This window comes from Larimichthys crocea, chromosome XV (assembly GCF_000972845.2).
Source record: "Larimichthys crocea isolate SSNF chromosome XV, L_crocea_2.0, whole genome shotgun sequence".
Classification (NCBI taxonomy): domain Eukaryota; kingdom Metazoa; phylum Chordata; class Actinopteri; family Sciaenidae; genus Larimichthys; species Larimichthys crocea.
In genome coordinates this window covers 6,118,067-6,321,594 of record NC_040025.1, presented here as the reverse complement: position 1 = coordinate 6,321,594, position 203,528 = coordinate 6,118,067, and the positions used below count along the sequence as shown (strand labels likewise).

General features: G+C 40.5%; 2 protein-coding genes across 5 annotated transcripts; both read right to left on the bottom strand.

The window, feature by feature from the left end:
• Positions 1-10,951: 10,951 nt before the first annotated feature.
• On the bottom strand, positions 10,952-20,286 carry LOC104935379 (probable glutamate receptor). Its single transcript, XM_019265041.2, has 10 exons — positions 20,158-20,286; positions 19,934-20,007; positions 17,456-17,487; positions 16,837-17,016; positions 15,426-15,649; positions 15,027-15,124; positions 13,859-14,076; positions 13,501-13,720; positions 12,113-12,363; positions 10,952-11,426 (listed from the first exon to the last, which is right to left on the bottom strand). The coding sequence occupies exons 2-10, from the start codon at positions 19,995-19,997 to the stop codon at positions 11,328-11,330; spliced, it is 1,386 nt and encodes a 461-aa protein (XP_019120586.2). The 5' UTR covers positions 19,998-20,007; positions 20,158-20,286; the 3' UTR covers positions 10,952-11,327.
• Positions 20,287-22,339: 2,053 nt separating this feature from the next.
• On the bottom strand, positions 22,340-198,954 carry plch2a (phospholipase C, eta 2a). 4 transcript variants are annotated; one of them, XM_019265044.2, is made up of 24 exons: positions 198,867-198,954; positions 182,127-182,798; positions 71,292-71,438; positions 64,361-64,604; positions 64,006-64,135; positions 55,528-55,698; positions 50,935-51,028; positions 49,358-49,561; positions 48,348-48,468; positions 44,316-44,487; positions 42,142-42,249; positions 41,858-41,863; positions 39,840-39,995; positions 39,228-39,326; positions 38,882-38,982; positions 38,537-38,625; positions 38,111-38,293; positions 37,865-37,972; positions 37,424-37,548; positions 36,403-36,487; positions 34,665-34,811; positions 33,258-33,337; positions 28,701-29,076; positions 22,340-25,229 (listed from the first exon to the last, which is right to left on the bottom strand). In XM_019265044.2, exons 2-24 carry the CDS (start codon positions 182,278-182,280, stop codon positions 23,554-23,556), a joined length of 4,776 nt encoding a protein of 1,591 aa, XP_019120589.2. In that variant the 5' UTR covers positions 182,281-182,798; positions 198,867-198,954; the 3' UTR covers positions 22,340-23,553. The 4 variants fall into 4 exon arrangements, with proteins under 4 accessions (XP_019120589.2, XP_019120592.2, XP_019120591.2 ...); XM_019265047.2 differs by lacking the exons at positions 182,127-182,798; positions 198,867-198,954 and adding an exon at positions 162,803-163,107; XM_019265046.2 differs by lacking the exons at positions 182,127-182,798; positions 198,867-198,954 and adding an exon at positions 104,559-105,021.
• Positions 198,955-203,528: the final 4,574 nt, after the last annotated feature.

Sequence of the window (203,528 nt, the reverse complement as noted above, 5' to 3'; positions counted from 1 at the left end):
CTCGGTTCGAGTGAGGAAAAACTTGCCCACAAAAACCTTTAACAGGGAAAAAAGGTGGAAGAAACCTCAGGAAGAGCCACAGAGGAGGGATCCCTCTCCCAGGACGGACAGACGTGCAATAGATGTCATGTGTACAGGACAAATCAGCACAAACATACTGTACAATTACAATGACTGATAAAATGATTACAGTTGCAGTGGAACCTGTAACAGAGACACAGATGCACAGCAGCAGCAAATCATAAACTAACTATAAACTGTAATGAAGATATGGTAGCAATAATGACAGTAATAATGTAGTGGACGTCATGCAGGATCACAGCAGCAGCCACGATCCATGAGAACCTGCTGGACGAGAGAGCACAGAAACTCCGGGGAAGAAGTTTAGGGAGGAAGTCGAGTCCCCCGGTAGTCTAATCCTATGGCAGCATAACTAAGGGATGACCTGAGCCAGCCCTGACTATAAGCTCTATCAAAAAGGAAAGTCTTAAGTCTACTCTTAAAGGTGTTGACCATGGCTGCCTCCCGAACCCAAAATAGTAGTTTGTTCCACAGAAGAGGAGCTTGATAGTTGAAAGCTGTGGCTCCCAATCTACTTTTGGAAACTACAGGAAACACAAAGAACCCAGCATCCTGAGAGCGCAGTGTTCTAGAGGGGTAGTAAGGTACTGAGCTCTTTTAGATATGATGGTGCCTGACCATGAAGAGCTTTGTATGTAAGGAGAATTTTAAATTCTATTCTAGATTTAACAGGTAGCCGGTGCAAGGAAGCAAAAACGGGAGAGATGTGATCTCTGATCTTGGTTCCTGTCAGAACACGTGCAGCAGCATTCTGAATTAACTGCAAAGTCCTAAGAGATTTATTGGAGCAGCCTGATAACAAAGAGTTACAATAGTCCAGCCTAGAAGTAACAAATGTGTGGACTAGTTTTTCTGCATCCGCTTGAGACACGATGCATCGATGTTACGTAAGTGGAAGAAACCAGTCCCTGAAATGTATTTCATGTTGACATTAAAGGACAAATTCTGATCAAACACAACTCCAAGATTCTTTACAGTGGAGCCGGAGGCCAGGGTGATCCCATCTAAAATAACTATATCTCTAGAAAGAGAATTTCTGATGTGTTTGGGTCCAATTACAAGAACTTCAGTTTTGTCTGAATTTAATATCAGAAAACTGTAGGTCATCCAACTTTTTATATCCTTAAGGCATGCTTGGAGTTTATTTAACTGATTGGTTTCATCAGGCTTGATCGATAAATATAATTGGGTGTCGTCAGCAAATGAATGGATGATTCCTAATGATAGCAGATATAAACTGAATAGAAGTGGTCCTAGTACAGAACCTTGTGAGATGCATGGAGGATTCATCCTTGATGTGAACAAACTGAGATCGATCTAAGAAATACGACTTAAACCAGCTTAGGGCGGTTCCTTTGATGCCAATTTGATGTTCCAGTCTCTGTAAAAGAATTTGATGGTCAATGGTGTCAAATGCAGCACTAAGATCTAACAGGACAAGTACAGATGAGTCCTTTGTCTGATGCCATTAGGAGGTCAAGACAATAAATGTTTCCCCATACCATTTGTACCATTCATTGCTCGTCCCTCTCTATGAGACCTTTGTGGCAGATATAAACACTTCTGAGATGGCTAGACAACGTATTGTTCGGTCTTCACGTATTGAGAAAGCATACGCTGTGCTGAAATGTCCTTGAGCAAATCCCTGAATCTCTTCAAGCTTCAGAATGTAAAACAGAATGTAAAACATCTATTATATATCCATTAAGGAGCTTGGTGTCAAAGCAAGACCATTGAAAAGCAGGAAGCACCTTCCGGTAGTGACTAAAAGACAGCTGTACTTTAGTAAAACTGATGAAGTCTGCACATTACTTGTACTGTATGTGAGCGCTGTGTGTGTGTGTGTGTGTGTGTGCGTTTGCATCTTTGACTGCTCTTGCATTAAACAGAGAGAGCGAAGACGAGTGTTGCTGAAAAGAAGAGAAGAAAGAGAAAGAGGCAGCCGGCGAGAAAATTAATGGAGCGAAGGGAGAGAGTGAAGGGGAGAAGGGAGAGTAAAAAAGAAAGAGACTGTCAAAGTCAAACAAATTCAGAGGGATCAATGCACAGACTTCGCCTGGCATATCCAAGGGAGTGCCAGACTCAAAGCTCTTCAAGTCTACAGTTCAAAGTGGTGACACGTCCATTAGAATTTCTAATTCTGATCGCATCGACAGGCCTACGGCTACAGCACAGGCTGAGGACAGGCTGAGAGGAATCTAGGCCACTGCTGAAAGACAGAGAGAGAAAGATATATATATAAATATAATATATATATATATATATATTAGAGAGAGAGAGAGAGGAGAGAGAGAGAGGGGGATTACTGTATAATTACATTAATAATGTTTTTATTCCTTTATTATTTAAAAGTCTACAGACTGTATCAGAAAAAGTTCAAGTATAGCGAGATGAAGAGATACTTCCTTTCATACATTCACATCTCTACTTACATCATACACTGTGTTTACATGCATGCTACCACACACTGTCGTAATGCAGGTACTAGTTGCGACCTTTGTTGCATTCAAGTAATCTTTTTTGATTAGGAAGGTTCCGAACTGAGTAAAACAAAAGTCAGCCAGGAGCAGTTTGAAAGGAAAGGTGCCTCAATGCTTCCTTTTCATCTCGGTTAACCATCCTTGGACCATCCTTAATCACAGGAAAAAAGCCCCTGAGCATTGGCATTGGCATTGGCAGCCTTGCATGGCAGCCAATGCCATCAGTTTATGAATGTGTGTGAATGGGTCAATGAAATATGTAGTGTAAAGGCGCTTTGAGTGGTCGGAAGACTAGAAAGGTGTTATATATTAGCATAAGTATAATCCATTTACCATTTACCTTGTGGAAGCAACATTTAAAGGTCCAGTGTGTTGTGTAGGTATATAGCAGTGAGGATACAGATTGCAACCAGGTGAATACTTCTCACCTCACCTTCTGCTTCCAATTGTGTAGAAAAACCTACAGTGGCCACAAACTCGCAGAGGCCCAATCCAGAGCCGGTGTTTTTGTTTGTCTGTTCTGGGCTACTGTAGAAACATGGTGGACCCGTGGAAGAGGACATGCTTCCTCTATACATGTAAAAGAGTCATTTAAAGTTACAGAAACATGATTCTTATTTTCAGGTGATTGTACACTGATGAAAATATATTTAAAAATATTATATTAAATTCTGTAAATAGAGCCATGACACACTGGACCGTTAATGCAACACATCCTTTCTAGTTTGACCACAGCAGACACATGAAAAAGAAAAAGAAAAAGAACAATGAGCACCTATGTTATGCTTGTGACATGATCCAAAACATATGGAAATCCTTGATGATCGATTCATGATTGGCTGAGCTCCAAATCCATAAATACACATTTCTCCTCCTCTTCTCTAAATTCTCCAGTTAGGAGTAATATGAGCATATTTAGTTACTAGTTAACAATATAATCATCATGTAAATTTTATACACACATAAATGTGGTTTCACTAGATCTCCCTCATTGTGGAATGTATAAAAACATTCATTTTCTCAACATCTACAGTATAAAGAATGTGAAAAGCGTTGATGCCAGGAAACTTTATACACTCATATCTGAATATAATTTACACTGGCCTTCTTGCTCGATTACTTATTTTTATTTTATTGTTATTTTAATGGCTCCAGTTTCTCTGCTTAAACATTCCTTTTATATAATTACATTATTTCAACATTTTAATCCTGTACTTTGTCACTGTACTTATCTTTTATGGGTTATACATAAATTTGGTTTCTTTGCACCACAGTTGTCTGAATTCTCCATCACATCCCTTGACCTTCAATCAATTTTTGTTTCAGATAGATAGGACGTCTGTAGTGTTTGGAGGGCTAGACAGTCAAAAAGCCTGCTGCTGAATGTACGATACTATGCTATTATATGTCAGTAACTGAAAACTTGTTTAAGTAAACAGTACTGAAGCTAAAAAATAATCAGCCTACACTATAATTAGCATGGAAAGTGGGGTCCCCTACAGTAGCTTCAAGTCAGTGGCGTGTGGTGAGGTTCATGGCTGGTGAGGCACTGACTCCATCAGTATCAGATTTACGAATATATAAACCCAACAGAGTAGATTATTCACCATTTGATCGGCGGCAGTTAACGGGTTTGTTTCATATCTCATATCAGCATTCTTTACACATACAAACCCATGTGATGCACATTTCATTAAAAAAAAGTATTATGGTCCTACCCTTACTTATAAACGAAGTCCATGTAGAAGTCTTCCTTGTCCTCTCCGTCTCAGTGGAGATTACTGCCCCCTACCATGCGGCAAGAGAACTGCCTCACCTAGTGCCTCTTCACTGCCGTTGTAAGATCGCTGAGCACACGAAACAGGTTACACACATAAACCATATTGCCAAAGGTATTCACTCACCTGCCTTGACTCACATATGAACTTAAGTGACATAGCATTCCTAATCCATAGGGTTTATGATGACTTCAGTCCATCCTTTGAAGCTATAACAGCTTTGGAGTGTGTTTATGGGAATTTTTGACCATTCTTCCAGAAGTGCATTTGTGAGGTCACACACTCTATCCACTGGACTCTAGAGCAGTGGAGACGCATTCTCTGGAGTTACGAATCACACTTCTCCATCTGGCAATCTGATGGACAAGTCTGGGTTTGCCGGTTGCCATGAGAATGGTACCTGTCTGACTGCATTGTGCAAGTGTAAAGTTTGGTGAAGTGGGGATTATGTTGTGGGGTTGTTTTTTCAGGAGCTGGGCTTGGCCCCTTTGTTCTAGTGAAAGGAACTCTGAATGCTTCAGTATACCAAGAGATTTTGGAAAATTCCATGCTCCCAACTTTGGGAACAGTTTGGAGATGGCCCCTTCCTCTTCCAACATGACTGTGCACCAGGGCACAAAGCAAGGTCCATAAACACATGGATGAGAGAGTTTGGTGTGGATGAACTTGACTGGCCTGCACAGAGTCCTGACCTCGACCCAACAGAGCACCTTTGGGATGAATTAGAGCAGCGACTCAGAGCCAGGCCTTCTCGTCCAACATCAGTGTGTAACCTCACAAATGCGCTTCTGGAAGAATGGTCAAAAATTCCCATAAACAAACCTTGTGGACAGTCTTTCTAGAAGAGTTGTAGCTGTTATAGCTGCAAAGGGTGGACCGACGTCATATTAAACCCTATGGATTAAGAATGGGATGTCACTTAAGTTCATACTGTATGCGAGTCAAGGTAGGTGAGCGAATACTTTTGACAATATAGTGCATATTATATACATAAGCTAAACTATGTAAAGTCAGGGGGGCATATATATAAAAACGTGTTTGAAATATTTGATTGTTGACATACAGAGAGACAGTAACACGCTCTCATTGCATGTCAGATAACAGTTAACACGCCTGAAAATGTAATAAAATTTGCACTTAACTCAGTCGAAAATGTAGTAAAAAACCAATAATGTAATAACTTCACCAAAATTGTAATAAAATATTCTGACTGATATTGTAATAACATTTTCACTGATAATGTAATAGCTTATTACATTATTGGGAATTTATTACATTTTCAGGAGGGTTTTTTTTTTTCAAAACTGAATATGTAATACTTGGCAGATAATGTAATATATATGTTCATTTCCAGTCCAGAGTTCTACATTTTGTGTTTCTAAGAATGTTATATACAGTACACCAGATTTAAAACAGAAAGCAGAAAACAGAAAGACTATTGGGTTAAATTGCGGACCTTGAGTACCATACAGCCATATGCACATGTGCAGATATGCAGGGACATGCAACTACATCCTGGTATTACTGAGTGGGTGATGGACTTACCTCTTTTGGATACCAGAATTCCAGCTCAGATAAGCTTCTGAGCAGCACGGAGACCCCAGGTAACTCTTTTCCTAAACGTACCTCTTCACAGATTTCCAACAAATCACTACCTCATGAAAACAACCACAAACCAACAAAACAACTTTCAGTAACGCTTCATTTGAAGAGGATATACATAAGCATTCATAACACCTACATACACATTACATGACACCTGACATAAACATAGGCCTACATATCCTCTCATAAATGGTTATTATATCACTTTCAATGTCAAATTGGCATCTTACTAAAAATACATAATATGAAAGATAAAAAAAAAACAGATAAAAGGGATAAAAACATGGAAAAATTAAAAAACTGCACATACATACATTATATACAGAGCACCAGTCCATGAGTTATTTCATGTGGTCATTTAGGGCAGTTATGGCCTTAGCTATCACATTAACCAAAGAAGAAAGGAAATAGTTCTTCAAAAAGTCAGCAACTCACACTTAAACAATCTATATGGATAAATAGCGCTACAGTTGCTACACTATGTATTGTTGATTTTTGGGTGAACTGTGCCTTTAAACCATCCAGACAACCATCTGCCAGCTGTCTTTGCTTTATGAATCCTGGAACCAAATTTGACCCACTTTCATTCGGGAATTTTGGGGATTCTCGTCCTGATTTTTGCAGCTGAATGTGCCCCAGGACACCTCTTTGTAACAATTTATAGTGTGTAGATTAAGCCATGATGACTACATGAATAAAAAAACACAAACACCTTTTATGCTTTTAGGACATCATGTTCAAGACTTGTGGATGAATTCCATCCTCATATCTGCATTTTATATACATCGGTAAGCTTTTAATTGTGGATGACAGACAGTGTGTTTGCTGATGGGGAGATATGATGGTGGGCGGTGGGGGTGTGTGGTTGGGGGGGAGGTGGCAGGAAATCTGTAGGATTTACAGTTTAATCTTCTTAGGCACTTCCCTGTCGGCCGAGCTACAGACTGTGGCTGAGAGAAGAACGTGCAAGCTTAGCGCAGCTGTCAGGAGCTGCCTGCCACCAAATCAATACCGGTCTTCTTTCTACCTCTATGTGTGTCTCTCGTGCCTCTACCCCCAGCCTCAGCCGTCAGATTCTCCTGCCGGCGCTAAATCAATGAGTCCTGAAGCTGATTAGCAGGTTCAAGTGCAGGTCATTTCACACAGCCAGAGGACAGTTTTTATTTATTTATTTTTTTTAGCAGTGAACATACTTTTACATCCTGTAATGACATGATGTCAGGAGTTTCAAAGAATGTCAGAGCTATATGCTTATTTAAACACATCTTGGTCACTTTTTGTGTGTGCTGAACAGAGTTTACCGACTCTTTAGGATCAAATATGAGAGGCTATTTTGCATATAAGGGTTAAGGTTAGGGGTCGGGTATAGTGGGTTAGACATAAGACATGAAAAAAAGAAAAAGAAAGAAAAATGTTTTTTCGTACAAAATACGTTACTTACATACACTGATCCTCCCAGTTTGATTCATATTAAGGGTTTTGTTCACATATTATTTAGAGCCTGATTTATAGAAGATTTTATTACTAAAAACATGACCTCCCTATGGTTGGTGACAGTAGTTTCTGCTTTATGTGATGATAAAAAGAGATATCCAAAACTGAAAATCCTTGACTCTCATATATCAACAAAATGAAGCAATAATTTTCAACCTGGCTTCATCCAGTGTTCAGATTTATATTTAGGGAAATGTATGTAAATTAGTACATTTTTAATTAGACAATGCTTTAATAGAAATAATTGTCTTATGTAAATAATCAACTGGGGACGTTTCATGGTGATCAATCATTTCTTTTAACCCTGATTCATCTGTAGTCTCCCCCATTAACGTTCATTTTGACATCATGTGTGGTGCTGTTGGTCTTTACGTGTCATCATGGCGTCCTCGTTCAAGCAGATTTCAAGAATAGTTGTTTAAGTTTGGGCAGAACATTTACCAAATGATTCAGAGGCTTTATTTGTACACAAAGAGAGAAGGATCTGGGCGGACAAAGTCCAAGTCCTTTTCTTATTTTCCACTTGTTTTTTTTTTTTGACACAGCTGCCTGTTTACAAGACTGTTTTATCTCAGCTGCTCTCTTAGTGTGCTCTTCCTCTGAGTGACAGAGGCGCCTGTCTGTAAAATTGTCCTTTTCGAAAGAGAAGGGAAATGAGCAGTGAACTGTTTATCCTTATACATATCAAGAAAAGCGACCTGATGCAGATAACATACAAGAGATCACTTAAACCAGGACCTGGCACTGTTGATAAGTCACTCTGAGCAGTGATATTTATGCATGCAGCTAATATTCATTAGCCTTTTACTCAATCTTGTTTACCAAGTCTTACAAGTGTAACAAGGCAGTAAGGCTGGCCTGAGTCCACATGATGCATGCTGCGAGGAGTGTGTGTGTTACTGCACATATTTGCTCTACAGTAAATGATCATTGACCATAGTGGCAGAGATCAAACCCAACTGAGCTTCACCCCCAAATGAAATCCAATAGCACCACCAAGTGGTCAAACAGATACATAACGAGCTGTACACTAAAAGGTGAGGCCGATCATTTTTTATGCTGACTGCATGGAAACATTCATGCGGTCAGCATAAAAAATCATCATCAACTCTTTATGCAGCGACAACTTCTGGTTTACAGCGAGTATGTATTCATACAGAGAAAAGAGAGAGGATCATTTCCTTTTCCTCCTCACTCACCTCATAAACTGATCTGTTTCAAAAGCATCGCTGCATGGCCCTCGCTTTAGCTTCAGAATTCAGTCTCCTCTATACAGATCTGATCACTGAATGATGCAGAGGATGAAAGCATGCTACATGCTTCTTCTTGAATTACAAGAACTAACATTTATGTTGTATCTGCTGTGCATTTGTCATGAAGCTTTGACAGAATCATCCTCATACAGTATTTCTGTCTGTAATTACTCACGGGAAAACTGGTGTGTCTAAAGAAAAATCATTAAAAACCATTGAGCTGACATTCTGTAATAACATCTGTGAGGTTAAGCATCGTGCTTTACAGTATTGTTGTAGAGCCCTACTGCTTTCTATGGGCACATTGAAGCAACATTGTGCAACTTTTCTGCCATAAAAGAACAGATTAATAACAAAGACTGTTTCAAATTATTTGGACTCTTCACTGACCTTTATTCAGGCAAATGGTGTCTCTGTCATTCCCACACTCTGCGGCCTGAATGCCTGTCACACTGTACCTTTGAGCTCCAGGTATGAACATCACCGATTTTCACTGATTTGGTGAAAGTGGATCATATTTTATGAAGATTCCTGATGGACAGTGAAGTAAGCTGCTGTAAATTGTTGCTGTTGTTAGCTAATGTTAACTCTGTTTTTTTAGCCGGGTCTGTGAGCTTAGAGCACCGCGGGAGTGTTAGTGTTTGTACCACAAGCGTTTTGGACCACGGGAAGATGAAGAGGAGGTTTTCAGGACCAGGATGTGGGGGAATGATCACAGGGATCAGAGCGAGTGTTGTGCCAGAACCAGAGCTGGCCAAGTTTGCAATATGATATGGCAGAATAATGAGACCCAAGAGGACGTTGACCACAGAAACTAAAAAGAGAAAAAGAGAGTGACCAATCAGACGCCGCCGGACAAAAGTAAATGTAGACTCCCACTCAATGTCTGTAAGCTCACAGTCTGGCTACAAAGGGTTCCTATGGATCACAGACTAAATGGTCATACAAACTTCTCAATGAACTCCTGCAGCAAGATCCTCTTCACTGTAACCTAAATATGTTGCAAACGCTGTTCCCGCATAGATAACCACAGACAGAGAAAACGCTACACTGATACATCACCTTATACGGTGGCTCACATGTGTCCAAACAGCTGCTGTTTGTTTGCTTTTTTATTGTCTACAAACTCATGAGAGTTTCTACTGTATGTAGCTGTGATTGTGATGGTACCTACAGTACCTGTCAATCAAAGTGTCCACGCTCTTAATTCTGCATAACTTTAAGGCTTCTAAAAAATGTCACCCTCAGTACAGTTGTCATGAACAGGGAAATTAGATATAGAGACCAAAACTGTTTTTTGTACCAGGCTGTAAACATGTTTATTTCTGCTGTGAAGTTGGACATTTGAACATGGGGACTTATGGAGACTGACTCACTTCTGGAGCCAGCCTCAAGTGGACGTTTGAGGAACTGCGGTTTTCGGCACTTCTGTGTTGACTTCACTTCACAGCCATGGAGGTTGTCATTGGTCATAATACAGATGTTAATAACGTCAATAACCTTTCCTCAGTTTTCACCAGACTAGTCATTAATTGTTCACCCCATTGCTTGTTAGATTTTTGTCAATAGCCTTCTCACCAAACAAAGTGTATTTCACTCTGGACATCCTCTCATTGCATGCACATTGCTTTAGGGTTTATTTTTATCCACAATTTTCTCTCTCTCTTTTTTTTTAATTCATAGACACATTAGACCAACATTTACATTCACCTGAACCTGTCAAAATCCTGAATGGTCATTCTGACTATTCTGACTAGCCTTTAGGTAAATGGAGAACACAGTATACTATTTTGATGGCAAATACACTTGCCATATGGGGAGAATAACATCCGGAATGTTATTGAGAGAATATATGGGGAGAATATGAGACACGCCTACCTGCAGCATCATCCAAACGGAAATATTTTTGTGACATCAGAAATTTTCAGATGGTATTTCTGCGTTTCACCTCTAGCAGCTAGTCTCTAAGTGTGTCAGTCTGCTGTTCAGGCGGTGTACCCTGGGTTGGTTACAAACAATGAGTTACAAGATGCTACAAAGCTTTGTAGGACTGAGGTGAAGTGCAGAGCTTGTGATAAGCAGTCATTTGATCTATTACCAATATTAAAAATATTGATTAAGGCAGCTTTAAACATAAATAATGTTTTTAGGACTATGTTTTGTAGATTTTATTTTGATGTTGTCTCTAATATTTCATGTCTTGATCATGTTTTGGTAAAAAAAAAAAGTCCACCATGAATAATAAAGAATAAATAAGTCCTTCGGGATATTGGGAGATTTATTTGGAACATACAAACAACTGCAAAATGTTACATACCTATTAAAGTTCGAAAAGCAGTATATGTCAGTTAGTAGGACGGTGGGACATAGAACAACACTGACCAGTAAACATATCGGAGTGATTAGTATTTGCATGTTGAAGCTCTAAGTCCCTCAGTTTGTTGCTTATTATGCCAGCTGACACATTCAGTGTGGTCCCCAATCTTTAGTACAAAAAGTACAAAACAAACAATGACCACATGACACATGGCTGTTACCATGGAAACACAGAAAGCTAATGTGTATAATGAAACAGGAAAGAGGCCCGATCAGTTTATTCTCATCTCTGATGCTACCTTAATGCGTAAACTTTTCTTTCAGGCTTTGTTTTTGTCCGAGCAGTCTTGCTCTGCGCTCTCCCCCCTGCTGCCAAATCGCCGGTTCAACTCTGATGTCAACACAGAGCAGCACGATTTCTGTGAAAGACAAGAAGAAATGATTAAGTAGCAGATCAGTGAGGCTGTACGGTGTGGCTTTGAGCTAAATACTAACGTCAGCATGCCAACATGGCAGTGTTTAGCAAGTATAATGTTAACCACCAAGTCATTGTTTTGCATTGTTTTGTCTCTAGTCTTAGCAATTGTGTCCCAGATCAAGTCCTGAGTCAAGTCTAGAGTTCTAAACAAGTTATAATGCACGCTTTCACAAATGTAATTCCATTTAAACAACAGACTAATAATGTATTGAAGAGGCCATATCATGCACTTCTTTAGATTCATACTTTTATATGGGGAGTCTACTAGATCAGGTTTTTATGCTTTATGTTCATAAAACATTTATTATCTCATACTCATTGGCTGCTGTCTGATTGGTTCCAACAAAGTGGATTTGGGTCTGAAGTCGAGTTGCAAGTTGAGTAACAAATCATCAAATTTGTGACTGAAGTGACTCGACTCAAAACCTCTGACCATTTTCACCACCGTAGTTTAGCCTGTTAGAATGTCAACACGTGCCAATAAGCGCTAAACTGCAGCAGAAGATGACGTAATATCATTTGTTGATATCAGTTTGAATCAAAGTGGTGACCACACAGAAAGACATCCTTAGAGACATGCTTCTCGCGTGGCTAACGAAACAATCACTGACTGACACTCTCCACTACCTTGCCATCCTTAGCTTGGTTGCGAGCCTTAAATATAAGCTCAAGCAGGGCCAGTAGGAGCCCAACACCCAGTCCCAGGCCCAGGAGGAGGAAGAGGCTCCGCAGGTCATGGGGCTGAAGGGCGTGGGAAGTGTTGGCATTGACAGCACCTATGCAACTGCTGGCCCACCACTTGTTCCACAGGTACGTCAGCTCACCGGACTCACTGAGCTGGAGGATGGCTATGGATAGACTTTTGAGCAGCGGAGAACCTGGTGAAGCAAAGAGAGGTTGTGTGATAGAAGAAAGAGGCTGTTGAAAGTCTCAGACCAAAACCATAAGCATTCTCCTGCTGCCTCTACCCTTCTGGATTCAGACACAGAACAAGCAAACATTTTGAACATGACTGCAGAGATTTGGTTCCATTATGCTGCGAGTGAATTAGTGAGGAGCAGCACTGATGGATGGACTGCTGAATGACAAGGTCTGGCTCACAGTGGATTCCACTCCACCTTAAATGTCTTCCCACCAAATTCTCCATTATTCTTGGCTATTTTTTTCTGTGGTAAACATGAACACATCTTTTAAATAGACTAATGTTACATGACCTAGCATGGATATCATAGAAATATTATTAAATAGTATGTATTAAATAAGAGAATTATATTACTACTTTCCTGGTGTTGCCTGTTTGAGCTGTGTGCAGCTTGTGAGGAATACCTGCACTACCACATTACTACGGGAAAGTCCTAACTGCTCTGCATGTTCAGGTACAAATATAACCTTGCTGATTCTATTTACAGATAATTCTTCTGATTAATTCTGTAATTAAAGACAATGCAACGAAAGACAAAGCTCTTTGTTGTGAAAACAGATATAACATATAGAGTTTAAAAGTTCATTGACATTGGAAATGGTAGTTTGAATTTTTGGATTTATACGAAGTACCAGGTCTTTTTTTGTATACTAACGTTATCATGGTAACCAGTTTAAATGAGTTGGTAAATGATATAAATGTATATAGATTAAGAAAATAACTTTATATATTACTTGCGTATCCTGATGTGATTGTGGGTTTCAGACACTGTTAGTCTTGAAGCACATGGTCACCCTCACAGGCATGTCAAGCCAGAATCTTAAAGTGTCTGTCTTTAGCATCCCCTAGTGGTCAGGGTGACACAGTTCAGACCTGAACAATTAGTTCAATAGATTAAAGGAGCACACGTTGTGAATGAATTCACTGGGATCAGACTTTTGTGATAGATCCAGTAATCACCTCAAAACTCAAAACATGCAAGCTTTAATACGAAACATGTCCAAATGTCCCGAAGAGTGATTTGTCCCAACCAAAAAAACAACGTAACTTCGCAGACATCTTTGAAACATCCTGACTGGTTCAAGCAGCTCACCCCGAGGTGCTGCGATAGCGTAGGCTCTCATGGCAACGACCTCCTGTGAACGGATTAGTTTACAGTAGCGAGCTGCTGCCAGGTCCAAGGACACTGCTTCACCAATGAAGACATAGTTTCGCTCTAAGGTGCGGCGAACACCTTCTTCCATGCTGGACGCGTAGCTCTTCTTACGCTCCATCTGCTCATAGATACGCCGGTACACAGGATTGTTGGAATACTGTGGAAATGAAAGAAAACATTTGAATCTTCTCATGTGCTCAACACTACTGTGATTGTGCAACATATCAGGAGCACATATTGCGCTCAGTTCTATGAAGCTATCTCAGTAATCATTATAGTTAGGAGGTGGATGTGCCTTAAAGAAACTCATGGTGGATCCACCCTCGACTGTGCCATAATCGATCAAATCCTGGTTAGCAAGGTCTTCAAAGCTCTTAATGGAGACATGTTTGTTGTTGGAGTGCAACGTGGAGCTGAAGTTGCTAAAGTAGCAGGCCAGCAGCAGTACAGCAAACAACCACCAGATGGCGCTGACTAGCCGTCCAGACAACGCTTTAGGGTGAGGACCGGCACCTGAAAGGACGAGACAGCAGAGCACATCAATGATAGAAATGAGGACAGGGTTTACTGATGATGATGATGATGATGATGATCGAAGAATCGCAGGTATTTTATATAATGTAGATTGTAGAGTAACAATTTCTAAGAAATCCTGCAGTTGTATTGAATCTACTGTGTGACTAAATAAAGGTCATTTATTGAAAAGTACAACTTTGCTGAGAAGTATTGACCTCAGATAATCAAATGTCATATTTTGCAATAATCCATATCAACTTTTAGATCATCTGTATACTTTTATATATTCTTACTGTACTTCAAACTGTATGTGTGTATGACGATGAGCCACAAGGATCCCGAGGCTTAGCTGGACTGAGTGAGCACCTTAACATCTGGCAGTAGCCAAATTTGGATATTAATAAAGAATGTAGTTTTGTGTTATCACAGAACCGAACAGACTGATATTCTATCTGGGCCTGGGGAGCTCTCTACTTACAAGGAACCACATACAAACACACACATTGAACATTGATAGACAAAGAAATCTACACTCATACACTGCAGCTTACATGTACACATACACACACAGTGCACTATGATTCTTTCCACACATGTGAATAAATGAACCTTGTGGCTCAAGAATCCTCCTTCACTTACACTACAGCATTAAAAATCCGAAATATAGAAGATAATGACTAGTTCATGTCATCAATTTGCCCTTTCTGCTTTGTCTACCACATACTTTGAGCTTTTATTTAAAAAAACTCAAGCCACCACACAGAATATTCAAATCAGTTGTACATTTGTCAGTTTAGATTTAAGGTTTTTTCGCACTGAAGTTCTGTGAAACATTTGTCAAGGTAATTGTAACATACTGTACAATGACACTCCGAAAGAGAGAGTGACAGCCAGAAGCAGCGTGCCTTTCAATGCCTGTGGTTCAGTTCAGCCGGGTGCCGAGTTACCTTGCAGGGTGAGAGCTCCCGTGATGTACCAGAAGCTGTGCAGTAATGTGAAGCTGTGCTCCTCTGTGTCTGGCTCAGACCATTCAGTGGGACTGATCCTGCAGAAAAATAAAAGGCTTTTATAAAACAGCAATTTTAAAGCCGTATTTCCAGCAGAAAGTCTGTCTGTGTTGTGTTACGTCTGTGGAATTACTGAAGGAAAATCTTCTGCCTGGACCAAGCAATCTTCTACCGTACATTTGTTATTATAAGTAAAAAATAATGGATTTTTGTGTAAAATACATCAGGATGTGGAAAGGACATATATTGAATATTGAGGACATGCTCTCTTTGTCCTGTGTCTACACTGTAGAAAACACTGGAAATTGTCTGTGGGGACATTTCGAAGTTTGCACTTACCGGCCCACCAGGAATATGCAGAGACCTGTTAGCAGGAATGCAATGAGGATACCGACCCACATGTCAGTGGAGAATGGTGACAGCAGGCTGAAGGTGGTCTCTTTAGAAGCCAAGTCTTTGTGCAGAATGAAGCTTATTCCTGTTTGCATGAAAGGGGTGGTCATGTCTACAACGTGCTCTCTGGTCGCAGTGACGGTCAGTGGGGCCACAGCAAGGTCTGCCTCCTAATAGAGGGTACAGGCACATATATCTTACATAAGACACACATAGATAATATGGCGACAAAGTACAAGGTGTAGAGAAACATTTTTTTGAGATCCATATCACTATGTTAGACAGAATTTGTAGTAGCTGATGAAGTTGCCTTGGAAACTCATTTTCTCAATGAGCTTCATGAGATAGTCACATGGAATGATTTTCAAATAACCAGTTAAAAGTCTTTAGACATTTGAGGTTGTGTTGGCATACAGTAAATAGCCCTATTTGATTAGTGTTCTAATTCACATTATGGTAAAAACCGCTCAACTAAGTAGAGAGAAATGACAGTTCGTCAATACTTTAAGCCATTAAGGTCTTTCAATGTATCTTCAAGTGCAGTCACAAAAACCACCAAACTCTATGATGAAACTGGCTCTCATGAGGAACGCCCCAGGAAAGGAAGACCGAGACTTACATCTGCTGCAGAGGAGAAGTTCATTACAGTTACCAGCCTCAGAAATCACCATTTAACAGCACCTCAGATTAAAATCCACATAAAAGCTTCAGAGTTCAAGTAGCAAACACATTTCTACATCAACTGTTTGAATCAGGCCTTCATGGTTTTCACTTGCTGCAAGAAACCACAGCAGGAAACACAAGGAATGGATGATAGAGCAGTGAAAATTTATGCTTTATTCTGATGAGTCCGTTTTAAGCAGTTCGAGTTTTTTGGTTCCAACCTATGAATGGATGGTGTCTGCATGTGTGGTTCCCACCATAAAGCATGGAGGAGGAGGGGTGATTATATCTTGCTGGTGACACTGGTGGCAATTTATTTAAAATTCAAGGCACACTTAACCAGCATGGTTACTATAGCATTTGCATTGACATTCCATTCTATCTTGTTTGAGCTTAGTGGGGCCCCAAACACATATTCCCTTATTGTAGACCTAATGATACAATTTAAAGCAATTTAGAGCTGCTTTATTGCTCATGAGAGTACACAAATAAATATTTATAGACTGATTTTTACATGACAACTTCTCAGCTGCTGACAACTGTTCTGAAGATATTTGGGCCTAAAATGGCTTATGTTTGAGAAAAGGCTGACATATCCAGCAAAACAACAAACATATCACATCACATATGTAGTATACTACACTACACTCTCTGCATCTACTGCTTAGTGACTAAATCACATTTAACGACTTACCCCTCTGATGACCTCGCCAATCATGCCACTCCAGTTGCCGTTGGAGTCCACAGCTCCATAGCGGCCGTCTTTCACCAGGTGCACTTTGTATGCGAATCCCACATTCTTGGCAAGTGCAGAGATCAGGTCGATGCAGTAGCCCTCCAGCTCAGAACCTCGGCTCATGGCATACGGGTCTTCCTGAGGGAACGGCACAAATATCCTCTTGTTAATGGGGTGTCTCACAGATCATTGTGGGAGAACTGGGTTGAGGCATCAGCCAAGTTGATGAATATTTGAAGTCAGTTTTAGTCCTTAAACTATTATTATCTTAAAATAATTATATAAGTACTAAAACAATTTCCACAGCTAATAAAATACTTTGCTTTTTACCAACACTGTAAACAAGAAGTTGTAATATGTGAGTGGTTTTGTTCGTGTTTGTGTTTCTTCACCTATAACTTGGCCAGTACATTTTTGATCATTACTAAACAAATAATGGCCAAACTACAAAAATAAGACACTTCTTGTTACAAACTAGGACTATTCTTTCACAAAGTGTTGAGTGAGCCACACAGCGGTTCAAGGCCACTGCCTCTTTGGCATTCTAGTCTTGAGAAAATGCAGAAAGAAAGAATACCTTTATAGTGGTGATGGAATACTCTTTGGCATCTAGAATGGAGAAAAAAAACAAGCAGCACAATAAATTCTGGATTCTTGTAATGAAGCAAGTCAACATAATTAAGCATGAATATCAGGACAAAGATGAGAGGATTTAGTCTAAGCCAGTTCTTTGGCTGATTAGTGGTTTCATGTCTACAAGCTTGTGTGCAGAGCGGCCCCTGAAAGCCTAATGAAGGATATTGTTGCTTTGAGTCCCCTTCATGCATTTTTCTCTCTCAGCCACGGCAATAAATAAGCCAGATAGCCACCAGAGAACAATGACAGTGTTGTTGTCGGTTGTTTTTCAGGAGATGTGGAAAAAAGGGCTCCATACTGAGGTGACACTTTCATGGTACATTGAGGGGGGTAACCGGGCCCCTGTCGGGGGATCAAAGTGGAGATCTGTCTCACTTATGTTCTTCAGACTCCTGTCCACCATGTAACCAGAGCTGGATGCTCCCCATCCACCCACCCCCATCCCCATTTTCTTTTTGCCATAACTGTGACCAATGGCATTCCCAGCATGACCAGCAGGCCCCAACATGCCCTGCCAGGGTCAGTCAGAGAAGGGAGGAAGGATAAGCGGAGGTTCCAGGGGTGCAAATTCTTCATAATTGCATGAGATAACAAAAGTGGGGTGGGATCATATAAAGCCACCACATCAGCCTCCTCTAGAGAAGATGGCAGGACCTGCGATGTGCGGAGATGCCTGTCAGTTCACTGCCTGCCTGCGCCGGCTTCCCCCCATATGGTTAATTGATTTATCACAGTGCTTTCTGGACCACAGCAAGGCAGTAGCCCCTCCACTGGTGAGAAATGGGATTCTGCCACAGTAGATGGTACCCCCTCTGTGCTTTGATACGACTCCAGCAGTCTAGCAGGGCCAGTGGGGAAAGAGCCAAATGTGAGGAAGCACGACCCCGTCTCATAGGTCAGCCAGAGCCCGCTGGCACAGAGCTGAGCTTCAACTCTGCAGACAGTTTGCAGAGGTAGGGCTATATATATATTATATATATTTATATATAATATATAATATATATAGATATATATATATATATATATATATATATCATATAATGATCTATATATATATATATATATATATATATATATATATATATATACATATGATATATATACATATATATATACTATACATATATATTATATATATATATATATACATAATAATATAGACTTATATATATATATATAATATATATCATATATATATATATATATATATATATATATATATATATATAAAAAAATAACAATCCCAGAGAAACACTGAAACACTGGCTCCAGATAGGACCCTTAGAAGGAGAGGGTGAGGCTAGTTAGTTTTAATCAGATATTAAACTAAATCCTACACACTGGTTCTTTAAGGTAAGGGAAGTAAAACACTCATTAACAGGAGGGCTTAAACTAGGCTGAAACACTCAGTGTCCCCCCCCTTCCTCTCCTCTCACCAACATAGCCCTCCACACACAGGAAGCAGCGGAGCGTTTTGTGTCTTATGTTACTGTATGTGAAATAATATAAAATATAGTAGGTGTATGGATGATAAACATAAAGTGCAAATCTTGTTTGGGGAAAATAGATAAGAACTAAATATGTACAAAGTTAAAAAGTTAAGGTAAACAAACCTAGTTTTCCTGTGTTTGATCAACTTAATGGTGATAAAAGAAAAGAAGTGAAAAGGTTTTTTGTTGTTGTTATTTTTACCAACTGATCAGGGCTTACAGTAAGAGAAGACTAATACTTATTATTCATGTATTTTGTTGTCTTCTTGACTTGTCCAATAATCTTTTATTTTATTATTTTCAGTTTCTGGACATCAAATGACTTGTTTGTCAGACCAACAGATTGAAACCTGTTAAACACAGTTAAAGTTTCAGGTTATATAAAATCTATAAGAGCTGAAAATTCTCACATTTAGGACAGCACACTTGATTTGTGACTAAATATAAGTTTGTTTTACATGAATAAAAGGAAACTCAGATAGACACAAACAAAATACAAGAAAAACCAAACAGGGTGGAGGCCAGGGGTGAAAGAGGTAAACTGAATCTCCATGATGCCCTGACTCCACCCATCACGCCCCCAGAGGGAGAGGCCTGCTCACGTGGTCGTCACACAGGATTGATTAATTTTCATCACGAGTCCGCTGTCAGAGTCCTACAGATTGCTTGATGTAGGTAATGTATGAACTTACTGACTGATTGTGTATCTCTAGTATAACAAATTGCAGAGTTGAACTCCAAAAAACAAAACAACAACAGATGTGACAGGAATGATCGCTCAGGGAATGAAGGCACCAAAAAGTGAGCTTGTTTTTATGAAAAGTCTGAGGCAGACAGTTAAATATGATATCTGATATCTCTTTACACATTCGCTGTGTTCCAGTACAGCAGCTACTAAAAGAATATTAGGCTATGTGTATTACTCTTACCTGTAGTGATGATACGTGCAGTCAGGGCTGCTGCACAGAAGACCAAAGCCATGTAGCCTTTCATGATGCCACAACTGTGAAAATGACACTGATTAATACATAATCATTTATTTTAACATGATTATAGATCTCAACGTCAAATCTCATCCAAACCAAGAGCATGCAAGATTTACATACATACATTTTTTTACTCAAGAGATGAAATATAACAAACGTTCCCTTACCTCAGTCACTTCAGGTACAGTGGGAAATTTAAACCTTGCCTTATGCGGGAGAGACGACTCCAGGAAGATGTGAAAGAAATCCACAAGTCTTGCAAGTGGGCAGCAGGACAGTTTGTGTGTAGAACAATGTCGCAGGGGTTTATATGGGGGAGCAAGGGGGGAGGGGGCCATAGGGGAGAGGGAGGCGGTTTGAACCTCAGATTGTTTGGCGGTCTTGAGATCTTGGCAGAATAAAGTCTAAAGAGAGATGATATCAAATTATTGGGGCCGGATGTATTCTAGTTGAGAATTATTCCAACACATGCTGCATGTTTGGCTCGGTGTGTTACTGACTTTGACTTTGAGGCAAACCATGTTTTGTTTTTTCCCTTCCTACCAATCCAACTGAAATCAATAAATAAAATGAAATGATGAATTACAAAATAGAACTGAGTTAGAGGGTCAGTAGGTCTGTTTTAGCCTGCTCTTACTTTTACACTGAAGTGTTGGACCGTTGCCACGCTTATGTAACAGGATGTTTTTTTTCTGGGGGAAGGGTATGTTGAGCACATTTTCTCTACGTCTCTTTCTAACGGAAGGACTCTTTAACATAAGCTCAGAGAGGTAAAACATAAAAACACTTATTAAGTAGTATTAAGTAATATATAAGTAATTTAACCCTACAAACTACTGTACTGTCATTGTCTGAAGAAAACCACCAAAAATCAATTATTTCAGTAAGATGAAAAAAACTTTTACTCACAAACTATGTCACAAAATCAATTTAAAATGTTGTAATGCGACACATTTAGCACCAGAATCTAGATTTAGACTGAAATCAGCAGAATCCAGGTTATCACAAAGCTCACCACTTATCTATCCTACATACATGATGGAACAAAACATCTAAAAGATTCTAAATGCTGATCGTAGATGGAAGAGAATATGCACATTTCACATGATCAAAAGTTGAGATACATGGTTTTCATCAGACAATGACAATATACTACTAGATATACTACTATAATCTACAGCAATTCATAAGCAGTATCCACATAAATTGGTCCCGTTTCTTTGTCTTAGGAAAAAAATCAGACAGGTTTTAACATAAAGTTACAGACCAAATTAATTTATTTGCTCAAATCCTTCGAAAACAGGCAGTGATTTCATGTTGAAAGGAAGGACTGCATTCACTCCGAGACAAAAAAACATTCAAGCCTGAAATGCTTAGACAGGGCTGGGAGGTTGCAGTTGAGGGGCTAAGCAGTGCCAAATTGTCTAGATAAATACAAAGAGGAACTCTGGTTTTCTTGGAATCCTAATGAAGCTGTCTTTTGTGTGTGAGTGGTGGCTGAGAGCGGAGTCTGTGGTGCTAAAATGAGCATGTCACACTTCACAAAGTTTCACAGAGCTGAGGAAGGGGTTTGGCAGTGTGTGACAGCTCACCAGAGGTGGCCGTCAGCTTTGGAAACCACGGACATGATAATGGACAACCATTTGACTGACAAATCAGTGTCCTGAGAAAGCATGGAGGGCCTGCACTTGAAGACTTAGTGTTTGGTTTTTCAAGGAGTTCAGGATTCACTTGACCCTGCTGTGGTTTGCACATGAGATTTATTCCAGAATGGGTCAGTATTCCAGGGCAGGGAAGTCAATGCCAACATATTTTCATCAGCGTCCTCAAAAATGTGCATGAATCCATTACTGTCACCATTATCTCGGGTTGCTGTTTCCAAGGGTTTTAAATTTGGCCAAGATCTCTGAATACTTTAGCAAATCTTTGGGGGAATTACAAAACCTGCATTAATGTGACTAAAATGTCAGAAAAAATTAATGCATTTGTCCAATCTTGTGTGGAAAGTGACGCTGAAGAGATGTTTTTCTCTCCTCTAACGGCTGGTTCAACTTGACGTCTATTGTGCAAGTCTTTGTTCTGGAACATTCTCCCTTCCTGCAGGGGGGTCAATTAGGGGGCTTGCCAGGGAGGTTGAGAGAGGTGATGGCTGGTAAACACAGACTCAAACAGAGTCCATAATTTGAGCAGCAAGCAGCTCCTGCCAAAACCAAGGCCAACGGCTTTTACATGTCAGCTTGTATAAGGCTCAGTTTAACTGGTTTGTTAATGACTCTTCTTTGTCTCGGAGCCAAACCAACTGTAGATAGATTGAGCGTAAATGAAATAAATGAGCTGTGAAGTGTTATATTATATTCATTTAAGATTTATTCAGGTCATAATTACACATTGTTTGAATTAAATATTGTCCCTAAAATTTTGCACAAATAACTGGCATGGCAGTGCAAACAATACAGCAGGCCGACAAATAAACGTGCTTGGATACAGATCATTTCCATCTTGTATTTGTACCACGGACCAATGAGAACACAGGGTTTCAGGCATGATGCTCTTGTGATCACTGTCAGATGATCCGAAAAAAAGAAGAAGTTTGGAATATTAACAAATCTTTATATAAAAGTCTTTGTAAAATAAAGCACAGCCTTAAGATAAACATCACAGTGCATAAAAGTCATGCAGTCAACTAAAAAAAAGGGCTAAACCCGATGTGAACTAGTCCAGTGCTTCAATGTACAGGATCTCAGTGGTGTGACACGCCACAGATCGGGAGGGTTAGGAAAATATTGGCAGTTCGGTCAAATTACAATGTAATCACTACACAAGGAATATGAAAAATTATCATTTGATCTGCAATGGAGGAAAAATCCTTTCAATTTTTTTCAGCAAAGATGAGACAAGCCTCAGGTTTTTAGCATCAAACTGTACATTATATTCAATATGATACCATGCCATCATTTTCAAAATATTGCTAGTGGATGGATGGACTGATGAGAACACCTTGACATAAAGTATCTAATTTTCAACTCAGTTACTCAAGTACACCCTTATAGTTTAAGTAAATAAAAAGAATGGATCGTTTCAAATCCTGTTCTCTAGTTGTGATCTATTGCTACTGTGTGCTCATGTAAAGCTCCAAAAAAATACTCAGACATGAGAGTAGTCACGGTCAACATAAAACATCTATATATATATAAAAAAAAGGTATTTTCCACTAAATACATTCTGACGATTATCTAACATTGGGTGCAAACAGAAGACAGAGCTGTAGTGGTTGCTTTTAGAAGAACAGCTCTCCAGTAGCTTCAAGACAATGTTTGTTTTCCAAGTGCGCATGTTAAAAAATGAATTGTTGGATGGATGGATGGATGGATTACTAATTCAGTGGAAGAGACATTAAGACATTTCTGTGAGACACTAAAATAATCTGCATCATGAACCAGTTTTCTGTGAGATATTATGCAAGATGTGCAAAAAAACAACAAAAAAACATCTTGAGAAAAACTGGACTGTATTCCAAAGTTTCTAGCTGTGTCTCTCACGCTCAGTTCCAAGTCAGCCAGTTCTTAGAGTTTGAGCATGAAAAAGACTTCACTGTTTTCAGGGTCTGGGGGGGACTGAGACTGTCTAGGGGAGGGGGTTCCTAGGGGGGCGAGCTGACTCAGCAGGTCCAGACTGGTACAGGGACTCCGTGCCACGCAACATGCCCCTTCAGGGTTCCCCCGCTCCTCAATGGGGCTAGCACTACTTTCACTGCCAATGCTACCACAAAGGCTAAAACTTGCACTTCTGTTCTGGGCAAGGCCCTGGAGCCTCTGCCTTTCCTGGGCCTTCTTGGCCCTGTTTGCAATGTACCGCACCCTGCTTTGGCTCCTCGAGGAGGTCCTTCGAACCAGGGTCTCATCCACGGACTCCTCCTGTGATGCTTGATGCCGGTTTTCTTGGGCGAAGTCGCTAGCAGTCAGGGGCTCCACATTGGTCAGCTTCCGCAGTTGCTCTGTCAGGTCACTGGATGCCCGAGACTTCTGTGGGCTGCCCTTGCGTAGCTGGTCCCTTGTCGGCCTAACAATGAAGCTGCGGCTGATGCTGCGGTACTTGCTGTCAAAATTACAGGAAATGTCATCAGAGGTTAGATCACCGAGGCTTTTGGACATGGAGGCTGTAGTTGTTGGTGTTGTAGCTGCAGAAGATGGCCTGCTGGCTGATGACTGCTTGAGCCCTTCCATGTAGAGCCGGCTCCATGTGTGCCTCCTTTGAGTCAGTCTGCTGGGTGAGTCCACAGCAACTTCCTGGGGAAGTTGCAAAGGGCGGGGCTTAAGATCATCTTTGGAACACTCACTTTGCTGAAGATTGGGGTTTGACTTGCTCTTGCTTACTCGCATGGCATCATAGGAGACCAATGAGCGACGGCAACTGACCCAGGGAGGATCAGAGGTGCTGCTAGCTGTGGGCAGGCTGGTAAGACTCTTTCTTGCCAGGTTAGGCAAGGACAGGTCAATGACTGTGTCGCTGGAAGAGATGCTAGAAGAGGAGGACATGCTGTCACGGTGGCTGCCTGGTTCCAACTTGCTCCAAAGGCGGTCGTTCATGGTAGCATCTGTGCAGACCTCTGGTACAGCTGACTGAGCCTGGACAGCTGAGGCTACAGCCACCCGAACATGCCCCTCACTTTTTGTTCTTCTTACTGGTGTGTGCGATGGCAGACTGCTAAAAAGTGCTCTCCTGGCTTGGGTTGTCTGCACTGGGGGGACTACAGGGGTTCCTGTGGATACAGCACTGGATGCTGCAGTGAGAGGCTCTGTTCTGTGGTCAGACTTTAACTCTGCTGTATCATTTTTCTTTTCTGGCAGAGTTTCATGGTTTTCCCTCTGGTTTGATGTGTGCTCCATGAATGAACGATTGTTTCTGTTGGTCTGGGTGTCTTGACCACACTGTGACGGTACGAATTTCTCAGCAGGGTTTGTCAGATAGAGTGATGTGGTTTTGGAAAGCATGGGGTATTTCTTAGGGTCTCCACTCACCTTCATAGGACTATCCACAAACCCATTTGAAGGTACGGTCAATGGGGAGTCTGTATTTATTGCTGTGGATGGTGAGTGCACTGTTATAGATGAGGAGTGATGTGAAGACTGGCTCTCTTCTGGAGTGGAAACAGAGCGGATGAGACGTGTTTTCTTGGCGTCTTCAGAGTTTAGTGCAAGAAATGGAGGAGTGGGAGCTGGTTTCTGCACTGTGGAATAATCTGTGGAAAGAAAGACAACACAGAAATTAATCACGGTCATCAATGTTGCCATTCACATGGCTAAACACTCAATATGATTAATGTGCACAGTGGAGGTCCTGCTACACCTGAAGTGATGACTGTTCACTTTTTTTTTTACAGGATGTGCATTTGAAATGGTACATGAACAAAAAATATTGTATTAAATATTTAACAAAACCTGATAAAAGAGAACGGTCACAAAACAAGGTGCGAACTTGGTATTGGAAGACATAACACAATGGAAGTGGTTTTGGTGAAGAGATGTGAATGGTGGATGTTGATGTAGGAACACCTCAACTTGAAGTTAAGAATCGATGTGAAGGTATAGCCTTACGTTACCTAGAACATGAGAGAATCAGTTCTACACAGTGAGGCTTACGGAGAAGTCACATCCAGTGCCCAAAACTTAACATGACCTGAACCCAAGGTCCAATTTCTGGTCATTATCTGCATCATATGGCCTTGATCAACAAATGGAGTTTGCTCAGTTTGACTCCATTTGCTGGTGAAGGCTTTAGATTAGATACACCTTTGAAAACTCAAGCAGCCCCAAATTTTGACAAACTACTGTTCCTACTGTCTTTAAAAATATACCTTGCTCAAACATTAGGACACTCCCCACTTTACAATTTTGTATTTTTGTAGCATTGCGCAACTGCATTGTCCTGTTGTAATGTATAATGTAATTTGTTAATTACAAATTACCATCTTCCTTTGATTTCTCTTACATATAATTCATTTTAAAACCTGTCCGAATATGTCTTGAGGGTGAATAATTAGTGATAAAGACAACATTGAATCAACATTTAATGTTGATTCAGTGTTGGTCTGCTATCTGGGGATACGTTTAATTAATGTTATTTAAGTTAAGTTGGTTCAATGATGAAACAGCGATTGATTTTAAGTTGAGCTAACATTGATTTTATGTCTGTCTTGATCTATTTAACATTATTTCAGGGTGCAAACTTGATGAAAAATCAATGTTATATTTCAATGTTGAGCAACGTTGATTCAATGACAGTTTCGTTGATGCATCAACATTGATTCAATGTTGGTCTGCTATCTGGGGTGTGTCTGACCTAGACTCTTCTAGTGATGTCACTGTGTTCACAGATCTCAGCAACCAATATGAAGAATACAGTGGTATTACCATCAACTGGAATTATGGTCAAAACTATGAAAACAGGATGCAAAGAGGATGCCATGAAATAAACTTTTATGACTCAAAACACTGTACAGCCATAACACAGCGAAAAGGGACAAAGAAAGTTTTATTAATTCTTAAATTACTCTCCTGACTGCCAGCATGGCGTTCTCATTACTTTCACCAATTTTAAAGTCATGCTGAGTTTCAAGAACATGTAAAAATGGAGAATACAACATATTTATTTCACACCCCAGCCAACCCCCACAGGTGTGACATATGGGCCATGAGAGAAGCAGCTTGGTGAGACAGAGGTAGTGACAGGTGAATTGAAGGTGCACAGGTATGTATTCAAAGGTTGCATGCATTCAGTGGTTTACCTGGCTCTGGTCATCCCCTCAATTCTGCACTAGGAACAGAGAAGGCGTGCAAAAGGGACAGAGAGGAAAAAGGAGTTTAGCAAAACTGGAGAGGAGAGGGAGAATGGATGCAAGGAAACTGCTTACAGGACAGAGAAAGCATTTTAACAAGAGAGGTTATCGACAGCATTTGTTTCACACTGGAAAGAAAGAGCCTAAGCTGCTAAGACAGAGGTTCATCATGTGACCTATGACAAAGAGAGTACCTGCCAGCATCATATGACAGAACAGATGCACACATCAGCTATTGTAATGAGGCCAGAAACCTTTTCAATTCAACTCCCTGAACACACTTGGGGTCCCCAGAAGATTAATTTTAATAGTAGAAACAGTGATGGCCATCACATGACACATGAGAAAGGCTGAAATACAACAGGGTTCGGGGTAGGGCAGCTGGTGTTTAACAGGAACGGGAATCCCCTGAAATTTATCATGTGAAGGAGAAAGGAGGCAGCACAGATGTCAGTGCCTTGTGACTTCCAGTGCTCAGCTAGTTGTTATGGGTCATGTACTCGATGTACTGGATGTTTCACGGCTTGAATGCAAACTTCTGTTCTTACATCACTGTACTATAGCTTATTTGAGGCCGTTGTTTGTGTGTTGGTGTGCTTTGAGTTTTCTGTATCTATGTTGTTTTAGACCATATGCATCAATATTAACTCACGCATTCACTAGGTGAGGTTATTTGCTAAGTTAACTACTTCTATTCTTTTCAAGTTAAAACTTACCACTTCTCTCATCTGTCAAGCATGGGGAGTGGGTGTATCGGATACGGTGTTTAAAGGCCAGACAGGAAAATTATAATCGATTAATTGAAATGGGAATCAGTCAAGTCAGTCAATCAAGATTGCTGAAAGCTACTAAAGCTAATTGGTAACAATGGAAAGAACCACATGGGGTTATACTATCAGGGACACGTGGGATGACAAGATGTGATGAGGCGGTCTACAGTCTACGGTACGTAAAAAAGGCGCACTACGGCCACTACACAGCAGCTACCGGGTTTTTGCTAATACTGCCTCACATAGATCTTACCAGCCAAGAACATGGGGGACTTATGGCGCAACTCTTCCATTTTCTGGGCAAACAGGGCGTTCATCTCACGCTGCAGGGTGCCTACAGCCCTCTTGCTGCTGTCGTGGACAGAACATGAAGGCAGCATAGGAAGTGACTCCAAGCTGCTCAGACTGCACAAGCTGTCACAGCTGCTGCTGCTGTCACTGAGCGAGAGACCTTCATTTGCGTTGCTGTTTGTGAATGTGGTGCGAACAGCGCCATAGTTGGGTGGTGTTGCCTCTTGACAATGGAGGTTGGTCCTACGGTCGGCTGTGAAGCTCTGTGCTGGTGTTACAGTGCTGGTGGAGCGTCTACGGGGAACACTAAAGGACCGGGTGCTCCTCTGTGATGCATCAGGCTGAGGTCGAATGTGCTGGACACCCAGAGTTCGTCTGGCTTTGGATCTGGAGAAGGGGATAGGATGGAGAAGAGCCTCGGGCGAGTACTGAAACTGGGCCTCCACACATGACTTGGGAGTGAGAGGAGACTGCTGTGACTCTGTCTGTGCAGCGAGGGGCTGGGGCTTGGCTATGGGCTCCGGCTGAACTTGTCTCTTGGTGTGGTTACTTCTTTCCTGTCTCACCCCATGTGATTTGGACTTGCATCCCTGACTTTCCTTAACCAGACCCTTTCTCTCAGCTTCTGGACTTTCTTTGGAGCCCATCACACATGCGATGCAGTTGGAGGACATCCCCATCCTGCCTGAGCTGTTAAGTGCAACGCGGGCAAACACCCCTGGCTTTGCGTCCAGTGGGTCGCAAAAGCGGAGCCGACTGGCCCGTTTCAGAGGCTCGCTCATGGGTTGTCGGTGAGCAAAAAGTGGGCTCTTACCTTTACCCTCCTCAGGATGAAAAGCCCCATTGGTGTCAGGATGGTCCCAGGGGCCCTTGGCTTGGTGGGATGCCAGTGAGTCCCCGTTGCGGTGTAGTGGTGTAGTGGGCTGGTGAGAGGCGGCAGCGGAGGCCTTGTCCTCAGACTCTCGCTCCTCACTAGCTCCCTCTGAGCTGTTGTCTTTGGTGTCGATGGCGATCTCTGGGAAGCCCTTCTTGATTTTGGGCTGGCCTTTGGTGGGTGCACTGGCAGTGCGACGCAGGAGGTGGGCACCGAATGGGTGCTTACGACTGTGCTGTGCAGCAGCATGGCTGTCCAGGGAAGCCTGCTTTGGGTTTCTGTGAAACAGCCCTTTTATGCCGCTGGCTGCTCTGGCCTGACAAAACACAACACAACATTGTTAAACACGCAAACCAAAATGAGTGTCACAGAGAAGACATACAAGAACAATGTTTTCCATAAAGCAGGTGGCACTGGTCCACACTGTATTATTGAAATAACATTTTTTTTTTACAGTGAGCATGCTTAAATAGTTACAAACTATCTCCACATTTAACCAAAATGATCACTCAGTCTAATGTGATCATTCAGCTGTAATCCATGCTGACCTGCACGGATTGTGAAATGTTAGCCTGTTAAACATTTTGAGCACCTACACATCTGGAAGCAGCATCTGTTGTAGTCTGTAGATGGTAAAATATTAGTTACGCCATCTGGCACATCTCTGTCACATTGTGGCTGTTTTGGTCTGTTTTCCACGAAACTTCAAACCCCAGCAGAAGTGTGAGCGTTTTGCTCGCCAGACTTGTGAACTTGCTCAGATTTGGTAATTTTCCTTGGTTTATATGCTACGTAGTTACATTGTTTCCCTTCTGTATTTTTTATTTATTTGTTTATTTATTTTTACTATTGGAGGTTTGTACAGGGCGTTTTATTTAGAAAATCAACCGTATTCTCTATGCCAGATCTGTCTCTGACTCACATGGAACGTGTTGCATCTGTGCCCAGTGGAATTTAGACTTTAGGCAAACACATGCTTGAAGCTATCTGTAATAATTAAACACATGAAGATTGCCTCGACAAGTCAATTGAGTGAATATGATTTTTTGATTTCCAATGGTGCTTCCTAGAACAACTAGAACATTGAAGTAATTTCCATGTAGGTTGGCTTAACATGCAAAACTTAATCAGAATAATAAAAATGTTCTGACCACATAGCATTTCTGAAACTCCTATAAATATTTTTTGTACATAGCCAATAGAAAGTAGGTGAAAACCATCCGTCCTAAAACTGATCTTCAAACTCTTTACCTAGTTGTTTCACTTCACTTCACACAGACATCACAAGTATAACACTGTGTGGATGTTTCCTGTGCCTTTGGGTGCTGCATGGTAACAGTCACAAAGTCACAAAGACCAGGGTGAAAATGATGATGATGGTGATGGTGAGGATATTCAGACAATGGCATCATGAAGCTCTTGTCTGTCAAACTGTGAGACTCACTTTGACGGACAATCTGGTAAAAAGCATTGGACCAGTCCACAGTAATGCCAAAAGAAAGGGAATTTTAGTGGGACAAGGCATTATATTACTGAATACCATTGCCATTACTTGTTATCAAAAGTTTCAAACAATGTGAAAGAAGTAGATCCAAATAGTCGACTGTTGACTGCTGTGGTAGTTTTTTAACTGAACGTTTATCAACAGAAAAGCAACAGTAGAGACAATACGACAAGATGGCTGAGTGAAAAAGGGAGAATGTAAACTGAACTGAACAAGATGAGAATCAATATTATGTTGGCTGCCTGAGGTGGCCTCATCGTTCAAACATCACCTTTAAAACAGCCTAACATCATGGAAAATATACTCATCCAATAGACAAAATATTATTATTATAGCCCTGTCCATCTAGCACAAGTCCAGGCATGTTTGCCCTAGCTTAGGTCAAAAACTGGTAACACGGTCCTTAAACACATTTAATGAATGCCTTTACCAAATGTTTGAGAAACCCAAACCCAATAAAATATTTCATGCTGGACGCTGGATCATCACTGTAACTAGGATCACATCTAGAGACAAGACATTGTGGTTTCCTCCATCTAACCAGTTGCTACATCTCCAGCTATAATGAATGCAACGATTCAATGTAAAAAAAGAACTGAAAGTTTGCAGGTACAGTTACGATCCAAAGACAACTACTGAGCTGCAAAGCAAGTCTACAGTGTGGTAACACAGTAAAGTGCATGTTTTTTCGAAACATCTGACCTGTTCCCTTTAACCTTCATGATGACACTGCCCCGATATCCTGGACTGCAATGATCACACAACCCAGAAAAAAGATTCTAAATATAGAAGAGAATCTTAAAAAGCATCATCTAGCCGATTGCCTCTACAGTGTTTTCCAAGGGAACAAAATGAATGTCCTCAGAGGCACTGAAACTGAATATACCTGCAGTGCAGTACAATGAAAAAACTCCTGAGTTAAGAGGAAAAAATGCTCTCAGCAAAAAAATAAAAACACCAGAGAGAAGTCACTGCAGCCTGGCGAATGTCCTGACTCATATCTCTTTCTTCTATATCCAGCTCTGTAACTGTGGAGGTTGGATCTACTTGGGGCGAGTCAATGAGGAAGCAGTCACGTCAAGCCTTCATAACTCATGTAAATCATGAGTTGGCATACAATCTTTTAATGCTTGCAGTTGGGCTGACAAGAAGGGGGTGTGCAGGGGGGAGGGAGGGAGGCAGGGGGGGCGGGTGTCAATTAGGTGGCAAAAGGGGGTGGAGCATGTGGCTCATGCAAGATGCCGACTGGGTCCCACTACACCTGAGTTTTGAGTGGCAGCTTCAGGGCTCCTAAAAATTCCCTGCCTCTAAATGGAGCGTTTGGAAAAAGAGAGGTCCACTGAAATCACAAACAGACACAGGAAGAGAGTGAAAATCAGCGAGGCGGAGGATGAAAGAGATAGAAAATAAATGGGTGGGGTAAGAGAGAGAGAGATCAGAACAGGAAGAAATCACAACAGGAAGCACAAAGCAACAGCTGAGAAAGAGGAAGTTCAAAGTAAGGACAATGTGAACAACAGAGCGGTCATTTACAGCATGGCTGGCGACACAGGAGTACATTCAAACTAAAGGGTCAAAGGGAAATAAAATCAATGTGTGGTGATAGCAACGACTCCATTATCTATGACATCTTGATTTAAGACACACAGTCAATATGTCTGCTGAGCAATATTGCTTCATCTGAAATTGATGCTGAATTTAACAGAATTTAATCTTTTTCCCCCCCAAATGGGGGGTATTTAGGCATACACATGTACAGTATGAATATGCTGTAGATTACAAGGCCAAAAATATGTGGACACCCAGCTGATGTTGGGCAGTAAACCCTAGCTCACAGCAGACATTTCAGTTCATCGCCAAGCTGTTGGATAGAGTTGAGATCATTGCTTTATGCAGGTCAGTCAAGAGCTTCTACGCCACAATTTCTTCATGGAGTGGGCTTTGTGCACAGGGGCATCGTCACATTGAAACAAGAAAGGGACATGCCCAAAGCACTGGCACAGAGGTAGGAGCAAATTAAAGCCTAGAATATTGTTTTCTGTAGCATTAAAACAGTCTGTCACATACTTTTGGCCATAAGTGAAACATCAGCAGTAAACCTATATTTTCATATAATTACCACATCTAGGTTATGTCTTGGTTTGTTTCTACTGTCTGTCTTTTTAATGTGTATATTCTGTTTTGTGTCCACACTGTACAACAAATTTCACTGCACCACTGTGCCGCCCTGAATTTAATCAATGAATACATTTTTAGACAGTGTCAATGTCTCATTTCTTTGTTTTATTTTTGCAGAATGTTGCAGAATGAAAGCAGTCCCAGGGCATTGCATCAAACTTTAGTTTTTTTTTTGGTACCAACTGAAATGTGCCCACACAGCCAATTATCACAAACTGTCAAGTTCTGAACTTTAGACAATATTTAACAGTAGAGAGAGCTTATTTTTATTCGCAAAAAAAAAAAAAGATATCAAAACATAACCATTTGGTAAGGACACTGAAACTCAGGAAACTTGTTGGCAGTGGAATCTAAATATTTTAAATAATGCCACACACTCACGCACTGTCGGTTTGTTTGGAAAATGATCGGTTCCTGATGGTCCATTCATTCAAACGGCATAGCGCATATTATTTTGTGGTTTAGCATATATTGACACTACAGCCCCATCAAGCTAATTTTACATTACTGCAGATACACTGTAATACCAAAGACATGTTTAAGGTCATTTAGAAACAGGCTCTCTATTACATGGTTTGTCCAACAGAGAGCTTTATAAAAATAAAAAAAAAATCATATCAGCCAGTATATCATTTGTTTTTTAAGCTAAAAAATATGGATATGTGTAATAAAAAAAACTATTTATTTAAAGCCAAACAACAAGGCGCAAGTTTTCCTCACACATAGGAAATATGTTCATGTTTTGAGACAAAATTGCAGCTGTAAAACAAAACAATGTTCAAGCATTTTCAGCTGGCTCCTGCAGTAGTACCTACCTTACCAGTGATGTCATTCACAGCTACATGAACAAAGATGGAAGCCTCCTCCATACCTTCCAAGTAGACATGGCGATAACCTGCACACACACACACACACACACACACACACACACCAAAGGGACAGATACAATATAAATCAGTCACAGACACGACAGATAGAGATGTACCTGTTGCATCAATCAGCAGTGAAACAAACTTCTACCATTGGCCACCAAATCCACCTCAAGCTCCTTACCAGCACCAATGAGAACTTGAACTGAATCATGTAAAATCAAAACTATATAGGGGGTCCTTAATGTAGCACTCTTTAATACTGTAAGGTATGGTGTTCCTCAAGGCTTGATACTTAGCCCACTGCTGTTCCACCTACATGCTCCTGCTGGAAGGTGAAATTGGGAGCTCAGCTCAACACTAATCGCTAATCTGTTTCCTTTAATTCTAATGAAGTCTCCAACTTACTCCTGTCTCCTGGCTTTGTCTGAAATGTAAATAAAAAAAACTAATACTAATGACAATGCCGACTCGATTTACTTCAATATAAAAGCAGCTGGCATCCAAACAGTGTTTTTATTGTGAAAGTCAAAGTCTGTTCAGACTGGACACATGTTCACTGAAGTTCATGCCACATTTGCATGGTAATACATACTTTAGTTTGAGCTAAAAAATAAAGCTGTCTTGGTCGGTGAATAAGAAGTATCTAGCACTTCCAGTATAGCTGGTGATGCTGCAAAGAAGAGCTGGGCAAATGGATAAACTGTTGATCTTCAGACATTTTTGACCCTTCATGTATGAATTCAGTAAGTCATTTTTTTTGGCCCTGATCAAATTATTATTTTAACCCCTGACACAGCTGCCCAGACAGCATTCAAGTTAATGTTACTTGTCCAGTGATCCTTGCACATCTTTAATATGGATTAAACAATCGAGAGACAGCTTTTAACAGAGCCAAGCTAATGGCCCATTTTAACCACATCCTTACACCAGCTCTGTACTTGGCACACAGACATGAAACACTTTAGAAAGAATACAAATGAGTATTCCACTTATAAACTCTTCTTAAGTCATTTGTACTGGAATGGTGTGCCAAATGAGTTTTTGATATTCCACCAGTATATCAATGACCCAATTTAAAATAAATACATTGACTCAAGCTGCAAATAAATCACATCAGAGAAAGGCAACAATGCTCCACGGCTGAGTTTTAATAAACATTCACTTTAAACTCTTATTTGTCTTATTCAGAAAATAAAATTTCCATATGGAAATTACCAGATTAAAATACAAAAACAAGGCTTTTAGAGGTCAACAGAGAAACATGATCTGTAAAAGATGCAGGTGAGGTGGGGGGAGGGTAGGGGGTACCTATCAGTTCCACCTAAAAGCAGGTGCTTCACCTCGTCTTACCTGTCATCATGCTGTTGAAGGCGATGGTGCGCTGGCCGATGAAGTCCTGGCCGATGGGGTCATGATCCCACACAAGGAAACGCACCAGGGCCAGCTCCGGCATGTGGACCGTAAACACCAGAGTCTCCTCCCACATCGGGTTGAACCCTATGGGACCGTACCAGAGAGAGAGGTCGTGGGAAAGGGTGGAGGGGAGGGGGGTAGCAATGGAGGAGAGAGGACAAGGGAAAAAGAACAGAAGACAAATTAAGAGAGAGACACACACTGCGGGAAAAAAAAGTGTGAGAAATAATGAGAAGAGGGGAGAAGTTAGGCAGATAAATGGAGAGGAGAGAAAGAGTGATAGAGACGGAGGACAGAGAGAGTGGATGGTCTAGGACGGAGTCAGAAAGTGAGCTCAGCACTCATCAATTATTCAGGGTGTGTGTGAGCAGACTGAGAGGTGCTGCTTGTGCACATCTCCTGATGCTGAGCTCATCAATTATAGATCAGAACCCATACAGCTAGTTCAAACAGTCACATTCAACCACTGCATTTCTTTAACCTGCACATACATGCATACATACACTGTCAAAGGCAAACCACAACAAACCACAGCTCTCCTCATGCAAACAGGATGGAAACAGGAACATGTGTGGCTCCGTCATACACAGAACAGCAGTGAGGGGCAGTCAGTAGTCAGGGACCATGAGTGACACTTAGTGACTCACTGAAATTCATCTGTGAAAACAGGACTTTGTTGGTGACTACAGGCAGCTGGAGAGCTAACTCCTAATATGCTAGGGAGCCTGGAACATCATAGTCTGTCTCATTTAAAAGCATTTTAAATAAAAAATGAATCGTCAGGCCTCACGAGTTAGTTTCACTGGTGGAAGTGGCACGTCAGAATGTCGTTTGGAGGACATCAGAAAAGAGAAACGGACCTGCCTCTTTAAAAAAAATGTAATCCCTACTCCTTCCCCTTCCTGTGTCTCCTGCTGGTGTCTGCACACAATCCACACAGCTGGAGAATATCAGGCCTCATTTACATTCATTCTTGTACAGCTTAAAACCAAAACACATTCCAACCACCCACTTCCAGAAATAGCTTTATTTTTGGTGGATAGTGTAATCCTGTTGACTGATTACAGCCCCATTGGAGTCAAACTTTGTTATGAGGAACTTGGATTAGATGCATCACAGTTTTAATGGGAAATCTCACTGTCATGTATAGGGTTGCAAAGGGGCGTAAACTCTCCATGGGAAGTTAAGCTAGGAAATTTTGGAAATATTCCAAACCAGAAACTATATGGGAATTATGGAAATTTATGGGCATTAACTGGAAATTGGGAGTAATTTAAAAGAAGATTATGATAAAATATATTTCCCCCAACTATATTTAAGTTCCCCGTCATGGACCAAACTTCAATTTTGTAAATTCCTGGTTTGTTTCTGTTTATTCCCATAAATTCCCATGGAAAGTTTCCAACATTTAAAATTCCCAAAATTTTGCAATTTTAGTCATGTATCATGCAGAAATAGTCTGGTGTGATGGAAACTGCTTTCAAGTGCACTAGGCTTTTGTTAACTCCAGTTAAATACTGTATAGATTTGCCAGTAAAATCTGACTATTGATATAATGATTCTAATATTTTATTTTCTCTGCATTAGTATTAAGTCACTCAGTCAGTACAGACTTGTTCACAAAGTATGTTCATGAAGATAAAAGTAATAATAATTCACCTCTACATCAACTCACCGTTATCATCCACCACTCTGGTCTGCTCCTTGCAGCAGTCCACTGGGAGGCCGATGATCTCCACCTCCACGAAGGGATCGATGATCTGACACAGGCACGTCACACAGCATTAAGGCATTATTTCATACATCATTTGCTCTGATATAAAGTTCAAAGACTTTTCAATGATCACATTCGATTACTTCTTGGTTTGGCAGTAGATTACTCTGGCTGAAAATCAGGATGACACACTGCTTTGTTCACCATCAATTTATCACGGCAGTCCTCACATTCCTCTTCTTTGACAAAACCTTGGGCCTTACCTACAATGCCATTGATTAGGGATTTACATGTGCATTAGTAGCAGCTAATGTAGCCTGGCAACTCAAGCCGTAAAGGAACTGTGTGGAGGATTTAGTGGTATCTTGTTGATTGCAACCCCAGTGGAGTGTAAAGGAGGAACTATGGTGAAACATGAAGGGCCCTATCTAGTAGAAAGATGGTGGACTTCATAGAGGAGGGCCTGCAGTGTCTGTAGATATGAAAGCTCATTCAAAAGTAACAAAAACATGAAAAGTCTGAGTTCTGAATATTATATTCATTTTCTGTCACATTCTATAAACCGAGACCACTAAATCTGACACACTAGACCTTCAAACAGAGAGGATTGAGTCTGGTAAGCTCACGCTACTGACTTCACACACAGCAGACACAAAAGGCTTTATACATCTTTTTTCACATGTGAGAAGTTCCCCTGTCGGTCTGTCTGCTGAGTGCATCGAATAAGTGAGCAGTGGTTTACAAAGCACTTTGGTGGAGAGGTGGTGTTACTTATTCAACCGCTGGGATAAACGGAAAGATTCTTTACTCTGAAGTAAAACAACAAAGATCCAAGTGTATTCAAAAACAGGATAGAGGCTACACAAAGTGAAACACATAAAATCATAACATAATATATTTACCTGTATGTCTTGTTATATTACTGTATATAACAAGTTTAATTACCTTTCTAATAAAAGATAAGAGAAGAAGTGTGTCCTACCTCTCCTCTGTCTCCTAGCATAGAATCTTTGGGTTTGGGCAGCTGTTGTCCACTAATGATCTTCAACACCAGCTGTTTCTTCATCTGACCCGGCAGGGGGTCCTCTAGGTTGGGGTTAAAGGCACCTGCAATGGGAAGAAAGGAGGTACACTGTTTTATGAGATAAAATTATAAAGTGTAAAGTCCAAAATTCCAATAATAAATGTTCATTGCCAATCATCGTAACTATATTTAAAAGGCAACATACATGGCTCCCTGGTATCTTCAATTTATGCACAGTTGCATAATTAAAGCACAAAAGGAGCTCAATAGAATTGTCTTTAATGTTCACTCTTAAAATCAGTACCACTAAACAGACAGGATTTCATGCCTGACAGTGCAAAACAGAACAGCTGTGATATCCTACTAAAATCATGTGATCAATCTTTTTTGTGTGCCGACCTTCACACATGCAGGCAGGCTTGAGGATGTAGCCACAGTTGCCGTTGCTGTAGAATTTGGCTCTGTTGAGCTGGAGGACTCGGCCCTCAGACTGGTAGTTGAGTGCGACTGAAATCAAAGTAGTTCAGACAAAGTGACAGAATTAACAAGAGAAGCGGCAGCAGTGTGGATCGGTTGACGCACTGAATGTCTGACCACTTTGAACAGTGATCATGGAGCACACTGTGACTTGTATTAAGCTCATACCAAGCTGGCAGCCAGCGCTCCAGAAGGGCTGGGGGTTGAAGTTGGAGGAGTCCACGCGGTAAGAGGAAGGGTAGATGCGGGACAGCTGTCGCTGGTTGAAGTGGATGAAGGACGTGGCTTTCTGCTGCATCACCTGGTGGGCTTTGGTCTCACTGAGCGACGACACCTGCCAGCTGCAGTTGGCTGCAGAGGACGACAACAAGACATCTTTCTTCATTAGACCCATTAACTTCCAGAACATTTCTAGACGTCTCATTCAAATGTTCTACTTTAAAGAGTTTGACATGTTGAGCTTTTTTTTGCATTTACCATTTATATTAAAGTCCGTGTAATTAAAGTTAATCAAAGAAGTTCTTCCATTCTATGTCATATAATTAGTGTCAGGGCAACTAAAGCTAATGGCTGTAAGTGGATAGGGCTGCTCACCTTGTGCCTCGATATCATAGAGACCCACAGAGCACGTGTATTTAACCAGATCAGACAGAGCTCTGGATAACTTCATGGTCTTCTTTTTTCTGGAAGGTTAACAAAGGTCAAAGGTCACAGAAGTACACACATTTAATAGGCAGATAATACATAATAAATAAACTTGTCCAGGATGTACTGTACCCCACCCAGCCCCACCATGACTCTGATGAGGATAAGTGGTTACAGAAAATGGATGAATGGATAATATATAATATATAAAGTGTGACATCCTTAGATGCTAATTGTGTGTGTGTGTGTGTGTGTGTGTGTGTGTGTGTGTGTGTTTTTTTGTGTGTGGCTTACTTGCTGTGGTGCAGGGGGGCACGAGAGGCACTACTTGTACTCTCTTGGTCCGTATCTGTGTCTTCAAAGCTCGATGACTTCTTCAGCTTGCTCGTCTTTTTCTGCAGAACAAACACGTTCATTACCAGAGAAAACTGGTGAGGGTTCTCTCCACGTGAAACAGGCTTCTAGAGATGATTTAGTGATGGTAAGAATAAAAAATGTCAAAGCCATCCTGGAAGCTTCTGAAAGCCAAACATTTAGACATTTTCTTGTCTTTTCTTGAGGGCTAATATTTGAAGATCATTATAAGTTAGAGAGAAACACCTTGTAACTAAACAGTTTCTTCGAAATCAAAAAGGCCAACCTTGCGCTTGGAGAAGCTCCCCATGAAGGAGCGGCCTGTCCGCTTGTTGCTGCTGGGATTAGCCTCGTCCGCTGTGTCTGTCCCATCCTCGCTTTTACCCTGACAGCAGAGGACATGTTCAGCACTGTCACTCTGACATCTTATGTTCATGCCACATGTTTTCTATTTACTGTTAACTGGGTGGTTATCAATGGTTGTGGATCATTCAAACTATTTAATTCTAACTGGTTGCTGCTGCAGTATTCTAATCGAATGTGAAGGTTTGAGTTATTTCCATGCTAACAGGCTGACATGGACAGACAGAGCTGATTTAAAGATAAATGCCACCATTTATGATATACCAATACAATTAGAATTAAAGAAGCATGAACTGAAACTCAGACAAACAAAGAAAAAAAGCTGAAATAAAAGCTGCGTAGATGTTTAAGTGGATGCAGTATACTTGTTATTTTCATTCTTTAAAAGTCACCAGAGTGCAGGAAAACAGAGTCCCTGAACTCTGGACTGAATTCCTCACTATCTTTAAGGTTTTCAGGGTTAGCAAATGTGTGTCCAGCTCCTGTTAAAAAGGATGGAGGAGCCTGCCAAAGCATTGAGGACGCCTGTATTTACCTTAGAGCTTGTTTTGTCTGTGGGCTTCCCAGCAGGTGGGAGGGCTGCGATGGTGAAGCTGTCCGGGTCTTCTCTGTCTCGGATCTTGGACTCCTTCATCAGGTTGTCCAGCTTTTTCTTGGCCATGTTCTCCACCTGCTTCCTGTTGGCTGTCGTCTGGAGGAGGGAGGAAGAGTTAAACAGAATGATGAAGATGAGGTATTGTCAGACATGACAGAAGAGGTGAGGGTGACTTTGGACAGTTCATGTCTGGTGGGAGTTATTGCTCATTTATCACATGAGATGTAAACGTGACACACTTACATGCATGCTCCACAACTGATTTATTTTAGTAGGCAACTGCATTTTATAAAATTGTACTTGCACAATTTGAATATTGATGTAAGAAGACATGAGGAAGAATGGGGGTTTCTTATATCTTCTATTTTTCTCTCTGCACATAAACGTCTGTATGTTAGATACCCAACTATGTCCATATGCTTGCTGATGGTTGGACAAAACAAGCATTTTGAGTCACGTCAGACACCGGAAGATTAGATTTTTTTTAACGTATAAAATTGAAAACAATTTTGTTCCATAAACTGATTTACAGAAGAAGCAGCAGCAGAACCTCAGCTATTCAACAAAGCCTTCAAACCACATGATGAACCCAGCTGAGGAACTACTGTGCTTTAGAAAAAATCTGCATATTCATGCATTGAATCTGTTATGGCTCTGTACAATCTTCCCTCATAGCAGGTTGTGTCTGTTGTTTGTCTACTGTAAAAGTCTTAGACAAAGAACAAGGGGCCGATGACATGCTGGATGTGAAGCGGTGGGGCTCCGGTTGGAGAGTGCATCTTGTGATCGAAGGTCGCTGGTTTGTGTTTTCGGGCAAAATACTAAACCCTGAATTGCTCCAGATGGCTGTGCCATCAAAGTGTGAGTGTGTGTGTGGATGAGTTTGCTCTTCATGGCACCTTGCATGGCAGCCTCTGTCATCAGTGTGTGAATGTGACAAATATAAGCTCTTATATAAGTACAAGTCATTTACCATTTTAGGATCCTACCAGAACTAAAGGAGGAGCACTGATGAAGCAATGCATTATGTTACATAATGCAGAACTTCCAGGACATGTGACGTAATCCATTCCAGATGTGATATACAGTCTATATGATAGTACATTTTGTACGGTGTCCTCACATAATGTCCCAGTTTTGATTTCAACTCCTGTATTGAGTATCATGAAAAGCACTCTATAAATAAAATGTATTATCAATATTGATATTGTTAGGAGTAACAGGAACACTGTTTCTGACAAACAAAGCAGAAAACTATTTTCATGCAGCGTACCGCTGAAGGTAGATATTTTAGAATATTAGTGAACTGACCCTTTTAGATAACTGGCTTTCTCTGAACTGTAGGAGTACATCCATCTCTTATGTCTTAAGAAAAACATCGAGCAGGATTCATATTCCAGAGTTCCAGAGTTATTCAGAGTTCATATTTAAGGAGCAAAGATGAAGCAATAACATTATGTTACATAATGCAGAACCTCCTCCACTGGTTGATGAATGGACCTTCTTGTAATGTAAGCGTCTCCACATGTGGGAGCATAACAGGGGATGACAGTGGTTACATCCTTTAGAAAGATGAAGAGGAATAAATGAGAGATGTCACTGAGGGATCGCTGCTCAATGCCGCCCTCAGAAGAATATGCACATGCTCAGTTCAGCCATATGGTGGCAGAGTCTATCCATGAACCACTTCAGTCTGTGACCAGACCACAGGCAGCAGCAACATGCTCTCTGCATATTCCATATCTGCCCACAGATCCTCCTAAATCTTAAACACATCGGACCTCCAGGACCTGATTGGTTCCAGATAAACAATCCTTACACATTCGATGAAGCATCCTAAAGATGCAAAGTGGTTTTGAGCCGACCTCTTTCAACTTTCACAGGCAGGATGAGAAAGTATGGCAACATGACTGGGTGAGATTTCTGAAGTGGTTGAGAATGAGCTGTTCATACAGTACCTTCCACTTTGAAAGAAGCAAGCAACAGTTGAAGAGAAGGAGAAGGGACAAACAGGAAGAGAGAAGAGTAGGACATGAGAACAAATGGCCACATAGAAAGACAGAGACAGAAGCAAACAGCGCAGAGAGTAGTATAGGAGATAAACATAAGGAGGAAAAGGTGAGACAGGAGAGAACGCTCAACACTGTTTGCCATCAGGAATACATGTGCAATTCACAGTTCAAGACACAAAGCGTGCCTCTAGTCTGGTACACATAAGAGATCAAACAAACAGGATACATACATCTCCGTTCATCAGCTTGCAGTCGTCCTCCATTTCGTCGGCGCTGTCCTCATCGGACACGTCTCCCTCTTCTGCGTTCTCGTCGATGTTGGGAGGAAGTTTCTTTCCCTGGTGGACAAAAGAGCCAAAGAGAGTCAGCCTGCAGTTCACATAAAAAGTTTTTTTCAGGTCCACAGGGTATTGAAATGTGCTCCAAATTCTGGCACGATGGCACAAGATTCAACTCAGACCCAACAGCGAGGGATATACGGGTTCATCCGCTGATATTTTGGTAACAGATGGGCCAACTCTCACTGCCACATGAGTCATGGATCTTTCATGAACAAGTGAAGAAGTTTGCCCGGTGTTTAGAAATCCACAGCACAAGTGCTGCATGTTATGTTCCTCACAGTGCTCACACATTGGTGCCATCACTAACGCTCTGCTGACTGTACACACAGGTAGGAGTGCTGGTGTAACAGCTGGCAGAACAGTTCTTCGCGTGCCAGGTATTGGCAAGTCGCCTTCTCTTTTAGTGAAAGCATCTGGTGTCAATAAAGCCTCATTAACCTGAAAACTGTTCCCGACCCTGTTAACTGAGGGCTGCTGCTCCTCGTCACAGTGTTCCTCTGCCTCTGTAGGTTAATGTTAAGTGAGTAACTGACTTTGCTTTTATGGTTTTACATTACAAACTTTGCCAAAGTGCCAACCTGGACAGATGGTTTACACCAAGCTTTCACAAGACCACATAAGTCAGACTTACGTACATAGAATGACCTGTCAATCACAAGCATACCCTGCTTTATTGTCTATTTTACTGTGAATGAGACCATAATTTACTAAATGAAATTAAACATAATGGTGTGTGGAAGAAGTCTTGAAACTAGAGATTGAGACCATAAAGTCATGAGGAAACTGTTCACTGAGGTCATAAACCAGTGGGGGAAGTGCACATTTCCCCTAAAGACTCTTTTTGTCACCAATGGAGCAGCCCCCATTCTAAAGAACACAGGTTCAAGACACAATGGCGTCACTTGACAGACCAAAAGTTATATACTATGAATAATGATAAAATGACACATTTTAAGGGTTGTCAGGACAGAGAGTCCTGTCAGATTACAGTACATACAGACCAGGGGAGGCTGTGGCTTGGAGGTAGCCAATGCCATCAGTGTACGAGATATGTAGTGTAAAAGTGCTTTGAGTGGTCGGAAGACTAGAAAGACGCTATATAAGTACAGTCCATTTACCAGTCCATTTACAAAGTCAATCAGAGGATTACACTGTGTTTTCTGCTCACTTCAGGGATGAGCTGCTGGGGCTAGATTTGGCCACTGTTCAAGAGGTGAGACTAAATGTAAGCTGCAGGTACTTTCAGGGGTTTCCAGCAGTCGATCATGACTGGACAAGCAAACGTGACATGACATCACAACAAGGATGTCTACAACAAACTTGGCAGTAACACTGAAGTGGTCTGAGGGAAGTGATTCAAACATTAAATGAGATCATGCATCCTGGTGGCTGAGCTTTGTTACGTGGCATAGCAGTCTCTCTCCCAAGTTTCATTGTTGTATCGCTAAACTGTATCCAATAAAAGTGAAGCAAAGCGAGCACCTGCAAAGTGGTTTTATGCATTGGATACTGGTTTCAATCAACTAATTTGATTATGATTGAGACACATTATTATTACCTGCTGTACAAAAGGCTTACAGCCTGAGAAGCAAAACACAGAGCAATCTGAGCCCTCGCCACAGCTCACAAAGCCTGCTGTATACAGTAGATGAGTGTAGTGACGTTTTTATCAACTCGGAGCTCCTCTCAGTTAGATTGAATTTAATCTGTGTTCAGCTGGATATTGTTTTGTTTGTTTTGTTTTTAATAAGATAGCAATAATAACACAGAGCAGCATGTGCAGATAATAAGCCAGCCTGCAGTCACTACACAAACAATTTAAGCTTTTATTTCTTCCTGTCCTCCAGTCAGGTTTTGTTTTTCACTATCTTCTCCCAAACATGTCATATTCAAACTATTTCTATCACTTCAATCAGCCCAATTTATGCTCCCTTTGAAGTGTGCTCTGTGCGGTTCGGACTCCAGATAATAAGAACTGGGAGATGAGATAATCGCCTGAGGACTGACTCCACTCACCAAAGAGAATCGGTCACTTTTTAAAAACATCCAAACTCAAACTTTACCTTGACAAGTATTTTGCCTTTGAGCATTTCTGGTGATGGCAGTCGTCCAGACTCCTCAGCTTTGATGTTGGACAGGTCCAGTTTGTCCCCCAGAATCTCAATCAGGTACTGGGCCATCTTTTTCTGCTGAGGAACGCTGCAGTGGTTCTCTATGGACAGGATGACCGGGTACCTGAGAGATAATTGCACAGAACAGATCAAAGTTACAAGGCTGAAAGGTCGAAAAGGACAAGTGGAGTGACAGTTTCACCTCTCTGAGAATCTGTATGAGTGACTCTGTGTAGCAGAGTTTATCACTGTAACATTGTACAACATACAACTAACACCCAATTTACACTACATGGCTGACTATGCATTTTTACATTCAAACAAAACAAGATGCCAATCCAGACAAATGTACAATGTGTTTTTAGTTTGATGAATAAAGCTGACAGGCGGCAGAGATATTAATAGTTCAGGGCTGCAAACAGATTTTTTCCAGTGTTGTGCAAAACATCAAATGTGGTTTTATTGGATTATCTGGATTTGTTAGACAGTTAGGAGCATTCTGGTCTGCATCTAACTTCTGCGGGCTTGAGTGTAGAGCCATACTTTTAGAGGGGCTACTTTTGATGCTAAAATGCTTTGCCCCCTGGGATTATTAAAGTATTTCTGAATTACTTTTGGAACAAAACTCAAACTAAATTCTAAGGGCTCACACACCTCTTACGTTTAGCCATGGTAGCATCAGGCTCCAACATCTGGTCGAGAATGAAATGTCTCAATAGCTATTAAATGAATTGCCATAAACTTTTCTACATGTATGGTCCTCAGAGGATGAATCGTCCTGATTTTGTCATAATACACATATACCATCATGTAAATAAAGTGAGAGCCTCTTAAATCATTTCCGTTTACTTCCTGTTCTTGCTTTGTGGTTCCCACTTAGTGTACACTTTTGTACATGCATGGTTACAGACTCTCTGCACTTCATTACACTTGACTTTGTTAAAGATGAAGATGACCCATTGCACATTTTCAATTGTCACATATCAATATCTGGAATTATTTTAACTATAATAATTGTGTCATGAATCTGTAATTGTTGGCACAGCTAACATTTGATTTCATTTTCTACACAAGATATCAAGAGTTTTACAGTTCAATACACAGCACGGCACTTATTTAAAGCTTTCATACTTTTAGATTTAAAAGTCAGTATGATCAGAAAACTTGTTGTTTCTAACAGCCTGTGGTCTGGGCTTAAAAAGACACTGAAGATCTAAAAGTAAAAAGACTGCACATGAATTCTCTGTGATAAATGAACATGTCTGCATAAACATCAACATTTTAATCAGGATTTTTATTAAAAGAAGCTACATTCAAGAGCAGACCCCTCATTCACATATTGGCAGTGAGGATTCTCAGTCATATGGATGCTTTCACCCTAATTTTGTCACCGCCAGCTCTGTTTTTATTAAGTGTCCTTGAAAATCTGTTGGCTCTTTGATGTTGAATGCAGCCTTTCACCCTGCTCCTTTTTAGCCAATTATCTGTGGAGTATGGTGTCCACAATTATGTTTTCAAAAACACACATTGAGGGTGAACATGCTCACAGAGCAGGATCTAAAAATAGAGTTTCTCTCTGCATCCTCCAGACTGCGTGTATGTCGATGGGATTATCACCTTCTGATGCAGATTCTGTCAGGTGGAGGAGGGTGTCTATGTGTATCATGTCTCTGTGTGTGTGTGTGTGTGTGTGTGTGTGTGTGTGTGTGCGTGCCTCTGTATCAGCACAGGTCAGAGAAGGATTTCATGTTCTATGTTGCTTTGAAGGGATATTATTTGTGCATGGTTTGTACATATAGGTGGAAGAGAAATTAAAGCAACAAAACAACAAATGCTGCCCCCATATTCACCATAAAGGCTCACTGAGGGATTTGATGCTACTGTATGACCTTTACAGTCACAATGACAGATTAAAGCCACATTCAGACAGGATCCAGCACTGTGGTGAAAACACAGTGGAGATCGTCTGTTTTGGCTGTGGTGGTGTGTCTGCCAAAAAACGCAGCGATCTGAGGTAGAGAAGCTGAACCGTCACACTGCGGCCGCCAATAAGACAATCAGTCTCCACAGTCAGCCTGAAATGCCACTGAAACTGAGGCTATCCAGATGGATTCATGGACTAAACTAAATCTGTGTCTGGCTCACAATTTACGCTGCAAAACACTGACATGAAGAGGTTTAATTTGGTTTGTGTCTGATTGTTACATTCAGCACAAATAGATCCTATCTGTACCCTAAAAAGCAGCTTGTTGAGGGTTATTCTCAAAAGCTGGGAGGGCAATTGGCTGCAATTCATTGTGAATGAAACCAGGCACCACCAACTGAGCTACAGAGACTTAAAAGTTTTTTTGTTACTTCTTTAGTTATTACTTCATTTCACTTTATTTTAAGAGTCTAAAAGAGACAACAATTTTGAAAATTGGGGCAATATTGAGTAAAACATTGCAGCCGGCTGAAATGAAACTGATTGCAACATAATCCTCCAGGGAAATTGCACACCGTTGTAGTATGTCTACTAAAAGTGTGTGAAAATATAGATATATAAAATATAGATGTGAAAATATATGCTGCCTTTACACGCCATTTCTCCTCACTGCCTCTCTAACCTCTCATAATATCTCACTTGAGTTTAAGTTATTTCGAGTTATGATGTTACAAGGTGAAATTACAGTTCTTCACTTTGATGGCTACATTGCAGCCAGTTTCACTTCTGTTGGCTGAAGCACTCTTACTCAGACACACACACAAAAATAGAAAATAGCGTACAGGTTAAAAAATACCAAAGTTCCCATTTAAAAAGAGCCAAACAGCCCGATTTGGGAAAGTTAAGAAAATCTCAACTTTATATAAATGTTTTCTGATGAAATCCAAATGACAGCCATGTGAGTGCCAATCACACAAAGCTGTGCTGTACTCAACAAATTGTGCAACTGGAGATGAACTACTTTGGCGTTATGCAAGCTGGCGGTAAATATCAGTCGTACACCTCCCTCAAGTGCTACTGTTTGTTTTCACAGGTTTACCAGCTGCTGCATATTTTGAGCTTCAAGGCGCCTCTTCGGAAACCTACAACTGACGTCACGCACGCGCTGTCCATTCTTTATACAGTCAGTGGTTTGGATTGACCGCTCCCTCATGGGTTCCGGTACAGAAACTACACAATGTCCTGCTGTGGACGGGGAGCAGCAGAATGTACTCCAGCCACTTAAAGGAATCGAGATCAGTTTAAGTGTTCCTTATATGTAGAATACTTATATCACTTCACCGTCGGCCCTTTCTAAGGGCCGTTATCTGGTTTATCTCAGTTCAGCTACCAGCATATTTTCACATCTCACTCTGTGAATTGAGGATTTTTATCAGCCAAACCAGAGTTGGTGGAACAGCAGCAGGACTTCCTTCAGCTCCAGTTGTTTGTTACTGACAAGATTTATTTATTTATTTTTATGATTTGCCCAATTTAAACCCAGTGTCAGGAAAGTTTATAAAAACTGGACAGTAACAGTCAAATTCTTACCAATGTGCACAAAATCAGTGAATTCTCAGACTGCACCCAGGTACACTCTAAGATCAAGCATGTCTCTGGTTTTTGTGCAGATAGTCAGCTAACAGTGGCTAAACAGCCACAATATATCAGCCTATCAGGGAAAGCCTTTACAACCTGGCTCAGTGCATCGTTTCCACATGTAAAGGAAACTTTCAAACATATTAAACCCAACCAAGCTTGCGATTGGATTCCAAGCGTCATTTCCCCCGTTTTTCCCTGTGGTTTTACAATCCAACAGCCTGTGTAATGCAGCACTGTAATGTGCACTGACAGCATACACGCACCTTTACTGCGGGGTTATTTCCCCACATGTGTGACGACAGCGAATCAAATAAATAAGTAGAAGGGTGAGAAAATATTAAAACAGAGAGAGAGAGAGAGAGAGAGAGAGAGAGAGAGAGAGAGAGAGAGTGTGAGTGTGAGTGTGTGTAGAAACATACTCATTCTTGACGAAGGCGTATTTGTTGATGGTCTCAATGACGTCTTTGAAGAGGATCTTGGAGGTGAGGGTGTAGCCATGGTGGACGATGGGCTCACCGTCCTGACCGTCCCAACAGTCCACTGCCAACACGAAAAAAAAAAAAAGACAAGAGGAGACAGTGTGAGGAGGACAGCCATCGGGAAGCAAACCCAGAGTTTGATAATGATGTTTACGCGGTTGCTCAAACTGTCCTGACCTCATAAAAATTCCACGTGCAGACACAAACCATCAATGATTGCATCTACTGACAAATATTGTTCATGGATCAAAGCCTGATATCTCTTTCCTCTGTGCTGTAAAAACACAGTAATGAGCCACACTGTTACACCGGGTGACATGTTACCATCAAAACACACACACACAAACACACACAGTCATTTATTTTGACTCAGATACACGTACAAATGTGGATTAATCCATCACTGAAAATAGTCCCAAATAAATGTTTCACCTCAGATATCCACTGGATGTGTGTCCACAGTGTGTGTGTGTGTGTGTGTGTGTGTATTAGATCAGTGGAAAAGTGGCAGAATGCACTAAAACAACATTTTTGGGTCCTATTTGGGTCTTTACAAGTATGCGCTAAGTCAGGAATTGAAAAAGTTTGGACGCTTCGAAGTCAACCAAACTTTCACATGCAACATTTACATGAGGGAGCCTGCAACAAAGAGAGAGTAACAAGGTCCTGCTTTAACTATTCATCATGTTAAAGTAAGGACTTGTGTTATTACTTTATAAAATTAAACTTTAAAATCTGTGTTACACTGTATTCTGTGACCTGTAGCTGTGCAAAAAATATTCCGCCTTAATCCTCGTCTCTGATGCACAGCTCATTTATTTACTTTGTCTGGTAGAATCCATTATTCACTTTTCATCGGTTGTTTACGCTGTGTTACATGCAAATGAATAAAAAGAATGTTTGCACGTGTAATGTCGATGTCAGTGTATGTTCCACATGTCCATGCTGACCTTCCACACAGCGACAGCCGGCCTGCAGCACCCAGGCGTACATGTCCACCCTGGACTGTGACATCAGCTGGTCACCCATCAGGTAGGTGTTGTGTGAGGAGGCGATGAAGTAGTTGCACAGCGACTGGTTCATGTCCTGGATCACGTTGTAGTGTTCTGGGTTGAAGATGTCCCCCGCTGGACTGCGCATGTAATTTGTAAAACCTGGAAGTTAAAGTTAAACAAAAAAAGTGTTATTATGTATTAATATATATTATTATATATTGTAAAATCTAATTAAATAAAAGGGGAAAGATGGGGAAAAATGCTGGTGGAACAATGAATGAGGTTTAATGTCAATACATTAGTAACATGACTGATGATCTACAAAGAGCATCCGGAGTGATGTTTCTCAACGTAAAATGAGAAAGAATCTGTGGATTTCATTGTCTACACTTCATAATATCATCAAAAGATTTAGATGAAATCTCTGTATGCAAGAAACAAAGGCTCAGAAGTAATGTTGGAATGCCGTGATCTGTCAGACAGCACTGCATCAGAAACAGACTGTTCTAGTTCTGTCGTGGACATCGCCGCATCGTCTGTGAACACAGTTCATCACTGCATCCACAAATGACAGCTGAAACCCGTCCATGCAAGAAGACAAGCTGATAAACAGAGTAGTAAACATGACCCTGTCCAAACTTTTCTGAAACGTGTTGCTGGCATCAAATCCAGAATGTTCAGATCATTTTCCAGACACAATCAAACATTCAATAAGTTGTTTTTGTGCCATCTTCATTCAAATATGGGATTTCAATGTTTTCCACATCACATTTTGTTTGTTGAACTTTTTTGGAAATGGGGTTGTATGAACTGTTTTAAGGATGAAACACACATTAAATCTGACAACACTAGTTCACAATATAATAACACTTATTCTCAAACCATTAACAAAAAACACCAAAGAGTGTGATGTAATCAATGTAAATAGCAGCAGGGATCACTTGGTGGTTCAGCACGATATATTTCCTTTTCCTGCTCCAGTAACTCCCGAGAACTTAGATGTTTAATGCTTGGAATCTAGTCTGGCTAATGTTAGAGAAATACGCTCAAAAATGTATTGTACATATGTGTATTCGTACATTTTATTAGCAAAACAACTCCCTCTTCACCAAATTAAGACGTACTAAAGCTTTTGTTGTACTTTACCAACAAACAATCAATGCCAACAAAAGACTACAGACTTTTAGATATACAGTACACTCTATAGAATATATACAGACTAGACTGCAATAACAATGCACATACTGCATCTGTATATTACAGTTTGTACTGTTTCCAATGACATCTCAAACTGTCCAACACTTTGCAGCAGTAAACAGGCTCTCGCTGCGAGCTTGTCTCCGGAATATTCAGACTATGATAATAAAAGCTGATTCTTTAAAGCAGAACTGGTTGGCCTAGTTAAAGACACAGCAGATAAAGGGTTAGCACAACTTGTAGGGAAACATTTGCACAACAAAGCACAGAAAATAACAGTGTTTGGTTTAGTTCTGAACACAGACAGAGAGATGTTTGAATCAAAGTGGACTTACCATCAATTCCCAGAACTCCTTGCTTCTGGTTCTCAGAGCACGGCTCGAATTTGTTGATAATCTCCAGGCAATGGTCCTTGGTCACCTTTGTCATCTATGAATTACAGAAATGCATATCAAACATTAATACAACACACTGTATATGATGAAAACAGAATACTAATAAACATATTCCTCATAAAGAAAATCCCCCTTTGAAAACACTGGGGAAGATTTATGAGGATGAGTGAAGGATAATCCAGTTAAGAGAGCTCTCTTCATCCTGCCTGCAAGATCTGTTTGTCTGGTAACTGCTCTTAAAAGCCACCTGATTGGTCAATCGCATCCCATCTCTGTTAATGATTTAAAGGGGGGTGGGGTATTTGTTTATGACAATTTAAACAATGTAAGATTAGAACAAGGCCTTAGTGAGGTAACCTGGTCAGACATTATTTTCATTTTAGAACATGTTTTTATTTATTTTTATTCCACTGCAGTGAGTGTCTGAAATTGTGTCAGATGGAGAACACTCGCTACCCATCAAACCATAGTCCAGATGAGAAATGCTGTGTAGAGAACACACACGCACACACGCACACACGCACACACACACACACACACAGTCACTGTGGACTGACACCAAAGAGTTACTTGAGCATCACAGAGCTTGCATGCTGCTGTCAGCTGTACACTGAGACGTATCTTTTTAATTGACATAATATTTCATAAATAGTGAATATTTGTCTCTTATGTTATGTAAACCCGAATCTTCACCATAATTAATTAAAACAATTTAAAGATGTTATTAGTTGCAAATGAGATTTACTCCTGAAACAAATGCAAAAGGACTGAAAGACACAAACAACAACGATGACAAACATCTCTACTGTATGCTGTATTTTCCAATATTGCTGTAACTAACCTTTATTTACCTTCAGTGCAGAGAGAACTGAGTCTTTTTTTGAAACAGGCTACACTCTGAGACTTTGTCTTTAGTATTAGTATTTTCAACCATTCTTCAGTTTCACTATGTTGGGTTAAGCGTGTTAGCATGCTTACCATTTACTAATGGACCTTTTTTATAGCAGCCACTTTGACATGATAGTGTAAAGAATGGCGTCACCCACAGGTATCCAAAGTACCAATATGTGTATAATATGTGGCACTACCAGTACCAGAGGGGGCAATATGCATTTAACAGTTGTAATACTAAAGTTGAGTAGTTTTTCTGGCATGTGAAGAATGAAGAATTTATGAATTTATGGCAGAATTGTTGTAGTGGATCACATTGGATTGTACGAGTGTACCTTATAAAGTGGCTGGTGGGTGTAGATTTTACTGAATACACCATGGGAGCCATGGGAGCACCTCCACCCCATCAATGTTTTTTCATGAGCCTTTAAGCAGCTTGAATATTATAAAAACACTTTTAATTCAGGTGCAGGTCTATGTAAGTCTGCAGTAATAGCCTAACAGTAGCTAACAGTATTCAAAATCTGCAGCCTTGGGAACATAATTTAGTTGATCCTGGATATTGTTGCCTTTAACACATTTCAGTCTGTCAGTTCCAGAGAAATACAGTAAGACAGCTGAATACACAAATTAAAGCGTTTCCCATCCTCTTCTTTCTTATCTGAAGTGCAAACAACAAAGTGTGTACTTAATGATACCAGCAGACAACTCTTGGCACTTCAAACAAATCGCTTCACGAAACTGCTTCCACCTCTCCGCAATAACAGAAGAAGAAAAGCCATTGTATTCACAGCGGCAGAACTAAACACTGAGTATAATTGGAAAAAAATACAGCCTGCCTGAGTGGGGCCGATGTTTAGCTATCCAAACAGAGCCTTCTGCTTTTAGAAATGACTGTTTCAACACATTAAAATAGCCAGCCAGGGTGCAAATTAGCTGAGGGAGGACACACTGGGTGTTTAAAAAATTAGCAAATGAGTGCAACAGCTCGTTTTTTTTTCCAGTGATGGTATCATTAGCAAGGAGATGTACTTCATCTGAAAACACTTTACAGCTGCATTTTAAGTATTAGTGTGAGAGGTACTAATTCTGATATCCTTGTAGAGCCCTTGCTGTCTACATTTCCCCACATTAAGCACCACTTCGTGGCCCAATGGCTACTCAGTTCATCTTTTGACATCCCATCCTCGGATCATGAAAGTCAGCAAGATTCATCCTCTGCGAACCAATGTTTGTAAAAAAATGTCACTGCAATCAATCTAATAGTTAATAAGACAGTTCAGTCCAACAAATAGACATCCCTAGAGCCTAGCCATGCTGCCAACATAAGATTGTGTACATTCTTTACTTGTATTTTTTGATATTTGATATTTTTTATGCCAAGTGCAGTGCCAGAGGGGGCAATAAACATTCCACTGTAGATATGAGCAGCAGTACTCATCGGATAATTTCTCTTTTTCAGGCGATGGTATCATCAGCCAGGAGATGTACTTCATTCAGAATCCCTTTATAGCTGCATCTCAAGTGCTGTGATGGTATGAGTGCTAATATGCCTGTAGGGCCCTTGCTGTCTACATTAACCACCACTTCATGGGCCCAGTGGCTACTCAGTTAAGCGTTTGACATCCCACCTCATAGAAGCTAAAAACAAGAAGCCTTATGGGACACCTCTGTTTAAGTTTCAGTTGCAATCTAAGAGGAAGGAGTGGAACAGTGAAGCTACAGAGGATCTTCGTGCATACTTGGACTGTACTGACAGGGCTGTCAGTTTCTGCTAAACTGGCCCTTTGTCCCCGCACCACAGTGAAGACTCAAAGAAGCCAGACTAGAATCGGACAGTCTAGATTCCACCTCAGAACCATGACTGACCCACTCCCAAATACCCCGCAGTTCAGCTACAAAGCCAAGAGGTCTGCAGACACCATCAACACGGCACTCCACTTCATCCTCCAGCACTGGGAATCTATACTAGGACATGTTTTAGCTTCACCATTAAGAGCATAATCCTAGCTCTGCTGCAGGACAAGCTCTTTCATCTGAATGTGCCCGACAACACCTGCAGGTGAATCATAGACTTCCCGTCTGTCAGGAGAAAGCATGTGAAACTGGGGAGAGACATTTTTGACTTCCGGACCAGAACCCCCTAAATTAAGTGTCCTTGCCCCTCTGCTTTTCTCCCTGTACACCAACAGTTGCACCTCCTGTCATTAGTCCGTCATACTTCTGAAGTTTCCAGATGGCACCACCCTTATTGGACTCATCTCTGGTGGGGATAAGTAAATCTACATATACTTCCTATGGCAGCTGAGAAAGTACAACCTGCCAATGTCGATGATGGTGCACTTCTACGCAGCCATCATCCAATCCATCCTCATCCCCTTGGCATGGACAGATTCGGCATATCATTTGCAAGGAAGAGGAGGAGGACGAAGAAGACATTTTACATGTACACAGGCCCCAAATATGCACATACAGTTGTTAGTTAGAGCTAAGTGATGGGGCTGCCACACAGTCAGGCACCCTGAGCAGTAATGGTGTATTAGTCAAGAGAAACTCTCCAATGTCAAGAGGTGAACGGACCCCCTTTCCAGCTAACAGGTCCGTCCATGCCGGACTTGCTCATCAAGACCAAACCTTCACCCAACAAGTACGGTTTCGTCCCAACTGCAGCTGGGCTCATTAGCAAGGCCTAGGACCTCTACTGACACTGACTGTCATCTTAAGTAAGCTAACATCTGCATCACCCTACAGGCATACATAGCCATAGTTTATATAAATAAGGTAGAAAACATGGATATGCTATAGTATGTGCATGGGATAAAACGTATACTTCTTTTGTCATTTATGTGTTGACTTCACGATTTCAGAAAGAACAACAGGGTGCATATGAGCAAGTCTCAGATACAGTAAAAAAGTGACAGAGGAAGATGAAAAGGACCATTTGGGATGGTAAAGTCTTCAAATAAAGGTAATATTGGATGAGGACACAGCAGCCCAGTCAATAGGTAATTATAGAGAATTTATCTCAGCTGTGTCTGCTAGCACCAATTTGGCATCACTGGCAAAATGCAGGTTGAACTTGTGTTCCCGATCCTAAAGTAAGTACGGTAATACTTTTCAACCCATTTTCCACCCAAACTCTTACTCACCATTCAGCTGCCAGAGCAGTATTCCATTGCTGACTGTGTTTTGGAACAGCTCTAGGCCAGAAACTATTAATGAACTATCATGAGGCTGCTGATATAAACAAACTATCTATTGGTTGTCAAATCCTGTGGTAGAAATGAGCTATGTCAACGTGTTATTGACCTGCTTCTGTCTTGACAATCACACATGCAGATGTATAATGTATTTAATACTCTATTATTATTATTGTGTGGTTTCTGACACTGACTGATGTTCACTGTTCATCAAGCCTGTGGAAAACTGTTCTTGTGTCTGGTTGTCTTGGCGTAAAGTGTTACCAAAGATTTTCTCTGCAGTGCTGACTGTCCATTTCACTTTGTTTGGGTAATGTAGGCACCAGGTTTTGTCAATCTAAATCTAAAATGTCCATCAAGAGCCCTATGAGAGCAACGCTCAATCGATGGTGTGTCAATCTTGGTAGAAATGGAATAGCTCATATGCTGAGTCTGTGTGTACCTTTTGTTCAGTCTCCAGGAAGCGGGTCAGGTCATCTGTGTCGAGGTGATCTTTGAGGTTGCTGTAGGTGAGCATGAGGAGGTACAGATCCCTGCGGGTCGACATCATCTTGTAGAAGGAACAGAACTCCTCGAAGCCCAACGTCCCCTGGTTGTCATCTGTATCTGCCTCCTACAACAGGGACAGAGTTTCTTTTTTTCACTTTGAAGAACTTCAAATGTTCCTCCAGGCATGAACAGCATGTTGTCCATGTCTGTGATGTCCAATGACGAAACATACACAACATATATAATTGAAGGAGAACTCCATGTCATTTAGTCATATTTAGTCAAACTCAACCTTCCTGTCTCTTTGTGTGAACATTTTACTGTTGTTGTAGATAAAACACTTGACATATTAGTCTTTTAGTTTTACTCGTAGACAGACAAAACTTTGTGAGCCAATTAGACTTTGTCAAAACCAAGTCGTCAAACCTCGACAAACAAGCTTATGGGCTGAAATATGTGCCACCAGCAACTGAATGTGAATCATTTATATTTGAATTGCTTCACTTGAATAATTGCATTAAAAACTGAATTTGAATCACATCATTTGAATTTGTATTGTTCAATTTGAACGATTGTATTGAAAAACTGAATCTGAATTGTAATTTGAAATTTAATTTATTAGTTTGGAACTGAACATTCAGTTCTCACAATTTAATTTCAATTTTCTGTGACAAACATCCAGGTACTTGAGGCAGAGCAATCAAGTGCAGATCTTCAGCCAATCAGCACCTATGTGTGTGTGTAAAAAATGGACGTCCAGATTGAATTCAAATCAGGACCTTTGCTTATTTGCCATTAATAAACACACAGCACTTACACAGAATGGCCAAGATGTCAATCAATAAATAAATATAATAATAAATAATAAATAAATATAATTTAAGAATTGGCTCCTATACCAACTGTTGCTGTCATATTATTTTTATCCCTCTTGGCTGAACTCCTGAGGTGGCAGGGTGCAGGGCTCAGCTCCAGCACTGCGCCTGGTGGTACCAGAATGACAGAAGCATGCAGGAAAAGAAGTCATGGATGAATGAGATTTTTTTTAAAAGACTGTTGTCTTTTCTCTATTTGTCAATGAAAAAACGTTTTTGTCTCTTATAGCCTCTTTTGTCTCATTAACAACTGCCCCTTAAATTATTACCTACATGTACTCACCTAAATGTCTCCAGCCCATGACAACATGTTAGGTTTGGTTTCTGAGTCAGCCTATAAATGGCTACGGCCATGTTTGTGTACCAGAACGAGGTTAACGAGAGCACTGCAGTGGGTCACACCATGTAATCTCTCCCTCAGTTTACTGAGGCAGTGTGTAACCAGCTCCATATGCCAAGCAGCACTTGAGCCAGCCACTGTAGTGCAATGACGTCTTTGCTAGTTAGAGCTCGACCTCTGAGCAGCTCACCACACTACACACACTCGACTTCAAACAGCATGTTACAGACTGATACAGAGATCTAAATTTATTCTTTCCTTTCATGATTCTTCAGGATTTTATTTGACTGTATCACATTTAACTGCACAAAAAAGTGCGCTGTGGGAATACTTTAATAAATGATTTGTAAATCGTCCGGACTGCAATTTAATTTTGGTCCATCATGGTTCCCAGAGTTCAGCTATAAATGAAGTGCTGCTCTGCGTCCCCTGCTGCACACCTCCCCACAGCGAATAAATATTATTGTAGCTTTAAATGGAGAGATTGGGATGTAGAGAGTTAATAACATCTTTCCTTGAGGGATCCTTTTTAAAAATTCAGTGTTTTCTTCTCATTGCTCTGTGAACTCTTTGCTTGTTTTATCTGCGTACTGAAGGATGAGAGTTGAGGCTCTGTGAATACAGCTTTGTGGTATGCTTATCCTAAAGATTCTTAAATAAAAGGGGCTTTTCGGTCTGCTAGGTATAGATTTATTCACAAAGAAAACTTGGAATGGAATGATGAGGTTGTAGCAGAATGTGTACGTCGATAGCAGAAAAAAGGTGTGCAAGCCTTTAAGCCACCTCCACTAATCGGGCTGGAGCACTGGTGCGAGTCTTCTGCACTCCAAACTCCCTAAAACTTGATATGCTAACACATTTAGCTTCCCAACTGTCACCACCATGTTTCTCTGCCTGACACAGCTGACACACAGGAAGCCAAATGACTCAGAGACACAAGACAAACACTTTATATCACCAGACTCGGCTGCTGATTTTGTATACATGTCACTTCGTTGTGACAGAGTGACAGGCACAGATGCAGTATGACTCATATGGCAAGAGTTATTAGACTGAGAACTCAGACAGCACTGAGTTGTGGCTGCAGTCAAACAGAATCATTTTGCTCTCGTCTTTTATTTCTACAAGAATCAGTGGTAACCAGTTCCTGAAATGGCCACTTGAGGCTGGCCACAAAACAAGTCAATGTCCATAAGTCCCCATACTAAAATGCCAAACTTCAGCTTATTTCCTCGTTCATGGCAACTGTACTGAATCTGAATTCTGAAGGATGGTCAGTTCGATTATCTACATGGCTGACCGAGCTAACAAAAGTCAACGGTTCAAGAAAGTCCATAAGTCAGCTGATGAAGGCAACATCAGAGGCTGTGCTCAAACCCGGTCCAGTCCAGCTGCTTTGTCCAACTCTGTCTGCTCAATGCAGATTCAGTTAGCAGCAGTTTATTATCGATTAGCTACACTAGAATGTTGTTAAGATAAATGAAGATGACAGAATTGAAGCTGAGCAGCCAGAGGACATCAGAAGGAAAATCAGCAAATATATTCTGTAAAAAAAATCAAATCCAGTTTCACAAAAAAAAAAAAAAATCACTGAATGAAGTTAAAGAGTTGTGCTTTTGTAGAAATCAGTGACGCCCGGCATGTAGCAGCCCTCAGAATCACTGATAGACTTCATCACAGGAAGCACAGCAAAATTGCAAAATTGCTACACGCCTTTCGAATGCAGGATGAGTCATCAGTGACTTTTTTATGGTTTATCAGGAAATGACAAACTAAAACACCATGAAGAATACCTGAAAATATCATTGCTGGTATAGATACTGGATGATAGCTGACAAATCCAATAAAAATGCTTAAAGTAATTCATAATTAAGAATATGGCAACTTTGACAGGTGGATTGTTTGAACAACCAGGCTTCATTAAAACCACCTCAGCTCCATGTTTCCCCCCCCCCCCACCATTTTTGGATTAACCCAACAGGCCAAGATGGCAGTGGCCAGAGCAATCCAATTGACCTTCACAAACAGCTCCTGAACCTGTTGTATAGTTGCTCATTCTCTGACGTGATGGAATTCTTTTCAGGAGCAATCATCTTATTCAGGACACATCGGAGTCCCAGAAGGATCACAAAAGTAAGCGGAATCACACGGCTGGTGAACAGAGACTTTTTATTGGGCAGAAAACATCAATCTAGTCTTATTCATTGTCATTCATTATGCATGAAGCCATGCACTTAAGTTGTTAGCAGGCTTGTGCTCTGTGTTTTAGCTTGTCAGCGATTATAGATGAATCCATCCGTTGGAATTACAACTTCCGCTTCCGACCAAGTGTTCCCTCCACATGTACGTCTGCAAGCATGCGTTGTGATAAATAACAGAGCGAAGAAGCCTTCTTTCTGCTCTCATTCACGACTCCAGCTATCACATCCAACCAGCTTCCTGTGACTTGCGTGCACCAACAACACAGCATGCCTCTGCTCCGTCAGCACAGAACTAGGAAAGGTCTTCAGGCCACATAATGGAGTTAATGCACAACTGCAGGGCATTTCCTAATCAGGAAGTAAATCAGGGCCTGACCTGATTTACTTTCAAGGATTCTGATGAATATAATACTCTTCTGCTTAAGAAATATCCATTCCCCGGGCCTAAAGTTCTGTTGCTGAGCCACTAACGTCTTCATATTATTTTTCATTCAGCAAATAAAACTGTAATTGATAAATCCTGGAGGCACCATCCATGAATTTCCAATTCATTCACTGTATTTAGGTCAAACAGAAATCTCAGACAAAACATTTAAAATCTTAGACATATGAATAATGGTATTCAATTATCAAGCGGCCAGTCACAGTGTTTAAAAAGCACAAAGGTTAGAAGGTTAGTCAGTTAGGCAGCTCTGAGGTTTAGTTTTTCCACTTTGCTTCTGTCTCTACATTCCCCCCTGTGCTATGGTTGAGTCTTAATTAAACATCTGAGACATGAGGCCTCCTGGTGCACAGATGGGAAAATCAGAAGCACTTGTAAAAGTACCCAAGACACACTAGAGACAATTTAGACTAAATTGCAGCCAAAACTACAGCACTAAACTTGAGCTTTTTATAGCTGGCTAACGGTGAAGTGGTTCTGCTTAAATATGGAAAACGCTCTGTGAGGTAAAAGCGAAAAGAGAAAGTACATGGTGACTTTAACTGCTACAGCAACAAACTCACTGCAGCTGCATCTCTGACCACAGCAGATCATTGTGTTAGTTAGTGTGGCTGCCGGTGCTGCAGGGTTCTTAACAAAAACCCATCACAGGCAGCAAAGGCTGCTGGTGAATGTCTATAAATTGGATATGACTTACAGAATTCTACAGTAAAGGTTCTGGATGGATGTAATACATTTAGTCTATGCTGTATGCTCATCTTTCAAGGTTTGCCCACTAGAGAGGGCAGTGTGTGTGTGTGTGTGTGTGTGTGTGTGTGTGTGTGTGTGTATAATATATATATATATATATATATATATATGATAATAATAATCATCTGTTTAACCTTACCTTTGTATGTGAGGGATGGGGTTAATGTATATTGCATACTATTTTCAGAATTCTTTAGGTGGAACTGAGCTGAAGACCCTTTGAGTTGAAATTAATGGAACTATGTTCAGTCTATGTTTGAAGGTTATGATCCCACTTTTAATTCCCATTCTCAGCTTTTGTTGGTGTATTTTATATTACTCATCTTTTATTAATTTATTTCCTTTCTTCCTCCCTCATTTGTTTTTGTGATTTATGTGACTCAGCTGCTGTGGCACTCTAATTTCCCCTTGGGATTAATAAACCACTCAATCTTTGTGTCTATGTTTTGCGGAGATGCTCATCTTTGGCAAAGTTTTGCTCGTTATTTTTCTTGTCTTTTGTAGAAAAAGGCGTCCGTGAAATCTTTCTGTGGTGTTTGTGAATGTGGATAGTTACTGATTAACTGTGATTGATTGGATTCATTTTCTACAGTTGTTGAGTGCCTTCATGTTCATACACCTCATGTATAAAAGATGGATTGTTTTAGGATAAAAAATGATTTAATGTGCAGAGGAAACAGAGGAACGCTTAATGAAAAAAGTATTTTCTGCATAACAGTCAAACAGCAGCCTTCTATAGTTCATCATTCATCTTCAGCATTTTTCTAAATCTTCCAATATGTATAGTTTCTCATAAACATCTACTTAATATAATTAATAAGTAATTATGTGTTAATTCATACTGTGTCATCACATAAAATCAGTTGCTAGTTTATTAGGTTATACCTAAAACAGTTTAATACAACAGCACTCCAATGAATCCTACTTTAATAAAACAATCTCACACAAGAGGGAGAGCTGTGAATATCTTCAGCACTGCAGCCTCGTGCTTACGATCGAATCACAGCAGAACAGCAGCCGACCTCAAGTGTGATATTTCTTTTCTACAACAGTCCTGCGATCGCTTTTTATGAGTTAACAGTAAGAAGTGACAACAGGTTATGATTTGTTTGTTTATTTAATCATATATTTGGCTCTGCCAACACATAGAGTTTTGCAGCTGGACTGGGACTGCACTGTTGCCAAGCAACACATCAACATTTCTTTTAACGCTTGCTGCTTTTGTGTCATGTGTGCAGCTGCTCTGGTGGAAATATCAAATATCAGTCTTTTTCTTGTCTTCCAATAAAAGTCCAATAAAATATAATATAATCAGAAGGTAGGGGCGCTCTCTTCAGCACCAAAAAGGAAGCAGAAAATCGGGCAGCTACTGATAACAGAAATCAAAAATGAAAATCTCTAATCTAAAATACTGTCACACACACACACCAGACAGTGAATTAACAGTTTTTAGAGTCAGTGTTTAATTTTGCGTGTATCTGATCTGCCAACCAGCTCTTATTTTAGTGAGGAATCATCTTTTTTGTGATGATTTGACTCGTTCCTGCGATCGTCTCCTACTAAAAATAGCACCACCACCACTAGAAGAAGAAGAAGGCTGGTAGCGAGTTCTTGAGTTGCTGAGTTGACCCCTTCCAAAATGTAAAGTTTGTACACAAACATAGTTTTTCTGTATGGATTATATTGATGCTGCATTAACAGAAATACTGTCGATATGACAGTATCTATTATAGTAAAATTTATCTCAAACTTCTACAGTGATGTGTTTTTACTATCACGTAATGAATTGTTGAAATGACAGATTTCTGGCTGATCTGTTAGCTCACCTGGTAGAGTGTGCACCCCTCACACAAAAGGTTCAGTCCATGCTGCAGCGTCCCAGGGCCATTTACTGTTAAGTATGATCAGGTTGTCTGACGTTGACTACTGTTAGTTACTGGTTTGATTAATCGTTGTGTATTGATTACTGACAGTAGCTGATCAGGTTTATTATCAGCTGATCGTATTCAGTTTCTAACAGCAGTATGCAGGAAACGATTGATCCTTGTGTGTGTTTTTAAAGTGCTTCTAGAAATACTATATGTTCATGTTTACCGTACAAAGGGTGTTACAGTTAAAGTAACATTTATTACAGTAGAACACTGGTAAAACACAGTAATACATGCCCCAGTGATGTATTGCTCTTTATCAGCACTCCTGGAACGTCCAATCAAATGACCTGGTGTGAACTAGCTGTTTATCCTCATTAATATGCAAAAATATACAGCAACATGCTCGTCAGTTAACGTCTTCAAGCTGAGAAAGGGGTCAAGTCAACAGGTTTTCCTCTCCACTGTAAGTAGGTTAAGCCAAGAAACTAGCCGAGAGATTGAACACACAAATCTTCACGAACGTGTACACACACACACACACACACACACACACACACACAGGGCCAGATCTGTCCCTGGTGTGTTTACTCTGCATTACACCGGAGGCCATCTGTGTCCCAGCAGCACCATATGGGCGACCGCCAACAGGCCAGTGGACACAGTAATGGCACGTTGGCTAGCTGCTCTGTAGGAGGAACGCTAAAACAACATGCTTAACACGGCAGCATGCTAATCCACCAAAGTGGAAGAGAGTTTGTGGCTGAGCCGTCTGTTAACCAACATCTGTAGCAGCAGCAGTCAGTCAGTCAGTGTCTCTACTGCTCATTCACAATCTGCCAGGAAGTGAGTGAGTCTATGCCGCAGTCTCAAGTGACCTGATCAGCTCATTTACTGTCTTGATGAGTCGGACTGCACTGTGTACTGCTCATTAGCTTTTTATAATGTCATTTCTTTTTAATGTGCGAGTGGTACGTTTACGACAGCCTTCACAACAGCGATGTAAAATGCATACTTAATGAGTTGAGCGGATTATAATCAGTCTTACGCACAAAAATTAAATCCACTCCAAGTGTTTTTTCCCCTACAAAACGGAGCTTTTTCCAAAAAACCATTTAGATTCTGGACACCCACCTGGAGTTTCAGTGCGTTCAAGGAAAACGTTTTTTACAAAGCAATGAGATCAGCTGCACAAGCTGTACGGCGCTGAGAAGAGGTGGACCTGAACTTTTTCTGTGATCCCTCATTTTTAAACCCTGATACAGCTGCCACGCTCTCTACAGTACAGTGGTTAGGATACAGTTTTGTCATTTGCTAACTGAAAAGAGGACGATGAAGGGTTAGACGTTCGTATGTTGTCAGGTGTTTCACTGTGAACAGGGGTCTCCATAAAAACAATCTGGTAATGCTCGTGTGAAAGCATTTCCAAACAGAAACAGGGTTTTTAAATTGTGGCTTCATATACTCTGAGCCTGTCATATTCTGACTGGATATAGGCAGTATATCTTTATATATAATGTTTATATGCAGTCACATACGCAATAAACTTAGTGCACCGTGTGCTGTGACACATTTTTATCAAAACCAGCATTTTTACAGTAACTGGTCTGTTGGCTCGGATCACACAGGCCAGGATTCACTCCCCACACGCATCGATGAGTCTTAACCACCCATGACTCCGGTTCACCACGCTTTTCCTTCTTCGGACAACTTTGACAGGTACTGACCACTGCAGACCGAGAACACCACACAAGAGCTGCAGTTTTGGAGATCTCTGGAGACTCTGTCTTCCAGCCATCACGTCACATCCTTACACTCGTCCATTTCTCTGCTTCTAACACGTCAACTTTGAGGATAAAATGTTCACTTCCTGTCTGATACATCCCTCCCACAGACAGGTGCCATGAGATAATCAGCGTTCGTCACGTCACCTGTCAGTGGTCAGAGCATCTTACCTTGAACATCTGTTTGACCTTCTGTCGCGGCAGGTTGACGTTGAGTTTGTGCAGGAGCTGGAGGACCTCGCTGATGCTTAAGCTGCCATCGCCATTCTTATCGGCCTCAGTGAACGTCTGCTTCAGCCACGTGATGACACAGTGAGTTGAGGAAAGTCAGCATTCAAATTACTCTTTTGCACTGCTGCTGCTTTTGTTTAAAAGTCGAATAAATCTGACACTGAAATGCTCCATAAATTTCAGCACCATACTTAACATGGTATGTATGTATGTTGATCATGGAACTGCATTATATAAGACATCGTTTTCAGGTAGTTCTTACAAGTCCTAACCCCACTATACAACTGAAGGATATTGGTCCCGGGTGCGCTGTCTCTTGGCCAGGCTGTCTTCATCACTGATGCCAGCCATCAGATACTTGAGGCCTGTGATCCAGGTCCGCGCCTCCTCTCCAGTGCCGGACACCAGGTCCAGGGACTCCATGTGTTCTCCATAGTACAGGCTGAAGCAGCAGTTGGGGTCGAAGCTGCCCTCTGCGTAGCGCTGGAAGATCTCAGACTGCTTGCCTTCGCACACCTCCCGGATGGAGTCGATGGAGACTGTGGGGAACAAAAAAAGAAGCCAGCAAGTCAGAGGAGGAATGTGATGTCACAACAGTAAAATGCTGCTACAGTGATGCTTCATTATTAATAATGTTAATTTGTTCAGATCTGGTCCTTTTCCATAGTTTATGAGCTTCTACCATGGGTAAGAAGGCTATGTAGTTAAAGTGTTTCTTTGTTTGTCTGTTATTGGGGGAGGAGCAGCGAAGCCCATCATGTTTGTAGATTTTCTTATGAATGATCCGTTTCTGGTGCAATTGAAGTCTATGGCAGACCCTAGAACGCCATGGTGAAAAGTTTTGAAATTTGGCACACTTATTCAGGACAGTCCCATTGTCAACCTCAAGAATTGTCATGCCCGTATATTGAACTCTCTAGCGCCACCAACACGTCAAAGTTTGAAGTGCATTCAGCTTAATAACCTTGGACACGTTGGTCCAAATTTCACAAATGAGGTACTGTTGGAATCCTTGAATCAAGACGAGTCCATGAGTCTATGACGTCATTTTGAATTTTAGTAAAAACTTTCAAAAAGCATTTCAGGTCACGCATATTGTTTGATTTCCACAAGACTTGACACATAGAATCTTCAAACTAAGCCGCACAAAAGTTATCATGTGGATTTTTAAATTTCACTTCCGTTTGCCTGTGACAGCCAATCAACCTCAGCGGCGACACCACCAAACAGGAAGTGAGGCCATATCTCTGCAACAGTGTGATGTTTTGACTTCAAACGTTTAACACAGACTCATGACCACTTCTTTAAGAGGCCCAACCATTTTGGTGACCTCTGACCTTTAGGAGGGCGCTATAAGTAGCCAAAATGCATTTTTGCTCATAGCTTCATATTGCTTTGGACTTTAACCTTGATTCCATTGTTGACTGATACTCTCAATACTCTGTAATACATGCATAAAGATTTGACGGCCTTTTTGAATTTAATCAAAAACATGCTTATGATTACAGAGGGCACTCACTTTGTCCGACTGACATGAAACTTGATGGATATGGTCTTCAGACCATGGCTGGCTCATGGTTGAAGTTTCATGTCTGAACTCCAAACTCTTTTGCCGTAACAGCCAATCCAAATCGGTGGCAATGCCGCCAAACAGAAAGTAGGCCAATTTTTGTTTGTGTTTTATTTTGAAAATCAACCGGATTCTCCATGCTGTTCCTGTGTCTGACTTGCTGTCAGCTCCATCTGCTCTGTGCTGCTTGACGGTGCTCAACAGTGTCAACAGTTAGGCAGGACTTTTAGTTGTAATGGATTACTTTTAAAATGTGTTACTGTCAAACACTGATGGAGAATAAAACCTGTAGAATTTTATTCAACTCACCCTTGTGCAGTCTTCAGGGTTCTACTGGTTTTGATAATTCCACCTCTGGCAAAATAGTGAATTAATTGTTGTGGGAATAGAGATGGATTAATGGGGAAATTCTTCTGTCTGATTTCATGTTTAATGATACAGGGGACTAAAAATACTCAACGAGCAGGACCCAGAGAGTGCTGTTTATTAAGATACAACATTTATGAGATGGTAATGACATTTTACCAGGAGACACTGCCTCAAGTCATTCATTAGCCCCCCACATGAGTGAAAGCCTGTGATTCTTATTTAGAGGCATGTTCACTCTCTCCAAAACACCTCACACAAATATCTCTCTGTGTCCTTCAGTCATACAACATGCCACATGGATAAAACATTATTTACTTATACACTCATTCATAATGTAGTGATACATACACTACATACACCCTACCTCAGGCTGCACGGTACAGAAACTGTGGTTTTGTGTGTTTATCCTCCCGGGTGTCAAAGATGCCATCAACATGCTCTTGACAGGCTGCTGTTGTGTTCTGTCTGCTTCCGTGTGGCTGACTCTGTTCTTCACAAACCCTGCAGCTGCACATGCAGGATGGGTACATGGCTTCTCCTGACTGCAGCATTTTTATAAATTATGCAGTATGGTAGCAGCAGGTCTCTGGTAGATAAGGATAACTACTACTACTGTCTGGAATATGTGATGAGTCGCTCACAGCAGTGCCCGAGGATGACCATGTCAGTCGGTCAGAGTTTCAGTTGTTTTGTAAACTCTAAATTTACTTTGCTTTACTTTGTGCAGTTATATTTGCTACAACAACAACAACAGTAAATGGTTCTAATGCTAATGCATCTGTAATAAGAGTCCAATATTATCAGACAGGATTTTAGCCATACAAAGGTCCTGAGTTCAAACATTATTTTTTTTGTGTTCATTAATTTGTGTAATTTTTTATTTAAGTCTAAAATGTTGTTTTTAAAGTTTTGGTCCAGTGAATGATCTAATCAGCTGGACTAAAATTAGTCTAATTTAAATATACAATACAGTATAAAACTCCTGGAAAATCATATAAAATATTTTTAAAATGTTTTTAATATTAAAATATGGCCTCCCCGTTGTTTGCTTAAAACTCCAAATCCCAGAGAAACTATGGCCCCAGTGTGGCTGAAGCAATGCATCATTATTACATACTTATGATGCTAAAAGTACATTTTTCTACTTTGGAACTTTGGCGGCCCCTGTGGACAAAAGCGGTAGTGTTTACACCACTTTGTTTCATTCAATTCAAGGGAAATTAAGAATAACTTCTTACTGATTTTTAATGATTATGCCTCTATATGATCTTCATAAATGGTTAAAGGCTTTCCATGTGTAAAAATAATCTGACTTTGTAAGTAGCATTGTTCATACAGGCAAAGAAAGTCAAATCAGTTGATTTCATGATGCTGTAAGTGATAACTCTGGGCAAACCGCTGTTTGAAAGAAGATTGAGGATGACTTCTTGTTGTGTTTATCCTTGAGCTGTATGAGGAATATTCAACAGTATCAGCTATAATTTATGTGTTCTAAGTTGCTAACTGCTGAATCTGTACATGAGGTTTCTTCTGAATATACTGTCAAGCTCTATGTTTGGTAAGCATGTAAGCATGTACTCAGCCTGAGTAAGACATGGCTGGTATTTCATTTCTAAAAATCTTAAAAACATTTAAGTCAAAACAAGAAAATCCACTTTTCATCTTCCGTATATTGACTGAAGCTGACTAAATATGACCAACAGTGTACACAGATTTCTGCTGTCAGGTCTAAGACTATAAATAACTGACTGGATTTTTAGGTTTTGGTTGTTAGCTGCTTCTTTTGACCAAACTGTACATTTCTGTCCAAAAAGGCCAAATGTGCTGCCAGAAATACATGACACCCTCTGGAGTTTGTGTGCACACCAGAAGCCTGCAGCGTTTCCTGTCTATCAGTCTGTCCTAGCGGGTGCTCTGAGATAGAACACCACATGGAGTGCCGGGGGAATATGCTGCCAGAGAAAAAGCTACAGTGGCTTGACTGTTGCATCCTCCTCTGGGGACTGAGACGTATCGAGGTATCCAAATGAAGCATGCAGGGTCACGTAGACGAGGTGAGGCTGTGTCAGCCGGTGTGTGACTAAAACCTGGGATCACGCATTCGTCTAATGAAGAGAAGGCACAGACTGTGTCACTCCTGACCAACTATCTACAGGTGCACAGCTGACAGAAGATAGTGTGACATTCCTGCTGCAATTTGCAGAAATGTGGTGTGTGCATCAGATGTGTGTGTGTGTGAAGGTTGTGGATTAAGAGAAGACACATAGACACACACACACCACACACACACGACAGTAGCTTATGGTCTGTTTTACTCATCCAAGCGTAAAACCTTTACGACATGGGAGAGATTCAGTGGTTTACTTTGAAAGAAATTCACCCTCCAAACTCAACCACTGGAAAAAAATAACCAGAAACCAAAAGCTCAAACTGTTCACTGCCAATGAAGTGTGTGTGTGTGTGTGCGTGTCATTTTCATTTAGTGGCACGTGTGTGTAAGACACTGTTTGGGCAGATTAAAGCTGATGAATAATTAAGTCGACTTAAGAAGCTTATTAAACCCTGGGCTACAGAGGAGGGAGAGCAACAGGAAACTGAGCCCCTAAGCCCCCATGAGACACCCAGCCGTACTGGGAGCTGGGAGCTAAGAAGTCTCTTTGGCTTCTTTTATCCTAAGAGAACACTGCGGGAAATGGCTTTTTGTTCACTTCTTGTAGAAAGGGTGCAGGGAAAACAAATGCCCAGTGCTAAATAACAAAAACACTTCCAGCCCAGAGGGAACCTATAGAAGCAAGAATGAAATCCAGCACTAAAAGCCCGTAGAATACAAACAGATCAACAGGCCGGCTGGGAGAAAGCTACTGGATCATCATGGTCGCTAATATGGTGGCACAGAGAGCTCAATGCAACTTCGAACACATGCAAATAAAAGAAAACACCAGCAGGTCAGCACATTTCATTTCATTATCTGACAATACATTGTGTGACGGCACCAAATCCTACAAGCAGCACAAGCGGCAACAGAACCTGTTTCCAGGGGACACTAGAAAGTGATGGACATGGCTGGGACACTTTGTTGTTGTCATGGTTCATAATTCAGGAAGTTTCTGCAGTTGGTTATCTGTTATAAGCTAAAAAATGAGCGTGTTCGTCACTGAGAACAGTTTCTGCCGTTGTCTGTGCTACTTGCAGCCTTTCTGGATTTGCAGATTTTTGTCAAAATGTTGCACGTGTTAAATTGTCAGTGATGTTTTCTGTGTCTGGTGTGTTTGATTTATTGGCATCAATGAGGCTGCAGGTAGCAACATGAAAAAACATGAAGAGCATGTGTTTAGTTTGTCTCTTCTGGTCACTGACAGTTGGCCATCGTGTTAGTGGTCCTGCCTCTCCTCCCGGCTAATCTGAAAATCATCAAAGACGTGAATCACAGGCGACCTGAGGCGGGCTCAATGACGCCTGGGTGCTCTAACAAGCCATCAGACTAAAAGGTTCACTGGTACTGCAGGGGGTCTGCCAATTTTTCTCATAATTGACAATTTTCACCAAAATAATAGTGACTGTGAGGGTGCAGATAACTGAGAAACTACAAACAGCGGAGCCATTTGCACTCCAACTGGATGAGTCAGTGGACTTCCAAAGATGCACAGCTCTCGGCATTTAATAACCAAAAACAATTATGCATGAACTTTTTATCAGTCATAAACACATCCAGGCTATTAACCCAGTATATAAATAGGTTAATAAGGTGAAATAAAAGTTGAATAAAATAAATATAAAAGTTATTTTGGGCCAGACTTATGTGACACATTTTAAAATTTTAATTACATGTGGGGGTCTTTGTGGCTGAAAAAGGTTGAAGACCCTCGCTTTATACTGTCAATTGTGAAAAACCACTTGATTTTTATTTATTTTTCTTTTAATTTACCATTTTTCCAGCTGATTTACATGTATTTGTTTGTCTCTCAGACTTTATTTGTGTCAAAACATTCCCTATGGATCCAATCCACCATGCTTCCACCACGGATGGACCTTCCATTGTGTTTTTTTTAAATTACCCGCGCTGCGTGCGTGAGTTCCCGCGATATTTCGGAGCGACAGCGCCCCCTTGTTTGTGTGTGAAAAAACGACGGGAGGTATGAGGGATACTCCGCGGCTAACGATAGCAAATAGGGATTTAATTCACTTTCGGTCCGCTGCTGGCACTCTGAGGGTCTACCGAAAGCTGCAGGCGGACGCATTAGCACCTAAACCAGAGTTTTAAGAAGAAGAAGCCTAGATTAGCGTCATGCATAAGCTGTCCATTCTTTATAACAGGGGTCTTCAACCAGGAGTCCATGACCCCTAGTCTGCCAATTTTTGTCATAATAATTGACAGTTTTCACCAAAATAATGGTGAATGTGAGGCTGCAGATAATTAGAGAAACTACAAACAGTGAAGCCATTTGCACTGCAGTTGGACAGTGTCCAAAGACACACAGCTCTTGGCATTTAATAACCAATAATAATTATGCATTAACTTTTTTATCAATCATAAACACATATAGGCTAAAAACCCAGTATATAGTAAATAGGTTAATAAGGTGAAATAAAAGTTGAATAAAGTAAATATAAAAGTTATTTTAGGCCAGATTTAAAATGTGACACATAAAAAAAAAAAAGAATTATATGTGGGGGTCACTGTTCTGTTTGTCTCTTGTCCAAGGGGTTCTTGGGTTGATTAAGGTTTAAGAGCCCTGTTCTAATGGAACAGCAATTCTTATTTTCAGCTGATTCTACACTGATGAAACCATAGTTATGAATATTATATCCCATTTCTGCCAAATTCTGTAAATAGAACTCTGTAAATCTGACACACTGGACCTTTAAGTTGCAGGGCATTGAGCTTTCAGAGCCACCGTATGAGACGTACAGGCAGTGTAAACGATGCACCAGATTTGTTGCCTTTAACCAAGTCATTAGACTTTGATTTAATTAACTGGTCAGCTAAGCTAAGGTCTTTAAAATGAAATGCACTCGGCTGGTTAACGGCAGCTGCTGCAGTCACTCAGTGTCTGACAAATTGAATTGTCGACGGTTCATTATGCTGAGCCTCTTAGAAGGATGATATATGGAGATTCAGAGTGAAAACATTCACTCAACTAACATTCAATGAGCCCTCACCTGTCACATTAAATATGGAGCAAATGGCTTCCCATAAGTTTGAACCATGAATACGTTGACGTGCAGGAGAATGACAGATTTGAAATGCTGCTCCCACGAGACTGTAAAAAAGGAAGAAGACACTCACTCTTGGCTTTCTCATTCTTGCGGGAAGGCCTCCAGCGGATGCAGGACTTGTGTTCATCCAGATAGAAGAACCGCACCAGTCCCTTGGAGCCACCGCGGAGCTTCACCATCTGGGTCCCCATCTGCATGGAGCTCATACATTTCTCCACTGGAGGGAAGAGAACAAGACAGACAGAAAAGATTGTTAAGATGGAAAAAGAGTGTGTGTGCGACAACTGAACTGAAGTGTGTGACATGAATGGCATATTTTCATTCAGGGACTGAGTCTGTGTATTTCCACCAAATTCCATCTGGGCTTTCATGCAAAACACAGTTATTTACTGATACACTCACATGAACACACAGCTATGCAAAGCAAACGCATTGGATATGCATGTCACTGCCGAAAGGGCTCTGCTTGTCTTGTGGGAGGAAGAGAAAGGGAGGGGGGAGAGACAGCGAGAGGCAATTTCTCCACCAAAAGCCCTTTAACAAGATCTCCACCTTACACTGTAGTCTGTGTGACAGAACAACAAAAATCAATAAAAGCAGGAGCTCTTTCTAGACGTGAGGATTCATATCATGGCCTAAATTTAACAGAAATCATTTTCCACCTTCTCGGAAATAAGTGACACCCAGAGAATAAGACTCTTTCTAATGAGGCGTGTAAAAGTCCTGAAAGGTGACACTGAAAGAAAAGCAGCCAGGCCTCTGCGCGTCCTTGCTATTATTTTAGGGGAGAATTTGACAGCTCCTCCACAGGAAGCTAATGGTGCGGTAATCAAGTTTTGGTGTGTCTGGTGTGAACGGCCACGTGCCCCTGGGCTGCGGTTACAGCCTGTTTGGCCATATGATCAATTATCAAGTGACTGTCACGTCCTATCAAACTATTACCCTGCAATGTGTGGGACTGAGTACACACACACACACACGTTTTTAAATAAGGTGAGCAGATCAATGCCACACAGGCCTGCAGACAAACGGATCAACTCGACCGCGAGATAGTTCACATTATAAGTCTGAATGAAAAGAACTAAATCAGTCTTGGGTAACATTGAGGAAGCTACAGCTACTTCTACTACTACTGCCAAAAAACAAACTAGAATAACTGAGTGAGGTTAACATACATTTTCAAAGACATTTTATTATTATTTTTTGCACCATTGTCTAAATGCAACCATTATATGTTAAAGGACAGCTAACATGGCATTAGGACACAATCTTTGGCGGCTGACAGATTTAAGAGGCATTAAAGGTCCAGTGTGTAGAATTTAGTTGCATCTAGTGGTCTAATCGCTACATTGCAGTCTCCTCACATCACCCTCACCTTCGTAGTGTAAAGGAAAAACAACACTTGAAAGGCTCTGTCTGTCTCTGTCTGGGCTACTGAACAACACTTGAAAGGCTCTGTCTGTCTCTGTCTGGGCTACTGTAGAAACAGTGTGTTTCAACATGACAACATCTTATCCTCAGGTGATTATACATTCATAAAAACATAGTTATGAAGATTATATTCCTTGTATGCCTTATGGTCAAAATAAAGGTTCCAAATCTTACACACTGGACATTCAAACACAACAGAGACACAGCAGACTTAACTGTCATGTAAAGCACATTCAGACTTTGAACACAGATAATGTTCTGTTTATAAACAGCTTTGCATTTTGAACTAATGAAACAATTTTCAGAACAGTCAAAATCCTGTCATACTCAGTATTCAATTTAATTTTACTTATGCAGCACCAAATCATAAACAGCTATCCTCATGACACTTTCCATACAGAGCAGGTCTAGACGGTACTATTTATATTATTTACAGAGACCCAACAATTCCCACCATGAGCAAAGAGTGGCAAAGAAAAAAACTTCCATGTATTAATGATGGAAGTGAGGGTTGCAAGGGATTTTCACACATTTTACACATATGAATCTGACTGAACACTGTGGGACAATCTGTACATGCCATCGTGTCCCACTGCCAATGATGGCTGCTGAACATTGCAGTATTCCACAGGGTGAAATCTATGCATTGTCACTTCCATGCTCCGTCAAATGGACGTTAATGGAGGACAATTGGATAATTATATTTGTTTATGTTTACTGGATTCATGAATTTGTTTCATTTTGTTGCGTTTGTTGTGAAATATAATGACCAAAAATGTCTCTTAGAAGACACTGTCTCATGATATATCGTTATATTCCTCACCCTAATGAGAATCTGGCATTTTAAAGCATGTGAAAAGAAAAACTGCAGGAAATGGTGACTGTTGTTAGTTCAGCGATTTGAAAAAAAAAAAAAATAGGTGAATATTATTAAATGGTGTATGGTAAAAAGAAACCGACCAGCAGAATGTGATGAAGCTCACAGCTCAAACAACAGCCATGGAATGTTGACCGCTTCACACACGGATCACATTTTGACCCATTTCACCTGAATGCAACATACATCCTAAATATGTGCTGTGTAAGACAGTAATGTAAAGCAGCAGTGATGGATTGCCCTCAGTGAGCATTGATTTGGGCTGGCTGTGGTGTCAATGCAGAGAGTTCAGCCCTGGGGTATTGTTAATGGAGTTCAGCCCTGTTCTGCTAACCTCTGCTGATATGATGCAGAGCAGGAATTCAATAAGAAAGGGTGCAACACCAGTGCAACGATATACAGTATGCCAAACCAAGAGTGCTTTATAAGTGTGCGCTGTGTGAGACTTTCTATGGATTCAAGTAGTCTTTGTGGCCATAACGGGCTGATCAGAGCATCTTTGAAGTCTTTGTAAAGACGCAACTACATGCCCACTGGAAAGTGTAGTCATAAACAAATATGCTTTTGGACATAAACTGGAAATAAATATTAAATGGGTAAAGATGCAGCTGCAGTAAACCGTAAATTAATTGTTTGAATTTAGGCAGGCTACCAAAAATATGGGTGGATGTGGTTAAAGTATTAAAACCTGAGTATGAGTCGAGTCTTTTCAGTTAGGGAAGCCACAGTTTGAGGTAGTTTTTAAGTGCAGGTTTCTCATTGTCATGTCTTGATTGTCTTATAAATGATGCGTTTGTGGTGCATTATTTTTAAGACAGTTATCCCAGCATAAGTATTTGATAATCTCAAGAAAATCATATCAGCATTTTACGGTAACAGGTAAATTGGCTATCATCTGACTACAGTTTAGCCTCCGGGGGCAAATGGTGAATGTTTCAGATCTTCCAGTGGAGCCAGCAGACTCCTTCTTCATTCTTAACAGTCCAATAACAAGCTGAGATGAGACAGATAAAACAGATATCTGCATATGAATGCTCCATCAAGCAGAGGTTGCATTTCAGACAGTGTTTCATCTCTTTTTCTCTCCACAAGGACCTTCAACACAGCTCGAACTACAAATGGACACAAGAAGGTTTCCAATACCTACAATCTTCACCCTTTTCTACAGACTCTGTGTTCTGTATTAGTGAATTAACTGGTGATCAGCACAATGTGGTAGAGATAGTAGTGTAATGGCCATCAGTACACTACTCTGGACTCAAAAATATGCGGATAAATCCAGGGCTGAATTTCTTTCCCAGTACACCCCTGGGTAGAGTAGAAGTGACTCAACCTTTGACTCCCCTGTTACTCTGCCCAGCAGACACGTAAAGGACAATCATTCTGTTTGGATGAATCAATACTGCAGCCAGCACAGCGCACTGCTCACAGACTAACTCTTCAACCCAGGCTGCCTTTGATACCATGGTGTGCCTCATGGACCAAATGACTTCTGTTGAATTAGCCTAACACAGGTTCTCAAAGCCAACACTTTCCTGAGTTCTTGTCTAGCTGCTTGCCTTTAGACGACATTTAAGACTTTTGTTCGAAGAAAAACATCTTGTAGGACTGGTACTGAACCACTTCAAACAATACCCAGGCTACATATAACCACCACTAATTAGATATGTTTTACAGTTGATGAATGAATGCACTACAGTGGTCCCTCATTTATCGTGGGGGATACGTTCTAAAAATAACCCGCAATAGATGAAATCCGCTAAGTAATCAGCTTTATTTTTTACAATAATTATACATGTTTTAAGGCTGTAAAACCCCTAACCACACACTTTTATACACTCTTCTTAGACAGGCATTAACATTTTCTCACATTCCTCTCTTATTTAAACAAAGTACACTAAAAAAAATCCGCGAAACAGCGAGGCCGCAAAAGGTGAACCGCGTTATAGTGAGGGACAACCGTACATCCATTGAACAAGCATTGTAAAATCATTTGGTACATCACTGAAATGTTCACAGGAAGTTATAAAAGTCAATGGTCAGATTTATTTTGAATACTCTTACATACTCTGGTACTGTACTTTTGTGGAGGTGGTGGTGTTATATGTTGCTATCAGTGTTGTTGTACTCCAGTTCGGTCTTGGTCTTGAGACCAGGCTCAACACCACTCATCCTCATCTTTGATTCAACCACATCATCTCCAAAAAAAAGGGCTCTGGATTTTAGTTCAAGATCAGTCAAGACCCCAACTGCGGGCATGTCACTTAATTGCCTGTGCATTTTGCTGTCTGGTCTTGATCTTGACTTGGTCTCAACCCATCAAAGTCTCAGTCTTGTCTCGGTCTTGATACACCCTGGTCTTGGTTTAGTTAGTCTCTATAACACTGGTTGTTATACTGTCTGTTTTAGATCTGGTAGATCTGGTTTATGCTGCTGTCTGTCTTGGCCAGACTCCCTTGAGAAAGAGATTTTTAATCTCAGTGGGAGCTTCTGGTTAAATAAAAGTTATTAAATGAGCAATTACATGAAACACGCCTGAACAAACCAATTATTTGTGGTTTTCAATGTATCACAGGAGAGTAGGAACATATTATCCATAACCAATTGACCCTTAATGATTTCACAGCTTGGTCTTCTTAGATGCAACATGAATGCAACATGACTGTAGAGCAGCTTTTTTTATTGATTTCAAGGGAAGATTTATTTCTGTAGCTGCTGGCTGATTGCAGCGCCTGATGCCCGGCGGCTGTAACAGAGCTAAGGATCTGCACACTTTCAGCTGGAGAGGGAGCAGTAAGCCATGAAATAAGCTGCTGTCAAAGTTTGGCTGGAATGAGAGCATCCTGACTCTGCAGGCTCCCGGGTCAGGAAGGCACACAGCTGAAAACATTTCTCCTGACACTGATCTAAGCGTGCTCATCTGCTTCCTGTCAAAGATGAGCTGCACACTCTCTAATAGCCATCACAGTCTCCTGGCCAACATTTACATCTGGAGGAATGGCTCATCACACCTCATGTGTGTTTGCTTTTCAAGGAAATGGTCAGGATATTGAAGTGGAGATACGCTGAGAAGAAAGTAGCGGGGCAGTTACAGTACAAGTCCCTCCTTGCTCTGCTGTCACGTTGCCCACACACATTTGAGACTCATTTCAATGTGGAGCACACTCTGGTTTGTGGATGCCTTGAACACAATTAGCTCACGGATGAGGAGGCAGAGAAGGAGGCCACTATTCTGCTCACACTCCCCAGCCGGTCGGCTAAAAGCAAAATGTGTTTGCTCTTGTGATGTAGCTGTGATGTGTGGGAAACCCCATGGGAAGTCAACTAAATCTTTGATAAAGGTCTTCCTACTGTACTTCCCGTAAAAGTAGCACGGTTTGTGGGTTTAACCTGAGGGTGAAGCAAAACCTGTAAGAGGAGGGTACAGTATATGTAGGTGTACAGAATCTACTTTAGCGGCCATACATTGCAGCTCACTGTTATGTGGCAAACAACCAACCAATAGAATGAATGCAAAGCAGCTGAAACTATTTCAAAGACGATTTGAATAAATCATGTTTGCTACATTATACTTGTGCTGCATAAAAATTGTATTTAAAATATGTAATGTCAATGCAAGAGACTCTACATATAGAACAAACATCACGAGCAGCACCCATTCAGCAGTAAGTGGGGGAAGAAATGTATTTGACCCACATCTGCTGACTTGAAAGGTTAGTCACAGCCTATGGATGGCTAGTTAAGCATGGATAATAAAGGCCAGTGTAATCAATTAAACAACAGATGAGCGGTTTGAGACTTTTCACAGTCAATGCTCAGGCTCCAGGAGGTGGAACACATTTCCAGTATAGAGCAATTAAAAAGATCTATATGTAGGCATACATGTGAAGCACGATGGAAACCATCTGAAGTACACAAAACTTCAAATAACTAAAAATCAAAAATCATTTTGACTTTTCTCACATATGTCCAGGACACCCCCACATGCACATACTGTAACTTAACTTATAAATTAGACTACTTATTGGCTGATTTACATCACCCCCCAATTATACCTTCAATAATCTTCATTTGTCACACAGAGGTCCACACATCTTAATGCACAGGTTTGTTTTAATCTTTTTCTTTGTCTCTTTTTTTCTCTTTTGTTTACCATGTATTTAGTTTACTATGTAGGGTTGCAAAGGGTTGGACATTTTCCAGTAAATTTCTGGAAACTTGCCATGGGGGGAAGCTAAGCTTGGGAATTTTCCATGGGAAACTCCATGGGAATTATGGAAATTAATGAGAATTAAATGGAAATTGGGGGTAATTTAAACCAACTGTATCATATGCAAACATAAATATAAACATTTTGTTTTGTCATAAGCAGAGATGCAGAATAATACAATAAAAAAAGTTAAACTTTATCAAGTTTGAATTATTTTATTGAACAATATTATATAGTCCCAGAGCTCAAATGTGTGCCTTCAATAGTCTCTGTGTGCTCTGGGCTCTAAAGTGTGGTCCAGGTACAGAAATCACCTGTGCAGGTAGGTGGCGTGGCCTCAATAGCCCTGAAGTAAGCAGTGTGCTTTATTTAAGTTCACTGTTAAGAGCCAATCTTCAGTTTTGTAAATTCCTTGGTTATTCCTGTTTATTCCCATAGAAAGTTTACAACATTGAAAATTCCCAGAATTTTACAATCCTATTACTATGTACCCACTAGCTAAAACTCCTGTTGTATTCATCATGTCCTCTTTGTTTCTGTTGTTTGTCTTGCGGCGTATTGTAACCACCTTATTGCACAATTTAAATGACTGAAACCACAAAGCTGCATGGCATACAGCAGGTTGTTATGGCAGAATGCAAACATGTTACAGAGCACAAAGTTAACACTTCACCAAACTCAACCCAGCAAGATACAGAATACGGGTTCTGCTGGTGCTGCCAGGGTATCAACAAAAAACCTTTCCTGTGACAAACATACAAAATAGTATATCACTGTATTTCACGTGCATTAAAACTTCCTGTGCTCCCTGACGTTTATGGTAAAAAAGTTACACAATGTTGCTTTAATCAAGCCTCGCTCTTACACTCTTATATAGGTTAACATGTAGCAGTTCAAACCAGAAGGGCTGAGGTCAGAGAGAGACTGATTTCTGACAGTGTCCTCCAGTTAAAAACCAGAAACAGTAAACACATGCTCACAGACAGTTTCTGAGAGAACAAAGACGCGACAGCAGCACAAACACGGACACCGCCTTTTAGAGATGGAGAGAGAGAAAAAAAGTGGAGCACAACCCAACACACACACACACACACACACACAGAGGCAGTATACCCACTTTACTGGTGGGGGTCTAGGCCCGTTGCCATAGTTACAACATCAGTGTGTAGATGTGGAGACGACACCCATTGTGGAGGAACGCTGGCTGTTAAATATGTGTTTGAACGGCTGAAAACAAGCTCAGATCCTATCTGCAGGCATGTTTAATGAGAGCACACAAGAAGCCTCATCAAGAGTGACAATGACTAAACAAGAGTGTGTTTCTGTAAATATAACGCACTGTGTACACCTGACACCAGGAAACAAAAGCCAACAGTACCAAAGACAGGGGTTTTTGAATAAGGACATTATGTAGATGATCAAAATAATAAGTGCTGTGAATGGGGGCAGCAACAAATTGAATTTTAGCCACAAAAAAAAAAACTTTCCAAAAGGAAAAGGAAACGTTTATATATCTCTGTCCAAAGTCACCAGGCAACAATCTCCATGGCTGGGAAAGAACCCAACGCAGAAGTGACAAAAACTGTAATTCCTCGAGCTACCACTTAAGGCTGGTTACAGAACACTTCAATCTCCATAAGTCCCCATGTTCAAATGTCCAACTTCACAGCAGAAATAAACATGTTTACAGCCTGGTACAAAAAACAGTTTTGGTCTCTATAGCTAATTTCCACGTTCATGACAACTGTACTGAGGGTGAATTTATATACAACTCACCTGTTCAGATTATATTAAGGCTTAAAGTTTTTAAGAATAAACAATGTGGACACTTTGAGTGACAGGTAGGTGCTGTCACAGATGGCTTGTTTGAGCACCAAGGCATCATTCAGCCCACCTCAGGTCTACCATGAGCCACATCTTTGCCGATTTTATCGATTAGCCGGGAGGCAGAAGAGGCTGTGGCCAGCAGCAAAGATTTTGAGCTTAAAATGAAAACCTGCAGGTGAGGTCACACATGAGCTATGCCATACCGTCATTGGAAAATACAGACTTCATGTCCAGAAACTTCATTCTTCACAAAATGTGGATAACATCACTGTTCAAACACTAGTTGTAGTACATTTTTTTCAAAGTCTCTCAGTCTCAGAGTATCTCAGAATATGGCTATATGACACACTGACTGATAAGCAGCAAGATAAGATGTTGTTGGTCTACATTGTTATCTGTTGTAAATCTTGGTGACAAACTGGATCATCTGGAGACTCAGATTCTGTTTCCTCGACTTGGCAGAACTGATGGGATTTCTGACACACCTTCACTTTGTGTTTTCACCCATATTTATTCTCTGTATGCCGGGCGTGAAATAAATGCTGCCTGCTAACATTCAAACCACACTTTTAAAACGTGTTTTATGAGAAATATAACTCTTTTCAACCAGATCAGAGTGTAAACTAGTCCATTCCCTGTTTAACTTCCTGAGAGGACATCTTGGACGTTTAACAGTTGACCTACATCAACTCTACCGTGTTGAAGAGGTACTAGCGGACTTACTGGAGGACACAGCTGCTGTGGTTGGTTAATGGGCTTAGAGCAAGAAGTAGGCAACAAGTGACATACAAGGTAACAGTTTCCCACCAAAACACAGCTGAGGCTGGTGCCAGGCAAGACGAGAGGGTGTCACCTCAGTGACGTGGCTGGGTGACCTGGCTGGCTGCTGTCCTGCTGCCACAGACACAATGTGGGCCAAGCAGGCGGAGGCAGCTGCTGTCAGGGCACCAGGTTAAGCCCAGAGGGATTGTCAGGAGGCCATATGTTGCACACGCACACGCACACACACACACACACACACACAGGTGCAGATGGTCATTTGCTGACGTTGGTCTGCAAACCTAATGAAGACTGACATGGTGGTATAATGTAAAGGTTAAACACACACCGGCACTGCTGAGATGCCCTAAAGCAAGCAAGTCCAAGAGGGAAAAGACCATTGAGCTAAGTTTGCACTTCTGCAGAAAGAAAGGTTTCAAATCACTTTGTGTCCTGCAATGCCCACCATCCCATTCAATGCTGCCCACATTTATCTATATTTTGGGTTTTTCAAGATACGTGTAGATACTTCTAAACAATGTTCATGATTCCACAAGAAGTGTTGCAGCATGTTTCAGAAGTCCTCTGTTCTGCTCCGGAGAATACGCAGATGGAGTCCGGTCAAATAGTCGATTTTGCTCAGGAAGGTTCCTCACAGAGTGAAATGACCCATGTTAATGTAGTAGTCAAGAGATGAGCGTATTCTCTAAATGTTAAGGAAAGGAGCTTCATTGCTTCATTCCTTATCTCCTTTAGCATAGGCTACACCAGACTATCCTTTATGAAAAGAAAGGAGATAATGCCGTCCCACAATTCCACGCAACAACAAAAACATTTAGTCATTCACAACCAGACGTGATATAAATTGGGTTGTCCACATGTATATATCCTGCATGAAACAAAACAGTAAGAACGCACAAGGATCTATCTTCTGAACATTGTTGTTTCATCACAGACCACGTCAATAACCGCCCTCGCACAATAGCGTAACCTAGTGTGGATTTGGATTCTCTGAGCACCACAGATGTTTCTTCCTAAGTCCTTATGAATTCTCTTTCATATCTTTCCTTGACCCCATGATGTTTTCCATCAAGGTCAAGGAAAAGTGTTTAGGAAAGGACAAGGTTGTTTATTCAACTGGATACAGTTGAATAGTCTAAAAAACAGCATAGAGAATCCAATCAATTTCAAAATAAAAACACCCTGTGCAGACTCCTGATTGGAAAATGACAAACAACAAAACAGACAAAAAAGGGAATTTTAACTACGTAGCTTACTTACTCATGGTAGAAGCACATAAACCAAGAAAAATGACCAAATCTGAACCACCGACCAACTGAGTGAGCTATAGAGCTGCTGGTCGCAGCTAAAGATCCATCTCTGTTTGATCATTAAAGTCAAAGCAGAAATGCTTTCTGCTTTTAGTGAGTGATCATCAACGAGCCATGAGCCCAGGCTGAGGTCACCACAACTTAAATGTACCTGCAAACAATTTTAAACATTCTGATCTCATGTCAAACATGCTGCCAGTCAGGTCATCTCAAGTTGCAAAGACAGCTAAGGAGACCACAAAGAAGTTTAAAGTTTCATCTTAGAATTCTGGTCCAGACGGCTTCAGCTACAACAACTTGTTTAAATATTTGTCCTTTAGACATCTACAAAAGGCTGACATCCACCCCGGATAAATCTACACAGCATATCCGACTAAGCTTACCCATGTAGCCGAGCCTCCACTTGGAAAAAGCCACAATGCTGCTGCCTATCCAGAAGAACTCCTCTAACACGCTGGACATAGAGGCCTGCTGCTGGCTCTTCAACTCAGCCACCTCCTTCTGTTTCTCCTTGTCCCCCTCTGAGGTGAAAGCCCCTTTAGCTGGAGGTGAGGGCTTGTCTCCGGTAGCAGCAGTGGTAGTGGAACGCATCAGGGCTGAAGACATTTGGCCCAAGGGGAAAAAACTCTTGTTCTTAGATAGGTTCATTAGGATTGACTGAGATTAAAGGTTGTTGCCTAGAAGTCGAAGGGATGTTCCCATGAAAATTACATTTGAGAATAAATTCTGGGTAAAGCAGGTACGCAAAATAGACATTTGAGGAAATGTTCTTTGCTGCTACTTTCCTTCCTTGGTTCAAAGCATCCGATAAAAAAAGCCAACAGAAAAAAAAAAATCCTCAGCCTCCGAGTGATATCAACAGTTGGTCAATAATCTTGTGATGTTATTGCCCCAGCAAACCTGTTTATTGCACTGCCATCTCCTCAATATTCTTCCATCTCAAAGACCAAAAAGATGCAGCAGAATGTCTTCAAAGGTACAATTTGTCTTCATGCTCTGCCATCATTTCTTCATTTCTTCCCTCAGTAGCTCAGAAAAAGGCTGGCCTCTTATGAAAGAAAGACTGTGAGTGCATCGGTGGACAGCAGAAAAGACGTGGAAGCGCACAACATGCAAGTGGTAACTGTGCAACATGTGTTGGGAGGGCAGAAATCCTAAATCCCCTCAGAAGCAGTAATCCTGGTCTAGGAGATTTGCTAAATGTGTGGAGTGAAACACAGTGACCCAGAGAGAAAGACAGAGAGAACAGAGGGGAGGACAAGATAGACCCCTAATACAGACAGATACTTTTATTCTCCAGAACCAATTAAAGTGTGTTAGATGTCAGAAGGTGTTTTCTCTGAGGACAGACGGAGCTTTATTCCCACACCTGTCTGCAGACATTACATGGCCCCAGCCGAGCTCCACGTGAAGGAATCGTTTTATCAATTACCCTGCACACACTGGCTGCCTTAACCGAGGCTCTGCATCATCATTGGGACAAGATTGAAAACGATATTTCATTCTTTCGGCATGCATGTAAATCCTCCCACACACATTTCGAGCAAACGCAGCAGTTCTCATTAGTTTAGCGCGTGCTTGAAGGTAACACCATTACACTATGTCGGTTTTCACAAACTCTGAATACTCTGTTTGCTGTGGCTGCTAAAACTCCATCACAACACCGCCTCCGAAAACAAATGCAGACTGTGTGGCTGAAATAGGTCAAGTTTCAGGGCTGACTCTTGACAGCTCGATGCAGCAGTCTGAGCACGCTGAAGCAGTGTCAGAACTCTGGACCTGGATCCTGGATCCTGGCACCTGCCTGACAAGCAGGTGCCAGGTTCTGAATATGGAACAGAGCTGACAAAATCTGACACTGAGGCAACACAACAAGCCTAAAGTGGTGACAGATCTGTCCACAGCAGAGAACCAAAATAAAAACACAACTTGCTGGTTGTGTTCCAGAAATAACATTCATTCAAAAACACCTTACAGGGCAACAAATACAGATGACGTTTAGTGTCTGCATGAGACATGCCTGCTTCACATCTAAAAGGCAGCCACATTCATCAGCAAACATTTGAGAGGAAACAAGTTCAGGGAATTAAATTGGTGATTGCTGGTGCCACACAAGGCAACTTAGACAATCTCGTGTCCTTTGAAACTTGTGATAAGCTCCCTGTCTCTTTTGTCTCCTGGTTATCAGAATTAGGATTTTATCTCTCATTTGGTGTCACAAAGTACTGAATAGGATTAGCATGCTGTGGCTGATAAAGAACCACCACACAGTACACATAAACACAAATCCTGTAAACCTTCAGCATGTGTATTTCTCAGTTCAACATCTCAACAAACTGAAAACAAAAACATCTGTGAGCAGATACCTGCTCTGAACAGAAGACAAACACATTTCACACACAAGGTTTAAGCCCGGTTAATTCACACGTGTGTCAAAAAAAGAGAGAGAGATGAGGTCACTGAGGAACTTTAAGTTCAGTCCAGGAGCAGAAGCTGTACACGTACATGATCACAATCACAATCAGAAGGATTTCTGCTCTGCTGGAACTGTATCATCTCTGTGAAATGAGACTGGGGTCTGAACAAGGACCGGAACGAGATCAGCTTCATGCCAGGCAGAGTGAAAGACTCTGCAGCCCTATCACTGGACTTTTATGAGTATTTGAAGGCTCATACTACACTGTCGGAGAGAGAAAAGACGAGAAGCCAACACTAAATATTTAGTCAGTGGATGTTTTTCATGGAAGAGGAAGCCTCTAACACACCATTTGCAATATAGGACAGGAATTTGGGCAGTGAATGCATTCTCAAATATGAATGCAGAATTCAAATGCTGGATTTAATGACTTCATTTTAATAGCTGCAGCCACTGACTTCCACACTCTACAGATCCCCCTATAAGAACAAGCAGATTCTTCTCAACATGCGAGCACAAACACAAATGTGCTCAGCTCACCGCTGAGACTCCGGATGTCGTCTCCAGCAAAGCTGTTAAATCTGGCTTTACCTTCCTAACGTGTTAGCTAGAATTAAACAGAGTGCCTCAACTAAAACGATGTGGAGTGATTCACACCAGAGCCCCGGCCTGTCTGAGACTGGAAACCAGACTACAGCGAGAGAGGGCTCAGCCTCTGGATGCACTCATTACTCCAATCTGCTCTGCTTGTAAACACTGCGACGTTCATTGACGGCGTTAAGGATGCTTCCTTCACGTTCATCAGCTTTAAAAGGCGTGTAGGATTCAGTGGCACCCAGCAGTGAAGTAGCAGATTGCGACCAAATGAATACTCCACGCCTCACTGTGGAAAAACTGTGGTTGCCAAATTCACATTAAAAAGCAAAAAGTCCATATCTAGATCATGGCAGACTCCATAAAGGAGGACCCGCTCTCACTGTAAATATAAGAGCTCATTATAAAACAGGTGATCATACATTAATGAAAACATAGTTATCAATATTATATTCCATTCCTGTAAAGAGATACGCTGGACCTACAATAGAGAGCCTACTGACAGGTTGAGCCGACCAAAAAACGAAAATTTTAATAAAACACAATGCTGCTTCATGGATCCTTTCAATGCCGAATTCATTGGATGACCCATCAAACAACAATCATGCATGAATAATGCCATGTTTTCATAAATATGCATGTGAAGTAAGCAGGGAAACGCAAAGTTGACAGATTTCTTTACGGAGTTTGGGTGATGAGCGGCAGAGGACAGAACACAGAGCATGTAATGTATGTTTTGTAGGTAACAACAGCGTGTGTCATCAAAAAGACAGAGTGAAGTGACTCACCGTGACCCCGGGCCTTGGCTTTTTTCACTTTTTTACCGAGCACACACTCTGACAGGCTGTTTTCAAACACTAAGTTTGGTTTACTGTGTCGTTTTCGCACTTTGGACCAAGTGGCGTAAATATGTATTTTCGACGTCTTGTCATTGAGATACCAGAGATGAGCGGAGTCGTGGAAAGTGGCAATCTGTGGCATAACAAGTCAGCTCTCAGGAGTCTCATTAAAAGCACCGAGTAACACGTTACAGAGGAGCTCTTCATAAATATCCACACATCACATTGAAGTCAAATCTCATTTCTGCCGGATCTCGTTTCTCAGGTGGAGCTCACGCAGGTGCACACACGTGTTGCCTTCAGGCACACATTAGAATATGGGAAATGTGAAACACTTTTAAAATGCTGAATAATAACAACTGTTGAGCTATGAATGCATTCATAGATTTTCCTACATTTCTAAATGTATAATAAATAGGCAACCTTTATAAATTGCTCATTAAATATAGGATAGTTTTATACAATAAATATATACCAAAGCTAGCTAGCTAAAAATGTGCAAATGAACACCTTGTCATTTTTACTAAAGACAGAAGACCAATTAATTTGTTTGCATTAATGAACTACAGCTCCCTGGAGACCTTGACAGCACACCTGCTGCTAAGACTCATGGGATATGTTGTCATGTTTTATATTTCAGAAAAGATCCTCATGTACATTTAGAGAAATGTAAAATTCCCATCATGTTGTTTGTCTTGTGGTAATTTCAAGTCCGTAAAAATATTTCCCCTTGGCAATAGAAGTCGTGGAACCACATTTAACCAACATCTTTTTTTAAATGTATCAATAAAAGTGATTTTAAATGTTAATGTTTCAGCATATGAAACACTGGAATGTGCCCTAAGTCAGACGGACACAACACCACTTGAACCTGCACACGACATGCATATAAAGTATAATATAATGCAGTTTTTGACCTGGTGTTGGACCTCAAGATGATGTATAAATTCATAACCCTGCACAACATGTATGCCCATTAGACACAAGTAGGTCAGTGGAAAATAGGACAAAGCCCTAGTGGCTAATTTTTACAGAGAGAGCATCTCCTTCCATCGTGTTGTGTTTGAAATAGTAATAACTGCCTCAATTAGCGACGGGGCACAAACACTTGACCATTAAAGTGGACACATGGGTGACCTTCAAGTCTGATTACTGTTGACAAGCAGTGGTAATGCGCCCTGAGGAATTCTGGGATCTCAGGTCTTTTTGTTGTTGTTGTTGTTGTTGTTGTTGTTTCATTTAATCACTGTTTCCTGTCAGAATGCTCCCATCGGATGCTCAGAGTCTGTTGTATCTGCAGGTGCTTTCAATTCTCCTCTTCTTCCATGATGCAACCACTCAGAGTCCAAAGTCCCAAGTGTAATTTGGTTTATCAAAGATGTGTTTCCAGATATCAAGGAGAACCACTAACTTCTCAAAACAGCTGGACTCATGATAGTGCAGTGCTGCTTTTAAGTTAAGGTGTTCTTGCTCTCATCTCATTTTTGAATCGATTCGTTTTTTTACAGAGAGCATATGCAGTTGTTGAGGTCGTCAAGAAATGACTGACACCAGATGGATTTCTGTTAGAGCTAAATGCCATTTTGTTACCAAAATAATGGCAAAAATAATTTGCTCCAGTGTTGATTAGGTGTAAAAAACAAAACAAAACTGTATTGTGTAGAATGTGATCCACTGAAACAGCGCTGAAAACCACAATGACAAACTCAGTCTGGATTTAAATGTCAGCTCTTGAACGCTTTAATGGAGCTCACAACAGTTTGGTCAAGCACAAATTTAAATTGTGATACATTTTGATTATTACAAAATATGTAAGAAGTAAATGCAAAAATGAATGAATTCTGTTGCTTCTTAAAGGGTGACACCATCAAATGTTTGAAGCACCATGTCAAGAACTGTTATATTCACTAGTTCTAACAAGAAACTTCATTTAAATGCCTGTGAGGGGCTTCAAAATATAAATTTAATGAGCGACAAGAGAATAAATTGTATAATGACGGGGACAATGTGAGGGTTTATTTCCTGCAAATGATGGAGCTGCTGCGTTCATGAACTAGCCTCAGGGTGGAGAACATGCAGGTATATCCATTAATGATGCTTCCCTTTATACCTCTGCATTGACCTGCTTTGTTCTGCCATTTTGTCTGATTTGGAGATCCTGCAGGCTAAATAACTAATGACTCCCACCACAGTAGACTGGAAAGTTGCATCTCCAAACCAGCAGGGAGAAGAAATAATGAAATGTATTAATGGAAAACAATTTGCTGAGGGAGGGCACAGAACCCTGCCTTTGATTCCAAAGTGATACGGCACAGACAGAAATCCAAAAAGATTTTGACACTTGCTGTGAAGGATTACTCCAGAAAGCACCGTCCTAGATATAATGAGGGTGGAACCAGCTGAGAACTCTTCATACAGAGGAGGTGAAAGAGCCCAGAGGTGAGACTTAGCTCTAATATGAAACAAAAACAGTCTCAAATGAAAGATAGAAAGGTGTGTGTGTGTGTGTGTGTGTGTGTGTGTGTGTGTATGTGTGTATGAGAGAGAGAGACAGAGAGCAATCAACTCCCTCTTGGCAGCTATAAATAACAAAAACAGGATATTACATCAACCTCTGCATGGGCACAGGACATATTAGGGCCAGACCTGCTCTGTCTGTGGAGTTTATAATGCCCTCGTGCACTTAGCATTATTACTGCTCATCGCATGAAAGGTCTCAGCAATGTGGATCTGTTTCCACACTGTCCACCACTCATCATTTTGTTGTAGCTTTTCAGCTGTGGTCCTTTTCATTTTTATGATATTATCAAACACGCTGGTTTAGAATAGAAGCTGTAGTTTTCATCATAATAGACCTTAAGAGGCCACTTATGTATGAAAAGTGATGACAGAAACAGACAACAGAAGGCTGGCAGGGGAAAGACTAATCTGGCCAGTAGCTTTTAAAATATCTTTAGCTTTCTCACAGGAAGCTGAACCAATCAACAAACTGAGATCTCTCTGAGAAAAGTATCAATAAAGCAATAAAGGAAAGCATTTAAAGGTCCAGTGTGTCCAATTCAGGGGTCTCTTTTCACGGAATGTGCAGAAATGGAATATAATATTTATAATTGTTTTCATTAGTGTATAATTACCTGAAAATAAGATTTTTTTTTTGTGTGTGTGTGTGTGTGTGTGTGTGTGTGTGTGTGTGTGTGTGTCTGTTAACAATAAGCCTTTTATATCTACTAAGCCTGCAGAACCCACCAGGTTGAGCCGTTTCTACAAAAGTCCAGAACAAAAAAAACTGAACACTGGCATCAGACTTATAACGCTACAACACAAATGGCTGCAAAGACAAGAGGAAAATATGGTCATAAGTATTGGTCAGTCCCACACAGTCGTTGTGTACAGTACACTGCTAGTTACTGCAAGTTTTTTAATGAATTAATTATTATTTTTATATTTTCTTTCTTCTTCATATGTATGTATATATATACACATGCACACACACACACACACACAAGGTCCCATTTCTTGCTACTGTTGATGTGATTGTTGTTATTATTGTTATTGTTGTTACTGTTGTTGTTATTATTATCAATAGCGTAGGCGTCAATACAATATGGTGAACTCCATTATGAATTTGTATATGGATTTGCATTGGAGTAGATTATTTAAATAACTAGATTGCTGTATAATATTATCAATATAATATAATATTATCTATATTATATATTTATTATTCTTTTCTTATTACTTTTATTTTATTTTTATTACTATTAGTGCTATGGTTATTATTGGTAATATTTATATTTTTTCTTCCCATAAGGTTCCTCTTTCTCTGATCTCTTATTTACTACATACCCACCCACCTACTTGATCTCATGTCATGTGCTCCCAACCATTCTTCATGCAGCTTGCCTCTGTCATCACTCTGTATCACTGTATTTGTTTGTCCTGTGTCCTATCTGTAAACACCTTACCACACAAATAAAAAAAAGAAAGAAAAGAAAACAGCTAGTTACTGCTAACATCTATACAGTACATGGCGGTTCATTGGCTGTATTAAATTCACCAGATGAAAAATGTTTGCCATCTTAGTTTAGCATGTTAACATTTGCCAATGAGCACTTTTTTTCCATGCAACATGCAGCAACAGCTAAATTGTTTTATACTGTGTTATATACTATGCTATCTTTTATATACATTTCCTTGTAGCTCACTGTGATATATGACCTGTTGATTCAGGAAATTCATACTCAACTCTCGTTTTATTAGCAGTTTCATTGGTTCAGCTTACAGTTCACAATCATAGCATTTACCTCTTTCACACACACATGTGTGTCTTTGTGTCTGTGTACACACTCCACCCACACTCCTTCTATGTGGATTAGGATTTATTCGAGCCAACGTGCATAATACAAATAAAACAAAAAAAACAAGAGGGGACATTTCTTCTGCTGCCCACACTTTAACAAGAAAAGAGAGAGACGCTCCGTCCTGCCTCCTCCTTTATTTTGTCTCCGCTTTGCCAGATTCAAATGAAGAAACAACAGATTTACCGTCCATTTATAGAAGAGTGAAAAAAGAGATGGCCAAGCAAACACCACAAAGCAAAAATAGGCTCTTCTTTATGTTTTCACATTGCTGAATTTTACACATGTTGCTTGGGATTCAAATAGTTTAAACTAGAAGCTGGTTTTAATAAATAAAAACAGTGATTTCCTCCATCATTGATACCATGGTGGACTTATATGTGTCCAGAGACAAGAACTGGACAGAAAACATCACCAGAGATCCATCACACTTGGACACAACCTGTAGTACCTACCCCTCTGGTAGGTGAAGAAGATCTTCTTCCCACGGGCCATCACTGTGATGACCACCGGACACACTTAATGTCAGGAACAAACCCTCTGACATCCACTACATATATTTTATATGGCTATAAATCAGCCAATTCTAGCTGCTACAGTGTGTTTTTTTGCATTTTGGTTTCCTGAATGTTAACCCTGACCTGCATCTATCTACCAATCTGTTACCATTTAACCTGCCTGCAGTCTCCTGAACCTCTGAAACGATCCTGTTGTCTGTCTGCAAATCAAGGTCCCTCCCCCCTGTTGCAACTCTCCTGCATCCCCGTGACAACTTAGTCCAGCAGGATGAAAGAGCAGGACCCTGGTGTGGACTTACCAAACCATCTGAAGCTGCCAGATGGCATGGTGGCACAGAGGATGCTGAGGCCTGCTGCTTGGCTCTGCAGGGGCACAACAACCGTCGCAGCGTGTGTGTTGAGTATGTGGAGTGGATGCAGAAGATTAGCTGCGGCAGGATCCCTTGAAATCTTCTCAGGTGCTCGTAAACACACAATAACCCGTGTGTGTGCTTGTGTGCACGGAGGGTTTCTCTCTGAAAACCTTTTCTAAATCTGGCAAACGCTTTCGCTGCTGAGTGTACACACACACAGCCAAAACGAGGCCTGGTCCTCATTCATATGGCTTCTGTCCTCTTGTTCATGCCCATCTCTACACCATAGACCATCAATACTAAATCAATAACTGAATGAATGAAGATATAACAAAGCAGCATTAGCTACATGAAATAACTACAATGCTGCGCAGTTTATTTTGGCGGTGTGGCTCGGTTTGTGTGAGGCTCGACACAGACTGTCTCTGAGCTTCCAACCCCTCTGGCAGAGTCTGAGGTACACAACATGATGAAAGGAAACACGGTATTCATGAACAACAGAATGCGCATGGAGGCCGGGAAGGTCAGGGAAGATAAATCGCAGCCAAGTTACAGAGCTCACCAAACGGACAGTAATAGACAGCAGAAGACATGTTGGTGCCAATTGGACCTGCTAGTGTTAGCGATGGGTCACAGACATGGTCATACTTGATTGAATGGTGGGTGATCATGTGACCATGAAACTATGTGTGTGTGTGAACTCCTGCCAGGCTTCATTTTATAGAAACCTTTAAGTGTATCAGTATCAGCCATTTTGTATTGCCGCAAGTCTCAGGTGTGTGTCAGTATGCCTAACACCCGAAACAGATCAGAGTGGACTTTCTATTAGCTCTGATCATGTGCTGCAGCATCTTCATTTTTGTTTTTTTGTCTGGATTGCTGGAGCGTGTCCATCCACTTGTTTTCAAGAGCATTTTCAATTTGCACATAAGTGGAAACACGGGAAATCCAGGAAGCATGCGATTCAAGCGTCACTCAGGCTTTGACTGAAGAGGCGAATACATCCGATCTGTGAGGAGCGATGCTCCCTTCCTCACAATGACGCATGAAACAAACAGAACATCCACATGTTCTTACATCATTGGAGTTTTGACTGGAGCTCTTTTATTGATCTCGTCATTGCATCCTCTGCTTGTGTGTGTGATTTAACGACAGCAAACAGCAGAGTCATTATTGTATTGAGTAGTGGATAGAAACCAACATCTGTGGCTGGGAAATGGAGCCAATGCAGAAGTGCCAAAAACTGTAATACCTCAAGCGACTGCTTGAGACAAGCTGCAGAACATTTCAATCTCCATAACCATTCACACACAATCACACCTACAGACAATTTAGAGTCACCAGTTAACCTCTTAAGATTCATGTCTTTGGACTGTGGGAGGAAGCCGGAGTACCTGGAAAGAAGCCACGCAGACACGGGGAGAACATGCACACTCCACACAGAAAGGCCCCAGCTCCAGCACCAGCCGGGGTCGAAAGAGGACAGTGACAGTGCAAACCACTGCACCACCCTGCCGCCCTAGTTTGTCAAGCAAAAATGTTTCAAAGTTTCAGAATCTGTTTTAAATCATAAACAAACTTTAGATTGGGTTTTTTAGGTTGGTTGAACTTTTAAAGATGTACAACAAATATTTAACACATTATTCAATCATGAATATAATCACCAATTACAGCCGTGCTCCTAAAAGCAAAGAGTGAGTACTGCAATTCATCACATCTGCATGTGAGTGAGTCATTTTCTGAATCCATCATACTTCAGAATTGTGAAGAATAAAAGAGCTTTGTGTCTGTGCAGGTAAAAAGGAAAGTGTGGGGGGAGAAAGAGAGAGAGTTGCATCCAGCAGGTGGTGAACCTTTAAAGCTGCAGGGTTATCAAAGAGGAGCCGATTTCAAAGATCTATCAGGTTCCTCGGGGGGAGGGTTTGCGTTAAAGCCAGAGATCACTTCCTTTAGGAAGAGAGACTCGTGGACCGAGCTGAGGAAGGAAGCGAGCAGGCGAGGAACAAAAGAGGGAAGAGATGTCGGCGTAAACGAATCTGCTATTCCACAGATTCTCCTTTCAAGTTTCATTCCACTTTGTGTTTTTATTCTCTCACTTTTATTTTCAGAGCTTTCTCTCCCATCTCACACCTGCAAAAGCTGTCAGCACTCTACTCGAATCAGCTTTACTCAACAGCACTTGTTTCCGTGGCCAATTATAGATGCAGTCCAAACGTGCTGGATGAAACAAAGGGAAATCTTTCATTGTCTGCCTCCATTCAGCTTTTAATTCAAACAAAAAGCACAGCTAATGCCCAGAGGCAGTTCACTTCTACTGCTGACTGTCTCATTACTATCATTATAATGACACACCAAAGAAAAATATGACAGTTCCATTCATATTTTCAGCTCCACAAATGGTGTTTTGGCTACAATTTGTAGCACAGTGGGGAATTTTTTAATGCTTGCATACCAACAGGCAACATATTTCACACAAACTATGACTCTGTATTGAACCCAGAGAGACGGTATCATTGTGTACTGCCATTAAGCCGCAACAGAACATGATCATAAAATGTTATTGGCGCATTTTGTTTCACAGAATCTTGCATATAAATCATAGTGTACAGCAGAGAAGTAGATAACAAATGTGAAAAGGCAAGAACAGTGATGGCGACAACAAAAGCCAGATTTAAAGCAGTGACGTTATAGCTATGAGGTAAGCATGCTAGAACACTCTGTCTAATGATGTGCAGATGACCTGTGAAGACGTCACACACGCCTAAAAGTCAAAAGAAGTCATCTAAGGATCCAAAGACATCATATATAAAAACACAAAGACTTAAATAGGTCTGCAAAAGCCAAACATGGACCCATAAATGTTATCTAAAGACCTACAGACATCATTTATACAACAGCTCTACTGATGTCATCTAGGGACCTAATGACATCATCAAAAGAGCTCTAATGTAACATGTAAAGATATCTAACACCTAAAGCTGACACCTTTAGGAACTCATCTGCACCTGAATTTAATACACTCTGTATCTGGACGTCCTGATAGGAAACCTGCACGTTCATGTTCAGGTGTAAATGCATACAGAACACATTGTGTTAGTGATGGTGTAAGCTGAGTTTATACTTAAGGAAATGATTTGAAGAGCTGCAGCACGATTTAGCAGATCTGTCCACCAACCCTCACCTTATTTGCATATTGAGATCTCGTCACATTGTAGGCATAATCAACAGGAATACAAATGAATATCACCCTGCAAAGACAACATGTTCAGGTGTGATATATGCAGATCACATGTACAGTAAATACCAGGTCTCAGAGTCTAAACTTTGATATTTGGACATGAAACATGAAGCCATGGAAGTCCAGTGTAACCAGCGTTAAAGCTAAACTGATATCTTGTTGGTGATGTTAGCCCTATCACTGTGAACCAGAGGAAAAACAGCAGCCTCAGTGCAGAGGATCAGCAGGCCTCTCTCTTTCAGTGCTGCGCGATGAGCTAAACTGCTGGAACTAATAGTGGGTCCATTATCACCTGCACACACTAAGAGCTGTGGATTGCTGTCACATAATCACTGAGAGAGAGAAAGAGAGAGAGGCAAATGGCTGACAGAGGTTAGACGTGATTATTCTCTGTGATGTGTGTGATGCCCAGACTAAATATACTTTGACCTGAGAGCAATTATATGTGGAAGGGAGGGTAACAGGAGGTCTAACACTATGACTCAGGCAGAGGGCTGGAGTCTATGATATGAGAAGAGGAGGGATGCTCACCTGGACACACCTGAGAGAGCGAGCGAGGCTAGCTTCTGTTCTAAGTTTGAATCAGTCCACATGCAGTCCTGAGATATTTAAAAAAATGGATCCCAGGGTCACACCAAAAGTTGTCTCCTTAAGTCTCTGACAGCTGGAGCATGTTGGTGTAACTTTATCGCTGCTCAATCAGGAAGATACTGTTTTGCTGAGGATTTATCAACAGGGACCTATTTTTTTAATTTTTCCAATCAAATATATTTAGAAATGAACAACGTATCACAAAGTTTTGTAAAGAACACCAAAGGTGCTGCAAAGGACCAACAAAAATGGTTCCTTAAGGCACCACAAAACAACGGTAACAAAAACAATTTCCCTACGGGGATTAATAAAGTACTTCTGATTCTGATTCTGAAAAGGTGCTCCAAAGAACTTAACATAACAGTCAGCTAACTACCGCCAAAAGCAAAGAAATCAAATTTAAAAAGATATGTTGCCTTTTTGACTCTCACATTATAATATATGTAATATTCTGATTCTGGACTGTTTATCAGACAGAACAACAGGGATTTTGGAGACTGTGATGGAATGTTTTACTGTGTTCTGATGTTTTATATCATGCTATCACCAAACGTCAAGTAAGTCCATAGATAACACAAATGAAGATGAAGAACCATTAGTCCTTCAAAGAACCACATGAAGTATTTGAAGAATAAGATAAAGGTTTTTCAGTTGGTCACGACTCCTTGTAGAACTGCAGAGTCTTTTGAAGAACCATTATTTGTGTGACTGTAGACCAACGCCAAGCCAGACGTCTTCAGGTCGACAGAGGTCTAAGGGCGCTTTCACACCAGCACGGTTTGGTCCACTTTAAACAGACCAGAGTTTGTTTCCTCGGATAGTCCGGTTCGTTTGGGCAGGTGAGAAAGCTCACCCGAACTCTGGTCCACCTGAAAACATGGGTCTCAGTCTGCTTCTGAGTAAACCCTGGTGCGGTTCACTTACAGCGGGAAAGCAAACGGTCTAGCCAGCGACCCAAAGATCAGAAAGCCAATCGATGAGGGGGTTTTCTTCTACCTGGTCAGTGCTTGTTTTGGGCAGGCGGTTTGCTTTTAAGTGCATTGTGAAAGTGAACCAAACCAAATGAAGGTGTTAAATTTGTCAGCATTCCCTGCACATTCGAACCGAGTCCCCTGGACTATCATGGTGTGAAAGCAACATAAAGAACCCAAGTAAAAAATATTCAACATTCTGCTTTACTGGTAAGAAATAGACCAGAGAGAGGTTGCTAAGAGTGTGACTTACTACACACATACTACAAACTACCAAAGAGTCAAAAAGGGTTTACTTCAGCTTTTTCCTTAACAGCATGCAGCTCAGTATAGAGGATATTCACAGCTCCTTACAAGCAGTGTTACAATAACTGTAGGAAAGTGAACAAAAGCGTTTTACAGAGAGAGGCGAGCTGAACAGTCTGGCAGGCCACTGTGATGTGTGAGGAGCTGAGAACAGTCAGTCATCTGTGAGAAATGTCCCTGTGGTCTGATAGTTTTCATACACTCACAGGGCTAATGACGTGCCTTGGCAATTTCAATTCACCAATGCATCAATCAATTTGCACTTTGTTACCAGGGAGCAATGCTTTCTGAGGCAGCCCCACGTAGCAAAATACATGTTTTGACAGTAGCTTTCATGGGGGGGTCCTCATGATGTTTTGAAAGTGGAGGCTTGGGATTGTTTTTTTTGTTTTTTTCATTCTGAAGAAGTCGAAAAGAACACACCCACTAGTTGGCACTTCTTTGTCGCTGCAGCAGCTGCATCTGTTAAAAAGAAATAGTACCGAGTACCAACACAGATAGAGTGCCAAATCCATGCAGCATCCTGCAACGTGGATATTAGAAACTCCCACTAGTGCTCGACAACTTGTATCGACTCCTGAGCTAAACAAAGAAAAATCCATGAGGTGGATTTGAAGAGCTGTGTGAACTGTGATTACATCCTGAAGCTTCTCTCAACCAAACACACTCAGCTGTGTGTGTGCATGCTGTAATGCTCTCCCTCTTCACGCACAATTTGAACCATTTAAAACATTCCTTGAATCTCAAGACAGCATGTCCCTCATACAAAGATATTGACCATGACAACATTTATGAAGCCTCCTTATCAGCGAGACAATTTGCTCTGTGAACACTCCTCCACATCATCAGTGCAACGCTCATTAAATCTATTAGCATAACAACCCAGAGCCAGTGGTGCTAACTCCCCCTCACATGATCAGACTCACAGATGTTTAGCAGTAGTTCATCAAGGTTTTGACACCATCAGATGTGTTTCTGGATGAGTGAAGAAATGTATTTTTAGCCATGTGCGCACGTATTCACCTGCAGCGGGCAACAACACGAGGGAAATAATCAACTCACAATATTGCATTAAGGGTGTAGGGCCGAAGGGTGCAAAGACATAGGAAACATGTTCCAGATGAAGAGTTTCATTCCAAAATACATTATCCATATGCAGCCTTTTCAAAATGAACTCTAATCATCTCATTTTCGTGCCTGCTGGTTGGCTGATCCACCTTACGGGCTCCCTGCAGCCAAGTTGAGCCAAGATACAGGATTAAGTAGAAATTCAAAACTTAGTTCAAAACTAATTTGAGATAACTCCACGGGGGTGTTTGGGAAATGTTTCATCTGAGAAACAGACTTAATCTCTGCAGAAGCGTTTGATTCCACTTGATTTGAGTGTTTGGTACTTTGTCTGGCAGGAGAGGTTAAACACACATTTCACAATCACTGAAGTTTTCCAAAACTAATTCAATCAAATCATTTGTCTCTGCAATCCAAAACAATCATTCCCTGGTCTGATCACTCCAATCACTGTTACAAGATGATTCATATGATTTTTCTTCTTATCGGCCACCTCTGTGGTTCAGGCTTGATTAAGTTTAGGTACAAAACTACTAGTGATGTTTCGAGAAAGATCACACCTGGGGTAGGTTGGTTAAATGAGCCTTCATTGTCATGTCGGGGTTTCTCCCAGGCAAACCACATAGATACTAACATGTGTATCTCACGTGAAATATAAATATGCCTCTGTTCAACAGCATAAACCATTGTAGAAAATCCCTAAATGGCTGTGATGGCCCTCATGTTTGAACACGTCACGCATCACACTAAAAGCAATGGAAGCCGCCACATGAAGAGAGAAAAAGGGAGTTAACCTGGACAATCACTGCGTTGAATAGGAGCACTTACAAAATCACAAAGCTTGTTGGAGGCAGCGTGAGGTGAAGAGTCCAGTCCAAACACTTTGTTTGAAGTGTACTGTACTAATGCCTTTAGGGCAAAGTCACGGTCACGGTCAGTTGAAACCAACATTGACTATCTAAACCTGAACTCCACTTCACTATAAAAGCTTTTGTATCTGTATAACAGCCAGTGCACACAGGATCCAGCTGCATCGGGTTCCAGCTCCATCACAGCTGCTAGAGATAGTCAGCTGTGTGTGTGTGTGTGTGTGTGTGTGTGTAGCTGTGTGCGTATGTGTGTGTGTGTGTGTGTCCAGAACGTCTCACTCGTGGCTTCTTTTTTCTTTTCGAGCTGGGTCTATTTTTCTATTTTTGGTGGAGCAGCTGAAGTGTGAAATTCACTTGTGAAAGTTTGTACATTTCTGAGTTTATTGGCTATTGACATGAAATTCATTTTTGCATTTTATTTGTTTTTGGGAAAGAAAGAGAGAGCGAGAGAGAGGGAGAGAGGAGCAAAGTATTACATAATGTAAATTATGTAAATAAAGCTATAACAAGCTGCTGAGCTGCAGACACAAGAATTATTTTATGATCATGACATCTTCAGACAAAATAAACAAATACACAAATACACATCCATTACTGCCTGACAGAGAGAGTTAAACGCAACATGTATTTTTAGACCATAATATAAATGTATCATCTGTGATACATCCCCAGTGGACACTGGGAAACACTCTACAGCCAAATGCTGTGCACGTTCTCCATAACACTACTACCCAAATGCTCAAAACAAATGCTGCTTACACTCAAATATTTGACACCTAACTGGTACCTGAGCGAGGGCTGTTTGCCATCTTGCAATCCTTCCAGTATTGACACTGTTTCCACACGTAAACAGCAGCTCCTCTCTAATCCTGAGCTGTCCTTGTTTCTTCTGTAAAACACGTTTTCTCTTCCCAAGTCAACATCTCTAATCAAAGAAGCACGGCCTCTAAACACAGGTCCCTGCTGAAAGGGCAACTTTTAATAATGGCTCTGTGCTGTTGCTTTGTTACCGTTCCTTTCAGCGGGGCCGCGCCCAAGGCCGAGTAAGATGTCTCATGTTCAGCTCGGGCATTCTTCTCACACAGCCGCTAATGAAAAAACAGATCTGCGATAGCTTACGGAGCTATTTCACTCAGGAACCAACTGTATTCATGCAGGGGAAGTTCTAAGTTTAAAGCTGGGGGTGACTTCAGCTGATGATGGATTAGCAGGACGGAGCAGGTGACAAGAAGCTGTAGCCATGTCTCTGGATGCTCGAGTGACGAAGAACACACATTGTTCAATGAATGTTTGTCTATAACTATGACAGCTGTTGTGTGGTTCTCTAGCTGTTAGCTGTCTAGCTGCAATGAGAAATTCTTATTGATTTTACCCCCACTGGATTTTGTTGTAGCAATGCTAACGTGTTCCCGGTGATTAATTAATTTAACTTCATTAATTTTTGTAGCACCTTAATAGCATAGAAACCAAGGACCAATAAGGAAATACCTAAAAACTGCAAGAATAAAAACTACTGTAAAACTGTAAAATAACTATCAGAGACAAAGGACAGACAAGTATTAAAAGCTCTGCATTAAATGATGACACACCTTATATAAAAATCACGGTAAAAAGTTTCGTCTTAACAAGAACACTTGGTTTTTGATTTATTAAATGTCTACAGGAGTGGGGTCCCTCAGATCCACAAGTAGACGAGGACCAAAGTGACTGAAGGCGGACTCTTCGTGTGTTTTTGTTGAGGTCTCTACTAGGAGTCCAGCTGCAGAAGATTTGAAGGACCTGCTAGGAAGCATGTCTGAGGCCATTCAGTGATCATTTATTAGTCATAATTCAATGATATCAAGTCAAAAAGACGACCCGGGTATCAGTGTTTCAAGATTGGTCTTACTTTATAAAAGGTCTCAGAATCAACCTCATTCTTACTTGGTCTTGTCTTGGACTCTGCATAAGCTACAGAACATGTTAGCTACCTAAGTAGGCTACACACTGTCTGGTCTTGGTCTTGGTCTTGACTTGATCGCAAACCCTCAGAGTTTTGGTCTTGCTCTGACTTGTTCTTGACTTGGTCTTGTTTAGGTGGTGTTGACTACAACGCTGCTGTCTTGTAAACCAGAATGTAAACCTTTAATGACCCAGTGACCCCTTTTTCTTTCACACCATCCTGAGGGCTGGTATAATGTGTTTATCTCCAGTGCTGACGAGGTTCTAAGATTAGATAACTGGTCAGAGGTCTGATGTCTGGTGACACATAAGTGAATATTGCAGCTGATTATATTAATACACTTCAGACTTTTAGGCTTTGGATCATGGAATTAGTCCAAAAATAAACATTGAATATTTACAAAACTATTGTAGTATGTCCTGAACCAACCCATGTTAGTATTGCATGTAGTGTGTGTGTGTGTGTGTACTGTGTCAGCCTCTCCGTCTTTCCAAACATAACATTGAGCAAAACAGGACGTAACACTAAAAGACAAGCCCGTCAATAAAACGCTACATTGCCTCTCGTCAGGAGTTGCCCGCTGGCACTTCTGCTTCCTGACCCATGATCTAATGTGACATTTTCACAAAGACAATATGCAGTAAACACACACACACACAAGCATATGCAAAGACACACATGACTGCACATGCAAACGGGTCACATTACAGTTCAAGCAATATGGAATTTGCCATGATTCATTATCTTTAGTGTTTGCACAAATTCCCCAAAACACATATTTAAAGTATATTTAATTCGAAGGAGTTCAAGTCAAAGGTTTCCCAAAGACAGCCTACGGTGTGATACTAACAAAGTGTTCCGTTAATGTATAATTTGCTGGCATTGATCATACCTGAGGTGAACCACAATGACTGCATCAGTGTCCTTTCCTAATGAAAGGACAACATCAATAAACTGATACAGTGATCGTCCAACACACACACACACACACACACACACACACACACACACACACAAGGCAAAGTGCGACTACGACATGTTACTGTAGTACAGCAAGAAGTACTGTGACAGTACTAGAATGGATAGATTTAGCGTGTCCAGGTGTTGGTAGTGTTGGAGAGGAGGTCCTCTCTGAAGAGCTGGAGGTCGTCAGGTGGTTTTAAAGGTACAGATCTGGTAGAAACTGGTACTGTAGGACGTTCCATCAACGGGGAACAACAGACGAGAGTATGGGTGGTAGAGCCAGGCATTGTTCCTTGGCGAAGGTAACATATGTCGGTATCAGGGCCAGAGTTAATGGTCAATGGGAGATAGCAAAGATGGATGGATGTTTGAAACACTTTGGATTTGGAAAGGCGAAACAAAACAACCATTAGTGAAGAGACAAAAAATGGTTTCTAGATCCCGTGTTTAGTTTGTCTGTTCTGGGCTTCTGTAGAAACATGGCAAACAGAAAAGGTCCTGCAGTGTCCGTAGATATAAAAGTCTCATTCTAATGTATAACAAAAACATAGTAATTCTTGTTTTCAGGTGATAATACACTACTTCAAACATAGTTATGAATATTGTACGCTATTTCTCCCACATTCTGTTAACAGAGCCACACTGGACCTTCAAGGATGCCACGTAAATGTTGGCTTTTGTCGTCAGTGTAACAAACTGAACTGTGTGTCTGTGATATGACAGTCAGCAAAGATGATAACTACTATTTATTTGACATCACAAAAGAAACTGTCACTTGTCGTTGTCATTTGCAAAGTGTATTGTCAAACGGAACACACTCCCAGACTGCAGCTCCCAGTGGAGATAGCACTGTTCAAAAATGCATTAACAACAATGACTTCTCCACACAAATACCATCATTCGAATTGATTTTATTTCCTCCATTCACTTAAACATCTTCTAAATACAGCTGGAAGCCAAACCTTACTATCCTACACTGACAGAGAGTATCCTTGCTCTCCATATTTCATGAGGATGCATTCAGACTGATGTACAAAGTGCTCTTCTCAATAATTTGGGCCTCTCGTCAGGAAGGAAGGGTCGCTGAATGTTAGTGACCCACACTAAAAGCCCCTCTTATCTGCTGAGAGGAGGAGGGATAAGACAGTGAGGACAACATGTTTTTTATTCGCTGTATGGAAACATAAAAATATTTAGGGAGTTAGGGATGATTGGTAGTGCCAAACTTAAGCATTCTGAGGGAGGTCCGTCATGCCCAGGTGCTACGGTGGATTCCCTACCGAAGCTTCCCTACACTGCAGCATCAGACCAAAGAAGAACACAAGATCACGCTTCACTCTCAATCCTTAATTTTGTCAATAAATCATTTAAACGTATCTTGTTGATGGTGTGGTCCATGCTAGTGAATATCCAGTTATTCACTCACCGTCTAAAGACTCTGCATGGTTCATTGTTTGGGGTGAAAATGGGACATGTCCCTACTGTCCAAACCAAAACCTATGGCTATTGATTAAGAGCTTGACAACAACTGGCCAGAATTGTTCCACTCATGGTCCCAGAGGCTGATTCCTAATGATTCAGGTCTGTTTTGTGGCACTGACAAGACAAAGCATTCCTCTAATCAATTATTTTGGTTCATTTTATAGACTGCTTGGTTTCCATGACTTATTATGTGGAAATTCATACTCCCAAGAGTAGGGCCAGGTATTGCCCTCTAACTCCAAACATTCAGACGTGACTCATAATATTATGCAGCCAGCTCCCACTGATATCAAATTGACACACTGTTACATGATAGCTCTGCCGTAGCTTTAATATCAAACAGAAACAGGTTTCCTTGACAGTGGCCGATGATTCACCTCCCGCCCTCGAGACATTTTGGCAAAATCCCTCTGATGCTTCGAATAAAGTTCTTACCACTGCTGCCAAAAAGCCTCAACCTGCAACCTTAGCCTCATTAAAGAGACTGTAGAATTACGTTCATGCCAGAGGGGAACAGCTCGTGGCTGCCAAATGGCATGAAAGCATGCTTGTCAAACACATCTCATGTGGTCTGTCAGTACAATATAACACTTAATATCTTCTTTATGATCCGTAACACAGTTTACACATTCAGCCATATCTGCTAACAGAGGTTTAGTGATGAATGTAATGGAGCTGAAGGGTATAATAGGAGGTGGTCGATTACTGATCAATACTCCTGTGGGCAAACTGGTCAATGGCTCATAAAATCAGGCAGGAGGGGCTTTTTTAATCAACACTCTAACTGCTCCTTACTAACAATGCATTAACAGCTCTATTCAACAATATATTATTTAAAGTATAAGTCTGGTCATATTTATGTTTGTCTTATTGTCAACAAATCCAATTAAACCAACTCTGATTGTATCTAACTCGGGGTATCATTAAGCTTTATATATCTTCTTCCTCTGTGCCATAAAGTGAGCCACACTGGTGCACCAGGTGGCGTGTTCCCTCATTACCATGAACACACACGCTGTAGTTCATTTTGACTACTGCCCCAAATACTCATTAGAGCAACAAATTAATCAAACTAATTAATTCCCTCCTGTTTGTTACAGTGACCAGCCGCTAAAGCAATTATACATCTTCAGGAACCGACAGGCTTGTCTGTGCGCCACAGACATGGGATGAGTCAGAAAGTATTAAGACGGACTCGTACTATATTTAGTTTGACAAAGCATTAAAGTTATAACTCTTAAAGTTTTGGTGCTGCTGCTTATTTTTGAGTTTCTCATTCAGAATGACAAGCATCTGAATGACAACCACTGTGGGCAGTCTTTCAGAAAATGCAACAGAGTTTCTGTTTAAGGCAGACTCCACTAGCAACAATGAAACTTATTATAAAGACAGGCAACACAAATAAAAAATGCCAGCCATAAACACTGCAGAAAATGATTATTATAACTTCAAAAAGTCACTCATAGAACTCACGTTAAAGAAAAAGTTTTAACCAATCTTACAATTTTATTCAATCAAAATACATTATATCTGTCATATTAGTGGTGGACCAGGCCAGTTTAGTAAACCTGTAGTGCTGTACCTCAGAGGAGTATTAAAGTAAGCTCAGAGAAGATGCTCCCACAAACTCCCACTCACAGTGCAGCAGCAGTGTAGGCATTAGAGCTCTATTGTACGGTTTTGTTAAGGTCTGATTATGGCGCCCTGCGCCGCTTCCCCGCCTGCTCTGCTCCTGAGAGCTAAGGTGATCCAACACTAATGACTCGCTCTATGGTTACTGGGGCTTGGGGGAATGCTGGCAGGAATGGGAGGGAGGAGGAGTTGGTAAGCCCCCGATGGGGGTTGTCAAAGATAGATGACTTCATTTTGCTTCTTTTCCTTTCATTTTCCCTCCTCCGTCGTCTCCGCTCATCCTCATTCCGCCTCTGCCGCCGAGGCTGACAAAGCCAAAAATGGGACTTTGTGACAACTGCTACTTTGGTACTTGTTAGCGTTCTGCCTGCCTGGTAATTACCTTTTAAACAGGGATGGGCTGTGCTTGAAAGTGATTGAAAATTAACAGCTTGAGCCCCACAAAGGAAAAGCAAAGCACATGTCTTTTCAAAGAGTCACACCTGGTTCACAACTCCAACATTACAGCAGGAGGAGGAGGAGGATGTTCACATGAGCACGTGCTGCTCTGACAAAACTCAGATCAAGTGAACAGAAGCAAAAGACAGAGCTGAAGTCAAACGAACATGCTGAATTTGTTTTCACAGGAGAGGAGGAAGAGGAGTTGAGAGGGTGAAGCATGTGGTCTACCATCACCCCACCTCCTAATCCTGAGCTGGCCTTCCTCTCCAAAGCCACATGCAAGTCAAAGTGTAAATTCTGGACTTGATTTCTTGATCTTACCTCGCTCTTTGCTCAGGCTTCGAATATTGCTGAAATCTTCCATTGGTCTATTCCCAAAAAGAGACTGAGCTCCATGTGCTGCTAAAACGGGGATGGAGGGGCTGGCTTCACCCAAACAACCATCTGGAGGGCTGCGACTGTCACTGGCATGCCTCGTCCCGCGGGTGTCATCACCAGAGGAGTGACAGAAAAAAGCTTTTGGGTGAGCTCACCTATCCCTTCTTCTTTCTATTCTACCTTTCCTGCACAGTCCTTTCTCTCTCCTCGCTTTCTGTCTCCATTAAAGCCCATCCTCTCTGCCTATGTGCTAGTGTAGCGGGTAGCAGCCAAAGACAATAGTGTGGTCTTGCACACTTCTTCTTCTTGTTCTTCTTCTTCTTCTCCTTCTTCTGCCTCTACTGTACAAACTGGAGGGAGGGGGGTGTGAGCTTTGGGAGAACGCTCAGTGTAGTCAACCACTCAGGGCTCTTGTACAAGAGGGGGGGTGGGGGGGTGAGCGCTTGGTTCAAAGCCGATCACCTGGGAGAATGAGCGCTCTTAGATGGAGGAGGGACGGAAGAGAGAAACGGAAAAAAAAAAGAAGAGAGAGAATAAGGGGGGGAGGGGGGAGGGAGGGAAAACTGAGAGGGAGGAGGAGGAGGAGGAGGAGGGGCAGGAGGAGAAAGCGGAGAGAGGAAATGATCTGAAATGGGAGGAGAGTGAAGAGAAAGAGAGAAGAGAGGGATGTGAGAGGTGCAAAAGAGGCAAGGTGGCTGTGATTTGCAAGAAGCAAAGAGCAGCAGCATGTGGAGCGCATGTTTTATTCAGCACGGAGCCGCTGAGAGAGAGGACCAGCCAGGCATGGATGGGTTTTGTCCCAGCAGTCGGCCGAGAAAGGGAGGTACAAGATGGGTGGGGAAATAAGAGGAAGAAGAAAGGAATAAGATGAACTTCTCTCTGATATAATTTGGTTCTGAGGGCAGCAGGAGAGACTGATAGGAAGAGAGTGTACAGACTTCAAACTTCTAATCATGGGTGATATCACCTGACAGAAACCAGGCGAACTGTCAAATGTACCGATCTGTTTTTAAAGGAAACCTGTTCAAGAGCTTCCTGGATCTGGATGGAACAAAGAGCAGAAAATCATGGCTCAAGATGTTTATTTTATTAAGGCAACATTTTGGGAAAAACGTTCAATGTCACGTCTTATGTTGCATTACAGCGTATGTTAAGAGGTGTCAGGACATGGTTAGCCTATCTTAGCATAGGGATAGGTTAAAAAAAATTTAGTTAGTGATGAGCACAATGGTGTGTAAAATATGTTGAATATGATGTAATGGTGCACATGTCCTGAATTTAAATAATTCAAGGATCAGTTAAGTCCTGGGACAAACAGCTGCAATGCACTACATCTTTCACTATATATTGTCAAATATTGTCTATTCTTCTAGGTTCAAAGCTACCACAGCTATATATCTGGTCACAATATAAATCTATAATAGAGATTTAAATGATTTGAATTCAAAGGCATTCTGTCTTAAAATGCACTTCTGATGGAAACTGTAGGCACAAAATATCTGTTGTCGGCAGATCTGATTGGCTGATCTGTATAGTCATGGGGCTTAATGAGGAGGAGATGGAATGGCAGGGCCTATCAGTGCCAAAGCTGGTCAGCTAATTTATGAAAACACCTTGTAATCTTTCTGGAGAGGACCTGAGCTATTTAAAGTCATGGCACATCAGCGTCAAATACACAATTTACAGTATTTTCAACAACTTTCAGCTGTTGCATGAATAATACACACTGTGAATTGTCTCACCTCATGCATGTTTCATGAGGGAGGAAGAGAGTACACCCCTGCTCTTTCGCACATGCCCCTACGCTGTTTTTCAGCCTCTTCAAAATCATAATCCAGCACCACAGGAGCTGTACCCAAACCACTTCAACCACAAGTCAAGCTTCATTTGTCTGTCAGTGTCTTCTTTGTACATTAGCGTGCAACACCTCCTGCTGCTTGAATGAGCTTTGGCCATGCTACAGTAGCTGTTCACTGAGTCACAGTATAGTACAGCAACAGGACCTGTTTCACACAGCCGGGGCCTTAGGCTTCTGATACAGCTAGAAGTTTGCTAAGAGCATGGCAGCAGTCCTTAAGGACTTGTGTAATGGCCTTTTAAGTGTGCATGCATGTGTTTGGGTCAGTGGGGGTTGGGTATTAGGGCCCTGAGGGATGTTAAAGGGTTATAGTTGGGGGCTGGGGGACCATTCCATGAACCTTTCTATTATAGATCATTTCAAAAAGATGAAGTATGTGACATTGGCTGGGGAACAGAAAAAAGTGCATGTTGAATCAGCGTCAATAAACTGATGAAAATGATGTAATTTATATATACAAGATGTGAACAGAAATATAAAATGATGTTGAACACGGTCTAGTATTGATCAATATATGCTGCATCATGTCTAAGCATGAATAATGAATAAATACATGTAGAAATAAATGATTAAATGCACAAATAAATGCATTTTTACATTTATTTATTTATTTATACATTTATTATTATTTATGTATTTATTTGTTTCTGTGTCTGTATGGTAATTGAGGGAGGCAGTCCTAAATCAGTATAAAGCAGGACTGGTTAGCTGGGGATCCTGTGCTGCAAACCAGACAGAAGCAAACAATTCATCTACACGACATGAGCAAGTTAGCTAACCTTAGTTTTAAAGGTTCATAAAGAAATAGATATATTTGTTATAGAGGATCTTTGGTATAAAATGCATGCAACGGCCTTGAGTTGAAGGTTACTGGCAGACCTTCTGCAGGATGTAGCTGAACACCTTGAAATCAGGACGTTTCCACTGTTCTGTCACATTGACCCTACACCCAGTGCAACCAGAGAAATGAGTTTCAAAAGTATTTCACACCAGCTATATTGGCAAATGCATTCATTTTAATGTTCTAAATGTAGCGTTCACTTCTTATTATCTCTTTGTACACCACTCATTGGGTGTCTGGGTGTAATGTTAGGGCTAACGTAATGTGGTGCTGCACAAAGCTATTCGCCAAGGTTAGCCATGTGGCTAGATTGTGTCGTGTACATGCGTCTCTCTGGTTTGCACAGGATTCCTCAGCTAACCACCCCTGCTCAGTCTGATTTAGGACCGTCCCCTCAATTACCATACAGAGAAATAAATAAATGAATAAATGGATGTAGAAATAAACAAATTACCATTACCAAAATGTATTTTTTATTTTATTTATACTTGTCATAAAACAAGTCCCTTTGGTCAGTCATAGGTTATGTCAGTGTTTGACAAACTACAATATTTACCACACAGTACTCAAGGATGGCGATGTTGGTAATTTTTACTCTGTGTCCCCATCCAACACTTTATTTTTATAAACTAAATCACATTCTGTAATTCTATTACTGTTTACATTCTGAACACCCAAACCAACAATGTTTCTGTCAGTCTCTTATCTGTCCGACTTCTCAGCAACGTCTGTTCTGCTTTCAGCCCATTGGTTCCACCTCAAGACATACAGTAAATCTTTAACGAGCCTGCGAGTCTACCACGCTCAGCATGTCAGCATGCTAATAATAGCAATGGTAACACGCTGATGTGTGGTAATATTTACCATATTCACCAGGGTTTGCTAATGAGCACTGTTCTGAGGCTGATGAGAATGGCATTTTATTTTCTTTAACGTTTGGTGGGAAACCAAAGTATTGGACAGATTTAAAAGGAATATTATGGTTCATTCTGTGGGGAGCACGAATGTAACTAAAACTAACTCAGATGATTTTGTTTTTCCACTATGGACTGATTTGTTCGTCATCATGTTCTGTATATTCATCAGAATTCAGCCACAGCAGCTGTGTGTGTGTGTGTGTGTGTGTGTGTGCATATATATATATATATAAACACATTCATGCTCAGTCACCTGAAATCTAGAAACAGATGATGTGGAAGCAGAAGCGTGTGCAAAGCAGCCAGCTAGTAACTCCCAACACCTGATCTGTACATTTCTGTCATCCTGAATTAGTGCTGTGAAAATATCAGAATTCAGATTTTTGTGTGAGATTAATATTGAAATATGTGACACTACATCACTGATTTTATTTTCCCCCCTTTTGCTTCCAGGCTCCAGTTTGGTCTCTCAGTTTACTTGACTAGGATTTACCTCAAAGGAAAGGATTTGTCTTTTTGTGAGGACAGTCTCTATGGGCTGCAAATAAAGCTTGCCTCTTTTATCAGGTTTGGGGATGCCAATCATGGGCAGAACATGGCAGAGGAAATTACAAATGATGAAGCGGCACAAGAGCTACATACAAGCATGCAAGATATTTGTATTTTCATGGACCAAAACGAATGCCCCGAATCTTACATACCGGTAACTCACCTGTCACTCTACTACTACTACTGTCCTCTATGGCATTGGTTGGCACTGAGCAGCAAGGGAGGAAGAGCAATTTTGGTTATCTTCACCAATTAATGACTGAGTACTGAATAATAAACACTGACTGGAAATGCATTAACCTTTTTAAAACTGAACCAAAACCACCATTTTGTTTTGGCAGCAATTATATATGCCCCAAAGTGTATCAAGCTAAGCAAATTGGTAGGATATTTATGGATATATTAAAAGAATGTTACGTTTTTGCATTGCTTCTTAGAAAGAAATTTACAGGAGAAAAATCAGTGTTACTGATACTGATGATATACTGAAGGTAACAGTTTGAAGGCTGTGAAAACATTTTCATGTCGATGTGGCCCCGTGAGCCTCATAGTGACACTTCCAGGTCCATTTTCTCAAAGCGCAGCAGGTTTTCTCCTGAGCTCTTCAAAGCTCAAGGCTTGATACAATCTGAGGGACTGAGTGAACAACAATGACCAATCTCCTGCTGCTCATTGTTTTTCCAGCTATTCTGGAAAAACAAAAGCCACCACTGATTCCTAGAGGCCTGATAATAAATTTGAGACTGTTATGGTCACCAGAGAGCCTGGTTCTTCTCCTTTCGAGGCAACCAAGGGAAACTGCCCGAATATCAACTGATTGACTCACACTTTGGTAGTGGGAACAATAATACCCACATGAGGCACTGATGGCCACATTTCCATTTATGATCAAATCAAATTGAAGTGGATTTGAAAATGGCATGAAAATAGCAATAATAACATCAGCTCAGAGAATCTTTTCTTGCTTTTCTCAGCAAATGTAAGCCTCTTTCTTTACTGATGTTATGCATGAAATTATTTTGGCATCAATTTCAGTGAAATTTGCCACTTTCATTAAATCTTTCTAAATCTGGCCCTATATCATGTACTATATGATATTATGATTTGCATAAAAATATTCTAGCTCTATAGACGACCTTTTTGAACATGCTCAGCAAACTGTATCGTAAGTGCAGGTGTCTTGAAGCAAAAAAAAGGAAAGGAAAAAAGGAAAATGGCATTTTCCAGGCTATCCCAGGTTGGATTAAGGGTCACAGGGTTCAAACAGGAATGCTTTCATTTAGGAAATAATGTCAGGGGATTGAGGTTGTGCTGTAAGAGATATAAGCACTGACAAGCAATGAGACATTACACACATCTGGAGGACACAACTGAGGTGCTTTGCATCATGGGGCATTAGTATGTGGTATTAGTATGTGGTATTAGTATATGGGTGGGGATTTTAATACAGGAACCAATGATTCTCTCTATGCACAATTTCATTTCATATTCATTTTTACCATTATGCTGATGATACACTGCTCTACATGTCCACAAAGCCCTATCCCCTCTACCTTCACCACTTGTCTCCATGATCTACAGATACTGGAAGACAGACAACTACCTCAAATACAACAGAAGTAAATCAGAAATACTTCTCATTGGTTCTATATTCAAACACTGAAAGACAACACATGGTTATGAGTTGTGGTGTTATCATGGACAGTACCCTTTCATTCTCCAGCCACAAAAACAATATCTTGCAGATTGCCCTCTTCCATCTCCAGACTATTCCCTGCCTTAACACAACACTCAATGGATGTTTTAATCAATGCCTTGGTATATCACACATTGATTCCTGCAATCCATTCCCGACTGGCATTCCCAATAAACTCATTTACTGATTCTCCTCTTTGCAGCTTGCATTATTACACGTAAAAAGTCAGCTGAAAATGTCTCTCCTCTGCTGATTTAATTGCACTGGCTCTCTGTATCACAATGGATCAACTTTAAAATATCCCTATGAACCTTTAAAGCACTTCATAACCTATCACTCCATCTTATAAAACTCATTTAAATGCATACTGTTTCTCCTTCCTCATGGTCCTCCTCAGCAGGTCTACTGGCACCACCAGCCATCAACGACAGCATGATGGGTGCCAGGGGCTTTCTCCTATAAAGCACCCAAACTGTGGACTTTATACACATCCAATAGTTCTGGACTGTGAGAGAACAGGGAGAACTGAACAGTCCAAAATGAAGGAAACTACGATGCCACATCAACTTCTTCAACTGCACCATCCATTTTTTATAATCCTCCAGTGTCAGAGCACAAACTGCTCCACAAAACGATGCTGTCACAGTCAGTCATGAGACATCAGTGCATAGTGTGAAGACATCTCTTGGCTCTTTATTTAGCAGCTGAGAGAATAAGTAGTCATATTGAATATATTCAAATGAGCTTTAACACTTTAGTTCTGCTCGAGGTTTCTGCCTCTCACAGTTTTTCCTTGCCAATATCACCAAGTGCTTGCTCATGGTGGGAATTGTTGGGTCTCTGTAGATAATATTAGTACAGTACAGTCTAGACCTGCTTTGTATGGAACGTGTCGGGAGATAACTTCTGTTATGACTTTGATGCTATATAAATAAAATGTAATTCATGTGAAGTTATAATTGATTTATTCTTGTTTATTGCTGATCAATTATACATAACATTTTCCTTCATGTAAAGTCATATTAAACCAAGTGTTAGTGCTCCTATCCACATTCAGCCCTTTATGTGTGCATGTGGGCATACGCTCATGTGAGTGCTGTGGGAAATCAGTCAACACTTTTGATAGAATATGACCTCAGGGCCTGAGAGAACAAACCATTCCTTCCCCTTAAATGTGTAAGAGCATTGGTGTGTGTGTGTGTGTGTGTGTGTGTGTGTGTGTGGCTACCGAGGCCTGATAACTGGCTGATAAGCAAAACTGTCAAATTCATTTCATGCGATGCAGTGCTCAAAATTTGACAGCCGTATTTTACTTTTTCTAATATGTTTGGACAGCTAGCTAAACATATTGTGCCCCAAACTACATGTCTGTGTGTGTGTTGTTTGCATTAGCTGGGATCTTTATTTATGAGTCTGTAGGTTACTGTTCTCTTTAGGTTAGCGTCTGTGGAAGTGACAGCTGGGAGAGCAGATGTCTCGTGATGCAGTGTTACGTATCACTCCGTTACATTATGACTCAAACAGTTGAGGTTTGAAGTGACACAGAAAGAAATATCAGCCAGGTTTCACCTCCTCCACCATGATAGTGTCTGAAAAGTGGAAGTGATAATGCAGCATGGCACTCATAATGCCCAAGGGATTATGTTTTTATGCAGTGAGTTGGACAATAAAAGGGGATGAATAAAAGTTCATATTTTGTCTGCAGTGTTTCTGTGTGTTGTCTGTTATTTATATAAAGAAGTAGACAGAACAACTGTGGCCACAAACTGGAACAGGGGAAATGTCTGCAAACCCAATTTTATTTTCTTCTTTCAAAGATTTCACCCATGACTCCTGTATCAATTCTATTATTATGGAATTGACAATGAATGAGTCCATTTTTTTTCATTATCATAGGATAAAGGTCACGACAAGTTTGAGGAGACATATTTATTCACAACAGAAGCAGATCTTTGCATGATGAAAACAGGCATGAACGCATGCAAGTTGTGCCTGGACGAATTTAGGGCTGTTACATTAGGAGAGTGATGCACTAAAAGTGCAGTGTGCAAGATTGGAGGCCTTCTTTTCCAGAACTTTGCACAGTGGTGTAACATCAGTCACAATCATTAGTTGTTGAATCTAAAGTAGCAGGCTGCCAAGATTACCTGTTCATATTTAGGAAGCCCAGTTTAACTCAGTTTAAGTTTATAACTGATTGTGTGATGTTAACATTAACAAGATATTTGAGCATGATAAAGACTTACCGGTAATTTAAATTTCATCCCATTGTGCCTGCACTCTGTACATTTGTACAGTCTCCTCTCAGGATGGGTTGCCAGTCCATCATTGTTTGGACACACATTCACACCTAATTGTTCAGACCTACATGTCTGTGGACACGGAGGTAAACTTACTCTGCATGCCTGGAGATAAAGAGAGACACTGGTACATACCAGGAATAACAGAGATTTGTTTCAAAGTCCTTGTTTAGCTGTTATCAGCCCCCCGTCAGAAGGTTTAACAACACTAATGATTTAAAACTACTGCTCATGAAGTCTTTGTTTCACTGAAGAAGCCGAAAAGTGTCCAAACACATACAGGTGCTGTGGTGATAGCTGGGCAGTGATTTAGAGCTTTATGCGTCCCGTGCAAAATAAACCCACACTTAGACAAATGGCTCCACCTGTGAATAGACAATCACAATGCCTTGCAGAATAAAGCAGCTGTTATTGGCCATTTTGCGAGCAACCATTATCTTGTTTTACCCTCTGCTGCGATGCACCTCGTTATTTTCCTCTCATTGAAAATGAGTCTGCATCATAGCTATCGCCCGACTCAGCAGCTAATTGGTAATATCCCTCATCAGACTGCAGACAGCTTTGCGGTCAGCTAGATAGTTGGATAAATCTTCAGGGTTGATCTGGCCTATGTTGCATGTAGACAATGTAGACTATATTTAGATGCTGAGGGGCACAGTTAGTTTTAAATAAATGGGCAGTGGCAGTATTAAAGGACCAGTGTGGAGTAGTCTAAGTAGGTAGGTCCCCTCCACTCGCCCTCTAGTTCCAAATGTGAGGGAGAAACTACGTTGGTTGCCGCATAAATCTTGGACCTTAAAGACCTGGATCTCATAGTCATTTCAAATGCTGAGCAGCAGGAGAACAGTCAGCGAAAGAAGTGCAGAAAAGAAGAAAAGCCCCAGGCGGAATACAAATCAACACGACATCACCATGAGGTGGAAGCATAAAAACAGCCAAAAGTATGGCAACGATATGCAATATATTTCATTTCACTTATAACTCATAAAAAGCACTACAACAGCAGAAGTAAACCTGCAGGCGCCTGCGGGAAAGCATTAGTTTGGTTACAATTTGAATACATCAATACAAGAATCTGCACCAGGTCAGCATATCAAGCTGGAACTAACTATTTTCAGAATTATTTAATCCGGTCTACCTCCCTAATCAACAATTGATTTGATCTGTAATATATTCAGAAAATATGGAAAAACTCAGCACACCTGATCAATCTGCAAATATTCACTTTACTACATGTAAGACAAAAAGCAGCAACAAGTTGAGAAGTTGGAACTAAAAGTGGTTAGAATTGTGATTCATCATATTCAACACTTTCTGTGATCTATTAATAATTAAGTAATTATCCTTAAACTACACGTTGACATGAGACCCCTCATTAAGCACAAGCTTGAGATTATTGTAGGTGAAAATGCAAGAGTCACCTTTAGGCCCCTTTTAGTTTCCCAGATTTTGCTTTTGAGCTTTTATACTTGGAGGTCCTCTTGAAGATCTAAGGCAGTGCTGTAGGGTCAGTAATCCAGCCCTGGATAATACTGAGCCAATAATACATAAACAGCTCTAAATGAGACTATTTAAAACTGAGGGTGATCAATGATGGAAGGTTTATGTGTTCGACAATCTTCTGAACTCAAGGGCTTATCTTAATATGACACAGCACCCTCTAGTGAGTACAAATTTCCATCCATCTGTGAACAGACGAGATGAGAGAGAGATCATTACAGCTCGTGCAATATCCCAGAAAATGATCAGCTTGCAGGCAAATGTGTGCTTTACTGTACGACCCATTTAAAGCTTCATTTATAAATGACCAATCTTGAAGTCGTGATTCTGGTCTCTTACTGTAACATTCACAGTTTACTGTCAAAAAGTCAGAAAAAAAAGAAACCAAATTATATGGGCACACACATGGTGACAAATGTTTGCATCCATTTTTTAAAGAAAAATTTAATTTAATAGATAAAAAAATATGTGTTTTTTTCTATCTTAACTGTATTTCTTTAATTAGAAATGTTTTGTACATCTGTGTAGCTCTTTCTGCTTGTGGATGATGTTTCATATTTCATCTGTGTAGCTCTTTCTGCTTGTGGATGATGTTTCATATTTAAATTAATAATAAAGTTGAAACTCAAAACACAGCTGTTACCAGGGAAATGTCCAAAACTTGTCATCAAACCTGATCTCCATCTAAAGAGTTCATCCCCCCCAAAGGCACCTGAAGTAACGCTTTAATATGTTGATGTGAAACTGATTAGGTTCACTTATTATGAAAGTATGTCATGGTAATGGTGAGTTAATTCAGTTATAGTGGGGCTCTGTTCCATGTGTGGTATATTTAATGCACTCTGTCTATGTACTCCTCTTCAGTCAATTATGGATAGTTTTATCTCCCATAATGCTTTAGGTGTAACCTTGGAGAGCAGCCTAACAGCCTTGCTTCTCTAACATATTGTCTCTTGAAGCAACCTGCTTATACAGCCACTCTTTAATCCAATAGCTCTCCATGCGGAAAAACTTGTGTGTCTTCACAAGCTCACGTCCACGCGGCGCTGTGAAGGAGCAGCTGACACATTCTGTCAGAAAGCTGCCAGTGTTTTTCTTTAATGCCATGTTATCCATTTTTTCTATGGACAGTTTGCTTCCATCAACACTGCAGCTCAACCGGAGGCTGTCAGAAAACTGAAATTAAAGGAAAACAATAAAAGAAATTGTAGAGGAACTGCTGACTGCCTCACAGTTTTCTAACATTTAGAACAGCCATCTTAAAGCTGCACTAACCAATACTTTACTTATATATTTATAATAACAATTAATCAATTGACAGTGTGTGATGTAAAAGGTGTGGTTGTTGTGGCAAAACCAGAGGATTATCACTGACTGTACAGTGTACATTTCCTGAGCAGTTTGGGGTTCAGTATCTTGCCCAAAGACACTTTGACATGCAGACTGGAGGAGCCGGGGATCAAACTGCCGACCATCTGATAAGTGGATGTCTACCCCCTGAGCCACAGCTGCCAAGTACAGTTGTCCCTCACTATAACGCGGTTCACCTTTCGCGGCCTCGCTGTTTCGCAGATTTTTTTAGTGTAATTTTGCATGCTTTTTTTACAGCGTACTGTACAGTATGAACGCGCATTGTGTTAGGCATCCTGATTGGCTAAGGGAGTACTGTACAAAATACTAGCCAGATTTACATAAATTTTCAATTTCTTATGTGTCAAACCTTGTAGATTGATCATTACAATTAAATTTGTTCAAAAAGGTTGGGGCTTGAAAACAGGTTTTTATTTTTGGTTTCATTTACTAATACAGTATTGTACTTATTTTTGTTAAATCTGCGAAAGTTTGAACTTTGAGAGTGTTTAAATAAGAGAGAAATGTGAGAAAATGTTAATGCCTGTCTGAGAAAAGTGTATATAAGTGTGTGGTTGGGGGTTTTACGGCCTTAAAACATGTAGAATAATTGTAAAAAATAAAGCTGATTACTTCGGGTTATTTTTAGAACGTATCCACCGGGATAAACGAGGGACCACTGTATTTCATTTTAAAATTCAACAGATTTGGCAAGACTAAGAATCTACAGATGGTGGTGATGTCTTTGCGATTTGTACTTGGGCACAGTGGTATTAATATGCAAAATTCAAAGTGGTGCTAACATGCAGTTGCTAAGGTTTAATGTGTGAACCACATTTGAGATTTTTCTGTCTTGCAGACTGACTAACAGATACAACATTGTTTCATATTATCTGGAATCTTCCATATAGTAAAAGTATAATTATTGCTTCACTGCCTTGAATTTGAACATTGCATTACATCAGGGAAATTATGAGCACGGTCACACAGAGATACACTCACAAACAGAGCGTGGCAGTGAACCTTGATCATGCATGTGATTCAATCTAAAGGTAATTCTGCAGGAAGTAACAAAGATGTTCTCTTTCTGGGACACTGTCTGCCCCAGAGAGACTTCATGTGCACATACTGATGACTCTTCTTTGTCTGACATCTGACACCATACAGAAATAGCTGATTTCGGGGTTTTTCTTCCTCCCAGAGTTATACTGTACAGCAGCTTCTAAAACTGGAGCAGGGCTCTGCACTGTTATGCTAATGTGTGTTTGTTCAGATAAAAAATGACTGTAATGTATCTCGGGAGTGAAGTACAGAGTGGAAATGAAAGCACCATATAGTGAGAGAGGCAGTTACACTTTCCAAAACAATTTAGCATCTACAGCAGACACTTAGAGTTCTGACAGGCTAAATTACACTGAACAAAAACAATGTCGCGCTCGTCTGAAGAAGAAGCATACCCCAGAGAAAAAACACATGCTAATCCATATCACAGTGGCACAGTAAGTCGAGTATATTATCAAAAGTAAATCTCCTTTAAAGGTCCAGTGTGTACATTTTAGGCAGATCTATTGGCATAAGTGGAATATAATACTCATAACTACGTTTTCATTAGTCTATAATGACCATAGTGCTAGATGTGACTCAATACTACACCCTGATCCTTAGTTTAAAGTCACAATAAATGTGTTATGAGTTTGTCAGACCAAAGAAGAAAGTGTTATTAACCACCTAGCCAAATTTGAATAAAATGAAATATCGACAAGTTTAGGAAATTAGGTGCCAAAATCAGGTAATGACTAACTTTGAGATGAATTCATCTCTATCTCTCTGCTAGGGGTGTAAAGGTATGCTCAGGGTGGCCTCAGCGTGTCATCAAGCCACCCTTTAAGGACCGCCCAGAAAATCCTGGACTGAAAACTGGTGAAAAACTGTTTGAACCTCTAACTCCACATATCAGAAATATATTGTTCAAAGTCTTTTCACGTTTTCAGCAACTATTTGAAAGAAATCTCAGAATTGCCTGTACATGGACTTGAAGGATATTCTCAGTGTTTCTTCCTTCTTTGAATGTCAGTGGTCACATAATATAAAATGCTATAAATTGACATAATAGACATGAATTTGAATTATTTCAGCTGAGAATCACTACCTTATCATGGTGGAGGGGTTTGGATTTGGGTTTGCCCCTTTAACCCTGTGAGCTCTTGCGGTGGTAGGTAAAAGCTCAAAGCACATTGGTCTAAGGTGCAGTCCTCCTGACACAAAGCCAAAGAGGGGAGCCTGCTGGTGGACACCCTGTGGTTTAGGCTGTACCCACTGCCACATGGATCCATCCCCTGAAAGGATTTGTGTATGTTATTAGTATATATTGACAGGGTCTAGTGTAATGTTGGGTGGTGAGCAAATACAGAAGACCTAATGGCTGTGTAAACTTGCAAGGCCACAGGGCAGGCCAAGAGCAATGGAGGGAGTAGACATCCCATCTGGCTGACGGCTGTCTGGTCATAGAAATGTTTTTTTTGTTTTTTTCTGTCAGTTTGTTATGACAGATGGCCTCAAACGCTACTATACCCACAAGTCTTAGTCACTATTGCTATGAAGAAGAATCAAGTTAGAGGCGTCAGTACAGTAAGAGCTGCAGTATTTTATGTTGTTTTTATGTCTTTAGTGTTGTAGCATTGACTTTCAACCAAGTTTAGTGACCATCCAAGTGCTCCAGCTGCCACCTAATATCATCTGTGTACAAAATGAACTGGACACAAAAATGGACCCACTTTGCAGCTCTTCATGTTTGAGCTATCTTAAATTTGAATTTAGCTTTTATTTTTTTACCATCAAATAATGTCAAGAGACTTTCTCCAGAATCACAGACTGAGGCGTAGAGGGCATGCGATGTGAAAACAAGAAATGAGACTCTTCTCCTTGATGAACGGATGGATTTTCAGAGACTCCACTTTGCAGACGTTAACTCAAGGACCAGCCAGCTTTGACATGTAAATATCATCAGTGCTGATCTTCACAGTGGACTGATGGAAGCTCTCTGAAGTCATTAAGCTCGCATGGCCCACAGACCCACTTTCACAGGCTCCGTCTCTTCTGTGTAATTATGACATTAGCCCATAGAGCAGAGATTTGTAATACCCCAGACATTATCTCCCAGCTACACACTCAGCTTAATGTGGTAATAGCCATTCACATTCAACTTTGTGTGTGCAGGGAGAAGGAGGAACGGTGATGGTCTGAGAAAAACGACATCCATCAGCTTCAAACTGACTCCTTCTGATCTGTGCATGTAAGTTCAGGTAGTGCCAAACCGTGTGTGAGAGAGAGATAGTTGGTCCCTTTGATGCCTGGTTAACAAAGTGCACCCTTTATTGCACGGAAACAGATTCTGCTGACATGGAAGTTCTCCTAGTACCACCCACACAAAGTCAGGGAGAGTGTGTGTGAGTTTGTCCCAATAAACATCCTTAGTGTTACAGTAAATGTGTGAGATTCAGTAAGAACAGTCTGTCTGTGGTATGATTCAGCAGTTTTATAACAGCCATGCCACACTACACTCGAATATACAGTTCATTTACACAGTGTATGTACAGTAAGGCTTTACACATGAAATGTGTCCTGAAGGGCTATTTTTAAAAAATCACTTGTAATTTAAGGCCAACAAATTGTGTGAAAACACAATTAACTTTTGGAAACTCTACAAGGACACTGAATTTCCTGCAGGTCTTTAAGCCGAGAAGCAAAGAGAAGAAATGGTTTCATCAGCACAAAAAGTCAGTGGCTGCATGAAGATTTCTCAGCCACCTTCAGTTCCAAGAGGCAAGGTTGGCAGCATCATACTGTATGCTAGTTTAATATGCTGTATTACTGCCATAGATTTACAGGTGGACCTGGTGCAGACAATAGCCAAGTATCAACACATACAAACACTGAACAAGCAAAGACGGATAGGCGTGTAGGGGTGTTGGGCTTCAGTAGCAACTCAGGTGCAGATAAAGTCTCATGCTAATAAGGTGTCTGGGTACAAGGAGCTGGTTCAGAGTGTTAAGTGTGAGTATGAACCGTTAAAAGACAGTTAGAAGGCGCCCAAACTCTTGCAACAAGAGGCAGCTAATAGGGACCTGAAAATGCACCACAGACCCTCAATAGAGTGACTGTACAACTCATGGCTGAAGGACCAGGCCTGCCATCAGCAGGAGTTGTCTGTTGATTAGACTTGTAAGAGAGAGGAGGAAGAAAACAACATGGCTTGCTGTGTGTTAATTTAAATGAACTTAAACCAATTGAGAGCTCAGCGTTTGTGATGGACCACAGGGACCAGGCCCAGCTCCTAGCACTGCAGAGAGTCACTGTGGGAGACACGTGAAGTGACTGCAGGAGGGCTGGACAGCTGGACTCCTAGAGACAAAATATTCTTTTAGTTTTCAGTCCTCCATTTTCATCCTTTGGAGGGCCAAGACACCATTGTTGTTGACTGCTACAAAACGTCTATTTTAGTTCCACCATTGGGCCACTAACAGGGTTTTACTCTTTCAGTCTTAAGTTACCTCGGTGGCTAAAATTACTTTGGTGATCAGAATAAGAATTTGGCAAACAAGGAGAAGGCCTTTGGTGTTAAAAGTCTGATTCTGTTGGGTCAGGTTCAAAGCAGCAGTCTCATGACTCATGACACTGTCACAATGTGTCCATAATGTGATAACAATAACCATCCACTTTAATACAATAACAGTGGTCATTATAGAGCTCTCATATGAGAGCACATCAGGATGCTCATACCTGTAATTCACTGTAATTGAATCAAAAATTGATTTTAACTTGTGCTGAATAGGAGAATAAAGACTTGTGTAAAGCAAATCAATAGCAAACTGGCCTACAGATATACTACACAATACTGCATGACCTTATGGTCATTTCCAAGAACTGGCAATAATGATAATAATTATTATTATAGAGGTCCAACATTATGAGCTTTTCATATCGGTTGGAGCCACTGTGTGTCATCATAATGAGTTAGTGCTCCCAGGCGGTGGACTGCTCCTCTGGGTTTCCACACACGCAACCCCTATTAATGATAATAGCTCAGCTGTACTTGAGCAATAAGTGATGTATGAGAGTGGTTACCAGCCCTGGGCCTGTCAGTACACACTCTCTCTGTATGGACCTCTCTATGGCTTTCTAAAGCTTTTCCTCCCGCAGTGCAGACAAGACAGATATTCAGTATAATTCAATAAGCCTGTGGAGAAGAAGGAGACTCTGTCGCATACTATACTCTGTCCTTTTGTTTGAGGAAGGTCTGATAAAAACTACAATGGCCAAATGTTTAAGGAAATCAATTGTGCTTTTTAAAAAATATATGTATGCTATATATTTGTGAGGTGTGGGGGACCAATGGGATTAGGGCTGAGTGGGCAAGTCTGTAAGCAGTGAGTGGTGAAAACACTGCGCTGACAAATCAAATTCATGCAGACGTTCATTCTTTGTTTGTCTCGTTCATCTTTGTGACAGAAGATAAAACAGTTGCTGCTGTAATATCCGGTCTGAAAGCACAACATTGTGCAGTGTTTTGGTGACTGATAAGAAAACTATTGATGCATTACTCCAAATGGACTTCACTGATAAGAAAACTATTGATGCATTACTCCAAATGGACTTCCTAGACGACACGCCCACTAACACCATCCCCTGTGCTGTTTAAACAAAGGGCTGTATCTGGGTCTGAATCTCTGCTACCACATCATGGGATGATCATGACAGACTAACATGTTCTAGAATAACACTGACCTCATGGCTGGGAAACTCTCAACAACTCTGCAAGAGAAGGCTGTCCAAAAAATCACCCATCTTTCCTTCATACCACCCATTACATCTGTTACACTTCTGTTTTTGTTCTGTAGAATGGGTGTGTGTGTGTGTGTGTGTGTGTGTGTGTGGGCAGCGTGCTGACTCCTGTTGTACTGTGGAGATTGATCACAGTCATTTGAATGATGTCACAGTTCTCATTAGCTGCTTAATTTGCTTTCTCAGCTCAGTCAATGGGAACAGATTAGCAGCTGATTCACTACGGTCTTTAGACATGCCTTGCTAATTATTAATTATGGTCGACAGCATTAGCGTGTTTATGGATGCCTCTTTGTGTCTCTATTTCTGAGTGTGTGTGTGTGTGTGTGAGGAGAGGTGGGAAGAAAGACAGTAACAGCAAGTGAACAAATTAGTTTTTGAGCAGTGGAAATTCAATTAGAGGGAAGGAGGGGGATAAATTGAGCGGTAATAACAGCTCAGTAATTGTTGCCTGTCACAGTAATGTCAATTTCAGGTACACAATCAAGCTGTGTGAAGTTTATTTAGGCCAATTGTTGTAAAATATTCAAGGGTGTTTGAACCACATGAAAATAAATGGTGGTTATGGGCATAATAATAATCACCCAAAATATATCTGTAAAAAGAATTCTGACATTAACCAATGACTAGAAGTCAGTCCCAGATTTACTCTTGTCTGGCAGTTTCTTGTTCTCTCCTTTTCTTTTCTTTGCTTCCTCTTCGGTATCCTCTCCTCTGCTATTATGTCCAAAGAGCTAGCTTGCCTAGCTCCTGTTCTGGCATGACACCAACTCTGATTGGGCCCGAGAACTGGGCTCCTCTTCTCAGGGGGTCCAAAACACCTGTGGTACAAATACTAACATTCCCCTGGTGCTTTAAGCTTACAGTCTGGGCAGCCTGGCTAACAAACTGAGCTAACATTAGTAGCTACACTTGGTAGTGTCAATGTGCAGCAAGGAGGACATCACAGGGAAAACCAACGATAAAATATGATCCAGTTTCACCAGAATCATTGAAATAGTTGGTGATGTGTGACTTAAATAAGAGATAAGGTCAGTGTGCGATGAAGTAGATAAACTGTCTGTAAAGTGGTTAAACTTTATAAATGCTAAAAGGTAGAAAGGTCATGAATTCAAACCGCTGCAGTGAACCTTGGGACATGGTACTCATGGTCCACCAGGTGAGCTACCACCATTTTTAAACTTGTAGGAACTGCTGACTGTAGTGACATCAGTTTATGCAGCAGTACTCAAATCCCACCCATCCTAACATTTGAAGGTTTTTGTTTGTCAGGCATCAACATACAAACTTATATCACCTCACTCACTTCAGTATTCTCCCTCATGCTCGCCTGAAAACTAAAGGTGCTCCTGCCTTTGAAGGCTCTGACACTGCAAAGTGCTTATACAGGAGTTGAAGACCCATTCATTCAAACTGACCTCTGTCTGGCCTCGTTCTGTCGAGTGTTTTCATGTCCTGTGTTGTTTTATCGCTCTATGGTTTAAAGATTTTACCTCTTGTGAAGCACTTTGTGACCTTGTTCTGTTAAATGTGCTATACTAAATAAACTTTGTTATTATTTTCATTGAAAAAACCCCAACACCAGTGAACAGGCAATGATTAAAGGCAGACTCTCATTAGCATTAACTAAGCACATGGGAAGCACTCCATACAGCACTGGCCTGTACAAACTGTCCCCACTGATGAATACTAATGGTACATGAGGAGCTAAAGGTCAAACAAAGCTAAGAAAAATATTCAGGTCGCATTCTCTTCAAGGACTCCAGCTTCGGAATCCAATCCAATCTGTCCTCAAAGCCCGCAGGCTGTTCTGTTGTACCTGCTTTGTACGGGAATCAAGGCCTGAATTTCTTGGTGTGAGGGAATATATATGTGTGTACTGTGTGTGCATTTTATACAATATACTGCGTTTGTATGCAGGTGAGCACTTTCTCGCTTTCTTGCGTGGCGCATTCTGTCTGTATGACTTCAGCCAAGCAGATTAAGGTGACGCTTATCCATCTATCAGTGTCTGTTGAAAAGTCGGATGGACACGGTTCACAGCGATCTTAGAGAGAAGCACACTATTAGACACACAGAATGAGCAGTGAAGAACGCTGACCTCCTGACCCCAATATTCTGCCTCCACTGCAGTCTTAAAATAGCTCATGACTGACCCTGCGGTACTGATATCTCTCTGAGAGCGAAGGTTATTGAATTCTAAAAATAAATTCCATCAAGTATTTGGAACATTTAAACTTTTCGCTTGTTAATTTAAAGCTGCACTGATGTACGTCTTCTAGATTAACTTAATGTTATGTCACATTCTAATCTGCATATCTGTGATTTTCTTACATAAACAGAAGACAGACAGATATGACTCCAAGTGAGCGCTAACATTGTGTGTAAACAGGGTTAACACATTAACAACATAAATTACATACATTACTCTCTCTCTCTATCTGAGAGTGTTTCTGAAACAGAAAGCAGAATCCAGTTACCGAACTTCAAGCTTGAACAAATATGAAGAAATCCCTGCAATCATTACCAAGCCAGGTGTGTCACAGTCTGTCCTCTCTCCGCCCGCTCCAGCCTCGAGTTCCCGCCTTGTGTTTGTCCCGCCCTTAAACCCACACCTGTCTCTGAACTCCATCACCCAGTGTATATAAGCCCATTGTTCTCTTCCCCCTTTTGTTGTGGTTACCGGTTTTTGTATCTCCGTTTTTGGACTGTTTGACTGATTACCTGGTTGGATTCTGTGTACCGGACATCTGCCTCCCTTTAAAGACTGTTTACCCCTTTTTAACTGCGTGCTGCGTTTGAGTCCTGACCTAGTGCTGTGTGACAGCCAGAAATATAGAGACTATATGTGAATGCAGATCATTTTGAAGAGACCTGAAAATTTTGCTAAGCGGCTTTTAGTTTGGATATTTTGCAAGTTTAACTCATTCAACTGCTGGACACTGTTGTATTGCTTCTTTACATGATTGACTAAAAGACTGTTCTCTCTGCATCATCAAAAATATGGACAAATGTTAAATTATACTGACTTGTTCATCTGCGTGTCTTTTTATTCTATTATTGTAATTATTGTAAGTATAAGTTTTCAGTGGAGGCTACATTCCTGCTTGCTTCTATAGACGCTGCAATGACTTTTACATTACCTGTTATCGGGTCTTTAAAATCAAAAAGGTTCATTGTTTTCAGAGCATGAATGTGCTCAGTAAATTTCGCCTGTATGAAAGAGTGTAAAGTACTGTAATTTGAACCTCCAGATGGCGCTACAGGAGAGCTTGCGGAGCATCCAAACTGAAGGAATTCATCCTTTGGAGAGTTTGAATGTGCTTAGTAAATTTCATGGCAGTCAGCCAATTAGATTTCGTGCACAAATGAAAATCTTGGCCCCGACTGTGGCTCCATTTTAACAGCAACTCCTGTATTCTCTAAAACCATCTCAAAGATTGTTACAGAACTCATTAACATATCCCAATCCGAAAAAATTGCTCAATGCTGAGTGTGAAAAGTGAAGGATATTTGCGGATTTGATGGTGCTGCTGCATGTATTGGGCTGAAGGTATGAGTGTTTGATCAAGGCTTTGCAGAGTGTGTTTGACAAGAGTGATTGCCTATGTTCCACTTGTGGTTTAAAGACTATTGGATCCTTACAGCTGTCTATGAATCACATGGGTTAATACTCTGCAGTGTTACTTGAGGCTCCTGTCTCCCTGAGCAATCACAAGGAGCCAGAGAGACTGCAGCCGAGCTGCTCTCCACTGCTGGAGGAGAGGAGGGAGCTGCTTCAGACATGCACAAAGAGCTTTTATTTATTTTTGGATTGTTTAGGCACAATGGGCACAAGATACTTTATTTCTTCATTCATCCATTCGCTGACATGATTCTGATGGAATATGACCCAGGCTGCACCGATTTAGCCCAAGGGTTTGCTCACAATTCTAGGTCCAAACAAAAACATTTCTGCTCTGTCTGTCTGCCTCACAGGGAATCATTTGTAGAAGGGAAACAAGGCTGTGGAGACGACGGAGGCAGGAGCTGTGACAGTAACCGTGTTCTTCAGGACAAGTTTCTCCTCGAGTTTGTTCGTCTTTTCAGCCCTCTGCTATATTTGTCACTTACTGGAACAAGAAAATCTAAATTTGGAGGAAGAGGAGTACACAGCTACCACTGTGGAGGCTAGTGCAGAGAAACCATCCACCCTCAGAGGATGGAGGTGAAAACAGCCCTCCAGTTTCAAGCTGTGCACATACTTCATTCTTCACAGCGGAGATGGGAAACAATAACTAATAAGAACTCGTGCAGAGCTCAAGGCCTTGGATTGCCATTTGGGTTTGAGCTTCTGCTTCCCTCATAGTCTATCCTGCACAAATGGAACAGGTTAAGGCAGGTGTAGTGATATAAACTCAAGGTTTTGTTTTTCATGGTTGGAAAAAGATTTTTATTTCCAGGCACTAAACATACGACTGTCAGTGTGCCAGTGCTGCTTCAGGCCACTTTAAAGTGTCTATTGAACCTTTCTTTGATGTGATTGTAGAGCTGACAAAACAAGGCCGGTCATCTGCAGAAATCTCACTGCGCTCATTTTTACTGGGTATTGATGCACATCTGTTCATGTCGTTATGGTACTAGTGCTTGGATGGACCAAAAGGACAAATCTGTCATTCAATTTCATATCATGATGTTGAATTTGTATGTCCTCATTTGATTTTAAGAAATGTTTCTATAATAGAGAATTAAAGGAAAGTCATCTCACAGTTCCCGTGTGAAATTTGGAGTTATTGGACTGTTGAGGTTTTGAGATAATTATAAATGTTATAAAGTCCTTTGAACTGACAAACAACACCTGATCTCTCTTTTTTTAAATTGTGCTTCTACACACTCGAGATCATCAGAGTAGAGTTCATATTTCACACAGAACTGAAGGAACACTGGCACACTGTTAAGAATTTGGCACTCTTGAGAGCAGACCTGGTCTTAGAATATAATTTTAAAAATCTGGATTTTTGTCATTTCTGATTTGTAATGATTTATTTTTCTGTTTTGATTAATAGAAAAACTTTTTTGTTTGAGATATCTCTTTTTGGGCATGAAAAATAAATTCTTGTATTTAAAAAATTTTAAAATCAAATGACCACGGACCATTTTGGTTTTGAATAAGTGGAAAATTGGAAAATTGACTGATCACACTGAGCATAAATCTATTCCTGACAGACGTATTCATCAAATAGAAACACGCAATTCAGAACAGGACAAAGAACACTCAAACCTCAGTGGAAAAAAACACAAGAGGTTTAGGATAAAGATGTTCTTGTACAAGGTCCAGTGTGGGATATATGTAGCTGTAACAGTAAGTGAACAGCGACTCTTGGCTGGTGGCTCAATGAATGATGACTCCAAGTGACAGAATGAGGATCTCACAGTCAGTGCACAACAGCTGCATTGACTACGGCAGGTCTGGCATTTGAAAATGCCACAAACGCCAGAACCTCAATACCGAGATCACCTTAAACAGAAAACAAAAGAGGCGACATTTTGCCAGCCGTAATGTAGATAGAATGTAGTTAGTGTTCAGAGGGTAAGACACACGATGCATCACTCATTTCCATCCTCGCTTCCTTTTCACTGACTGCTTCATCCTGCATTTCTATTCTACTAAACACTTCATTTGAATCTGTCCTTGTGCTGTTAATATTTGAACGACTTGATTTCTGTACACCTTGCCCAGCGAGGGTGAATGTCAGTGTTTATCATTTTATAACTCTGGATGCTGTTATGGTGATATTTGCTTGTTATATGATTCCTGGAAGTGTTACATTATTTATTCATTTATTGCTGTGCATCAGAACAAAAAGCTCTCAGATGGAGACATCACAGATGCCTGAACGGTGCACAGGACACTGCAGCTCCATTTTGTTTCTCTGTTTATGAGAGGAAAGCTTTAAACAACCATGACAGCTTGAAATATTCAGATGTCAGACGTTCTTTTAGACCTTTTTAAAATAATTCAGAAAGAACTGCTTCCATACTGAAGGGTGAAAGATAAGTTAATTTTGGTAGTTTGGAATCAAAGTTTGTCTCTTTGGAGATTTTACACCTTACATCTCATATAATGTTTACTGGGAAAAATGTGCCAAACAAACATGATATGGTGGTATAGTTTATGTTCAGAGTACAGAAGTAGCTGCAGAAATACACTATTACAATATGTAATGACCACTAGCTCCAAGAATATTGTTTGCAAGCATGGAAGTTCACTGTCAAGTGACAAAATAATCATCTCCTCTTCACTTACAGGCTTTCTCTGAGCTCTCAGTTCATTTTACATTTACATTATGTTTACATTGCCAATTTACTGTTAGACATGAATCAGAATATCATCCTATTAATTAAGCTTAAGTTGAACTATTAAACTCTTGTATCTGCACACTTGTTATTTTATGATATTAAGGTGTCAAATGGCTCTGAGCTCACTTTATATATAAATGGTCTCGCAGGGACTCGACGACCAGACAAACTGCAGGAGCGGATCAGCTGTATTTGTTGTTCTGTGTTAAATCTCCTGTGGGCAAAGGACGCTGCTTATTTGTCCTGGGCTTTAAAGTGATTAAACAAATCTCTGCAGGCTCAAAGGTAATTTGCTTCACTCTGCACTCCTGCCATCCACAGCAGGGTTACTACAGAGAGAAGAGCTGAATGAATGAACAAAGTGTCGCCTGCTGCCTCTATCACACCGACTTTTGAAGTATCACATTTGTCAACCTTTGATATGCTCCAGCACAGTCTACCTGCCCTACAACACTAACTAGACCTGTTGTCCTGCAGAATAATGACAGCTCACCTTAAAGACTCCTCTATCACACCTCAGTGAAATGAGGGGGCCACCGATGCTGACAATCCTTTTTATACAAAAGCCAGGCTGCATTTACATTCCTCACTGTAAGCCAGCAGCCACACAGGGGCTCTGTTAATTGGCTCTCCGCTGCTGTGTGCATAAGTTGATAGCGCCATCAAAAGCTCTGAGACAGGCCACATTACTCAGCAAAAAAGAGAAGCCGTAAGGAGAGACGAGAAGTAAAGTTAAGTCGCACTTCCGTGCAACAGTTTCATCTTTTGGCTGGGGATGGTTTGATCTCCAGCTCCTCCGGACAGAGTGTCCAAAGTGTCAGCACATCGGACCACTAACAGCTCCTGATGAGCAGGTTGCTCTGAGTTTCCTAAACAGTCAGTGAATGTTGCAGCTATAATGAATATATGAATACATGATGAATATATCATCACTTTGATGGATAAAACTCGCTAATTATACAGCAGGTTAAGTCATTTAACTCTTTTCCTACTTTTTCTCTTCCAAATACGTTTTTCTTGTCTAAACTTGTCTAATCGTCATGTTTCCCGACATTCTCTCATTTTAATGTTGTCGTTTCATTCTCAGATCTCAGCACTTAACTTGATGACTTAGTGAATACGGTCTTCAAACATTAACAGTCTTCAACTTTGACAAATGTAGAACATAAATTTAAATAAATATGATATTATCTGATGAAATGCAGAGAGTTTCAATGATTCACAAGCCAGACAAACACTTTGAACCTTGAAAACAAAGTTTCGCCCGCAGAATATCTTAATGTTAGAGCCAATTCTATTCAGGCGGTTTGATATATGCACGATGAGGACTTTCTAAAGGCAAGTCTTCAGGTTCACTCAGTGCCGTCAGTAACTGTTTGGTGGGTGGTCTAGGACGAACATTCTTTCAAACCTCCGTCTGAGGCTTTAGAGCTTGAGCCTTTCATTCTGTTTCAAAGATTTTGCTTGCCCTTGAAACATGAACAGGGTGTACAATAACTGGAACACCTAACAATATAAAGCAAACTGAAGCCTCAACTGCATCTTATCTAACCACAATGCTTTTATTATGAGTCAAAATTTATGTTTGATCCAGTCTATGAGTGATTGTGAGGGCTGCTACAGTCGTCTATGGCTGGGCCTCATTGATTACCGTACAAAAGCACAACTTCATGTAATGCACACTTGCTATTGGCTACTCTAAACGGCAATCAATATCTGCAATAAGTTCTTCCCTATCTGTTTTTTTTTAAAATAAGAAACACAAAGCACTCTGCTTTCAGTTTCATGGGGACTTTAAAACCTTTTAAGATCACCCATAATAAATGACTGTGTACAAACCCATAGAGAATCATCACCCACTCTGGAGTTTATATTAGCTCTATGGAACATTTTAGCCCCTTTTAGCTCATTGTTTTGATTAGTACATTTACTGTTTTGGTTTAGTCTCAGCGCTCTGATCAGTCAGCAGCGGGCAGCTCTGATAAACTGTACAATCAAACAATCAGAGGCAAACTGGTGAACACAGTGGAGCACTAAGCAGCTTTTAAAGCCAGAGCCAGATATTTCCCACTGGAGTTGGTGGAGACCAATAATAAGTCCAATATTCATCAGGTTTGTCCACAAACACCAAATGAATGATAATGTTGCTGTAAACCACTATGAGTGACACCTCTCAAACTGGTCATTTGATCAATTGTTAATCTAAACACATTGATTGGTGCAGCGTTAAACATCCCCATAGTTCTGTGGAGTTGATTAATGAACATTCTGATAAATCGGAGCAGGTTTATGCACCACTGTTGGTTTAATAAGGAGTATTTTGTCCTTTGTGAAGCAGATCTAAATTACATTGTTAAAACTTAATCATGCCCTCGGCATAATTTTTGAATTCAGTCGGTGTGACTGCTAATCACTAGCTACTGCCCTGTGTTGATATGAAAAGCCTAAATCAAATTGTCAGCGTGACATTTTCAATTGGAAGATAAAATAGGGCCTCCCGCTAATCGTTAATAACAGCACAGTACCTGTGCCAGCATGAAAAGCCTGCTGAAACGGGATTGATTGCTGTCGACAGTGAGAAGCCTCGCCTCGTTTCGATCCTGGCTGCTGTTGTGTTTTGTCTGCAAACTGTGACATTGACAAATGCATCATTCTTTCTTTGCTTCTTTAGGCCATGCATTTCAATCCCCCCCAGTGAAATGGAAGAAATGACTTGAAAGGTGGCGTCATTCAATAAATCCCGGTCACAAGATCACGCAGTGATGAAGTGGATTGACAGTGAGAGTCTTGATTAAACAGCTGGCTCATCAATCCTCAGCTGTTGGAGAACATGTCAGCATTGAATGATCTCATAAATTTTGAATTTTCCTTCCTCCCCTAAAGATCACGTTCATCCATCACAACCAATATCTCGTACGCCGCTGATGTGACTTTCTTCTCAACCTTTAGCGCTTTCAAAATTTCAGTGGTTAGCTATAGGCGACAGATCTGTTATTCATAAGAAGAATCTTAAATTCATGTGAACCTAGTTATTAAAACCTTTAGACACAAACCTGAAACCTAAATGACCTGGGCATAGTTTTGCATAATTGGTTCTCTTTTAATACATTTCACAGTATTTTAATGTGTTTTTTAGGCAGAAGTGCATGCATCTGTGTAGCCCTCTTATACCACAAAAAATAAATGTTTGGGATGAACTCTAAATTGCTGTTGCTGTTAATCTCGCTACAAGTTGTGCACAAGAAATTTCCCGTGGACACTCATGATTCGTAAAGGCAAACACCAGGTGTATATCCAATCTAATTTGTTCAAAATATCCATATCGAGCAATCCAAATGTTAGTGTTGGGTTGAAGTTTTTCTTCATCCCTTTTGTGTCATGTTTGTCTCGTCTGGCTCTGCCTGTTTGTGTGTGCTGTAGCAGACTCCTCCAGATTGTTCCGTCTCCCTAATCATAAACCTACACCACAGCCAAACTCACCAGCCCGTTCCTCACCTTGTTTGTGCTCTGCATGTGAATTTTTGCCTTTCCCATCCAGCCCAGTCTCATCATCCTCACTGCTCCTTGAACGTTTTGCCCCCACCAGCCCTTCACCTCCCTGGCAATCTCCTCATCGCACCACCTTTTTTTTTAATCAACTGTTTCGCTGATTATGATCTCCTGGTTCGTCTGTTCAACTATTCATTATAACACTTAGCTTGTTATCCAACATCAGACAAATGGTCTAAATGACCATTTTGTCAGGCCGTGTGACATCATTGTCAGGCTGGAGGGATTGTCTTGTTTTGTAGCTCTGATTATTCTAATGACTGAAGAAATGTGCAGATTTCCGAACTTGTTGCCATTCTTTTCGACATTTTCATCATCATTTTCATCCATTCATTGCTCACCATCATTAAACAGAGAACCAGGCTTAACTGGACTGCTGACATACGGGAATTAATTCAGAACTTAAGGACCGATCAGAAATGCATTCGATGTGGTCATCACTTTTTTTATTTGGATCTGATGCACAGTAGGAATTTAATTTTCAACAGATTTCCAAAAGAACAAAAGCAATGATTTGAAACTCAAGCTTATCCTTTCACCACAGGTACTTCTACTTCTGGTTACATTATTGTTGTATAGCAGTATGCTTGGATAAAAGCAGACAGGATCATTGGAATGAATTTTCTCAACTGGTGTCAAAAATCAAACTGTTGATATTTTCACACTGTTGTGAGACCGTGGCTGCCCTTCAAATAAGTGCTTTCTTCTGGATTCCAAATGATTTAAAGTTAAGTTGCTGTTAGATTATGCTTCACACAGACACAACCTTTGCATGCAAAACTAAGTAACTAAGCTTGTTTGCATGGTTGATCATAGTGATCAAAGGATACAATTTGTGGTTAAAATATTAAAAAATAGTACAGAAATACATGCACATACATTAAAATGCAGCTTTGATTCATTTTTGATCTAGATGAAGTCAGAAGGAGAGAGTAGCCTTTAGCTGATGGGTCACGTCTGGTCGTGTTCCAGGACACACTTCAAACGTAGAACCAGAGCAGCAGATGTCACTGATTCTCGTCATTACTGATGCTTGGGCAGCTTTTAGAGTCTAAAGGGAGACATGTAGAACTTCCTGACGTATCCAGCAGAACAACCTCTGTAAGGATTTCTATGACAGACAAAAAGTAATTAAACTTTTTTTTTAAAACTTTCTTCCTTAATCATGGACAATTATTCCATGTTAAGACCATTAAAGGTTAATCCCTGGCTCTGTCATTTGCACCATGCAGGACGGTTTGATCTGCTCTGGCCAAAGAAGATGATATTCAAACACTCCGAGGTTACAGTAATTAAAATTCAACAAAAATCAGCTTTGCACTGGGTAAAAAATAACCAGGAAGCTCTGCACTTATCGTTAGCATATTAGGAATATACTGAATCAGCTGAATGCATAAGCTTCTAAATTCTGACTTTGGTTTCGTCATTTTGACTGTGTTATTTTTAATTCCAGCCCCGAGCCTACCACTCCTGCGGCAGTCTAGCTTTACATTATCATACATATATTGTGGATAAATGTATCCAATTGCTGCTCTATTTCTTTAACAATATGTCAGCCATCAGTCACTAACAACCCAAAATTAACATTCATGCTAATAAAGTTTGCTTTGCTTTTCTTTGGATTAGAAATAGAAATATGTTTGAGGGTAACCCAAGGAGTTTTTTACCTCTAGTGTCACGGTGGAGCAATGAGTGGCTCTCTGCTTTGTTTGTATGTTGTGACCTCTTTACTAAAGTTTAACAGGAAATTAAATGTATTAAACAGGTTTAGCGGCCTTAAGGATACATAAGATGACCAACAAAAAAACTGAATGTCACTAAATGTAAACAGAACTCTGTGTACCTGTAATCCGCAGCTGAAAATAGTCCTGTTTGAGCGACTGTTGACGATCTGAACTCACATCCATTGACTCCACACATGGTCTCCATGGGATTCCCAATCTGATAGTATCACTGATGGAGCACCTTAGGATATCTTGACATATAGATATATTTTAAAAGGAGCGAGAGAGAAAAAAGGAATGATTGACATGCATAGCTGAAGTGAAACCCCCTGTGACTTCACCTGTCAGTCAGACCCTCCTCTGCTCTCAGCAAGCGCTCTCTCTTTATCCACTCACTGTTAAATCATGACTGTTTATCGTGTTCTATTGTGGAGGCCGGTGCTCCTTTATAGCTTTAAAAACATGGAGAATGATCCGTGAAATGTGGCAAACCGCTGTTAAACAGAGCAGACTGAGTGAATTATCACCAGAACGAAGAGCTGAGAAAGGTGTGAAAAGACGATAGCATCTCAGTGTTCATCACCTGCCCGGTGGTCTCAGTTGAACTTTATCTCTATGTGCTCGTCTCTTTATCAGTGTCTAAATGTTGCGTCAGCCTGTGTTTGCTGCCGCTGCAGGCTGCTGGTCGCCGGAGATCCAGCCTTTTCCAGCTCCGAGGCTGTCTGAACAGGAAGCAAGAGATTGCAACATAAAGGCAATCTTCAAACTTTAAGATAAAGTTTAACTAGAGTGAAGAATATACTCAGAGCTGTTGTGCATTTAGGCAGTGTCTTCATATACTTCAAGATTCTTTGACAAGGTAAAACATGATGAAGACAACCGGTTGCAGCAGATGTCCATCCACCATGAATCGGGTTCTGCTCAAGGTTTCTGCCTCTTTTTTTCTTGCCACTTTTTTAAAGAACAGGACCACTGACCAAGCTGCAGTATTTGATGACATAGATGACCATGACTATGTCTTTTGTTTTTGTGAGTTTCCTCATCCCTGCTGCTTCTTTTTCATATTAGCTTTTCAAGGCCTGCTACCAAGCAGCAACCTTTTTTAATCAAAACATGTCGAACTCATATCTCTAAAATATTGAAGGTCTTGAGCGTCCTTGAATTCACAACAAAGGAAACAAGGATTTCAGAACAGTCTGTTCACAACTGCAGCGACACAGTGAGAATGAAAGTTTCATGACTAGATGTTCCCTGTGATGGATCTCAGTCAATCACATTGATCTGAGGCTGCCTGACGACAGGACATAAGACAAAACATACGGTAGACTTTTGGAAAGTAATATATGGGCTTTGTGGGTAGTGGTCAAAAACATGCCGTTACAGATCAGGGGTTATGTCCCCCCCCCGATGTTCAAAATAGGGAAATTTGTGTTGTGTTCTGTAATTACACAAGTCAGGTGGAGGCAGCAGTCATTGTACTGTGGAAAGTGTCGACCACAAAAGAAACAACTAAAGATAGTCAGCGGAGGACAGCGGAGGTAAAGGAGGCAGACAGGAAGCTGATTGATGCGATGCAGTTGGAAATTAACCAAACATTATATTACTCAAACATGACTCACACAACTCAAAACGTGACTGTTGTCAGACAGTTGGTCCCTCCATTATCTGACTAAAGATCTGACTTTCATGCACACACCATGACATGAATACCAATACAGTGAAGAGCAGAACCTTGAGCCATGCGGTACTGACTCACTTAATGCAGGTACTTTATGTATTAGATCGATGTCCGACTGCACGGTGAGGCTTTCATTCATGAAGCCTGGAGGCTGACCGTGAAGCTCACTTCAGTGCTGATAACAGTTTGACTGCTTCTCCCAGTGACAAATACACACATTGATATTTAGCCTCAAACACAACACTGACCTTTTGTCCTGGATAATAGAGCTAATGTTCACAGTGCAGCCAGTTGAGCTTCTGCTGCAAGGCAGACAAACAGCCATGAAATGTTCCTACTAAGCCCTGTCGAGGTGGACCTCCACATAATGTCACGGTTCAGCTTCTACTGACAACAATGGCAAGATCTGACTCCTAAGCTCATTAATGATTTATCAAGGTGAGCAGTCAGTCATAACTAAGTAGGCATTTCGTTTTGCGTGAACCGCCTCAGTGAACTCCAGCTCTCATAATGTTTTCATCATTAACAAGGTGCTCTCGTGGTCATTCGCTCCTCGTTACGCACACGTGCTATGTTGTGCTTATTTATTAGTCTAAAAGATGTCAAAACCTGTGTGATGTCTCGCTGATGTCTGACTTAAAGCACCCAGGAGAATCCAACAATGCCATGTCAAGTCAGCAGAGGAGTCCATTAATGTAAGCATCAATTAAGAAATGTCACACCCAGGTCACTCTGTTGTCCCATAATCCTTTGAAGAATGCAGCCACATCAGACTACATTTGCCATTTGAAGGATTTTTTGTTAGACGTGCTTTAGTCAGATCGTTCAGTGGATAAAATAACAGTGAAATCAAATCAGTGCTCACTTTGATAGAGGTCCTGGTGCGCTGCTTTGGGAATAGACCGCTTCAATTTAGGTCAATTTAGAGAGGGTTTAATAAGAGTTTACCAGCAGCTACGGCCCCGTTCAAATCACTACAACACAATGTCATCAGGAGCTGATTAACACTGTGGGGCACTAACAAGCCTGTTGATGAGTTTACAGAGTCTGAAAGGTACAAAGCATTAAAAACTAGATGAGAAAAAATCACTGAGCATTATTTCAGGACTTTCTCTAGTTTTTGTCATTTGAATTTAATGTGTAGATAAGTGCTTTCTGTACCTGCAGATATCAGGTGGTACCACAAACACACAACACCTCTCAACACAGCAACACCCACACTACTGACTCCTACCTACATCAAAGTTTTCAGGTATACTCTATATTAGCTTCAACCTCATTGTGCCATACTTTGCCAGAACAAGCATTTCCTACGCAGATAGGAAAGTCAGAGCCATCAGCAAGATATGCTTAAAATTCATAAATCTGTGGTTCAATCTTTGGCTCCTTCAGTCTGCGCGTCGAAGAGGGCAAGAAAGATGCTGAAAACCTAAACTGCTCCTGGAGGCTGTGTGCGAATGTGATTATTGAACGTGGTTACTTTCTGATCAGCGTTTGGCCTCTTGGTGCCTCTGCCATCATGAAGGGGTGAATATGATGTGTAGCCCTAAGGTCAACCCTACGTGTAAAAGCAAGACTAGAAAGGCACAAGCGAAAGCAATTGATAGGTCCATTGATTGGACCCCAGAGGGGAGAGTACAGTCCATTTCTCATTGGTTTACTTTAGCCATTCACTAAATTTCAGCTGTAGTTAAAGCACATGCAATTGTACTGAAACACACACAACCAACTAACTGTGTATATATTAGGACTGCTTTTGAGCCTTTCATTAGACATTGATCAGATTCTTTTCTTTCTTTTTTAATTAATGCCCCCTCAGTAAGAAACAACTGGTGGTCAGCTTTGTTAAAGAGCTACATGCTGGGGAACAGTGACCAAACCATCCTAGCCTGTCAGATGACCAATCAATACTCTCTTGGTATTGATGTTGTAGTAAAATCTCACTTCTTGCCCCTGTTAACATAAATGTTCCATGAGGCTCCCAATGGCGGCTGTTCAGTAAAGGTTATTACCGGATGTCAGAGCTCACACAGACACTTATTTTTCATTGCCAGCTTAATGGACTACAAATCTGTCCCTTGAGTTCGTATTGAGTCAAGCTTTGGAGCCTCAGAGCCCGAACATGACAAATCACTGAGAGGAAACAGAGAAATGAAGAGTCATTTCAGTGGCAGCATGATTCAATCAATGCCACTGTCAGAGACACAGCTGCAGTTACAACATCATTTGTTGTAAATTGGCTTTGGGATTCAATTTAAAAATGAATAACCCATCATCTGCCTTGTTATGTAACACAGTTTTCCGGTTTCATCTATGAGAGGTGTTAAGCAGCAGTGGAAGTAATGGATTACATTTACTCTTGTTACTGTAACAAAGTCAGATTTTTTTTTGTCATCAGGAAAATAAATTTTTCTATTGTTTAAATATGTTTTTGTATCTCAAATATTGCACTTACTGACTTTTACATTGTTCTAGCACCAGGGAGGTGTTTGAGGTCTATCTGCGGGAGCTGGACCACACCTCAACCTCACCACTTCCAACAGTCCTATAAATACCCTCCAAACCTCTGGTCCTCTTCACTCTCCTATTCTGCACATCCCTCCCACCCATCGCCGATTCACCTGTTTCTCCTCTTCTTCCTACTCTACACAGGGGGGTCAAGAGAGGTTGAACCGAGAGCAGATTATGAACGACTTTGCAAGACTCACAGAATGCCTTGGAGGATTTTAACAGCCTTTTTGTTATTACTACGCAGCCCAGCAATGCTTTATTATGTTATTAAAGTGGCAGTTAATTTCTGTAGCCTAATATTAGTTGTTGAGTCCACCACGGCACTTTTTACAATTTATCGCTGGCCATTTTTTTAACCGATGTGACAGTATTGTTAGCAGCTGCAAGTATGGTATTGTTTTCACCTTGAGATTGTGTGTGTGTGTGTGTGTGTGTGTGTGTGTGTGTGTGTGTGTGTGTGTGTGTGTGTGTGTGTGTGTGTGTGTGTGTGTCATTACAGAGAAATGTGCTCTTGTGGCGGGAGCTACCACTGACAATTTTCAGTACTCACAGGTGTGTAGTTCAGATCAAAATGAAAGACAAAGATGGGTGTGGTCTGACCTATGAGTACTAATATCATAAGTAATCAGAGTAGGCGCATCAACATGCTGATGGGTGTCGAGGCAGGTTAATTCTAGTTTTGCTATACAGAGGAAGACAGTTGTATAATTATATTAGATAATCAGAAGAATGCACGAGGTATTAACCTCTGTCTAAGAGAAGGAATGTTGTTTGTTTGGACAAAGAGCCTCAGTGCTGCAGTTTGCACCAGAAACGATCAGAAACTGTATCATACCAGCGTCAGTAGACCACAATTTTTAAGCAGTCTTGTTACGATTGTTTGGTTCAATGGACAGCTTTTACAACCTCTAATTTAAAAATGTATAATTTTAAAAGTGTGTTAAAATATACTGATTACAAGTACATTTTAGTATTAAAGTCTGTGTAAGGTGAAAATAAACATGTGTTCTGAGTTTGTCAGACCGAAGAAAGAATAAAGTGTTATTAACCACCCAGCCAAATTTGAATGATTAAAAATATAAGTTTATGAAGTTAGGTGTCAAAATCAGGTAAAAATTAATTCTCAGCTCCAGGACTGTGGGGGCGTGTCCACTGGAGGTTCTGAAGCCACGCCCACTCACAGGACTCTGTCTGTCTGTCTTTCTCTTTCTGTCTCAGTATGTCATGTACCTTAGTAAAACAAAACACTGTGTGGAAAACACAAACAGCCCATCTGCAGCCTCATCTTTTTCAAAATAAATCCACTTCTTCGTCATCTCTTCGTGTTTGAAAAGTTTAAATAAAGCTGTTCATTCAGGGAAAATGCATTTGCAGCACTTCGAAACCAGAGCTCACAAGCAACTGAGTGTAAACAAGAATAATGACTAGCATACAGAGAAGCACAGGTGCTAACACGCTGAAGGCTTTTGTACTGTTGTGGGTTAGAGAGGCGGGGGGATTATGCTCAGGGTGGCCTCAGCGTGTCACCGAGCCACCCTTTAAGGACCGCCCAGAAAATCCTGGACTGAAAACTGGTGAAAAACTGTTTGAACCTTTAACTCCACATTTCAGCAATATATCCTTAAAAAGTCCTTTCACATGTTTTCAGCAAGTATTTTACAACATATTTAATGTGTTTTGAAAGAAATCTTGAAATTGCCATTACACGGTCTTTAAGATTACTTTCTGCCCCTGGTGTTATGTAATTATGAACACACTGCCCATGTAGAAATGTTTGCATGATTTATAGTGTTTGTACTGAAGAGCGTTGTTATGTAAGATCAGTGTCAGCTTGCCAGTTTGAGCGACCAATAAAGTGAAAGAGCTTGAAAGAGAGGAATATCCCACAAGGCTTCTAAATGTGAAGCATGGCTGCATGATGCCAGCTGAGACAGCACAGAACTAGAACAGCCAGAACTACAGAGTCAGCTTTGAGTGTATCTGCATAGCACTAGAGTCTGGTATCAAATCCCGTTAGTCTGGCGTTAACCCTGGACTTGTCTTGGTGTCAGTGGTCCTGTGGATTGTCTGACTTGTCTCTGCCTCATCAGTATTTTGACTCTTACTTGTGTTGGCTTAAAGGGTCATCTGACTTTGACATGCCTTGACCACAAGTGTGTTTTAAGTCAGACTTGTCTTAGTCTCATGCACAGTGTCTCTTTCTCTCTTTAACTGGACTCAACTTGGACCTTTTTCTGTTTTATGGGTGTTTTAACTTGATCTCAAGTGTGTTTGGACTTGTCTCAGCCTTGTGGGTCTTTTGATACATACTTGGCCCTGAGTATGTTTTGACTTGTCTTCATCTTTAACTTGTCTCATTACATTGATGGGTGGCAGCGCCGGTTCTGGCCACATTTGCGCCCTGGGCCGCCCCCGGGAGGCCGCCCGCTCTGCTAACCTGATAAGGTTTTTGTTTCTTGTCGGGCACTCGTGCGCCCTCAGGGAGACCGCGCCCTGGGCAGTCACCCACATTGCCCATAGCTAAAACCGGTCCTGATGGGTGGCTGAGTCCAGTTTTTTTCAGACTTGCATTAAAGGCCTGTAGTTAAAATATTCAGCTGTATTCATATTTCAGAAGAGATTCTGACAAGAATAAAGTCAATACAGGAAACCTTGAATTCTTGTGGAGATGAAGAAAAGTCAAGGATTGTGAGTATCACCTGTGGGCAGCTTTTGCTTCATGTTTCTATCCGTTCTAGAGGGAGAGAAGGAGGAAGAAGCTGTGTAAGCAGAAGAGACAGAGTGTATAGGAAGAGAGACTACTGTCACTTAAACACACACACACACACACAGTGCAGATCGATTGTGTTTCTTTATCTTTAACTTTCTCTGACCTTGCTCTCTGACTTTCACCGCTCACTTTCGTGTGACTTTCTCTAATCTCTTACAGTCTCCTCTGTGTCTGTCTGTCTACTGGCTATCAGTCACACTGTCTGCAGGGCGAGGCCGTCCTGAGCTGACGACTCGCTTCATGCCTTAACCTAATGAAGAACTCGGCTGGATCAAGCAGTTGCTGTATTATTCATGGTGATCCTGACCACCATGCACACACACAAAGACTGGCACCAATGCTCCTCCTGACAGTTCCTCATTAAAGTTTAAAGAGACAGCCCATTGGGTGGAGAATAAACCATGCCTGAACTCTTTGTCTTTTCCTTCTCACCTTCCCAAAGGTGGACCTGACTTTATCATCTTCTTCGAAATCTTTGCTTCACTCCTCCTCATTGCTTTTGCATCTCTTTCTGTTTCTGTTGTTATCTCCACCTGGTAGAAACTACAAAAGCAGAATACATTAGTCTTAAAAATGTATAAAAACTGTAGCAGACACAAGAGCAGTGTCAGTGACTAGCTCATAATGCAACAGACACTACATTACACTGACTGCCATTCATTTTATTACAGTAGGGGTGGAAACACTGCTGAAAAAATGTCAAATCCTTGTTGTTATTACTGCTATTGTACTTTATTTACTTACTATTTACTTTTATTTCCAGGTTTTGCATGTTAATAATTATGAAAGACTGACATTAATATTGGTGTTTGAATTTAAATTTTAATGAGGAACTTCATGACAATTCCTATGACTGTTTTCTGATCAGACATCCCTATAGTTCATATTTAATCATAGAAATATGATAGGAATACTACAGGTCTCTATAATCCCCTCTCTATAAATATTCATAACTCTCTTTCTCTCATCCATCCATCCAAGTTTGGCCTGTAATGCTCTATCACGCACAGCTGTAGAGCACAACACATGGACATAAACACTACTCTACACCAATAAGTGTTTATGTATGTTCCTTCAGCATCTAAACTATCCTGGAAGCTCCAGCACATACTCCAGTTTTACCTCAGACAGAATCCCTCAGATTCTTTTGATTAAAATAAATAATCCCAGATAGAAAGGAAACAGAGGAGATGGTGCAAAATTCACTTTGGATCGTTGATGTCAAAATCCTCATCAGAAAAACAACAACAACATCATGTTTCATTCTCCTGCAGTGGCTGTTTGTCCACATGCCAAACTGTCCTTGGGAAAATCGGGTCAAGACACTAAGCCGCAAATTGCTCCGTGACTATTGGGAGCAATTTGTTGTTTGTGAGCAATTTGTTGCATGGGGCTCATTGCCATCAGTGTGTAAGTGGGTGCAGCAACAACCTTGTAAAGCGCTTTGGACAAAAGTGCTATATAAGTGCAGTCATTTGCCATTTACCAGCAGTATTGGGAATAAAAATAATGCCTGTTGTTTGTCAGAAGCAAAGCTGGAAGTGGTGTTACATGGTTTTTCTGCAAAACCTCTGAGGTAGGAGGTCACTGTCCTACCAACAGTCAACATTGGTTTATTTGAACGACAACCTGCCATCTCTTTTAGACAAACAAGACGAGCATTATAGCTTGAAACAATACCATGAAACTTTATGCTAATGACCAAATGGCCTTATGTCAACACTAAAGCTGAGCCTTCCATTGTTAATGTAGCCCCACCACTGGTAAAGCTCTAAGAATAGTATAATAGTGAGTAATGAAAATTGCTTTACATTATTCACTTTGGGTGAAAACGTTGTATCGAACATTGCATTGCAGATTCTAGAAGCTACAGGCCACCTCAACCAATCAGAGACACCGCACCAAACTCCACCTCAAATACTGGCCCGTGTTAAAAGAGACATAAAGTTCCCTAAAAAGGTTTCTGAGTAGCTCATTGGTTAAAGAACTGTTGATCTTCTGTCAGTTTTGAACACTGCTAAAATGGAGGCTTGTTAATAAAGCTGATGTTGGAGTGTCTGTTCTTTGGGTAAGAAAAGATGCTTCACTCTGTGACAAGCATTGATAAATGAGTCTGGTATGTGGAGCAATGTCTTGTGTGTGGTGTGCATTTAATTATGCTCTAACTGGGTTATATTTGGAGTGCTGGTCATTAACATAGTTGCATCAAAGGATATGTAGCACATATTCTCAGTGTAGACACAGTCATGTGAAAAATGATGTCAGTGTGCAAGTGGATTGCATAGTTTTCCTCCAGTACCTGTAATAAAGCCAACATGCATCCAGATTGATTTAGCATGGGAAGATGTTTACGCAATACAAGAATCCAGTGTGTTTCTGCAGAAAAAAATGTGCACAATAAATGGAAACAAGATTATGGTAGCTTGTAGCATGCAGGGTATTTGTTATAAAAGCTGCAACCATTTGCGTCATAGAGCAGAGGGACTATTTCTCCCCTTGGTAGATTAAAGGGAAGATATACTGTATTAATCACATGTTGTGCTAAAGCTGAGAGGATAGAAGTAATTGTCTGAATTAGCCAGCTTTTAATGTACATTCGCACATAAGTTGAGGTTTGGGCAGATAAATGGAACTATAAAATCCTGGCTTGAAGTTTTTTAGAATGTGGTTTCTCAGATTATCTTTCATTGCAACAACATTTTCCCTTTTTAAAAATAGGAGTTTGAATTTGAGTTTCAAGAAAATACTGTAAAGCCCAGCGAGTGGTCTTTGATGATATGATGTGTTATTTATTATGTCAACACCAGTGTTGGACTGGAGTAACAATCTATATTCTAGTGTACAGATGATCAAACAACTGGACGTTATTTTTGTCATCTTTGTTTTGAAAGATTGGAAAAGATAAACTACACTGTTGCCAATTAAGTTGAAATAAAATATTTTGACCTCTTCTTATGAAATGATTGTGACAATGTGATTTATTCTTTATAGAAAAACTTTATTGATCAATCTTTTCCAAACATATCACAGTGAAAAGTAAACCACAATTAACCTGATGTGTATAAATGAGCTGGACCGAAACAAAACGATTCCATCTTTATGGGCAACAGTGTATTTAATGAGTTAGTTAATCTGAGTCATTTCTTTTGTTTCTGTATGTTTAATAGTAATTTACGAATGTTTCTAAAGACATGATGGTTATTTTTTTTAATTTGTAGTAACAGGCTGAGCTAATGGCTAACAACAAACCCAAGTCAGACTGAATAACAAATTTAAGCAGAATGGCAATTCAATGTGATTAACAGACCGTGATCATGAAAATCAAAATGCTTTATCTCTTGTCTTGCATGTACTTGCTGCTCATTACATTTTCATATTTCTGGAGGAAATATTTTCTATCTCAACAATGGCTTCATGCACCCACTCACACAGATTAATAAGATTGTGTACCAGAGCGCTAAAGAATTAACTTATTAAAAGAGTCTTTCATGGATCAACATTGCGTATTAGGCATAATAACACAGCACCAAGTAAAGCGGCTATCGAGCATCTCCAGAGAACGTCTCTATTTTTAGCTATTCCCCAACTTTTTCTAATGAGACTACAGCCACAAAAGTTTGACCAATAAAATGCAGCATAGTGTTGAATGGAGAATTTAAGATAAAGGTTCAAGATTTAAAATCTATTTTGCAACCTACAAGGAACCTTTTTTCAGATTTCCACATGTATTAACTCAGTACTGCTGTTACATGGTATTTTGATAACATACAACAGAGATGTCAGAGTCAGCTACAGTAACTAGAAAACTGTCTGTTATTCAACGCCTATAACCATTTCATAGCCTGCCTTTGTTTAGTTTTTTGATGAACACAAGGACATCTTTACATAAGCTTTTTTCCTGCACAGCATTCATAATAAAGATAAATAAATAAAAAAGGTCAGAGCAACAGAGTCAGGCATTTAATGTGAATTCAATCTACCTTCTAAGAATCTCTTCTCTATATTGTTTTCTGGTTTGGTTACAGGCAGGCTACAGAGATGTACAGCTTCAGGAAGACATGGTGTGCATTTCTTCATCTCCTACCTGTCAGATGGATTAGTTACTACTCCTTGAGTCAAAATACACAGCAACAGAAAGCCAAACAAACAGGGGGAAAAAACAGCAGGCGGACTATAAAGAAAATGAGACACCACAATCATCGCAAAGCTAGAAAGCCACTTATTTTGTAGGAACACCACAATCATCGCAAAGCTAGAAAGCCACTTATTTTGTAGGAAAAAAAGATCATCTCCACTATAATCTCCTCATAAATTGGGACATTATTGCAATTACTGTCTCATAAAGCTTTATTATGCTCAGTCTGGAACAGTGAGCAGTAGAAATAATGAGAAATGTATTGACTTGTCTCACCACTTTGCCCTTAATGTAGAAAGGAGTGTGGCAAATTAAATAGAATGTGATTTGTTTGTTCCAGATGTCAGTCATGGACAATTTGTGCATGCATGATGGAATAAAAAGAAATATAACATGAAGCACAAATAATTTAAAGAACTAATATCTGGTGATCTTACTTCAACATCAAGTCTTGAAGTTGAAGTGTTGATATGCATATAACTATCTTAAGCATTTAATTATGTTCATCATAATATGTTACTGTTACATAGGAGAGAATGAACTTTCCAGTAAATTAGTTTACGTCTATCTCTGAGCATATCTTGGTATAACTAAGCAATATCTTCTCATGCTACTTAATCAAGCTTACTAGGTGTTCTGCAAGGCTCTGTTCTTGGTCCATTTCTATTCACAACACAAGTGTACAAAAGTACCTCTAAGTCTGAGGTCATGGTTCTCTGCCTGAAAAGGGGTGAAATGCCCCCCGCCGCCGTGTTGGGAACGAATTGTTGCCCCAGGCGAAGGCGTATCTTGGTATCTTGTCCATAGGTGATAGGAAAATAAAGTGTGAGATGGAGCAGCGGTTTGGTGCAGCGTCTTCTATACTGCGGACGTTGTATAATTTACTGGCCATTTGCATTTTTATGCAAATTATACCATCTTTTAAACTAGCCATGTTGCAAATCTATCCATTCTTTATGTGTTTGATCTGTTTCTGATCTCTTTTTATATATGAGCTAATAATTTGTATACTAATTATATACTACAAAATGTGTATTATTTTTAAAGTTACTGAAGAATACCCTGCTTACTGACCACATGCACATCTCTGTAGAGTTCTCTGAAGAAAATTGAGTGTAATGACTATTTAGAAATCTCACTGGAATTAATAAATTTGGATTTGTGGACAAGAAGAGCTGGGGTTGGAATCGCAAACCTTCAGAGAATCATTGTACAGTCAATATTTTTGCACTTAATTGTGGTAATATAGTATGTATTTTATTATAAAATAACCCATTATTTTAGAATTACTTTCTCTTAAATTATTTTTGTTCTATGTTTTTACTGCAATGACATTATAATCTGACATTTTTATCAGCTATTTTTATTATTATTTCTAGTTTACTTTGTTCTGCTGTTTCTTGGTTTGATGCCTTTGTAAACAATGTAACTTGCACTGTGACAAATTTCTCACTCACAATTGTATCTTATAATAAAACATGGGTGTGGTTTTAATAACTGTGTTCCCTACAGATGGGTGAGTTACAAAAAAACTTGAAATCTCTCAAACATTGTAATCATAATCATTTTGAATGCCTTGTAATTATTTGTTTTAACATGGAACATGCATGCTTATAGGATTACTCTTTACTCTTAAAACAGGACTATCCTGAAAGAGAGTCTGATCTCCAGTAGAACATTCACATAACATGCAATTTCTTCTTTTGTTTTCCGTGTGAGGCCTACTAACATTTGTGGGATCAACAGTGGGAAGCTGTCTCTCAGTCTTCCATTCATTGTAACACCGCTTCAATACAAGGCTGCACCGTGCTTCGTGACATGAGATGTTGTGTAATCTTGTGAGGCAGGTACACCACCTTTTGCGCTCCCACGGCTCATGTCATCCTCTCCCCGCTGTGCGGGCTGACAGATAAAGTGCCGGTAGAAACGGGATGCTCTCTGATCACAGCGACTGGAACTAACCGAGGGCCGTGTACGGTAACCATGACGACTGGGGAGGGCAGAGCATGGAGCTTCCAGGGGGTGCGCAAGAATGCACTGGCTGAGGTTGGAAGTGAAAAGAGGCAGGTATAGTGTCAGGTATGCTGTGGCTCAATGTGGCATTGCCTGGCACCAAACACTGCAGCAAACATAAATATACTGGTTATTCGATTCATCATCATATTGATTCAGAACTGATCTGTTTGCATCTTGCTGGACTGGTTTTGACTTTGCAACATACTCTGACCAATGTCCTTCAGATGAGATATATAATCCCTCCATCATGTTCTCGATCTCCTTGAAACTGGACGTGCCCTCTAACCTCTAAAGGCAGGCGTCCAGGAGGAATCCTAATCAGACGCTAATACCACCTCAAAAAATAAAAGAGCAATGTTTCCACCTCGAGCTCCTGAACATTTCACCCTCACTCTAAGGACACTTTTTGGAACAATTTTAGTCAGACTTTTCCTTCACTTGAATGAGAACAGTCCCAAAAAATTTAACCTGATTCCACCACAATATCATCTGGCAAAGTCCAATCAAATATGCATAGGCTTAAAATTCCTCGTAGACTACTTTGTTTATTTATGTTTTATTTGTTTGTTTATTTCACAGAGACAATGCACATGAATAAAACATTTCTATAAATGCACCAGAGTTAGCCAAGAGCCTATTTTTCATCTGTAGTCCCTGGGTAGATGTTACAAAGTCTCTCTAAAACAGAATGTAGGATTGAAATTATTCAGTTATTGAGATCATGTATAAGTATGCAGAACAATAATAAAAACAACAGAAATGTAATTGTAATGTAAATGAAATATTTCTCCTGTTTGCACCATGACCATGAGTGTCTCTATGACAACTTTCTATAGGTGTACAGTTTCTACAGGAGTATTTTAGAGTAGCTTTTTTTGTCTGACAGTGTTGGCATTTGAGACGCATGGATTTGTTACTTCCTGGGTTTCATTTCATGGTCTCAGCTGTACCTGAAGCAACAGTTTTAATTTCTTTATTTTGAATGGATGCTTGTTAAAAGGTCCACTTCTTGCAGTGATCGGTACAGATCTGAAAATGTAAGCAGGGTTTAAACTCACCCCTCAAACTCTTTTGTTTCATTCACACAAATATTTATTTCCATCATTTGTCTGTACAATTGTGAGTGCAACACCATAGATCCCCTGAAGAGGAGAATAAGTAACCAATAACCCTGAAAGTGGAACAATTCAATGGAATTCAAAAGACCCGAAGAAGACAGATGACGTAAAGTAAAAAAAAACTTGCACCAATTTTGGAGCTCAAAATTTGGCAAAACCAATCAGGTCTTGAAAACATGTGTATGGACTGAGTTATGTCTTGCTGACATACACATTCATATTTCTTCTGTTTCTCTCATATATACAGCTAAAATGCAGACCTGCCCTCAGCTCAGCTCAACCTACATCACAAGAACCGCTGGCTGATTTGATTTCACTTAACTGTTCTCAAAGGACATAGTGACATTTTCTACCACGAGTGCTGTCCTGACCTTTTCCTGGTTCAGGGGGGTAACAGAAGGTCAGCTCACCTACAAAGGCTAAATGAGAGAGAGGGCTTGTTTTGAGACTAATTATTGTTTTTAATTATTTGATTATTAACACATTTATCTGATAATTAGTCACAAACTAAAACTGAGATGGCAATGACATTAAGGTAGAGCCTCTATATACTGTGTGCTTCATAGAGGGGCCCCGCATTAAAATCTGTTTTTATTACCTGACATTGATATTATGCTTACATGGCATCAACATCCAAATTAGTTTTTAATAACTGACTAGTGTTCCAGAGAAAAACTACTGGTTGATTTCAAATTATCTACACCTTATTAACAAGCTTGACCTTTAGTTGTCTGGCTTTTGGCTGTTTTCATGTCCAGCAGTGCAGAGTGTTTTATTTTGAAAATTGATCAGATTCTCTATGCCTGGCTCCCAGGCAGCTCAAGCTGCTCTGTGTAGATTGACAACAGGCTGCTCACGGCGTCCATCGGTTTGAAACATTGATTAGAAAGGCCTCCGGCAGCCTCAGTACACCCCGAATGAAGGTGATTCTACATATAGGAAAACATAGTTATTTATATATTTCATTTCTGCCATATCCTGTAAATAGAGTCCATAAATCTGACACACTGGACCATTGGCATCACAGATGGTAAAAGCATCAGTTGATTTTTTTGTGTTGTTTTGTTGGTATTTGACAAACACTGCAGCCTCCTCAGCTTAGACTGGAGGTCTTGTTACTTATTCTATGACTTTGATGTAGCTTAATGGCGTACAGCTATAAAAGAGTACTCTACTATGATGGTGCACAGCCGGAAAAAAAGTGAAGCAGTTAGATAATTTACTGATGCTGTTATATAACTTTGTGGAGGTCACTTATGTGCAGGAACTTTTAGTTTGTTGGCACCAAATCAAGCCGAACGTCCGGACTCTCGCCGACAGACTTCCCAATTAGGTCTTCCTCCTCTCCGCCTGGGGAGAGCCAGACAACTCTGAGCAGCAGATCTCCGCCTGAATACATTTTGGACCTTAGCAAAGGCGTTCTCTAGGGCACTGGAAGGGTGGAGGATGATGGGGTGCTGGAGAGGGGTGGAGAGAGGGAGGTATGATGTTAGTGGAGGTGGGGCTGTCTGCTCGCTAATAAAACTCTAGCGGCCCACTGCCCTGCTGAGGCCTCAGCAATTAAGGCTGTGACACGACGTGCAGGGCAAGCCCACCATGAATTCTGTCTCGTCAATTTGCAGTGATGTTTGGATCATTGCACACACCGCAGGTCACACATCACAAGTCGGCAATTAAGGAGCGGGAGAGAGAAAACTGCAAAAAGATAACAGACTTGGCGAGGGATTTTTGTTTTCTATCCAGCCTTATTAAGCTCATTACTGTATATTTTTAGCCAAAATCATCCTACTGCTCTGGCAGATCATTTTGCTAACCTTAGTTTTTCAGAGGAACTACTTTTAATGGCTTTTGCTTTAAAAGGCTGAGAGAAGTTATGATTTATGTACTTATTTTCCATTTGATTTCATCACCAAAACATCATGTTGACAGTATCTAAATTATGGACATTTTCTTAAAGCCACATTGTATCACTTTTTTACTATTCACGCTAGTATCAAGATTTCCTGATGGACAGTAAAGTAAACTATAGTCGCTGTTAGCTCAGTCTGTTAGCTGCCTGGTCTGTGAGCTCAGAGCACCAGGGGAATGTTTGTGTTTGTACCACAAGCGTTTTGGACTGACAGGAAGAGGAGGAGACCCGGGGCACGGGGGAGTGCTGATAGGAAACAGAGCCACTGTCGTGCCAGAACCAGAGCTGGGCAAGCGGGCAATGTAACTGAGTCAGCAGCTTCTATGGACATAAAGGCAGCAAAGAAGGAAGGAGCAAGTTAAGAAGAGAAAAGAAGAGTAAGTGAGCAAGACGTTGTTAAACAAGAGTAAATTTGGACTGACTTTCAGCTGGGCTGACTGCTGTTGGACTAGTAAGTAGTCATTTTCTGCACAATGTTCCAAAAGTAAAACATGTTTGAAATATTCTAATGAGACTGAGGGACATGGATCAGAAACATTTAACATCCACTGAACCAAGTGAATCACAGCATGTGCTCCTGTCTTATGACGGGGATTAGGTCATATTGTGTTATGCATGCATTATGCATATGGAAGGTTCTACATGTTTTAGCCATCCACGGAACTAGGTATTTTAGTTTCACTCTATCCAAAGCATCATCATTGATTTTTCAAAAGTAAAATGTTTTATCAGTAAATGAAGCTAACGAGTACAAGGTATGTTTATCCTGACAGACAGAGGGATGACACCACTGGGTTGGATTTTCATAAAAATTGGGGGAAGATTGCTTCAAATACTGTCACATTTGGTGTGTCACAAAGGTGCATTGCGGGTCAGAATTAGGTGACATATGTGAGACTGATTGGCCGACAGAGCCATGCTGTGATGAAGGATGGGATAGATTTCTTTTCCACTCCCCTCCTGCTGTGTCTCTGTCGCTGACTGTTTGTTTTTTCACTTTATCTCATTCCCTCAGTGGAACACATCGAGTACGACAGAGGATCCCACACTGATGGAATTTCAGTAATGACAATAGTCTGATGGGAGTTTGGAGATGTTGTGTTCTCAGTGTGACTGCTCAGCTTTAGATTTATCATTATTGGTAACAGCAGGGGAGGCGCTCACAAGAGAGAACCATGAGCTCTTCAGACAATTGAAATCTACTGTTTGCACTGAACAGTGAAAATCTCTAAATGAAACAAAACATGTGGTGATCACTCATCTGATCCACACATACATAATGTCATTTGTTAGCTGCACAGCAACTCAAGGTGGGAGGCTACAGCCACACTAGACGTGCACAGTGTAACATGGACAATGTGCATCCTCCCTGTTCACATGAGTCAGTCATCACTGTTTATTTCATGATAAAAGAGAGAACTGTAAAATAACAATGGGCTTAGAAAGTTTTTGCATGATGTCTGTCCATACTGGCACCCTCCTTCATTCTCTCTCTCTCTCTCTCTGGGGCGTATAGTACGTTTAAGCATTAAATCAATATTCTTGCCAAACTTTATGCTTCAGTTGCCAGGTCTATTTTAGAATAGAGAGCTTGTATCACCAAATCACACATCCTACAAGTGTCTCTGTGCTCCAATACTAATATCAGTTCATATCAGTTGCCTCATGTCCTCTAGAGCTGACTGGACTGATTCTCCAGTGTCACGTTTTAAGCCATGTATCCTGTGTATGTGTCCTCATCACGTGATGGAGAAATACTTTATATATAAAAATGCATGGATAAAATGCTGAGCTTCTTATGTACTAAGCAATATTTGTGTACTTCACATACAGTACCTCCTGGATCATGTTTTAAGCACTGTTTTTATCTATTAATGTTTTTTATAATAGCTGTAACTTTTTAAAGGGCTGTGCTGCAGCCATGCTGGGAAATGGATTATATAATGGATTACATTTTCAGTTGATTCTTAAAGGGTCTTAAAGTGAGACTATAACTTTTGAAAGAAAGTTGATTTCACACTCAGGTTTAGTAGCTGTGTTTCTTGTGTGTTTTGCTGCTACCACATTAATTGGTCCCGCATGGCCGACATTAACTAATGTTAGCAAACTTATATTTATCTCCTTAAAACATGCATTTAGATGATTTTAGCTTTTTTTTCTCACAGAAATGTGTTTCAAGATTTCCATCGAGCCAGCTTAGAAGATTCTTGAAATTTGTGCAGAGTTTCGAATGATGACATCACTCACATCTCATCTGTGGATACACACATTAAAAGATTAAAAACGAGACGTGACACGAACATGTCAGGTGCAGCACGGCACATCCAGATCACTCCATGCTGCGACAGACATCAAGGAGAATCTACTTTTACACTTCATTAGAATCTTGAAACTCAAAGAAATTCTCAAAGAAAGTGCTCAGCATCTGTTGGCAATTTCCTCTGCTGTCTTATGGATGAGAGGGAAAAAATTACCCGTGGCCTTTTAGAGAACTTCTGAAGCGTTACAGTTAGCTCTCTAAAACTCTCTGCGGGGACCAGAGGGGAACCGATGGAGCTAGACGTTCGTGGAGTTTTCATTCCTATCGCATGCTTTCTTTTCCCTCCAAACGGCGGTATAAATGAATCTCGAATGAACCCCGGGAATAACTATCCCCAAGACACATACAGATTGTGCCTTCGCAAACATCCCTGCAGCCATCCCCCCAGTCACAAACTGACAGGAAACACAGCTTTTAAACCATGTGGCAGCTCCCCCCCATGTGGCCTTTAGCTGTACCATTTGTTTCCCACCACTCACAATATTGCACCCTCCATCTTCATCTGCGTCTGATAGAGTTTATTTCTCATTTAAGGATTTTTGAATGCTTGAAAAGCTGAGCATGCTGTCTGGCAGTCTGTTGTAAGGAGCGGTGCCGCGTGCCACCTGTCAAAAATCTTGTTTGTGTGTCAACAGAGCTGTCTTCAGCAGTTAGATCCCTGACTTTAGTGGAAGCTTACAGTGTCTTTCTATCTTTCAGCCAACATACACAACCACCATCTCTATTTACTAAGTTCTCTCAGGAGTGGCTGTGAAAGCTGGCTGTGGGAAACAGACACAGCTGCCAAGAGGGATGCGCTACGCCGAGCCAAATTCAACCGAATTCAGCCGAGAAATGGAAACGCTCAGCAGAAAGTGAAGGAGAGGCGTGGATTAGTGTTTTCCCTATTGTAACACAGTGTGCCAGGCCTCTTTACTGCAGGGTGAACTCATCCTTTGACAGATGGAAAATGAGCAGGTCATGATGGCCGCTGCACTGTCAGGCTGCGGATAGAGAAACGTGTTTCCTACTGCTGAGAAAGACACAGAGGGGAAAGAAATGCTGTAAGCTAAGAACAGGGCCAAAAATAACCCACAAATATTATTTTACCAACTAAGCTACCAGTGGTGGAATGTAACTAAGAACATTCACTTAAAGCATTGCTCCCACCTAGGGGGCGCTGTTTCAGTGACGTGAAGCTACTAACCCTGACGCACATTGTGATTTCCTTGAGATCAAAACAGTTTGATCTTTGACCCTTCTCAATTTCTGCTTTTAATCTTCACTCTTCTGCTTTTTAATTTTGAGAGAGAAACGTGCACAACAGTGATTTTATTCCAAACAGATTCAATTGCTGGAGTGGTAAAGGGTTAGTAATACACACAAAATAAATTGGTGAGGCGAGAAGTTACTTTGAAATGAAACATTTGGAACAGGATAAGAAATCAATACCTTGTTCAAAGATCTACAAAAGTTGTAAAAGCTCGGCACTGAAAAGAAGACTGGAAAAAATCATTCACAGTCAAAACACTGGAGAGACACTAAATATATGTTGCACCAACAGCTGAACAATCGCCTGACATGGAAAAACCAAATTGAAGAAAGAATAAAATATAATTCTACTTTAATCCAATGCAATCCACGATTGTTATTTTATTTCAAAAAATAATGTGCTGTATGGACCTGATGGTGTATGTAAGATGATGAAACATTATGATGAACTATTTAATATTCACCTGAATAAGACCTCTGATCCTGCCTGACACTTCAACTTTTGCTTTCACTCACTTTGCAGATGAACCTGCTCACTGCAGTGGTAATAACCGGGTCACGATTTCATCACACAGGACAGTGGTTTCTGCTCTGACTCTATCTCCTGCCACACTCTTGGTGTCAGGTCACTTTCTTATTTAATTTGAGGCAACTCCACCACCACATCGGTCCATCATTGGTGAGCGATTGCCTGTGAGCTGTGCGCCTGTTGAGATTAAACATTACTTTTACTCTTTACCAAACCAAGACAGTCCGAGTTACTGTACTGATGAAACACATCAAGCAGGCCTGTGTGAGATTAGAAGGCAAATCTCTTAATCGAAACAAAGTTTCTCTACCTCTCTTGGCACAGGCGCTTACCCATACTTCAGATACCTTTTCTAGACTCGTAACACAGACTCACACCTACATAACACAATTAGCCAAATAGATAATTTTCTTCTCAAAAACACATTTTGTTAAATATATACTAACTCTTCATGTTAAAATACAACACAGCTTTCTCTGCACACACTAACTTTACCAAAACACTGGAAATCTGACTCAAAATGGAATAACACTTGTTTTCACTTCACAAGGTACATGCAGTCAATCAAAGTACACCAGGTTTCAAAATACTGGCTATTGTTGACATTACAAAAACTGCACAGACTTTTATGTTTCAGTTTTACAGGTATTTGCATGCAAAACATGCATTGGTTGGGAACCGTATGTCCACATGTAATGTTCGCATTCAAAAGCATTCCAGTAAAAAGCAAATATGTCGGATCCACCCTTGGCAATCATCAACTGTGATGTCCCTGCAGCCAACATCCATGGCTTCAAGGAGGGACATCTAGCTGATGGTCATAAACCTTCCACCTCCACGCAGAAAAGAACTCCTCTATGAGGTTGAGGAAAAAGTATCTGAAGTATTATCAGCTGAGATATATTGTTTTTAAACTGATATCATTGCAGAATCAGAGGTTTTTATACTGAATCTAAGGTTTGGAATATTGTTTTTGCTATTGTGAGATGTTGTGTGTTAACATTCAAAAATAATACAAAAACAGTCCATAATTTTGTTGGGAGGTATAGCTTGTCTGTCAAGAAAATGGAAGCATTGTGGAAATGTGTTCACTGACTGCATGTTGTGTGAAAACGACATGAAATATGTGAATGGTATGGCCACAAAAGGCCGATGCTGTGCTAATTGTGTTTGGAGTTTTGAAACTGTGACAACTGATTGGACAAACGCTTGTTAGCGGCTGAAAGAAACTGTAAATTAAAGTGTGCTGTGGGCTGCCAAAGCCGCCTGATTCCCTCATCTAGTCAGTAACAATAAACACAATCTTAGATTTCTCTTTGTAGCCAAACAGCCATCTGTTAGCTCACCCCTTACAGCTCATTATTTCTTTGGATTTTTTTTTCCTGCAGAAAAACACACGAGACAAGATCACTCATGTACAGATACTTCTATAAAATCAGCAGTGCAGTATTCATGTGTTGAATCAATACTTAGCCTACGTTCTTACACATTTTCAGAGTGTCTTTCTTGAAACATTGTCTAACCTGGTGTTCTAGCCTCTAAACCAGCTGTCTGCTTCCTCCACCCCCTTCCAGCTGGTCGTGTTAACATTTAATATTTAATATTGTTAACCTATGGTGGTTCCCACACGCTTTGAGAATCTACACCTTAATTGATAACCTTAACCTAACCTCAAGTCTTAAAGAGAGTTCTCTCAGCAATCAGTTTGAATCGCAGTGACCGTGCGCTAAAACTGCATGTGGATTTAGAATCTACCTCGGTGCTTCTATTAGTCCCAGTGCGGCTTTTGACACCATGGATCACTGTATATTTCGAGGCCAAGTGGAAAATCAATGTGGGGTCTGGCCCCTGTGTGGTTAAAGTCTTACCTGTCTGAAAGAACACACCGTGTTTTCCATAGTAATGCTGTTATCAGACTGAACGGGCGAAGCTGTCTCTACAGCCCTACAAGCTTGATTCATTCAAAACTGGATGACTGATAGTTGACAGTTCTTTGGAGCTGGACAGTTTCTTACTCACAGAGTGGGTGTTTTCATATTTTGGCTGAGTTTGTTGCCAGTTTAATGAAAAGGATCCAGAGTTTGAGCCAAGACCGTATAAATCAGAACAGACGTTCTCTTTGTGACGTCACCCACAGGTGGGTGGAGCTGAGGTGGGTTACCTGTCAGTCAAAGCAGCCACGCTCTCAATTCTGCATAACTTTAAGCCTTAATATATAAAATTCACCCTCAGTACACTTGTCATGAACGGGGAAATTAGCTATAGAGACCAAAACTGTTTTTGTACCATTCTGTAAACATGTAATGCAATCTCATCTATCTTTTGTGAATACACATTATATTGAAATAACATTCCTTGTCCTAGTCATACATTAAAGTGTCTTATATGTCTATTTATAAGCGTGCTAATGGCGTCACACTTTCCCTTCCAGACAGTGTGAGGATTGAGCATCTTGTGAGCCTCAGTGTTTCTAACACTGCCACTGTGCTGCAGCTTCCCACCACCTTAAAGCTCTGCTGCCTAAATCAAATCAAGCCAATATTGTCCTGGATGTGAGACATGATCTCTGACTCGCAGCCAACAAAAGAAGCACACCAGAGTGTTGTGATTTCACTGAAGACAAAAGGAGAGAAAGTGAGACCTTTCACCTGACTGGACTGATGTCTAAAACTCCAATCAGTGAGGTCAGGGAGGCAGCGAGCCGCTGACAGAAGCTGTGTGTTCTGTGAGTATTAAACTGTGAAGGTCTGTGTGCAGTTTGTGTGTCCGTGTGTGTATCTCTCTGTGTGTGTGTGTGTGTGTGTGTGTGTGTGTGTGTGTGTGTGTGTGTGTGTGTGTCTGCGTGTGTGTGTGTGTGCTGGCTGTGTGCAGAGGACTCAGGAGCTGTCCACTAAGTGTGGTGCTGAAACCCTCACAGCAATTCTGCTGTATACTGTAGGTTTATTTTCTTTGAACAGTTCTTATTTAGATTTTTATGTTTTGTTGTTCTTGTTTTTTTATGAACATGCTACTTTGATATTCTTCCATTACGCGTCAAAATTAACTTCATTGTGGTTCTCGTTTACAAATGTTTACAAATTATAAATAATTTATGTCTTTCTGAATTAACAGCCGTCTGTGAGCGACAGCTGTCCTACACACACACACACACACACACACACACACACACACACAGTTACCTTTCACAGGAACATCATTCAAAGACTTTGTTGTTTTACCGTCTTCTCTTAATTATTTTCAAGAAGTTCCTGGAAAGACTTTTGTAATTCAGAGCTTATTACAGAACACTGTTCAATTTCAGGTTAGCTGAGCATGCAAATATTATCTTTCTAGTGTGGCGTATGTAATAATCACTGTTCGATCATCTACCGATAAGCTCAGAAGGAGCACCTTTGACATTAGACTGTCCGTTTATAAAGAGATGACCTTGTTGTCTCAGTTTCTTGGAAACTGGTTCTGACTGGATTTTGTTCTTTGGAGAAGAAGAACAGAAAAGCAGTCTTTCTCTATGGCCTTGTTCTCGTGGCAGCGTGGGTGTATCTGGGCTAGTGGAAAGGTAGGGTACGTTTTATGTAATGTATGGAGTCGACTTCGTGGCATCAGTTCAGCGATACATACATTCTTTAATGCATTAGTCTAACCACAGACTGTTTGTTTATCCACCAGCAAACATATAGTCGAATATATGGGAGTTATACATAATACAATATTTAGAATATTTATTTCAGGAATGCTATTGAACATTTCTAGGAAATTATTCAGAGATTACAGACCTGTACATTTTTATTTATTCATTTATTTGCATTTCTGATTAAGAGAGATTTTTTGAATACGCTCTCATTCAGAGATGTGTTTTACATACGCTCTAAAAAAATGTAAATGTATTCTGAACTCATTTTACAGTATTTGATATATGTGTCTTAAAAATGGCAATAAAATGAAAAAAACATCAGGAGAATAATTATAATATATCAGCAAAACTTCACAGTAACTGCAAGCCCTGTACAGTCCAATGATCCTCTAACAAACACACCAACAGTCTTATTTTTGCTTTTTTCTGTCAAAAGAAAACACTGATGTTATGTAAAGAGATCTGGTATCATGGTCGGAGCAGCAGAGCTCAGAGCAGATCGTGGAGAAGACAAAGAGAAGTGAGTTACAGATAATAACAGCGCACAGTTATCATTTTTTCTCCAGCTTAGCATTGGCTCATCAGGTCAGAGTCACCAGGTCACATGACGGTTTGACACATTCTGATTGATTTATTGAAGGATGAGTCAATTCTGCACTCTCAGTGCTCATCAATATCTAAATATTCACATCATTCTGTCAACGAGATGATTTTTCCTTTATTGTTTGTTAATCATACGTCCCTAAACAAGACGTGAAAGTGTAATTTGACGTAAAGTTTGTTCGTGTGTCAAAGCGGTTTTGGCATGAAATTTTTCAAGTAAAAAAAAACCTTCTCTGGAGGATCAAAGCATTCTGGGAACGAGTGAAGTCAATTAGACGAGACAGCTTAATGGAGAGAAAGCACATTACCTCACAGACTAACCAGGAGCACATTAGACATCATAGACAGATGAGTTCTGACAGTACAGGCTTTCTAATGGTGCGTAATATTTCGCTACAAGATATTCAATATGTTTACAAAATAACTTAGAGGGCATCAGTGTTTGTCATCATCTCATGAACTGATCAAAAGGTCAACTCTCTTCTGCAGGAGTTTCAATAACTGGTTAAAGTGTAACAGCTGTGACAGCCAGAGGAAGTAGTACTCACTCTCAATGTCACACTAATATATGTACAAGCATACAGCACAACCACATGCTTTATTTTGACATTTATAGACCAAAAAGATCCAGAATGACTGATATAAAATTACTTTTCAGCCCTACCTTACTAAGGAAAAATATTAGTGAGAGCATCATGTTAAGTACAGGCTCTGATACTGATACTAGTATCAGAAAGGACTCCGATGCTGTCCGATCATCGAGTATGAGTGTCTGAACCGATCAGAAACCACATAATGTTTTAGCCTCAAAACAGGCCCTGTTTTTCCATAGGATAGCCTTGACCCACTATACCATACTCTGACTGACTGGCTTATTCTCACCCCAACCCTCGCCAGTCTAACCAACCAAAACTAACAGAGGAAGGCAGGTCAGGTGCACTGTGCTTCCACTGTGCATGGTAGCTACCAAACCAAAATAAAAGAAAGTTCTATGCCGTTCATGATTTTTAAAAAAGTTTAACCTGTGGCATCACATACTGTAACGATAGCAATCATTCAGTATACTCTATTTGAGTATCTATATGATACTCGGTGTCTACGGAGTTAAAGTTCAGGTATTGGAATCAGTACTGGGAATGAAATACTGGTATGAGAACATCTCTAAGTGATGTACAATAGATGTGCTGTCTGTAGCACTGTGTAGACTTTAATCTATACACAGTCTCACAGAAAGTATTTCGATGTTTTTCTTATGCTACAGCAGAATCTGTTCTGTAAATCACTCATTCATCCATCCTTTCAGATGTGTTTGCATAAAGCTGCAATGTTGTTGCTGTGTCGACTGTGACGCTAAAAAAAAAACAGCTTACACAAGCTAACAACCATCAGCTGCGACCCAACGCAAGCAATACAGTTTTTATTAATATATGACCAATCCATTTTTTTTATCAACAACACAAGTTAACGAAGCATTTCTGTTTTGACTCCAAACATTCCTACAGATGGCGCTCTTAGTGCCAAGCTTGCTTCTGTCTATACTTTTTCCATATGAAAAAACACATACATCGTGCTCAGAAATCTACTATTTGATAGGAAAAGAGAATTTTTCAGTAACATAGTCCAAAGTCAAAATTTTTGTAGAACTCAGCTGGAAACTTTTATGAATCACTTTGAAACGCATGAAGAATTTATGGAACTATAGACTGCAGCTGGTACATATTCTCTCTGCAGATTGTTGTTGTGTAAAAAAACACACGTGTGGTAGAAAAATGTGACAGAGATTCAGCTGGATTCCTGCAGCTGAAGGTCTTTCTCGGCTTTGGTCTCTTTCTTTTTTCAGGATTCTTTGTTTTCACACCCGCTAACAGTTACAAACAGGCTGCTCTATCTGTGTGTGTGTGTGTGTTTCTGCACTAAAGTTATGTTCACTGCTCGTTTCCAAACCACAGAAGTGTGATAAAAGCTGCCATTTCCTGACCTCGCCTTGGATAGCTGCATCTTTATTACTGTGATTGTTCTATAAGCCAACGTTAATTGGGATTTTCAGCTTTGTTCCCCTCCATCATTTCATCCAATCATTTCTCCATTAATGCATTTATTTCTTCATTTGCTCACATATCCTTTCATCTTCCCATTATTAGAATTTCTCCGCTTGTTCAGTCTCTACAGACCAACCTTTATCCTCCTCTCCCTCACTCTGTTCCTCAATCCTCTCATCAGGCGAGCTCTAGTCTGATCTAATATTAAGGCTCTCTCATATATCAAATGAAGGTTTACGGTCAGGCCAAACATTAACGCTCACTCTCCACAGCTGTGCCTATCTTCTTCTCTGCTTCTGTGCTTTCATGCAGAGTCAAGCAGCCGCATCCAAAACTCCATTAGAGCCTCTTGGGGGTTAAAAGTAATAATTCAGCATTTTGGAGGCAAAGCTATGTGTGCTGTGTCCTATGTTGTTTTCTTCAAATAATTGCTCTTTAAATGGTGGAGTGCTTGTTTTAAAAACACATGCAAGTCTTTATCTCCACAACAGGAAGCATGAATTTAAACTGCAGGGCTTTCCACTCACTGTGTGCAGCCAACAAATTTCTTTTTTTTTTTTATTGAGCACTAATGATTTTTAAAAAATGTAATTTTATATCTTAGTGGAGATTGGCAAGGCTTACTGATCATAGCAGAGGTTTGTGGAAGATATTTTAGGTTTTAAAGACTTAAACTTTTGATGTAGGTTTGTTCATGCTGCACTAATGTATATGAAAAAGGAAATATTTTTCATATTAAGTGACTATGTGTAATGATAAACGCTGCAGTTCCCCTCACCTCTACAGAGCTTCTCATGTCAACCTGGTTTCCAGCCAAAGTAGGCGGCTCTGATAAATCCACTGTACATGACCTGCACAGCAGCAAACTGCAGACGACACAGTAAGGAACTACTCAAGTAAAACTCAATAAACAGCTCAATGTGAAAGCAAAGCTGAATAATCATGATTAAAAAAAATGTGGTCTGAATATTGCACAAAATAATTCCAATCATGATTAGCCAGGATTGTGACAACAGTTGTAAAACACAAGTTGAGTTCCTCTCACATGAACTGACTGATTGGGATGCAGATGTAAGGAAGCCAAAAAAGCTATTTTTCAACAAAGTGTTCAAGTTTCCAGGTTTTTAAGGGTTTATTCTCAGGTGCTGCAGTGTGGTCATTTCTAGAAACCTCATATTTACCAAGACTTCCACTGAGAAAGCTGTGCTAACACATTTTCTCTACAATGATCTGACCTTTAAAACACTTCTATGGAAAAAACAAAAAACAAAAAAAAAAGCTTCAAGATCAAATAAATCAAGAGTCGGATGGATTCTGGAACTGGCACTCTTAGCACTCAGGACTTGACTATCGTAACCAGATAGTTCGGATTGATCGTCACACCTTCTCCACTCTAACTGCTGAACATCGGAGCCCCCCAGGGCTGCGTGCTCAGCCCCCTCCTGTTCACACTCTACACCAACAACATGGAAAGAACTCGACACCATTTCAAACAGCAATGAAACTTCGTACCGGGTTTGGGAGGAAATCAACAATCTTGCACACTGGTGCACAGGGTCAACATACTGCTTAAGAGAACTAATGAACTGATCATCAATTTTAGGAAATTTTAGAAAAAAGGAGGCTGAGGCAGCTCCTTGTCTACATCAGTAGAGGTGAGGTGGAGGAGTGAACAGTTTTCAGTTTGTGGGAATCAGAATCACAGAGAACCTGTCATGGTCATCACACATCTCCAACCTGATGAAGAATGCTCACAAACAGCTGTTGGGTCTCTTAATAAAACTTTTCAGAGGAGTAATAAAACTGGCCAGATCATCAATGGTAGCCATCTACAGAGCATGAGTGATATCAGGGAGGTGAGTACAAAGGACACTAAAAGACAATACCACAAAATAATTTAGGCTATGTTTATATTGATGAGATTTTCTTTTCCTTCTACCTTGCGTGAATGCAGCATTCAGTACAACGATTCTTATTTATCATCAGCATGTTAGCATGAACTGCAATCAGCACTGAGCACAGATTGGTTGTAAAGCGAAGTCTAAAATAATTTACACGTTTGACCTGATCGTGCTGAAGAGGATTCATGGCATTTATCCAAAGTCTCCATTAAGAAAAACAGTGATGTTGGACACATGGTCAGAATCTGTGTGTGTGTCTGTAAAACCACACGCAGCTCAAATAAGAAGCTCATGCTAAAACAATTAGAAGACAATTAGAAGAGACCCCACAGAAATCATGTCTTTCTCCCTGTACACTTTGTAAATGTAAAAAAAAAAGATGCTGCACATGGAGTATTGTCTGTACTGCATGTTGAATGTGTAATGCGCTCTTGCGTCTAATATTTATTATTTATATTTACTTATGTGAAATGATGACTGCATTCCTCCTGTTTTTGCATGTGAGAGCACAGGTGTGCATCTTTTTTTTTTTTTTTTAATAAATTTTTTTTTCTTCTACCATGTTGTCAAAAATATTTAGTTGACTTTTCTAAATGTGACTGGTCTCCATCTCTGATTTAGATACAAATTTGTCATTCATTGAGAACAAACAGCTGCAGCATTCATTGCAACCTTCAAAAAAAAAAAAACTCACATGTCCGAGCTGATAAGCAGATTGAAAGCCTCCTCCTCGACTTCATGTTGTAATAAACAATGTAGGAAAGAGCTAATGACAGAAATGAAGCCTGCAGGGTGACAGATAAGAGCTAACGAGGAGGAACAACACTGATTCAACAGGTTATTTCTTTCTTTTCTTTTTTTTACAACAGGTAACACTGATATTAGTGTCATTTGTTTAATTGAAAATTGTCAAAACCTACAATTTCAACATTTTCAATGTCAAGTGTTTTGTGAAGTTAATATAATTTTTAGGGATTAAACCTTCAGACACTCTCAGATATTATCATTAACGTGGACATTAATGAATGAATAAGAACATACATTCATCAGGATGAGCTCAGGTTAAATTCCAGCAGATCCACAGTAACCCCACATCATATCCATCATATCATATCAGAGGAGCTATAATCCAACTTTTGATAAAAACGCACAATCTCAGCAAACCAATAAAAAACCGCAGCCACAATAAAAGCATCCTACTGTAGGCAGAATAAAATGAAGACGATATTTGATAGTTGGTGATGAATTAGAAATATAAGAAACAGCAGCGGACAAAAGGCAGCAGAAGTAAAAGAGTAACAGCTTTACGTACTGAATTTCTGTGGCTCCAGATCCATGCTGCTTGCCGCTGACTCGCTAAAGCAACTGACACCAAACAGCCAGTGAGCTGAAGGGAGTACTGTGCTGCCGAAGCTCTCCCTACCTCCCCCCCCTCTCTCTCTCTCTCTCTCTCTCTCTCCTGTCCGTCTCCTGTCTGTGTGGATGTCTCTCTGCCGTGATGGTGCTAACCTAATTTTCCTCTTTTTCTGCCCTTCCTCATATTTTCCATCTCTGTCTCTCTGTAATGAGTCTTCCTCACATCCCCTCACTCTGCCTCTGCTCTTTGTCTCTCTCTCTCTCTCTCTCCGTCTCTCTCAGTTCAAAGGACTTTATTAGCATAAAACTTTCCTTTCAATGAAAGGACACATATCTGGACAGCATACAGTTACAGTAATACGAATAAGAACATGATATTAAGATATTATTTGTGTGTGTGTGCATGTGTGTGTGTGTGCTGAAGAATGTTTTATGTTTGTGGAAGGGTAAAGGGGATGCAGCAGTTGTACTGAAATGAACGATATAACGATAACGTTAATGCTCTGTCTCTGTCTCTCTCTCTGGCAGTTGGTTGCCATGCACACCAGCTGTGTGTGACTATCTTCTTAATGTGTTAAAAAGTAAAGACATACAGATTATTATTATATATTATTATTATTATTATTATTATTATTCCTGTCTGTCAGGTGCACCGGTGGGACAAAACGTTTGACATTTATCTGAGCCACAGATATCACACTCAGAAGTTTTCCTGTTAGTGAGCCAAGACTTAAATCAGCACCGCTAAACCTGGACTGTGTCTCAAAGTCAATGAGGTGATTTCCAAAGTGCATTCAGTGATAAAAAAAAAAATGTGTCTGGTGTGTCTTTTTAGTTTGTCCCCTACGATTGCACTTTTCAGACTAAAAATAGGTCAATTTTCTTTTCTTTAAGCTCATCAATGCTAGTCAGGTACCTAAAGGTCCAGTGTGTCACATTCAGAGGGCTCTATTTACAGAATGTGACAGAAATGGAAAATAATATTCATAACCATCATGATGAACTACCAGCTTTCTACAGTAGCCCAAAATGGACAAACTAAACACTGGCTCTACACTGTAAAAAGAAAAAAAATGATTTAAGTGATTTTGTTTTAAATAGGCTTTATCTGTAAAGTGGTTATTTTATGTATTATGTCCATAATGACAAATGAGTTCTTTCTCATTTAAAACATGAGTTACAATAATTATCTGTAATTCATGTTAGTTTTACATCAGTGTGCATCTTTACGTTCTAACATAATAACTCACTTATTACGGCCGTTTTCTGTTGTTTGTATTGTACACAAACTTTTGTAGAAAAAAAAGCATCACCTGTAAATGAACAATAAAGGTTTATTTCATTCAATCAGTCACACAGCATGTTAACAAACCAAATGTATCCAGATTATCTGAAGCACTTGACACAAAGGTCAAACTGGAGATGAGCATGTGGATCTGATGTGGAGAACACTGCTGATCTCCTGTATCTGAAGAGGACTTGTTGTTTTCACCAGTCTGGCTGATCACTTTATTGTTGTGCTGCTTCACGGCCTATTGAACCGCTTATTACTGTTGCCAACATGTTTCTCGGCTTTCAATTTATTGAGTTCAGTGTTTTTATTACTGAGAATGGCCAAAGCTGCAAAAATAAAACCCAAAGTTGTAATCAACTACAATATCTCATACATACAAAGACGACCACAGGCAGGAAGGCTTGCCTTCTCCTCTCAGTTTCACTCATTTTGGACCAATGCATCCGTGGCTACAGGCTGCCATTGGTCTTTACGTTGAATCCTATGTAATCGAGAAAAATGTTGCTGCTACACAGAATTTTGTCAAATGAGATTTTAGTAGATCGCTCTAAACATTTGCGGTGAAAAATAAACCAAGAAGCAGAACCAGGCTCTGTTTGCAGAGCTGAATCATGTCATCATGAACACTCCCCATGATTCACTGATTGGCGGAGCGTTCAATCCGCCACTCCAAATAGATCACACGAAGGAAGCGAGACGCTCCCAAACTGCTTTTCTATTAGAGACAGATGGAAGGACATGAAAACACGGACTGAGGACGCCACCGTGTTCTCTTCCCACGGGATGCTGGAACAATTATTGAGCAATTATGGCGACGGCACGTAGTTTCACACTTATTTGCAGCTATCATCTCTAACATTGTGCCCCAGTGGTTAGGACATACTTTTACACCTGAGTGTGTGTGTGTGTGTGAAAGTCGGACACAGATGGAGTGAACAGAAGAACTGAGCAAACTGAGACAGATGGCAGAAACAGAGAAGAGATGGGACTAATTTAGCTAAGAGTGGACTAATGGTAGAAAGGCCTGCTAGCACCCATTAGAGGCTGTAATGTTCATTAGAGCACGCAGTATAAAACAAACTGATCATAATGGTCTTCTTAGAGCCATATCAGCACTGTGGGGAGCAACATATTAGCCACAGAGTGTAGCATCACATCATTTAATGCCAGTTTTGTGCATTAGATTAACCATACAGACACCAGAGAGGTTCAGTCATGGTACAGCAGTCAGGGTGTGCAAATGCAAGGCAGGGAAAGTCATCAAATTTCAGCTTAGGATAGAAATTTCAGCTTAGGTTGCTGATGCACATCATGGCTGACATGTTCATGCACATCACAACAGTTATGTTCCAGATGGTACATTTCTGTTGGATGACTCAAAATATCCAGGTTTCTCTGAGCACGGTGATGATGATGTCTCCACACGGTGCAATTAGCTTGTCGTGATTAGCGCATGGATCACACTCCCGGGCGTCATGAGGGATTCCACGTCTCCGTTCAGCTGGTTGTCATCTCTTGATGTGACGTAGCGATGGTGATGTTGATAAAGGCTGAAGAGGGTGTAATACACAAAGATGTTGCCTTCATATTTGCTTCCATTGCATGCTATCATTCATTACGGTAGACCTAAGAGCTTAACACAACTTAAGAAAACACATGCAAGTAGCACAAACAGCAGCAGAAACTGTTTCCAGGGCACATTAAAAATGGATGAACACGGCTGCGACACACTTGTTGTTGCCATGGTTTGTGACTCACGAAGATACTGAAGTCGGATCTGAGATGTTGGGAAATAAGCTCAATTATAGGGGGAGTTTATTTGGTTTTTCAGAACGATTTCTGTATCTGTGTGGTTGTGTTTTCAATTGTCAATCTCATGGAGATCACCAACGCCACTGGGAATCATCATCTGTGGGCCTTATCTGATATTTCATAGCAATCCACCCAATAAACAAACAATCAATCTCTTGTCCAAGAAAGAGTCAGATGATGTTGGATGCCACATGAGTGAAGAGCCCTGTCTTTACCCCAACACCTCTCATGAACACCTTTCAAAATGACGACGAAGGAAGGAGTAGCGAGTCCTTCAGCTCCAGCCAAACACAACAGCAGCTCATCCCACTAATTAATCTCCATCTGCCCGGTTAAAGTTATGGCAATTTGCTTAATAATTTGTTTGTAGAGTTTCTTGGCCATCTCTGAACTGACTCTTGGCCATCGATGATGAACAGTTAAGAACCAACCACTCTGCCAGTCCTTTAAAGGACTTACCCATGCAATTCTGCTTGGCGAGATCTTAATGTGGATGGATAGATCGTGATGCATTATAGCATGAGGTCTTGACCACAATTCTAAATCACTGGCTTGTGTGTGTGTTTGTTTGTTTGTGGTCTGGTGATAAGTAGCTCTCCACTTGAACAGTTGAAACCCCGGGTAGAGGCTAATGAAGCCAGTCTTTACACCTTATAGGTTGTTGCAAAGCCAATGAGCCGCTATTGCTTTCAGCCAATAACACTTAACCTTCAGGAGCACCAGAGCAGACTGAATGATAGATGACCACTGGATTAATGTTGCAAACAACACACACAAGTGAGCTGTAGAGCTGTGATGAATGTTAGCAGCTAACAGAGAGGGAATGAATGTGTGGAGATGAAAATCTGGCACCAGGTAGTTGTTGTCCTAGATGGTTATTGAGTGGTAAAGAGTCACGACCAGTGTGCGACATTACCTGAACTGATACGAGTGAGGAACTTTGAGCTTACGGAACAGTGACAATGAGGGAGCGAACAAAACTTGAGTAAAGAATTAAAACTAAAGTCATTGTAGATTAGAAACAGGAGCGGTGCATGGATGTGGCGATGTGTGGTGTTGGAAGTGTCAACAGTGCAAACCAAAAGACAATGATAAGGGTGGATGTAAGCTGTAGGAAGGGATAGATGGATGGATATCAGCAGATGCTGCGATGTTGGTACTGTGCCATTGGGAGTTAAGGAGCGGAAACTTACATTTACTGACCAGATGTAAATATACCTTTATGTATGCTTGGTAGTCCCTACAAAGTGATTACAATCATCTTCAGCACAACAGGAACAAGGCCGGCTCAAAGCGGATGCAACCTTTCCCTTCAACGTCCCTGTTGTGCGACTTGCGGAGAGCACTTTTGATCACGGAGGTATTTCTGTATGTAGGGCAGCTTCTCCTATGAGAGCGTTTTGTTGCACTGTGTTCTCACTCATCTTCTTTCACAGAGAAATATTGACTCTCCAAACAACAAGCTGGAGAAATTTACATAGGATCATGGCGGGTGGTTCTCTTTTGTGTTTTTTGATGTGATCAAGTAATTGTTTTGCTGTCTGTCTTCGAGCTACCCTTCATGTATCGCCTAAATTAGCTTTGAAACAGTTCAGTGGTCCAGGAGGGGGCATAAATTGGTTCTTAGTTAGCTCCAGCTCTGATTGAGCAGCCAGATGTAACCTGAGAGGAGGGAGGAGAAGAGCATTAAGGCATTGATTTATTCATTCGAGTGGTTCAGAGGTTTTTTTCTGGCACGAGCCCAGACGCACATTCCTTTTGAGGCTTCAAACTCATTTTTAGCTCCACTCATCAGGTGCCACAAAGTTTCACTCCAATTTTCTTAATTATTATTGAGTTTTATTCATCTTCACTCAACATGAGTGAAGATGAATAAAACTCAATAACTCAATAATCTAGTCACATCTTTTTCTCAGATTTGATTCACTTGTTTTTGTCCTAGAGATGAGATCATTATTTTCACCAAGCTGTTGCTTCTCTGAAATACAAGACTGAATATATCAATAGATTTTGTACTCTCCTTACATTTAAGCAGTTCTATGCTAACATATAATTAATCATTTTAAAATTGCGTTGGAGTGAAGACTGCATTGCTGGTAAAAGATGCTATTGCTGATTCCTACTGTTGGGAGTAAAATGTACGTCATGTTATTTGGCAGGCACTTGGACCACTTTCGAGATGGAATTGCTATGTTTAAATCACTGACACAAAATGCATCTAAAAAAGAAAAATATCGTCCTTTATGATGTCAAAGATGTAAGTCTGTGACATAAAATTTAAAGTTGCTTTAATATTTTTGGTTTGTTTTTCCACTTCAGCATACTGGAATAAGCCAAAGATTTACACAGCAACATGAGCGTTCATTTGAAGTTGTATTTGTATCTATGTGATAAATATAACTCCAGTATTTTCTCTCCTTTAAACACTATTTTTGGTACATTTTTTTCTTAGGAGTAGAAAGTACCAAAAAGTTCCAACTTGACAGCAGAAACAAACATGTTTACAGCCTGGTACAAAAAACAGTTTTGGTCTCTATAGCTAATTTCTTATTGATGACCACTGAACTTTCAAATTAAAGACTTTGATTGACAGGTTGGTACCATTACATATGGCTTGTTTGAGCAGCCAGGCTTCTTCTCTTTCAGTGAGAGATCTCACTAATGCGGCCTGCTAATGGCAAGGAGAAACTAGACTTTGTAGAAACCTGACGAAACATTTGTCGTTTTATATCAGTTTCAGATTACTGCTCAACGTCAGATGATTCCAACAGCTACGTTCGGTTCATTGGAATTTACTGGTAGGAAAAATAGAGTTAGTGGCTCCTCCTGCTCAGCAACTGTATTTTGTACCAAAAGTTCATCTTTAGCAGAGAAAACAGGTGGTTTGAATTCATTTCTTCCAACTTGTGCGTGTGTCTCTGTCGCCTGCCTTTGGCAGCTCTGTAAGAACTGAGCCTGATTTAGTTTTTTGAGAAATTATCCAATGGAACATTATTTACATCACTGTGATGAAACTGGTGGAGTGTGCTCGTCCTCTCAGAAGAGGCCTGATTTGTTTAATGTGCTGAAAACTCAAAATGAAATTCTTGGATAAAATGGCACGGTGAGAATCTGCCCTGTTCGAGCCTTGCTTCTCCATTTCTAGAGCACACACTCATTCAAATAATATCATGCTGAAAACCAAATGTAATGTGCTCTGTTGCCTTGTGCACAGTGTGTACATATTCATGCACAGATACACTCGGAGGGATAGGAACCTATCCAAGGCTCACAGTCCCATTCATGTGGTGCAGCTGAGGACAAACCTCTTTTCTCTGCTGCAGTTATGGATGCCGTATATCCCCTCCGGCCTGACGCAGAACACTGCAGACATGTTTCTCTCCACCTCTCCCTGACTGCCTTTCTTACAACCACTCTTGTGGCTGTGTGTCCTCTTACTTTTCTTTGGGTTTGTCATTCTCATTGTTTCACGGATTTGAACGGAAATACAAGACAAATAGTCTACGAAATGTAGGACTTGGGTTGGATAGTACCAAAAAATGTGGTCCTTGATCTGATGACGTAATATCAGGGCCAGAATCACCAAATTTGATACCAATACATGCAAAGGAAAGCAATGCGTCATCATTTACAAATGCATCATTAATCTACCTCTGAATAGATTTTCATTTCTTTACATTAAGAGTAAAGAAAAAGAAAATTGTGTGAACATTTGAACATTTTTTGTGAGTTCAGACAGCAAGGCTGACTTCAACTAAATGAGCTGAATTCAGATTCTAAGCAAATAAGTAAGTTATTGTCAAACAAATACACCTGTCAAGGTTATTTTGAAAACAGCTTTCAGGAAGCTAGATAGATTTCTGACCATGGTGTTCTATGAAAAGGTTTGACAGAGTTCTCACTTCTTCAAGTAATCTCAGTGAAAAGTGCTGTTGTGTTGATCATTACACTTGAGAGTGCCGACTAAAGATGTGCTCATGTTCTCACACATACATACATGTATGATTTAAATGCAATTTTTAGAACATCTGCTCTATTGATATTTCATAGTAACAATGAATCAAATTTGTGAAAGGTAAGTTCATCTCTACAGAGCTTTTTAGCCTCTTTGAGCTCCGTGTTTTGTTTTGTTTTTTTTCATTATAACCCACAACTTTACTGCTTTGAGTCAGTCTCACAGCTCCGTCTACATGAATTCCAGCAGCACCAAGCAGCTGTTCTCATTGAAAAAGCTTTAAAAACTCACTGTACCCTCCAGACAGAGCTTTTGTTTGGTGTGCATTTTTAACTTCTCATAAAAACTGTCTTTGAACAATTTGTAGTTTTAACAAAGAAAAACTTCTCCACTAGACAGCACAGTAATTGTCCCTGAATGAGGACAATAGGTCTAAGCAAGTATTATGGTGCAGGAAGGCCAGACTCTAATGTCTCCATATGAGGATGCAGGGTCGCAGGAGGGTACACTACCTGGTCAGCGGCAGACAGATCAAAACAGAGCCAGAAGGAGAGTGACTATTGGATTTCAGCTGGACACAAAGAATGGGCAGCAGGTGTTCTCAGATAAATACAGGTGGAGACCTTTAGAGTTCAGTAATGTGATGTGGACATGTTCCCAGAATGCTGCTGGTTAAGAAAAAAGCTTAAGATTTATGTGTGTGTGTGTGTGTGTGTGTGTGTGTGTGTTGAGTCCCACTTAAATCCCTCTTTCAATTTACAGATTGTAATGAGCTTGGTTAAGTGAGTTGAGGTTTTTGGGTCTGGAATTTTTAATAACATGACAATCACGGCCTGAGGAGGCACGACTGGTAGGAATACCAAAAGAGCAGCAGAGGATGTAGAGTAGAGAGATGAGCTGACACCAGGGCTTCACAACTGAAGGATTTTAAAGGCAAATATGAAGACATGCCGGTGATAGTGATCCGGTCTACTGAACACGCAGCTTTAGTGGATGCATATCCACTCAGAAATGATTAATCACATGTGACTGATGGCAAAAAAAGAGATGCTTAAGTTTCTTTCATTGCAAAAAAACAGCAGGAGACAGATATAATTATGGGTTATGGCTAATACCTGAGGCTGACATGGGTTTTTTATCAAACTCAGCATATTAAAGCGTCAGTGTCATCCAACTATAATATGAGGGAATATTTAATCAGCTAAATGGCTTCAGGGCTTTGAGACTCAAAGGACTGATAAACAATCGAAAAGAAGTGTCTCATGTTGGACTGAATAGTTTTGCACTCTGAGAAGAATATGTGTTTTTTTCTGAACTAGACAAGAAAATATCTATTTATAGAATATGGCAGAAATGGAACATAATATTCATAACAACATTTTTAGTGTGTAATCATCTGAAAATAAGAATCATTATGTTGTTTTTACCAAGAATTCACCTTTTATATCTACAGACAATAAGGGACAAACTAAACACTGGTTTTGCAGCCGGTTTTATCTTCCTGCTAAAGAGAGAGTAAAACAAGGGGGTTGCAATCAGCAACTACATGTCTCTAAGTCCTGCAGACTGCTTCTTTAACTATAAAAATAACATTTGATACAAATTTACAACACTGATGAAATTACATTATGGAACCATATTTAATACCTCAGCACCAATACTTAATAAGCACACTCACTCACAGTACATATACACCCAAAGTAACATGCTCCTCTGGTAAAAAGAAAAAATTCTCTTGAGCTTTGATGTTGTATGTAGGCTACACCACAATCAACATGCTCTTCAATATTGCATGATGCCATCTTCATTATCCCTCTCTATTGCCTCTATATCAGCTCCACCAGCTCCATGTTATGCACATTAGGATATTTTATCATTATAGCGTGCTATATTATTCATTAGCCTAGCGTGTGGCAGTTGGTAAATGGCAACGAGCAAGCCAGAGGTGCTATTGGTGCTAATTGCTTTGGATAGATAATGAGAGTCAATGTAAGGAGAGCCATCCTTTGGGGATGAGGGTGTATTTAAGTGTATGTACAGTACGCACACACACACACACACACACACACACAAGGATACAAGATAATATTTTGATGTAGCCATGCAAGCTGACTACTAATCCATGTATGCAGAAGGGGCATACATTACCACAAACTACAACTGTAAAGACGCTCAAACACATCTCAATTCATGTGGTGGAAAGAGTCGGAGCAGATCAATGTTATGATACTATAGAGACATCTGGGTGTTCATTTTTAAGAAGCATTAGAGTAACATTATGTAAATGTTCTACCGTGGAAAAAAAGGTTTCAAATCATTTTGATGGTAAACTGACTGATTGACTGACTGACTTTATGGAGAAAATGTTTTCGCTCTGATCCTCCAGCTTCATCTCTCTGTGATTTACAGTTTCATAATGTCTAAAGTAGACTGCTGTGAACGATAGCTGCTGTTAGCTCCGTTTGTTCAGACTGCACTGGTAAAATCAGAGCACTGGTGGGGTGTTAGTGTTTGTACAGGTATTTCAGACCATCGGGATTGGAAGAAGAGGAGGTTTTCAGGCTAAGCCCAGAACTAGCAGGCAATGTAACCAGGCAGCCTTTGTAGACATAATGGCAGAGGCGATGAGGACATGGACTGAAGAAGCTAAGAAGACAAAAGCAGAGAGTGACTAAGTCATAGGATGCCAGCAAAAAGAAATCTGGGACTGACTTTTAGCCGCTGGTTAGAGCTTCATGAAATAAGAGACAGACGCCGAGCTGGGCTTCTTGCTGTTGGACTAGTAAATAATATTATGGAATGTTGCCTAACAACATATTACTCTATGTGCTCCTGTTTGAACAATCTGAATGGTTGATTCAAGTTTCTGTTGCTTTAGGGAGGCCCTAAGTTGTGAAAAGTTCAACCAGACCGATGTTTCCTGCACTCAGCCTTATTCTGGGCTGAGCAGCAGGAACCAGGAAGCTACATCCCACCATGCACTGGATGACAGGTAGTGCAGAACCTTGACAGGTTGGCAATCTGTCCTGAACTATCAAATAAAGACCATTCACATTTACATGTAATTTAGTTTCTAGCTCATGAGTGTATTTTTCATGGATCTTTCATTGAAGTCATTGTATGGTACAGTAAGAGAAAATAAAATGAATAACTTTATTCTCTTCCTTTCATCTTTATCAATCTAGATTTGCAGAGCGTGAAAGACAATTCCATATTCCATTATAAGCAAATCAAGCAGGACTAGAAATGGAACAGTTTCCAGAAGCCCTCACAGTACAGGTCAAGCAGTGAGGAAATGAGCTCATTAACCCCGGACCACTTCACTTTGACTAAAGTGATGAAACACCGAGAGATGAATGGAAGGACATCCCTCAACAAATCAGCTTTCCATCACGTGGAATCTGATGCCAAGACAATGACTTAATTAAAGCTCCATCTGTCTTTTGTGGAAAATGATGGCGAGTGTTTGTGAATAGAGCAGATTGTCTAGCTGACAAAGTGGGCTTGAAAAGGAGGGAGCTGCACTGCCCCCCTCTGTTTGTAGGCACTGTAGAGTAACATGAAAATACATGCTTCACCTATTACAGTTCAAACTTAATGAAAATAATATACTAATGATAATTAGTAGTAAAAATATACTCCCAATTTTGTATAGTAATTTAAGCCTAAGGAGGGAAATATTATAAAAAAGTCAAATGTGATTGTGATGAAAATGAAAATAGCACTGAAGCTTTAAATAGGAGATGAGCTTCACACAGGCTGAATCAGAGGTTTCTCTGCTGTGCTTTATGTTGCCTAAGAGAATATTAGGCTACCAGTAAATAAACATATACAGATTTAGATAGATAGATTGTCCAGCCTTGACTGCACGCTGCCCCTCCACCGAGAAGAGATGGGAGCCTCTCTGTGGAGAGGTAAAACCCAGGGCATGAGAGACAGAAACTTACTGCTGTTTGCTGTCACAAAGAGCAAGAAGGCATTGTACAGTTAAGTGAACAGAACTAGGGAACATAATAACTTGACAATGTCCTCTGTGAGAAAGTAAAAATAGATGTAATAAACTGAACAAATCACCTCGCTGCCCAGTGGTGCTATTCCAACATACCAACTGCAAATCCAGGACCAGTCCTCTGCAGTAGGTGAAAAAATATCTGATGTGAGAGACATTCACCCTGAACTTTTCTTCCAAACAGCTCCAGGAAAAAATGCTACAGCCCACCAGACTCTTCTCCAAAGTCTCCTCTGGAGGTCTGAATTGACCCAAGAACATAACCTGTCAGCTGTCATATGTTAATTTAGCCTCTCGTGCTAACAGTCAATGTTTCAGGGCTTCCACTGCATAGCTAATGTCCAGATAATGGATATGCAGGCCAAAAAAATCCTCTTTACTGTGTCAGCCATTGTTTGTGGGACTTGGAGTAGTTCCAGATGACCTATGAACAACGGAAGTTAAATCATCATTGGATGATAGCCAGTTGGATGACATCAGGAAAGGGTAAAATTTGTATTGAATTGTTTTCTGTTCTGTGTTTATGGCTTAAGAACAAGCAGTATCTTAAACAGTTTCATATGTCATAGTCCTGTGCTTCCACCAACATTAACCACGTTATCTGGTATATGTTGGTCTTCCTTTATCACAGTAATCATTGCATTGATTTATGGTTGCATTTATCCATTCATCTGAATGTTTCTATGTATTTGTAGCTATTAGTTGTCGTTCATCTTTTATTTATAAAGAACTTGATTTTGTGGTTTGTGTATATGAAGTATTACAGTCACTTTACATGAGTCAAGGCAACTTAAACTTAAAATTGAGACTGAATTATTTATTGTTTTTCATCTTCCCTGTTTTCAGGAGCTGCCTCGAGGTAAATCTAATGCAAGTTCATTTCTGTTATTTAATATTGATTATTTCTGATTGCCCATGATATTGTTTTAGCGATATATATATATTTGTTTTGTTTTTGTTTTTTAAAATACTTGCATATTTCAGTTATTCTTGCTGCACGTGCAGCCTTGTGTGTAGCCTTGCTGTGTAAACCCCAGAGTTTCCTCCATTCATTCTACACATTACCTTTCATGAATGTTAATCAGTGAATACTCACGTTTAATTATTGCAGTGTTCTCTAACTCGTTAAGTCAGGATTAGTCTATCAATACACAGACATGCTCACACATACGCAGACTCTGATTGACAGCCCTCCATCCACCCTGAGACTGAGCAGATGGTTTCTGATTGTGTTTGATTCTGCAGCTGTGAGTAAATTGGACGATTTGGGCTTTAGGTAAACACAGAAACACCTGCAGATTCCTCTCTGTCTGTTATTCACACACATTCATTCCCTCCATCTGTCTGGAAGTGTTTAGTGGTGGCTTCATATTTCTCTGTGGATTTGCACAGGTTTAGGACTTTGACAGCTTATAGTTAGGGCTGGCTCAGGTCATCAGCTCAGGGCTGGCTCAGGTCATCCCTTAGTTATGCTGTTAGGCTCAGGTCATTCCTTAGTTATGCTGCCATAGGATTAGACTGCCGGGGGACTCTCCTTCCCTTCTCTCTCTCTCCCTCTCTCTCTCCCTCTCTCCCCCTCTCTCCCTCTCCATCTACCTCTCTCTCCCTCTCACCATCTGTGGACATACATGTCTCATTAATGCATGTTACTAACCAAACTTCCCCGGAGTTTCTGTGCTCTGTCGTCCAGCAGGTTCTCGTGGATCGTGGCTGCTGCTGTGATCCTGCACGACGTCATTATTGCTACCATATCTGCTACTGTGGTCATTTTATCATTCATTGTGATTCATTGTTATTTCATCAGTCATTGCAATTGTACAGTATGTTTGTGTTGATTTGTTCTGTACACGTGACATCTATTGCACGTCTGTCCGTCCTGGGAGAGGGATCCCTCCTCTGTGGCTCTTCCTGAGGTTTCTTCCACCTTTTTTCCCTGTTAAAGGGTTTTTTGTGGGCAAGTTTTTCCTGGCTCGAACCGAGGGTCTAAGGACAGAGGGTGTCACTCCCTGTACAGATTGTGAAGCAGATGTACTTTGTGACTTTGGGCTATACAAATAAAATTGATTTGATTTGATTTGATTTGACATATCCTGTATGCATAAAGTATTATATCAGCTACCAGATGGTTCATAGCTAATGGTTCATGGCTGTTTGTACCATCAAAATTATCCAAAAAATTTGGAAATATATATGGGAAAGAGACCAGTCAATAGTTGACTTTCTGAATTCTGGCACACAGCACAGGAGCAGTCAAGTAAAGGAAAAGAAGGAAACTGTAATAAATAACTTAACTTGTCATTTTATGATCACAGCTGTTAAGTACTTTTACGAGATTATGAATCATGGTTCTTTCTCAACTTCATTCAGTGTTTAACTATGGGAGTTGTCTTGACATGACTTATGGAAGCCCAAAATACACCAACCTAAGAACCTTACCTGGGTCAGATGGCATGCGGGCCAGCAATAGTTGTTCTATTCTTCTTTTAATGCTCTTTCATGAATTATTATTCATAGTTTCTGGTATGTGTGCAGTTTGTTAGTCTCATGATCTGGTGAAAAGTTTTCACCATGTTCTTTGTATTTTTGTTAAACTGCATCTCTGTCCTTGCAATCCTGGTCACATCACTGTTAAAGAATGTGTGTGTAACCTGGACATCTATCTCAAAGCGTGGGCCGGACTCAAGCCAGAGAGGGTGCTTTGTGCTGTGCAATACGTCCTGCCTTCCGTAGAAGGCACTCCCTAGAACCTTCAACAAGTACAGACTGGTGGCGTTGACCTCCCACCTGATGACTTCCATGAAGAGGCTGATCCTTGTCACACCTATGCCCATTGGGCCTCCTTCAGTTTGCCTACCAGACAAAATTGGGAGCATAAGATGTCATCATCTTCCTGCTTCCTCCATCATCTGTCGACTGTCCACATGTGGGTCCTTTCTGCCTCATGTTCTGAGCCCAACACAAGCTTAGTGTTTTAAATGAATTAAATCTCTTTGTCTAATCTCCTTCTTCTCTCAGTCTCCTCCTCTCTCTGGTCGCTGTGGATTCAGCCACTAAATTTCCAGACATGGCCTACGAGCTCCTTTCCCCCAAATTTGGAGGTAGAGCCGGAGGGACGAGGACACAAAAGAAGAAGAATATAACTCCACCTCTCTGTGCAAACTTTTTGAACATATCCACTCTGTTTATGTGCTGGGATCACTGCCTGCTTCTCCAAAATATCAGTGTGCTGCCGTCTACTGTAGTAGATAACTACACTGACTATGGATAAATGTTTCATACAAACCCACTTGAAAATATCTGAGCTATGACCTTTAGGTCAAAGATGCAATGCACATCAGCCTGGAAAAGCACACATCCTGGTGCTAAAAGCTGAGAGCATAGAACCTCATGAATCATCGGGACCTGGATGTTGCTTCTCTTTGCACAGCAGCTGACCCTGGCAGCTCTGTGGAAATGGGTCACCAGCTCAGACAGGCCAGACTTCATGGAGTGTACAGTCGATCCTCTGAGGATATACAGTAAGCAAAAGAACTGACCCTGTCAGTCAACACATTTCTTGCATGTCCAAAAATACCTTTTAAAAATAAATTTTTCACAAATTTACATGCTTTTGAACACCGGGGCATGTGTGTGACACATCCAACTCCAAACTCAAGATTGCTTGAGGCTGGTTAACTAAAGCGATACTGTCTGGGGAAGAAAAAATGTTTGTTTTTTTCTGCCTCGACTACACTGGACATGATTGTTAAAACATTTGTTGCTGGAGGAAGAATCTGTCTGTTCATGACACAAAAATGAACACCGTCTGTGTTTCCACACATCGGAAATGAAAACAAAGCTGAATTTAGCTCATTTAGATTATGTTTTCCTGACAAACCACAACTGTTGTAGGAATGTAGGAACTACAAATGACATGAATAAGGTAATTATTTATCAACATAATGTATTAATACAAAGGTACCAACACATATCTGCTGGCCTGTGCTCCTCACTAACCCCATCTTGAAAGATAAGTCAAGAGCAAACAGATTACTCACTGTGTGCACAAATGAAGTAATAAGTTGATCAAATTTTGAGATCAAAACATTTGTAGTTGAATGAATTCAATAATCCCAGAACAATGAATTCATGTGAGATCAATAATGACTCACTGGTGTATACAAATCAGGTCATTTCAGAGCTGCTCTGCACTGCGGAACAAGCTCTGATTTTGGGTTCGGGGAGGCAGACACCATCAAAACTTTTAAGAGTAGGCTGAGGACTTTCCTTTTTGATAGAGCTTATAGTTAGGACTGGCTCATGTCATCTCTATCTGTTAACATTCATGTCTCATTAGTGCATGTTCCTAATTTCATGTTGTCCCCAGAGTTTCTGTGCTCTCTCGTCCAGCAGGTTCTCATGGATCGTGGCTGCTGCTGTGGTCCTGCACGACATCCACTACATATACTATTAGACCATCCACCAATGAGCTTGGTTCCTCACAAGGTTTCTGTGAGGTGAGAGAGGTTTTCCTCGCCACCGTCACCGTCACCAAGTGCTTGCTCATGATGGAACTGTTGGTCTCTGTTAATAATATTATAAAGAGTACAGTCTAGACCTGTATGAAAAGTGTCATAACATAACTTTTGGTATGATTTGGTGCTATATAAATAAAATTTATTTGAATTGTTCTGTGAGCATGAATTAAATGATTTGAGAGCTCAGTTCAAAAGAGACATTGCATAATAGGGATGGGAATCCATGTGTTTCACTTCCATGGAATAGTTTGGCAGTTTATCTAACAATTCTCTTATCGATTCCAGAAAGCACGAATTACGTCACGTAACTTCCGCAAGAAGTTACGCACGCTCGATTCCAGCAAGCACGACAAATTACACCACGTAACTTACGCAAGTTTCCCAGTCGGTTCAGACGTTTAAAAGTTTGGCTGCATTTTACCAAAACAGATGGCAACAGGGCGACTTGCAGTCATTGCAAAGTGGAGATAACAGTGTCAGGAGGGAACACGAAGAACATGCAGAAACATTAGCGCACACAACATGCAATATTTTTAAATGAATGTCGTGTTTTTGACGCGCTTCGGACTGGAGATAAATCTCAACCTAGCAGCAGCAGCAGCCAGGCTATGACCACCTCTGCGCCTGCGGTTACTACGAAAGGTAACTCTGTTAAGTAACACACTGCCTACCATGTTAGCGCCATGTGCTTCTTTGTAAAACATGCTATAACAGTTAACATTAAACGTGTGTGTTTGCCACAGTTACACATCGTTACTAGGCTGTGGGCCTCTGTTGGTTTTGTAAGGTTGTGATACTTCTAACTAAACAAAGTTGAAGCTGATCAAACTGTTTGTTCTCCTTTTTTTTCCAAATGAGAATCGATAAGAGAATTGATAAAGAATCGAATCGTTAAACAGAATCATTAATGGAATCAGAATCGGAAGAATCTTATCAATTCCCATCCCTATTGCATAACATGCAGTCCTTCAGACCTCCAGATCCCTTTCCACTCCATCAGTCCCCATCAATACCCATTTTAGCTAATTGTGTTTAACACTGCAAGAAAACAAATTGACCAATTGTTGACCGGTTCGACCCCAGTGCTTTCCTATCCATGTGTGGCAACAACAGTTAAGGCTAAAACACAGCAACCTGTCAGAACCTGCACACTGAATGTATTTCAAGCCTTCACAGAGCCAATCAAATCTCTCCCTGCAGCATGGCCTTCAGTTTTCTCCCAGCTGTTGTGTGTAAACACCAAAGTCCTCCATTCTGCAAATCAGAGGGGCGTATAGCCAAAGAGGTGAATGCAGGTTGTAGCAGAGTGACCGGTCAATAGAATACAGTTTAAAAAGACCACTGCAATACTGCATCCAATGGAGAGTGAATCTCCATCTGCAGTATATCTATCTGTGGAACACTGTCGCTGCTATCTCTGTGTGCAGTGCAAGAAGTTATTATCTCGTTTTAACATCCCCACCAGGTTTATCTCTCCTTATTCGGTCATCGTATTATCCTCAATGTGCTTTACATATCATCATTAGTGTCTCCCTGAGGCACAACTCGATAGAAAGTTAAGTGCTTCAGATAAAATGAGTTACTTTACTAAACTCAAAGTGGAATCTTGGCCTGTTAGTGAATCACAAAGTGCAATTGCAATAAATGAATAATATTCCTTAGCTTTTTTATTTGATTTCAAAATCTTGTAGTGTGTGTTTACACAGTTATTGTGAAAGTTTCATTCTCTCTTATTTACATTTATATTTGATTTCATTGTTTTATCAGTTGGCTGTGAAATGTTTCACAATTAAAGAAACAAAGCGTTGCTTTAATTTGAGTTTGTCTGTTTCTGTTTCATTACTTTAGCACAGTAATGAAACAATGAATGCCAAATGAAGGAAACAATTAAATACATTTATTAGCATGTGATTCCCTCATTTTAATCATTTATCCTGGAGCAGTGTTCACTCCAACATCTGATCTGGAATCAGAGCTTTGTAAGAATTACAAAGCCAAATGTCAAATGATTTATATACATTTTTGACCTGACGTATTTATTATAAGTGTAAATTATATACAAGCTCTGACAGAAACGTGTTGATGTTAGTGCATAGCTGGTTTATGTCAGAGGGTCATGCGCTACTCACATTCATCTGTGCGTCTTCATCTCAAAAAGAGATGAAAAAGTTCAAATGATATTGTAAATGTTAAACTTATCTTGTGTCTGCAGAATACCGTGTTCTTTTCAGTCACACAATAAAATAAAGTTGAGCCACTGCAGTAGCTGAGCAAGAAAATAAGTCTGTTGAGAAACAGAGACCCACTTGACCTTTGCAATAATTTCATTATTTATGCAGCATTCGGATCTCCAGCATGAAAATGTACTTTTTCTCGATTAAGCTGCAGTGCAGAATTCTGCTCTGCACCATTTAATTTCCTCTAACTAGTTAGTGGAGCAAGTGAGGTGAAACCACGCAGTGATGTCAGGAGACTTATAACTATATTTATAGTTTTTACTTTGAATCTACCACAATAAAATGCATACACAAGCACGTAAACACAACTTAGAACAAATGCATTGATATTTGTGTTCCACGCAGGCCAGCAGGCGTTGCTGCAGCATCCTCAGCCTCCAATTCCAACAATAATGTAACATTCACCTCCCACCTCTATCGCCTCGCTGAGACACAATTTACTATTTACACACCGCTTCTACTCAGAGTCCAAACTAAACACACAGACATCACACACACCTTTTTCAAATCAGTGAAATGTACTTTTGTCATAACTTTCTTTACAGTGTCTGTCATGGATAGATGTCCAAATGTCACTCCTATGACGTCATCACATCTTGTCTCATAATCATCACATTCAGACTCTTTCTTCAGGATCAGCTGTTGTCTGCGCAACTTGACAGAAAACAGGAAACTGGTAGTGCAAAAGCATGTATTCAAACATGGATCCCCCTACTGAGGGCACGAATGCTCTCAAATCTGTTTGACTTGGCCCTGCTAAGGAAAGTGTACCTCGTCCCTGATGGCAAGAGTCGAAACTCTGCATTGGTGAAATGATGAAAGTCTCATTTGTCCTCTGAGTGGCACTCTGGCCAAGATCATTCAAGTTGGTGCCAGTGGTCTTTTATCAAAGTTGAATGGTCCCAGCTATTTTTTAACCATGCTTAGGGTGTCAGTTAAAATTAACTCCATAAAAGATAAATAAAGTATTCTCTTAGACTGCCATCATGAACACATCTCTCACCCGCTCAGTAGAACTGATCAGGGATCAGATAAACTCCAGCCTGCATGTTCTGCTTTGTTTAGGACCATATGAAATGAGGGTAGGTGCTTCTTCCTGTTTATGTGACAGCATCACTTCAGCTGCTGAGTAAATCTGCTGTTTGTGGTTAGATAGTGCCACAGCTGCACTACTATGTGGAGGACCAACATGTCCACCATTCTTTGACGCAATCATCTCTTCTTCTCACCTCTATTACATCTCCATCAGACTCCAGACACTGTCTGGAGGCGGGTGTTTGATTTCAGCAAGCCAACAACATGCATGAAGTTAAACAGCACTATCCAGAGCACAACATGAGAGCTGACACATTTGCACTTACAGGCGGATTCTCTGCACAATGTCAGCCTGCCTCAATGAAACAAGCACTCATCAGCATGCACAGGGTTCACACGGGTCGCAGAGGCAATCACTTACCAACATTGATGACATTGGCGGACAGGAAGTGGCTGCAGGGAAGGCTGGCAGTGCTCACAAAAGAGTCGCCATCTGTTGTCACTGTCGTCCTGGACCTCAGCGACGGGTTGGGGGAGTCAGTCACCATGGCCATTCTAGCTGCCACAGAATCCATGACTGCCGAGGGATGATGATGGATGGAAATCCGAGTAATCGTGCAGTGTTTTTCAGTTTCCGATTTTTCCACACTCCAAATAGTCTGTATGCAAGTGCCTCTTATAAAATCCAGTGGTTAAAAGTAACCAAAAATGGAGCTCAAGAAATATAGTATCTCATTGTCAAAAATATTCCATAAATCACTGAACCTGGGATCAAGGAGTAGATGTGGCCTGAGAAGATTCGTCAAACTAAACTTCAGTCGTGTTACTATCTAAGCTTGCAAGCTATCAGACCAATCATAGAAGGAAGTCTTTGATGAAAACTCCCAGACACATTCCAGAAAAGACGTTTGACAGGATCCTCAAATTACATGTTTTTATCAGTGTTAAGACACTGCGAAGGCCAAAAGAACATTCTGTGTTTCCTCTGTGAAAAGCAGATCAAGATGAAGGACGGCTGTCAGAAGTCATCACTTAAAAAAGTCTTTCTGGTCCAAACTTCAGTCCCAGGCAGGCTCTGAGCTGCAGCAGTCACCTACAGCAGTGGAGACAGACAGAGACAGAAACAGAGGGGGGGGAGGCATAAGACACATGAGACTTCACGTGACTTCTGAAGACAAACAACACATGGGAACAAATACTACACGTGTTTGCAGTGTCTGACAGATTTCATGTGTGTCATTGAAAACCCTGCCCCTGTACAAGTCTTGCATGGACAATGTTAAACCATGAGCTTTGCTTGAAAATATGAATCATAATAAAGCTGTAAAAACCAAATACACTGTAAAATAAATAAATAAATAAACACACATGCACAAACACACAATCCAATGTTTTCACAAAAGACATTTTGACACTTGGCGGTTGGAAAAGAATGAAACAATGAAATTATGATGATGAATTCCATTTAGCTGTTTCACTTCCAGGGTCCTGATGTTGTGCATGGTGGCTCACTGTCACACAGTCACTGGGACACTTGAATAAAACCAACAGGTAGCCTAAGTCATCACACACATGTCGAGGTGAACCCAGCACATAAACATATTATAAAGCACATGAGAGGAGACATAACAGACAGCAATAAAAACCTCTAAACCCCTGTACACCAACAACCAACAACTGTACACCAACAAAATCAAAAATCAGCAACTGGTGAACATAGTGGAGCTGTGCAGCTAAACAGTTGATGGAGACCACGCTGGGTGTGTAAAACAGCAACTGTTTGCTAACATGGTACCCAACAATGATATACTGTATTCATGAGGTGTTTTTTAGTTTATTCTGTCAGCCCCAAGTGGCTTAAAAAAATCTATCAATGCATCTTAAAAAAGAACTCCACCGATTTACCATTGCACTCCGGTAACACAGTCTGACTCGAGGCAGCTTTACAAAAAAAAAAAGTTATCAAAATCAATGCAGCAAAATTAGCCTGCAGCAGAGATGAGGAGAAGTCCAACAAACTTCCTTTACACCCACAGAGTTTTTCTACATTTTCAAACTTGGAGTCTTCAGACCCAACAGATACTGACTGACTAAATAAAACAATAAGTAATAAATACAACTATATATACTATATATACTATAACGTTTTCACATATGTAGTATGCTCCCCAACACTCTCATATTAAGCAGCCATAGAGTCCCAGTGTTGTATTCATATGTTCTCCAGTGCATGTGATCGGTTGTACAAAACCATATGATGCATGGACACAACAAGACACTAATAACAAGCCCATATATCAGCTTAAAAATAGCATATGTTATGGAATTTTCTATCCTTAGGTAACACAAGGTCACGTGCGGGCCTTGAGGTCCTCAGCAGTATTAATTGTTTGGCTTTGGTTGAGAACAGTAGGTGCCAGTCTATCTCAACACTGTGGTGGCCAGGGTCAAAGAGACCTATTGCTGCTTTCCGAGGCATAATAGATAGCTTGCCATTGATGTTCCTATTGACATAAACAGACATCTGTGTCTCCCGACTAGAATATGTTGACAATAACACCTGCATAAATAAAAACATTCTCTTTGACTAATTCTGGGCGTGTAGTATTTGTGGTGTTATCTTGGGGTTTAAAGTCTATCCACCAGGATGAGTTGGGAAGAATGTGAGACCGACTCAGGCACTTCTGATGAACTTTGAGAGTGTCTCTAATTCTCCTTGATCAAGCATCAATACATAATACAGCATAAGACATCAGAGGCTCCTGAACACTTTCTTCATTCCTGACCTCACCATTGACCTTTGACTTCAGCAATTTCTCCACAACAGCATCCGACTTTATCGCCCCTCTCTCAGCGTGCATGAATACATATAACCAGCTCTAGCCCTGATGACTGTAGACTGTCAGGGGTCACTGAAGGTCACTCTATGCCGCCCTTTGGGCTTGCTCAAACTTTAGTCACATATGTTCAATGATTCAGATCAAGCAGGTCAAAATCAGAGGCAGCAGTGAGCTGACACAAAACTGTAGATGGAGACAGAGATGACACAACGGAGTACAAAACATAAAGAACATAAACATAAATGTAAGTTTTAAATGTTGAGGTTAAACTATAACACAACATTTTTTAAGGATTCCAAGACATCCATTAATTCCTTTGAGACAAAAGTTCAGCCTGCGTACACCGGAGCATGACACCTCCCGACATGTTACACCACACCTCGACTCACCTCAGCTCTGCTACCTAAACTTCTTTTGTTTACCTACATTCAAACCATCTACCACACAGAGACCCTCCCACGTGAAGATTAGATAAACAGGGATACAGTTACCTCTCAGTGAAGAGTTCCTTTAAATCAGCTTTTAAAGTTGGAAGCTTTGGTATCGTGTATGTGATCCGCCACCCCGCTGAAGAACAATATGTGTGTGTGATGTATGGGTTGGGAGTCAGTGAAGACTAGCCAGACACAGTGGGCCGGCTGGCGGACGTGTTGAGAACTGTTTTGAATAGGTTGGCGGTCAGATTGCCTGAGCTGCAGGTCCGGGCACGTTCCTGTTGCCATCAAACACACATACACAAGTGTGTGTGTGCTTGGGTTTACGTGTGTGACTACAGCTGGAATGTAAAGTGGTAATTCCAATGTCAACATGCTGTCGGAAGCTTTTCACCCATTCATTGATTCAGGAATTTGTTAGAACCTTGGAGTTCTGGAGCAGGTTTTCAAAGATGTTTCACTGTTTGGAGTGAAAACCATCTATGGTGAATGGTGTAGGCTCCAAACAGCCATCAATGGAGAGCATCTAACCCCTTTGTACTGAGTGTTTTAAGAGTCACTAATTCACTAATGCATTAATTCATTAGTTCAGGGGCAACAGGATGTTCAGTCTACTCTGATTTGGTACATTTTGAGAGGAACCTGGTGCTACTGTTGGGAAATGTATTGCTACACTACAGCAATGGCTGATTCTAACAAAATATGACTCAACAATTCAAAAGAAGTTCCAGACATGATGTTTTGTGTGCTGATGTCCTTGAATGTCTTGTTTTGTCCACAATCCAATTTTTGGGTTTACTCTCTGTCACTGAAGAAACTACAAAATTTAAGAAGCCAAAAAACAGAATTTGGATATTTTTTTCCTGAAAATGATCAATTAATTAGTAGTGATTAATTTCAATCATGGATAATAACTGATTAACTGATCAGCTCTTAGATCAGCTCAGGGTAGACCTTTGGCAGTAATGTCATGATCCCAGTGACCAATCGAAAGAATTAATGTCACTTTCATCTTTGGGATAACAAGTTGACGGACTGATTTATATTGTCAAAGTGTCAATTTATTCAACTATCAGATGGCAGATGTAAAAGAGCAACTCTTTCTGTTGACACGAATGAATGAAAACACTCATTCCTGGTTTTGGTTTAGTTTCAGTTTGTGTCCATTTGTTCTGCAGAAATCTAGTCAGGTTTACCAGGGTTGAGCTCAGGCATTGTTTTACTGTTGAGTGGCAGCTGAAGCCATTCAGCATATGTGACGGCCTGCTAGTTTTTGGCAAAGCCAAAAGGCTTAGTGGTAATTTAATCTCTGAGACTAACAGTCATTTATTTTACCAATATGACCCTTGCTGTGGCAATATAACATTGTCAACAATGGATCAAATAATTACATGTAATGCAAAGAGTGTAAATAGTGACACAGCAATAGAAAATCATCACTAATGTTAAGTTTACAGGGCAGGGTTTTGGCATCTTTACCGCTCACAGTTTGACTGTTTTGGTCCATTTTCAGACACAGCAGGCAGCTGCTCTGGTAAATCAACTGTGCACGGCCCACTTGGCACCAACTGATAGATAGAGTTAGTGACTACCTGTTGAAGAAAGCAAAGCATTTAGCGGCTAAAGAGCCAGATATTTAGCTCAGGAGTCGGTGAAGACCAAAAACACAGCTAAAAGGAAAAACAAGAACATGATTCCAAAATGAATGACTGTGTTGCTGTTCGTGTAAAGGGAAAGTACCCTGCTCAGTTTAACAGTGTGGAGTTACATGTGTGACTTTTATTCTGACCCCTAACCACACTTCCCAAGTGTGGGCAGGTTAACTAACCAAAAGAAGTAAGTGAATCACTGAATGAACATGTTGTTGGAAGTGACTCATTTTTCTGGATGCAGGAGGTGCTTAAGCTTTCAAAACACAAAGAAAGATAACAAGAACAAGATTGTGTCTACAAAAAATGAGATACGCATCTAGTCTGTCCACTTATCTCTGACTTGTCCTGACCTGTACATGAGGTGACTTTTCCTGCACAAGCCTCACTGTTCTTTTTGTCCAGGCCTGTAATGAGGCCATCACACACTGAGAAACACGAATAAGCAATTTGGAATGGACATTTTGCTGCCACATGTTAATACAATGACATTATTGAGATCAGCACGTTATATCACAGTGGTTGTTTTTCATGACCATGATGTTCAAAATGCATGGCATACATAAAGAGATTGGCCAGGAGGCTGTTCTGTGGATTCTATTTCCAAGTCCTCCAGATTATATGCTTGACTGGAAGATATCATCAGCACTCTTGTTGTTAGTAACAGTGTCTACAGTTCATGTTTATTTTCTCAATGTTCTTTAAAGAATTTATCATCTGTTACAGTCATACTTATACTATAAAGTATTATCGCAGTTTTATTATCTCTGCAATAATAAAAAAAATAGTAAAAAACTTAAATCCTAAAGTGCTGCTGCAGTAAATCTGCTCAAACTGCCACCTGAAATAATATGACAATATAACAATCATCCAGATGATAGTTCGTATGATTGAATGAATAAATAAATGAATGAATGAAGCTGTCCAAACTTTGCACTAAAAAAGATGTGACGCATTGGTTCCATTGTAAGTATTAATTAAACATTGGTTGGCCAACAACAACATAACAACAGAGATTGATGTATTAAGTCCACACCTTACAACTGATTGTTTTGTTTAAGGCAGCATATCTACATTAGCATTCATTTGTTGTTACGTTAGTCTCCACTGATGAATGTCAGTCCAACGTTCACTCTTTTAGGTTCTGTTTTTGGTCTCAACCATCTCACACCTGTAAGTCTATAACTGTGTCTGTCTGCTGTTTGCTGCTGAGCAGGTTGTGTACAAAGATTAATCTCTTTTTCTAAAATCAACTGCTTGATGCATGTCAAAAATAGCAGTGGTATGACTGAGCTAAAGTTGCGGTAAAACCAAAACAATGAGCTGAAAGACACAAACATTCTCTGTAGAGGGCTCAGGTAGAGCAGGTTCTCCACTAATCAGATGATCAGGTTCAATCCCCGGTTCCTCCAGTCTGCATGTCGAAGTGTCCTTGGACAAGATACTGAACCCCAAATTGCCCCTGAAGGCTGTGCCATCGGTGTGTGAATGTGTATGAATGGTTAACTCCTAAAACTGATGAGCAGTTGGCTCCTTGCATGGAAGACTAGAAAGCCGCTATATAAGTACAGTCCATTTACCATTTAGTTGTAGAGATGATTGAAAATATTGGTTAGTGCAGCTACAAGACATGCACAAGTGCTCACTAAAAAGTGACTCAAATGTATTGATGCACGGATTATTGGTAGTGTACATATTTCTGTTATTCTCCTAATGAGTTTGACATAATTTTAAGGGTAACTTGAGCTTGACTTCATTAAAGCTGTCCATCATTTAGCAGAAGACTGCACTGTGGATTCTCACATGTAGTGCCACATGTTGAGCAAGGCTATTATGAAGAGTAATGACTGTAAAATAGAACAAAAGAGTTGCTGAAGGCAGTAACATTTAGCTGTAGGTCAACACCCTTTTTATTGCTAAGTACAGCAAGTACGAGGCAAGATCAAGCATGGTCATGCTCTTCAGCTCTGTTTCACAACAGAGCAACTGACTAAAATGTCAGGGAGCAATGAATGTATGTATATATAATGTGTATTGTACAGCCCTGTGGACAAAAGACGTGACATCACGCAAATCACAGTAATGTTTGCTGAAGTGTCAGAGCACAAGACAACTCTTAAAATGGACAAGGCCACAATGGTAGCTTGAATAATGCATTAAGAGTGTTGTCAACGGGTGAGTCAGCCTGCTACAGTGTGTTTCAGCTTGTGGTTTGGACTGCCGGGTGTTGTTGTGACTAGCGTGTTACACACCGTAAAACTGGTTGCTTTCCTAAGCTGCCTGTGAGTTAGAGAACGAGAGAGAGAGTACACATGTACACACACACACACTCAAACATACACACACACACACAAGCTCCATATAAGAATCAGACCTATTGATAAGTATGAGTGTGTGAAAGGAGGCTGATAAATTCATTCATTTATTTATGGAATCTAGCATGTGAACATACAGTATCTTTGCCGGTGGCTAGTTGTTACAGGCCAACAGTCAAAAGCAAAAGAACACAATGGCTCCAACAGTCTCCACCTAACTGCTCCCTGCACACAATGGGATCCATTCAGTGCACATGACTTCAAGAGGTTTCACAAAAGTGTGTAATCAGTGGTGTTCCAGATGACGTGCATGACAATGACGTACAGTACATGCTGTGGAAAGAAAGAGATGTTGCTTAATCTCTGTTGTTGCGTGGTTGTCTAATGCCAAAAGATGATTCATCACAGAGGGCAGCAAATAAACTATTACTTCTCTTTTGATAAATATCTCATTAACTAATTGTGACTAAGTACTGTCATTTCCTGGTCATTGTGGTAGTCGTGTGACTACCGTGTAGGTTAGAATCATTAGATGGATAAGTCCGTCCACAAGTGATGCAAAGGCCAAACCGGTGGAAGAAAAAATGCGCCAGGTATCTTCAGGTACTAGAAAATAAAGCTATGATAAGCCAGATAATAAAATATAAACAATTCCTATGGCATCTAGTACAAATGGTAGTAAACATTTTTTAAATTGGTGTGAGAATTATGAGAGGGTCACCTATCTATCTATCTATCTATCTATCTATCTATCTATCTATCTATCTGAGAAAGATATCTCTAAATCTGCTTACCATGGAATTTGAAACAGGTTTTCGTTGTGCCTGTGGTCTACTGAAAACAAATGGCTGGACATCAACTAAACTTGCTTTGGATATTGTATCCAAATGGTGACCTTTTTATATTTGCTGTAGCAATGCCAGGAGGCCATATATGCTCATGAATTCTACAAGAATTGCCTTCTGTCTACAACATATTCAAACAAGTGGTTGGAATTAATGTGCCAGGAATTACCTCATTGTTGTGAAATTCATTTTGGACACCCTTTCTCTCATGCTCAGGATAAAATATTCTATTAATCTTACTGAGAACATTTAAGCTCTAAAGGGCAGGAACCTATTTGATATGAATGGTATTGAGCTTTAATCTATAATATGGCAAAATAGCAATTGTTTGTTTCATCCAAGGACAAACCATTTCCATTTGTGTTCTTTGATGTTCACTCCTGATCCATTTTCAGTTTTATACTTTACACCCAACTTTTACTTTAGTCATTTTTTTCACTTTGTTATGAATAAATGCATGTACACCCACACACTGCACCAACACCAGCAGCAACACACTTTCCCGAGAGGTTGTATTGTTTTCAATCTCTCAGGTCTTTATCCCAGGTGAGGTGCTGGGTTTCGATGCTGTTAAATCCCCAGTGACTGAGCTGAAAGAGGCTGAAAACCAACACCCTGCTGAAAAACAAGCCTCTACAAAGGGATAGAGAACCGGCTTTCCCATCAACCACACAAACGTTCATAGCTGCCAAGGTCGGGTGATTACAGTTGGCCAGCAGCATGTCACAGAGTGTACGTGGTGTGTTCATCGCTGGGAAGTCAAGAAGTCACACACGCACACACACATTTATTGTATTTCTTGTAAAGTTGACCTAGCTAAGACAAAACAGGATGAGGGAATCTAAAAAAAATAAGTCTTTCAGAATGTGTGCCAATCCTGCTGTTCTCTGTCAGGAGGCCAAACAAAGGGGTTACAAGGCTTTCTTCTTCCTACTGAGGCAAGAGAGAATGAATAAGTGTGACAAAGAAAAACAATTGAAAGCTTCAGTCTATTCACACACATCACACTTCCACATCACTGAACCTGCTTTAAATATCATTTGGGACAAACCTTAAAGAGTACAGGGCAGGGGTGGGAGCAGAGCGCAGGGAGGCAGCAAAAGTCTCTGAAACAGCAATAAAAGTGTCTGTTGTCATCAGTTCAAACTTTAAATTTGTCCAGTACTAAAACCTTTTTCTGCTTATCCATGGTTGGGTTGCGATGACAGTAGGGTAAGCAAGGCATTCCAAAACTCTCCCCAGCAAATATTTTCCAGATCCTCCCGAAGGATCACAAGCAATTCCCAGGCCACCTAAGATATGTATTCCCTCCAGTGAGTTATGGGTCTCTCCCAGGGTCTACTCCCAGTTGGATGTGCCCAGAAAACCTCCAAATGAAGGCGCATCTTAATCTTAAGATGCATCTTAAGCATCTTAACCAGTTTCCCCAACTTTCTCAGCTGATTTCTTCTAACAAGAAGTAGCAGTGGCTCAAATCTGAGCTCCTTCGGGATGTTCAAGCTCCTGACCCTAACTCTAAAGCTGAGCCCATACAGCCACACTAAGAAGGAAACTCATTACAGTCACTTTGGCTGATCCAAAGCTCATGGTCATTGGTGATGTTTACCTCCAATAAACACTGCCACTTCTAAAATCAGAAGAAAGTGAAGCCCACTTGCATTTTCAGTTATATCTGTTTGCCACAACTGTAATCAGGTTCTGTGTTACAAACTCTGCAGACATCTCAGGTTACAGGCATTTCTCCAAATGCGTCAAAGAAAAGTGTGAGCATGTGAGGACAACACAGACTTGGACTGTTGCAGTAACCGAGTGCTTAGTCCAGCTTTTTGAAAAAAACTGACATGGGCGTGGGCATGTCAGGGCTTTGCATGCATGTGCAAAAGCTGTGCCCTAAAGTAAGGGTGTGTTTTTGTTAGGATAGCCTCATTAACATCCAGACTTTGGTAAAGACTCATCTCAGGCAATGATTAACAGACCGAACTGTCACAGGTACTAGTTTTGTAAACAATCTGGCAGAAACACAGAAATTAGACATGTCTTATTGATATCAGTGAGAGAACAAAGCTATATAGTCATCTAAAAATGTCATCCTCGTCAAGAGAAGAGATCATTCAGCAAGGCATGGGCAATCGGGCATGGTTACAACACGTTCTGGCTGATTGCGCCTGCAAGACAATGTTTGTGATTCCACCAAAAATGCTGCAGTGCATTTCAGAAGCATCCCAGAAGAAATGTAGATGGAATGTAGATGACACCCTGTGCAGACTCCTAATGATAGAAACAGACAAAAGGGAAACTTCGTAGCCTACTTACTCATGATAAAAGCATGTAAACCAAGGGGAAATGACCAAATCTGAGCAAGTTTACAAAGTCTGGCGGAAAAAATGCTCCATGTCTGAAACATGGTGGGATATGAAGCTATGCTGAGGATGGAACAGATCAGCATTGTGGGCATGTTTCTTTTAATGGCAAGCTAACACAAAATCATAACTGCTGTCAAAGATGGCATCATGTTCCTCAGAAGTTTAAATGCACACTGGAAATGCAACTAAAACTTCACTGGAGGGTTAAATGTCTAAATGTCATTTAGACTAATAAACTACTAAAAACTAATATGTATTTTTAACAAAAGACTAAGACTAAATTTAAGTCAGGTGTCAAAATTACCATGAGAAACATTTAGTATAGCATTCAGTAAATTCTTCTCCACGGACCCGAGGCCTTTACTCCACCAACAGGCATTTGACAGTCAAACGGTAACTTATCTCACGTCTCATTTCCAAGTCAGATGTGGTTTCTCTTCCTATATGGTCAACCAGACGCTACAACTGAGCTGGCATGTGGGCTGCGTATTTGTAAAGGTCATAGTGACTCGCAACCAGATGCAAAGATGGAAATTATTTACTGGAAAAAAGGAATAAACTGCTACTCTGAAAAGGTCAGGAAGTATTTTCTAAACTTACAGAAACAGTACACTAGGATATTGGAGTTTTTTGGAGGGGACATAGGTTAATGAGATTCCCACCATGACATATTCAAAGAAAGATCATAATGTGTGGTCTGTACGTGTGCAATGCAGTTTTGTTGTGTTTAAACCTGCGTCTCCGTTTGAACACTTTCATATAGATGTGCTGCAGCTGTAATTACACACTTCAGACACATTAATTGCTATTTCCACTGCTCAGTGTTTAAGCTGCGCCTGATTTTCTAATGTAATGACGGCTGGGTGGTGTCACTACATACACTTACGGACTTACACATGCTGCTACTTGTTTGTTTGCCACAGAGTTGGCAGAATAGGAAGTCATCAGGTTATGTTAATGATTCAGAGTATTTTAGCTGATGACAGTTAACGTCGTAAACAGTCCTCCTCAAAATAGCTTTTACAGTCACACAATACCATAAACACACTAAGAACAATGTTTATTAGTAACAGACAACTGGTTAAAAGAAAATTTGGGAAATGCTGAGGTTAGCCAAGCCCAGTTAACTGAAAGTGTTAGAAACAACAAGCCTGGCTCTCTCCAACATTTTAAAAAAACAAAACAAACAGCTCACTAATGAAAAATTAACATGTTATGTTAATGTGCTTGATTGGTCTACACAAACGGAAATGTAAAAAGTAATTGGCTGCAACTTAATGAACGTGAATTGATTAGCCTGTTAAATGTGAACAAAATGCAACATGTCTAATTATGGACTGACTCAGACTGAGAAACATGTCATTCCAGGAAAGAAAGCTAAAAAGCATATTTCCCCAAAATGTTGAACTCTTCCTGTAATGTAACATCATAAACAATTTGGCAAAAAGAAATGGATTGTTGCTTGTTTTCAGATGCTTGTCTGAGGTTTATGGCAGACATGGAGTCAAAACATCATAAATTGTTTTTGTTTTTTTAACCACAGATGTGAAAAATCTATTTGATATTCATTGGAAGGAAATAGAGCAATCGGCTGAGAAAGATAACGTCACGCTGAGAAAAACGTCACGCTTTTTGATAAAAATATACACTTTGAATAAATTACAGCCAGAGAGAGCATTAGTTCTGAAACACTGTTTCAATAAATCCTTCAGTTTACTAAAGCTCATGCTTCACTGTGATATATTTTTCTTTTTGTCTACAAACCCTGTGAAAACCCCAAACCAATGCTGAATGTATCTACTAACAAGTATTGTGTGTGTGTACCAAAGCCTGGTGTATCTCATTTCTCTGTGCATCGAGCTCCATTGTTGTCCCAGAACCATTAAATCACATCACTGTTGAGCCGGGTGACATGTTTCTTTATTACCATGAACACACACTGTCGTTTATTTTACCTAAGTCCCACACACACACTGTCCTCCTGCCCCAGATACACACCAGAGCACCAAATGTGGATTCATATACAACTTAAAATAGTCCTTAACAACTGGACTATTTCCTCCTGGATGAGTAACCTTTAAAAAGACCTACAGTAAGCAACAACATGGCATAGTAAAAAATATACTTGTGACCCGTTTACCTGCTTTACTACTGTAAAATGTACAACACCAAATCCTGTGCAAGCAGCCACAGTCATTATGTTATTGAGTCATTCCACTTATTTAGTTGTACACTTCTATAAAGCTGAGGAAAATCCGAGCAGCAGAGGTTGAGTTATCCGGTCAATCTCTAAAATCCATGGATCCTTCCCACAATGCAACTCAGTGGTGTATTTCATGAGACCCTTCTTGCCTGATAAACATTCACATCTTTCATACTCCACACCTCTGGTTTAAAATGCACCGTTTCTTGTTCAAATCTGTGTTTCTAATGTTTCTGCAGCCCGTGTAGTCCTCCCCGTGATCAAAAAATGTACTTTGACAAATAAACTAACGCTTAAACAACAAAAACCATAATGCATTTCCTGTGTTAACCTGTGGTGTTTTGTCTGAAGCAGGCCAGTTTCTGACTATGTGGCATACAGCTCAGTGTGCACAGCCGTATCAGTGCCAAACAAACCCCTGTTTGTTTTACCTTATGGCCTCATAAAAAAGTCATATGGTACAATACGTATTCTCTGACTTCAAACAGTCTGTGTGGAGAACGTGGTTCGTCTCATGCTTTCAGGTCACTCAGGCAGATTACTTACATTACGCCGAGGGCTTCAATAGATGTACTCTGAACACATATACTGCCTGTACTGTACTGTATATTACTGCTGAATATTTTTGTCCACATTGAAAAGAAAAATACTTGTGTGAAAATGTTGTTTAATGATTATAGCTCTGTTTCTGATCCAATCATCCCAACAACAACCGTTAAAATCAGAGGTCTGTTCTTGGCAGGTGCAGTTGGATATTTTATTTTTTTGATAGGCAGGCTGTACTGCTTTAGCTGCCCTGTTCATCACCATGATTTAACCTGTCTTGCTGTAAGTTTAGAAAAGGAGGACATAAGTCATCAAGACTACACACCCTTTTTCTGTAACAAAATTAGTAAGGAGGAAATAACCGCTGTAACATAACTAATACTGTTGAAATGTGTGTGTGTGTGTTATGGCAACACAGTGACAGATACTGACTGATACAAGAGACAGTGATGATGTCAGGTGGAAGTGGTGTCAAGACCAAGCAGCAACCTCTGTGGCTGTGAGTAAGGCCAACATGGAAGTTCCAAAAACGGCAGTACCTTGAAACAATATGTTAAAATGTCCAACATTCATGACAACTGTACTGAAGATGATTATAGATTTATAAACATCATACATATTATTATAGAACTTTAGTAACCAGACTTCATTCAGCCCGTCTCAGCTCATCCATGCTCCACGTCAGATGGAGCCAGGGCTGCCAAGATGGCAGCGACACACTCACACAGCTCCTTAATACTAAGGGCATCCTCAAGGAGGCACATCAGAGGCTGTTCTTGGTGAGGTGCCTTTGGTATGGGGAACAAAGGCTCCTGTGAACTTTTACCGATGCACCATTGAGAGTGTGCTGGCAGGCTGCTTCATAGCCTGACTGCACAGGACTGTAACAAACTAAACAAGACTGTGAGAAGGCTAAAATCTGATCAAATCATTGGCACAGAATTACTCCTGGATGTTTATATAAGAGAAAGTCCATCACATCATTAAGCAGAGCAGCCATCCTGTTCATAGACTGATCTCAGTTCTGTCTAAAAAAACTGCAGCATCAAATTTCCCGTCTCAGCGACAGTTTTTTTTCACAGACGGTTAGGCTGCTGAATAGCAACACTCCCTCATGCCTTGATCGCTTTTTGTAAATACGTAATGTTACATGGGAGTGCTGTGGGTATATGGTTACATGAATTGTAAGTGTTGCTATGATGTGGGCTGTTGTGGGTTTTAGTTGCTATGGTATGGATGAGAGAGCCGGGCCAGAGTGAACAAAAGAGAAACCAAAAACCTGACCGACCTAAGTGGGTCTGTTTTGGAAAGTTCCTCCATTCAGAACCTGTTAACTAACCTGAGAAGCTTTTTGGAGCGTACTGAGGCCTTCAAAATAAAAGCTTTCTTATACAAATGAAAATAAGAATATTACCATCTTCTTATCCGACTGTCATCAGGGTGACATAATTTGTTCGTGCCCTCCAACCATCACAGAAAATCAGTTCTAGTGTTTTCCGATCTGACTATCAGCAGGATGACATCAGCTGCAGCGTTGTAGTGTTTTCTGATCTGCCAGCTCTGTGGTTAAAGTTTGCTTAGATTAGAAATCAGCCCTGTGTTAAAACAATGCAATGGGCTGTGTTGGTGGGGGTGTGCTGCTTCAGGTACTGTTGAGACTTGAAATTAGATCCAGGAAGTCCATTTTGTTGAGTCATAACTCATATGCCCGCTTTGTCAGTTAAACATTGTCAAGTTCTTCAACAAACAAACTTTTTGATGACTCAGATATCCCCTAGAAATCCCTCGGTGTGACTTCTAAATCTTGTACAAGGACCTCATGAACCCCTCAAAGAGTTCTGGAATCCACTCAATGATAACAAGGGCTTATAAAAGCTGTTCAGGGGCTGAATTTCTGCCCCTGAAGTACTTTGAGCATTCATGGCACCTCCTCCTATCAACAACCAACCTGTGTGATATCACACAGGGGAAAGTGTGCTGACTGTATGTCTGTATGTGTCCATCTGTGTGTGTGGTTCAGTGTGTATCCCAGACATGACACACTCTTGACACTGCAGCTGAAACAGATGTTGTCTGAGGTTATTATGGACATGACTTCCTCAGTGTCTCCACAGCAGGTGTTGCCTCTGTTCTCCTGTTTCCTTCCAGTTCCCTGCACGTGGGTGTGTTTTTCACCGGTAGTGTGTGTCTTTGGGGTCTTTTAAGGATGTTGCTTAATAAACAACCTGCCACCCACACACACACACACACACAACCCCTTAATCTAACACGGCGGCGCTCTAAAGAATGCAGACGGGCGATTCATTTGTGCTCGCCACAGTGTGACTGACTCGCTTGGTGTTCTACACTCAGTACAGCGTACGGCTAAAAGATTCCTCGGTTCCATATCGATCTCCAGAGCATGTAATCTGCGGCTGCGAGCAGTGGACCGTGACCCCCTCCCCAATCTGTGACAGTTTGATACAAATACACAAACTGTTACATCCCTACTATGCTCTGTTCATAAGTTAGACTTTCAGGCTCAGCTTCACTAACACATGTCAATTACTGAGTACCATAAAACAATAAATGATGCTGGCCTCTTTCAGTGTGTTGTCATTACATCATAATATTTACAAGCGGCAACATCCGTGGCTGGGAAATGAAGCCGATATGGAAGTGCTAAAAACTTCACAGCAGGAATAAACATGTTTACAGCTGGGTTCAGACGACGGTTTTGGCCTAAAGTTACCAATAATTAGATTAGCCAGGAGGCAGAAGAAGCGGTAGAGCCAACATGGCAGCGGCCAGCGTTGCATATTTTCAGCTTCGAAACATCACTCATGCTCTGTCCATTCTTTATGTCATTGAATATTGCCCATACAATGAATTCACATGACAGCCACATGTGATTTTTTTTTAGAAATAGCATATGTGAACATTAATCACATGATATACCATTGCACATCATGTAACATGACGTAGGCACATATGAATGTTTTCAAAAATTCATCATGTAAAACACCATTTCACTGAACATACATTACATAGATGGATAAATTAACAAGTTGCAGTCACATGATATACATGATATCACATTTCGCTTCATAGGCACATTTGATTTTCAGAAATGTCACATGTAAAATATAAAAACAATAATGTTTGATGCTGTTTCACTGACGCACACCATTCGTAAAGGGACGTGATTGCACATGTAATTTGTGTTAGTGGATCTGAACTGAGCCTACAAATATAAAATATCAACAGAGGATAGTAAGGCTGTATCGGTTTGTGTATTTGGGCCAAGCTGTTACAGTATAAGTGGTCACGGTCCAGTCCACACAGATAACATGCTCTGTAGACTAATGTGAAAACTTTAAATTAACTGTTCTTTCAACACAAAAATACAAGAATAAAGTTCACTAACATTATCAGTTTCGGTTACCGCTGAATGTAGTTTCACAACATGCACATCCTGTAGAAAGTATATCTGTATTTAATTTTCTTCTCCTCATATGATTGAAATGATGCAGTACCACATGAGTTGTGTACTGTCATGGCTATGATTTCATGTACCCATGCATGTGTGGTGATGTTATCTATGTGTTATCATCATCTGATGGCCTCTAAGAATCAGGTCTGCTCTCCTCAGTCAGGTGTGGTGAATTTTGTGCTAATTAATTTCATGCAGAATCCACAAACACAACAGTGCTGAGGGAAACCTTCACCTGAACTGACTGCTGCATAAGCTGAATGTCAAGGAAGACAATTACCTTTCTCTCTCAGTGAGCTGTTCTGAAGGGAACTTGTTAGGACAACAAAGCGTCCAGTTTAAACGTGACAAAGTGCAGCAGCTGTGATCACTGCAGTGTTTTTAATGTCATGTCTTCCAAATCACGCCTTGGCTTTGTCTCCAAACACTGTAGTTTGGTGTCAAACGTCTGACGAAACACAAGGTGCATGCATCCAGTCAAGTTTGTGTCTTACCTGTGAAAATCCCAGACTCTCCTTGTGTTCGCGTTAGTGGTTTAATCCAAGCAGCAAAGTGCTTCCCGCACCATCCACTTTCCATCTGCAACAAGTTGCAAGTATAGCTCCAGAGTTTAAAGGAGGAGGGAAAAGGGAAAACCCGGCTCCTCCCCTCACTGAGAGCAAAGTTCAACTTCCTGGTATGCAGGATGGTGGGACAGACTGTCCAAGGGTTGATGCAAGTGCTGAGAAAAGTCGCTGTAAAAGGATAGGAGTGGGCTTATAATGGGATGTTCTCCATAGTAGTTATCGTACACCTGGCTGTGCTCAGGGAGCAGCACTGAGGAGACAAAGAAACTGGTTCTGCAACTTTCCAGGCAGATTACAGCAGAGCACACTGCTCGAGCTTTGAATGACTAAATTGTTGTAAATTTGCCTTGTAGTGACTTGTACAGCAGGTCACATTATAGTTGCTGTATTAAAACCGTAAATGCAATTTCTAAAGCTTATTTCTAATGATTCCATTATATTGATCTGATGTTAGGATATGTATCAGGTTGTATGGCTGTAATCAGATTACAGTATATCAGTGTATGCCAGCCAAGAAGCAAGAAATGTCTGTCCAGAAATATTAAACATATAAGTGAGGTCATCCCTCAGTATTCAGATATAAGTTTAAACGTTTCTTACCTGAAGAGTTTTTGTGATATAATTAAAGGTCAGTGAGGTCATCTCTGTGGATTAGAGTTTAAGATGCCATCCAAAAACTGAACAGCGACTGTTCTGCATGTCCTTGTTTCTTGTCATCTACAGTCAGAATCTTTGATAAAACCATAAAAATACCCTCAAGAATATATTTTGAAATAACACTGATTAATTGTAATCTGATCTGATCTGACTGAGTTTTCACTCTAGAAGTGAATTATATGGTGGGTGAGTTGTTTAAATGTACATATCATACTAACATAATAAATAAATAAAGGTATTATTCTTTATGAAACACTATCTATACCATAATGATGCAAAATAATATGTACACAAAATGATTGAACAGGTGACTTAATAAACAAATGTGAAAAATCCGGAATAAAATCATTAAAAATTTGAGACCTTTGTTTTAGTTTCTGACCAAAATGTTCTTCAAGTGTTGACGTCTTTGTTACGGGCCTGTTTCTGAACTCCTGCTGACGACCCTTACTGTCTTCATGTTGGTTACTGCAACGTGTCACTGAATTATATAATTGTTAATTGTAACATATCTACAAAATTGTCTGATTAGCTCAGAAAAAAATTAGCAATTTAATTATGGATGAAAATTAAAAACAGAAAGACAGATAATGACATGAAAGGTTTGGATATCATTTCAAATTTCCTTTTCAGCAAAAGTTATAAGAAAGTGGAACTCACTACATCCACCAAACTTTGACTATGTTTCTAATTGAAAGGGAGCCTGTGATGCCTCTTCCTGCAAGATATAAGTCTGACTATAGTTTTCAGGGCATCAACTTCCTATGTGTCTCTTAGATGTAGCTGCGTGAAACTCTAGGACTTATAAGACCTGGATATGGCATCATCGCTCAGCCTCAGTGTTCATTTTGTCACCCATTTTTCAATTTAGTCTTAGTCTTAGTCTCTTTTAGTCTTTCACAAATCATTTTTGTTAGTCATATTTTAGTCGACTAAAAGACTCTAAATTTTAGTCTAGTTTTAGTCAAATGTAAACACAGAGTATTTTAGTCCAGTTTTAGTCAAAACATTTTAGTCTTTTTCTATTTATTTCAGGAATATTTTTTATTTGTTTATTAATTCTAGTTCACTTGTGTTGCACAGCTAACATATACCTTATTGAGTGGCTACTTGGACCTACTTGCATGGATGCTAGCTGCTAGGATTAGCTTACCAATGCATTCAGATGCGTGCCAGACCAGTTAGCTTACCTTAATATTTGGGTGGATAAGGTTAATGTGCCTTTTCAGGTTGGTGGTATTTTTACCAGCAATTTTCTTCCCGCACATATTCCCGTCCGTCAAAACGAGGCATTGTGACTTTTTCTCTGCTTCTAAATAATGGAAATGGGACCACACGTTCACTCTCTTTTTCCTTCCAAGCATGATTGTGCTAGAGCTGGGAATCTTTGCCTGAACCCGTCGGGACCGGTTCGGGCATAATTTTTATCATTTGAATCGGCCAGGCTCGCGTTATGACTTGCGTGGTAAATTAGCGATCATGTGATGCATTTCGACTCATTCTTGACTGTTATGCCATACGCGCACATTTGAATAACGTCGGGCTGCAAACGGGTTCAGGCTCTACAAAGCTGTCAATCAAAACGGGCCGAGCTAGGCCGGGACCGGGCCGGCTCGCGCCTCCTAAGACCCTCTCTGCTCTAGATTGCACTGTCCGTACACCGTGTTTCTACTGCATGCTGTTTGTTTTCAAGCCACAGGTGCGAGAGCAGCAAGAGGATCTCAAACTCGTGGCCGTGACGTTGCCTACAGTAAAAGAACTGCTGGCACAAACACATGACAGCAGGACTGGATGTTGCTTTTTTTTCTTATATAGTAGACGAAAAACAAGGAGGATTATTTTATATTTCTTGCGTGACATTTTCGTCTCGTTTTTATTCGTCAACAAAAACGCACATTGGCACATTTTTCGTCAGTGTTTTTAGAACATATTTTGTCTCGTCTCGTCTGACGAAATTAAGCAAAAAGCATTTTCCACCATTCTAAAAGTGACGTCTGTAAAACTGTTGATGAGAAACCTCCAAATGCATACTACAAAAATTGATCCATGGAGGTTTTGTGTTTGTAAAACGTTACAGTCATGACACTATTCAACCCCCTCACAGCTATCATGGATAGAGAACTATAGAGACCAAAACCGCTGTCTGAACCAGGCGGTAAACATGTTTATTTCTGCTGTGAAGTTGGACATTTTAATATGGGGGCTTATGGAGACTGACTCATTTCCGGAGCCTTCTCAAGTGGACGACAAGAGGAACTACAGTTAGTTTTTAGCACTTCCACATTGGCTTCATTTCCCATCACAGGAGGTTGCTGCTTGGACTATACATAAAAGAAGAAGAAGTAGAGGAACAAGAAAAAATAGGTCCACAGTGGATTGAAATTCTAAATCATCATATGACAGGAAATAATACACAATTCTGTTGGGACTGAAGGAGTAGACAATAAAAGAAAATATTACAGATATTTCCTTTGGTAAAGTGGGAAGGAGAAGCATTAATAAAGAGGAGAAGCATGACAGGTGGGAGGGATGTATAAAAAGAGGTGAACGTACTACAAATTCTAACTAGGTTATGGTTCGATCGTACAGGTTTGAACAAGTGCACAGTCTATCCCTAGTGGGTAAAAATAGGTCAGAATAATGGTGTCACTGTAAGATAATAGAAAATGTTGTACATATATTCATGGAATGTAATAAATATGAGGAAGAGCTCCCTCTGCTTCGGTGTTTATAATAATCATGGGCGTAGCTACCATTGTAAGACTTTTTAAAATCATTAGTTTGGACCTCCCCTCTTTTATCATGTCAAAAATCAGTAGGCTACATCAGTCTGTTCACTCATCGCTGTTTCCAGAGCGCTGTGTCAGAGCTTCATTATTGAATCTGTTCCACTTGTTTATTGATATAAAACCTGAATCAATGAAACTCCAGTCCATGTTTTCACTGATACATGCACATTCTCGCATACCGCACGTACACACACGGTACTGCTGATGCGCCAGCAGCTTACTGAAACTAAATGTAAGTTGCACTTTTTATTAAAACACAAACAGAGTTTCTGTAAAGAAAGATTTTTTCCTACAAATAAAAAAGATAATTTTATTTGGTCATAATTTGTCTGTAGCTCATTTTGATTTAAAAGAATCGTGAAAAAATCGTATCGTGAACAAAAAATCGTGACTCGAATCGAGTCGTGAGTTGAGTGTATCGTTACATCCCTAGTATTGGTCCTGTGCTGATGGTTGAATTTCAGCAAACACTTTCCAAAGGGCGAAAAAACAATGCAAGTCTCTGCTCTCCCTTTCGGTCACATCAGAATGTGGTGAGGCTGAGTCTTGTGCCTCATCTCTCCACCGTGACACAGACGTCAGTAGCTCACCGACATTTCCTTTAGCTCGTCGTTCCAATATGTCTGAAACCATGGTTTTGTCTATCTCAAACAAAGTCTCAAAGTCTTGTTCCTCAGCTTTCCGCTGTGACACAGGCATCAGTAGCTTGATGATACTTCCTTTACACTTATTAAGTATGTCCAAAAACATGGTTTCATCTAACTCAGACATTGAGTATTATGCTAAATAAAACTGTGTCCGCTAACAGTATAAAGTGAACGTATCATGATATATCATGATAGTTTATTGTTTTAACCGCTGCCGGTTTTTTGTTTTAAGAGTGAGGGACCCAAACAGCTCACAAAGCAAAGAAAGAATGTTTCATTTTTTTTTTTTACGGGTACTGAGAACAGTGGATTATATGGTGATAAGTAAGAAAGATTTTAAAATGCATGCGAGCTGACAGGAGGAAAAAATCAATCGGAACCTCGTTAGAGCATTCGTTGTCAGCGAAGGGGACACCGAAGACTCCCGGGTCTACTTAAAGCGAAACTTCTCACGTTATAACAATAAATTCCTCATGTTTATAACATGAAACAGTTCA

Bases quoted from the DNA above. Each gene is read 5' to 3' on its own strand.
- LOC104935379 (XM_019265041.2), bottom strand. From the start codon at position 19,997: ATGAAAGGCTACATGGCTTTGGTCTTCTGTGCAGCAGCCCTGACTGCA. The intron at 15,125-15,425 runs GTAAGTGCAAAC...ATTTTTCTGCAG, and splicing joins TGCATATTCCTGGTGGGCCG to GATCAGTCCCACTGAATGGT. The intron at 11,427-12,112 runs GTAGTGGAGAGT...TGTCTTTCACAG, and splicing joins ACCAAGCTAAGGATGGCAAG to AAATCGTGCTGCTCTGTGTT.
- plch2a (XM_027288454.1), bottom strand. From the start codon at position 85,647: ATGCCACAGATTGCCACTTTCCACGACTCCGCTCATCTCTGGTATCTC. The intron at 42,250-44,315 runs GTAAAGTTTGAG...TTTGTCCACCAG, and splicing joins AAGGCAAAATACTTGTCAAG to GGAAAGAAACTTCCTCCCAA. The intron at 25,230-28,700 runs GTAAGAGCCCAC...TTCTTTCCACAG, and splicing joins TCATCCTGAGGAGGGTAAAG to ATTATTCCACAGTGCAGAAA.